Source organism: Pipra filicauda, unplaced genomic scaffold (assembly GCF_003945595.2).
Source record: "Pipra filicauda isolate LSUMZ 115617 unplaced genomic scaffold, ASM394559v2 scaffold82_size2718185_pilon, whole genome shotgun sequence".
Lineage (NCBI taxonomy): Eukaryota > Metazoa > Chordata > Aves > Passeriformes > Pipridae > Pipra > Pipra filicauda.
The window spans coordinates 700,001-965,000 of NW_024105009.1; the positions used below are offsets into that span (position 1 = coordinate 700,001).

Consider the following 265,000-nt stretch of genomic DNA (forward strand, 5'->3'; position numbering starts at 1 on the left):
AACGGTGTCAGGACTATTCCTGAGTATCTGACTCCTATATCAGCTTTATATTCAGATTTTCTTCTTACCTTTTTGCTGAAAGTACAGGATATAAAAGCAGCACTCTGTATGCTTCAGGTTAGACATTGAAATTTGGGGTCTGAAAAAAATAGGAAGAAGAAAGGCCTTTTCCACAGGAGTGTGAGTTCCACTTTCTTTGCTGAGCTTTCAGTTCTAAAGATCTGTAGGATTTTGTTAGCAGGGACAAGGGCACAAGAAGGTGGCAGAGAAGACTAAATACCCTTGGGAGTGTTCCTTAGTGAGGTGGCAAAGGCAGCAGTCAAGACCTTAGCAGGAATTATGTTGGCTCAGCATCAATACCACACATTGGCTCATTGGCAGGTGTTAATGTGCTCAGAGAGAGTCTGCTAACAGCCCATGACCTGAAGGAACTCTCTAATCAGAAGGAAGTGAAGCAAGATTGATTCAAAGTAGGACAAAATCTCTTCTATATCAGAGATCTGCAAAATCCGTGAAGCTGAGAGGCTCAGCTCCTGTTCTGCTCAGCACACCTCTGAACTGCTCCCATCCAAGGGAGCAACTACTTTGAAATATCTGAAGGTCATGTTCATGCATGTCCTTGTCAGCTCTTGTTTCTCTGCTGCACTGCCTCTTCTGGTGGGTTTTCTGTAGGAAGGGAAGCTCTAACACCAACCTGGATTAACCCGTCACTGATGAGACTCTATTGATTAGCAATATGCTCAAGCTTTACTTTACTGGATTAAACAATTACAGAGTAGCCTGGATAAAAATGCTCTCAAACGCTGGGGAAATGATGATAAATAAAGGTCAGTTGTCAACGTTGCTAGTTTGGAAAAAAAAAAGAAAAAGAAAACAATCACAAACGCACTGGGCATCAGAACCAAACAGGAAAAAGTGGGTTGCAAAAAACAGAGAACCTGACAGTTTTTCATTTTAAGAGACGCAGGTACTTTGCAACACAAACAATAATAAATATATGTAAATCCAATGGAATCGTAAATATTAAAACAGTGAAAACAACAGTTCTGGTTAGTTTACCTCACAGATAAATTCTACAACACAATAAATCTGCTAAATTCAGATATGGTAATGATGAATTAAGGAAAATTATGTAAAGGATTCAGTGTAGCAGCCTGGAATAAAAAGAATTTGAGACCTGAGATAATAAAAAACTAGCCAGATTTGATTTAACATCTCTTCAACCTTGCCAAAGATGTTGGTTACTAGACAAGGAAAATCTTGTATAATATGAACAGGATAACACTCATATTTGGATCCCTTACAAACAGCTTCAGCTGACATTTAGGCCTCAAGTAAAACAAGTCAGACAGATGTGGTTGTGACCACGGCAAGGGAATACTTAAATGTTAAATGTAGAAATGTCTCTCACTGGCAGAAGAACAAGGATGTAGAAAAATATGGTCAGGACATTAACTAATTCAACTAGAATCGCCAGTATTGTGGGGGAAAATGTATGAGCCTTTTTAAAAGAGTTTACTGCTAGGAAAGCAGGTATATTGCTCCTCTGGGTTTTCTGTAATGTGAGTGGAAGTGATTGTTACCAGGAGAATACCTTTCCTTTTGTCAGATCTTCTGATCCATACTCAGCAAAGGGCAGGAAAGGCCAGTGAAATACCTTGGTGTTACTTATCAGTGGGTTAATCCCATGTTCATTTGTGGGATGATGTGTTTTCTAGGAGGAAGTGGGCTGCCAATTTCATTAAAGGCAAGAACTAGATTTTATTATAGCAACAGAAAACTAGAAAACTCTTGAAACAATCTCTGAACTAACTCTGCATTTCAGCTGCAAGAATAAATGAAGGAAAGGATTTTTCTCCATGTGCACCTGACAACTAATGTTGCTTGATTTCTGGTGCACGGTATTTGTCATGTTTTCTTCAGGGATGTAAAAGAAATCAATCTTCTGCATGTTGCTTCCATGAGGCACACCACTGATACTAGTCTAGGCCACAGCATTTTATTTCTAACTATTTGTTTCTCGTTATTCTTCAAATAGTTTCTTAAGTTCTAAGAGAATACTTTCACCCAGAACACTGATGACATTCCATTCTTGTCACTGTTATGCTGAATTAGTAGTTTCATTCCAGTACCTCCCCATTCACTAATCTCTCAGTCCTCCAACATTCCCTTTATAAGTGTATTGCTGTTTTATCTCACTTGATGCTACACTCTCCTTAAAATATCTTTCAAGACATAGAAGGAAAACAGCCAACTATTTCTATTCTCCAGATTCTGCACAGGGGGTCTGATGAGGAAGAGAGGATGAAGTATCTGCCATGTCCTTATCTATCAAGGGAAAAAAAAAATCACACCAGAGAAGGATGCCTTTGTTTCTCGAGTTCAAAATCCTAGCAGTCTGAGCAACTCCATAAATGATGGAGAGTTTTGAGCAATTTCAGCCTTTCTTTTTCTCCTCTGTTCCCTTTTTTCCTTCCATTCCAGGGCTGGTAGCAGCCAAAACTATTGGGTGAGAGGAGTAAATGGACAGTTAGTCCCATATAGCTGCGGCCTCTTCCAGAACAGGTGGATTGGGTGCAGAACCAGAGAGGTGCTGTAGTTTCACTCACTGGTGACTCTGAGTTCTCCTGCCCTTGGCTTTAGGCAGCTCCAACGGGAGGAACATTTTCTAGCACCTGTTAAAGCTGAGTGCACCCCACCCCCAGAGCAGCCAGGCTTCTCCTGAGCACCACCAGCACCTCTCCAACGTGTCTCACAACATGTGTTCCACCTCCTGACGGCCTTACCTAAGAAGAACAAGGCAGCACGGGTAAAAAAATCCCTGCTAGAGATCAGCACTTCAAAAGTGCCTTTGCAAAAGGTGCAATGCATTGCAGGCAAAGCCCGTGAGGTGAAGGCATCTCCACTCACGTAAAAAGCCCAAAAAGCAAATCCACAGCTATAACCGATCACTGAAAGACTGCAAAGCACAATGACAATATATTTCAACATTAAATACGACTGTTACAGCATGTGTCTTTAAACAGATACCAGGGGAGCTCTTCAACAAATATAAACAAAAAAGGAAAAGACAGTTACAGTCAATGCTTATTTTTTAAAATTTTACCTAGGGGAGTTCCCACTACTCATGAGCTGAGAAAGCACAGATTTAGGAATCAAGATCTATTATTAAAATCCTTACTTCTGAAGAGGTCGTTTGTTTCTCACTTTATTCCATATGACTGTAATTGTGTACATGCAGGATGGAAAACAGGTGGGCTCTAGTATTTTTGCAGAAGGAAAATGCAATTATCGAAACTAATTCAACATACTCTTAAACCCCACTATTTTTAATTAAAAAAATTTAAGGAAAATGAATGAAAAACTTTTTGATGCCACTGTGCTATTAAAGTTGGATTTTTAATCACACCAATTATTTCTAAGAAACACATCGTTACACACATTTAATTAACTTCTACTTAACAACTTTGGGTGATTAAGTCTTAAGATATCTCACATCATACGCAGGGGGAAATGGCAGTTTGATATGTTACATAATACGACACAGACGACACAGACTGCTCGGAACTTAAGGCTTTTATAATTTTATTTTTCCCTTATTAAAAAATTCCACCGTTCGTGTCGACGTATCCTTAACAGCAGAACGAGAATCAGAGTTTCAAACCATTCACTCTTAAGTGTTCCAGTTTAAGGTGAGGCCTTGCACAACATCTAATGACACATCCTGCCTGACAGAACTTGTGTGGGATAACAGCCGCCAAGGCAGACAACTTTCCAGGTTGTCAACTTCCAGCCACAGATATTTATTGACTAATTAAATGGTCCTTTCACATTCTTGTCTAATTGAAACTTAATGTGAACTAACCACAGCACAATTACAGTGCACAATACATTCTGGATGATGCACTCATTTCCTACTCCATAAGCAAATCTAGAATTCTAAAGGTCTGAGTAACCTAATGTGCACGTGAGTTCAACTCAGACAAACTCTGTCAGAATTACAGCATTTTTGCTGTAATTTACATATTTGCATTCTCTCTGCACTCCTAAAAGCTGCTTGGGTAATGCCAAGACTTAAATTTTCTATTTTTAAAGGTAGCTCTGTAAATTCTACGAAGCCATTTATTATTACAAGCCAGATGAATTACTCTGGGAGAATACAACTTGCACCCCAAAGTAGGAAACTAGGAAAACACCTTTGCTGAAAGGATTGGACTCCATTCAAGAATGTATCATCTCAAGGATAATATAAACAGAAGAGAAGAATATTTTCACGAGTACCACACAGTTATTGAGAGCGTGATTTTGGAACCTAAACCAGTTTTAGTGAAGCAAACAGCTTGTTTATTTTATTTGCTTTTACTAGAAGATCCTGCTTCTGAAAGAATCATTCCTTCTCTGTTACAATTACATGTTCTAGCCTCAGAAACACCACGTAGTTGCCAAAAATCTGCCACTTTAAAAACAACCGCCAGGTAATATACAGAATATCAGGTTAAAAAGTTAACTGTCCAACAAATATTATCATTAGAAATCCAGCTCATCCCTCACCTTCCTGCTTTGCATTCCAGATCTGAACTTCCTTATAAACCTTGGCACAACTCTTGCTAAATAGTTGAGTCCAGGTAAGAAATGCCAACTTACTAAAATAAGTTAAGCCAGTCAGGGCACAGACGCCACTATTATGCAGTGCTTTCGTATTAGGAACTGAAAAAAGAAAGAGATGGAGCAATTTCTGGAAGAAGAACATGCTTTTTAATAGAAGTTAAACAAATTGGACATGAAAAAGGAAACATTTTGCTCTAGCTATGTCACCTGAGGGAAAATACCTTCATTTAGTATACAGGTAAAATTAGTAATCAAAGTAAACAGAACTTTTCACTTAGTATATGAATAAAATTAATAATCAAGTAAACAGAACTAATTATGTAGGACTTTTCCTCCCTCTTGGTGTAACATAAATATCTGAAGCTTTGAAAAACTGAGTAGTGAGTCATGAAGAGCCTAAAACAATCTTATCACACACACAGTGAGACATTGCTAAGTAGGGCATGCACTGCCAAATGCTGGAACTTCTAACCTGAGAAAGTTTCCACATGTTTATCTTGGGTCATCATCTTTCCTTTTTCTCCAGTGTGTTAAGGGTAGCAGAACTTACAGAGAACCCAGACAACTCCAAGTTATGCACAACACATTATGAAAGCAGCTGTTTCAAAGAACACTCAGTTATTGCTTAGCTAGATAAAAAACCTCTCCAAATAATGTACTACAGATTTCACTCCTTTAAATTTAGTTGATACTGTTATGTTGGTTAAACATCCCTTATATACAAACTGCTCTTATATACAAATCACAAGAAATGGAAGAAAAAAAGAAATGCACATTAAATATGCTGCAAGTTGTGTATTCCTATTAACTGCCAACAATTACACAGTGGTTTTCCAGTTTTGCACTAGTCTTACTTTGCATTTTCAAAGTCAGTGACTTAGTGATGGCTGCAATTTTTGCTCATTTACACTTCTACCATTTGTAGTACATATCAATCATTTAAAAAGAGGCACTGACAGTCAACAGATTTAGAAATTTTGGGCTCTTAATGAAAATGATCACTGACTTCAGAAGAAAGCCTTTGACTACAATGAAGGAGACCTACGAGATGAGAAGCTCTGCTTGCCATGTTGGGACCTCAAGGTTCACTCTGACATATCAACAGGATGTGACAGGAAAGATGAAGTCTGACAGTTCAAAGAGGACTGACTCTTTCTCCAAAAAAAAATCCACCTTCACAGAATACCTGAAAATAGAAAAATATCTGGAGATACCTAAAAAGGTAAGGAGAGGAACCTACCAAGATGAGGCAAAAAGGGAAAATAAGCACCAATCACCAAAAAAAAAAAAAAAGAGGTGAAATCAGCACCCATGGTTTTTCCCTAGCTCAGATAAACATTTTTTAAGCATTTTAAGGATATTTTAATATGACAATGACCTTTTGTTCCAAGCCTTGTCCCCTGTGCACTGGCACAGTCCCATGGGCTCTCCTTAGTTGGGCCCCACCATCAAAATGTCACCTGTATATTTCCACACTTAATGACTTGAAAAAATTGATACTGAATCATGAAAACATGGTTTTTTTGTTAAAAAGATACTTCAAGAATGTTAAGAAAGAAAAAGAACTCACAAGTTTTCCTTCCTTTGCCTCTTTCAGCCAAAAGGGACACGCTGTCTCACTTTATTGCCTAAACAAGAGGCAGTAAGACAAAAACTCTATCTACAGGGCAGAGTATCTCAGCATGAAGGCTGAATATATACTTTGGAAAATGAAACAGAAGTTCCTGGACTATCCTTCACTCTTTTTTACCCTCATCCACATTAGTATATCTTGTAAGACACAAATCTTTCAATATCTCCCTTCATGTACCTTTATTCCTGAGGTACTTCCCTCACACATATAATCAATCAGATGTTTTCCCCCTTACTTTTATCAATCTTTTTCAAATGGAAAATAAGTTAGTGGAATGAAATTAATAATTGTTTTTCATATGGTTCTTTCATGTTACATTAATTTGGGCACAAAACAGAAATGCAAACCAAACTGAATGTTTCTACATACAAATCAAGTTACTTTGAGCAGCTGATTTCTAGGCCTTTACTCACTGACATATATATATATATATCTTATATATATATTTTATTTCTTTGGATATTTCATGCTTGTTTTTCCATCTAGATTCTATCTGCTGACTTGAGGTGAGACCAGCACAAAGAACACTCTATATTTTAGGGCAATCAGATCCAGAAACAGGTTGATGACCTGAAAGGGCTTTATTAGGATGCTGAACTGACAGCTCAAGTTTTCTGGACCAACCCCCTACCAATTTTGTCCAATTTAATATTTTCTATGTGCATACATTAAAATATGGGGTTTTATAAATAAGGGAAATTCTTTACAAAGTCAAGATTTACCTCTTTTTCCAGGAAGCATCTAATCTGTATGACACCAAGTCAGCCTGTGGCCTTCAGCCTGCACATAAATTTCTGCCAAGCAATTACCTGAAAGTCACTTTAATGGTAGGATGAAGTTATTCATCTCTCATATTTAATGACAGACAAGAACAATAATGCTGGTTTATGCTCGAGGTAAGGACTTGGTTTCATTTGCTTTTTCTTCGCTTCAAGTATAACACATGAGAAAAAAAGATGGACATAATTCAAAGAACTAATAGGAAATTTGAGGAACACAGCAGAAATACCCATATGGACTATTTTCTGGCCTGTGTATAAAATCAAATAATTACTTCAGTTGCTGCATTTTGACACTACAGGTAGCAGAAAATGCTTTCTGTATAAGAAGTCAGTTTGGGATACTATTTCTCTAAGGCTATGAACATGAATGGTATTATTTAAAATTATTTTTTTGTCTGTTATGATTTAATTCTTATTAAAGAATGTTGTTTCATGTGAAGAATTTTAAGACATTTTTGAGAAGACTTAAACTAGATGAAAGCTCTGCAAGCACAACATTTTATTATTGTATATGTAGGAGTTTAATTTATGCTATGCTTTCTCTTTGTTTATAAACTGTTCCTGTAAAAAAAAATTCAAAGTATTTAAAAATACTTATAATTCTCACTACACTGAACTCTATATACAAATAAATACACCTTAAAACCCAACGTGCAGCCCTTTTGCTTAGAATTTCTTTTAGTAAATTGACATATTATAAATTGTATGTTGACAAACAAAACTGGAAGAAGCTGTTGAACCCTTGTAGAAGTGGGCAGCTCTTGGAAAAACCTCAGCAGTTGGGAGGAGAGGAGGCTACTGGTACTCCTGCCTGCAGTCTCTGCCTGCTCTGGGAACCACCTTTTGTGCAAGATGCCAAGGAAAGTGTCCTTAAGGCCAAATTCCTCCCGTGGCAGGAGGACTCACACTGAGAGACTCATATGCTTGTGGCAAGAACCTTGAGTCAGAAACCCTGAGGCCATGAATCCCAAAACAGCTTAGCAGAGGGAGGGGCAGCCCAGGAGAAAGTTCCTAACAGCAAATGGTAGGGCAGGTCTTACTTCTAAAAAACTGAATGAAAAAAATCATCGAGGTAGGATGAAACAGCTGCACTGTTGTGACTCGAAAGCTGAAGAAGAATATGTTTTCCTTCTCTGCCATTTCTTGGAGGTATAAGGACATAATCCTTAACTCTGACACAGTAGAGGTTTTGTTGTCTGTCCCTTAGATCAACTTTGTTGAATAAAGTATTCATTAAATGGTCATTAAATAACACTCCCCTTTGCAGTGTAAGCAGGTAGATACACGAGTGCTCTTGATGTGGTACCCCTGGAGGTAAAGAGCAAAGAATTCAGGTGTACCTTTGATGCAAACCAAACCCAATGTATTCATAAAGAAGGCACAGCTTCTTCTTTTTTTTTCCTCTGAAAAGCAGAATTAAAGAAGATACTGTGCCATTCTGTAATCAATTAAACAAGATTACTGAGAATCTCCTGACTTGGTCACTGACTTTTCCTCTTGGCTGGAACAATCCGGGCCAGCTGCTTTGGTTAATAATAATGGAGAAAGTGAAAACTGTAAACAAGAAGAAGAATTTGATTCCTAGGTAGCAACAGATTTTCTTTGATGCCTGTCAAATGAAAAACTCCTTATATGAAATTATGGGGCAACTATAATACTACAATGTGTATTTCTTCAGGTCCTCAGTGTTACACGATGGAAAATCAAAGGCAGAACTTCATCTGTGGCAAACAGGAATTGCTCTTCACTGACCTTCAAACTCAAGGTTACTACTGCCTGTCTGACAGCTGCCAGGTTGTTCTCCTAATACCCATTCTAAAGCTTGTTAGACCCTTAATAAATTACACATTGGTTTTTAACATGTTCAATAAACGCCTGTTCTCTGTATAGGATGGAACAAATGAACCACTAGGGATTTTTAACTTATTAGCAATAACACAGTACTTAATTGTGGAAAAAAATATTAAGAAATCATTGCCTACTTGATTTTTTTACTTCCAATTTTCTTCTTTCTCTTGAGCACATTGCCCACTTCAGTTCCAACTACTTCACAAGAAAGACTTTGTCTTAAAAGTGTTTGCTAAATGTCTCACATTTTTTAAGGAAGTAGATAAAAAACCAGCAAAAGACCTAAAACTGAATGATTTAAAGTAGCTAATATTTTTTTTTCTGAAGGTTATAAAAAGAGTATATATACATATGCACAGACACACATATATATATATGTATCTGTTTGCATTATGTGGGTGTAGCACTGCAATGGTGTGAATGCATCCAGCTAAACTTAGCTAGCTAAGCTAAGCACTAGCTAAGCTAAGCACTAGCTAAACTTTCTTCCTGGTCTCTCAGAAGAAAAAATAATTGTTCAAAAGAGGTTACTTTCAGTCTATTTTCCTAACTTTGAAATAAAATTTTTTTTTTGCCTATTAGTAATTTAGACATTATTAATAGTCTGGGGCACCCAAAAGAAGGAGCTTTTTTATGGTCCTATGAACATACGTTTTATGCCAAGAAAACTATATTTTTATACAAAATATAGCCCCATATAAAGATTACGCTGAAAATAGCCCTAAGATAGAACAAATCATAAAGAAGTTAGTGCATGTGTTAAGCCTGTAGAGACAAAGCATAAAAATAATATTCTTCTGACATTGTGAATGAATGTCACTTTCATATTTTTGTGGGAAAATTTACATGGACACTTTGAAGGCAATTTGTGTCTCATGTGTGTGGTTACCATTCTTCTTTCAGTATATTTATAGAACTTGGTGAAGATAGTTGTGGCTATTCAAATGGAATTTGTTCAAATGGCACTACCTTGGCATATTGATTTCATATTGAAAGAATGTTTCTGCTCAGTTTGAAAAAATCTGCTCCACATTTTGCTATTAGAAATATGATATTCAGATACTATGTGGCTAAATCAAAGAAGAAAAGAATTTTGAGAAATATTTCCTATAACATGGTAGTTTGGCTTTTTTGAGTAGCACTTGAACTCTCAGAACCAATCCTTGTGCTCTGTAAGCACATGGAAAGCTGCCTATGAATGCTAAGCAAAGTTGGATCACATCTGGCTATCACTGAAAACAATTGATAAGAAGGTAACTTGTTTTTCTTCAAAAATATTCATAAAGTATCAGCTGAAAGAACTGAAAATTATGCCAGCTTTGATACTTTTTGTATTATTTATCATAGTAAACGTAAAAGGTTTTGCCATTAAAACATACTAGAGATTTATATCAAGTTGATTTTATTTATGATGATAATTACAGCCTATTTCAACCAGAAGGAAGCCTTTTACAGATGACACACAGTTTTATTTCCCCTGAAAACCACAAAGTATTCTATCTAAATTACAACCACCACTGTATTTTACGACTAGCTAAATCATTAATCAAGATAAGTATGGGAAAGCCAAGGGATCTCAGTTTACTTGGTGGCTGATTGCCCAGCAACCATTCCCTGTAATTGTTTTTAGCAGCAGAGCAGTGTTCCTGGAGACCAGGGGCTCTCACAGCCCATGTCCTTTTCCTGCAGTGGTGCAGGGGAAAACTAAAGAACCCAAACAAAACACAGCCAGATTTCAGATAAGTCCCTGCTCAGCTTCATTGACTGCAGCTTCATCACAGTCACTGAGCAGTGCAAGATGAGGTCTCTTGAGAACCCAAGCCTGCTCACAAGTGGTGATCTCTGTTTTAAATATGATTTTTGGACTGAAGAAAGTAGATCTATTTCATGATCAAATGCTAAAAGTAAGTTTTAAAAAAAGTTACTACTTAATTTATTTATTAAATTATTTCATATGATGGTGGGAACCAGAAGATTAATATATATTTAAATTTAATGAAACCTTGTAATGTAGTCACAGAAACCTTCTAGACCAAGGAAATCTAACAGTTTATTCTTAACATAATTCCTGCTGTACGTAATCTACTTTTCCACTGCAAAAACTATACTTTCTGGACATTCTCTTTTTTCTACATTCACTACTTATGCCTCTGGCTCATCACAGACACCTTCCTTCAGGTAATTTATTTTCCTTATTTGGACCCTAGCCATTATCACCCTGTTCACTTTTCACATACACCTACATTGCTCCCTGATAAATCTATCCAAGGAATTATTCCAATAGAGAATGGCCCAATAACTAAGGTACTCAGCTGGGGTTTAGAAACTCCAGTGCTTTGATAGAGATCTCAAGTATGATCTCCATCAAGGCACTGGCAGAAATCCAGCCACAGAAAACCAGACTTCTGCCCAGCCTAACTCATCCTGTTTTTTGGCAAAATGGATGGCAAAGCTAAGATCATGTAGCATTTTAACTACTGGTGACATGCTTGAGTTCTGTTGCATAAAGGCTGCAGGTCTGTCTTCACTGAAGTTGCCTCCTGCAGTTCAACACACTTTTTAAACAGAAGCTGTTAGAAGCAAAGATCCCTGTCAAAGTTGGCTACAGAGAAAGGGTGGCTGAACGTTTCTGTAATGGATTCCTTTCTGTGACAAAGAAAATAGCATGCAAAAATTTACCAGGTTAAATGGAAAAGCCACTTTAACATGTTATTAACGGCGTGAAAGATCCCTGACTTGCAGGGTTAAACGAAGCTGAAGGAATTTGGTTCATGCCAGACTTGCCTTGCCTTTGTATTTTCAGTAGTCTGCCACAAGAATGGAAAGTTAGGTACAGACTCCATCAAAGATTCAACCATAATTTTAATACAGCAGTAAATAAATGATTTACTGTGAAATAAAACCCCAGGGCAAGTCCAATCCTTGGTGCATTTGATATTCCTCTATTTTCCTTTCACTAGATATGAGAGACATACTTTTGGGTACAGAGCCTGAACTGAATTTTCCAGTGTATTGAGAGCTCCAGTGACTGCAAACCAAGCAGAGATGAGGTGATGCTTCCTACCCACACCCCCAAATATATTCAGAGTTGCAAAGCCTTTATCAGAAATTAGTAGCCTGGATTTTAGCCAAAGCAGGCAAACCAGAGAGTGTTTTTGCTAGACCCAGGAGGTGCACATCCCACCCCAGAGAGCAAAAAAGGGAATAAATTAGCCACACCTCGCCAGGCCTTGGAAGAAGCAGCCAAAGTAGGGAGGTGTGTTTGTTCTCTGCCAGGTGTCTGTCTGGCTGTATTTGTATACTATGGGTCCCTAAGGCTCATCAGTCCCTAATTGACCATACCATTATAACTACCATTACAAACATAAAAATAGTATTAGGGTGAAATATTTCAGTGGAGAGATATTGCACATTGCTTCCTATAAAACTCTAGCATTGAATTATTACCTGAGAGACCAGATTCAGGACACAATATTTTTCATTTATGCTACAGTTCATTGCCCCATTGCTAAATCCATCTGCTTGTCTGTACAGACACCAGAACTCTAACAGTGGCAGTGGCAACATCTTGCCATTGACTGAAATCAGGTGACCAATTTACCACAGGGAAGAAAACGGAATGAAAAATGGAATATTGTTATTTGGCTACTTTTAGTAGTTAGGTGTCAGATTATCTGTCCTACTGTGAGACCTTTTAGATGAGACACAAGATTTAGAGTTCAGCTGTCAGAGGGTATTAGAGAGTCCATAAGAGGTCAGCTATTAACCCTGATCTAGCAAAATCCAAAAAGCACTGATAAATAATTAAATATTTGCCTAATTTAAAGATAACAGATATACTATTCAGATAAGATAATTTTCTACATTTTTCCAAAATAAACTTTTAGCTTTGAGGGCTCGGACAGCTGTCGTGTTTTCTCTCCTGAAAAAACGCTGCAATTGAATAAAACCTGTATTATCTCCTGTATAAACACAGTTGTTAGAGCTCCTTGGGATCTCTTATGCACGAAGGCAGTCCAGTCCATACATGCAGAGCAGGATGCAATGCAGCACATCTAAGATTTTAGAATGAGAACTTAAATCCCAGGTTTTGAAGGAGCAAATATCTCTGAACATCAGTGTGGGTTTACCGTAATTTTAAGTAATTCTTAAACCTGACAAAATTAACTTACTATAACTATGATTAGATTTTTCAGCCTAAAATCATCACTGGTTAGTGACTCAGCTAATGAGTGTTTTTATGATTTATTAGTTAAACGCAAAGATGATGAGTTTAAATTCTATTCCTGATTAACTATATTAGAAATGATATACATGACTTGTCATTTTTAAAATAATGGTGCCTTAAAGTTTAATTAGGGCATGCAAGCTGTTTTGAGTAACTTCAGGTGAAAGGTTCAACAGTATTATTACAAATTATAAGGAAAATACCACACAGTATTGCTATCACTAATATTACTAATATGAGATTTAGGATAAGGTGGCAGCTTAAACCAATCAAACTCAGTACAAAATGTTGCCCACAGATGAAGAATTTATCTGCCCTGATGCAGGAATTACTGTGCAAAGTACTGTGACCTGTATTACAGAAGAGGTCAGATTAAGTAACCACAATAGTCTCTGTGCACCCTAAAATCCTGTAATATTGCAGACTGAAAAGAAGTTAAATACAAAGCTCTACTTGCTTCTTTCTTCTGAGTATAAACTATATGAGTGCCATTCAACTACATAAACACATTCATTAGGTTTTCAGTAGGTCTCCTTTCTAAGGAAAGAAATTACATACTTTTGAGCTCTTGAGTGAACTACAGTGTTTTATGCCTTTAATTCAACACTCTTAGGGCTTACAGTTCATTGAAATTCAAAATCATGGGTACAAACCGTGTTGTTCACAAAGAAAATGTTGACCTTCCTATATAGCAAATGCCTTTTCGTTCCCCCTTTTTTTTTTTTTATTTTAATAAAGAAGCACTAATGAAGCTGAAGGAGGTAAAAGATTTGACCTTCCTATTAAAATAACAAATGTAATATAATTCACATATTACAGCATGTTGGCTACTGCTCATGAAATAAAATACTGCAACAGAAAGAGCATATTGTTTCTACACATCGAAAATATGCAAATTAGACAAGTATTCAATATTCACTTGAAAGCGAGAAAATGTACCAGACTACCAATGGTATTTAGGAAAGCAAACTGGTTGAACATGATTATTTGAATTTAAAAAATGGGTATGGGATTCCCCTCTCTTTGCTTCTTGCCATATATGGTATCTGTGGAATATCCACAGGGCAAATTATTCACTACCTTTTTCAAGATGAAAAGCTACTGATTGGCATCAGACATCAAGAGGGATTTTGGCATTAGAATAGATTTACACTTGATGACATGTCAAAGGCTTGAAACAAAAACTACAGAATTTACTCATGAATGCCGAAGGCAAGGCACTTATTCAATAGTAGCTCAATGCACATCTTTCCAAGGATGGCATTCAACCACACCAAGAACAAAATACAGCAAACAAAACATGGTTATACTTGGAAATGAATGTGCTTGACTAGACTGAACAAAATAACAGCCAGCATTACCTGTTGCCAGCTGTCAGTGAAGAATAAAGAACTGTAACATCCTTGTAATAAAGAGGGAAACAGAATCCAAGCTTATAATGAAAATACAGCAGTTAGTGGGATGAAGCAGGATCAGCAGCAGTATGTGTGGGCATGATAACTCCCACTCCCAGCCTACTGGCCCTTTAACTGACGGGTCCTCACTTCTCTTTTCCCACAAATACTTGAAAATAAAGAAAAATTATGTAGGAGAGTAGGCATAAGGTGTACTGCATTACAGGTGTAGGAATATATGGCATACTGCCACATTTTGCCATTTCTCCTTCAATCTCCATTGTGATTATTTAAAAAAATAATTTCATTATTTGCATTACAGTGAAGTGCTTGTAAAAATTATTACAAGTGTTGACAAGATCACAATTATTTAGGTGCAGCCAACCACTGAACATTTTTCCAGTGACTTTATTTTAGTGGAATAAAAATACATGTATCTCATTTCCGTATTGGATGTGTGGGAAAGATCATCTAAATAGGTTTGGTGTGAAGAACCTGTGGGCAATGACAAGCCTATCTACAATAGAAGTCATAAATAGAAGGAAACAAGAGAAGCACAAGGGAACAACCACTCACTCACATCACATCCATGGATACAGGTGCCTTATTTTGTACCTTTGTCCTTACAGGGATCTGCTCATGTCACACCTCACACACAAAGTTAAGAGACTGCTTTGTGCAGATATGGTATCAAAAGTCAGGAGCACAGTTTGCCTGAAGCACCTGCAAGTAAGTAAATGCAAGGAGTAACTTGCATAAAATCAGACAAGAATAAGGAAAGTTTGTATGTGGTTTTTCCTTACCACAACAGACTCAAAGCAGACGTGAACATACTACTTTTAAGAATCCTACGATTGTATTTCAACTCCACTCTGGAGATAAAGCAAATTCATTATGCATTTTGCTAATTTAAAATAATACATAAAGTATATTTTGGTCTTGATTTTGATAAGCTATATGCTTATGTTAAGAAGGACACCTACATGCTCCTAAAAGAAATAGTCAATTTTCTAATGGATTTTCAAATATATAGTTACTGTTTATTTAGAGCATCTTCACTGGCTGAATGTACTGTAAATGATGTAAAAAATCTGAATTCCACTGTTAATCAGAATCTGGCAGAATGACCTAATATTCATAGGAGATAATTATTCAACTTTTCTAATATAGATATTGAAAAATGGCATTATGAAGTAGCCATCATATTTCATTGCTTTGAAGAGTTACTGAGTACTTGTAAATACAGTCAGTTCCTTTAGATCTGTACAAATGGCAGATGAACTCCTTGAAAATTTGGTTGAATTTGTAGATGCAAATCACTTCAGGAAAACTGTTTCAAAATATCCCACCTCCTCCTCCTAGAGTGTCTTCTATAAGACAGTGAAAGAAATATTTTATCTTCAAAATATATCACACATTCCATAGTAGATGGTGATCCCAGAAGAGTCAAGAAATCAAAAAGTTGACAAAACACAGATTCATGAAGAGTGTCTGTGGCACCTGTGAAAAATATGCTGGATGAGCATTTTGGTTCCGGTGGCTTTGCCTAAGGTGTCTGCCATCACCAGCCTCAATTTTTTTTTGAGATAAAAAATAGCTTCCATGAATGGAAAAAGCTTCATTTTCAAGAACAATCCTTAACTTCAATGCTTACTGTAACAGGCATCCACAGCAAGGTAACAACTGAAATTTAATGCACGTGGGAAGGTGAGAAAATATTTAACTGACTGCTAAAAACACACCTTTTAGCACTTCTCAGATTACTGTTGCTCAGTTCCAAAAATGGCATCTCCCTTTTCCTGCCTAGTGAGATGCTCTCAGCTGGACTTCTGGACTATAATTAATGCCTTCTATATGTTAAATAAATACTAAGAACAAAGACAGCTACAGTGCAAAACATATAACAACAGCACATCACTTTAGTACTGCAATGGACAGTAAGGACAACCTCTAAATGAATGAATAAATAAATGGATCAACTTTATTGCTTTTTTCAAACTTTTTATTAAATTATCTTCAATTATTTGTAACTGAATATATGTTTTTTGGCTTAGAGCTGGGAGGATGCTGTTCCACAGTGCTGTGAGGTTGCTACGGTAGCAATTTATTATGGAACAGCAAAATTATTGCAGAACAGTAATTCAGTGTATATAGGTGGGTCATAAAAAAGAGAGTTTCACAGAGATTTTTATATTATATGGTAACATACATGCATGAATTATTCTGTCAAGTATTAAAACTTGATTATGCATATCTGCATGATCATCTCTATTTGTGTTAAGATTCACCCAGGTTCAAAACACAAAGCATTTATGGGAAAGAAATTCCAATTTTTGTTTTGAATATATAATTAATATTATCTAAGCTCCTTCAGCAGTATATATGCTTATATATATATTTATACTGTATTTCACATACATACAAAGGGGCACAACATGCTGTTGGTAATTAAGTGTCTTCCTAGTATGCACACTGACAGGGATGTAGGCACTTATTTATCTGAATTTATAACAAATAACTGTGGAAAAGGTATTTCACTAACCCCATTCTGTTTTGGCTGATCTCTGAACTGGTAAAAAAGACATTTTACTCTGCTTTTCTTCTGTGTAAGGTTACAGACAAATGGTCTTGGAGTGCTTAAATGGTGAAGCAGTAGAGAACCCCAAGAGAACAATTCAAGTAAAGCAATTAAAAAATCTCACCACTGCTGTGGAAATAAAAGACTAAAAAATTTTCTTCTAATTCCATAAACAAAAGCCAAAATGTACAGAAAATTTGTTTACATGGTATTGGGCCAGGAATGATTACTAGGACACTGGGTTGGGCTTTTGTCAAGCTTTTATTAATTTCTTGCCATACTCACAAAAGCTTTTTAAGAAAATACTGAGAAGACATGCTTATAGGAAATGCCAGTAATGCAGCAAAGAATTGAAAATAAAATAAATGTAGTCCTGTCCTATTATCTGTAATGCATCAATGGAAATGGCTAAAGTTTAATGGCCCAGATTGCTTCTAAGTCATTTTATCATACCATTATCTTATGTCAAAGACAAAAACTGTTGTGAGAGGTGTTCTGAACAAACAAAGGTTTGCCATCTAGAGAAGTAAAATGGATTTGAGTTTTTAAATACAGAACCCTGAAATTTGGTGTGAAGATGGAATATCTGTGAAATGCTTCAGGCCTCACATACTATAAGGCAGAAGTTTAAGGGAACATCAGTGTAGAAGGTCTCACCTCCTACTCATCTGAGGAGGAAGACTGGCACCCACTTCTGACAAGAAAAGTCAACTGACAACCCCACAGGATGAGGGAGACAGAAAGAGGTGAAGGAAACCACCTTTTTCACTTGGACATTGAAAATAATTGGACATTAGTTTCTCAACGTAGCCCAGATGTGGATGGCTGCAAATTACAGGTGAATGTGAATTTTAAACCAAATCATTTATGCATCTCAATCATCTTTTTCATTATTGTTAGGAATCTGCATCTGCACACCTGAATGCTAAAAACATGTACATATAAATTACTTAGAACTATGATTTTAGATCAGTCTTTAATTTCAAGTAAGTGCCACCCATAATCCTCTTGTACAAAATGAGTTATTTTGTACATACTCAAAACACTCCAACATCTAACTATTTGTACTGCTTACACTGCTCACACTGCTATCGACCTGGTGAGAAAAGCTTTTACCTTCAGGTTTTGCAGACTTTTATTACTACAACTGCATTGGTAAAGATATGGTTCCTATTAAAGTTCACAAAGTAATGCAGACGTACAGTTCTCTAACAGAGTGGTCTTCGAATCAGGCTGCACATATTTGCACATGGGTCAACATTCAGGGAGAAAACTCCCTATTTTCAAGGTCTAAAGCCTCAACTTCTTTTTTCTACAGCAATAATGCAGTCTGATGTGCACAGTCTGATTGATGGTAGTGGGGAAGTTAGTGATGGATACCCCCATTTGGTAGAAGCTGTATTACTGAAGTGGCTCCTTCTTTGAAGCCAAGAGTGAAAAATCACTAACAAAGTGAAAAACAAAGCCTCTGCCTATTTTACTGCTTTATACTGAACATCATTATATACCATTTTGAAGCCATCTCTCATCTTTTAAAAATTAATACAGCAAATGAAATTAATAGAAAGTGTTTCAATGTCACTTCTACTTTGCACACTTTTTAAAGCGTACTATAAAATATGCTGGGTCCTCGTATCCATAATTTAAGCAAGTTTATTCTAAAGAAGGCTTTCTGACGACATATTCAGAGCATAATATAAGCAAAAGCCATACCTAATGTACATATTAGGCAAAATAATGCTATGTACATCCAAAATAAGTGTCTGAACTGTTTTTACCATGACTTATTCATACACTCAGTACTGCTTTCATTTCCTCTATGAAAACATCTATTCAAAATATTTGTTTCTCGTTCCATCACCTCTCCACTGCTAAGTAAAATGAATAACACGATTATCATAAACATGCATCTAATTCATTTTGCCTTGCATAATACAGCATGTGAGAGAAAAGGTTTTCCTCTTGTGTCTGTGGAGGAAGAAAAGGTATTACTTCATAATTTTGTAATGGGAATCCTGCTCATAGTAAATCATAGTAAATGAGATTTTTGTTTAGTTTTGTGTATTTCAGATCTCTTTGGCAGGTCTAGCTCATATTGAGGGTTTAAACTTCAGTTCTTATCTATGCCTACATTTTGGCCAAAACTGGTCAGATTAATAAAAGAGACCAAAAATGTCACCGAATCCCCACACCTGACTATAATTTCCCAGTAATTATTCCCCACTCTTTCTCCACGCTGACAATGTAAGTTATACTGACAATATAAGTTATTCTCTTTTATTTAATCAGACTTCTCTCTTTTGAAGGGCAGATGTTTCCCCACTACTATGGCAGAATGTCTTTGTTTCCTCCCCAACTGTAGAGACAAATGACGGTACAATAAACTCTGGCAGTTTGCCTCGCTGTTACTTGGTGGAGACAAGTCAAACTGTTTCAGGGAGTATTTAAATATTTCAAAATTCAGAACAACCCCCTTGAAACTATCACATTATCTGCAGACAGGCTGACATTCACCCCAAAGTTCAGCTTGTGTTCTAAAAATCGACTGCAATAACACTTCTGCTCTACACAGTTCTCTTACCAATTTAAGTAGCGGCGAAATAGCACCAGGAGGCAAAACAAATCTAATTTGATTTACATACAAAATTGAAATAGCTTGCTGGACTCTTGTAGCAATGTATAGTCAGTGTTAAAACGTGAAGAAGCTGACCTTGATGTTGCTGAGTCATATAAAAGACATTTTTGCCTTTGGAACAGAGCCTTCAACATGGCTCTATGAATGCAATATACTAACATTTAATAATAATTTAAAAAAAAAAAAGACAGGATAGGAAAGAAGAGATACCTTCCCCTGGCAAGGGGACCACAGCAAACTTAGCTCCACAGCTATTGCTATGTAGCCACACTCTCCTAATGTTAGGAATAGTTAAAAATATCACACGAGGAGGAAATGTCCAAAGCAAGACAGGACAGTAACTTATGTGAATTTGCAGCAGAACTGAGAAAGATATGTCTGTGAGAGACACTACTAGAGAGTGAGAGATATGAGCCTGGTATGATTCAGAATGTAACTCACCTTCTCTGCTGACACATCCTTCTGAGGTATTCAGTGAAGACTGTAATTACAGCTGATGTTGGATTCATCAAAAGATTCAACATATCAGCACATAAAAATAGAGCCTATAGGTTAGCCACAAAAGGTAGATCAATTCTAGAACTTACTGAAGGTGAAAACTAAATTAGTTAATGGCAGGATATAAATAAGATTAGTTCCACAAACTTATTAAGCTCACACTTTAAAACAGTCTTTTTGATACAGCAAGTGGACTCTCAGGGAACAGGAAGGTCTTGGTTTCCCTTCACAAAAAAAAGAACTAACAGGGACTTGGACTGCAAAGAAAGGACTAAAGATGTGATTTACAATGTCTGTGATGAATAAGAAATTGTCAAATTGTTCAGACTGATGAATAGAATGAACTGTGAATGGGAGACAATTTTTTTTTTTTTGCTAGAGAAAAATAATATCTGAGTGAAATGCAGAATGAAGTAAAAGACAATAAAGGCCCTAAATACAAATCCAAGGAGGAAGAGATACAGGACAAATCACTGTGTTGCAAAAAAGGAAGTTTACAACCATCACCTTATTGTGTATTCTAAGCCAAAGGTATTAGGGTGGTTGGGTACAGACCAAGTGAGTAAAGAAAACCTTAACATGAAGAATTTGATTGTTTATTGGACCTAGCTTTTACTGGCAACTCCCCTCACTCAGAAACATCTTATAATAATATTAAAAAAGCAAGTGTGAAGATAATTTGCAATATCTTCTGTTTCATAGAAAAACTAGAAGATATTTTGAGGAAAGAAAGCAAGAGGGAAAATTTTTGTCAATGGCACTATTTGTTATTTCTCTAACAAAACCCCTCAAAGGCCAGAATCTGCTTAGCTTCTATAGTAATTCTATAGTAACTCATTTTGCCAATGAAAATGTTTGAGTACAGAGATTTATTTTTATTACTGTGTTATCTGCATCATGTTTCTTGGATGTTAGTCTAATTGGATGAAAAGTATCTTATTTCCTACCACTTTCAATATCTAGGACTAACTGATCAGAGTTATTTCCTCTTCACCTACTCAGAGAATTATTAACTATAATATGAAGAATGACAGAAATCCACCATCTGTTTGGAATAGTATAAATAGTAATATAGTGTCAAAAGCATCCTAGAATACATATACACACACACACACACACACACACACACACACATATATATATATAAATATAATCAGCCTAAAAACAGGGTAATTCCTTAACACTTAGCTGGTATTGATTAACCCCAACTGAAATAATTGAGTTTCTTCAGGATCATGGCATGTTCTTCCCTTTAACAAAATGCATCAGTTTTTAGTAGAAGCAGATTCTTTTAAAGGAATATAAAAACAGAAAAAAAGCTCCATAACAGTAGAGGTTCATGTTTATGACTATTTTGTTCCAAGGGAGGGACACAGTCCTCCAGAATTTGAGAGTGAGCACTCCACAGAAAATACTTTTGTATTTCACCAGTTTTCTCTTAAACAACAGAGCTCAGATTGACACTGGACAGCACACTGTTCAGCCTATTTTGATATTGCTTATAAACTACATTTTTTACTATTTCTCTTGCTGAAACTGGCAGAATCACTTACAACACCCAAAGTTATTAATCTTATACTTCAGAACACTTGCCCAGCTAATGTTATACGTAAGATATCCCAACTCTTGTGAATCATAAGAGTTCCATACATAAGACCTCATCCTACAAATAATTTAATTCAGAGTTTAGTTCCTCACAAAGCCACTTGTGTACAACCTAATCAAACCTTTACATGACTGGAACTTCCACAGGAATAATCACTTTTTCTGCTTATTTTGCAGTTCTAAGCTGTAGAAGCAGTACATTTGAACCTATAATTTGAAGTTATAATAATATTATATAGTTCCTAACTGAGTGCAAAAGACTTGGGAGACTGTATTTAACTTCCTGTTTTGATAAGACTGCTATAGGTGTATTAAAACAGGACTTACATAAGTGGATAACATATTCCTGTTCAGGAAGTCACATTTTTCTAACATATTGAACCTCTCTGTTTCTGTCAACTCCAAAAGCTCCAACATTAAAGTCTCTCTTATGACTCTCTCCTAACAAACAAGCACAGCCTTTGTGGTTGTTAATAAAGTGACACCTGCTACAACTCCAGTGTAATGCTCTTAATGAAAGATTTTATCGCTGTTCAATGAGAAATGATGCCAACACCAGTGTTAACTATTGCTGTGAGAATGTTTTCTAACTTTTTAAACTGGATTCAAATTTTGTATTTTAAGTAAAACTGTGATAGAGGTGTATCAGTTGAACTGGAATAATCATATAAACTGTTATTAACACTAACAATTGGGTCATAATTATAACTTTCTGTCATAACGAGGCATTATGAATAACATTTATACAACACATACCTATCTAATCATGATAGATCAAAAAATGTTTGCCATTCATATTAAGATTTGTGTCATTTTACTAAAATGGTGTCACTACCTATGACCAAGTATGATATGGAGAGAATCTTACTGGCATGAAATGTTCCATGAAAAATACATACTAAAAAGTAACACAGCTCATAAATGAGGAAAAGAAGAATGATTTGGAGCAGCAACAGAAAGCATGTGTTTGTAAGAAGAATGTAAACTTCTCCTACACGGGTATTTGACTAGAACCAGGCTTCCAACAAAAAATATGTCTTGTTTTCAGACAGCAAGATTCAGTATTATGGCCTGGCTCAACCAAACAACGAAATTAAACACTTTAAAATCAGCTGGTAGACACATACTGCCTTAACTCTGCAAAACAGCTTTACATGCAAAACTAATTAATGGGTCAATTCTTAAACTCTCTGTATCCTGTAATTGTCTATTTTAAAATGTCATGGAAGGCACTGTAAATTAATAACATTAAATTTAGGTTAATATACTAATATATTATAACAAGATAATTATGTCAAAGTTTATCATCAACAGTCCATAATAAAAAGTTATGCTCAAAAATAAAACTTACTATTTAAGTTTAGACTGCATAATAAAGTATTAGCAACAAAAAAATGTTAATTAATTTCTAATTCTCTATTCTTTTATTTAGATTTCATGAAGGTTGATTGGACTTGATCCATCATTTTACGGAAAATTAATTATTTCAAATACATGCACCACTTTATGCAACCTGCCTGATTTGCATTGAGGAAAATTCAGCAGAAGTAATTGAGGCACAAGCAAATACTGGCACTGACTGAACTCAATTTTCATTCCAAATTTCTGCAAAATCCCAAGACACAACAATATCAGATGCAGGGGGAAAACAAACAAAAGCAATGTGTAAAGGGAACATGAAGAGAGAATATTACAAGAATCAGAGAACAAAGGGATTGCAAAACTATTTTAGTGCCATAGATGAACAGTGAGGGCTTCATTCAGGCAAGGTGGAATAAGATATCATATGGCATCCTGACAATTGATGTCTTCATTTAAATGTAAGAATTTACATTCTAATTAGAAAGAATTTACATCTTAATCAGAGGCAGCTGTATTATCTTGTTACTGTTTTTTTCAAAGGTAATGAACTAAAGTACTGCTGTGCTTTTTCAACCAGAAACTAAATAGACAGCATACAGTGTTATTTTATAGCCTACCTGCTGTAAGTTGTTATTAATATTTTCAAAGACTAAATTCCAACAAAATCTTTTAAAATAAAAATTGTACTTGACATTGCTCGAATGATGTTATAAAGACTTGTTTAAAATATTTAACCAATACCCTTTCTAACTTATATTTTTAAGTATATGTAGTCATAAAGGTATCATTAATAAGGCACCAGTGAAGCACAAATCCATTTTAGGCTTGAACTAATACATTACAAAATTGGAAGGAAAAAAGTATTTGGAAATTTTTTTTGTTAAAGAAACAGTTCCATATATATTTCTCCATGTTGTTCACACAATGTATAAGGAAAAATCAATTAAAACATCATTTTTGTAGCTCATGTGTAAGTGCACTTTTAACTGAGGCCAAACTGAAGTGTTTTAGGTGCTTGTTCCAAAGGATGAGTCCTGCCAAGGAATACAGAGTTCCTTTTAGAGGCATTTTTAGACATATGAAATCATAGCTTACTAGTTCAGCCTAATTACATATTTTTGGGCTCTTGCACAATTTCAAGAGTTTTGATATCAATATACAATATGCAACTGCTGTTGGGAAACTTTAAGTGTACAAGAGTGCAGCAGAAAGTAAAGATATTTTTTTCTCCTATGAAGAAGTTAGACATGGCCTGAGAAGTTCCTGGTTTAGTTCCAAGCTCAGCAAAAACTAAGTCTGGAAAAAATTCTTTTCACTACTATTTTGTGTCTCCACATTTGTAAGATCTCTCTCTCTCAGCTCTATGTCTATTCAGAATGGAAATAATTTTGAGGCAAGATCATTTATCGCTACAAACTGTGCAATGTTCAATTAAATTGGATACATCCCTGAAGAGTACTGATTTAGGATGCACAGTCTTCCATCATACTGGCTCTTCCTTTGAACTCTGGAAACATTTTGTGTATTTTCATGTATCTCCTATTAATAACAAAACCCCCCCAATTTGGAATCTTTCACCAACTTAGAAAACTAGGTGGAAATTAGTGAAAAAAACCTAATTCATTTGCCTGCTCATGGGTTAATTGGCACCAACCAGAAAGACTCACATCCTGAGATGGACAAACATACTGGCAGAATGTCTGAATCCCCAATGTGCTGATGAAACACAAAGCACTCAGCTGGAGAAATGGAAAGGGCCAGTTTTCAGACAAAGATTTGCCAAGCCCATCCCTCTGTGGCAAACAACAGAACAGGTATTGCTGGGCATTCTTCTTCAGTGGAGGCAACTTCTGCTGGCCTGCACGTGACTTCTCAAACCCAGTCCCTCAGAATGTGGATGGAGAATGGAGAGCCAAAGAATGCAGAGGGTTTTTTGGTTTTTTTTTGGCTTACTGCTTCAGGCTGAATATCTGTGATGACAGACCAAATTTACGTCACATCACCACTAAGTACTCAAAAGATACGATTAAGAAAACAAGGACAGGAGAGCACAAGTTATTCATCCTCCTATACAATAAGGAACATAATAAGTACATCCCAAAGATATACTACAAAGTCTGTTTTTTTCTTGATCTTCATGGAATTGTAGAAACACTAGGGCTGGACAAGACCTCCAAAACCACTTAGTCCACCCATAAATTCAGCACTGCCGAGGCCACCACTAAACCATGTCCCTCAGTGCCACATCTACACGTGTTTTAAATACCTCCAGGAGTGGTGATTCCATCCCTTCCCAGGGAAGCCTGTTCCAATGCTTGGTAACTGTTTTGGTGAAGAATTTTTTCTTAATATCCAATCTAACTCCTCCAGTGCAACTTGAGCTGCTTCCTCTCATCCTGTCACTTGTTACTTGGGAGAAGAGACTGAGAGCCACCCTTTTACAGTCAAGAGAGGAAAAGAGGCCCCAGAAAACACTTAACTTTTGAAGACAAGGCTGAATAAAAATTTCTCACTCTTGAGAGATAAAGCAGATCAATCAGACTTTCTGACCTGACAGAATTTTCAGAAAACTACAGCTAAATGAAGCCAAAGGACTCATGCAAAATTTCTACTGGAGACCCTAATTGGTCTTTGAAGACATTTCTGATTCCTCTTTTGAACTCTTGAGAAATACAAACCACTACACGAACAACCAAAACAACCTCTTCCCCCGGTATTTTAAAATATTTTCAAGTAATATCACATAACATATTCTTAGGAATGGAAAGATATCTGACAAAATTATCAGCATTATCTTCTGGTATTAATTAGAACACCATTTTCATTTTGATAACTGCTTTACTTGCATAACTCTAATTTGTTTCCAACACCTTGTTCTAGATTAAAGGGTCATTTTTTTCCAAAAGCTATCAGTTTCCAGTAATACAATTTAGTATCACAAGCCTAATTTACTGCATTTTTTTCAATCACTTTCAAATTTTATCACCCCTTCTTACGTTCCATTTAAATCTTGAAACTATGCTAAAGTTGGTTTTACTAACACTGGACTGTAGCAATGCTTCACTGATACTGAAATCAACCCAAACATACAGCTTATTTTAATAGTTCCTTCTCTGAAATGAAAGAGAATCTGAAGGTCTTATTGAACTCACTTCTGTCACTTAACCATCTTTTAAAATTTCAGCTCCCATGTATTTTGTAATTTCATGATTCATCATTACCAGCCTTTTTTTCTTAGCAGTATTAAACCAAGAAGACTTTGCCCTGTTCCTACCTATGGTTACTGTAATAGTCATTTTTTAAAACATGGTCTTTATGTGTAAGTTAACTAATTATCTGAGCATGCAAGACAGTGCTTTAAATTAAAATATAGGTTAAAATCCAATAAAGGTAGCTAGTGAAATGCAACATCCTTCAACATTACTGTCTTACTATTGTGAGGTAACCACAAAATTAAAAATGTACTGAGTTTCACAGTATCACTGATTTTATACATTGGAAAGCATCTAAACAAACACCTTTAAGTATATTTTAATCAGTACTCTAATAGTTTTTAAAATACTTGGAAGACAGATTTACACACTGACATCTGTAAGTATCAGAACACAGATAACTGCAGAAAATGCAATGTACATTTTTTTCAAAGAGAAAGACTAAGGACTTCCACATTACAGTAAATCTATTAATATTTTAGACGTATCGCTATGCTATTAGTACACATGTAAATATAACCTGTTATTGCAGCTCTGGTTTATAAAACAATCATTTCAGACAGACATCATTTTTGTCACTATGAAGTCACATTTCAAAGGTTTCAAAGTAATATTACAGGGGTTAAAATACACCACAAAGTTCAATCTCATCATTCCATATGTTCCTTTCTGAAGTGGTATTTTAATTTCATGTTTTCTTCTTTGGAGTACATAGTATTACTATTACTCCTCCATTTTTTTTTCTATTTTAAAGTAAACACATTAAAAATGACAGTTAAAAAAATGCCTTGTAAAGTTATTAGTCAAAGTCTGAATTTTTTACTTAAGTAGTTCTGTAGATGACTAAATAGTCCATTAATCTTGAAAATAATTTTTTCTGGAGTAAGATTATAGATCTAGGCCTCAGGCTGTTATTATAAAAGCAGGACGTATGTAATGTGCAACATTTTGAACATGGGATTAAACCTGGGATTAATCTAGATTTACATTTAAATTGACTTTAACACCAGCAGGAGTTCTGTGTTAATTCTGGGTGCACAGTCAGGGGGGCAGACTGAGGCCAGCTGAGAGCAAACCACTGTGACTTCTACCTTAAGGTCAGGTTTTGCTGGGAATATCTCATTTAGTTATTGGCTCAGCTATGTATCCTGCACTCCAGCCACTCTGCTGGAGCTGGAGAGGATGGAACTACATGGGCAGCATCAGTTCCCTCAAGTTTTTAACAGAGTGGAGGTTTTCTGTGTTTCCCAGCTCTGTTGAACCAGGAGCTGAGCAAGGCACAGCCAGTGCTTTGCAGAGGAAGCGTTTCATGAAGTTTAAATTCGTGCCTGGCACAGAGCCCTGGGGGTGGCAGACAAGTCTCTGTGAGGTTAATCTTGAGAAAGGTCCAAGAGCCATTTCCACACCAGAATTTCCAGCCATAGGATTCCCTGCAATTCATGCTGAAGGAAAGATTACAGTGTGAAAACCCCTCGACGTCTCCACGTGTTGTGACTGTTTTTAATCAGAGGCATCGTGAGTAAGAGAGAGAGAGAAATCGTACCAGCAATACAGGACTGATCAGGGGGAAAAGATTTGTTGTTCAGTTAAGCAAAAAGCTCAAATGGAAAATGTTTTGCAGGGATTTTTCAGGGAGTGATTCAGAGTCCAGCCTAATGGACTCTGTTTTTTAAATTCAAATGGAGATCAATTAACTTGGCTTCACTTTGCAGCAGAGATTAGAATATATTCATACAACTTTTCAAGCATTGGTCCAAGCCAATGAATGTCTGTATTCTACAGAAACCCCAGTACAAGGAATTCAGAACATAAAGTGAAAAGTATTTATTTATATTACAGGTATCTTGGGAAAAAGGACTAGCAACATGAATCCTCCATACAGACTGGGAGAGAGATTACACAGGAGCTTTTTAGATTCACAAACACATTAGGAAGTTTACTCTCTCACCATTGAACGTACATGCCACCTACCTTAAATTATGATTAATTGATTATATATTTGTGCATTTTGGCAGTGATATAGTTTAAGAAGAGATAAGAAGTAAAAACACAGCAGTTGATGTAACAAGTTGAAAAACAGTTGAATGAAGTAGATATTAGTGAAGAAGTGGAAGGAACTGAGAGAAATGGCTTAACTATATTATTAGAGGTATTTTGTTTTACTAATTTCCATTATTAGAGGTATTTGATATTTCCACACTCTCATGCTAAGTGTATAACTACTTAATAGTTAAGATACCACTTTTTAGATTTATCCAGTGTCTCCAGCAAGTTTTCAATTTATTCCACCTGGTAAATTGTTTTTTTTTTCCTATCTCTGCTTGTTCCCATTCTGCTTACAGACTTCTAAAAAAATTGGCTTTGGTTTTGAATATATTCAAGTGTTCTTTGAGTTCATATGAATGATTAAAACTCATTTTGACACACTTTTGGTAACACTTAAATTTGCTGTAGCTATACTTTAATTTAATTCCTCTCTTCATTGTTTGTTAACACAATAAAACTGTGTTTGACAGAGAAGAATAGGATTTAATTTATATTTACTGCTGATCTCTTCCTAATAATCACACTGTTAAGGTCTCACTTGCTGTTTAATTACTTAACCTCATTTCAAAAAATGTCATGGTCCAAAGGGTGGTTTTTCTAATAAAGTGAAGTTTTTCAGTGTATCTAATATCCAGGTGGTGTCTGATATAAGTCTGTATCCAGCAGTTCAAAGTGTAAATCAAACACAATTTACTGTTCTCATAGTAGGCTAAGCATTTTTGAAAAGTGAGGCACACCAAAACGGTAAAAAGACCCCGAGTGGCCATTTAAAAATTTAAAAACAAATTTCAAAAATGCCAATTTTAAAAGCAGTCACACTTATATTCTGCTATTATGACCTGGAAAAAGAGTAGCATATTCCTTGGCTGAGCACTCATCCTATTCCCCCTTTCCTGTGAAAAGGGTAGCAAAGAGTTTGGCTATGAAACGCGGAAATATTTCTTTTCTCCACACTGAAGAGCAGTAGAATCTCTACTAAATAGCAGGAGAGTTGTGCACAGCCCAGGCTGGGGAATAAGCTATCTTAAAAAATGCACTTGGGGCAAGAAAAGGGCTGCTTCCTTCTGCACCAGGCCCTTAATTCATTTCTTTGGTTGACGCAAGCAGAATCATGATCAGCTGATTAATTCCTGCTACACCAATTAATTTAATATCTCCCAGGCTTTCTAAAGAACAATTGGCTTTGTCCTCCCTCCTCTCAGTTTAGCCTGAGGTCTGTGGGGTTTATTTTGTTCAAAATCCCACTGTGGATCTGAGCAATTGCCTGCATTATTGACAGGTTTATTTCTGCCAAGTCAAACTGAAGAGAGTTCTGGTAAAAGTCAATGTTTTCTGACTCCCTCATGGTATTAAAGACACAGAGGCAGGCTGAGAACAGGATGGCATGACAGTTTTACTCTGAGGAAGGAAAGATGTAGTTGTCTCAATATCCTGTTCAACACGGACACAGGCTGGAAGTTGCCCTCTTCTAAGGGAATTAGAAGTCTGAAGTCTTTGAACACACTGTTACCTCCATTCTTACACGTCAGAAGACTGAAGCCTGGTTTCAAACCTAAGCTGAGACCTAAGAAACATCCATCCTAACTACTATTTTGGGTTTAGTTACTTAGGAGAGCATGACAGAATATACTGGAACCAACTAAGATGCCTGTAGGAATAAAAGCTAACGCTTACTGCTTGAATTGATCCATGGACATTCTGCTTATTATGTGCAGATCAGCCACAGCTCTGAATGGTAAATATGGCACATTGAGCTGGTGTGTGACCATGCTACATCTTCCTTTCATATACCAGTACAGATATAAATGATCCTTTATTCCTACTGTTTCCTAAATTACATCCCAATGCCCAAACCCAAGCATGACGGATGCATAAGCACCACAGTATGATCAAATTCCTACAGCAGTCTGAAGAGAAGATCAAAATACAACTTATTTTCTAAAAGGTACTGATGTATTTTAAAATTTTAAAATGTTCAGGAATGTCCAGGAATTTTAAAATTTCCTGAACATTACTGACCTGTCTCATCCTTCAAAGTAAATGAACTGTTAGATTCGTTCTTGGTGCTGCGGCTGAATCAGACAAAAAAAATCTGAATCACCTCTAGGTCATGGACCCAAACTGCTCACCAAAGAGACAGCAGTGGAAGTCCATTTGGACCTGAGTCATTAAGCACATGGTGGAACACTTGCTGTACATATTCATTGTACATAAAACCTACCACAATTCATCAGATACTTTGGAGTTGGTCACGTTGTAGAGCACAGATTAAGGAAAAAGTAGAGAGCAATTAACCCATTTCAGTCCTAATGATATTAACTAGAATAACAGTTTGTACAGATTTTATTTTTTAAATTGGTTTGTATGTTCAGAATTAGGAAAGAAAATTTGATTAAAAAGTTTTGAAAAACAAACAAAACTGAAAACAAGCTTTTAAAAAATCATTACACCCCTCCATATTAAACTGCTTATTTAAGCTTTCCTCTGCCAGTTACTATTGTCAAAATATACAGCAGTAGTTAATAAGACAAGACTAGACTTAACTGTTGGCTTTCATAATAAAACATGAAGATAAAAATGAGGCTTGGTATAATTTATAAGAGAGAAAATGATGTACTAAAAGCAAGACACTAAATCAATTTTAAACACCAAACACAATTTATGTCTGACTTTAAAACTCATCCTCCAAACATTAATCTAGACAAAGGCCAGAAACTGAATGAGGCATAATTTGTGAAACTGATACCTTTCATCATAACCTTTAGCTGAAAAGGTCATTAGATATATTATATCTAAGTGAGCAGCTTATCCCTGCTTCATTACTGATAATTAAGGCAAGTAATATTTTCTTGACAGTAATGTGTCCAGTAAGAGATATCGTCTAGTTTGCATAAACCAGACATTAATTACCAGACTAGTATCAGAGATAAAAAAAATTAAGTACCTGTGTAACATAATTTCATTATTTTTTCTTCATTTCCTTAAAGAATTAGCAGGCTCAGAAACATAATGAGCATATTAAGAAATCCATTTTCAAGCATTTATTAAAATCCTTATTACACATTACACAAATATATTTTTGCACATATATAAACCAAAAATGAAGGCATCTTGAAATACCCACATAATTGAGATATTTTGTCATCCCGCTTCACACGGCAACATTCGATGGTGAAGTACAGTTATCAAATAACAGGTTCCTATTTTGGACTTCATTTCAAATGTTAAGGCTTTCATAGAAATGCAATCACAAACGAGTCCAAGACCTCTGCTCTGCAACTTCAACTCGTGTAAAGGCTGTTTCACCTTATTTGCATAAGTGGTAGTTTTGATGTTACACGGAACAGAGTGTGGATCAAGTATCCATGTGAGGATGACAACTTTGCCACTCAGATCATAATCTATTTAACCGGTCTCATTTCTCAGCAGAAATGACTTTCAATGTTTTTAAAAGCTATATTGCACAGTGTTTAACAGAAGAAAGGAGGATTAATTACCTGTAATGGTTCACTCTCCAAGGGATGTTACCTACCATACTTCACTCTATGATAACCCAGGCAAATGTTGTCTAGAGGGATTTTACCCCGCAGTCAGAAGGGGTAAATGCTGTTGTCACTCCATGCCTTGCAGAAGCCACAGAAATCATACCTTATCCTTTTTTCCCTTGAACTCCTCTTCCCATGAACATTTGCATCATGGGGGCTACAAGTAGGATTTCTCCAAAAGCATCATTAATTTAGAGGAAAGTCCAAGAGTCCCTTGTTGGACAGGAATTGGCTTCATTGTTATCACGAAGCCTGCTCCCTACCAGACAGAATGAAACTATGAGGTGGTCTCAAAAGAAGATTCCCTGGGCTTTCTAGGGAAAAAAATGGCCTTAAAGGTCAAAGTTAAGGTAGAAACAAGATGGATGGGAAGGAGAGGAGGAAGACTGTCACAGAGCCCTGTGGCAATGAAAAAAAGCTGTCCTTAAAAAGCAGGTTAAGCTGTAAGAGATTTATAGAAAGAGCCGTCTCTCTGTCTCTGCTACGTGGCATATACAAAGTATGGAAAGGATTGACACAACCCCTACACAGCTTTTGGAGAAGGCAGAGTGCATTTCTGAGTGCATTTCTGCTCCAGACACCTTGTGGATGTCTGTAGGGCATCAAATGGACACAGTCAAAAACAGTCAGAGGAGCACTTCTACTCATGTTATTTGTGCACATTATTCTGAAACGGTTAATGTATTAAGTTGACTGACAATGTGTTATCACCATAATCATTTGTCAGAAACAGACCTTAAATCCTGGAAAGTTAATTGAAAGATCTGTTTCGTGATAACCATCCAATGATAAAACAGCATGAAAGCTAAATTAAGGCAAAATGGGTGAGTACGTGGAAAAAACCAACGAAGAAATCTTTCAGCAGCAATTGACATTATTAAAATTATGATCTAGTCTGTTTTTGAAATTTGCAATATGCAAAATAACCATTTTGCATCAAACACAGAATCATTATTTGGGTTGAAGGAAACGCAGGGAAAGTGAGGGTAAGACAATGACCATGCCTGTATATGCTGCCCCCTTCACCCCTGAGGTGAGACCATCTGCAGTTGTAATGAACGGTTCTTCTTCCTCCCCAAGGACAAAGATCAACTGATAACAGTGAGCTTGTGAGATAAAGTTCTGTGAACTTGTTTGGCAGTTGTGATAGTCCGTAGAGTTGCAAGTCCATGTTGCAGCTCCACCTTTAGGTGAGACCACATGACGTTAATGGCCAAAGCACCACGAACGCAGAGAAAGCCACGAACCTCAGTCTCTGTGAGTACTAGTCAGACTCTGGTCCAGATGCTGGGTACAGGCTAATTACAAGTCCAACAGAAAGGTAACCAAAGTGATTACATTTAAGGAGGAAGTTCACCTAAACTGGAAAATATTGTCACTTCAACCCCAAATAAAGCTATTGATGCTCTCATTGAAAACTGGCTATATTCATCTGTGCAATCTTGCCAAACTTTCTTGTGACAGCAGGACCCAAAATAGCATTTTCCATGGCAGATGGCCAGAATATTTCTGCCTTTTCTTTTGGATCAACTCCTTGTCATGGCCTGGTTACCTGTAAGCTAAAACACCACAGGCAGTGGCCATCTAACAGCATGGACCAAAGCAACGCTCACACCATGACTTGCTACACCCCTCATGCCATAAAACACTTGTGCTTGACTACTTTGTACCTTTCTTTAATCCCAGAGAAACTTTGATAGTGGATCTTCTTGTTAAAATTTACCTCTAATGTTTTGGTAAAACCTCAAAGAACTCTAACATCTCACGGACTGAAAACCAAGACAAAATCCCAAATTTTAATATTCTATTTTGGCATCTCCTGTGATGGAAAACGTCCTCATTCTTTCCAGTTTCTTGGGTAAAACAAGTGACAGCAACCATTGGCACCTGGCAGACAAAACAACTGATGTTACTTTTACCCTAAGTATCCTGAATTCAGTCCTGAAGTTGTTGATTGGCCTCCAAAAGCTTTCTAAATTAGAACTATCGTTCTTTAATTTGAGAACAGAACTGCTGAGTTAGTGACATGTAAAACATTGCTCATTGGTGTCAGCATTTGTAGGATTATGGCATATGATACTGCAGATGGCTATTTATTTATAAAGAATAACACTATTTCAGTACTGAATTATTCATATGTGGTGTAATATTGACAAAAATCACTTGCGTGTATATCCTGAAACATTTGCTGTTTTCTGTGCTGTTACAAATAATGACTTCATCCATCTGGTTTTACTCTGTATTTTGGTTATAAAATGATCTGAGTAAAAACACAAATCAATCTCTTGCAGCCTGTTCATAGAATCAGTATCTTTTAATGCATAATCATATAGAAAACAATTTATTAATATCTCCTATATGCCAACAAAGGAACTTGTTCTCTTAACTGCTATTTTCCATTTTGCAATACATAAATCTTCAGAGTGAACTTTGAAAATTTGAGTTTATGGGTTCTGGCTGTAATTTGATTGTGAGATCTGTATTTTTTATTTTTTTTTTGGTACAAGAGTGAAACTGAGGCCCAAAGTAAACTGAAGTAAATAATTCCAATTATAAACAAAGCTACTTAAATATTTTCAAAAGATAGAAAACTACAAAAAAAATAGAAAGTCTAGGTTTTCTGTCCCACTGAACTGAATATACACTTGTTCATGATGTTATAACTCATTGCTCCTAAAAGTTTTGTCTTCATCTTTGTACTTTCCTTAAAGCAAGGAAATTTTTTTTTGCAGGCAATACAGTTGTATATATTAATTCTAATTTTGCTGCATATTTTCATGTAAGAGAAAAATTGAGAACAAAACCCTCATAACGACAGGTGTAGAAAAATGTAGAAAAATGGGAAGTGGGAATGAAAGATAAAGGATTTCAAAGGTGATAAGGAAAACAGTCTTGGAGGCACGTGGAGAGACTAAAGGGAAGAAGGAGAATGGAAAACCCCCCTCATAAATCCACCCATTTTCCCTTTGTAATATCACAATACATTTTACAGGTCTTTTTTTTTAGCTTTCTTAAAATGGAGCTGAGAGTGTGTTACATTTATACTCTTCTTCTTTTCCCAGAAAAGATCAGATCATGAAAACCATAATCCAAAATCTCTCCAGTAATTGCTGCTTCGGGACTTGGGCAGAGCATCCATAAACAACCACTCCTGAGAGCAGTACAGTGTGAAGCCAACTCTATATTTCTTCCAGTGTATAACTTTGTACCTCTGCCTTAGGAGGAAGCAGGCCTTACGTACATTTGAGAAATGCATTTCGGCATGAATTTCATTGTGAACACTGATTAACCTATCCTAAGGAAATTTTACCACTGTCACTGAGATAGTAATGCAAACATCAGTAATTTTCATTTAAATATCAAGTCCACCTTTTAACTGTAAATTGACTCTGGAAAAGTTCTGGATCTGGAGTGCTTAATAAGACTAATAAATTTTCTATAATGTATACAGATTGTTCATTTTTTATCCCAACAATTTGCTTAAAGTGATAATTTCATATCATTCCAGCAGACACAGTAACTTGTTATTTTTACTAATATTTTATTGTTCTTACTTTCCATCTATTTCTTTTTGATTTGGCAGTTACCATGACATGTTATTTTTCTAAGAGTGTTATTAATAGATATAATGGAATATTTTTTCAAATAAGAAATGTAATGCCAGAAACCTGGAGAACCTCAATAGATACAATGGAATATTTTTTCAAATAAGAAATGTAATGCCAGAAACCTTGAGAACCTCACTGGAGATCAAAGGTGTAAACTTATGCTGACAACTCCTCCTAATAAGTCTTTGCTTTTCACAGCTCACCTCAGAGTAAGAGGCAAAAATTACCATTTTGCGCTCAAAATGCTACCACTACATCTTCAGGTTCTCAAATCTTAATTCAGAAAGGGCAAAATTCAAATTTAATTTATTGCCCAACTGGGGAGAAAAGCTCCCAAATCCAGCCACTGCTGTCAGTCATAAAACCAAAGCCGCGCTTGCATAATTACTTCAGTGTTAATTTGACTGGAAAACAGACTGAACTATTCTGGATGACTGTACAAAGAACAAGAGATGGAATCAGATTTTGGTTTTAAAAGTATTCTAAGACAGACACATTATTTTTCTCTCTCCATTGTTCAGTCAAAACATTAGGCTTAAGATGTGTTTTTGAACGCTGGGGAACGATGCACGGGCTCCTGGAGGATGTTTGCAGTGGGTTTCTTCCAACATGAGCGTGCACTCCTTGTGTTCCACACTTTCCCCTGTGGCAGAAAGGGAGCAGTGAAGGGACCACTACAAACCAGACAGCTCTCCAGCAGTTTTAGGCCATGTACTCGAAAAACCGTGGTGTTTTTTTTTTTTTTTATTGTAGATTTTGACAAATGGAAAAATCGTGTCGGAAATTCTGACATCAAAACCTGCAATTTCATGCTTCGTGTATACAACCTCCCTTTAGATGTAAATACACGTGAAAGTAAATACCATTTACAATTTTTCCGCTTAAGTTCAGTACTGAGCATTTTCTCATGTTAATTATCTAGAGAAAAAAAATCCAGGAAAAAAATGGCACTTTATAAGTGAAGGACTTTGGACTTTACAGCCTATTTTCATAGGGTTCATTACATACTTGCAGCTTTGGCATCTACATTACCTTAATATGTATTTATTCTTCTTCTGCACATATGAAATTTTAACAAAAATTACCAATACTACATTAAAACATTGAAACAGCTAAACTTTTGCTTAATTTACAACAGTGACTGATACCAACCTGGAATACATTCTGACAAGAAGCCCATCTGATCTGTGAAACTAATTTCTTTGGTTCAGCATTCAAAAATGAATTTGTGTCAAACAAGAAAAATGAAACTATCCCTAAGTAATAGCAAATTTACTATATTCCAGCATCTTTAACAGTTTCTGAAACACTGCTCCAAAAAAAGGAAATTTTATTTTAACCACAGTAGCAAGTACAGCCTAAAGAATGCTTCAAATAAACAAAGTTTGGAGATCTGAGTTAATGAAGATGCACACAAGATGATAATGCAAGATTTTGTGAATATCATGAATATTTTCCTGTATAAATTTCTCACACAGCTTCTTTTAACTCTTCAAATTTTGCTTTTCAATACCAGGTTACAAAGTTCTAACTAACACCATTTTTACTCATGTACATATGATCAGAATCTTTTTTTAAGAAAGTTGGTAATCTTTTAATTATAGAAGAAAATTCAAGGAAGAAAAAAATCAAGACAAAATCTAACCCAAATTTCTGACACTGCTGAGATCAGTATGAAGAATCCAACTTCATACATGGATCTGCTCATGTGATGTAGCAAATTTGCTTTACTTAGAAAACTATTGAAAAAATTGGATTATTTATGTGATAACTTATTCCTGGCCTGTTCTTGGGATGGAGATTTCTGAATGGGGGAATTTCTGTTAGTTTTGCTGTTTACTTCCTAAACTGCAGACAAAAAAGCAGGGAAGGAACCAGCACAGAATTCAACGTGAGAATTTCTCGTTCACTTGATGTGCAGTTGAAAAATGGCAATTTTTATAAATGCAATCCCCAAACCCAACCAGTTTAGCATGAGGCTTAATGCCTGAATTTCTTATTTTGGGAAAATGTTTCAAAAAATACCCTTGTTTAATGCAAACCCATGGCTATTACACAAGCTTAGTCAACTATTTCTGTACAACACTCGGTAGGGCTGTGCAGTAACGCTCCTGTGGAACAGCTGCACTGACACAATGGGCTGCAGACGTTTTTACTGTCCTAATAATCCACATATTAAAGAGTCCCTAAATACTCATTGATGCGACAGACCATAACAACTCCCTTGGAGCTGTTTCAGTTTATCAGGTCAGTGATCTGCATACTGAGGATTCCCCAAGTACTCATTGACAGGTAGCATCTCATATACACTTGTACTAAAATAATAATTGCTTCAAAGGAACTGTTAAATCCCAGTTGCAAGAACAAATTAATTTAAAACCACCGAGACAAGCACTTTGTTTTTTTCTGAAGCTCTGACAAATCTAGACGAATTTACTAGACAAATCAAGACATCTGAGCAGAACAACCATTCTCAAATGTTATGGCTGTTTTGCATTGTGGTTAAAAATACCACCCACCTTGTTTTCAATGAATTATAATCACTACCTTTCTGCTAGGCAAGGGTGACCTAAAACCTGTCCCCGACACTGTTATAAGAGAATGAATTAAAAACCTGCTATAGAGTTAATAATCTTAATTGAAGCCTCAATTCATTGTTCCTTGTGTCCTCACTTTCTTTCACTGTGTGGTGTTTTCTCCTGTCCTCACCTCTTAACTACAACTCACTGAACCCCTTATTTTTCCCTTTCTCTTTCCTTCCACACCCCAACAAGTGTTCAGCCTTGTCAGCTCAGATCCCATTAATTTCTTACTCTTTTGTTACTTCTCACTACATTTATGCTCTACAGATAGGAGGAAAAACTAACAGTTTAGAAACCTTTGTACACAAAAGAACCTGTAGTGATTTACCTGTTCCCACCCACTGCATCATGCAATGACAACTGCTTCACACTCTAGACAACTTTCTGGCTTGATCTGATTTTCAGACAAAGCTGAGCATGAAGCATTCATGCAGACTACCAAAGAGAGTGAATGACTGCATGGAAACTGCCTACAGTCAAAATACAGCTCCTCTAAAGGCAGAAGGCCAGAAAAACAGGCTGAATCACAATGTTGAACTAGAACACCTCAGAGTCAATGCCCATGATGAACTTCAGCCTGATAATGCTATCTATCCTCTGCCATTTGGTACAGGCAGCTGTATATATCTATATAGCTCTATCTATCTATCTATATATATATGGAATTCTTCAGGGCTGTCTGATATTCCTGCTAACTCTGACATCATTTGTTCCACAGGGCTCTGAAATCAGACAGTTCAAGTATTATTTATAGGCCAATCAGGAAGCAAATCAACTACATTGCTTGTTTATGTCACTTGCTTTTTCTGACTCATTTATGTGAGGGCTACCAGGACACAGAGATCGAGCTGACATTGGTTGTCGTGTGTTTCTGAAAACATTCTTCATGAAAACTGTACTTCTAAATCAGATGAGGCCTCAATCAAATGTACATTAACAGTCAGGGGAGATGCAGTATTCCTGCAGAGAACTCAGCAGCTGAAAGCTGATAGTCAAACCAAGGAACCAAAAAAAGATGTGGAAGTACCAAAACCCCCAGACAGATCCACGACTTACATAATACTGGCTATGATAATGGACACAAAGAGATTTAATTGAAGAGATAACAGGATATCTCATAATAGTGTAACACTAACACTTAGACACTGCAAACTCAGACTGTGAGGGTTCATTTCTCAAAAGTTAAATAGCATCATAAAAATGAAGAAGAAAGCAATATTTTTTCCCTTAGAACACTCCTAATATGTATCCTTTCTCATGGGTCTGTATATTTTATATTTCCCTTGCAAAGATCTGAGTTGTTTCTCTGCAATCTTTATCATCTTGATAAATCCAGACATATTCTAAACATTACTGCAAAGATTATTTTTCTAGTCCAGTGATTTTGGTTAGGAACACCAATGTTGTTCTGCCCTTCCTTTATCCCATTTTTCACTGCTGAAGCAAACACAAACCACATCTCTTAGTTTTCAAGGTCCTTGCAATTTAACATCAATTTAAATATCACCTCTTAAACAGCAGCATTCTTACTCACTATCTGTGAAATCTATTTCTTGTTTTCTCTTCTTAGGTTTGGGATGTAAAACATTATTCTTGCTGCAGCCAAAGGATTAGAGATGGAGTCAGGGGGTGTGTATTGTACGTGTAGGTCTCTCCACAGTAAAATTAATTTTCCTTGCAGAGTCTCACTTGTAGTAGCAAACAGGGTCAAAAGACACAACTTGCAGAACTCTTCTCTAGATTTCTCTCCTGACACTGACTCTGTTTTCCTTCTTCTTTTCCCTTTGCAAAAGAAATGGGAGAAAATGCAAGGGTTTTCCTCTTCCTGTACGTCTCGGTTGTACAAGAAGTTTCTGATTGCTGCAGGACTTGGCAAAGATGAAGAAGGCAACCACACAGAGGAAAAAGATTGAAGGTTCTTGAGGGGCTGCTGGAGGAAGAGGTCATCGTAGGAAAATGGCATTTTACCAGAGAAGAAAGAGAAACTGGAACAGTTATACCATGAGCTTTTGTTCAGCTAAGACATGGGACCAGTGACAGGGACTGAGATCTGGGTTTTGATGACAGACTTAGGAGAACAAATGAACCTGGTTCACTCAACAAAGCAGCACATCACCCTTCCTACTGATGAGAAGGAACTTCATTGCAAGGGAAAAAGGGCTTTACTTTAACAGCGAGATCTACTCATCATCTGTGGTGTTGTACAGAGCCTGGCACGGTTGGGATACTAAAACCTAAACCTTTCAGCACGAAGGATGGAAGAAAAGGGGACAGAGATCTGGCAAACAGATGTTTTTCTTGTGATCTCCATTCAGCCAAGTGGTACACAGCCCTTATGCACTTGATGAGATATCCCAGTCCAGGTCCAGCAGCTCAGCACTTCACTGGCAGTGTCCCAGTCCAAAGGTCAACTGCTTCCCATTAAACAGAAACACACAGTACATTCCATGTGTGTGTGGCAGACACCTATCACTGTCCGTACAACAGAGCTTCACAAATGCTAATAATTGTTTTTAGAATGAAAGTATCCGAGCACATCAACTGAAGCTGGGTTTGCACACCTTGCACTTGCTGTCATCTACAAGACATTACATAAATATATCACTTTGTGTGTTTTGATAGAATGATAGAACGAAAACCCAGTCTCTTAACTGCCCCTCCACCCAACCTGAACTCTATCTTGGTGAAGGCATGGTCTTAGGATTACTTTGTCCATCCCTGCCCTATTAAATTTGAGAGCCTAAACATCAGGGAGAGCACACCTTGACTGTTTACCCTTGGGTCTAAACTCTACTGCACAGTCCAAGCTGCACCATGACAGACTGTTCCTTGCCAATCAGCCTCCTGTGTCCTGAGAAGGAGGTGTGGTAATCCAAATCAACAATTGTCATTTGCTACTACATTGGTAGAACTTCTGGAACTATGACAAGTCCAACAACAAGAGTCTTTATTCACTATAATATGAATGTATCTCTGATGACACACTAAGAAGCAAACAGAAGTAGATGTCCTGCGTATCAAAATACAGCAAACCCCCTCTTTAAAAATGAGCATATAGATGCTAGAATCATCATCCTGGATCTGAACTTGCAAATGAAGCCTAAATTCAAGGTGGATCAACTTACTTCTTTCTGTTGTGCACAGAAAAATCCTTAAGAGTAAGAATCCTTGGCTCTCAGTTGTTTCCTGACTCCCACTGACAATGGGTTTGTGTCCTCTTAAACCAGATTTATGGAACTAGGGTCCCTAAACATTACAGGACATGAGAACTGTGTAACAGCAGAATGACAAAATGAACTGAATAAGCAGTGATGACAGTGTCCATAAATCATCTCTCTTTCATAATCTGCAGCAAGATTTGATGGTATTAAGTAGACCTATCTCCAAAAAAAGTGCTAGAACAGCAGAAGACTCAAGGTGAAAAAACCAAAAATGGGAAATTGTTCATAGATTTGTGCTGAGATGAGGGAAGGCACTGTGATGAAACACCTGAATCAGTAGCCCTGTATCAATAAAAGTGCTTGGATTGATAAGTTTTTCTGTTCTTTGTGATTGAAGCCAGTCTTTAAATATTCATGAGGAACAGGTTTCAGTCCGTGCAAAAAGTTTTTTTGTGTCTTTGTCTTCGTGGGCTCTGTGAAGAAGCAAAGACATCTAAGGATAAGCCTAGAATTTTTAATGTCATGTAGAACTTTCATCAACTGTGGAGCTGAATGAAAAAATTCATCAAACAGCAGTTTTCTAACCAGCAATTGCATTTCTTTTGGCAAATCAACACTCCCAAGTCACAAGGACTCTGTGCTGCCATGGAGTTCAGGAAATAGTCAGTGGCAGTGCCCACAGCACTTGAAGCAGCTTGATTTGAAGTTCTGGTTGTCAGCTGAACTTCCATCCCAGAGGACAGAGAATCCTCCTTTGAATCTTGAGGACATAAGACTGACTATTTGGCTTTCTTTTGTTAATGGGTTCATATTCATAGCAAGCCACGAGTTTGGTCACTAATCAGGTGTAGCAGTAAAGATGTTAAGGCACTAATCCAGCTGCTGAAGGCATTCCAATATCTGGGGTCTTTGTGTGAGTCACAGAAACATCGAATGCTTTGGGTTGGAAGGGATCTTTTAAGATGACATAGTCCACTCTTCAAGAAGAGCAAGATTACTCCTATCGTGATTCTTAAAACAAACATGAGGAAGGTGGGCACATGAAGGGGAACACAGGGTGAATGGGAACATCAGCCAAAAAGCAGCGATTACAGCTCAAAGGTATAAACAGAATTATATAACAAATACACATCACAACCACTGCCCATGTGGCCTGATTTAGCACTTTATATTTAGTCACATGTACTCCATTTTTACAAAGTGTGAAACCATATAGAAAGTACATCCCAACATTAAAACTTATTGTATGAATGCTGCTAATGAAATATTTTCTAATAGCTCTCTTGATGAAGACATGAGGTCTTTAGTCAATTGAAAGTCCAAACTGACACTTTCCTAACATCTGTCATATCTCAGGAATTGCAATTATGTGTGGTTCATTAAGGGTTTTTCAAAGGATAGATAATTTGTAAAGTTTTATCAACATGACAGAGAGAATTACATACTCTTTTGTATAAAAAATACTATTTTTTGAAGTAGAATTAAAAAATCTATTCTATTTTTGGTCTCTGAAACCAATAATTTAACTTCAAGTGGATTTTAAAATCATGTTTCTGTAGTACAAAGGCAGTGTAGTGATCTCTTATTACTTCTATAATAACAAAGCTGTTACAAATCACCACACCGTGTGTAGATATGCAAAATGATGGGGAATTGAATTACAGACTTGAATTACAGACTAGGTTTGCATCAACTTTATTTGCTGTTTATGATGTTTCAACGTCTTGATGACTTCTTACCACAAGTTTCATTGCTGTCACAACTGTAGTAGTTACTTAGGATGCATGAACAGCCATAGGACCCAGCAATCCCAAATCCAACAGAGCATGATAGGAGCTGGATTATGATAAAAAAGTTTACTATTCAATCTTCCACTTTATATTTAAGTATATATAAAAAATGTTCAGGTAACATTTAATCTGAACTTGGGAAACTTTCATTTGTTCATCTTCCAAGAGACAACCTCATCCTAACTGAAAGGCATCTTGATACTTCAGAAGGCTACTAAAATAGTTATTTATTTTGTGAATTTGTTTATGCAGATAACAAGGTATCTTGATTTATTCTTTAGTAAAAAAGAATAAATCTTCATTTTAAGGCTAATTATTAAGAATTAGGAAGAGGTCAACAAAATTAGTTCCAAAAAGTGTAGCTGGTAGTTACCATGTATTTAAAACATTACTAATCTTATGTTTTTGTTGAAGTCATTAGGCACAAACCATTCTTGGGTAATTAATATGGGTGAATATGCCAGAACACAAAAACTGCATGTTATAAACCCAGCAATCTGACTTTTCAGTCACTGCCACTCAGCATCCCCAGAAAGAATCTGTCCCATACACTTCTAGATAGACAAGGAATTGTTGCATAGAAACTATCTAAGGAATTCAAACTGGAATATTACAACCAAAAAAAGGAAATCTAAGCCCTGAGAAGTCCCTAAAGGCCTCAGACCAACACAAAGGAACTGATCAAGAGAAGCAGATATATACTCATAAGTCATCATAAACAAAATAACATTTTTTAATAGACGATGATTTTAAGAACCAGCAGTTTACCAGTGTTTCAAGATTTAGATTTAAGTGTATTGTAAAAATATCCCAGACTGCTAGGCTCCTTGTTTTAAAATTATTTTTAATTCTGCACTCGCCTGTCATGTCTGATTTGTAAGTTTTTGCATAAAAATTGAGAACGTCTAAGTCACTGAAATTTATACTTCATAATTCATGCTTCGTTTTGGGAATTTACATAACTCAGCATCAAACTCCTTTCATTCAAGATTAAAGGAAAAATCTTTAACCAGCATCAATCCTTACTTTAATATGAATAGCAGGATGTGACCTTTTCATTTTTTTAAACTATTGATGAATTTGCAGACCCCACCAATTCAAATTGGAAATTCTCCCTTAATTTCTTTGGCACTGCAGTGGTAACAGGATGGAGCTCCTCTGTCACCCCTAAAACCCTTCAATATTGCTTTATAGACCACAAAACCAGTACAGGTATTTAATACATTACAGCAGAGGCCTGATAAAGATCTCATTTTTGTATAACTTATTTCTGATGTGCACAAGAACTATTATAACGAGGAATGTCATTATGGGAAGTCATAACCTAAAGCTCTGGATGTCCCACAGGAAAGAACACACAAGAAAAACTCAATTAGAATAAATAAATGAGTAAATATGGAAAGCAGGCCCTAAATTACGGGTAGGTTTAGTACACTGCTACTGCAACAAGTGAACTGAGCATGGCTGTGTGGCTGAGTTATTCTTCCCTGCCTTCAGAGCAGCTGGTTACCAAGATTAATGATTTATCTATTCAAAAGAGTCCTGATTCTTCTGGACTTGTTGGCTGGAAATGCTGCAGAAAGCATGATACCCACATTACTTACCTTCCTCCCCACAACTAAAATAGATACACGTACAACATTCAGCTGTCAAGCATTTCAGAAAGATTATTAATTCAGCTTGAACTCAAATCTGCTGAATGAAAGTGCTTTAAAAATGCATTTCAGTTTTAAGGAGAAAAGTACGGCTTGTGTCAGAAAGAAAACGAGGCTGATAGTGAGGCCTTTACGAGTGTGCCACCCAAAGTCCCCTTTTCAGCAACAAGAATGGACTGTACTTATCTGAAAGGACAATGTGACTGGGGAATTCCTCTGTTGGAATACAAAAATAACAGCGAAAACACACTGCTACACAAAACAGTGAGAAATCAAGACATATTCCAGAATGTTCAATTCTTCAATATCTGCATTGCCACAGAATCATTGAATATCTCTACCTGGAAGGGACTCATATATCCAAACAGTGTATCTTCAAATCAATGTATTGAAACTACAGCAAAAAACCAAAAAGAAATTATCTACCTAGAAATAGAACTTTATCACTCTAACTATTCAGAAACTTTGTATTTGAAAAATTAATTATGTCTGATAAAGCTAATCATACACATCACTAGTGAAAAGTAGCACTTTTCATGACATAGGCTGTTACCTAAAATATTATGGTAAAAGTGACTTCATACCAAAAGGACAACACTTAGCAAAAAAGGAAACTTTACCTAGAAAGAAAGGGTCTGTTTTGTCAGATCATATTTGTGCAGACAAGCTCTTTAAACCACTAAGTATGCACAATATGAAAAAAATTACAATTTGGAAAAAGAATTAAAAGATTTCTTAGATGACAGACGATTTTGCTTTGCCATTCTTACTTCAGTTCTGTATAACCAAAATGCTCCAAGCAGGTGTGAGCTTTGGTGACGGGCAACAGAGTAACAGGTACTTTGTCTGATGTCTGCTGGTCTGTTAAAAGCGTAATGTTCTAATGAACAGTAAGTTATGTTTTAAATGCCTCTTGGATTTTTATCTCCCACACAGCCAATACTGGATGCACTGGTTCACCTCAATGAAAGAGTTTTAACGAAACAAAGATAACAAAACGCTTCCCAAACCCACAATGCTTCCCAAAACCAAAATGCTGTGGTTAGGAGAAAGCAGCAGCCACGCATCTGCAAACGAGGAAGTCTAAGGGGAAAAAAAAAATTAAAAAAAAAAAAAAATCCCCGCCTATACATGCTTTTGCTAAAAGTCTCCTGACACAAATAAAAGGATCCTCCCCAACATATGGAGGAGCTGCTATGCCCTTCCGGGGATGGTCTGTAGCTATGTTCACCTCAGGCACGCCAAGGAGAGGTGAATTGTCAAATGTAATTTCAATCACGGGGTGGTTGTGGTTGAGGCAGATTAGTTGGACGCAATCGTGATAGATAGTTTATCCCAGCCCCAAACTGCCGCTTGGGAAATCTTGCACGCAAACGAACAGGAACTCAGTCATTATTAGTGTCAAGAAGGTACACAGAGGCGAAATTTGGTTGGCAGCCAGGCAAGATGAATCAAGGCGAAAAAGTGACCAATTGCATGTTCCAAATGGAAATTGATAGGCTGTGTTGTAGTTTGGGAAGGGTTTTTAAACACCAGGAAAAGTCATACATTATTAATTATTCAGAGATAAATATTTAAAGAGTCCTGCTCTACGGAGAAATACGATTTTTAAGTCGATGTAAATTACATGTATAGCGTCCTAATTTTAAGCTTCTTTATCCCAGAAGCTTCACTATGACAGTTCAGAGCATTTCTCATTATATAACTTTAAATACTCCCGTTCGGTAAAACCATTGCAAATTAAAAATTATCCCCCAAATAAACATTTTAAGATCAAATAAAAGATATATTAGTTTTGTTGAATTATTTGTAAGCAATGCAGCCATTGGCACCCCTTAGAGTGGAGTATAATGCTCCATATTTATCACCTTTGCCTTTTCAAAGGTACCTAAATATTTAATGAACTAAACAGTAAAATCCACCTGTGTGAGCAATCACAATCCTTGGTTCTCTAAATAAATAGCAAAAAATTGCTAAAAGAGAATGTCCTCAAGTTTCATTGCCTGAAGTGATACGCTCTGACAAATCTAACAGCTCTTTCTGTGTCATTCCTAATGCACTTGTCACTCAGTATTATCCATCCTCATTAATGACAATGGGAAAGTTTATCTTGGGAACACGTTTTAAATCATCCACTCTTTACAATAGGACCATGAAATCTCTTACAAAACATGAGGCGGGAACTACTCTGAAAACAAAACCCCTTCCTGGCAGCTTTACTCTTAATTCCTGTTCAAGGAATAATGTGTTTATCATACAACCATACGGAACAATGTATTAGATGAAACTTGAAACAAGAATGGCTGGGTTGGTTTTTCAAGATAGAAAATAATTTTACAACTTTTTTTTAATGTTGAGGACAGTAAATCTTTTAGGAACGTAATTTTGTAGGGAACCATACCATTTTTTAGGGGGAAAAAAAAAAAAGGTTATAAAACCCTCATAAAATAGTTTCAATCCTAAACACTTCATGTAAACACTGATTATTCTCTAAAAAAAAAAAAATCTCTAAGGGACTATTCCTGACTTTTTACAAAATCTGCTTTATTTATAGATGTTTTTACCAAAAGTCTAGAATGTACGTGTAACAATACTCTAGTTATGCCTGATTTTCACTAGTAAATATTCCGATTTGATTATGAGTTCTGAAAACTGATACCCCCCTGTGCCAATGCTATGCACTTGCAACAGATGGAATGCAAATATTCACTTTATTTTGGATGCTCTAATGTAAAAACTGAAGCATTCATTGCTTTTCTTTTCATCATCTCGACTGTAACACCACCACCAACCTTCCACAAAAGCAACAGGTTAACGTAACTTAACTTTCAAACACCCCTTCTCTGACTGCACCTTCAACAAATGCTGATTTTTTTGGATCAATTTGTAAAGTAACAACAAAATTTCGAGATGAAAACTGGATTAAAAAAATAATGAAGAAGAAAGAAGCTGCAAAAAACTATTCCAGATATTCCTATTTGTGTGAGCACAGACAACTACACTGAACGTGCAGGATAGTCTTGTCCTAAAGGATGCAAATTCACACCATGGTGGAGATGAACCAGAAAAGACCATGGGACACGTAGAATCTTTAGTTCAGACAAAGGAAAAAAGTGCTTCTTATGTAAGATTATAAGTAACCCACTGACAAGATCCTTTCACTGTAACCTTTCTACCTTAGAGCCTTACTCTACTAACACAGTAAAAATTCTCCTTTGTAGGTTTAGGGGCGTCTCAGTAACGAGAATCTAACTCTCAGGGCTCTTTCGAAGCCAAAATGCCCTTTTCAGATCAGCAGAAAACCAACACAGATGCACTTCCATCTCCAAACTGTGACTTTCTACACTGTAACTCTGGCCTTGAGAGTTTCTAAAGCAGCCCCTGTTTTTGTAGGACAGACAGAACAAAAAAAAGCCAGTTCTTCTTTCACTGTTTCCACAGGTTTTCAAAAACCATAACAAACCAGAAATTTTCAGACTGTTGCTGAAAACTTTAGCAGGCAGTAGTGATTTGTCTTCTTATTCTGCAAAAATTCACTTTATTAATAGAAAAATTAGAAATAATGTGGTTTTTCATTTAACTGATGAGAAATTACATACCTCGCCAGTAATTCCTTATCAAAATGTAAAGGAAACCTAAAAAGAACAAAACCTAAGCAGGACACTAATAAAATAAATATACATTAATGCCTACCTATTTAAAAGTAGCTACTTTAATGATATAAATACAACCCCCCCACACTTAATACATTTAAATATTATATTAATTTAAAAACTGCCTCTTAAACCAAATATGAATTCCATTTAATTATAAAGCTCTGCAAAGCATCAGGAATCTCCTTTTAGTTACTTACTGGAATATCTGCACACATTCAATATTTATGCTGTCTTTCTCTCTATCCATTTTTAAACAGAATTAAAGGAGTAGCTAAAACTCTGCCAATAAAATGACAGGAAGGCTATTTTTAGTCTAGATGATGTAGACCAAGCATAAACAGCCCATGGCTATGCTACTATTGAGGATCAGATCTAAATGCAAATACTAGATTTCCTTCTTATTAATTCCCATTTTTAACAGCAACAAGCATTAGAAGTTATACGCTGGTTTGTATCTCTTAGTAAACACTCATCCTAGAATGAGAACCATCTTCCCCTACATTATAGCAAGAAAAAAGCTCATGGAACTCCTGCCACACTGCTCTCTGGTAGCAAAAGGTTTTGGAAGTGCATTAGAGGCAGCAGAGGAAGCCTGTAACCTGCCCAGAATCACAAAGCTTTATACCAAAGGGTGAGAAATACTGATTAAGAAGTATATGGTGTTGCCTCAGGAGCTTTAGATTGAAGACCTAAGTGTCTTAAGAGATTACAGTGTTTATTGATTAAGCAATACATTAGTAACAAGTCAGCGAGGGGGGAGATGAAGTTGAGGGATCACACCACATAACAAAGCTCCAAAAATAAAATGCTGCTCAGTTAGTAGCATATGGCTCCTCAAGTGGCCCAGGGATGTGTTTATTCTATACAGCACATGCTGTACATTGAGCTGGGTACAAGCTGTGGCTTCATTTCCAGCAGACTTTTCTCAGTCAGCACGGACAGTGCAGCTTCACCACAGCCTGCCTGGCTCCTAGTCTCCACCTGCAAGGGAGCACGACCAATCCAGGACCAAACCTACGCCTTTTAACTAAAAATCCAAACAGAACAAGGCCTTCCTTAGACCACACAAACTTCAGGTTGCATGTAGAAGCCCTTCAAAGCAAGGAATGCCAGTAAGACTCAGCACACAAAGCAGAGCTTTTCCTCTTGTTCATCTACTTGTGTGTTGGCTCATAAATAAAAGCGACTAAGGGCGCACGTCCAAAAACTACACTGGAACAGTGTAATCCTTGACTGAGAACAGTGGAATGCAACTGCCATTGTTAAAGTTCTTCTGCCACTCACAGAGCCCAAGTGTATCTGCAAACTGCACAGTTCTTTGCTGCTCCAGCTGGAGAGTCTAGAGCCAGAGCAGACAGGGCAGGTCACCACAGCTACTCCCCAAACACGTGAAATGTTTTGCTTACAAATGCACCATTGCCCAAAGGCCCAGGAGATATTCTGGGTACATCACAGAGACTTCAGAAATCTCCTTAAAACTCAGCTACCATGGCCAAGTCCTCCACCTCTAGGCATTCCTCCACCTCACACGAAAGCTTGTCTTTTCCAGAACAAGGGAACGTACAGCTCCTTAGCAAAGATTACGAAGGATCTTAAAACTTTCAATATTAAGCAATCAGGTCACTTTAGGAATAGCAAGCACTGTTTTGGATGCAAGATAAAATGGATTTCTCCCATGCAGCAATGCTCACATCCTCCCACTTAAAAGTGATAAACTGGTTTTTATTTTTGTTTTCTACTCTGTTACTTTCAAACACGACTCAAGCAGACACACCACTCAAAGATCACTGGTTTAGTATGAGAAAAAAGGTAAATCCATTTAGCAACTGTTTTGTAAACATGAATTTTAGGAACATCAGAGTGAATTCTTCAGTAATTTTTGCTACAGCAGACTTGAAGTATGACAAAGGTAGATGAAGAGCCCACAGACTGTATTTTCATAAGCTAAAAACCACAGATTCCTCAAACCTCAAATACCTTAAATGAGACATTTAAAGTGAACTGTTTTCAGTAAGTGCTACCAGTTGTTTTCTGAAAGCCAAATAGCCTATGGTTAGTATAAGTTGGCACCCAAATTCATTTATTTATGTATTTATGGACATCAATAAAAAGCTTTATTGTACACTATACAATTATTGATTACTTTCCTCAGAAGAAAGGAATGAGGAAAGAGGGAGCTGAAGTGTTATTTGGCAATGCCATTCAAATTCAAGTTCTTATTCTGGAGGGGGTTAATATGGTACCAATGTTAAGGTGGCCAGAAATACCACTTCAACTGTAATAAATAATGTTTGTCTTCTTGGAGACAGTCTCACTTGATATTTCAAAACCTATTGGTTTTCAACATGCAATGGGAAACTTCAAAGCACATTATGCATGATACAGAATCCTTTGGAAATCATATGAAATGCAACTAAGAACAAGCAAACTAAAATAAATAAATAAATAAACCCATGCAACTAAAACAACAGTGAGAAAGATGGCATGACTCAAATCTAAGTTTACTTATGCCTTGGGCACTGTAGTCTTCAGCCTTTGCTTAGGACAAGCTACTTTTTGCATAAGTCTCTTGGCCAAGAATATAAAAATAACATGTACTCTGGAATTTAGTTACAGATAATACCTCATAATATGGCCAAAGCAAAAAGTATTTGCACAACAGTTATAGAACTTTTCTTCTTCACCTACAGTACTTTGCAGTGTATGTATATTTTTTTCTTCCTGTCTCCTTTTGGCACTTTCATTAAGTCTTCCAGAATAAAAACAATAGGACTAGTTTGCTCTTAATAAAAATAATTTAAAAAACCCAAGTTCCTGTATGTTAACAGTTGAATAAAGGGCAATATTTTTTCGTTATACAGCAAAATAAATAGATCAGAAAAATGGTATGGAGCAACTTTTGCATGGGTGAAAAATTTAAAGAAACCATAAATTTGTGGTTTTCGTACAGATTTACGTTCATCCAAAACCACTAATATTTTCAAAAGACTGCAAATGTTAGCCCTTAATCTTGACTTTGCAAAGTTACAACAAAACACTTGGAACTCGTTTGATTAAGCATGTTACTAGTCCCAGCAGACATTCGGTCTGTTTCCCTACAAAATGACATTTTAACCCTTTCCAAGTATTACATGTGGCTATCTTACACTTCCCTAGTTTAAAGAGTAGTTTGAATCACTTTCTACCCAAAGATCAATAATCAAATCCATAAAAACCAGTACTGAGAGAAGTAGATCAGATGGATGCGCATCTTCCATGAGATTTAAAGTCATCCTACTCCCATTCTTTTCATTATCAGACTGTATTCCTACTTCAGTGCATGTCAGTGAGGTTCAGGTATGACACAGACCAGTGGTGGAAAAAATGTGACTTCCTATCAGCTTTAATTTTTATTTTCCTGCAATTACAGAGACATATAAAATCAGAGACCTGTTTCACTGTGTAACAGCCTGATTGAATTTATTATTCTCTGTAAGATGAGAACATTATACAACTATGAAATATCATCTTTTTATTAAAACCTGTGATACTTTAAAGAGCATTTAATGGAGGTGGCACTCAGTTCCTGCTGAGAACTACTACAAATATGGAGCTTAAATCCTTTTGCTTCTTAAAGACTCACCATCAATATCTTTCTAACTCATGCCCACGGATCTTTGTCTAAAAAATACTGCTAATCAGAGAAAAATATAATCCTCATAGACAAAGAGTTTTTTAGTCTTTACCAACCAACATGTTTATAAAAGATGTCCGTAGTCTACCTGCCTTCTAATAGTAAGAAAGTGGGAATATGTCAACTGCTTTATTTGTCTGGCAAATACAAGATAAGTTGACCCATTTATTTACAGAGTGAACAGGCCAATCCATTTCATGCTGCAACACTGACCCTTAGCACAGATCCTGGGAATGAGCAGCCCATTACAATATGTATAAGTGACCTTTAATTGCATTAGTGACTTTGCTGCGTGTTCTTCCACTGTGACAACACAACTATGGTATAAATATTTCTGAACACCATAATTATTTGTTTAAGTAAAAATACATAACAGTTCTGTTGGCTAACAAGAAGCTGCAGATGTGCTGTATTACAAGTGCTTAGGTTTTGAAAAACCGGAGTTCTCAGATTATACTGTTAAACAATCCATAAGCCAATACTAATTACGAAATAAATTTCAGGGCAATACAAATTTTCATATGCAATCTAAAAGTTAACACTATCTTCCTGCATTTGTCTTCAGACAAATAATTAAATAATTTAATTTACATCATTCAGTATTACACAATAAGAAGGTGATATTTTCAAATTAAATTTTTCCACAACGTTCAAAAGATACAAGTGTTCTGAATTTCCATATAGTGTATAAAATTGATCACTTGATTTCAGTTCTATGTACCATTAGCATTCAGAGTGGTTTTCTTTCCAAACAGGAGCACTGCAAGTATTGTTTCACGTCAAGTTATTATAATTTAAAAATATTCTCCCAAAACTTTATCTAAATTGTACTGTCACAATTTTAAACATGTATATTTATTCAAAATTGTTTGAAAGAATGTAATACATTTTTGACAGGCAGTCTTTTACAATATTGAAATCAAATCCTTGATTTCATCAAACCCTTCATATTCTGTGCCTTATTCCTGGAAGGCTCATGCCAAAATGATTTAGTTTGATTTTCTTTAACAATGGTAGGTTGGCTTGACAGCATCTGACAAAACAATTCAGTGAAGTACACCATACCAGGTAAAGAGAACCTGAACTGGCTACTAGATGAAATAAGGCAAAATGGAGCTTGGTATTATGACAGAATTAGTTTTGCAGGAGAATATTTTTTTGCAGTATTATTAAATTTAGATTCATAAAATGCCACGGTATTATACTTCTTGTCTTTGGAGCTATGTTTAAACAAGCCAGTGGTAATGGGAAAAATGGACAGGAAAAATCAAGGCAACGGTAGTTTGACTGGCACAAATTTCAGCTGAGTTTTATGACAATGTTTTACCTGTCTCTGTTAGGAAGTTTAGTTTCACATGCAGAGTTCTCTGCATTCGAGTCCCCCAGCTCAAGGGTTTGCCAGGTGTGATGCTGTCTGCTCAAGGCAGGCTGAGGAGAAAGAGGTTTTCCATGCAAGCCCCAAAGGGTAGTTGTGTTCTCAAATGCACGGGCATGAGAGGCTCCCAAGACTTAATTACATTAGAAAATTAAAGAAATACACTCTCTGTATCGCTTCAGAAAAGCTCTCCTTTGAACCAGGAATACCTGTGAAGTTTTCATCCCTGCTCCAGGCACTGGGCAGCCAGGTAGTCACAACCCACTGGCTTGGGAAAAGAGGGTTCCATTTCGAGGTTTTAAGGCCATAACAGAGGGTCAAGTCTTGCAGTGGCACCAGTGCACAGCCTTAAAATACAGAGTTGGTTTTGTCTATGTACTAAGGTAAATAGATCAGTATTACAATATGTATCACGTAGCATATATTACCTCTAGTGTAATTTCCTTATTTTACTGATGATTGCTATGGAAGTATCACTTTACTTAAATTTCTAATACACCAGTGTTTTGCCTTTGGTCAGTTCTCAGGCTCACTGATTCTTTTTGTTAACACGTGGCCAAAAATAGTTCATTAATTCAAATGCGTTTATTTACGAAGTTGCTCAGCTTTAGAAACATCAGTGGAATATAATCAAGATTAGGGTCAGCCATTACTGAAAACTGCTTCAGATTTTTTTGGAAGAAGATAAAAGAAGTGATGCTTCTAATTCTCACAGATATAGAGGTTGGTATGGCACATACATGTGTTTTAAATATATACTGATGCCATATGCACTGGTGACAGGGTTGACTTGTTCCCCCAGAAGAAACAGCCTAAACCAGTATGTCTATACCTGTTCTGGATGTGTTTAATGAATAATTAATCACAAAATCTTTCACAGTTCTGGCAGTCAGTGACATCAGCATCTCCTGAGTCACTTAGGACCAAACCTATGTGAACACCAGGCTGAAGCACTGCAGACACTGTTCTGACTTGGTCTTACCCACCTGTTTTGGTAAATAATCTACAGCAGTGGCTAATCATACTTCCCCTTTGCAAAATAAGTTTTACCACAGTGCAGTCTGTATAAAATAAGCAGTGAAAAGAGACAGACTGAAAAAAAAAAGAAAAAAAAAAAGGTAGAAATACAGAGATTTCAGATGGAAGCTACCTAAGATGTATTTCCTGTTTTTAATTGACAAAATCACCATCTTAAGTCTTCTTTCAAATACCAATGTTGGACACATAACAGACACGAGTATCTGGAGTTGCAATTATATCTTATTTTGGAAAACCTTAATTTTCTTAACAGTCCTTTACTGCTAAAAGAAGGCAGGATATTATTTTAACACCTTTGGAGTCATATGTTTATTTTTACTTCTACATAGACCCTATTGCTGGGTTTTGTGATTATGTTTCCTTGCAAAGCCATAACCTTTTACTCTGGCAATTGCCACTGGGAAAAATGCACTGGTGGAGTGCTCCATAGCACCATATTGTATCTGCCTGGCACTGAGAAACCAGGCACTTTCCTGCCACAGCACCCCTCTAATTCTGACTTTCTTCTCCTGTTAGGAAACACCTCTCAGAAAAGAAACTCTTGAACTCATACATTAAACTGGGAACTTGGTTTTGCTGTGTGGCAAATCTTTATATCGTATATGACACTTGGTTTCAAACTGAGCTGGCTTTTAAAGATTTTTATTCTGGGTTGAAGAGATGTTATATAGCCACTACAAAGAAAATATTAGCTGGCTCTGACTTGTGCATTGATAAAAAAAAAATATATTTTCAGGACTATTTATTAGACAAACTACAATACAAAAACTTGTAGGAAAAAGCTTATTCTCTACACTATTAGCAATTCAGTGTTAATTGAAGGCTTAAAAATTAAGCAAAACTCGGGAATTAAAAAAACCCGACCTCACAAACTTTCCTCTTTGCAAGCATTTATCTGAATTTATCAGGAGATTTAACTTTAAACAGATAATTTCAGGGGTTTGTGTTGTCCAGACAACAACAAAGGGAGTTAATCAAATATGAATCTTCTCCAACTGTCTTGTCAAACCAGGTAATGATGTCCTGCCAGCCAAACTCAGAGGGAACATGTGAAACAAATACAAAAGTAAACAGGCCTTAAGCTGCCCAAGGGAAAGTCAGCAAGATGGCAATTTCAATCATTTGGAATAATACTAAAGCAGCCTTAGGCTTTTCTCAGAATGGAAACATGTCACTGTTACTGCAATATTTGAACAAATCAGACTGCAAAAGAAAGGAACACTTATGTAATCGCAGCCATGGAACAGTGCTTTACTCATGGTGAGGTGGAAAATAATTAAGGAAAATGCCCTTTTTGCCAGTAATTGCAAATGTACCTAAATAAGAAAGATAAACAATGGCTCCTTAGAAATTTGGAGGAGAGAAAACACCAAATTTAGGCACAGATTTCTTTAGTTTTGACACAGGAGGCTTCAGAACAACAAAGAGAAAGTTCTATCAGATAAAACTACGAACATAACGCTCCTACAAAATTTATCAGATGTTGATAAAAGTTACACTGAGAGCTACGAAGAAAGCAAAAAGTACTTGGAGAACAATTCTGCCAAAAAAGTTTCACTAAGACGAACGTGTTGTCATATCGTCTAACTGAGAAATCAAAAAATATTTCAAATATTTGGGGAACTTACCTAATCAGTAAACTTTCAGTATGTGTCTAGTCATGTAGCCATCTTTTAGTCAATCATCAGAAAATCAAAGGCAAATTGGCATGACTCAACCCAAACTTTAATACCGCATGATTGTGTCGTGTAAGCTTGTTTTGTGCGAGGGCTGCTGTGGTTTTAGCAGAGAGATTAACGACCGGACCTAAGCTGGCCTCCAAACCTTGCCCTGCTGATGCCTCAAGCCCTTTGAAGTCTGACCATCATACCTGGCAAAACAACAGTGGGAACTAGGCTGGTGTCAGATCTAATCAAGTTTCCTGCCTCAGCATAGCTAACTATGGGGTACACTAATTGGCCCAATTGCGGATTATACCTTTTGCTACAGATTCAAGACAATAATTTAGTCAAATGATGGTTTTTATCTCCTTCTAATTAAGATTCCAAAGTGGGAAGAAATAGGATTAGACAGGCTAACTTCAAAATTGTGTCCTTTAAAGTGGTATGCACATAAGATAGATCTCTGATAATATAGCATATAATAGTATATTGCTGGTAACTAACGTGTGAAGATTTGGGAAAGCTTGATATAGCTACTGCACCTTTCAGGATAAACACATAAGCTTTCCTGGAAAAGTTCTGCTTCACAATTTATAAATGGAAAATGAACACTCATAAATATTCACCAAAAACCCGTTTTCACCCTGAATTAAAAAAAAAAAAAAATCCCTTTAGAAAATATTTCAGTCAATCTTATTTTGAAGAAGAACATATGAGAAAAACTGAAACAGTTAAATGGTTCTGCAGACTATAAAGAGGCAGAGTCCCTCCCACAGAACTGCAATCTAATAAAATGGATTTGACATTTAAAGTTTTTCCCCTATGAGGGCCAAACTATAAAGAGTTATTTAACTGGTGAGCAATCCAGAGATGAGAAAATCCATGTCCCATGCTCTTATTTTAAACTGCAAAAAAAAAAAAAAGAATGGTCTAGTGATGAAAACCCTTTTTGAAGAAATTTTGCCATTATTCACAGGTTTTGTATTCCTAACTTTTCTTATGTAATTTGATTTTGAAGTGGCATTTCAAGTAGAGGTCAGTATTTTTACCCTAAGTTGTGTACATAACTAAGCAGAATCTTTCCAAAAACTTTAAGGTACTAAATATACATTTTCATTTCACATTTAAACTCCATACTAAAGAAGTCACAGACTTAGCTGTTGTGCTGCTTTACGTTTTTACCCCCAGAACCAAAAGTGACTGCTGATGCATCACATTCTAACTCCAGAAACACATTTTAGAAGACTGTATTCACATCCTTTCTTAATTCAGCTTTCCCTTGCTCCCATTTTCTTACTGACCTTATTGCTCTAGCCAGCCTGGCTGCAGTCTGCTTTCCCTATGTATGTATGAGGAAGAAAAACATATGTACTATAGATTAGTGAAACGTGCACAGGAAGATCACAGTAGGACAGTGATCAAACATGTTCAAAAAGGGCTAGTTTGTGTCAGTTCAGCTTACAGAAAGCATATCTCCAACAAAAGCTGAAGTTATTCAAAAGGGGCTGCAGCTGAGCAACGGAGGGAGAAATTATACAAGTGTGTCATCTACGCATGTCTGGGGCAACAGGTTGTTTCAGGAGTTCCACCACGCTCCTGTTCCCAATGCCCCATGGCTAATTCAATTCTTTTTACAGAGCTTCCTGCTAAGGGTTTGGGTTTTTTTTTCTTCCAAATTACATTACAAATTAGAATCTCGAATTCGTCCGACGGAAAAAATTGTACTCTGAGTTAGGATTCGTAGTGAGAAAAAAAACCCCAAATATCCTAATTCGTAGCTATAATAAATGAGAATTTACTACGCTGTGAAATGAGGGTGCACGCTTCTCTGCACTTCTGAAAACAGTAAGAACATTTGTATTTTAAAACCAAACACAGACTATTAAGGGTTTTGTTCCTACTGTACCGCTCAAAAGCAGCTGTTAAAAGGCTTTAATACCTCACAAAGCCTGGTTTCACTAACCACATTCTCTGGAAAGTGACAAACATTATAAAGGAATTGTCTTGGGGAAAAAAAGCCCTCCTTCATGTATTTGCCTTTAAGTGGCTTCTGAAGAGGATACCTCTAGTTGAGAAACTTCTAGCACTCATGCAGAGATGACCTGCCTGAAGAACTGGCTGCCTGATTAACTATTAACTACTCTCAATAGGATTAGATAATTAAAGACATTGATGACCATTAATTAGGAGGAGGGCACCTTAATTTGTCACTTGATAGGGCCCTTTCAATGATTTATAGGTTAGGGCTACTTGCAATTGTGAAGGGAAGGGGGCAGTGAAGAGAGAGAACCCTTAAGTTACCTTATCAAGTGGCCAGCTAAAAAGGGCAGAGGGTCAAATAAGGGCCAAAGTGGTCACTTAAGGGTGAAGTCCCAAACACCAAAGCAGTGCCAAGCCACATTGACCAGCATTTGGTGATGGAGTAAAAAATATGCTAATTTATTGGTGGCAATTCTCTCTTTTTATGGTTTCAAGCAGTTAAGACAAGTGGCCTGCTTAAGAGCTTTTCATTTGAAAAGAGATTAAACAAAATGGTTTGTCAGGGATGCTTGGCTGTTTTATGTCTTTGTTAAAAAAAAATTTGCCCAGACTGTACCAATGACTATCACATCACCCCAAAAGCCATCTTCCATCTCTAAGCATTACTGGGTTAATAAATACATCAGCTCTAATTGCTTAATAGTGCTATGTTCATTTGCTCTTTAGCAAGATTAAAATGAAATACATCTTTTGTATTACTGCCTTCTATCAGGACTGTCTGCATAAAGGTCACAGAAAAAAGTTTAAATTTAGTAGGAAATTTACTTAAGGACATTAGTGTAAATGATACTGTGTTTAAAATGACATAAAAGAGCGAAAGGTGATTTCAGTAATGCAAAGAAAATGGTTTCTGAATACTGATAAGGACACTTATCCCTCATACCACACACAATTTTAGGCAACATTATACATTAAAATCCCTCTACTGGGGTAATAACATGTAGCTACTTTCCCACCCACCAACACAAGTAAGAGCAAGTCATTAACATTTAATTAAATATGCTCCTGACATCCTTAGAAACATGTCACGCTTTGTTATTGAAGGTTGTGGCCTACTTTCTATGTACATTTTAAACCAAAATAAACTATTTATAACAGACCGATTTAGTGCAGCAAATGAGACATTTTTAATCAGAAGGCATATCACAGTATTTCATAAAACCCTTCTGAACAGCAAAACCGGAATGAAATGAATTTACAACGTCTGATGCATATTTTATGCATTTCACAAAACGAAACATAAGAGACGGGATTAGCTCCACCTTTTGGGTTCTAAATAGTGAAACAATGTTTCTCTTACCTCAATGGTGAACAGCTTCCTTTTTAATCTAAAAGCCAGGTCCTTCGTGTCTGACACATCACAGATCAAGCTATTAAGCCGAGGAATCTGATGTACATGAACCAAACCTTGTGGAAAGAAAGAGTAAAGGAGGGGGGGAAAAAAAAATAAATTAAGAAAACGCTGTCATCCAGATGCATAAATTAGAGTCTTACAGCAGAATTCTGTATATTTACACACACTCATCCTCCCCTTTTTAAGCTGGAGCTTTACCACCAGGAGCAATGAAGCAAACGGTGCGATTATACTCAAGTAATCAAGCAGAATAAGATAAACAGAAATCCTTGTGCGAGGAAAACTAATTGCACTTTGGTACAGAAGTACAGATGTAAAGAGCGATCTTAATACTTGTCAAAACTACAGCCCGTTTGTGTGTGATTTTCTCGTGTATTTACAGTAAGCAAATATGGCTATCACCTTGCACGCTGCCCACGGCACCACTGAGTGATCTTTATTTTATTAAATGCACCAGTAAGCAGCCAGCAAAACAAGGCTTATGGGTTACTGATAACCACTGAAGCTCTAATGAGAACTACTTCGTTTTTTGCCCTGGAAACGGCTGGGAAAAAAAGTTTCTGGAACCCTCCCCCCCCCCCCTCCCCGATTTAGATCACGCTTTTTAATAAATTTTAACCCCTCTGCCATCCTAGGAGAAATATGTTTTCTTCCTGCAGGAGGCTTCTCTAGCTGTTCAGATGTTTTTAACAGTACTAGGTGCACTGCAAGCTCTGCATTCTGTCAGCTGCAACTCAAGCTGATTTTTTCTGACAAGGACGCTGGATGGTTTTTGTGCAGCCTAATATAGTCTCTGAACAACCTGAGGGTGAGTTTCTACATCTGAAAAACCAGGAAAATTCTACAGGGCTTCTCAATTACTGGCCTATATTTGCTATTCATAAAGCCAGCATCTAAATTGAAATACTGAATATTTAGAAGAGGCATCTTACTTGAAAACGGCAGCTGTGGGAAAATCCCCAAACATTAAAACCCTTATTTAAAATAAATCAAATATGTTTTCAGGCATCGATTAATTTGTTTTAACCGAAGTTTCCTAAAATTGAAATAATTTAAAAAGCATAATTTTATGGGCACTAATCGCAAAAAGTCTTAATAATATTAGAAAAGCATTTTTATAATTTGAAACCTTCCATCCCTGCCTCCAGTCCAGTGATTCAGAAGAAATATTTGTTAGGCTTTTGAGTAGAAAATCTAATGATTATATATGGGAACAGCAGGTATAACACAGGGTTGCCTATATGCAGTATTGTAGAAATTTTATTTAAGGATCTTCTATATAATTATTTTGTTATTTTACTGGCTTTTCAAACATTTAAATTTCCAGGCAGCTTAATAAAATTATGAATGCAGGATTTATTAAATAATGCAATAATGTAATCAAACTTCTCCTGAGTCATGTCAAAATCTTTCATCATCTGCAGTAAATAAATCATCTTAAAACATATTCTCAAGCAAAAAGAATCCACAAAGTTAAAACCACTAGAAATACCTTTTTTTAGGCTTTCAAATTAAGATTGTGTAAGCCTCAAAAGCTATGTATATTGGCACATAATTTTTATTAAATAGTACCAAAAATGATTTAGCATACATCTTTATAGGAAAGCAGGAAATAACTGCTAAAACACACATTGTCTCAAAGGATCTCTTCAGTACTGGGAAAAGGAGTATCAAATTGACAGAATTATGCTAGCATAAACAAAGGCCATATCACGATTATACAGTTGGAAAAATAATTAGGCAAATTATTCCAGCTTTTGTTCACGGTTTCTTTTTCATTCACCTTTTTTCAGAGAATGAAATGTGCACTTATTTTCACAGCCAGAAAGATTTTTCTCTGATTTACTAATTACAGCCTGCATACACACAGTGGTGTCTCAACACCACCTTTGCTTCTTTTTCTGTATATTCTATATATTCTGCTATGGAAAACACTGCCATAACTCTCACATGTTTACAGCAGGTTTTGGATAAGCAGTTTACTTTCAGCTAAAGGTTTCCATGGAACTACAGTAGTATCACAATGATAATAGCTGTAATTTATGCACACTCTGAGCAGTGCTCTGGATTAGCTAAAACTGTTATTCACCGCTTTGGCTCTGCATAACTTCTAATAGAATCTTTTAAAATATAAACAGTTCTGCTGCAACAGCTAACAAAAATCTCTGGGAAACAGAATGCAAGATTAAACACCATTACAACATTTTGAAGATAAAGCACCTGAAAGGCTACACGGCTTTTTACCAAAAACCAGTTTCATATTTTACATGCCACACATATTAATTTCTTTAAATGCACGAGTGCTGTAACTTTATCGCTGAAAAACCAGAAGGTTATTTTTAGATATAGCTTATATAGCACACAATTTAGCAGTTTATTCGCCTTACTATAATATATGTTTTTTTTCCGTGTTCTCTGTTTAAAACTTGGCAGATCAAAAGTATTGATTTCATGACAAGTTCAGCTCGCTGGTCAGATGATTGCCAAGCCTCCTCTGCCTGTGAATTCCCCAAAGCCTGCCTGTTGAGATGTACATCTGATTGAGCCATGCCTCAGTAATACGGCTTGACAACATGCAAGGAGTTGCCATGTTTCCTTTGCAGCCTTAATGCACTTTGCTGAAAATTCTCCTAACTCCAGACTGGTTAGGCAAGGAGGAGCATTTAAGAGGTATATTCTAAAACGAAACCAAATGCTGCTTTATGGCAGATACCCAATTGGAGGGTAAGCCACTAAGTGCCCTAGAAACACCCAGGGCAGACTTTTTGCATTGCTAAAGATGGAACTTACCGTGGTAATCCTTGTACAATGGATTGGTTTCTCTCTCAGAGCCAATAAATGATTCAAGACCAACTACCATATCTGACAAGTTTGTTACACGTTCCATAATTGCTTTATTCTGTAAGACACGGAAACAAAATACGCATCCTATGTGATGAAAAAGGTAATTAATGTTCACAGAGTAAGCCTTGGTCTTCTCAATGGCAAGCTGTGGGGGAAAAATAGGTCATCAATACTTAGGAATTATGTTAGAGGGCTTTATTCCTTAAAAAAAAAAAAAGACTTGAAATTTCTGATTAAAGAAAACATGTATTTGACAAGAAGAAACCATAAAAGGGCTAACTTAGCACTACATTTGTATTTTCTTAAACCTTCATAAGAGAAGCATTTGCTCACATCAGTGATACTTAAAAAGCAATATGTTAAGCTTATTGACTCTCATTGACTTCCACTATGAGTCAGATGCCCAGTTTTTGCTTCTGTTCTGAAAACCTTGCTTTTTAATACACTTAGGCATATAATTTCTAGCATTTGGAGCATGCACAATCCACACAATTATTCATTTTGGTCATCAGTCAAACAACATGGACAACTCAAGCAATTTCTCCAGCATTTTTCTTTCTAAAAGTTCCTCTTTATCTTTACAAATCTGTCTCTTCGTGCAGCGTTACCATTTCTCAATATATTTGTGATTTGTGATGCCTTATTTCTTGTGCAACAACTTACTGTCACGTGCTTTAAATAAGCTGTTTTCTGTATAGTTTTCTTTCCTTAATTTCATACATCAGACAAAGACATTCAAAGGTCACAACAGAGATCTTCAGAGGTAAGTCAGAAAAAATGTTCTTAAATGCTCTGATGATGTCCCTATTTAATGAGAAAAGAAAGAAGAAACAAACCTATGCTAAAACCCAAAATATTTCTTAAAGATAAGAAGCAGTTATCCCAAAGCTGCCTGGACAGCTGGTATACTCTTGTTCTTGGTGGCTGGAGGTGCTATACTCATCATACCTTCAGGGGTATCAAGACCAATCACCTCAAAATACCCATTCCAAGTATGAGGAATTAGCTCTGTACCTCCAAGTCATAGTTTTGTATTTTTCTATTAATTTAAAGTATTTTGTACATTTTACAGTTCTTTTGTAAATTATACAACTGATGCTTATTCCGAAATGTCAATGTAACTACTGGTAAAATTATTTGATAGTAACAATTTATCAATTAGGAGCAGAGAGAGGGAAATATCCCCAGATATGTCAGAATAGTCTATGCATTGCACTGACATTCAGGTTTATTAAAATGGTGATCAATACACCAACTGCTTTCTGAACCCACATTTCAATACCCCTTTATCTTCCAGCCACACTAAAGCTCACAAAGCAGACGTGAAAGGTGAAAATTTCCCGCTCTCATCAAAGAATAAATTGAATTCTATTTTCTGACCACTGCGTGAAGTTGTGGCCCCGTCCTGCACAACCCAATCTGCTCAGGTTACAAGGCCCAATTCCACTGATCCCATGGCACCTTTACACCCCCTCCCTTCCCCACCTTATGGGCCAGATGGCATCAAATCCTGGGGAGGGGTCTCTTTTCAAAGCCGCTACTTGCGCACAGGCCAAAACCGTCTATCCCCGTGGAATCAGGGAACTTCCATTTTACCCACAAAGTCTGATGATGAATAACAATAAAGTAGTTTTATACTACAGAATTTCCTTTCTGAGGAATAACAGAAGTGATCTGAGGTAAAAGAACACTGCCTACACATCAATCCCTAGACTTTGTTACTATATCCGCCCCTGAAATATTAAAGCTGACTTGCAAACTGTTTCCTCTTCTTGGAAGAGAGAGACAATGTACTATATTTTAATGGAAACTTGTGGTCACATTTATTCTAAAGGGGAATCACATAAAGATGGTACAGATATAAATCTGAAGTAGTCAGTGACTTCTATAAATCCACAGACCAGAAATTACCGTATTTTGCCAGTTCTTCAGAAGGCTGCAGGATATTATTTGTATATCAAGAAAGGCAAAACTGTTAAAAAATAAATAAACACGGATGACTCCTGGAAACTAAGCTAAACTCTTCATAAAGAAAAAATGTTCCATCATTTGAAAAAAACATTTGCTGTCCATTCTTGTTTTGCTGTACATTAAAGTTTCTGCTTGCTGGTTTTGATAACAATGGGTTACGAAAACCGTGGACAGAAAGATGCTCGACCATCAGCAACGTACCCTCACCACTGATAGTCCTGCAAATCATAAGAATATCATCTTTCCTATTTGGTTTTAATTCTGGAAAGGTTAAAGTGAGGGACAGCAGTTCAATATTTGCCTGACAATACATACTTCAGTATGTTGGTTTCAGTTCTTCCTCTGAAAGGGTTTGCTTTCTTAAATTGTGCTCCCTTTGCCCATGTTGATTTTGTTTTTGTTTTTAAAGTGTGTCAAAATATTCCCCTGGCTTAATGCAGTGTATCTTGGGAAATATTTTGCACAGTGAATCGCCACACCAAAGAGACATTTGCTTATGTGGCATTGTTGCCATAGATCTGTATCTATCATGTATTTTCTAGTTTGCAGCGTTCAGCACATTAATGTCCAATCAAAGCTGACGTCAGCACACAGATAGTTGTGATGTATGGCATACTGACATAAACACACAAATCATGTTGCCCCATCTGGGCTTGAAAATTTAACAGAGCTCCAGATCTTCCTCCAGCCCCATACAAATCTACCTCCTGCTTCTGGCATAAACTTGGCAGCTCTGGAGGTGAGCCAGGACATGGTTAGGAGGGAAGCCAGGAATGGTGAGATTCAGGGAAAGAGTTTGTTGGCAGCTAGAAGAGGTATTGTTTTAAATTATACTAAAAAATGAAAAAAAAACCAAACAAACCATCCCAATCTTGGAAAGTTTTCAGTCTTGCTAGATGTACTGCAGTTTTTCTAAATTAGTTAGTTCAGCCAAAATATAATTATTCTAACAACATGGTAGCAACCCTGTTGTGCAGGCTGGGCTGGGCATCCATTCTATATCCTACTTTGTGCTACTGTTTTAGACAGACGTTTTCTTTTTAAGTGCAAACTTGCAATATTTGGGCTCAACCGAAGTCTACTTTCAAAACATGTCAAGAAAATGATATGCATATGTACATGGGAACTATACACACATTTAACCAGCTTTTGGGAAGGGCAATTATGGAAAATGATTGCTTTGTCCTACTAATTCATTTTCAGAATGTACATAGCTTTGAGTAATTATCTGTGCGTGTCTAAAAATACTTATTTACAACTAAAGCAGTTCAAAATGTCTCATCTTCTGTGTTTGAGTATAAAGCACAGTGTTCTACCACCACAAATACACGGATAGCCTGTGTGCTCAAACTTACATCCTGAAATTAATATTGTGTGTTTCTACTGGATTGAGTTCTTAATGTACCACAATTTTATCATTACTACTATTAATCAAGTCAATCTTGGTTCATCTGGATTCCGTATTAGGAAAAAAATCTGTCTTTTCTACTCTGCTCTAATTTCTAGTTCTTCTCTGATTTCCTGTCAAAATTTTTCCACCACCCAAAGATAAATCCTCTCATTCCATTTCTAAAAAAATTAAAAACCACGCAAAATTTGGGTAATAAAAAATATTTAAATTCTCAGTCCTTGCACTGCATAAGTAAAAAAAAGTCAAAGAATGGAAATTTTTCTTAGAACAGCTTCGACTTTTCTATATAGTACATTTAAACAATCTCAAAATTTAAAAGGAAAATAAGAGCCTCATGTTAAAGATCTGCAATGAGATCCAACTAGCATATACAGATACATAAATGCATATGTATTTAATACTAAATACTAAATACTAGCATATATAAATACATTAAGCTCTTGAATTACATAGGCTTTTTGCATATATTTGCATTTGTATTCTGATCAATACATTAACATAACTTTAATACTGACTGACTTACATTGAAAATAAGGTATTTTGTGACCACATCTCCTTTCAGAGACATTAGGCCTATATTTTGGTAGAGGGCTATATTTAACTGCTTCATCTTTACATTCTGCTAATACAATCCCATCACTGGTTTTATTTTAAAACATTTAATTAAGACTTAATACATTGAATCCTACGTGACTTTCATTACCTAAAGCACTACTCCCAAATGCTGTTAGTACTGGGACAAAGCCCAGTTTAAAGAGCGAGCTGCACACATTCTGTATGACAGCACAGTATTGAAAAATGAATTCAGATTCGCCCCCCAAAAGTGTATTTGGAGGCAACAATTTGTGTTGTTACCAACAGGTGAATCCAGAGATCCTGGCACTTCAGTCAAAAGCAAGTCTCAATAATAAACAGCAGGCAAGTTCCAGCAAAGTAATATGAGCCTTACGAACTTTAAGTAAATTCTGGTGTGTGAATTTTCAAGAAACGCTCAAAAATTCGTTGTATTTTCTTTTTTTGAATTCTATTTAAAACATTCTGTCACGAAGCTGAAGTAAGCTTAGTACTACAACACAGACAGCCACACTGGGCCATAATGAAACAGTGGTTGGATATTTGATAGATGAAATAATTCTTGATATTTTTTGAGAGATTATCACACAATGATAATGTGGTAATGACTTCACAACATACAAATATTTATCACTTGTCATTACTAGTTAATCTCCAAAGGATTTTACATTGAAAAGATAAATTATTAAGAAGCATGGCTTAAATATTTATCACCATTTGTTAATAATTACTGCTCAGAAAATCACAGAATTACCCACACGTTTTATTTTGGTAAAAGAAGTTGGGCATTAGGCCCTTGTACTAGTTTTATAGAAGGATACAGTTTGTGCACTTTTGGATTTTTCACAAGTCCCAAAAATAAAAGATTAATAACCGTTCTGACAAAAAGTGTTAATCAATAATTAATAAAGACTCTACACTATAAAATTCTATATATCTTCTAACTCCAAGATGACTGTTTACAGTGTTTGAACACAGCAAATCTACTAACTGAACACTGAATTTTGGCTCTAAAATGAATGTACACTCAGACCACTGGAATATAAGATGACCAATAGGACATTAACAAATTTTGGTGTGCAGAAATTTGTATCAAGAGCACAAGAAAAGTGAACACAAATGCAATGTCTTTGCTGGAAAACAGATATCCTAGAAATATAATTAAAGGATTTTCTACAAACTACAATGCCTTCAGTGATGAGAAATCTACATTTAGGGATTCTCACTAATTAGGCATTTCCTCTTACTTTTGAAGAACCTTACTGACTACAGCAGAACTTAGGTATAAGCATCCATTTGTATGGCTGAAACCACAGAAGCACTGATTTTTGGTTGACTGTATGTACACTGTGTTACATTAGCTGATTTCAAGCAATAAATAGTATCTTTGAATAATTTTATCCAAGTTACAGAAGCAAAGAAAGGAAGTGTAAGGAAGGCACGAGCAGGCAATTAGATGCAGTGTAGTTGTAAAAAAGGGAAGAGGGTAACAAAGCATCTGTTGGTCAATATGTTACACAACATATTAATTCCAGATTTTGGTTGTTCTCTTAAAGTTGCTTTTAATAATTTTTGTCCTGATAATTGTCTATGGGAACTCTGCAATGTTTTTGCATGTTATCATACAAAATATCAGATGAAGGTGGATGACACAGTATCCAATTAATCTTCATAAATTTTCAGGAAGAATAATCATCTAGGAAATAAAAACTAAATATCACACTAAAATAAAAATAAATCTTTGGATCTTCACTGAAACGGACTTGTGTGTTACTTGAGCTCTGGAAGCACCTAAGGCCAGCAAACTGTGGCATCTTACAAAATAAAAAGTATGTCTGTTTTGCCGTTGAAGGGAAGACCTAAAGGCCAACAGCAAAAGGAGAGATGACTAAATAGAGATAAATTAAGCAAGTCAGTAACAGTTGCTGCTGCACCTAAAAAAAAATGAACGAAGTCTAGCAGTTTAAATCAAACTTTCCATCTGTTGATCTCCAAATGCTTCACAAAAGACAGGCAAATGCTGCATTCCTCCCTCACAAGTCAGTAACAAGCACAAAGGTGTCCCGTGAGTTGTCCACAGCCAAAAGCCAGTCAACACTGAGCTGGGATCCCAACTCAGCCTTTCTTTGAAGCCCTGTCTACCTGCTTCTGTTTAAGGCTTGGTTTAGGAGGCCTTGGGGTATCAGGAAAATATCTGGTGGTATCATGAAGGTGACGTGGGAGTTGAAGCCCAGAAAGCTGGGTGCTGAAAATCCTGTTATTATCTGGCTGAAAGAGGTGACAGATGTACAGCGTGTTAAAGGGTGACACTTTTTGAGCTGAATCCCTGCTCAGTGCTTTTCTCTTCTCTTTCCTTAGCATTCAGTAGCAGAAAGCACAGGCTGCAGGTGATGGTTCTGGGGTGTGGGGCTCTTGCCCTGCTGCACTGAGTAAATGAAATAAATCTGACCAAGCCTTTCTTCAGTGAAGGGTGAGTGGTTGGGAAGAAATCAGTACAAGATCTGGGCTAAGATGAGCCCAGCACCTCCCCTGAACATTATCTGCTTCTTAATAATGAGACTGTCTCACTGTTATAAAAGCACATACATGAAAATCTGTACGTTACTACTTGTCTTTAAATATTACAAAAATGAACTGACCATTTGAGCAGATTTCTCTAGAAAATTAACACATCAAACATGCAATCCTACCAATGGATCATAGCATAGCATAAAATAGAGGTGCAAAAGAAGTCTGAAAGAATGAGAGCTGTATTACAAAAGAGTCATAACAAAACTGCTGAAATTATGTATCTGAGACCAACTGGTTTAACTAAAATCCCATGACTCCATTGGGAATCAGTCATTATATGAAAAAGGTTTAGGAGTTCCTTTTGTTGCCATTTTGCCTGAAAAAAAGAATGTCATTGCAGTTTGCTTTCCAATTCAGAAAGGCAAACTCTTGCTGCAACTTTAATTCTTTCAACCGTATGTTATTCTCAGGTGACCAAAAAGAACCTCCACCACTATTTCAATTATCAGTATGCAAGTACCAAAAGGAACATCTAACTGATGTTGGTAATCAGGTGGCAAGATCCTGAAATATAAAATCATTTAAGGAACTAATCCCTTATCCAGCACAAAATTATAGGCTGTCATCAGGAGCAGGCTGGCAAAGCTAGGTCCAGATGGGAAACTGGCTGGGCAATAAGAAGAGGTAGGGTGGAAATGATGGGTAGGCTGGAAACGATGGGAACCTAAGGAAAGACATGACTGCTCCCTCTGCTGGCAAGGTCCTCACCTGCTTTAATTTTTAACTAATGAGTAGGCATTTCTTTAATTATTCAGGATCCAGCCAATAAATAATGCAGAATGTTCCTTCCTCAGTCTGTTGCTGTGTGTTTGCACATTTTTGAACTTATGGTGCCCTATTTCACTAGAATAATTTGCCATAGAATTAAGGCTCAGATGGATATCTAATGGTAGTTACTGGCTTTATATTTTAATTGTTCACAAAATGAAAAGCAAGATTAAGCTATTTAACCTTCAAAACACGATATCTTACAACGTATACTCATTTCATATTTAATTTACACACTTCATAATATTATGACAAATTGCTCATCATATCTTACTATAACAAGAACCCCTTTATGCAGCAAGAAGGTACGATAAAATTAAACATTCTGCAACACAAACACACTAAATGACACGTTCTACCAAAAAAGTATCATTCTTCCATAAGTAAAATTCATGACCAGTGAATTCAGCAATAATGTTTGTATTAAAACTTAATTAAAAGATGAAGACAAGCCATTCGTTACTTGATTTGTGATATAAATTAATAGCTGCGGTAAGAACATTTAGAAAAAAAAACTGTTCCAAGATTTTGGCCTACAACCAGAAGCTCCCAGAACAGGAGGGATCAGCTTTTTTTGCCCACTGTTCTCATCTGAATCCTGGCTGAAAAGCTACTCCAGCTCCCAGCTTTCCAGAAGGCTCCATCCCAGGAATCCTCGCCTGCCATTTGGTTTGCTGATTTTAATCTCCCAGGACTTTCTTACAGTGGCTCCACTATGCTGAACTGGCACTTGCTCCTAGAAGTGAGTTATTATTAAACTTGTAGGTCAATTGTGGCACTAACAACTCTTTGGAAGCTTTCAGCCACGGTGTACAATTTGCTGGTCTAATTAAATATTAATTCTAAGTGTTACATTCTGTGGCTAAGAGCTTTTATTTTCCATCATCAGTCTGGAAGAGAAAGAGGTTACAAGGCTAATTTAATCTTTTTTTTTTTTTTTTCCCCTAGCATTAAAGCTTAACTACATAGGCACAAAAACATCATTAAAGATGCAGTATTCCTTTTTATTATAATTATATTGTAATTAATAGAGAAGTTCTAAACAAAAAGAGGTAAAATTGGATTCTGAAATTTCAGGGTTTTTAAACACCACCAGAAGTTCACATAAAAATGTTTCCAAACGCACAGTGCACAGAAACTCAACATTCAGTCCTGTGAAAATCATTTAAGATGGGAAATACATACGCAAGAATTTAAATATAAAAAAGTTTTACACAAAATTATTGTTCTTTGTTCTGAAATACAACAGATAAACCCTATATTTAAGGCTAGATTCACAGGGCTTTTTTTTTTCCCCAAGAACCTGTACTTGTACTCAAGCAAAAAAAAAAAAAAAAGTATTTCTTCAGAAAAACATTACTACCTTCCATTTTCTAAAAGAATTACTTGGCTTAAAGCAGATAACTACTTTGGCCTGTATTGTTTAAAGTCACTCTTCTAATCTTTACTTATCAGTGTCCAAATGGGCTCAATACATGAGCCTCTTCCCTTCTGCTTCCATAACAGTTGTGTCCATGTCTGGACACTGGGCATTATATTAACTACTTAGTCCAGTAGCCAAAAGATTCCATATGCTTGAACAGATGACTATCTCCATACTGTGATGGGATATTTAACTGTTTAGGTCTAATGCTGCAGTTCAAAGATTTAGTTCTAAATCTCACCTAATTTTTTTAAGAGTTTTCACGGGCGTCTGTTCAGTTTATAGACGTAAAGTGTAAAATAAAATGGCAATCTTGCCCATGCACTTCTCAAGTTTAACATATGCCTTCTGGAAAAGTGACTTTTTTATTAAAGAGAGGGTGTTGAGGAGATGGTGATAAGGATGTGTGTGTACACTGTCCTAAAAAGTAAAATTTATTAAAATGAGAAGGCTTGTTTAACGCATGAGACTTTAACATACAATGGGACTGTTCTTCATAATACAGTTAATTCAGTTAAAAGACAATAACACTTAGGTAGAAAAACATGCTTCAGATGTATATTTTATTTGTGGTTTAAGTGGGTAGTTGTTACCAAATCAGAAGTGGTAGTGGTAGTGCTAGAACACAGCCTGTTGGCAACCAAAACCTTACTTTATGAAACAACAAAATACTTCTATTTCTTCTACAATTGATTAGCAAATACTTTCAGTAATTAGAGAAATTGAAAAAAACCCCCAACTTACTGTTCCACAATTTAAATTGTGAATAATATACTTTTCTGAGCTTCCTACTCAATCATAATTTTAAAGGTGCTTTTATGACTGTCTAAAACCCGGAATATTCATATCCAAAAGCTATGTGGATAGCCCAAGAATACCTGTCATAAACTTATGGCTCTCGATATTTTGGGTACTGTTGTTAAACTGTATGTCTCATGCACACCAGAAAGCAACACGCAACATTAAAAATCATGTTAAAAAAACCCAGAAAAATATTAAGATCATTTCATTTTCATACTTTCTGTTTTGCAGAGAACTTCCAAAGGTTCCTTAATTATGATACAGAAACCACATGACATTTGATCTCAGTACAAATCTGTCTGCAGCAGCCACCTCATAGAATACGTTTGAAGGTTATTCAGCATTTTACACTAGTGAATTCACAGAAGTCAGGATTCTAAGGTAGGCAATCACTCTTAGTTCTTGTCACAGGAATCAAGATTTCAAACTGTGACAAATTCACAAGCTATAGGAGTTCACATCTTATAATCCTATATTAGCAATGGATTCTAAAGCACTCTATTGCTTGACTTTGAGTTTAGCTGCTAAATCACTCAGTGTGAACACAAAAGGCTTTGGATGTGGAAAGGTTTGTTTCCGAATTTTCCTACACTGAAACGTACAGTAACTTCTGCACTTCAGTGAATTCAGAACATCAAACCATTAATATTGTAGGAAATTAATTTTTCAACATACTGGATGAAATAATGAAAATACCTTGCTAAACAGAACTTCAGACTCTGAGGACAGGTTCTGTGGCAAGACTTATTCATACTGACTTTTCATTAGTCAATTAATTTCCCTTGGTACTTGCTGACTAATATAGTTGTTAGTCCTTACCAGTAGTACAGCTTCAAGTTCAAAATAAAGGATGGCTTTAACAAGTGCTTTCTCCCAGTGAAAATAATAATCTACTCCAAAAAAAAAAATAATTATCTAAGTGATACAAAATTGGGAAGAATGGGAATAGAATTACAAACATTATTTAGTATTTAGCAGAGGTATTCTTGGACTCACCAATGATTTCTAGTAATGAAAGAAAAAATGCATTATGAAAATATTTAAAATTATAATTTAGGGCTTTTGCAGTGACATTAAAGTCCTCTCAGTCACACAACAGCACAATAATTCTTTTTCTAAATTTAGGTATTACAATGCACGGATTATCAACACACAGAAGAGGAGTTCTCACTTGCTTTTATAATATTCCTTAAATTTGAAAATTGTAACAACAAATGAAATCCCTCTTCAATCTGCCCTCCTCGATCAATGCTAGATTTTAAAAATGGAAGTAATTTTCCCTTTTCAAATGTACCATATGATTTCACAGGCACAATGCATTTTCAAGAAGCAGTAGGAAGACTTGAAAAATAACCTTCCATCAACTATTTTAATCATACTCGTGAGTAGCTCAATATTTATTACCTGACAGACAATGTAAGATAAGAGTATGTTCAATCGGTAGAAAATATCAATCAAGTAAAACTTGTCACACAGCATCTGAATAAAATTCATAATTGGCTAAGGGGTTTTTTTTGTGTCATTTGCTTTAAACCAGAATAACGTACTCCTATTTTTGTGGTTGAGAAACTTCATGTGCTGGTTGCACTGGAAGTTTCATCAATAAAACACAAAAAATCTGCCTGCTTTAGTGGACTACGGTTTCTTTAAATTACTCTGAAAAAACTCTGCACACAAACAGATTTTTTTTTTTTTTTTTTTTTTTTGCAAATCTGTGTCTTTTACCAAAATATAGCCTTACAGAAAACTGTGAGGACATTCAGTGTCCCATCAAGCTGGATGAATGAGCACCATCTTTGGATAAATGCAATTCCAAGTTATTAAATCCAAGACAATGAATTGCTGGAATAATGAAAGAGCCACATTGGTGGATGTGTATCACAGAGGGAAAAACATCAAGAACAAAATCACTGTTTAATGTCCAGTAGTCACCAAAGAGTCAAACCAGACATTAGAATGCAGGAAAAGTAAACAAACAATAATGGCATTACTGTATTATGTTACTGAAACAAGGCAAAGTGACTGTTTAAAACCAGACTAAGGAGGCAACAAGAGAAAAATTACAAATTGGAATACAAAAAATATAAAATAGGGAGGATTATTTTAATGTGCTATCAGCCAAGAACGAAGATACAATATATGAAAAGTAAAGGCAAAATTAAATGTTCTGAAAAAAGAGAGAAACTGGGCAGATTTAATTTGTGGAGCTCCCTGCCACATTACTACATGCAAACTATTAGGAAAAATACAGAAAAGAAATCAATCTCAAACTATGTATATACATATATATATATATATTAGTAATACAGTGCATATAAAAAATGTAACTACTCTGGGTTGAAAAGACATTGTCCCTGTTGAAAATCAGTACCACCAATTGTGAGTTTTATTTCTTCTTCACTGGACTAACCAGTACTGGGGGCTGGCAGAGACAAGATGTGGTATGAGTCACTACCAAAAATCTACTTTTTCATGACAAAGCAGGTAAAAATGAAACTATTTTTCTGTACATGTCATGCAGATGAAACTTTGATTAAAAGTGATTTTGAGCTTCCATGTCCTTCACGGAAATTACACATGTGAAGAATTTACTTGTAGATCATCCAGTTAATTCAGTCAGGAGCCAAAAGTTAACATAGGAAATACAGCAACATTAGTTCAGGGAAAAATGTGGAATTTACTATATCTTCAAAAAAATTATGTGCATTTTCTCTGGCTTCAGTATACTGACTTTAAGATTCAACAGAGAAAGCATATGCTGGAACATACTCCCATCAAATTAAATACATATACAGAAAGGTACTTGGGAGAAAAAAAAAAGAAAAAAAAATCCCTCTCTCTTATTCTCTTGGAAAAGATATTTCCTTCACTTTTTTTTTTTTTTTTTTTTATCCAGTGAGAAACCTCAGCAACAGAATGGTGAGTAGCTGGGTTGTGAGAATGTGAGCAGCTGCTGTTATTATAACTAAAGGCCTGGCTCCGGCTTGAGCCTGAGAGACCACATGTTCGGCTGTCCTCTCATCTCGCCATCCTCACCAATTAACTATTAACATGGAGGGCTGGACACATGCTCTCAGGGGCTCTTTAACAGGCTTCTTGGAGAGTGGAACAACTACACAGCAGGGCTCTGGGAACTGAGTAATGTGGGGTATAAGGAACCCTCAGCAGCTTTGCTCCTCCTAATGACAGTTTTTCTCTCCGCGGTGCAGCGCTCAAAGAAGGATACACCGAGCTGCATGATTTAAAAAAAAAAAAATATTAATGCTGAGCAAAGATTCTGTAAGTAATCTTTCTTTTTTTTTTTTTTTTTTTTTTTTAAATTCAGAATATTCTAGCACTTCCTGTCAAAACGGTTTTATTAAAATCAAAAAATCAGCGATTAAAAATGCAATGTGTAATTTCACTCCTTACTCCCTGGGAATGGGTTTACATGGGATTTACAAACAAAAAACCAAAAATCAACTTCCCAGGTAACTTTGAAACAAACAAAAACCTTCACTCTTCAGTTTCTTTCTTAGAGACGCTTCTGGATTTCTCTAAAATATGAACATACCCGTTACTGAAATGATAGATAAAGAAGAGTACAATGAATGAGATGTATGTCCCAGTTATGGAGAGGCAATTCCAATGGGCAAAATCTAGGATGGTGCTTTTACATTCACAAATTCTATTCATTGCATTAAATTAAAGTGTCACTCTTTTTAAAGGCAAACTGCCATCTAATATTTAAAAATAAGGAGGTGGAGGTATGCACTGCAAGAGGAATATTCATACACTTTTCACTACAATGGTAAAACTAGAAAATACAGTTTCTTCATTTTTGAAGCAGTAAGTGCACAGGGTATCTGGATAAATAACATTTGCAGGTATTCAAACACCTTTAACAAAATCCAATACATGTGAGTCATGTACTTACCTAAGACAGGATTTAATCTGTTGATAAACTCACCTACTATGAAAACATTTTGCATAATGTGAGGTTTTATCCAGTACTTTTTTCCTATAATTAAATCAAATACCTAAAATTATAGGTTCTCTGTTCATTGTGAATAATAATTTTGCTTTTCTGAGTTACATTACCACTCGCAGAACAAAAGACTGCCTACATTTTTCCTTTTGCTAAAAAAGTTGATTTTCAGAAGATACATTTAGGTCTCCACATACTCTCAGGAAAGGTGCTACAAGCTGCTTGTTGGGAAAATTACTCTGACACCATAACTGGTTTGCTCCTGGTCCCAATACAAGGGGATATTGGAACTATAGAGTAAATCCATACCTTTCAATTCCTGACTTTAAAAACAAGATCACACATCACCATAATGAGCATGCCAGGTGAAGACAGTGGACTGAAAAGTCTTGTATTGAAACTCCAAACAGCATCCTGAAGGCACTGGAAAAGTGCCTAGAGATGTTGTAAAAAATAACTAAAAAAGGGATGACTACCACTATTTTCTTACCTTTCTACAGTTTCTGAAATTCTGATAGTTTTTCAAAAGAGGATTAAGACTCACATATGGCATAACTGTATTTAAGATTATTCTACACTTAGGTCTTTGTAGATTTTACAGTGTGGATGTCCCACAAAAGCAGAACATATAGTTATGTTTTAATTTCAACTTTGAACAGAAAGACTTCTAGAAATGTCCAAAACTGCATTTGTTGTCTTACCATAAACTTAAAAGTTATGGCTAACTGCTGTGTCAGCTATGAAATACAGCAAAAGCAGCATTCCTACCTGGATAAGGTGAGCTGGAACTGTGATGATGCAGGCTGACAAAGATTTCCTGAGGAGGCCACGGAGAACATAAAGGAATTTTGTAAGGCTATGAACATCTTCAGGAGTATCACTGCAACAAATGTCATCACCCCACAACGGGGAACCCAGACCCTGAATTCCTATCCTCAAAACATTCTTTTGTTTTTTCTATTGGAAAAGAAAAAAAAAAAAAAAGTAATTTGTTATTTTTTGACCATTAGGAGCAATACAGTTTCTAGAACGCATGTCCATAATAACTGCATAGTTTGCATAATCATAGCTTAATCTCAGTCCCTCTTACAAAAATTACAAATTGAATGGCATTTTTTTTACTGACTGGATATCCTGCTATGTCAGACAAGAAAGCACAAATGTAGGAGACAGCATGGAAATACTGAAAACTGCTAATTTGCATTTTTTTTTTTAACCGGTTAAAAGCAAGTATATTCTGACACAAAATCCAGTAACACTATGACTTTTGATATCCTTTCTCTCCTATGTCACTGCCTTAAAAAAACATGCAAAAGAGTATTTTCTCCCAGTTCTAAACTAGCCTGCTGGAAGTGCCTGAGAGGACTCCAACACAACTTTTCCCTCTATGTTCACCTTCTCGCTGCGTTACTCTCATAACCTGACTGTTCTGAGTGTTTGCTTTGGTTTCACTCATTCTGCTGCCTCCAAATGACCCAGGTCAGTGCCTCAGCTCACCATTGCACAGGCCTTTCACTGTCTTAGAAGGTAAGGACCTTCTACATGACTCCTTCCAGCTGCTGAAGGAAGCTGTTCTCACAGCTGTGCAGGAACAGAGTCCAGCAGCAGATCGTCTCTCAAGGACCACACCTTTCTGAAAGCCCTCGACCTGAGTGTTTCTGGGGCTGCTTTAGTTACCTACTGGGCACTGGAATCTAAGCTGTTGTGACATATAAAATCCTAAACAGCCCCTTGTGTTACCCACCTAAAGCCTGCTGGCTGCCCCGCAGTGCAGTGGCAGAAGAACACCCAACAGAGGCAGGGCTGTGGGATACAGCTCCTTTTCTGAAGGGACACATTAAGAAGCCAGCCAGAGTTGTAATCCATTTATGCAAAGTAAAATGTTATCTCTTGTGGTGACAAATGTCATTTCTGCTTATTTGATGTGACCTTTCCTGGTGATCTTTGAGAAGGATTTTAGGTTTATTTGCTATCGACAGCTGAGAGAGAGACAATAAGCTCCCTTGTTGAAAGACTTCCTGTACAAGGTGATCAGAGAAACATTTCTAGAGTTCAGGGTTCATAGTTAAAGGCCAGCTTTTAAAAATTATACACACACACACACACACACATAAAAATACTAGTTTTGATAAACAAAAGCTTTCTGGTAATTTTTGCTACAGAAAAGTGTTTTGATAAAGTGTAGATATTGACTCCTAGCAGCTGGAATAAACAGCAACTATCAAGCACAGAACACTGCACAGCTGCTCTGGCAATCCAGAGGAAAGGTTTTGACAAGACAAGAGGCTACTCTTCCAAACACTTCCATATCCATATTGGGTAGACAGAGCCTGAGTTGTGAGACACAGTTAATTCCACATGGCTCTGCATTTATCCCACTTATCTGTCTTACACAGTGAGCTGATCTGCCAATTCATTTAAAATCTCTGTGAAAGCAATCTGTGTTTTAACTCTGGCAGATTCTTTAGTCTGGGTCTTTGCAGGATTTTAGCCTTTAGTTTTGAAAAGTTAACTTTTTATACTACTGTGTGAAGATCGGGACAACAGCACAGGATAATGTGACACAATCTGACTTCTCTGTATAGTATTTTCTAGGCTTGGATGTTCAGAGTTTTAAAAAAGAACAGGAAAAATAGAAGTTAGTGTAATATTCTTCAATTACTTCTAATCAGAGCAGATTCAGGCAATTGTTGATGTGCATTTAAGCAATAAGACAAAATCAGGCATCTAAGAAAAATGTTTTATCCAGATACCATAGATAATGATCAGCCAGAGAGTCACAGTATTTCAAAATTTCAGAGCAAACATACATAAAACTTACAGAAACTTCTTTTATGAGAAAAACATTTTTTTCTTATGAAGAACATCCATAAGAACAACATACAAAAAGAGGAAAAAACCAGTTCTCTTACTGGATAAAGGATGACAGATGCTTGTTTCCCAACATCAAATTGTAAGAGTAGTAAAAGATAAAGCTATTCAAACACCAGAAAATATCAGATGTATTTATTTTGGCCAGTAATGGAACTTCAACCAGTATAATTCTGTCAAGCCCACAAGGCCCTGACAAACACTTTATTCCATAACTGAAATATAGGAAAAGAGTAAGTCTAATATTCTATAACAAGCCAACTGTAAAGACCAGGATAACATTTTTTTAGATATACCACTAGATCTTTTATACTTACATTAGTTTTGAAGTTCTGATTATTTTTTTAATTTTTTCATGTAATTTTTGTAACACTGATCGATTTGGCAGCAAGGATTCTGATTATGAAGAATTAAAAAAGCCCAACTCCAAACAAACAAAAAACCAATCCCCCCCAACTTTATTGCCCTGAAAGCCACCCAACTTGAACTCCAAAGTATATGAAAGAATTGCTAAGGAAATATAATTGCCTATGAAAGCTCTGTTGTCAAACATGAAAACCCCAAAATATTCTGAAACAAACAAATACTATTCTTTATAACTTAAAGTCATGATCAATTTATAAAGGATCCAAACTTAATGATCAGCAGCAAAAAGTTACTAGGAGGCTTTAGAAAGGATGTAAACCTGATGCTTGTATTTGTATTTTACAGGTCATCCAGAGTCTTTGAATTTCCAAACAGACCTTGGCAGCAGTTCCAGTCAGTGTGAACTAACAGGTCAGTGCTTTGGTCAACTTCAACCAAACTTCTCTGTATCCAAACAGGAATTATTGTCCTAAGGTCCACAAAGCCATGCAGGACAGACAAAATATATTATTAATCTATGAAGGCCAACTGCAGGTGGTTCTATAAAACTACTGTTAACTAACCATTCCAGGTCCTAGAGATGCCTGACCATTTTATCAGAGATCTACTAAACTTCTAACAGTAGTATTCACTAATTTTTCTAATTGTGTCAAACCATCTCTCAGCTGGGTTGAGTTCCATTCTCACTCTTCTTCAGACCCTTCTTCAAATAAAAGAGTAGTAAATCTAAGTACCATTGTCACACTGATGTGAAAATAGCCAAAAATATCTGAAAGTTTTATCAGTCAGGTAGAGGATTATTTGGGGGTGCAGGGGAGAAACAGGCACAGACTTTTCAAAAGCTTTAATTATTATATACAGGGAAGGACACAGGTCCAGAAGAATCCAGGCTGGTCCTTATACTACAATCTTCATATCTGTCTACTTAAAGAGTACTTCTAAAGGCTCAGGAAACAGAAGAGGGTATGAAGCAGCAGAGAGGTGAACTGCTCATAAATTTGGCAGATAAAAAGATCCAAGGTGTGTTCTGGGCCTTAACTACATTCAACCCTGGATATATTTTCAATAAGTGTATATTATACAAGGCCTCTCAATGTACAAAGTTTGAGTGTACAAAGAAAGATGATGCTTGGGGAAGGGTGGAATCTTACAAGAAGGTAATAGAAACCACTCCAGGAAATCATATGCATTACCTCCCTTGAAACAGAAAGAACTACACAAGTGCTAATGGCTTTCTAAATCAATAAAGTGGCCTGAAAAAAAGACTTTTCTAACTTTCAAAGCTTCACCTTGGAAACTTCGATCCATCATTTAGCAAACATATACTTCTAAATTCATCTCACTTAAAGTTCTGGTTCTGCTTTACTGACACTGTAAGATGTTTTGAAACAACCAACAAGCACAGAAAATAACGACCCGTGATGTTTAATTTTTTCCCCTACTTGCAAGCAAAAAACACCCAAATATTGGCTCCGAACAACCTTCATTTCCTTCTACACGAAAAGACCCCAGAATACAAAAATATAAATAAACGGGAAAAATATAAAAAACCAGGAATACAAAAAGCAAAATGAGGAACAACAGCTTAATCTCTTCAGTAGGAGGCTGTTTGCTGGCTGAAGGTTGGCAGGGTGTTGTTTCATACTCAGGGCTGCTCTTTGCAGCCAACAAGCTCTCGGGCTTCCACAGGACCTGTCACCGAGCAGGAGGAGCATCTCTGCCGTACAGGAGGATGACACACACGGCTGTTGCCATGGCTACCACAGCGAGTGGGGCCTGTCAGGGACCAATTTCCTTCTCCAGACTGGCACTGCCACCAAAGGGAAGGAAAGCTCTCCCAGAAATCTCTGCAGAGACGGAACGCCGAGCACAAATAACCTAAATTTACACACAGGCGGTCTGTGCAGGTAATGTTTTAAAACATACTGTCAGACACAAAAACATCCTTTCCAACATTATCCTCCCTGAAAAAAATGATTTCTAAGATATTAGACTGGCAATAGTACACAGTCTTGTATTGAATTCTTTCAGGCTCTCCAGAATCCATACAAATTGATTTCTACTCTAGTAACATTTCTATTGAACAACAGCAATTATCAATTAAACATCAACATATAAAAAATTATTATTTTATTTCCAACAACTCCAAAGGACTCACTGAGTATGACAAAGAATAACTTATAAGGCCCTGCTCATATTAGAAAAGGGCTTTCAGCCTATATTGTTATGCTCAAAATGTTTTTGATTACCCACAGTACGATTTATGGAGAGAACAGAGACCTTTAGAAGTCTGGTAAGTTGTTTTGATTTGTAAGTTGAAACAGTATTCTTATTTCTTTACTTGTGTTTCAGTGCTCACTACATAAAGATGCCACCATTTAATTCATTAAAAAATTAACTCCATTCCAGTTAAAACAACATTGAAAAAATCCGAAAGTTTAAGAATAAATGTTCAGCCTCAAAGGTCTTGAACACATCCTGCTAAAGCAATAGTTTGAAAAAAAAAAAATGCAGGGGAAAATGTGTTTTTCTTAATTACGTTATATTTGGCCATCCATTTATTAGCTAATTGCACAGAATATGCTTTCTTACATGGTCTGCATATCTTTAACAGGTAAAAAGTCCAAACCCACATTAAAATACGAACAACGCTATTTGTTTCGCTTGTTGACTTTAGCAATGCTTAGAAACAGTTTGTTCCTTGTTACTTTGTCCAAGACCTTCTTGTGCCACCCCTAAAAATCCACAAAACATTAGTTACAGGATGATGGAAGAGTATGAGGGTACCTGGGGATCTGAGCCATCAAACCCTCCCTGGGCAATGATCCTCTGAAGGGACTGAAGCAGTCTCACATAAGCACCATTCATATTACTGTTGGTAAGAAGAAAGAGTTTAGTTACACATTTTAATAATTCTCCTATATGTCTCTAACAGCTGTATAAAAAATAAATATAAGCAGATGCAGCTTTCAGTGCAAGTGTCTCATGGAAAAAAGTGTCAGAGAAGGAAAAAAAAAACCAAACCAAACTCCCTGAATAAAGCTGACATTATAAGCAGTCGTGATTGCTTCGTGTTAACTAGTTCAGTGCTCAGACATTCAGTGAAAGCTGAAATCTCTAGGGATTAAGATAACTTAATTATGTCAGGCTTGCTTACATCTAGAAGATTAATGATTTAATGTATCAACTTAAAGTTGAAACCATTACAGCACAGAACTAATCTTCTGTAACTGCCAAAGATCTCCCCAATTGTTTTTCCAAGTACACTCAATCAGTGCCCTGATGAAGAGTTGACTTTCTATGAGAACTTTCATACATTTTCACTGCTTTATTGGTGTGACAGCAAAATTGCGAGGTAGCATTGATTTTATGTGTTATTTAGAAAAGACAAAAGTGCAAACAAATGCAAACTGGTGGCTAAAAATGGAGTTGAGCAGACTTAAAACCAAATGAAGGCTCAGCAAACCATCTTGTCAAAGACTTAGAAGGTCCAGTTCCTGCACATCCAAACACTTCAGTTATCCATCCTGTCTGTGCTCTCCACTTTCCAGGCTAACACACACAAAGGACAGAAAGTCCTAATCTTCACTTTCAAAAAGCAAGGCAGTTGTTCACTTTTAAAAGAAACATACTGTTTTCTTAAATCTCACAGAGCACTCTGGCTTGGGGGGCTGGGGTTGATGTAGGTTCCTTACTGCAGTTGAGAGCTTAAGTCCTTCTATCTTTTCTAGCTTGGACATTTCCTTCAACTCTCACTAATTACCATCAAGGGTTGTGGATTCAAAGCTCCTTGTGTACTCCTGGGGAAATATGACAGGTTATCTGGAAAATTTTGCCTCTAAAAATATTCTCATTTGCTCTGATCTTTTGTATATCTGGTCTGATAACAGCCCAGGTTGGAAGGAACTCTGAAAGATCACAGGGTCCAAATGCTAATGACACTATTCTCGTTACTTTAATAAGAGGTAAGACTGTTATACAAATGCATTTTACTAATTAATACCTAAAGAAACCCAAATAAACTTGCTTGCATCCTTTGGCACAGGAGAGGAGACAACTTCCTGAGAAACATGTAAGAGTTGGAATGATCTGTCTTATACAAACCATTGCTTCAACTCAAAACTCTATATTTCCTTGAAGAAAACATTATCAACTCAAAACCAGCCCCTGATACATTTGAGTTATAAATATCTACAACCAAAAAAGTGATATGGTCATAATAATTTCAAGTTTTTAAATACTCAGTGTCAGAAAACATTGAGATGACCTTTCTCAGATATAATCACAAGGAAGAGTCTCCAAATTAAATTCCATTTATTTTTTCCAGATTTAGTACCCTAGAAAACTACTGGTTAAATTGATGTACCTTAATAATGTAATACCCTTCATGAAATTCAGAGCTGAAAACTAACTGGCAATACATAATCTCAACATGATATTTAATGTGTGAAGTCTGCCTTGCAATACAAAAAAAGAGCATCTCAGACAGGAAAGGTTAACTTTTGAAGTCCATTACTTTCCTAGTGTTGCAAAAGGAATGGCTATTAAATGTTATAATACCTATCCTGCCTGGCAGGTGCCAGTTTACAGAGCAAACTTTAGCCCCCGGGGTAGCCAAAATGTCTTCTCTCTCCGTGTCTTCACATTATCACAACAGGCACACACACAGTCCTTGTTTTTAAAAGTTAGTGGATAAAAAAATAAAATAACTAAAGCACTTCGCAGGATTAAAGGGTCCCCAAATTAAAACAAACAAATAAGACAGATCCTCAGTTAATCCATCAGAAAAAGATTTGCAGCAAGGAAAGAATTAAAAATGATAATGCATTGTGCATAGACCTTTAAAAAATGTAAAAACAGGTGCTTTTCTACCTCTTGCTAAAATATTAATGGTTTACTTGAATTTGAACCAAGCTATGTAAATAAGAACACGAAAAATATTGTGGAAACACTATTTTTATAAACAAGTTGCATTACCCTTCTGGCAATGCTTGTCATAATATTTAAGAAAAGAAATATCTTATTTTCTTATTTCTAGTCTTTTTTTGGCTTTGTTACTAAACACCACGTAATTCTGATAATGAGTTTAAACAATTCCTTCTTTACTCTTTTTGTTTAGCAATTTAGTAATGGATAAAGCAGGAGCTAGCAAGAAGGTATCCTGGTTACAACAAAGCCTCTGACTTCTCTGTTGATAGTTTCCAAGCAGTTAACAAAGGTTAGGTTATCAAGGATATGACAAATAGCCTTATTGTGTATAAGGAGACCCCATTAGGCAAGACAGTCCAACCTGTTTTATCTAAATTTATTGGTAAATCTAGACTCCAGATAAATTTATCCCTTTTCAAAAGCACATACATTCTTAAGGTAAAACTTAGCAGTATTACAGTTTAATTATTTTAGGTCCTTGGATTATCAAACCTTCTCTTTTGGTAATTGCAAAGGAAGAATGAGAACAGATGTAAACAGATAGAAAATAATTCTTGTCTGTGATGCACAGAATTACCAGAGGGGATATTTCTGCCTTCCTGTTAAGGACCAGCTTTAGCAATGCAACAAAAAGGACACCACGACATCCTGGCAACAGCAACCGGAAAACAGTTGCTGTCAGTCACACAACCCTGTTAGCCCGGTCCCAGCATTAACACCAGGACATAACTGCCCTTCCCCAACATAAAAAATGAGATAAGGAAGAGGAGTTTCTGCCTTCTTTTGGCACCAAACACTCAATCCCATTCACTGCTTCCTTTAGGAGAGCCGACTTGACAATCTGTTTTCAATTAATGCTTATCACGGGGAAGTGAACTTCTATCCATCTTGAGTGATTATCCAAAAGGGGACCCTGTAATCTAATTTACCCACCAGGTATCAGAACTACAGAAAGGAGAGCAAACACAGCAGTCCATCAAAAACCAGATACACACATGTGTGAAAACACAGGAAAGACAAGAAAGGTTGATCCAACTTTAAGGTGAACAAATGATGTTGATAATCTCCAAAACTGATCCTTAACTGCAAAGTAAAAGGTCAGATTTGTCTAATCACACAATCACTTTTCTTTCCAAGTCCATAAAGAAGCCAAGTGCTTGTGTGGATAGGAAGAGAGCCATATGTATAAATATACATGATTTCTCAAAAGGGCCAAGAGTTTCTGGCCCACATAAAATCTCCACATCTCTGATCCTGCAAGGGAATCACTGTAACTATCTCACAGTAGGCACTGGTTACAATTACAGAGACAGTTCACTCACTGAGGAACAGTTTAAATAAAACAGGTTTCTTAATGTGAAGCCAGAGAATTAGAAGAACGAGGATGATTTGGTACTTCTTTTTAAAAAAAGTTCTTAAATGGTTCTTATGCACAAAACTTTATCACAAAGGACCTTGCTTACTAAAAGATGCAGCATTGTTTTTCCAAGGATTGTAAAATATTTGTTCACTGTTTCTGACAGGAGAGCATAAGCTGTATAAGAAAGGCAGGTACACAGGAAGGTACATTACTTTTCTTGTATATATTCTGCTGTAACTGCATAATCTGTTATTACATCCCAGAGTAGGGAAAGGAAACGAAAGCAAAGGATTGTTCTTCTTGCTCCCCACCCCTTCCCAAAGAAAAGGAGGGTGAGGAAGGAGAAGTGTTCCAAATTTCAAGGAGGAAACATGAAACCTAAGGTCCTCCAAAGCTAGTCACCCCCTAACTCAAAAGGAAAGGCAAAAGTAAAGAAAAAAGGAACATTAATTACATACAAGAGTAGCAGGTCTCCATCAGGAAAACAGAAAAAAACCCCATCCAAATAGGGCACCTCTCAGGGAACGCCTTGCTTACATCAGTAGGTATGATAATTAATAATTAATCAAAAAGGTGCAATAAAAAGTGTACTGAGCTTCTAAAAGTTTTGTTTACAATTACTAGCCTGTCATTGCTCATGACCTTGATGTAGAATGTGTGTATTTGGTTAGGTACACTTTCCATGATGATCACCTAATACAAGGTGCCTCTTCAATGGTTGTAGTTATAGAACTATAAAATTATAGGAAAATAATTTATTTCAGCCTCAGCTTAAACCATGTTGTGCTTTACAACACTGCAAGTATTTAGAATGGAACACGCTTGCTAAACTAGTGTGGAAACATTTTGAAAAGAGGGAAAAGTTTCTCTTCTTTTTGCCAGCTAATTCCTAATTTTTTGCAACTTCTGAGACTATAAAGAGGCATCATTCCTCAACAACAATATCATTTACTTATGCAAAGCTGTATACTAGGCAAAACTGCTAGTTTGCACTTCCTCCTCAACCTCTGCGTGGGTGACAAAAGCAAAACACTCTTAGATTTTAAAAAACCCACAAGGCACCACTGCCTTGGGTCTGCAAGCCTACACAATTTAGGAGAAAATTTCATTCAGAAATGTCTTTACTGATACACATCTTGCAAAGTATACCCTTTAGAAAGTTATGAAATCTTTTGCAAACATCTCATAATATACAGCCTATTAACGTAAATTATTTCAATCCCCTTTCTTAAAAATATCTCCTTATTTTCTGAAGGATGTGTCAGCTTCCACTGTTAATAGGTTTTCTGTCAATCTTCTTTTGATAAATTGAAAGAAAATCATACTTTCAGAGATTTTTCTGAACCTCAAGTAATTTTTGTAACTTTTTCTTATCTCCTTTCAGGCTGTCTGTCCTTTTTTGAGGTACTGTCAGCCTAAGAGATTACAGAGACTTTGCAGTGCTATATATTATGTCAACAAGTCTTTTTTTCGGCTCTGCATCTAACCATAGCCTGAGAACCACATGCTTATGAAATTATCTGCTCTAAGAGGAGGCAGGCTACCCAGCCATGGCCATGCTCCCAGTTCACTGTAACACAAAATAAAAGGGTTCAAGCTCTCAGTAGGACCTTCAGGCAATCCAAGATCAGGCCTGATACAAATTGCTGATTTCTCTTGGAAGGGTTAACTGTGACTATCGTATTGCTTTCTTTGAAATCATTGTCTGGTTAATAAAAAGAACAGAAGGTTTTACTATTCCATGATATATTGAAGCTAGATTTAAAAGCCAAAAGCACTGAATTAATTTTCTAAACAGTAATGCCAGCAAAATAATATCCCTTCCCCCCTCCTCTTAATAAACTTTCTTTAATTAAATCATCCTGAGAGGATCTTGAGCTTATTTTCACTCCCTGAGAAAAAGAATGCTTCCTTCAGAATTTCGTCAGAATATTTGTTAAAAAGCCCAGTATGTTCTCCTGAGTTTCTGTAAAAGCATGAACTTTTTGACAGCAGTGAAATAACTGATAACATCAGTACTTGGTATTGGATTTAATACATCATGACTAATGTGTATTAAAGAATCATAAATATAGGGATGAAAAGGACCTCAATAGGTCTGACCTAACTTGTCCTGAGACATTTTCAGTGGTGGAGATTCTACAATACTCCCAACCCGTGTCTGCAAGGCAACTTCTTGTGTAAATCATTAGGAAAACATCTCCTTACTTCCAGCCTGTATTTCCACTGCTACAGTTCCCTGCAGCCCATGGCTGCAGAAAGCACAGTTAGACCCCCTGGATGTCAGTTTTTAAAATGCTTCAGAACTCTGCTTCCATCCCTCCAAGAACTTCCATTCTTCTTTTTAAGCTTTATTTCAGAGGCTGTAATTCTAAATAATTCTTCTTCCAACCTTGTGCACAGGGAACCCAAAACCACCACTGTTTTTGGTCAGGGAAGAGAATAAAGTTAGAAGACAAAAGAGCTACTGTAAAGAAAGAGATGTACACAACTCTTTACAGTTCCCACAGGTTTCCAAGAGTTCACTATTCCCAATGTGCTCTTTATTCCTCCCTGTCCCTTATCACGCTGCCTTCTGGTCTAAGAATGATGTTTAGAATGGTGGTTGTCTGTTACTTTGGTACCTGCCTTTACTCCCAACAATACAATTCCTTCATTTCCTTAGGAGAAGCTTCCTGAAGGAGACCCATGTTGAGGGTGCAGGGAGAGGAAAATGAGATAAAACTTTCAAAGTCCAGCTGTATTTGATCACCTTCCTCACCCCATCACTCTGTGCTTTAACCAATTTACCATGAAAATTAAATAAATCCAATCTTTCTGTTAGATGAAATCTAAAAATAAGAAGAGAATCCATATAGAAAGAATGATGAGCTTTTATCAGGCTAGCACACCAGGCCAATAACCAGCATTAAGCAAGGCTTATAAAATCAAATGCATAAAAATCCATTTTCTATACTCTACTGATGAGTTAATTTGATTTTAATGTAAAATTAACAAATACTTGACAGCCATACAGTCAGTGGAATTAAGCCCAGAGCCATGAGACATTCTAGTTTGCTAGAGAAAAGACAGAAAGGGAGTTAAATTGCTCAGTAACAATAGCAACACTTGCAACCTGTCAGATATTCTTGTGTCTCTCCTCTATTGCTCTGCTACTAAAAAAATAGTAATTATACATAATATATAAACAAAGTTTGTTCAAATATTTACTATATAAAGAATAAAATATAATTTTTCTTCCTTCTCCTAAAAGTGTGGATTTTTTTTTTTTTACAAAATCACAAGAATTTACTTTACAAAGCAGTGACACTTGACCATGTAACACAGAAACAAATTACAGAGAGACTTGGCTTTTGCTTTTCTACAGCTCCAAGAAAGCTGCTTCATACTGTGCTTCTTTCATAAGTCTGAGGTTTTATATTTGATGTATTATATATTGATATATTCAGTGCAAATCAGTCACAAGGAAGGACACCCTACTACTGCCTCCAGGAGCTGGCCATATGCACTGGGATCTATAAAAGTAGGTATTATATAAATTAAATGACTGGGTTGGACAAACAAATTGCTAGCCCATCCTTCATGTTTGACTTGAAATGTCTCCAAGAAAGGTACAATGGATGTGTGTCTGCAGGCTAATACGAGTCTTAGCTACTGTCACTCTTTCTCTTGGGCTTCCTTAATTCCTTACTGATAAACATAAACATAATGAGTTATTCATTCAGAGGAGAGTTTGAATAGGAGACGTTTTGTAAGGCACAATTAGCGACTGTAATTTTATTCACAGCAATCTGTATTTTCCTTAGGTGAAGCTGCAGGATGTAAGAAGTAAAAAAGCACACGATCAACTAATCTGATATAGCATTCTAAGCTATGTAGGTCAAGGATGGCCCGTCTCCTTAGCCCTAAAAACCACACAGATATCTGATCGCCACCTGACACGCACATCCCGGAGAGCTGCCGGGGCTCAGGGAGCACTTCTCAGACAGACAGGAATAGTTCTCCCCAGTCCCCACACTCAGCTGTCAGGAGGGCTGGACTGAACATGCAGCTGTGTCCTAGGCTGTCCTAGTAATGTCTGCCTTAATTGTCGCTGCCAACTCGCTTCCTCCCGCAGCTGAGGGGTCGGAACACGGAGCTGTCTCGGCTTCGCTGCCAGTCCTGCCGTGGAACACTGATGTGAGGCCACAGCCAGGATGCTTCTGAGCTGTGTGTGGCTGCAAAGGTTTTGCCCAGCAAAGAGTAGATGCCAAAATATCCTTTGCCACCAACAGGAAGACAAAAATCTAAGCACACGACAACTTACCATGTTTTCATTTTAGGCTGTGAAGACAGTTCTTCGTGAAGGTAAAAACTGTGCCATTTTATGGACTGAGTCAGTTCTGGAGACATTTTCTTAGAAATATCATAATAATGGCCAAACTTTGTATATGGCGTTGGGCTGGCCTGTGGAAACAATGATACTGATTACAATAACCCATTCAATTATTATCTGTCACAAGAAAATAATTAACTAGCAATACAATTGAAAGAAATCTCTGTGGTTTTTCCCATTCAGCTTAAGTAAAAGCTTCAAATAGAAAAACATTATAATATTTACTACTAAGTTTTTGTTCCCCTGTTGACATTCTGGAATGTGAATTTTTCACACAGAACTCAACCCTTACTCTTCCAAGTTGCATCACCAAAGTGCAGTCAGATACTTAAAAGAAGGTATTTTTGCACATGTTCTAGACATATGATCCAAATTTCAAAAGCCCAGACCCATGAACTGTGCAGACCATCATGTGTTCCACCTCTCTGATTTTTCAGTCTCTGGGAATAATGTGGCTCTACAGAAATATTTTCAGTTGATTTTGAGAATGTTTCCCTTTACTTGTGACCAGTAAAAAACCCAAACCATTGCATCTTCGTATATTTAATTTAAATTAAAAAATAGGAAATAGTTAAAAACTACTTTAAATTTCTCAAAATTGGAATAAATAGCAGAGGTTGAGCATTACACACAATAACCATGGTTTATCATAATGAAGATACGTTTTCCTCAGCTCTTAATTTCGGGCATATCAAACATCATAACCCCCCCCAAATTTAATATACACCTGGACAGGAATTACACATTTTAAATGTGTTGTGCTAGTAAACAGAGGAAATGAATGCATATTTTTGTTCTATATTAATGGAGATCAGCATACAACCTGAACATTATTTGAATTCCACATGTAAAGTTAAAAACCCCCTAGGTTGTTATTATATGCAACATGATATATGCAATATTCGAGTACAAGCTTACTAAAAATATATTAAACTGTTAGGATTAATTAGAATGATTTGATTTTGGGTAGATATTTTGAAATTATTTGACTAATAGATGTTAGGCCCAGATGGTTATCAGTGCATATAAATAGTAACAATAATACAGTATCTTTCCTACAAAAACAACAGAATAACCAACTAACTCAAACTTTTAATAAAATAAATAATTAGTTTTTAATTAAAAAAACCCCACAAAATTGCTTATGTATATCCAGTCATAAGAGGCAAATCAGTTTTACTAAAAAAAGACAGAAAACCACATTCTCTAAGTCAGCGTTCCAATTTATTCACTGGCACCTGATTTTTAAAGTAGGCAGTCCAATAAAACATAACATTCTATCAAAATTTAAATATTTTTCATTGTAAAATGTAACTTTATTTAAGACAAGGATTCTGAAAGCAATTTAAACAGGGGCTGTTCTTTGGCCTATAATCTATTCTTTATCCGGATTACAGATCAGAATGTTTTTACTGCAATCTCTGCCAGAGCTCATCTTTTTATTGTGTACTTCCAAGCCCCCTTAATGTTTTAGAAAGGCCTTGACTAACTGAACTTTGATCTGATGTCTTCATTGAGAAAAGCTCCAGGTTGCCCATTTCAGATGCAAATCCTTCCTGAGGCCCAATAGAGTTTAGTAAAGACAGCAAAAAAAGAAGAAACAAGAAGTTTCCAGGATCCTCTTTGAGAATCCTGAGGCACATTGGTGTCCTTAATCCACCCCGCTGCATGGATTAAGGTAGGTGATAACCTCTCTGGATTCAAAAGAATGAGCACAGCGCCTACAAACTGGGTGGAGCCTGGGATTTGGGATAATAAACCCCCACGCAATAAAAGCTCGCTCCGTGTCAGAAGCCTGTGAATAGCCCTCAATGTACGGCATTCCCAGGCTTAGCAGGGAAGCTTGCAAAAAGCCTACCTGAATCAAGTAAGCATGAATAATCTGCCTGAGCACAATGACCACGGAGAGCGCCAAGCAGAGAGACTTTCCACTCCTCTTCTCAAGTTTGAGCTGATAAATTTATTAGTGGATTGGAGGCTCGAGCCAGTTCTTTCCCGCATTCCTGGTTTGCACAAGGAGAAATGCACTAAACTGTCAGTGAGCAGAGCGTTGCTTTTATGCTACCGTCTGCTGTTAATGTTTCTAATTGCAATACTAATGTGCTAGAAATCTCAGATTTAGGATGAATCAAGGCAGAAAATTGATTTCATGCTGTGACAGTTTATATATTGCCCCAAGAACATAAGCAGTTCATTCAAAAAAAGAAAAAAAAAAGGGGAAAAGAAAAACCCACACTGTCTCACTGTCTTGCATTGCAAAACAGGCTCTCCATATACTCAAAAGTTTAAGTGAAATAACCTCTGATACAGATGTGAGTGACAAGCTGGCAAAGGCACATCAAGTATTGTACTCTGGCCTTGTACTCTGACTTATAAATCTTTTTCTGAGGCACAAGGTAGGTACAGTATGTACAGAGAATCTGTGTTAGCTATAAAGAGTATTAATATAAACACACTGCATAAGAACAAAAATGAGTTACCTAGCTAGTCCATATGGGGTCTAATAAGTGGAAAGGGAATATCTGAACTATTATTCCAAATCTGTTATTATTTAGAAACAATAACTAAATTAAGCATCAAAGATACTGCAAAGACAGCTTTTACTCTGCATTCTCACTCCATATATAGCCAGATAAGGGATGGACAAGTTTCTGCTGCCATGTTTAGAGTTCTAGCTAATAACAAAGCTATTTTCTCTCTTTCATACTTGAAACTTTTTGACAGTAGTTTTTGAAAATGCAGCAGTATATTAGTTCAATCAATTTGCAAAATACATCTGTTCCACATGGGTTTTTTCCACCAAAAGAGAATTTAAAGACTAAATCACAACCAATGTTGTTAATTAAATGATAGCATAGACTGTATTGTTGTGTGTAGCAAGGCAATACCAGATTATTCCTCAATGGAATATATTCACCAATCAAATTAATTTAGCACAGCATCAAAATTTAATGATAGCCGCATTATAAAATATTGGAAAATACTAATTTCAAACCAATTTTTCACTAATTAGAATATCCCAAGGAATTTTAGGTACACATAGTTTGACATTTAGACTTTTATTTGTATGTTTTAGTTTTTTAATGAATTTAACATACACATAAAAATATTGTATTCAGCTATTCAGAACAATCAGCATCCAATTCAAAAAGTAACAATAAAAAGGGAAACAAAAGACTGAGCATCTTATTCTATCTTGCATAATCAATTTTCAGTAATCAAGGACGTGTACATCATGTATTTTTGGGCAATCTTACATTAGTGGAAGTGCTTACTTCTGTGAAGTTAGAGAAGATGAGTGCACATCTAAGTGGATTTTTTAATATTTTTTTCCTATTTTGTTAGCACATCAGAACACTATTGGTTAACAATATGCAGTTGTTTCCATACCAGTGTATAAGGAATTCTGCTAGATTTTAAAGCAGACAAATTATTTTGGGGATGGTTCAGAGTGGCACAGTAAGCTCCACAATAATAAAATTGATGAGATTATATGATTACCCTGGAGGCTGCTGGATTTTGCATGTCACCATATATAAGTCTTTTCTGACACAACTATATAGCCATGTCTGTGCAATTTCACAGAAAACCAAACATGTCAAGCCCTGTAAGATCATTTTGTCACATTCCAATTATGTTTTTAAGAATAAGACTGAACTTACCAGGCAGGTATGACCAGACCTAAACCAGAATTTACAAATGTAGGCTATAATGTATAGACAAAACAGGGGGTTTATTCTGAATAGTAAAAAAAAAACCCTGTAATTTTGTTAAAGATTGACTGTGCCACTGGATTAAATAAGAAAGTCACCAGCCACGGGAGACTGATTATTCACAAACAGTAACAACTGTAAACTCTGCAAGACTGATCACTGGGCTTGTTTCTTATATTGTCCCTGCACAGTGATTAGTTTCCAGTGACAGTGAAGCTGATATAATCTCAAGTGCTTACTTTAGTTGTTATGCACATGGATAAGCAGGTCAACAGTTTGCTTCCACACAGTACTTTCACTACAGAGACCTAGTAAGTAGTGTTGATTAAACCTGCTTAAGTGATTTGTGCACAACTAAATTTGGGCAAACCTTGTGAGCACATTCTTCAAACTTTCATAAAAAGCTATCTCAATTTAGTAGTACTTACTAAAAAAAAAAATCCCATGGCACTTTAAGGCTTTTTATTTTAAAATTATTATTGTCCATATTAAGTTTTACAGTTCCTGCGAAGTCTCAAAATCCCTTTCTTTTTCTATTTCTAGCAATTAAAAAACTACAGTGATGTATAATAATTTACCCTCAGGAAGCAATCCTGTAACAGTGTCCATTAGCAGTTCTGTTGTCTACATTCTACTGAAAAGCACTTGCTCTTCAAATTCATTTTGAGTGCAAGAGGAAAAAAAGTAGGAAATAGTGATTACCTCCATTTTTGGTAAATTTTGGTAGCGCCAGGCTATTTTCATAGAATCCTGAAAATCCTCAGACTCAACAGCTGCTGCTTCATCTCCCAATTCCTTTCCACAGGTATCATCAAGCAAAGGGGCTGGAAGTTCCTACAGGTAGAGAGCAAAACAATGTCAGCTTTCTACAGCAGAAATGGCAGTTCAGATTTTTATCCACACCCTCCCCAGATAATACAGTTATCTTAGTATAAAGGACAGTTGTCAAATCTGTAACAAAACCTGATGAAAAACGCTGCTCTGACAGACTGGCTCCTACTAATATCGAGTGTGAAAAAACCCCACATAATTATTATCAGAAAAATGAATTATACAAGTAAAATTAAGAATGCAGAATGGAAATGCCACATTTTATACTCTACTTGATACAAACAACACAACTTGAGCAGCATCCATACTCCTTTTTTTTTCAATCTTTCTTTAAATGGTGTCCTAAACTATCCCATTTCTGTGTGTGGGTAAGTTCCCTGCATGGTGAATTTAAGCCTATTTTAAAGTAAGATCTTTGTTAACTTCTGTAAGTCTTTCAAATGTATTTAAAAGACCACAATAGCCTACAGACACCAGCTGAAAAACCACTGTAACAGGATGGTTTGATTTTTCTCCTCTGCTAACCATCAGGCATGATACCTACTAACGGTGGATTCCTCATGAACACAAACACAGGAGTAAAAGAAAGGGGAAGACATTTAGTCCTGGATTTTTTTATATGGTTCTAATGCACACTTTCTACCTTTGCTGTACTGCTGAAAAAAGTAAACAGCACTGTGTGGATACCAAGCATTCAGAATTTATGCACTAGGCTGTTACAGCTACTAGAGAAATGAAGTGCAACCAAGTTTTCTGACGCGACTTTATCACACTCATCTCTGTGAGCTGGAGGGCACAGATCTCTTTATCTGCTTAAAACACATCAAGACTTACTTGAAAACTAAGTTTTCATTAGTCAGTGACTCTTGAGAGAGAACTGAGATGTGTCTCAAGGGTTAAAAATATACAGAGCTAGCCAATATCTCTGTTACAACGTATTAGGAGTGAAGACATATAAAAACCAAATTTGAAAACTTTAAAGAAGAGTCTCAATCAAAGTACGGGTTACACATGAAACTCTGCACAGGGGCAGAGCTTATGCTGGCCATAAACATCCAAATGACACTCATGGCTTTGTGTAGGCAGAAATTATACAGCCAGACACACACAGAAAGGAGACAATGAAGGTTTAAATTAATCCATTTTGGGTTTACTGTTACACTAATTCCGCATTCAAGAATGCAGGGCAGACAACCTGTATATAGTTCTACACATCATCTTATGAACAACATGTGCTATTTGGATTCTTCAGTGTAAATTAGCATAATATTTACAATTACTTAAGAAACATGAGAACAACTGTTTCTAAGTTCAGGACAGTTAGTTCTGCCTCTTTCAGAGGCTGGTCAGCACACCCTCTGAGATAAGAGGCAATGGAAGCTATGAAAACTTTTATAGAGTTTATAACTTTGATAAAGTTGCAGAAATAGAACAACTGTACCTATATATTTCAGCAGCTAAGCAGAAGACAGAAGGCACACCTTTGAGCAAAGAATTTTATTTATTTCCTTTTTGCAAATAAACTAAAGCCTGGTATTGCCTATTCACGAGAAGGGGGAGTTATATGTTCAGATTTCTTGCAGCTTGTTTAAAAGATACACTTGTATACCATAAACTCATATTACTATGATGGTAAAAATTAAGCTTATTGGTAGGAAATCTACATGAAGATTAAAATTTTAATTTTCCAGTTTTCCTTAAATTTACAGATTTATAACAGTTGTTTCAGTTAAAAAAATAAATTAATTTTGTTAAAGTTGCATTACATCTACCCAGCAAGAAAGCAGGAAAGCTTTCAAACCAAAGACAAGGATTTCTGACAGACAGGAGAAAATGAAAACAGAACACTGTACTGAAAGGTTCTGAGAAAGTATAAATACAAATACGAGCTGACAAGCACCCCAATGCATTTCACATATATGCAGATACAAATCCTCTACATTTACTCCTAAGAGCATTATATAAAGTATTTTTATAAAAAAGAAAAAAGATGCTATTTTGAATTGTTGATTTTATAACACAGAAATCCATAATAAAGGGTAAATTAGACTTATTTTCCAATTAAGGTGTTATTTTGAAAACACATCGTGAAACTGTTGTGCAGATTTGATTTCCTAATAGACTTATCCAGAAATGTAAACTTCCCACCATAAAAAGGTCTTTCAATGAAGGGCTGCTGCTACTCGATCATCTCAAAATATCCCTCAATTTTAGCAATTAAAAAAACCAAACCCACCAACTTTCATTTAAAAAAGAGAGTTCTGTAAAGAAACAATCCCGAGGCCAAAACAACATTTCCAGATATGTCTTCCTTTCATCCACCAAGATCAACTGGCTCCCAGGCACTACGTGTAACTTTTTATAGTGGTGAGGTGTTTTTCTGACAACAAATGCCTGCCAGAGATCATAAAACCCTGCCTAAACATTTCAGACTCCCTAAGCTGGCCCCTGTTTCAGATACTACCACTGATATAACAAGTTGCAATCTCACACTGCTGTAGCATCACTGGGCAGGTATCACATCATCTGCAAAGCCAAAGTCCAGAAAATGCCATATTTTACCATTCACCTTTCCTGGAGGCAACAAGAAAAACACCACCAATATTTTCTTAAAGCTATTTAATATTTTTCTCCTCTAGAATCACTGCAAATGCTCACCATTTGTACAAGTAGCTCGTTGTTATCATATAATAATTGGTAAAGACAAATTTGAGACGGGGACATTATCTACGTAAATTTGCTAATGTACATTTTACAAATAAAATGTATTATATGCTGTAAAAGAACAGAGGTCAAGGACAATAAAGGGTGAAAGGTTCTCCAAGTAATACTGATAAAGTAGAAGCCGCTTAAATAACATGTAACACAGAAAAAAAGTTCCTGCCTCCCAGTTGAGCACAGAACAAAACTGTCTTACATGGCACTCTGTGGCAGGGAGACACCACAAATCTGAGCTGTTGACACCCAGAAACCTCAGCCCAAAACAATCAGAGGCAGACACACCATCAGTGCAACACAATTAGGCACTGTGGTGTGCCCTGACTGCTGCTAAGAACGAAGCAGATTAAGAGATCAAGGAAAAATGGTTTCACCTGAAGCTGATAAAGATTTTGGCTGCCAGAGATGAAAACCTATCAAAGTCTCCACCCAAAACAGCCTTTTTTTGCCAATGTCGTTTACTTTTAACTTCTGACATAACAAAGAATTTTAATTTTGACATAGTAAAAAACTTCTAACACTAGAGAATGACTTAAACATGGCTAAATTCACCCAAAGCAACATGAGAAAGCCGTGACTCCGTACTGTGGCAGTGAGCACGTGCTCCAGCTTAGGTCTGGTTTGTGCTCTCTTGTCCCTTCCTGCCCCACAGAAGGAACCAGGAGCACTTGAAGAACTCCCTCATACCAAGAACAATTCTTATTTCCTCAGCTGCTTTTCCAAAATGCTCTTACCTCATAACTCCCATGCTTAGCTGAAGAACATGTTTCTTAGATGCACCACGTTCTCATCCTCATTCAAGAAGCCATTTCACACAATGCACTGAGCCTTGAGGCATTTCTGGGGCCATGAGGTCTCACAGCCATGCCATTTTCTATCCCAACACACCCTGTCCTAAGCAAACATATCCTGAATCATACTCTTTTATGTGGTGGTTGTGAGCTACGTGGCCTCTTAGTAGGCTTTGTACGTAAGTAGCTGCTATCTGAAAAAGGTGGTCTGCCACTGGAGCCACCTGGTATTTAGAAAACCAATTGCCTGAGCTCAACCTGTTACCTTAACTTGGTTACATACATGCCAAGATGATGTACTTAAGCACAAATAGGAAAAAAAAAAAAATTCCAATGCTATTCAAGGTCAGAGTGTATCTGTAATTCGAACAAATTTTACATAAAGAATACTGAACAGAACTAATAAAGCTTGTTTACCTCCAGATTTGCATCCCAACATTATCACTACTCTCCCAGCTTCTGTTTACTCTTTTCCCTGCCATTTACAGTAAACTATAAGAAAGAGAGGTAGAACATGCAGGTGCAGTTGGAAGGTACCTCTGCACTGACTGGAAGCCAACATGCACATGCCTTCATTAGCTTGCCCAAAGACTAAATAAACAGGACACCCAGGTGGTCACTAATGTTGTTTTTCCTTAGGATGTACTGATTCATGTATCCCAGTATTTAACTTAAAAAAAAAAAAAACTCTTTTAAATTTCAACTAGAACTTTGCATAAGCACATCTGGAAAAGGGAGAGAGCTTAAAATTGCTTAGTAGGGCTTGGGACTGGGGAGAATTACAGACATAGGAGGTTATGTAAACCTGCTTTATGGGCAATACTGGAAATATTAAAATGATCCACACGTTTCTTTTTATCTTCATTATCCTCTTTTATTCTTCACGATAACTAGAAGTGGAACAAAAGGCTTCCCTTCTTCTGACACTGATAATTAAATGCTATTCTTTATTTCAAGGAAATGGCAGTTTCCAAACCTGACCATGCCCATACAGAACATCTAAGTGAGAAAAAGCCTCCAGTTGTCATAACATAGGTTTATTCTCGAAGATAAAGGCTGGCTGGCTGGATATATGCTTCACTCTTCAGTGTCATGAAAAGTTAATTACTGTCCAAGAACTACAGAGCATTATTCTTCAGTTTTCAGACTGTCCTTTAAACTAGAAAGAAAATTAGGAGTTAGAGAAAAGGTGAAGCAGACCAGCAGCCAAACTGGCCACAGAACACAGGCTGCTTCTGGCCCAGCCACACAAAAACTGGCCTGAAAACTGTCCAGCAGGACAGCCAGGAGAGCAGAGGGGGGCATGGGGCCTATGAGTGACAGGAAAAGGTGGCTAAGATGGGGCTTTTCCTCAAAATATCTGCATGTAGGACATTCAAGAGCAGGGCTTTAGCACAACTCCCCGTCTCCAAGTGTCATTACAAATTGAGTAACAAAGACACTAGTCTCCAGCAGTCTTATTAAATCATCACTTCTGTTGGAGAACATATAGAAAAAGCATTTAAGTCCTGCTGAAATCATCAGAATTTAAAAAAGAATTGGGGATTTAGGATTCAATAAATCTATTTTCTTAGAATCAAAATCAGAATTTCAGAAGAATATGGTATTATTAAAATATGCTACATTTACTTCCACAATTTCAGCCAGAATTTGGAAATAGAAATGTTATTTAAACACTGGTCTAAGAAAAAAGGAGAGTTGATTTATCAGCCAATAATATCTCTATTTAATCTATTTTTCTTTAAAAACATCTCAGCTCCCACATCATACAGCTTTGAAAAGCTTTGGGACTGCAAAATTTGTGGCATCGGTGTGTCAGCTTCTAAGAACTGTTACATTCTCCCAGGCTAAAAAAAGACAAATCTTTCATAAGGTATATAAAAAAACAAAGCATGAAGCAGTGCATTAGTTAAAATAAAAAACCCCAAACATACAGCATTTCTTGGGGTCAACTAAAATACAAGTCTTTGCTATGCAGCACGAACACACAAAAAGGTAGACAAGTGTTAAAGTTATTAAGGGGAGTTTGGATGGAGAGAAGAAAGCTTGTTGCTGTTTTAAAATTAAGAAAGAAAAAGTTTGGGAGAAAAAAATGGTTTCCTGAAGTGCTCACATTAAATCACAATGCAATTAAAATAATTTCGTTTCCTGCAAACCAAGCTGTGAAGGTTTTATTGCAAACATGAAATAATGTATTTCTGTACTAAACCTTTTATCTTTGCAATAAAACAGTGTACAACCTGTGTCTGCCAGCAATGCAGGTCTTCCTGGGTTTGCTGCCACATTACTTTGCCTGCCTTGTTTTGGCAGATGCACGAAGCAAAATCAGATTCTAACAGTTTGACCTCTCTCACTTCTTATGTTCTCTAGAGGATAATAAAATCCAAGATACAATCCCACAGCAGTTAATGAAGCTTAACCTCACACCCTCTTAATTACCAATGCATTACACCAACTATAGGCATCATACTCCTCTCTAAGCTATTTTACAATTCTAAAGAAGTACTACTGTGCTATTATTTGGCAACATAATCCAAGCTGTATGTGAAATCCCTCTCACATAAAATCCTTTGATCCTTACGGGTTTCAATAACTGTATAATTAATAGTACTTAAGAATTTAAAACATTATCTATTTCTGTATCAATAAGTATGTCGTTCACATGGGTTTATGCAACCATTTTGCAGTGCAGTTATTATCATGAGTGTGGTGGAAGAAATTTGAAATAATATTAAGGGGAGTACAATTCACTGTTGATCTCTAACTGCAACAACATTTAAATAGTTTCAATTCACACAAATTTAAGGCTCTTCTTCATTATGTTAATTTTTAGTATTTAAAGGACACCAGATGGTAAGTCAGGAAGGGTAAATATTTTCTTTTCAATAATGTATTATATGTGTCAGTTTAAAGGGCCCTACTCCCAAAAGGAGGGAGGATTCTATTTCTTTTTGTAAATACTTGTGGATACAAGGTCTATTGTTAAAGACCATAAATGACTGGATACAGAATTTTTCTCCTTTCAGTAGCCCTTGTACAACAATTTATTTCCATCTCCAGGTAAAGCTGTTCTATGGAAACTTTTCTTTGGCATTCAGGAAGACCAGGTGAACCCAGGAGAAACAAGAACTGTGTGAAGAGGAAAGGGAAGCAATATTCCTCTCTTTTAGGAAATCAAAAAGGTTAATTGCAAGTACTCTAAGGGGTATCTTTTTTTAACCCATGAGAATATATTCTCTACTTCACATACACAGAAGTAAACTGTACAGTCAAGCCATAAAACTCTTTGCTGTAACATCCTTGCATTATGGCTCCATTTCAAAACACCGAAACCCAGGAATGCATGAGAGATGATTAGATGATTTTTAAAAACAAAATTCATCTTTTTTCTCAATCAGTTCACGGATGCTTAAGTATGTAAAAGATAAACACATCAGCCAATAGCATAATAAAAGAAATAACATGAAGAAACTAAATAAAAATGAGTGCCCTTGTCCAAAATCCTGTAAACTCTGCTGCAGTGTATAAGGCAGTAGCCTAAACAGATTTAGTAACAGCATTATTCAATAAAACCTTCACAGTGGAGCACTGTAAGCAAGAGTTCATTAACTGAGCAAATCAGCTCTACAAAGTTGCCAACTAGATTTGTAAAATAGATGTTTGTGAACACTGGAGCCTAAACACTTAGATTTTGTGACTTTTATGATACATTTAACAGGCTAAGTAAGATGTATGCTTAAAAAACCCCATAATTTCAGAAGTAGGACGATGAAAGAAAATATCTTAATAAACAGACAAGGATTGGTAGATAGAAAACTTGAAATTTAAGCCAATTGATTTCCTCTGGTTCTAGAAAAGCTTTTTATTAGATTGGTCTGAACTTTTGACAAAGACAAAGATTTACACTTTAGAGAGTTCCCAGAGTGGGTACTGTTTTAAAGGATTTAACTCTTTTTAAACAGAAGCAATTACTTTTTTTCGAGTGTCCTCTTTCACGCTCTTACAACTTCTCTGTCAAGTTTATAACACAGTTCTTAAGGGAGAAAATTATACATTACAATATAATTAAAATATTTGCATTTTAACAAAGAACAATGTAAAACAGATATTCCACTTACCCAATGTGCAAGCAAGAAAAGTAAACAGATGAGCAAGAGCTACATAAATTAAGAAGTTAGGCTTTTCAACTCAGATAGCTGACTGGTTCAACCCCAGTCTTTGTGGTACCACAAGACTTCAGAGAGAGAGGTGTTAGAAAGTTCAGTTCTGCTCTAATTGCAATTGGATTTCTGTGTATTAAGAGATATCATTTAACAGCATGCAGCAGCTGAATCCCTGTAACAAGTTCATGTATTTTGAAAATAAAATTAGAAAAAAAGAATAGGAGTGCAGTCCTATTTGCATGTATATTTTTACCTTTCAAGTTGTTATGCTTTTAATTTATGTATCACCTAAAAACGTCAGATGACAGAAAAAATATCTCTTGCATTCATACACAGCTTCTTTCCCAATACCAGAGAGTGAAGGAGAAAAAGGAGTCAGAATAATGCTCTTTGAAAATGGAAGCTTGGACAGCCCTGGCCACCAGCCTGATCATTTCTTCCAGGTTTGCATTTTTCCTTTTGACAAAACAATGTTTTGGAATCATATCTGTGAGGGAAAAACGTAAGCAACCATTTTACACGGTTGAATGTACATTGCTGGAATAAAAAAAGTCCATGTAGACAGCTATGTTTTCTTTCCAGATGTTGTTAGCATACACAGTAACACAGCACTGAAGCTCAGCGGGGGGTTTATTGTTGTTGTTGTTTTTTTTTTTTTAAATGACCCTGGAAATAACAGGCTCTCCCTGCATTCACCTTTTCAGCAGGAAAAGAGTAAATGTGCACTTTCTGTCCTTCAGGTTTGCCCAAGTATAACCAGCTTGTTGGAGGAAGAATTTTTTGAGTCCTTTCAAATTACATACTTAAGCAAAATGCCTTTTAAAATATACTTTTAACTTTTATTGTAGAGATCTTTTCAGCTTGGTAAGAATTTTTTAAAAAAACTTGGGTTTGGAGGTTTTTTTATCTTTAATAAGCCATTACATTTCTCTAGGTGCACCAAGGGAAGCTGCCTTTTCCCTTTCACTGTGGTATCCTACAGCACTCATGTGGTTCCACCTGAGTGGTGTGACCTCAGGATGCATCCAGCAAACACAGGGAGGTTGTGCATCTGACACAGGGGCACACTGAGGGCTTTACTACTCAAGAGAATATTCTGTGTAACTCTCTAGAGAGCAAATTGCACCCTTGTTTTTAAACTTGGAAGTACAATGACACAAGACAGCAGAGGTAGGAAAAGGATTCCCACCGTAAGCAACAGGCTCACAGATGGTGTCAAAGTACATTTTTTTTCTTGAAGGATGTGCTCTTTATCCTTTCTTCTTGTAAGAGAATCTCCAAAAGGCAATCTCAGTGGAGAGCAGAAGTATCCTGCAATAAAATTCCATCTCCAAAACAAAAAAATCTATTCAAAGGCAATAATGGAATCAAGTGTTCAACTTCTTCACAGGAGATGAACAGACACGGTTCTAGAAAGGAGTTCTGGACCTCCCACTCTGCCACCTCAGGCTTCCAGGTACCAAATGGAATGGTCATTGATGTAGCATTGGCCAGGGTCCCACAGGGAAACTGTAGTGCTACAGGGGATGCTGGTTTCTGTTTCCCAGCACAAAGGAAGACCTATAAGTCTTCCTTTCAAGACAAATCATAGAATCACAGAATGGTTTGGGTTGGAAGGGACCTTAAAGACCATCTCATTCATACCCCCCGCCATGGGCAGGGACACTTTCCACTAGACCAGGTTGCTCAAAGCCCCATCCAACCTGGCCTCGAGCACTTCCAGGAATGGGGCATCCCCAAGTTCTCTGGGCAACCTGTTCCAGTGCCTCACCACTCTCACAGTGAAGAATTTATTCCTTATATCTAATTTAAACCTGTGCTCTGCCAGTTTAAAGCCACTCCCCCTTGTCCTGTCACTACATGCCCTTGTAAAAAGTCCCTCTCCAGCTCTCATGTAACCCCCTTCAGGCCCTGAAAGGCTGCTGGAAGGTCTCTTCAGAGCCTTTGGTTCTCCAGGCTGACCACAGTAGACCCAACCTGTCTCCACAGCAGAGGTGCTCCAGCCCTCTGAGCATCTTTGTGGCCTCCTCTGGATTTGATCCAGCAGGTCTGTGCCCTTTTTATGTTGGGGACCCCAGAGCTGGATGCAGTGCTCCAGGTGGGGTCTCAGCAGAGCAGAGCAGAGGGACAGAATCCCCTCCCTTGACCTGCTGCCCACGGTGCTTTGGATGCAGCCCAGGGCACGTTTGGCTTTCTGGGCTGTGAGTGCACACCGATGGCTCTTGTTGAGCTTTTGGCAACCAAAACCCCCAAGTCCTTTTCCTCAGGGCTGCTCTCAGTCTGTTCTCCACCCAGCCTCTATCTGTGCTTGGGATTGCCCCAGCCCAGGTGCAGGACCTTGCTCTTGGCCCCTTGAACTTCCTGAGGTTCCCATGAGCCCACCACCTCTCCAGCCTGCCCGTGTCCCTCTGGATGGCCTCCCTTCCCTGCAGCAAGTGACTGCACCACACAGCTTGGTGTTGTCAGCCAGCTGAGGCTGCACTCCATCCCTCTTGGCACAGCAAAAGCAACTCAACTGAGAGCAATGTTTAGTGTCAAGGTGAACTATAACTCAAATAGAACCCATTTTTTTCTCATTAAAACTTGTGAGCACCAGTTCCCCCCTCAAGCCTAAATAAAATAATTAGGAATAAAGGTAATGAAATGCTTTTATAGGCAGTTTAGGTAGTTGTAGAATTTTAATGCCAAATTTGAAGTAATTTTATTACTGAACATATTTTCCGTTTACCAGTGCAAACAATGTTTATTTTATGATCAATCACAGAAGTCACCATATAATTCCTTATGTTATATACTATAACATAAGTACTTATGCCCTTACAGTAAAAAGTTGCCTTTTTTGAAGAATATGGAATGAACAGAAATGCTCCCAAATGTTTAAAATACTTTCTAGAAACCAGCATGTATATAGTTCTGTAGGTTTTACCACAGGTGTATAATTTTTCAGCATTACATCTTAATGCCAGTTTCCTGAAGGAGCTTTGACTACAAAAGGCATGAATATGTTTTCAAAGGATGATGGATAAATTGGTGGGTGGCAATATAATATATCTTAGGCAGCTGATCAGGGCTTTTTATCCTCTGCTTGTCTTTTAGTTATACACAATTTCAAGATAATTATGGTCTATAAGAATGTCTTTTCCCCTTCCTACTACCAGCAATATTTGTCTTGGTTATAGGTTCAAGAAACTTCCAATCACATCACAAAATTGGAATAGGGCAATTATGGCATCTTGGCAGAGAACTGAACATATAAATAGACTGACCACACTATATAGACATTTAATATGGACAGTTAATGAACTGCCTTTATGTAATACACCAGCTAATTAGAATACTAGCCATGGAATTTATTGAATCCATATTTGAATTTTATAAAATAAACCCCAAGCATAATGTGTAATTCAGGTTGATATGTACAATGTCTATGTTGCCTTTCCAGTACAGAATACAGTCCAATCAGATAATGAAAATAAATTAATTACTAATCTCGTTAAATAACAATCTCATTAAATAAAATGCCACATTATTCCATGGTCAGATATGCTGTATTAAAATCCTGACTTGGTGGAGTCACCCAAATCCCAAAGAGCTCATTTTTATGACAGGAGAGGACTTCTTGAAGCACCTGAGTGAGGGTTACCTCACTGACACAATACAAATCAGAGAAATCAACTCTGCTGTGCCTTGTTAGGAAGTGCTGAATAGTCAAGAAAAGCACAGACAAGAATACTGTTGGATACACAAAAACACAAATGGAGGGAGACAACAAAACAAAACCATGTTTTCCTCGACTTTCCTGCAGCAGCATTGCCCATTCATTTATAGTCTCTTACAGTAACACCACTGTGGAGGTAAAACAGAGGAATGCAGTGTTATTGCCTAGTGTCCAACCCTGGAAATTAAGAGGGAAAATTATTCCAGATCAGACAACAGAGCTTGATAAGGCACATCAAACTAACTGACCACAAACACACTGGTACAAGAAGGAGAGGTGAGGGGAACAATGTCTGTTCATTAACTTGCAAAAGCATCAAGGAGCTAGGAAAAATATGACAGGCTGTGAACAACTGAATCAAAGGTGAATGAAAGAAGAATAAAATGCATGTTTGCTACTCTATTTTAAGAAAATTTAACACAGTGCAATAAAAATACTCATTTGAATAATTTAATTCGATAAGGAACACAACTGCAGGAATCATGTATGGTACAGCCGGGGAGTCAATGAATTGATTATTAGTTATTTAAAACCAATTATTATTAAAAAATATAGCATGTTCTTACGTAATTCATACTTAAAAATCAATTTGTAACCTATCTTTTTGGCTTCACTCTAAACCACAAGAAAAAATGATAAAAATTTCACCCCTAAAGGAACCCTCTTTACTTTCAAGACCATTAAAAAAAATAAATTAGATTTTTCACAATGCAGTCATATAATTTCATTAAGAATATACTTCTTCCTGAATACTGAACATTCAATAGGTAAGGCATAGAATTTCCCACCACTAGATAGGAAAGCAGAAAAGTAATCATTTTGTCCAGAAATAGTCTCTGAAGACACTTAAGGAAATAGCCAGACTTCACTTGATGCAGAAGTAATCAGTAAATTATATGTTACTTCTGATATTAGAAAAACGCAGCCTTAGAAAGACATAAAATATTTAATGAAATTTTGTAAGATTATCCTCACACTTCAGCATTTTTTTGCACAGTTGATCAGGCTTCTCCCCTTATATAATTTTCTTATAACAGAAACTATCAGTGTTTGATTTGGAGTCCACTGAAGTCTGAAAGGATCCTTTCTGTATGACCTGACCCAAAGCTGACCACATTCCCAAGCACAGAAAAAGAGTCAGAACGAAATGTAAGTGTAAAGGAACTTGTAAAGATTTTAAATGGTAATTTTATTCTCTATGGGAAACTACAATAAACATCTACACGAATTGTGCACTGTTTCCACCATAACATACTGGAAGCCCCTTAACTACTCTTCCTGACAGGCCAGTCAAAACTGGGAAGAGTTGGGTTGACTCAAACCATCCCACTAATCCAGTGGGTTTTATCCACAACCAAAATAAAGGACAAGCTGGCTCCAAACCTGATTTGGCCTTGGGAGGATCTTACTCCACTGTCCATAGATGGAAGCTAGGGAGCTAAATTTAATTCCCAAATCTGGCTACTGCAAATACTCCTGTACTTCCCAACACATTCTTATGAATCACCAAGATTAATTAATTCGTTACTACACAATACACACACTTTAAAACGTGCCCAAGTTCATCAAGAGATTACAGCCTTGCTTATCAAAAGCAAGGAGTCTTATTTACCTTCAAGATGTTGTCAGGGTGCTCTTTAGCAGAAGCAACGAACAGGTCATGTCCACAGACAATTCCCTCTGCCAGAAAATACTTGAACAACAAATTGGAGTAAAGGCCGTATTTATCTTCCTCTGTGAAAACAAGAATAGTTGGAATTTTTTTTTGTTGTTGTTAGATAAATCACCCACCTGTATGTTCACAACACAGTAAAAGGTCCCTTTTGCTCTGTCTCCTGCAGTGTATAATGTACAACAGAGGTAAAATAGGATTCCAAAACTTTAAACATAATGCTTATAATACTGCATTTAGAATTTTTCAAGACAGAGAAAAAGCTCTCAATCATGCATTTCATTCTAATTAGGGATGGGATACAGCAATCAGTATTATCTTCCTTACAAGGCTTCCCATAAACATCAACTAAGATTACTGAATTTTATGGGTTAATGGGATGAGGTTTATTAATTTAGCAGAATTATATTAATATTTACATTCTTAGTCCTTAAAACATTAACTTGCTTAAAACATCTATTAATTGATGCTTTTCAAAATTCAATCATATTTGGGCATGCTAAAGCTATATAGAGGTATCATTTATTACTGAGACATTCTTACATCTGCATTTCTTTCAAAGCTGTGAAAACTACAAAACCAGGCAAACCCAATGTCTGTATTGAAAAAACGGGTAATGTGCAACACTGTTTTTGAGAGCTAACCAGAGCAAAGTCAGGAACACACTCAAAAGACACATGAATTTACAGTTTAAGAAATGAGATGATACTTGTTAACAGACATTGTGGATACTGGCCTACTGACATGAAAATACAAACTCCCACTGGCTTCAGAAAGGCCAATATTTCCTTCAGCTTCTTTATTGCGAGTATCAGAAATTACCAGAATTAGAAAATCTTAATGAACTTCATACAATTAAAACTTAACTTAAAGTTAGCAGGGAAGTGAATGAGTACATAACAATGAAATCTGAACCACCTCTGATGTTCCTTAATTTTAGGAAATACCAACATTAGCAGTGCTAATGCCAGCAAAAAAAGTTCCCAACAATATAACTATGTCATTAACTGCCCCATAAAATTTTAGATCATGTTCCAATGTGTGTTGGAACAACACATTCTTGACATTTATTTAGAAAGATATCTAAAATATTTTGTTTGGGAGAAAAGTAAATGCACAATTTTACTTTTTCATCTGTTAATCTGGCTGCTGGAAGACAACAGACAGGGATGTCGAGGCAGAAAAACACAGAGAGATTTTCTTTATAGAGAACAAACAAGACTCAATCCATTCTTTGTGTGACTTGGAAACAATTTCCTCCCTACACATATGAAATAGTAAAAAACACCCAAAAAACCAGAAAACCAATAACAAAGACAGAAAATTAGAGAGTTGTCGTTCATATCTAACAAAAATATTGTAACTTCAATATGTATGAAAATACAATGTTTTGGAGCTCAAGAGTCAAAAGGGCTAAGATTAACAAGAAATTCAAACCACAAGTATTCAAAATCACTGGAAAAGAAATAGGTCTCCAAGAGACATTCCCCAACTCCCACGGGGTATCGGGTAAAACAATTTATTTCCTGCTTTTTTTATTTCACTTCTAAATTTAGTATTTGGGATACACTTAAAATTTGGACAATTTGTATCTTTAAATTTCTTTCTTCTTCATAATAATCCCTATAGTGTCAAGATGACATATTTTGTTGTATGGAAAAATATTTATCTAAGAGTTTCCCTTTCATTAAAACCAAGCAATGAACTAGGAGTGACTCCAAAGCAGAATTTCAACGTAGAGAAAAATGCTTCATAACACAACACTGAGACAGGAGATTAAATAAAACTGGATATCCAAAGAAGCCAAAGGGAATACAATAATCACAGCACTACCATTACTGGTACTTGCCATTGATATATCCAGTTTATTGTAGAGTCTTCAGGTTTTAAGAACTCAGACTGTATTAATATAAGTTATCTTTGATACTGTTAACCTGCTTAGTAGGCCTTATTAACCTTCTGTATTTGCAAAAACACACATTTTTTAAAACACAGCAGTGTAATGATATGGACAGACCTGTATCATAAAAAGGACAGTACTGACAAAAGCTCACTGGTGACAGTGCTGGGCTCCTTATTAACAGTTCAGCAGGACTGATTCCTGAAAGCATTGACAGAATTACAAGCTGCAATTTCCTTGGAAGTTTGGAGCTCTTAGTTAAATATTTGATACAGTTTACTCTCACATCCTTATAAAGCCATGACTAGTGTTACTGAAGAACTGTCTCCCTGGTAACTCAGCTCCACACACTGTGTGGTGACTGAGGAGGCAGATCCAGGTACGAGACCAGGATGGAGACAAGTCAACCCAGGGAAAACTGAAGCACTAAAGCTGCAAAAGCAAAAAGCAGAACAGACACTTTCTAAAGTTATGAAGAAGTATTACAGCCTTATTTTGTAAATACAGTCGTTGGAGCCTGCTTAGATTTTGAACTGTTTCAACAAGAGGAAAATAAAACCCATACACAGAGTCTCCCTTATAACTGGAGGCCAGGAACACCTACAGCTCCTGCCCCTCAAACATTGGCTCTCTCCAGTTATTTATGCTTTGGCTGCTTACTGCAATATCATTGGTAATATATTATCCACAGTACATTGATTTCCACGTGCTAATCTCCATCTACGAAGCTCTCAATTTAAGAACCAAGGCCCCCTAAAAATCAAAGTGACAGCATGACATCTACATTTTTTTTTTAAATTGTCTAAGCTACCTGAAAGAAGCCACCCTGTAATCACATCACTGCAGCAGATGTCAGTGGAGGGAGACTATTTTGTCAGATCTCCCTCTCTTCAAAAAAAAGAGCAAAAGGAACACTCCTCGGGCGCTCTGGGAGGATCCTCAGCTGTGACATTTAACATCATCCTTGGCAAACAAAAAATCTTGGTTTATTAATTTTTATCTGTAGGATAAAGTTCACCTTCTCCACCATTTGAGGCACAGAAAACCCGAGTTGTATTGCATGCAGACAGGACTTAACTGATATTTAATGGAATATAAGCAAATATCTAGTTTAACTGTTTTATGGTTTGTGTACATGCAGTAGCTGTATAGACAGTCTTTCTGGATCATCATTTTTGATACTAATTATTCCTTAGAAAGTAAACAACATGCTCAATTTTGTGCCAAACATAACACACAAACTCCATAAACTGGGGCATAAATGTAAGAAATCACACTGTGTGTTGATGATTATTTAACTAAACTATGAGGAAATAAATCTGTAGTAGTAAAGAAGAATTTTTACTCAAATTTTATTTGAAATGCTGAAACATAAAACAAACTGTAGAAGAAAAGCAATAAGGAACACGGATATAAACCCTTTTATTGACTTAATCAAGATGATAATTAATTTCATTGACTTATTTGTAATATAAGAGGACCAGAGATGTTCTTACACTGCCATACCCAAAATGTATTTTGCAAAACAATAAGGCTCTGTCAGTGCAGCAAATTAAAGACATTCACATTCAGGGTAAGGACACATCATTTTAGCATTAGCCTTTCCTTTGGTTTGCTTACACTGATTTTCATAACAGCAAACTTACAGTAAAAATAGGAAATTAAGTATTGGAGAGTGATCTAAATATAAACCACCTCATAGTCTGCTACAGTACTCTAAGGATTAAATGTGTCTCAGAAAGCCTTTACAAACAGTGTATCTGGAATTGTTAAAGTCAATGCATCTGTAAGAATCCCTCAGTTCTTCAATTTGTCAAATAGAGGATGGCTTTTTATTGATTCATTTCTAGGTCACTAAACTTTTGTGGTATTCAAAAGATCTAAAGTGCACCCATATGGGGCTTTTCTGATAGCATCCATTGTACCCTGGCTTCAATTGTAACATTACTATTCAAAACCACAGCAGTGCAGCTCGCTTTCTTCTTGTAAACAAACAAACAAATCATTTAGCACAGGTACCTCAGCAGCTCACTGATTATTTTCACAGAATCAGGGAAGGAAACACTTTGCTGATAATGCTTGGACTTAACTGTTCTGATAAATTTTCAACTGTTCTCTCTACTTTTCCAAAATTTCCAGAAGAACCACCTTCGTTCTGTAAGGTGTAGGAACTAACACCTGAGTTCATTCGAGTCAAACACTTGAGACCAACCTGGCCCAAATCTTTATTCTCAGCCTGCACAGCAAAGGGCTGTGCTGTCAGCAGCCTCCACTGGGAACTTCACTTCTAGCTAATAAGGCACATAAACAAATAAGACTCTTGCAGCTGCAGACCCTTTTCTGGGCTTTCTCTGATTCTTGCTGAACAAAGAGTGTTCCACAGCTAAGTAGCAGGTGAGTAACTAGTGAAGCGTAAAACTACACGAGGAAAAGAGATTATTTACCTAGAAGTTATGCATATTGTCTCCGGGACAAAAACCTCTTCTGATCCTACAGATAGGGACATAAATAAAATAGTTTATTGTGATTGTTACCCTTTGGTCTCCTTCCACAACAGCATTCTTTCATGGCTGGAACCACCAGAAAAAGCAGCATTGTCAGTATGACTGCAAAGAATTCCAACATATACCCATGTGGAATACTAAGGATAAAGACCAATTCCTATTTATGGCTCTTTTCACCACTACACTGGATACATAAGACATTCTCAACACCTTTGTGCACAGACTGTCTGCAGCTACTACTCAAAGAAACTTGTGGGTCACAAAATTAGCTGTAAAATTTCGAGGCCCTGGATTTTATCTAGGGCACAGAAGACAAAGGGCAATCAGTGAGACACTGATATCACTAAGGCACTGCAAATATATAATTTATAAAAAAATTAAGGAAAAAATGGAATTATAAAAATTGATATGTAAATACGTGATTGATATGTAAATAATAAAAACCTCTCTAGTTATAAATACCCCCTCTGCACAGAGATATCCATGTTTCAGGAGAGGGATACAGAACAAGCTCTAGAACCAGAGGAGGAACAAAAAGTCACGAACAAAATCTACCATAAGATAACAAACATTTACAGATCATATCTATAACACCTGACTTTTAAACACCAGTATAATAAACAACAGGAAGCTCTTTGAAAAAGTCCAGCAGTAATTTGTAGTATAATTGCTCAAAACGGCGGGAGCTGTAAAAAGGGAAAAGTAGGACTGCAACAATGTAATGTACAGATAACTTATTTTTTTTCCCTCTGTACAAAGTCTAGACAGGTTGCCCTAAAGCTGCCAAAAGCCTGTCATAGCCCATCAGTATCGATAATTTTTTCAGCAGATAGTTCTACAGTAGGGTCCTGTGACCTAAGGTGTGTCTTTCTGTAGCTATGAAACATCTCTCTGAACTGCTGCAGGTCATAAGATGCGATTATTTTAATAATCTGAAATTCCATTTAAAAGATACTTTTCTAATGTCCACATTTACTAAGCTGGAGGGGATATACTTTGTGTCACTTGCATTTAATTAGCACATGCCAAAACGGAGTTGTCAAACATATAAGTTACAATATTTGGCATTTGGCCATACTTCAGGAGGGCGAATTCTGGTAACTGGTATTTTGTAGAATTATATTCAGCAAATCACTGTTTTGTACCTCTCTTGAGATTATCTTTTTCAGCTTTAAAAAGAAGATAAATTCACTTATATTGACAAGTGAAGAGAGCTCTTACCAGTCAGGTTAAATTGCATGTCTAACAAAAATAATAGTAGCTAATTAAAGTAGCTGAAACTGCTTCAGGGCTTAGAATGTACAAGTATAGACCTGCTTTTAGCCAGACATCTTTAACTTTTAATAACTGACCTCAGCTACCAACAAAAACCCTCCAACTGATAATCTTTAAAACATTTAGCTGTCAGTGACCTTGTCAAAACTAGAGCATCTTAGAGGTAGGTAAGAATATGTTCTTATAGGGTACCCAGGAGAGATCTCTTGGAGAGATCTATGAGTGGGCTGTAACTCACAGCACAGAATGTGTCACATAAACAAGGCTTATGTTTAAAAACAAAGTAACATCCTTCTGGAAACTCTTCCTCAGGCTGGCAAAACAGACACAAACCAGGTTGAAGCACCTGGGAGATGGGAGGAGGGAAGGACTGTGCTTAATCAACAGCCACACAACTTGTTTTGGAAGGAGAGATTCTTCTGGAAGGCTGAAAGTGGTCTCACATTTACCTCAAACAAACTGGTTTGATGGTGTCACATCAGAATGCTTGTTACAAACCCACTAGAGCAAGATTTCTTGAAACTAAAGGACTAGTTAAAATCCTAAAAATTCTTGTTACATGAACAAAGGGCAGGAAGTTTCAAGCTCCTCTAGTAACCAGGGTCTTGTGTGAGATTACCATATGCCTCAGCTCTCTAATTCTCATGTAATTAAAGCACTGTCAAAAGAATATACTATAGAATTAAGTTCAACTGAAAATCACGGTGCTCTTTATTATGAATTGAGTTTAAAAAATTGTACACTTAGATTTCAAGCAATATTTTACAGTCTTAGCAAGTAACCTGTGCCATCACTACATCTCAGAACACAACAGTTAAAATAAATATTTTAATACCCTGAATCTACTATTATTTGGTTAAATTAACCAAGATAATGTGTCAAATAATGAAGATGAGCATTTAATTTGCAAAGGGAGCTAAGCTAAAAGTAATGCAATTTATTCTTGCCTTAGAGAATGTTGAAGGAAGGGGGAAGAATTTAACCTTTTTATAACACTTGGAGTACAACACAGAAAGATCTTCCTAGGAGGTTTATCACTGACAGCTTCAATCCTGATAATATTAAGCTTGCCTAGACTAATCTCATGACAGAATTTTTTGGTATACTGACAGGATATTCTAACAATGCAACTGTAATTCTACCTGCACCAACTTTAAAAATTAGTCTAAAAATTTTTAGACTAATGAGTCACAAATAAATATAGTTCATGCTTCTCGTATACACTTCTCGTATATAATTATATGTTTCAAAATAACATAGGTCTTATTTGGGGAAAGAAATCAGTTTTCAGATCTGAAGGAGACTTAAGTTTAATATCAGATCACAAATACACAACTGACATTAAGGATAAGTAAATTAAGACCTACCACCAGTATTGCCAGCCACGAGCTCAGAGGAGAGTCAAAAAAAAGGTTCAGGCAAAAAATCCTGCCACGTTCACACCATTTGAGTCCTGCCATCTCTTCCATCAGAACACAGAGCTCACTTCATGTGGTGCCACTGAGCTCAGCTCAAGTGGGTTCATCTGATGCCACCCAGTTTGTCTACTGGAACGGGCAGCAAGTATTGCAATGGGGAGACGAAACAAAATGAATCTAGTCTCATAATCTCTGATCTGTATGTAAAATATAACAGGATCTAACATCATTTTTTCCTTCTTCCTTTAGCACAGCAAGATTGCAGCTCTTCTCCAACTGAAAATGGCTTGAATTAGGCAATGTCAGTTATTTTTTCTGGCAGGCAACTATTCAAATTACTTAAGCTGCACAACAACATACACTCATTTATATACTTCATGTAAAAATCAACATTTTCTAAGATTCAGTGACACATCAATAACTGTCTGTAATGATGGATAAAATGCAGAAATAAAAACTACCCTTAAAATAACAACAAGCCATAGTAAGAGGCAGAGTAATCAGCTTGCTCAGTGGCAAACAGAAAATGTTTTTCAGCCTCTAGTGCGGGTTACATGAGCCCTATAAACAACAAAAGATAGCACGATGTAATTCCTATAGTGGCTAAAAGAGATTTAAAAGAGATCTTCCCCAAATCTCACTGTTTAGTTCTTCAGTGTTAAGACTAATTCAAAATATTGCAACCATTCAAAATACTTAACCAAAATTTTAGATACAAAGGCAATCTCCCAGGTGATGGTTGTCATTCCACAGCAAAACTAAACACAGATAAAATATTGGGACCACAATGTTTTCATCCCTTTCAGAAAACAAATGAAAATTACTGAGTAAATCTGTCTTAAGGCTAAAGAGCACACATACTGAAGAGCTGCTTGTCTACTGGTGCCTATCACTGGACACATGATGGTTTTGCCATTGCATAAATTCCATGCCAAGGAATTCTAAACAACATTACCAGAAATACTTCCAAGTGATCAGGAGACTAAACTTCTTGGAAGTAAAAAGCATACTCTGGAACACCGGGAAGGACACAATGGGAAAGATTTTTTGCCTTTTCCAGTGTCATTGTTGACCAGTTTTTCTGCTTCATTGAGTAACTACTCAGGCCTTCCTTTGGGCTTCTCATAACTACTGAGGTACCAAAGAAAAATCTTTATTAAACTTGATAATTTTTTGCTACTTTTTTCTTACTCTGGAGCACAGTTTTTCAGATTTTGTCCGTAAACTCCAATTTTACACTGATTCTTAACAACCTGTTAAATCCTTCACTCAGGATTTAGCCAAAATGATGCTTTACTGCACTTTCAATCTTCTGCAAGAAACGGGTCTTTTTAAGTGTAAAAACATCTTTTTTATTTTTATCTACATGACTTTACCTACAATTTCATACCTATTGGTGGCTGTCTTCCTGTCATCCACGTTTTAAACTAGAAATAATGATTAATTTTTAAGTATTTAGTGGAGGATTTGGGGAATTTAATATGTAGGCACTCAGACATTGCTTCTTGTATCTCAGATAGCTTTCCAATGGGATAGGTTTTTGTCAGTCCTATAAATAAGGAAATTGAGGTACTTTCCATCTTATTCAGTGGGAGAAAACAATCACACAACTTTTTAGTTGTGTGAACTCCAACAGTTCAGAGATATTGCAGCGACTGGAAAACTAAAAGTTAGACCTGTTGTCCCTAGGATCCTAATTTTTTGTTCCAGCAACCTGGTATGAAAAGGCAATATTAAATTTGTTACACTACTCAAGATGTGAGCTCAGATTACAGATGCAGATGTTTTCCACATAAGTACATGTATTTCTCTAATAACTCTTCTTTTTTTTTCTCCCTGTAGTATCAGTTCTTTTTGCTACAGGGCAAGTAACAAGCTTGAAGGTTTCTCATAAGAACCTCATAAGAACCATTAATCTGATAAACATTTAAAAGGAATTATTAAGGAAAGTTGGGCAATGGAGCTGCAATGGAGATGTGGGCCCACACAGCTGCAATTTGGTCTGCAAAGGGAACTCTGCTGTAACTTATTAAATCATCTCAGAGTGCCTCATCCACATCCTCACAGAAAGCCTTCCATCATCTTTCAGCTGATTCTGGCAACCAAAAGATTAAAAGATGCTGCATTAAATATCTTCCTCAGACAGCCAAACTTACAAAAAAGAACCAAAAACCCTTAGTGACCATAAACAGCCTGAATCTTACAGGAAATCAAATAGTTTAGAAATTTGAATATTTTGCTAGGAAGTCCTGGAATGTGCTGAACACCATCCCTTCAAACAGAATTCTGTGGTATTCTTTGCGTGTCCAAAATTAAGGTTTTGATTTACCTCCAGTAATTCTTGAATAATTCTTGAAACAGACAACAGTCCACTCTGAAGGCTACACAAAGTGAATGGACCTGAGAGTTACACTTTCTTAAAGTCTGACTTCAAAAAACAGTGAAAAGACAGGCTATTTAATGAATGCATTAATATATATTCTATACTAACCAATGAGAAGAAGGGTTCCAACAGCTACGCCTCCACCTGGAAACAAAACAAAATGAAGAATAAAGTAAGACTTCATTTTAATACTATGTTAGAGAACAATTAACTTTTCTTAGTTTATAAGTCAAAGAAAGGTGATAACGGGGAATTTAAAAATATAAAAGTGAACAACATTTTAATTACCTTTGCAATACTTACTACAATTCTCTATTATGAAATAATTATACATCACATGTAATTATATACTGCACATTACAATTACTTTCACAATATACTGTACTATCATCATTGTGGTAAAAAGATCCTGCAGAGCTCTGCAGAACTACGCTCAAGTACCACAGCAGTGATGTGTGGTCTGAGCCAGCAGATTTTTACTTGGATGACTCAAGTGAGTAAACATGCTACAAATTAAAGTCAGATTAATCACTATCAAGGGATATTCCTTTGTACCAAGAAGGATGGAAGCAAAGTGACACACTAAGAAGCTAGAAAATTCCCACCCAAGGCTTTGAGGCAAAATCCAGGCTCCACTGCTTTTTGTCTTGTTCCTGAAAGCAGACGTGGTGGTGAGACAGGCAGGATTTCACCCAAGGAAACCTGGACTGACAGGTCATACACATCTAACACACATCTGAAAAAACAGATGCTAGGAAAGTCTTTCATGGCATGTCTGGGACATAACAACAATCCTGCAAATTCCTTTACAAAGGCAGCGAAAGAAGAATTCATGTTTTATTTTAGGTGAAGAGTAAATTGGCTTATAATCTGAATTCCAAGAATTACAACAGTGGAATAACCTGACGTCAGACTGTTTCATTTAACAATGATATGACTGTGACAGGAAGGTTAAAAATTCCTAGAAGTGTTCAGATGGCCATATGTAACCAGCCCACTGAAGTGTTTTGCATGAAGGGAACTGCAGTATGTCAACTGCAATTAAGTACTGATTTAAAAGTTAGGAGCAAACTGAATCACATTGGCTCCAGAAGTTAATTCTGGCCTGCACAGATGCACTCTAGTGCATAGATGGACTCTAGTGAACAGGATCATTCACTCTATAAATTTATAAGAGTTCATTAAACTTCACTTAAAATTGATTCCAGTGGGAGTTGGACCACCTTCTTAATCTTTATAGCTCTGCTGGTGGGACTACAAATATCTGTAGCACTTGTAATGTTGAATTACCCCGAAGGAAGAGAAAAAGCAAAGTTCTTTCCCATAGGCTGAATAAATTGTTGCATAACATCACACCTGAATTAAAACCACAGTGGGATCACTTTGTCATCGTGCCACGATGCACCACGATTTGAGCAGCACATCGCAGTGACAGGGTTTAGTCACACACTAATTTCATCGTTGCAGATTTTTCAAGCTATGCTCCCAAGTCAAGACGTACAAATGCCTCAAATATTTACAGCTTGACATAGAAAATACGATCAAAGCAGCCATAAGTAATGTATTACCTCACGGCGATAAGGACATAAAACCCTCAGCTATAAACAGTTCACTTGTAGCCACAACAGAAGTAGTGTCTCTTCTGCTCTTAAATCGCTTGCACAAGAGAGAATTTGTTTGTCAAACACTGTGACAGTGCAGTCAAAATTCTCAGGAGGTGTATTTTCAAATCATCAATGGTACTGTTTCTTTCTACAAGCCAGAGCTGTAACATATGTGCACACACCCTGGTTGCTGAAGGCCAGCTCAGGTCAGAGGACTGGCTTTACATTATCTGGTGCAGTGAAGAGTTTGCCCAAGTGTGTTCTATTAGATGGGATGTAAAACTATTGCAGTTACAATGGTTACATATTCATATTATAATTAGTAACAATAACAGTAAATTAAGCAAAAAACAAGTGACAGGAAAAAATAGCAGGAACGCTGATGGAGTGAAAAAGGAAGAGGTAAAATCTTTGAGTTTCCCAAGAAAGCTGCTGTGAACTTGTTATTCTTCCTAATTTTGCTACTTTATTTTTTTTTTTGCCAGTATCTAAGGCAGCAGCACACATAAACAACTAAGCAAGACCTGTAACTTTCCACATTGCCACTTACAGCAAAGAGATTTAGGATCTTATGGACAGAAACACAACAAACTTTGCAAGTTGAGAAATGTCCCAATTGTTTTCGAAGCATATCCCTGATCTTTTTTTTTCAAGCAGCTTGAAACAAAACACTCCTTACAAGGCACGTGATTATTATATTATACAATAGCTGCAAATCATTACAGAGAACTGCTTTGGCACAAATCAGGCATATATGGTCTTGAAAGTAAAACCTTGGAAGTAAACTGAAAGCCTGAAAATGCAGTGCCCTAATGGTAAGATGGCATTTGAAATCCAGCACTCATCCGACACTTTTTTCCCAAAGGAAATGCATTGCTTAAGAAGAGTGACCAACAATAATGTAACAATCAGGCCTCTAGCTGTAAGGTAAAAGAAATTCCTCCTTGTATCCTCTGCCTATTCCTCTCTTCAGCAGTTCCTCATTACACCTGTGTCTGATAACACCATGCTTTCCCTTACTCACACTTACTCCTAAGCTGTATTTTCATGTCTGGCAAATAATGCTGTATCTGGGTTACAGATTCTGAACCAGGCAAACTTAAATTCAAGCCCAAAGCCAGAGATTTAGAAGACTGCCTGCAGACTGCTAAAAAATATGTCTATGAAACATAGACTAAGAGAGTTTATAGCAATTTCCACTAGAAACTTGTACTAAAAAAAAAAGGATTGTCCTCTGTCTCTGGTGACAATAAAAATTAAATATTTTGTGCAATTATTTAACTGCTAGTGAGCAAGACAAAAGAAGGAAAGTATAAGCACTCTTTAAGAAACACATAAGCAGCACATTTATGAAGCATTTCCACACACACACAAGCAGAAAGGACAGGAAGGAGACCAAGCACAACACTTCCACCAGCACAGTGGGCTCAGTCAGTTGGTCAAAGGATGTGATTATCCCCTTTACTCATTAGATCACATCTGGAATACAAGGTCCAGTATATACACAAGACACTCAGTACAAGAAAAAAGTATAAATAAGCTGAATTGAGAAGTAAAGATAAAGTACAAGAAAGAAGTAAAGATAAAGCGAAGTGAGAAGCGAAGTGAGAAGCAAAGATAAACTGAAATGAGTCCAGTGGAAGGGAACCAAGGTGGGGCAAATGACTGAAGAGAAGGGGCTGAAGGAATTGGGCTTGTTTAACCTGGAGAAGAGAGGAAGACCTGAAGGCCGTGGGATGGTAACTAAGAGAAGCTACTGAGCAGACAGCTGAGCTCTTAGCTGAGGGAGGGCAGGAAAAGTTCCCAGTGGATATAAGGAAGAAGAAAACTCCCTACAAAAAGAAGTAAGTATTGGACTGGGTTGTCCAGAGCTGCTGTGAAATCTCCGCCACTGCAGATTTTCGAGACTCAACTGGACAAAGCCCTGAGCAAATAACTTGGAATTTGGTGCTGAGCCTCCTTGAAGGTTGCAGAAGGTGAATTCTTGAGGTCCTTCCCCTGTCTCCAAAATCAGTGATTCTGTACAGATGGTCTGTCTCCAACAATGCCTAATACCTGGAACCAATGGGAACTTTTTTATAGTCACCATGTTTGGCACAAGTCTTTCCTGGCCTGCCCACTCAGCCCTCAGAAATCAGTGATTCAAGGGCTAGGAGCTTACCAAAGGTTTACATAGGAATATAGAGTTTTACAGCTTTTCAAAGATGCCAGAACCCAAAAACTATCTTAAAAGTATTTTGACAAGTTGCTATTCCTAGGGTTGAAAAACTTCCTTGATATTTAAGTATAAAAATTAGCAAGGTCAGGGAATTACTAAACATTTAAAAGACAAGGAAAACGTACTTCAGAAGGGAGCCTGGGTTCATTGAAAGTGTCCTCAGCTTCCATGACAAACCACTAACTGTGTGTCTAAGTGCCTGGAAATTTAGGAGACTGCCAGCATGGGAGCTGTCCACATCTTCTGAGCCACGCTGTGCAAAAATCCACTGTTTATAAAAGGGAACATGAAGAAGAACTGGAATTTTCAAAGCAAATCTTCTATTTATGCAATTAAAGGGTTTCACAAATTACACTCAATGAATACTGCTCTCTTAAAGGAGGAAGAGCCTTCTCCACAACGATGCTAATCCCTGATGAAAGTGCAGACATGCACAAACAAACAAATGATACACAGGCTGCAAAAAGTTCTTTACAAAATGGATACAACTTTTATACTTATCATTACTTATACAGAATATCCTCAGAAAAAGAAAAAAGCGATATATTCCTATATTCCATGTGCTCCAAGGATGAATGAACAAAGCTAAAGTACCTAAACTAGCTAAAAGTAGTTGACCTACGTTGATGTACACTAAAGATGCATTTAGTGAGCAGTTAGTAAAGGGGTCACACAGCCTTAGTGCATACAGATAAAACAGTGAAATTAATTAGTTCCCAATCCCATAGAGGTGCCAGTTCATGCCACAGATGATAACACAGCAATAGCCACAACAGATCAGTCCACGGGACCCTCCTGACACTGCGAGCAGGCAAAGGCAGAGGCACAGACAGCACAGCCTCACACCGGCGCAACCCCTCGAAACGGGGCATTTCAGTGACGCCGCTGTGACAGGAAACCCCGTCCGACACATCCCGACCAGTGCCACGCCGGAGAACCAGAACTACACCACGCGTTAATCCAGCGAACGCGGCTTTCAAACCCGAGCCCTTCGGCGCCCTTGTGTGACAGCGCCCGCGGAACGCGACAGGGACGCGGTGCCCCGGGGCTCCACAGGGCAGGGCTGCGCTCCGAGACTGCCCGGGCCGATGGCAGGGCACGGCAACCTGCTCATCCTGCCAGGGAAGCGGACCCTGCCTTGCCCCTTCCTCCTTCCCGTCGTCCTCCCCCCAGTCCCGGGAGCTGCGGGGAGGAGGGAGAAGCCTTGCGGGAGCCGCCGCGGGGTCACGGGGGGCGCAGGGCGGGCAGGGCCCGGCACGGGGCAGGGAGGGAGAGGGGCAGCGCCGGGTCCCGGTCCCGCTCCCACCAACCTAGCACACAGTCGAGGGAGGGCAGCCCGCTGGAGAGCAGCAGCTGCCCGTGTCGCAGCGCGGGCCGGGTGCCCGGCAGGGCGGCCGGGCGGGCTCCGGCCCCGGCCCGGCGCTGGAAGCTGGTGCGGCCCCGCGCCCCGCCGGCCGCCGCCATGTCGGGTGCGGGCAGCGGCAGCGGCCGGGCACGCCGGGAGGGCCCGGCCCTGCGCTCTGCGCCAATGGGAGCGCGGCTCCCGGAACGGACACCCAATGGGAGGCCGCGGTGTTGGCAGGTGGGGGGCAGGAGGGGCGGGTAAGGGCTGAGGCGCCCGGCGGCGAGCGGGGAGGTGAGAGTGGGGTCGGGGTTGTGGGAGGTTTGGGCTGCCCGGGGCTGGGGGAGCGGGAGGTTTGGGCTGCCCGGGGCTGGGGGAGCGGGAGGTTTGGGCTGCCCGGGGCTGGGGGAGCGGGAGGTTTGGGCTGCCCGGGGCTGGGGGAGCGGGAGGTTTGGGCTGCCCGGGGCTGGGGGAGCGGGAGGTTTGGGCTGCCCGGGGCTGGGGGAGCGGGAGGTTTGGGCTGCCCGGGGCTGGGACCGGCTCGGGGAGTGCGGTGCGGGTGCTGCGGAGGGCTCCTCCCTTCTCCCGGGGGTGTCCGCAGGGCTGGGAGCGCAGGGGTGTGAGGGGACGGGCTCACACCCTGTCGGCACCGGCCCCTTCGCAAAGAGCCCGGGAGGAAAAACTGCTTGTAAAACGTGTGTTTACCTTATTGCGTGTAGAGTAAAATGTGAGTATGCTCGGAGTCTCCGTCCTGTTCGTAAACAGCCGCGGACACGTAAATAAACGTGTGATTTAATACCGTGACTTGGGAGCGAGATCTCGCATCGGTGTGGTGGCCCTGCACCAAGACCCGTGGTAGAAAAAGTTAAAGGCATTAAAGTTTGTGTTTTGCTTTGTCAGTGAACGCTTTATGTTGTAGCGCTCTGAATTTAAGAGAAATCCCTGTCAGTATAAAGGATAGCCACTGTCACAAGTATTTTATATTTCTTTTTCATCTCTTGGTGATTCAGATGCGTCCCAAGCTGCTTGAAGACATTTGCACACAGCAGAATATAAAAATGAAGTTCTGGTGCTATAATTCTTTTCACCCTCACACTTTAATTTCAATGAACAGTTTTTGCTGCCATTATAAGCCACGTTTTTGAACACCTGTGGTTCTTGAAACTTTCTGTTTATATTAATAAGAAAAAAAAGAAATCCTCATGTTAAATATTAGCAGCTTGAAAGGGCTGCTAGGTGGGCGGTTGTGAACCTCAGAGTCTTTCCTTCATATCTTATTCAAATTTAGGAGCTTGAAGCTTTAGTATTATGTTTTCCTAGTGAAATGGCATTCCTTGTGCTGCTGGCCAAGCTTCTTTGCCTGTTAAGCACTGTAAGATTTCTTGCCATGAGTATCAAGAGGTTGTCTTAGCGTTTTGTCATAATGTCTGTAATAATTTATTGTTCAGTGTAAGAAGTATCTGCCCTTAGGGGAGAAAATCAAAGGGCGCGTTTGAAAACGTGGCAAGAAATAAATATACCTATTAAATTTCACTTCTGGAATATCTGACTAATGGGTTGTGGATATCTGGAATAGGAAAGCCTAGCAAAATAAAGGCCTAAAGCATAATTCACAGTTCTTTTAAAAGGGTTCAAGAATCCTTTAGTGGGATCCTGGGGTGTAAATTCTGCGTTAATTGAATGAGGAGGCTTAAATTTACAGAGAGTTCTCCACTTCTAAAACATCACAGTAACTCTTCCATTTCTTACTGTACTGTCATTCTGGAGTCCAAGTACCTAAATAATTTCAGGTGTGAGTGCTTGGAGATGTGTGTAACACTTAAAAACTGCAGTATATCTGTTGGTGGAGTTTGTTACAGAAGCTTGTAACCCCATGGGGATGTCTCTGCTAAGTCACTGCTTACCTGTCAGACAGGGAATCAAATGACTGACCACATACACTCTGTCTCAGGGATGGGTTTTTTTCCTCATTCCAAGCAGTACAATTTCCTTTTGTTACTTCAGCGACACAAAGTATTTCCTTGCTTGTTCTTGAAATAAAATACACTGCTCTAAGTTGTATTAACTTTACAGGATAGATGTAAACATACACCCAGGGCTGAGCCCTCTCTTTGGTTCTTCCATTTCTCATTGCTGCTTGGCTGACATGCAGTTTTGAAACTTTTTTTTTCCTTTTTTTTTTTTTTACCTCACTTTCCTGCAGGGCAATTAAAACTGGAGGCAAAATAATGGTCTCTTTTTTTTTTTTTTTCATTTCTCTTTCATATTGGAGCCCACATAATGAAAGTATTTTGCAAACTGGAGCTGCTTCTACCAGTTTTAGTATTTCTTGAAGAAAGTGCAGGTTTCCTGGAAATCTCAGTCATTCGGGGGCTGATGTAGTAGGTCAATGTTGCAAAAAGAGGAAGTCTCACCTCCTTTTCCTCCTCTGTTTTCACTCCAGCAAACCCTGGTGCTTGTCAGGTTGTTTCTTGAGCTGACTCAGGTCACTAATCTGACTTGGAACTGTCGATTGGCCTTCTTAGAGTTTAATTTTATGTCATCCTGCTGGGTTGATGCTTTATGGAAAAGGGCGTAGACACACAGTGGGTTTGGACCTTCCAGCTCTTGCTGACTGTGAACCTTGGAGATATTTCAGAATTTCATGTATTTTCCAACAAAGTGGTATTTTTTGTTACAAATTTTGTCACTTGACGTCCTTCTAAAATATAGAGAAACTGTCTCTTACAATGTAACTTGTAGCAGCAGAGACTGTTTCACATATTACAAAAATAATGCCTAAGTAGAAGCAGTTTTTTCAGTATCAGAGCTGAATGTTTAAAATGTGGCAGTAATTCTGTTTGTGATATTGATTTTTTCCTCTGTTTTAACATGATGGATACAGTTCAAGTCCTACTGATTTAGGAAGCAGGTGGAAATAAGCTATTTTACAAATATATATTTTTTTTAATTTTAGCAGTTTAATACAATAAAGCTTTACAACTGAATACTTGCTTATAAAAATACTGCTTACCACATCTGACTTTACCTGTATCTCATTTCAGACAAATAGAGAAGAAACTACTATTATGGAGTTAATTTAAGTATTTTTAAGTCAATGATGTTTCATTTTCAGGAATAATAATAGCTTTTTCACTCTCTCTCAATGATACTAAAAGTTTGCTTATATTCACACGTCCAGTTTCCAAAAGGTGAGTTTCCAGCCACTGCAGAAGATCCCTTTAGGATCTGCTGTCTGATAGAAAGCAAAACCACAGGACATTACTATATAAAAAAACTCCCTTATCCTGAAATGCACATTAGTGGGTAAAGAAGTCCTACTATTCCTGCCCTAGGGATGGAATGGAAATGCAGAGAAACTAAGGAACATGGAGGCTGTTTCAAATGATCAGGAAATGTCTTAGCAAGTTATTCCTCGTCAGAGAGATTTAAACATTTCAGTCTATATTGGGATGTCTTAAACTGTGGAATAATCAAATTCTCTCCCTCGCAGTTCACGTGTCGTGTACAACACCTTTATGTCAGTTTTAGCTGCAAATCCTGACTGGGCTATGAAAAAGTCAGGCTCTGTTTTCATGTTCTTGTAAACTTGCTGATCCAATTCAGCTGCTTGCCTATGCAAAACGCAGATTCTAAAATGGATTAAGAGGATTTTGGGTGAAAAAAACCAGGGAGGGAATACAATGGTAAGTGAGAGAGCAATCCAAACATTTGGGAAAAGGGTATGCTTGGAATTTGATCTGCAGGTATGTTTGACATTTCTCTTCAAAAGCTGTAGCCTGCAGAGTTGGTGAAAGCCCCCAAAACAGCAGCACTTGAAGTTGCTTTAGATATTTTTGGTTGGTAAGAGGGAACACTCCTGTCATGGCCTTGCTCTGTTCACCACGTGCAGCCCACGTGGGTTGCCCCTGGAAACTCGTGGGACCTCCAGTTATTGCCACCAGTGCTGTGTGTTTCCCAACAAGATGGGGTTATTGATGTATGTATTTTATTGTCTTTGATTTCAGAGGGATGGTTTTGCTAGATTTTAGTTGTGCCTTACAAGATTCAGTGTGTGCTCTTGTCCTTCTGTGGCAGCAAACAAAATGCTGCTGGTTTTGGAATAAATCACATCAGCCCGTTTTATTTCAAAACCTGTCTGCCTGACCAGTTCTCAGTAATATTTTTCTGGTGGGTTTGTGTATGGGATAGAGAACTAAAAAACCACATCCTGTGGCAGTTCTGATTCATAATCTTATTAGTGTTTGCTGTTACCTCGCCAAGCTGCTCCTCTCATCACTTCTGGAATGTGACGGTATTAGACTGTACTGATTAAAGTTTTATAGTCACCAAATCAGATTAGCTCTTGAGTCACCTGACTAGGCTGGGTTTGCAGTCATGTGATCCAGTGCCCTGCTGAGCTCCTGCTGGGAGCTGAAACAAGGTAGTTTGCTTTTGAGATGTTCTTAAGTATCGAACAGCATGGGGCGTGGATTATGGCTGCAAAGAAGATGGCTTCATTTTCCTGATCTTTGAACTAGCCAGAATGGGATAAGTTTGAAAGTGCAGGATCTTCAGGCCATGAGCCAACAACTGGAAAGAATGTTTAATCCTGGAAGCTCTGACACCAAAAGACCTGGTTTTTTTTTCAGTATGAAAAAGCTTAAAGACTACTTATCCAGTCAGTCTGTGGAGAAAAAAAAAAAGGATTAGTGGGAAGGTTTAAGACTTACCAGTTGTATGATATTATATAAAATGCGATTTGATTTTATTCAGAAAGCCTCTGGATGTTACCAAATGCATCCTTGTGGGTTATACTGAGCAACAGCAAAAAAAAATTTAAACCTGTGTCAAATTTAAACAGCTCCTTTACAATAGAAGTAAATTAGGAGACTTGAGTTAAAGTAGTTAGTGCTGAAGACAGTAAATCATTTAAGAAGTTATATAATGTTTCTGTAGCTTCAGATTATGAAATTGTACAGTATAATATTACTGAAACCTGCAGAACAGTAATCTTGAACATGAACTGTAAGTTTAATGTACTGTTTTATTAAGCACCATCCAGATTAGGGCTATATTTCATAGAGATTGTTTTCCTTGTGTTTATCATCCTTGGTGAGACCCACAGACATGAAAGCTCAGTTTTCCAGTGTACTGGCCAAGTATTCTGGTCATTGTGGCTTCCCTAGCTATTCCAGACAGGAATGCTAGCTTGATTATTCAGCTACTACCAGTGTAACTTCAGGTAGTGTTGGATCCTCTGACAAGCAGTTTTTCCCCTTTTCTTGCCCATCTTGGGTTTATGAGCCGCTCAGTCTTTAGTCTGATAGAGACATGCAGAGGAGCAGTGGTTGGATTGGACTGCATGATGTGTGTTAGAAAGAGCTGGATATCCCTGTGGATAGGGATGCAGTTCCTGAGCCAGGCCAGGATGATGCTAGTTCTGGCTTTCCCAAGTAGGGATATTGGCCAGTGGCTTCAAAACTGTGTACAACCCTCAGGTTTCACTGAGGACAAAATCCTGCAGGGTCATTGGAACATTCAGACCTATCCAGTGGGCTTCCCTCTGGTTCCCTGGCAGTGGGACCATCCATAGAGTGAGGGATGAACCAGGAGGTGCTGCAGTAAATAATCCTGTAGAGCTGTGGAACTCTGCCTGGTCTGAGCACAGAGACCAAAGCCTTGCTTGCCCTTCAGAAGATATGACTAGAATGGCAAACAGAGGTAGGTGAAGAAAAGGGTCATTTTTGCCTTTAAGTAGTTCAAGAATTAAAATTTAAATTTTTCAGTGGGAATTATAAAGTTGGGTAAAACACAGCAATCTAATAAAACTCACTCTAAAGCCAGATTCACTACTGGCTACTTAAGGAAACTCATATTGTTCCAAATTTGGAATAATATTGTGATGAAAAAAAGAGAAAAAAGGGAAGAAAACACTGAATATCTGGCTTTTTTTTGTAGCCGGGCTGTATTTTAGCAAACTGTCATTATTCTTTATCTCAGTGCATTCAGCTTCTTACCCCTCCTATGCTGAGCCTGCTACTCAGTAATGCATTGGCTTTAGTGTTGACTAGAGTTACCTTTTGCTAGCTCAGATATGATTAGTGCTGTGATCTTAGCTGGAAGTTTCTTTTATTGTTGAAACCTTTTTATTAGATGCGTTTCGTAAGAACAGAAGGAAAGATTTGGTTGTAGAAATGTGAATGTATCGTAAGAAGATGCTTGAGTTTCATGGCTGCTACCAATTTTTTCCCCCCAGGAAAAAAATTTTGCATTTTGTGTGAGATTACGTAGGTAAGAGGAATAAAAATAAATCAGCATTTAAAGTTTTAGAAGCTGAAACAGATTCAGAGAAGCTTAAATATCATCAGGGTCCTAAAAAATGACAATACTGTAACTGGTGACTGCAGAATAACTTACAATCCTGTGCTGTAAATGGACACACCTGAAGTTGTGGTGTCAGTGGGATTCACTGATTGTTTCAAGGTTCTGTCTTGGTTCTGTATGAAAATAGTATTTATGTGTTATTTCATTGCAGTGGGGGAATAATTCATCTGAATTTTTAGTCTTAAGGCTTATTAGAACATGTGTACGTCTTCAGTAGCCATGTTTTCATTATTTCTGTGATTCAGAGCTGTGACTGTGTCCCTAGCAAAGGAAAAAAGGTAATTGAGCTTTTTTTTTTTTTTTTACATTCCTTTTTATATTTCTGAGAAAACTGTTGCACAGTCTCAGACCCTCATCTTTTCATCTTTCTCTTTGTCAGCTGTGCTTCCATTGGTCCAAGAGGTGTGAAGTGAGTGTTTGATCTTGATGTTCTCATGCTGTTGCCAAGCCACAGTGATTTTGTAATGGAACTTCTGGCATTTCTGATGTGAAGAGTCTGAAAATCACCAACATTAAATTGTAGGAAGATCGTCAGTCTTCTCAGCATGCACAAAATATCTGTGGAAGGAGCTGTGTGACCGGTCACTGATTTTCCTTTTAGAAAAGCAGTGTATTATGGAAGGCAGGGCCAGCCAAATTCTGTGCTTTTGGAACAAACCAAGTTAGTAAATTCAGGTGAAATAACATCTGATCACTTATTAAAAACTTAAATACTTTTTAAGAAGGCAGTTCAGGGAGACACAATTTTACTGAAGTTACACAGTGATTGTTTCTGTACTGTTTTTCTGTTTTACAAGTGCTTGTGTCCTCATTTGAAATTTGAATTTGGGGTGGTTGTCTGTGGTAAAATAAGCCATAAAGGCCCTGCTTGGTCATGTGTTTGGGGTCAGTGACAGTGCAGTTTGTGGGGCTGGAGTGTGCTCAGTGCCTTGCAGGTTCTCTGCACCTCAGCATATAACTGGAGAAAGGCACCTCTACTTATTTGATTCACTGAGTAGTCAGTTCTCTCACTTATTGTTGTGTCAGCTGTATCTTTTACTTTAAACCATCCAATTAAATAATAGTTTATGCTGGCTTTCTGTTTTAGTTCACGCATTTAAAACCTGGAACTCAGATAAAAAGATAGACTCCGAATAAATTCCGTATGTTATTTATGAGTGGGGCGACACATTAGCATGGAGTTCACAATAGATCATATCGCTTTTATTCCACCTTACAAGCTTAGCAGCACAAACAGAATAATCAACATATTATTTGGCTGTCATCTGCTGAACAGAAAGCAGAGATCACAAGGAGGTTTTCCCTAGCTGCAGTGATGGCCTTTTTGTTCCAAGCCCCCATCTGGGAGGGCCATGGTGTGTTATCATATGGAACGCGGGGTTTGCTGTAATCTGCTTAGCTGCACTGCAGTTTGAATCTTTATTCCATGTTTGTGTAATTTATAATTTTAATGAGACCACGGCTCTTGTGGGCTTTGAAATATATTAAAAGCTCTTTTGTGCATATGCTTTTGTTCTTGCTTAATAGACTCAGTGTATTTAAAACTGATGAATTTTTATTCATGGATTTGGATGTCTGGGGATTAACTTAGACTGAATATCATTGCACTCATCTATTGATGTTTGGAACTTTTTTTTATACTTGTATCTTGTAAGTGGAGAAGACCCTACAGAACTTGTGTTTTAAACCAGCTCAGAAATAACTAATAAAATTTTACTAAGCAGTGAGAAAAAGTCCTGATGACAGTTTATTTTTACTGCATAAACTCACGTGAAATACAATTCTGCTCTGAAAAAAAGTGCTTGAATCCATGTACATGTGTGTATGTAGAACTTTGTAACTAAAAAGCACTCTGGGAAAGCTGTCAAAATTTTTGTAGAATAATAGTAGTGACAGGCACTTGATTTGCATTTTTCTTCTGTTCAGGTAACTTGAAAATGTAAATACTGAGCACACTTTTGTCTGACTGTGTTGCCTTTCTCCTGTTTTTTAACATGTTTATTAATGCAGAGTGTGCATAAGGTATTTCATTAGAAGGTGATGCTCATAGCTGGGAAGTATTGATGAGCATACAGAAGGATTCTTCATTACTGTTACATTTTCTGATAGTGCTAAAACTACTCTTGTTTTCTGCTTTGTATTTTTCAAATGTTTAATGGATTGCTTATAGTTTAATTATCTGTCAGGTTTGATTTACTGTTTAAGATCCCATACTGTGTGACTTCTGTGTTCATAAACCACTGTGGAGTCCTCTTCAGTGACGACATTCTGAGACCAGCACTGGGGATAAGGTTGAGACAGTTGTGTTTCTTTCTGAGCAGTCCTGCTGATGGTGTCCTGAAAGAGGCTGCTAGTTTGATGTGGAGGGGTTTTGGTTTTTTGGTTGTGGTGTTTCTGTTGGGTTTGGTGTTTTTTACCAGTGAACAATTGTCTTTGCAATGACAAAATATTTTAAGTAAGCAGCCTTTTTGCTTGTCGGTGCATAGGGGAGCTACTTACCCCTCTTTTATTCACTGTTCCAAGTAGTATTCCCAAAAATACCTTCATGTTTCTTCAAGGTGTGTCAGCACTGGAAGGACATGTGAGCCAAGGGCAACTTCAGGTTCTATAGGGCTGTAGTTTTTAAGTGCCTAATGTGAAAACTGGACTTGTAATTCCTTGTCTTATTACACTGAATGAATTTTCAAAGTCTGCATATCTGTGTCTCAAGAAAGTGAAAATACTGAAATTTCAGATGAACATGTGTGGCTCAGAACAGAGTTATTTGACCCTTGTGACATAGGCATGGGATATTTTCTCAGTTACCAGGAGGGTGACTGTGATGTCTGTCAAACCTTTGGTGTTTGTCCTAACTTTGACATCGTTGCAGCAAACTGTAAAGTGAATGTTTCAGCATCCCTGAGAGGCTCAGACCACACCTTGGCTCAGCTCTCTGGATTTGTTGTTCAGCAAAGATGGGTGTGTGGAGCTCCAGAGGAAGAGAGGAGCCCTGGAATGCATCTGGCCATTAACACAGCGTTTTGTACGGGGTTGTGGGATTGTTAGGAGTTGCTTCCCAAAGGTAAATAGAACCAGTGAGAACTACTTGAGATCTGCTTTGAAAAATTGCTCATTCTTACGTAGGCAGTGTCTAGTTATTTAACACCAGGGGATTCTGCTATGGGAATTTATATTTACAGGATTGAACTCCTTATGAGCTTGAGATCAGTAGATGGAGGAGCACTTGTTGGAGACAAACTGTCAGTGCCTAGTAGAGATAATGTGTAAAAATGATCTCTTCCAGAATATCAGCAAGCTTTTGCAGATTTGCCAGACTTAATCCAGTGTTTCTTGTAGAGTAAAGCAACAGCTGGAAATACAAAGCAAGTTCTGTCTGATCTCCAGCATGGAAAGACCTTCTGAAAATTATTCCTTCTTTTGCTTTAGATGTTTGGAATCTTCAGATTGTAATTAGAATATTGTATTTATTATGTATCTGATAAGGGAAGAATCCTGATAAACAAGATATAGACCCTTCTCTATTCTAGCACATAGAGCATTAATTTCACGCAGAAGTTTTAAAATAATAATTTAATGTAAACAACAGCTCAAACATAAATATTTGAAAGGCCTAGTCAGGGTGCAGTTTTTTCTTTGGTTTGGGTTTTTGCATTTTTTTAAAAGTGATAATCTCAGAGTAACTCGGTGGGAAAGAGATGGTGCAAGTTACGGGATTGCCTTGCGTAGAGAAAGGTGTCTGGTAAGAAGTGGGGAATGTTAGGAGGAGAGTTTGTTACCTGAGGAAAAACTGATCAACTGTCACTAAATATTCAGTGAAATTCCAGAATTGGGAAGTGTTACATAAAGCAAATGTGACTGGAAATGTTTTATGAAAGTGAAAAATCCGTTTAGTATCAAGTCCAGTAATTTGTTTAATTCCACTTCCAGTGCCTGCAACTTCAATTTTCCTGTGTTTAAAAATTTGGCACCATATGTTAAACTGCCTTACACAATGCCATTGGTTTTCTGAAAATGATAAATCTGCTCATTGATTTCCTAATTTTATTATGTACACAGTTAATTGTAATCCAAGATTACAGCAAACAAGATGGTAATTTCTGGACAACCTATGTGCATTTCCCTCGGAGTGTGTTACAGAAGCAAAGAGTACAAAGAGAATACCATTTGTGCTATCCTCACAGGAGCTGTCAATAAAAGATGTAATAGGGGATTTAGGAATCTGGAAATGGCCAACTAATTTATGTGAATCTATTTTATTTCAGCTAGAAAGCCCAAGCTCTGTTTCGTCTGCACTGCATATTGCAGAGCACAGGCTGTCTATAGAAAAGCAGGCGGCTGCATATGGATAGTCCCTTGATATCATTCACTTGCTGTGTAATCTTATTATGCAAAGTTCTAATCTTCACCTAGAATGAATGCCTCTGGGTCAGAATATAGTCATATCAGGGTTTTTGAGGTCATGTTTTGTGATCCTTAGCTTATTCTTCTAAGTAGAGCTGGGATTTAAAGAGTATTCCCCAGACACTAGCAGAGATAGACGGCAAAACCTGCTGCCTTTTTGGAAGACAAGACCAACATGAGGTCCCTGGTAGGATTAAACTTGATTTGTAGCTGTAGGATTTTTTAACAGATGTATTATTGGACAGGGAATAGGGGGCCACCAGCACAGCGAAATTGGATCACGATTGGCATTCTCAGGGAGTCCGCTGGCTGCTAAAACAGCAGCTGCATGTGGATTTGACTTCTTTCAGGTGAAGCGACTTCCAGTCATTTGGAAAGGATGGGATGAAAAGGAACCTTGGTGATAATTTTGATGTCTGCAAGATTTAGTACCAATGTAATGGGATTATCGGTAACACCTTCACTGCAGAAAAAGCCACCTGGCGCTATAACTGGCAGCGACTGAGAACTAATCCTTTCCCATCTCTTGGATGTCATTCATGAGGCTCAAAGTGATTTCTGCCCTGCTAGCTGTGATTAATTTTTATAAACAAACAAACAAAAAAATCAAATGATGAAAGCACAGGCTATGGAAGGAAAAGGGAACAGAAGATAATAGTAATTACATTTTGCATTTTATTTGCTGCGGGGGATAAACTATACTGTTCTTCCAAAATAACCAAATTGTGTCCTCTGTGATAAATATGGATGTAACCTTTTTTAATCAGTGTCTATGTTCAGCATAAAACCAATGTCTATTCCAGTATAAATTTTTCAGCTACCTGCTATACTATAGTAGGTAGTGCCTGGAAGTAATTACAGTAGGTTTTAGGCCACTAGGGCTGTGATAAGGATGTTTATCCAACTGATCCATTAAGTTTTCAAGGGGCCTGTGACTTAAATAATTTGTTTTATTGTGCTTAATGGTCTTATGCTCGATCTGGTGGAGTTGCCTGCTGATGGCACTTTGTGTTAAAACTATGATGTGGAAAAACGTTCAGCTGTTTACCTTCCTGTGATCAACAGTATGGTATTGTTTTAAAAATGTACTGATACAAAGTTTGCAGAGGAAACAATTATATTTTACTGATGCTTAAGATAATTTTTTTTTTTAAATAAACTAGTTTGTTCTGGTGGGTTTTTGTTGTTTTTTTTTTTTTTTTTTTTTTTTTTTTTTTTTTTTTTTTTTTTTTTTTTTTTTTTTTTTTTTTTTTTTTTTTTTTTGCTGGGCTTACTCTTGCTGCAACATTCACTTATTAACTTGAAGTCGTTACTTAAAACGACAGGGAAGCTTTCAGGATTGTAGTTATTCCATGGAATGATGTCTAAAGAGGAACCTTAACATTAAAAACACCCTCCCATCCTCTGAAGTTACCTTGTTAGGGTCAGACTGTGTATAATCTATGTATATATGTGCCTCAATTTGAAATTAACTTTCTTGAGTGGTAATCAAAAGCCTTGCATAAAAGCTAAGAATTTTTTCATTATTATGAAATCTGATAAGCCTGGACATTGAAAAAAAAAATCCTTTGTACCACATCTACAAACTGAGGCTGGTGAACTCCATGTCTCAGGAGCTAAGAATTTATTTTAAGAGGAATGGGAACAAAATTTGAGAGCTCTTCACTCATGTTCTATCCTTGCTGTTGGTTTTTTACCGTGACAGCTCTTGCAGTAGGCAAAGCTCACTCTGAACCCTGTGTTTCCTTGAACAGCTTATAAATCTATGGCTCCTCATGCAGAGCTGCTCAGAGACATCCCAGAGAAACACATGTGTTCAAGGTAACTATCCAGAAGTTTATGTCATCCAGAATCTAGAAGGAATCAGTCTGAAACTCATTTTTTGAGATGTGTAGCAGTTGTTTGTAGTTTCACAAGGAAAAATATTGTAGTTACAGCCTGACAGCTGTTGGCACGAGAGGTTTACATGTTCTCTGGATGAGTGGGCTCACTGCTCATTTGTCACAATTTGATCTGCACACTCTGGGCATTGTAGTGCTTGGTTTATACAATTCATCTTTACCTGTGATATCCACAGGTGCCTGAACTCTGTACTGTCTTAATAGAGGAGTATAAGGTTTCTGAGGAGCATGGAGCGAAACTACAGGATGGTTGTGCAGTATTTTTCTGTCTGAGCTGAGCAGCAGTTTCTGTCTGAACTGAGCAGCTGCCTTTCTAGCAGGTGCTGTTAAGGAGTATTGGTGATGGACTTCTCTCACAGCATAGTTGTGGTCATAAATTCACACTAGTTGTGCAACTCAAATTCATCTGCTGTCACTCAACCTTCCTTTTCTCACCTGTTTCTAGTAAGAGTTGTGCAAATAAAGCTGTGCACTTTTAAATTCCTGTCTTTAGTTAGTGAAACATCATGAAATGTAGAAGGGGATGTCTTTACTTCATTATTAAATGGAGTATATTGTACAAACACAGCATTTTTCTCTTTTGTTTTTGCTTTTTAACATACTCTATTGACTTAGCAAACTATGTTGACTCAGTAAATCAGGGAAATCTTGCAGTGGTTTTAGTTCATGGTAAGGCAATACCGAGTTTAGGGGGGCATGTTTCTTGCAGAATTTAAAACTTGCTTCAATTGCTTCAGTATATCTGTTTTCTACTTCCTTAAGATACATATATGTAACTATCCTAACAGTTTGGGGTAAGGAAACGTTTTAATTAAATTAGCATTGCAGGAATAGGATCTCCTAATCAGAGTTGAACTCGAATGTTTGGGGGAGGGAGTCAGAAGATATTTGCAGTCTAATGTGCTGCAGAACTTATGCCATGGTACCATAGCTAAGAACAAAAAGACCTAATGCCTTATTTTTATATGCAACTATTTTGGTAATGTAGTCAAAGGAAAGCTCTGCTTCACCTCCAGAGCTCCAGAACTATCAGATATCCTAACTTTTCCTGTGATAGCCTTACTTAGGCAAGCCATTCAGGACTCCCATTTTCTTATTTTGTCTAGTTCTTCAAGCCTTTTTTCATTTGATTGATTGCCAGGTTGTTTTTAAAGTTTTTGTTGACTGTTTGATTACTGCAGTTTTCTGTGAAAGTAATTTCAGTTGTTTGAATCGCTTCAGATGGTTTGGTGCTGCTTTAAGGAAAACAGCAATCTAACTTTCCCTGTCTTCACATGATTAAAACAACTCCATCAGGTGTTATTAAATAAAATAACTGCATCTGAGTGACAGTGTACTCAGCTGAATGTGACAAGCTGGTGAGAGGGGTCTGCGTGGTAAAGGAAAAACTTCACGATGGCATTTGAGTTTCAGCTGTATTCATCTCTTCAGATACACCTGATTATCTGCTAGTTTTATCACACTGGGTTTTTTTTTTAATACTTATGTTAGAGGTTTGTAAATGTCAGCTTGCTTGTTCCCAGATGAAGGACGTTCTTCTCTTCCCCTGCAGGCCGGAGCCAGCTGAACGACGGGACACTGTAGGATGCTCCGCGATGTCCTAGGGAAAACCTTCCGCTTTCTGGGCTACACTGTGCAATATGGCTGCATAGCACACTGTGCCTTTGAGTACCTTGGAGGAATTGTTGTGGTAACTTGTCGTTTTCCTGACGTTTTAAAGAAGATAAAACTGTAATATTGAAATTGTCCTGTGTGATCATGTCAGTATTTCAAATTTATCGATTTTCTTTGAAGCGTTTTCAGAGCATGATTACTAAATGCCTATTTTTGGGGGGGCAGGTCCAACCTTTATGAAAGTTATTTCTACTTTGGGCATTCATATTTTTTGATGCCTTATTGCTTGAGACACCACTGAAGGAAACAGGAAACTATCATTAAGCATTTTGCAGAGAGTACATCCTGTAAGAAAGACTGCAGTCGCCAATAGGAAATGCTCTTGTTTCCAACTCTGGCCAAATTTCTGGGTGTTTTATGCTCCTTCCCCCTCTTTTCCAGCAGATACTGCTGCTGGTCATGGGGGAGTGTGGCTGTGAGCTGCTCTTGCAGCTTCTGTGATGATTCTGTTTTACAGAGGCTGAAGAAAGGGGTAACATGGCAGAGCTTCGAGCGCTGCTCCTCGTAATTTCTTAGAGATTCAGGTGCTGAAATGAGTCCATAGCACCCAGCACAGTTCAGGACCAACCCCAAGCAAATCTGGAGCTGTAACACAGTTAGAGGTGCTCTGGAGGCTGTGCTCAGCTTTTAAATGTATCATGTTCCTTGGAGGATTTTTAGTTGTTCTCTACATTATCTTTTCTAACGTATTAGCAAATAATTGAAATATTAATGTATTTCAGATAAAAATAATTTGAAATAGTAATATTTTTTTTTTCTCATTTATTTTTAATTTTCAGTGTTCTGGACCTTCAATGGAACCAACCATTCAAAATTCTGATGTTGTGTTTTCGGAGAACCTGAGCCGCCACTTTTATTGCATCCGAAAGTACGCTCCTGGATTTTCCATCCCCTTTGCCAGAGCTTGCCAATAACCACATTCCGTCTGTCCTTTATTTTTCCTATATGTTTCTGCTTCTAAATTGTAATTTTGCCTTGTGTTTGATGGAGGGTTAAAGTTATCAGCACATACGGCCCATCAAACAACTTGTCAGAATTAATTTAGGATAAAATCTACGTCGCTTTTACAGCTTTGTCCAAAAAATGGAGAAAATCCTTTTTTCCCCCACCAAAGCGATTCTGTTGTGTGACTGTAACTTCTCCTCTAAGCCTTTTTGTCTCACTTGAAAAGCAAGCTCTAGGTATTACTGTCCTTAGGTCGTAGTCTTAAATGTTTCATAAATGATCTAAATAACACAGAGAACTGTGTAAAATTACACCCTGAGTAAAACTGAAGAAACCAAAATTGTAGACAGGAATTTTAAGCAGAAGGGAACATATTTGTGTGGATATTTTTGGTGTATACCCCCTTGATACTCTTGTACTCAGCCAAACAGTTTGTACTTAGAGTTCTTCTGTTTGTTTCTGTTTTTTCATCTCAGAGGAGATATTGTAATTGTGAAAAGCCCAAATGACCCCAAATCAAATATCTGTAAAAGAGTAATTGGCTTGGAAGGGGATAAAGTCTGCACAAGCAACCCTTCAGATTTCCTTAAGAGTCACAGCTATGTAAGTATTATCTTGCTTTGTAAATTAATGATTACTTAAGTAGGCCTGCTAGTCTGTAAAGGATTTGCAATATTTGAGTATCATCATAAATCATAAATTACGGCATTCATAAATTATTATTTCTTCTTGTATATGTACAGTAAAATGCTGTAATTTTAAACTCTGTGTATGGCAAGCTGTCTTTCTCAGTGCCTTTTGTCTCTGTAGGAAGTGTGGGCAGATAATATTTTTGCTCTGCTCTTTGCTTAGGTCTTCTTCCCTGGAAGAATGCTCTGAAATTCTCTGCATAAAGTGCAGTACAGGTGGCAGACTCCAAGGCTTGTTCTTCAGGCAAAACTGTCCATGTATTTTAAATGCTAAGAAGTGAATATTTGCCTCTGCAATAGCTTTGAGATTTTTTCAAAGTTACACTTTCGTGTATGTCTCTATATTTCAATGTAACAATATTTTAATTTTCCTGAGTATGGTTGGAAAAGCAGTAGCTTTCCTAACTTCTCCAAAAAGCCAGGTAACAAGATGAAATGAGAAGGGGAAAATAACCTTAACGCTCACTTGTCCTTCTGCAGATATACTTCACAGAAGCTTGGAAAGATCTGTGACAAAATGTTTTCAGCAACTCCTTTTTAGGCTGTCATTAGAAAAAACCTGAGGAATCATGATCACAGAAAAATGGGATCCCTTTCAAAAGGGTTTTTCTTGTCCCCAAAGCATGTTTGACCATTACCTGTTCAGCACCTTGTGGAGCCAGCAGATGTTCACAGGTGTTCTGAATCTTAAAAGAAAGATATTATGTTGCCCTTTCATCCACTTCATCCTCATGATCAGAAGGGGAGGACAGAACATCTAGTTTCTCCATAGATCAAGTTGTGTTAACTGTTTAACCAAGGAAAAAAATCTACAAAAAACCCCAAAGACACCAACCCAGCTTTCTTACCCAGCTGAAGAAACTCTCTGGCTCTGATGGAACTAGTCATTGCAGTGAAATAGGAATTTCCCAGAGCAGACCAACCTGAAATGGAAACCTGGATTCTGTGTACACTGAGAGAAGACACAAACTGAGTTTCTCTGAGCATCTTGTTCCTCACTTGTCTTAGTCTTGAAAAGGAAGTTCAGGAAAGATTGGTACTTAACAGGATGTCAGCTTTTCTGGAAACCCTGAAGTAACCAAATGAATATCCAGCAGAACAATTTCTGCCCTAGGTGCAAGATTCCTTGTCTCCAGTTTTAAGCTATAATGTAGGGAGAAGGAGTGGATGGGGAATGCAGAGTCCATTTCCTGTTTTCATCCAGGCTAATGTATGGAAATACAACAGAGCTTTTGTAATTCTTACGTCATAAATTGTATCTAGGGGGAGAAAGGATCTAAATGGAAATGCTTTCGTTGTTGCTGCATATCTGTTTTTCTCCTGTGTTTAGTGGTTGAAAAGGTAGATCTTTCCATCTGTTCAGGAGATGCTTCCTTTACAGAAGAACATATTCTCAACATAGATATCTGCACTTTATGTTCATAGCTGAGGCTGAATTATTCACTAATTGTTCTTGTTGGGGAGGGGGAAATGATACGTGTCTGTGTTTAGGCAATTACCTCATCACATTCCTTATTTTAGTGAATCACTGTGCTGTGCACTTTGAATTCAAACACAAAATTCCTCAAAGCAAATAGCAGCAGCAGATGCACAGAGAACTGGCTGTTTGTTTTGTTGATACTTGCCTGAGTTGGGTTTTTGAAAAAAAAAGATTGCCCAAACTGAGGAGAGGCCTCAGCTAGGATTCCAAATGGCCAAGAGTGCTGCCTGGGGGGTCTGTCTGCCAGGGAAAGGTACCACTGCAGGCACTCCTGAAGTGAGGAAAGCCTAGGAAGTGTTGTGAGTTTTGTTGTTCATATTTGGCTACTAACTGCTTTTTTTTCAAATGAGAAATCTCCCAAGTGGGGTGTGAATGCTGTGACTCCAAAGTGTGTAAGGTCAGAGGATTCCTTGTTTTTATTACTGTGACCTGCTCAGCTTTCCTTGACTACTTGTCTCCCGTTTTGGGGAGTGGTAGTGAATAGTTATGTCATGTTTGCAGACTTATTACAGTAAATATGAAATATCAGGTGCCAGAAATATTACCAGCTTAGGCAGCTTAAGCCTCTGCCTCATTCTGTGCTGGTGTTTGGTTAGGTTTTGGGTTTGTTGCTGCTGGTTAGGTTTTATGAGTTAGCCAGTTACTGGAGATGGCAGAATAATGGCAGTACGATGTAAATGCAGCTGAGGGTGAAATTACCTCTAAGCAGCTGCTTCTCTTGGCTCCCTGAGAGGAGAATCCTTATAGTCATGTTAGCAGCAATTGTGCTTAGTCTGTACTGACTGTCAGCATTAGTGTTGGCATGTTTTACAGATTTTTAAGTTAGGGATGTTTGTGCTTAGAAGCACTGTCATGCACGATTCTTATTCTGAAGCCTGAGAGGATGCCAAAATCAGATCTACATCCAATCCTGGTTCATTCATGGATGTACTTCTCAGCATGCCTTGTATGTGATAAAGGTAATATAGATACAAGAGCAGAGAACTGTTTACAACTTGCTCTCTGTAAAATTACACAGATGAGATACTTTTTTGCTGCAAACAACCTGTAGATTAAAGAAAAAAAAAAACCAACCTAACACAACAAACCAACCTTCCAGGCTATAATAAAAATGAAACAAACAAAAAAATCATACAAGAGTTGAATAAGTTGTTCTGAAAAGTGGTATTTCAGTTGAGTAGAAATGCAGTATAGCAGTGGCAATGATGTGAAAGTCTTTACAGTGGTAGAAAAAATACTTTTGCTGCTATATGTAACTGAAGCTGTTATTTTGTCAGAGTGCACTGAGTGTAAAGCTGTACCAAAAAGCTGTCTTGGACAGAGTTGTTGGATTACAAGATGATGGAACTAATCCCACATATAAAACTGATTGGTGTAAATTAACCATGTGCTTAAATTACAATTTAAATACATAAGAAGTGTCTTTTCTTTGGACTCTTCATGGTACATGATGCTTCATATGCTAGAGGTTGCAGTTGGGCTGTAGAATAATAATGGGGGAAATCTTTCTGTTTATGTGAAAAGTATAATGAAATTCCTTTCCTGAATAAGCTGCTATAGCATTACAAAGTTAGGAAAATGTACTTGTCCTTTTTGTTGATATCTGGTTTGAAATGTGAGCATTAGGCTGGCAGCTTTGCTGGGCTCTTTTGGTTTTTATAAACATTTATAAATAGAGGCAAGTGTATTAGCTGTAATAAACATTTAAGAATGCCTAATGTATTTTTACTGTATGAGAAGCAATGAGGTATGAACCCAAAAGTTAAAAAGGTAAACAACTCATTTTTAGGACTGTGGTATTCAGACCTAGTTTCAATGATTACAAAATATCTTCACTGATTTATTAATTTAACCATAAGAACTAAATAATAAGGACTAATAAGGAAATTAATACAGGAAACTCCTGAAATGGTCTCATAAAAAGCCCCAAAACCAACAGCTGAAAGGTTCTTTTTCATATTTAGTCTTTTATTTCCTGTATGGAGAAGTCTTAATACAGATCCAGGTTTATAATTCAGATCGAGTATCCTATTGTTATATTTGAATTTGTTTTAATGCCATTTGCTTTAGCTTTAATTTCTTTAGTGCCATATGTTCTTGTGCTGCAGCTCCTATTTACAAGCTGAAAAAGTGAGGGGGAAGCCATCAGATTAAAACAGCTTGTGTGTCATAAACCACCAATATGCTGAGCCTTTGTGTCACTTAAACAAAAGTAGTCCCTAATAATGTCACTTAATAGAGCCGGAGTCTGTAAATAAGGAACTGCCTTTTGCAAGTCCTGGTGATAAAAAGCTGCCATACAAATCCATATCTCAGCAACCCTGTGCTGGTGATCAATCACAGCTCAGCACTAATGCTGGGAGTGGGGCTGAGGGGGGGAGTGTGTTTACCTTGTGCTAAAATGAGGTTCATTGCGGAGATGGCATCCCTGCATCCTGTGTTGTGCCCAAGATAATGCATCTCCCCGTGTTTGCACATCACACAAGTGGTCTTGCAACAGCACTATTAACTCTTAAACAGTCCTTGTCACATGCAGTAAGAATATTATGTGGGTACTAAGAATAACATAGTGCAAACACCACACTATCATAATCACTGGACAGTTCTACAGGTTTGGGTACACGGTGTAAGACACTGAAAAGTGGTTTGATGTTTCAGGGCACTCAGTGCCATTGATAGTCTCTTTAAAATAGCCCGAATAGCAATTAAAAACAAACTTATCAAAACTCTAATTCTTTTTTCCTTTGTTCTAAGTATCTTAATAGTTCATTTGCACTCATGGTTTAGTACATCAATAAGGTAAGTTTTAATTGTTGCTGACCAGGAGAAAGAGTAAGAAATTTCCTTTCTCCTTCTCCTTAGTTCTAGTGTTCCAGAGGCCTGAGAGAAAGTTATGCCATAATTTTAACCAGTGGCTGTGCTAAATGTCTGGTGGGAGAGGAGAACCGATTTGCAATATTTGTTTGGTTTGCAAATCTGTTCAATGTGCAGATCACTCCATGTCCCAGTACAGAGAGTTCGTGACTCAAGCTGATCTTGAAATTTCTGAGCAGTGATTAAAGATCGAAACTCTGATTTGTCAAAACTAAGTTATTGAAGGGAAAACAAACACAAAGAATTTTATCAGCCTGCTTCCCAACATTTCCAGGATTTCTTCTGCTCAAGTGGATTGGTCTTTGCGCCTTTGCAGTTTTGGTTTTGATATTTCAAGAACATACAAGTAGCAGGACTTGACACGACAGCTCTGGTCCTGTTCAGCAGAGCTCCCCCAGGTCTCTGTGGGGTCAGGGGAGGAGGGCAGTGTCTGCACCATGGCTTGGGCACAGGGCAGCAGAGAGAGGCTCCTCAGTGAGTGAGCCCCCACTGAGGTCTCTCACATCTTCCTCCAACAGCTCTTTCTCCCCCACTGTCTGAACCGAGAGGAGGCAGCTGCACTGTCAGCTGGTCTTGAGTGCAGGCCAACTGCAGCTCTGCCACTGCCCCGCTGCTCCTGTGCAGCCAGTTCAGCCCTGAAGGAAAACCTTAGAGAAACCTCCTCTGTGATTTTGAGGGGAAAATTGTTCCAGGGTGACCAATTTCTGCATTTATAGCACTAGATGTTTTTCCTGTGTGGAAATGCGGAATACAGCTTTGTCTGTGCCGGTCAGATCAGTTTGAACCTTCAGGATTTCATGGTTCTGTTATTCCTCTGCTCAGAGCTCAGTACTCGCTTTTCAGGAGCTGCTCAGGATGATCAAACCAACGAGTCGAGCAGTGAAGCTTCTGAGCACACATTTTGGGCTGACTGTCCCAGCTGTGTAGCAGAGATTCAGGTCCCTGCTCAGGAGCTGGCAGACAGTACCTTTACGATTCCTTCCCCCTGCTCGTAGGATTTGTGAGCCATTGTTGCCTCCGGGCTGAATTGCAGATCCCTGTGTAAGGAGTGGCTTTGCCCAGGCCATGCCAGCAATGGTGGTGGGTTCTGTGTTTTTAACCAGTGACTTCCAGTTGGGGTTTGAACCCACAGGTGGTTCTTTTTGTTGTTGTTCTCAAACCTGTAGTTTTGGATGACCCTGTTAACATCATCTGGTTTCTGGAGAAGAAAAGAATCAAATCCTTCCTAATTATTGTTGTGAGAAAGGTCTGTGCAAACTGCTAAGTAATCTTTGTTGGATTTGTAATCAATATTTTCTTCCAAAATACTGATCTGCTGTAAATCTAGAAAGCTAATTAATAGTCTGGAGTGATGAATCACTGCCATGTTCTGAATTTTTTTTTAGGAGTTCCTAAATGTAGCTAGATTTGGGTTTGAAAGTTTTGACCTATGAACATGAACAAGTTAGTTTGAATTTTAACTGATAATAGTTTTAGAAAAGGAAAGATGACTAATAATTTCAATTTCGAGTTGCAGCTAGAGATTTTAAAAATCAGGTGTATAGCTTTTCAGACTGATTCAGATCTGTGTGTTTAACAGTATGATCTAGATCATATGAGAATATTTATGAAAGTAAAGTAATCAAAGCATGTGTGTTTGAATTATTATTATTTGGAAACTTTTGCAACAGGTAAAAAGTGGTACTGAGAGAAAGCAGATATTTTTCTCATTTGACTGGCATAGATATTTCTGATGTGAAAATTCTGTGGCCTTTCCTATTAAGCAGTGAGTGCAGTGATCAAACCTTTTAAGTTCCAAGTAGTTAAGCTCAGGAACAGCAGTAGTTATTTGTACATTACACAAAGTTAAGAAGGAGCAACAGTGGTTAAAAACCAACCATTCAAATAACCAGTGAATGCTTTGACAGGTTACTGTAACTGCTTCCCCAATTTTTTGTTACAGAACAACACTCAGCTGGTGTGCTTGCATGGTAGAGTAAAATGTCTTATAAATTCAAGTCTAAGTGGATATCCCTTAATTCCCTTGTAGTTTATGGGTTAGCATGGAAGGTTATGTGGTTTTAATATTGGTTAATGAGTAATTTCAAAACTGACAAGATAGACAAATCTTCATATATTTTTTTATAAATCTTCTATTAAAATAAAAAAATGACAATACAGAGAATGAATTAATAATATATTTAATCACAGCAAATTCAATTTCTATATAAAAACCCATTAGTGTTTCATTGTCATCCTAATTTCTTCTTTTTAATGTGAGTATTTAAACAAACTGGGCCAAGTACATTATGTCTTATTCATAAGCAGCTTAAACTGTCCAGTAGTAAAAGGAAAATGGTAAACTTTTTGGAAGTACCTATGAATTTAAGGTCGATTCATTCTGTTCCATCCTTTTAAGAATTATTAAATTCCAGGTATTTCAGCCTTTAAGTGATACACAGAAGATGTTGATTTAACATCTGTTTAAGTTCCAGTGTGGTCGCTACAATTTCATAGCTTTTTCAGCACAAAAAAAAAAATAAATGTAAATCAGCTTGTGCTGATTTTGAAAATATTGAGCTAATTAATGTTGTTGTGTTTTGTACAGATGGCAACCTTAATATGAACAACATTTATGATAAGCCTACAGAAACAGTGCCTAGAGCAACTGGATCATTAAAAAAAGGATTTGTTAAGCATTATTCAGTCTTGGTGCTGAATTAATAAATAAAGGATTAAGGAGTAGTTATGTGAGACTTTAAGTATAGAGCGATAAAACAAACTCCCGCATTTCTATGGTGTATATTTTATCCTAACTAGATGCAATTTACTTAAATAAGGCAATTTAATCAGTATTTAGTAAATTTGTCATTCGATATTGTAGAATCTTTCATCATATTTCACTTTAATCAAGAAAGGTAACACCTGTGGTTTATTCACAAAAGCTTCTTTTGTTCAGTGAACACCCGCAGGCCATGAAGCAATTACATTTGTTGCTTGTACCAAAGGAGGAGGCACTTAAATAGACCTTAGTAGGGATAGATGAGAACTTGCAGACTTTATTCTTTTGTCCAGCACTGAGATTAGTTCTTATCGTAGCTCAAGAAGGAAGCCTCTGAACTGAAAAGAAAAGATGGCAATGATTTAAAGTTCTTCTTAAGTTTGAAACTTTGATATTGCTGGAGGTGATGTGAATACCTGTGACCTTAGGAAAGTTCAGACTTCATCTGCTCCCAGCTGACTGTACGTGCTGATGTGCTTTGAGATTGCAAGAGATTCCTGTTTATACGTCCCCAAAAATCACAAACAAAAACTGCACCAAAACAAAAAAAACAAACCACAGAAGCCCGTCTTCCTTTAGTTGGGTTTGGGGGTATTTTTGAGGCAGATAATTTAATCTGTTAATTTTGTTTGCAGTATATTAGTTTTCTAGTATGCCAGTTCTCGTCTTTTGGGTTTGAAGACAGTGAGAGTAGTCAAAGAAAAAAGTTTGGTGTCATGTAAAGCTACCAGAAGAGTATAATTATTTGGTGATTCCCCTTCCCCATTTCATTAATATTTTATGCTTTAAGTGTGCATCAAATACCTGCCCTGTACTTCAGTCTTGCCACTTTAACTGTGCCACTGAGTAAATTCCAACAGCTCTGCAAATTTAGCCAGTTTGTCGCAGGGAAAGATATTATTTTATCTGAGGTGAAAGACATTTATTTATCTGAAGCTGCTGCTTCAAGCTCAGTTGTTCTCAGGGACAGTCTTGCTCTCCTGGTCTGTCTGCTCCTGTGCTGGAGCCTGGGAAGGGAGAAGGGGAGAGTCGTGTCTGATGGTGTCTTTTATTCCCACACGTATAAGCTGCCCCGCAGACAACCGGTTCTGCCTGAGAACTGCTGCTCCTTGGAAGTAAATCCTCGGATAATCTGCACAAAACCAGAGGCACAGGGGTTGCTCAGGCAAAGGGAGGAGTCTGCAGACAATCAGAGGTAGCTTTTTGCATGAACCTGCCCTGCTGAGGACTTGCTGGTTCTGCATGTGACCCACTGCTCTTGTGAGAATTCAGCTGTTGGGCTTGTGAGACTTTCACATCTTAGTTCTGGCCTGTGTGTGGGGGAGAGCAGAAACACTGCCCAGCCCAAGTTAATGCTTCTCCCATTTGTCACTGTGTTTTTGTATCCACAGTCCCTCTGTGTGCAGTAGTGGCAACTGTGCTTTCAGTTGTACTCCTTGGATACAAATAATTTTGTCCATGTCCTGTAGATACCAAAATGCAAGGCTGTGAATTGTCACACAAGTGGCTTTCCCTTTGCCTTGGGTTTTTGGCAGCAGCAGCCTATTGGTGTGTAATTTATATACTCTTACTAAAAATACAGGTTTTCAGCAGTTCATTTTTTTTCTTTGGTTAATGTATCTTGTTCCAGCAAGGCTTGCACAGCTTTGCAGTGTTTTAGATTGGGTCCTGATTCTGCAAAGGTTGATACTCCAACTGAACTTTATTCCATGTGAGTAATTCCACTGAGATCAGTGATACGGTGTAGAATGGCTTGGGGCATAAAACCTTAAAGGATTCTGGCTTTAGTTTTTATTTCAGAGGGGTTTAAACAACCTTTGTTTGATATTTTTTTTTTTAATTGTTATGGTTTGTCACTGGTATTTGGTTTTACATTTTCCCGTAATTCTTGTGATTTTTATTGCTTGTCTTAATTCCAGGTTGTAGTGAAGTGCCTAGATGGTGGACAGACACCACACAAAGGTATTACAGTGCACTATCTCTAGATGGATCATACATTGTGACAGTGCCCTAAATGACAAATTTGGAGGTATAGGGGCCTGTCATACCTTCCACGGAGAAAATGTTATCTTAAGTGGTGAATTTCAGGATGTAGGAAGGTACTTTACTGCAAATGTTCTACCTGGAATGCAAACTGTGAACATCTTGTGTAGACAAGTAATTATTCCTAGTGTTGGAAGTAGTGTTCTGCCATTGCTGGCAAAAGGAATTTATTGTTTTTTTCATACTTTTGGAGCATGGCAGAAAAATGGGAAGTGTTCTAGGAAGTGTTTGGATATACTTGAGTTACGAGTGAGTCTTTATTTTAGGTAATAAAAGATGAGCTTCACATTCTGCCTGTGAATTTGGGGAAGTGAGAAAGCAGAGGAACCAGTACAGCTGGGAGTGGAACAGAAGTGATGCTTTTACAGTAACATGAAATGTTAACCTTGGTTTGCCTTTTATATTTAACAAAAAACCCTCTCCCTTTCATAGTAATTCCTGCTTCTCCTGTGTGTATGTTTGCTGGGATAGTCTTTCCCAGTGCCAGTAGTTTGATGGATGGCTTGGAATTCCAGTAGAGGCTGGACCAGGAGAGTTTGCACCAGAGGGGTGAGGACACTGCTCTGTGTTGTGATATACACCTGAAAAACACACTCACGTAAGGTGTGGACACAGGGTGGGTACACTGCAAATAAGTGAAGATGAATATCCAGCTAATCTGGACATCCTAGGTAGGCTGTGTACCATGGAATTTTGGAGGAAAATGGGAGTCAGTACATTCTCAAACAGAGACCTACCAAAAATATATGTCCATGTGTGATGAGATGTATATTCCACACAGTTCCTTTGACTCTGGATAGAGTCTTTTTAAATTTTATTTATTTTGACTTGACTTCTGGTTGGGTTTTTTTGTTTGCAAATCTGCTTGGGTGGAAGGAGGGCCAAATTCATGAAGCTGAAACCAGCTGGTCTTCCCAGAGGAAGGCCTTCCATGCATGTGCCAGCAATCTGATTAGCCTACAAAATAACAAAGGTGACAGACAAGCTGAATCTGGAATTCCTGTATGGAAGGAGTGGCAGAACAAGAAGTAAAGGAGCTTGATTGAACTAGTGGATCAGTTTAAAACAAAGGAGGTGGCCTTCCTTTATACAGGACACTCTGGAAGGAGACCAGTAGGTTTCAAAAGGGTTTAGACATATTGCTGGTCTACAGCTCCACTGTAGACTCTAAAATGAGGAGGTTTGTGCCCTCTGACAGGCCTGAAGCACCTTTCCTGGCTCCCAGAGAAATACAGGGAGGAGACGGACAGGCTCACTTGTGCTTTCCATGGTCAGTAATCCCACTTTGCCACTGTCAGAGACAAACCACTGGTTCTCAATCCCTAGCTTATCCATTTGCCACGGCTCAGCAAAGGGGCTCTGGGAATAGTGTTCCATCCTTGGATCCTGGTCTGGTAACACCACGTGGGAGCATGGCTAAGCAGGAGCCTAAAAAGCTCATTAAAGACAAGGTTCCCAAGAAGTGTTCCCTGGCCAGACACCTCTGAGAACAAATCACACTCCAACTACATTGTCCTCAAATGGAGGGCCTGGGTTTTTACAACCAGACTTTACACCAAGAGTGGCATTTCATTTTGTTTAGTCTCTTATCCATGAATTCTCTTTATGTAGACTATTGTATTTATGAGTCTGTGTGGCTTAATTCCAAAACATTCATGTTTATACTGCTCAAACTCTGAGTTTCACTTGAAATAATTTGTTTATTTAGCTAGTTTCCATATTTTTTTTCTCTGAATTGTGGTATTAATAATGTTTCAAGTACATACGTGGTTTTGGAAAAATGTATGTTAATTTAAAGTCCATATTAAATATTATCTAGATTATGTTGCTTCTTTTAAATTATCAGCCTGGTTTAGAATTTTAGAAACAAAACCCAATTAGAATTATTAAGGATTTTATTTGGTAATTTATAAGAGGTTATTTGCATCTGAAATGTTTTCAAGAAAACATGACAAAATAGTGTTTTCCCTTCCAATCAGAAATTTTAGTTTAAGACTTATAGGAGCAACTTTTTCATATCTGAAAGCTTTATACTCTCATTTAGGTAACTAATACAGCTCTGTTGCTATTTCTCATTTTGTCATTGAGTCAGCCAGTGAATGCCATGAATCTATGGTATGTAATATAGTTAATGCATAATATATATGGGCAATGAAAGGTCTTTGTCATATAGTATAAGGTCACCATCATTAATTTTCAAATTATAAAAAGGGATTTGCTGTTTTGTGATCATCATTATTGCAATATAATGTGTTGTGGATTCTGCCTGCACATAGAATGAACTGTGATCTTAATTAGAACTTTGACAAGCCTACTCCGATAAAATGATGAGATTATTCGTAATTGATGTCACAATCAATTACCAGTTAGTTCATCATGAATCTACTAACAGGTCTAGCCTTGGTGCTGGCCCCAGGATGTTGATGAGTGTGTGGCTGCCCTGTTCATGCTGTTACTGCGACAGGAGGGCAGATTTTCAGTCAACATCCTAATGACCTCTTTTGAAGTCTATTAAATTAATGACCCTGTCACATTGGTCTAACCTCTTACATCTTCATTTTGGGTTTTTTGTTGCAAACCATTGGTTTTTGAGCACATGATAGAACAGATACTTTGGAGCACTCCTTCTCATCCCTCCAAATCTGGCAGTGTGTCTTACTGGATTCGCTAAAAAATCAGTTCATCACACAGTCATGAAATACAGAGCTCAGAAATCAGAAAATACGGTGGTGTAAGGCAGACTGTGCTTAATGCCATTCTGTTCTCTTTTCTTATTACATTTCAATCTTGCTTAACCACAGGTGCCTAAAGGACATGTTTGGTTAGAAGGTGATAATCTCAGGAATTCTACAGATTCCAGGTGCTACGGACCCGTTCCTTACGGACTGATAAGAGGACGCATTTGTCTTAAGGTATATATATATTTATAGTATCTAAAAATAGGTGCATTAGTACATTTTTAATGGCTGGGTGTCAGGTATTGAAAGTTGCCTCCTTAACTGCCTGGCCAAAGCAGATGTGGAGGAAAGCATGGACACACCAGCCACTTGCTGTGAAAGGATAACTCAACAACGACGGGGTTTTCTGGAGGGAGGACTTGTGAGCAGCACCCTGAGCACTCACTGCTCTGAAAGCTGAGTGAATTATTTCACAAGCAAATCCAAACCTGATAAAAACACAAACACCCTGCTGCACAGATGTACATTCCATCCTTACTTTGATTCTTGCCTCTGCAAAATGGTAGAGAAGGGCATCTCTATTTGTATTTGCATCTCACTGTTCGTGTAGCTCTCCAGTCCAAAAAACAAAAAAGGTCCTCTTTCTGGGACTTGCACACCTACTTTAGACATGTAGACTGGCCTTGCTGCTTTTTAAACTAAAAAAAGTGAAAAAGCTTTAACAGTGATGAATATTGTACTGTATAAACCACCACGGTTCCTTCTCTTGTTTTAACAATTCTGCAGTTTTATGTCACACTAAATTACTTTTTCATATTATCTGCATTATTAATTTACTCTTTTACCAAAAAGAAGAAAGTAATACAACTTCTTCTCAATGAAAAGTTTAATCTAAGAAAGAAGGGAGTATGTATTACAGACTTATGCACCTGCTTTTAGAAAGCTGGATTTAAAATTGTTCAATCAAACCAATAAAAAAGGTTTTCTCAACACATCCACAAAACCATCATTTAACACACGCACAGGGAAGATTGGATCCTTCCAATTTAACAGTCTTATGTTCTTAATTTACAGTATTTATGAACACAGTTTGGGACTTACTTAACCTAAAAAAAACCAAAACTAACCTTGCAGCTATTGACCACAATCAGTAATTGCTTAGTAAACCTCAAACATGTCCCCCTCAGCCCTGCTGCCAAGTTTTGTCTGACCTCTGTTCTTCCTGGCCAGCATTTGCTCGAGTTCTTCCCTGGTGTTTACTGAGGGCTCTCTGTCCCTTCCCTGCACTGTTTGCCTTCCTGTGTACACCAGAGGGAAAAATGCTGATTCCAAATGGGGCTATTTTTATGACCCCAGGTTTTAGCTGGGATTATTAACTGCTAAGATACAAATGCAAAAAAAAAAAAAAGCAAATATGCTGACGCTCCTCTTAATGAGAATGTGGTATTAATAATCTGACTGAAAAAAGATTTCTCCAAACTGGTGTACAGGTATAGAAAAACTGCTGTTTGCTACTGTAAGGGGACTGTTGGCAAATGCTGTATATACCAAGAACCTGTGTATGGGGACAGCCACAATTAGTCACAGTATCTCTCCACACCAGGAGATTTGTGTCCAGCTTGTACCCTGACAAGGAAGGTGTTCGAGAGACTTTACTGAAGTGACTGTCAGGACTGAACCCTAAGTAAACTCTAAAATGAGTGGAACTTACACACAGATAATGCATATTGAAGTACTGCTTTAGGACTCCAGAACATTGCCTGTTAAAAGAGATAGTCAGCAATCACTTGATACTTAATCAGAGTAATGATTTAACCAGATTTAATTGCCGTTGTTCTATGATGGTGCATAGAGTAGTTATTATTTATCTTTTCATGAGATTTAAGTATATGGTGCTTAACAAAAGCAGAAATGAGTTTATTCTTCAAGTGAGTGTTTATAGTTTGGGTTGTTTATGGTAATTCCCATCAGAGTACAGTGATCTGTGTGTTGCTATTGAACATTACAGTGAAAGGCAGCAGAATTCAGTCTGCATGGTGGGGGATGGATAATCAGGAGACCACTGGCCAAGAAACCTGTGTGTGCTTTCAGTGCAGAGTCTGGAGGTTTGGCTTCTCCTTCATGAAACACTTCTTTACTGCCTTCAGAATGGAAGCTTTTGTGGCTTTATCATGGAGTGGATTTTGGAGAAGCAGATGCCTCTCAACACTAAGTTACATTTCTAGGAACGGATGCAAACAAACCCAAGGCTAATTTGGAAGTAATTTCACGGATTTCAGCAGAAGAGAGTGAGCTTAGCCATCCCAAGTTTGTCTGGACAGCCTGTCCTTGGTAGAACACAAATGTTAATCTGTGAAGTTTAGACAGAAGATTGTCAGTCACTGTTGGTGCCCCAGATTTAACCCACAGGGAAATAATTATCTTTGCTCCTTTCCCTCCATGCCACCATGTCCAGTGCCACTCCAAGAGGCAAGTTCATTCCATAAAGGGACCACTGAAATCAAAGCAGCTGCAAATTCAGTAAAATCCCTGGGAGTCCCACTTTGACAGAGCTCGTGCTTCATCCTGTCCTAGGTAGGATATCCTGTGCATTCCCTGGATTTAGGCTCCATGTCAAAACTAGACCTGTAGTGTACCTTCAAAAGAGCTAGTTAGCCCCATTTATGCCCCGTCCATCAGATCAAATCTATCTATGTAGGCCAAACCAAAGAGGGCAAGGAGCTGCTAATTGGAATAGCCAGTCTGAATGAACAAGTCACAGTCAACTTCTGTCATAACTTTAAAGGACTTGGGAATTACGACACAGTGGCATGTCTTTGTTTCACAGAGGAAGGATTTCCATCCCATTTCCAACCATGAGTATTTTTTTCTCAAGTTCTCCCTGCAGGCAGAGTACATAAAACACCATTTTCATTTGAACTCTACCACTAAGATTACTGCGATGAGTTTGAAGCTGAATTGTCAAAGCAGCATTTAAAGCAAATTTGATTACTTACACTAAAAGAAAGTCAAGTTGCAATAGGTGTGATTTGAGTTGCCTGAAAGGAGATTTGTGCTGTAGTGAATGGCCCAACAAACTTCCTTCTCCAGGCCCTTACTCAGATCAGCTTAGATTTGTAATATGGGATATTTCTATTTCCTTTTACTTCTGTTTGCCTTCGAGGCCAAACAAAGACTTGACACCCAGCCTGCAGCCAGCACAGGCCCTCTGGACAGCCTTGGATTCCATGGCTTTGCTTCTAACCAAGATCACAAATATCCTTCTGTTGCTGGTTTGTATCTCTGTAGATTTGTGTGGACCTTAAAATAGCTCCCTGGCTGATCTGCACAGAGAGAAGGTGTTACCTCTGTGGTTTTGTGTATCAGCAGATGTTCCTCGTGCTCTTCCCTCCCTGCACGTGCCAAACCCACGGGGATTCTCTAAGGTACTTGCACAGGGGAGCTTTGAGCCTTTTGCTGATCCACAGAACTTGAGGTCCTGAGTGTGACTCACATCCTTCTGCCTTGCCCAGGGCCCAGGCCCAGTCCAGCTCAGCACAGTGCTGCAAGGGGCCTGTCAGAGGCGAGCCCAGGCAGCTTCCAGCAGTGCCCAGCCCCAGGCAGCAGGAATGATGCTGTGTCCTGCCATTCCCATCCTTAACTCTCTCTCTGCCCCCTCTGTCATGGTCTTCAGTGCTGGGGATGAATCATAGGGTTAGAAATAATTGAACCTTGGCACTGTGCTTCCTCTTTGAAAGGAGAAAATTCCTTCTTCACTCCACACAGAAAGCAGCAAAGAGTCCTTCTGTGCTGGGGCTGTTCCATTAACTCAGGCACAGAGTAGGTGGCTGTTCCTGGACAGTGACTGTGTACCTTCCTCAAGATCAAATTCTAAGGAAAAATGAGCAAGATAAACATAAGACTGACAGATGCTGTGGGAACAAGGTAGTGCATCATCCTTCTCTGTCTAGGCCCCTTCACCTTGGGCAGGGGCTGTGAAATTTTTATGGGATTAGAGCCACAGAGGGCATTCATTCTTCAGCAGCATCTTTCCCTTCTTCCTGCTGATCCCCTCGTGCCATCTTTGAAAGGGGGTGTGAAGAGACACAGGCAGTCAAGGGAGACAAAGGACAAAGTGTAAAAGAATGTCCTTGGTTTCCTATTACCTTTTTTTGCATCCAAGACCATCCTACATGTAATTAGTGAATGTCCAGAGCCAGGTACTCCTGGGAGCCCTCAGTATTATGAACAACTATATGGTTTTTTGTAGAGAAGTTGTTTTGTTGTTGGTCAGCATCATTCTCTGACACTTGTGCTTGGCCATGAGTCGTGCTCTTTGGTAAATAACTGTCCCCTTCTCAGAGGAGCCCCTCGGTCAAGAGCCCTGATGGTGGCAGGGCCTCCACCCTTTATACCTCTTTGCATGGTATAAACTTGCCTATAGATATTTTTTTCCCAATATTTGGTGTTTGCAGTTCAAAGGCTCATCTTGAAAATACAAATGTCCACCTCACAACCGGGAGGACCCTGTGCATGGTGTTCTTTTTTTTGCCCAGATGGATCAAAGAATATATACCTTGTGTTTTAAGTCATGAAGAAGTTTACAAGCTAGAAAACTTTGAATTTGAAAGATATTTTTTAGGAACATATTTATTTCCAAGGCTGAAAACAGCAACGAAATTTGTGAGGCTCTCCATAGCAAAGCGTGCCCTGTATAAATGAGTGTTGTGTCTGGCCACTCTGGAATGATTCCCTGGGAAATACAGTATTTATTACTCCCCATAAGAGAAACATACGGGTGAGGAAAGTTCTTTACTCTGTCAACCAAAGAGATGAAAAAATATGCTGTTAATGAAACACAACAATAACAAATGAAAACACTGAACTTTGGAGTTGTGATTAAAATCTCTTGTATTTTATTTTACAGCTTTGGCCTCTGAATGACTTTGGATTTCTCCGTGCAAGCCCCAACGGCCACAGATTTCTTGACGATTAAAAGATTTAAGTTACTCTTGCCGGTTTTCCTAATATTTTCTACTAAAATTGATGGAACTATTTTTGTTTAGAATAAACACAGATATTACTTGACAGAGACGTCTCTTTCTGAGATTACATCTTAACTTGAAAGTGGGAATGATACAGTGCTGTCATCACCAAAAATGACAGGCTTCTTGCTTCCTCTGGTGAGTCACAGTCAGTGCCTGGGTTTATTAGAAAGCTTTGGGTTTTTACTACAAGCCAAGGTTAGCACTGACTGTTACCAAGGGATGAAAAAGGCACAGTGTTGTCACCCAGCCAGAGCCCCACACAGACTCTGCCTACATCAGCATGCCAGGATTGGAACTGAACACCAGGGGGATTCTGGATCTGCTGGTCACTCACAGGTGTTTGTAGGGTTTTCCCTGCCCAGTGGATTGTATGTCCAGTAGGGTCAGAGCACAACTTCCTGGTTCCATTTGTTCAGATGAGGGAGAGACTCAATCCAAAGTGTGCTCTGCTCCAAGCTGACAAGGTGATGTGGATGCAGAGCCACTGGACCTGCTCCTCAGCACTGGGACAACCAGCCTGTCCCATGTGTGAGCCTCTGCCCCTCTTTCCTGGGTTCAGTCCTTGAGGGGATTTAATGAGGTTAAATATTTAGCTTATAAATAGAACATGTTCCTGTTTCCCATTCCTGCACCTTGCTCTTCATTATCTTGAAAGCATTCTCACATTTATGCCTCCTGATTGAGTTTTGTCATCTGAGCTGCCGAAAGGATTTAACCTCAGAGGAAGGGCCCAAGGGACAGCTGACAGAGGCTGAAATGGAAAGACCTACTTTGTTGTTTGCTGGAAAAGAAACACTGTTTAGATCACGAGATCCATTCCAGTGGTAAACAACTCGGTGTTCTGCTTTGGAGGTGTTTAGGAACGAGCTCTTTGGCTTCAGAAGTTAAAAACAGCCAACCTCCATGTCTGCAGGTCTGTGTCAGCAAAGGGGCACTTGACAGTTTTAAGCCTTGTTCTTGTAGTGCCCCCCTTTTCTTTAACATAGATTTCCTCAGCAGATGCTGCCACTTGTTTGTCCAGGCTTTTGAAAAGTTTGTAACAGTTAATGAGCTTCATTTAAACAATCACTGAAGGATCTCGATAACAAGTGAACATGTGTCACAACAAACCAGAGACACATCTTTGGTTTTGCTCTTGAGGACACTGTAATTCCCACCACATCGACAGGAGAGAGTGTAGAGTTGTTCATCTGCCAAAAAAGGAAACAAAAAAGCCTTTAGCGCTTGAGAAGAATCAAGAATTTATTTTGGATTTTGTTCACAAAGCTGCTCTTAGTTACAAATAACCTCCTGCTGCTGGACTGTAAATACCAGTACCTGTGCTACCATCTGTAGCTCGAAAAATTACTGTACCCTTAAAATGTTACACCAAACAACCAGGGTCAGTGCAGTCTCTTTAAAAGAACCCTCAGTGATAACAAGGTGCACATCAGAGAGACAGATATTAGAAATAAAAACTAAGGGGTGTCATACCTATGAAAGACCAAGGATGCTTCCAAAACAGATTGCTAACCCAGGGAACAACACAGAACAGAGGAAAGTAGAGCAGATTTTTCCCCTCACAGCTTAAAAGTAAAAAAAAAAAAAACAACAAAACAAACAAACAAACAAACAAACAAAAAACAAAATAAAAAAACCCAACCAACGAACCAACCAAAAAGTGAAAGACAAAAAATCAGCCCTTCATTCCAAAAGCAAGTAAATGAGAAAAGCCAGAGTAATAAAAAGGAGGGAAATAGCACGCTGTCAGATAAAAAAGAACCTGTATGGAAACACCTGCATTCTACCATCACAGAAAGAGCAAGAAGATGCACAAGGGGCTTGGGAAGAATCTAATGACTCAATTATACTACAAGGGGTGAAAAGTAGTACTGCAGGTGAGGGTGGGGGGAAGAGATGGAGCAGGGATGTAAAACAAGCGTCACAGGAAGTTAAGTTCCAGTTCAGGTCATCTCAGAGAGCAAAACAGCTTTATCTGAGGAAATCCAGAGAAAGCAGAATTTACAGTAGTGTAAGGTACAGAAAAAACAGAAAACATTTGCAGTGACAGTGAAAGGCACTGGAAGGAGAGTAAGGCACATTCATACCTTCATTCCAGGACATGTCCTCAAGGTAAACTTGTTCATGAAGTGGCCATTCTTTTGTCAGGTTATCTGCTATAAAGCAAACATGACAGTGTTCAATCCTGCCAACATACAGGTCCTTATTTCTTTCTCGTAAATTAAGAGTTTTATATACCTGAGAGTCAATCTGGTTCCTGCTAGAGAGTCACACCCAGACACAGTATGAGTTAAAAATGCAGTTTCTCTAAACTTTTAGTTTCCATGTATCTGCACAGGCTGGAAAATGTCCTCTTGTAGCCAGGAGAAGTAAATGGTGATGATATATCACTGAATTAGGACACTGAAACCAGTACTTTTGCACTTCCCAATAGTGTGAAATTAGGGGCAAACTTCTGTTGGGATGTCAATGCCCTTCAAAAGCCTGGCCTGTAACTCCAGTTCCATGAGCTGAAATGTCTCCTTACCTGCAGTTTTTACTAATTCATGGAATGGCTGAGGTCAGAAGGGACCTCTCAAGATCACCCACTAATTCATGGAATGGCTGAGGTCAGAAGGGACCTCTCAAGATCACCCACTCCAACCCTCCTGCACAGGCAGGGGCAGCTGGAACAGGTTTCCTGGGATGGACCACATCCAGTCACATTTTAAACATCTCCACAGATGGAGACCCCACAGCCTCCTTAGGCAACTCATTCTTTTCTTCAGGAAGGAGAAGCCACATAAAAACCTCCAATAAGCACCAAGTGAACGTTGTTTATGAGAACACCACTGAGATTCCTGCAAAAAGATACTCCTTACAAAAGATAAATGAAAAACACCTGTAGGGGAAGACTAGCCCAAGTGTTCTTTTCTAATAAAAGTCTCTCAGCACAGAGAGAAGGTCAGTTCTGGGCTGCACCTGTGAGATCTGCTGCCACTTGATCCCCTAGATCCTTCCAGCATTGAAATGGGAAGTGTACAATGCAACTCGCAGCATGAAATGCAAAGTGTGCAATATAAATTGGGTTTTTTTTCCATTTATCAGCACACTCATATGTCACCTACAAAGTTCACAGCAAGTTCTTTAGCTTGATAATGTGAGATCTTGTCAACAGAGTTACAAGTGAAGCCATAAAAGGTAATATTTAAAAAGTAAAAGACATAAACCCCTTACAACTTACTACACAGACCCTCCCAGCTGCTGCCTGACACCTGAAAGCTCCAGCTTGGTGCTTATCTGAGGTTTAAATGAGGTTGTTATTGAGGAGGAAGGTGTTCCCTCTCCTGGATCAGTGAGTTTTTAAGCCCATTTAATGTCATGGAGCATTCGAGAGCATCCAGGGTTTTCTATGGCTTTCTAGGAAAAGTTGGTAGTGAAAGAATTTATTCCAGAACTACTTATTGAGCACTTGCTGAAAAAGTCAGAGGCCCAGGTTATGTTATTTTAATTCCCAAGAGATTTTCCAACCTCCTCATTACATTGCAGAGGATTCTAAATGCTTCCCAGCTGCTTCTGTGTAACTTTGCTCTGGGCAGAAAGGTAGAACTAGGGGACTTTGCAGCCCCCTCCTCCAATAACAGCCCCAAAACCTGCCCATCTCCAACTTCTGTCTGATCAGGAAATGGAGCGTTTCCTTCTTCATCACCAAAACCCAACTGACTGTTCTATTTTCAACTGAGATGTACATTACATGTCCTTGAGAACGAGCCTCATCTAAATTAGTTTTGATGAAGGTGATTAAAACAAATGAGACACGTTGGAAATAATGGCAGAATTAGTACAGCCTCTTTGATTTACCTTTGCTGAACACCTGTAAGGAAAAAGTCACAGTGAAAAGAAAATTAACCCACTCAGACCCAATACTTTACTGCTGTCAAAAGAAAGGGGGAAAAGCAGGAGTGTAATGATGAAAGAAAACAGGAAGATCCAGCAGTTATGTGGAGCAACAACATTTTCCTTACACCTGATCAGAATATTAGTTAACTGCATGAGATGTTCAAAGTACAATAAAGGGTCAGATGGTCTTATCTCATGCTAAATATTTCTGGGAGTTTGCCTGGTATGAGCTACAGAACAGGAAGACTGGAATGGTGGATATCCTGAAAACACCCACAAAACCAGCCTGAGGCCTTTCCTCCACCAGGCCTTGGAAAAAGCACATTTTTCCTCCTTTTCTTTGAGGAAGAAAACAATAAAAAAGCAGAGATCAAAATGAAGTTTGCCTACCTACCTACCTACCTACCTTTGGCTAGGGTAGGAAACCTCCCAGGGTTTCCTATTTGGAATTCATGAAGGATTTCACTCAGAACAACTTTTATGGGGTTGGTGGTGGAGGTCTGGGTCATGCCTTGCTGGGAGAAAATACAGAAAGGGCAGATGGTCCCTGTGCCAGCATGAAGAGAACTGGTTGCAATGCAAATTCATGAGGACAACATACTTCAGGTAAAGTAACTTGTGAATCACAGAACCACAGAATCATTTCTGTTGGAAAAGACCTTTAGGATCATCGAGTCCAACCCTTTAAGTAATGAAGAAGGTGGCTGAGGAAAAGTTTGCTCTCTCTTCTATTCCAAACATGATACAATATGAAGCCCAGGGAACAGAAAATCAACAAAGCTTTTCTAATTCATCACTGCCATTGTAATTTTGAAAATAAAAAACCCCTAACCAACAGGCAAAATTAATCCTTCTCACAATTCCCAGCCTGAACAGAGATTGTTATTCCTCATCCGATGGTCAAGTCCTGGGGGGCATCAGGCACAGCATCTCCAGCCAGTCAAAGGGGGTGACTGTCCTGCTCTGCTCTGACCTGGGGTGGCCTCACCTGGGATCCTGTGTTTAGTTTTGGGGACCAAAACATAAGAAAGACACAGAGCTATTAGAGAGTGTCCACAGCAGGGGAACAAATACGGTGAAGAGTCTGGAGGAGATGCCATATGAGGAGTGGCTGAGGGCATTTGGTGTGTTCAGCCTGGAGGAGACTGAGGGGAGACCTCAAGGCAGTTACAACTTCCTGGTGAGGGGCAGAGCAGGGGCAGGCACTGATCTCTCCTCTGTGGTGGCCAGTGACAGGACCCAGGGGAATGGCCTGAAGTTGTGTCAGGGGAGGTTTAGGTCGGGTATTAGAAGAAGGTTCTTCCCCCAGAGGGTGGTTGGGCACTGAACAGGCTCCCCAGGGCAGTGGGCACAGCACCAAGGCTGACAGAGTTCAAGAAGTGTTTGGACAACACTCTCAGGCACAGGGTGTGACTCTTGGGGTGTCCTGTGCAGGGCCGGGAGCTGGACTCAGTGATTCTGATGGGTCCCTTCCAACTCAGCATATTCTGTGATTCTATGAAGTCTGACAATCTCACTGGTTATCTCAAAAGATGTAAATTTTCAATTAGTACTCCTGACTTGACTTCACACATAATCCAGGAGCTGCTCATGTCAGGCAGTTTTGCACACTGCATTTATTTACCCGTCTGGTTCAAGCAGGAGAAACATATTTTCCAGAGTTGGACGAAGCTAAAAAGCTAGTTCTAGTAAATACATTACTGTGGGAATGTAACCATCCTCTGCTACCACCTGTGCACTTCTAAATGAACACTCTCACAATTCCTTAGATGGAACTGGTAAGGTGATTTTATTGTAGGGTTTGCCCCGGACAGGTCGGGAGGAAGAACAGAAAAGCTTCAAAGACAAAATGGTTCCAGCCTTATATCCTTAAGACAGGGAAGGTGCTAGAACAAGGGGAGGAGTCAAGGCAGAGCATGCAAATCATGACCATATAAGGAAAAAAACATAAATATGCATAATACTGCAGCAAAATTCAACCAGTCAGAACACAAGAATCACATACACAGGGAATAAGGCATAATACGTACAAAACCATACAATGACAATAAAGCAAATACAGAATTTATGATTTTCGATCTCTCAACACATTACCCAATCTAATACACCTTAAGTAAGACAACAAAAAACCAGATGTGGCCACTTCCTGAAAAGCAGAGGCACAGCCCAGTATGAGTTTGGGGAGCTTACAAGCAGAACATCCGACCTAATGGCTCTCACGGCAACTCCTATTTCTTGTGCCCTTCCTTATTTCACCTACACCACTGTTATTACAACCACAACTCCCTCCTCAGGGGTTCTCTGAAATAAACTGGTGTCCCATTGTCCCCCCTTTGCCAGAGAGGGTTATTTGAGACTGGCACTGTCAGCACTACCGAGTTATGGGGTGACTCACAGGCGACACCAGCTCACGCCGTCCGACTCCGTGCCCAGAGCTGTACCTTCTGAAACACATCCCTGAACACACGGGGGAAAACGTGGAGTCCTGCTCATCCAGCACAACTCCTGAGAGGGACTTTAATTCCCCAGCAGCACAGCCTGCCCGGCTTTGCCATCTACTGCATTCGTCTGACAACAAGAGGTGAAAGGATTCTGCAGCTCCATTGTCTCAACTGCAGGATCTAAGAAAACACTGGCAGGCTCATCAGAGAGGTTTATGAGCCTGCAATTCAAAGAGATTAAAAGGGAAAATCTACTGAGATTCTTTCAGGCTACAGAACAACATTAAATAACTATTAGCAGCTTGGTTCAGTAAAGCTTTACTAGAGCCCTTGCTGGGTCATTCAGAAAGTGTAAAAGAGGAAAGGTATTTAAGTTTCACTTGAGGATACAATAAATATTTCTTGGGCTATTTGAGGCTGGGTTTTAGGGAAAGGGTTGCAAGCAGTAAATGGAAATTTAAGCCCTTTAACAGTTTATGGTAATAGTAAAAATAGTCATAATACTTGAAAGATTTTTCTAGCTCTTTATTCTTAGGATCTGTTTTTCAAACCAAACAAATAATTAAAGAAGTTCAAGATTTGTAGTCAGTCAAATACCATTCATGGTATTTGCTCAGCATCAAAATCACCACAAGTGCTCAAAACTTCTACGTTTTCAGAAGTCAATTTTTTCTAAAGGCTTTTCAGTTTTTTAACAATTATTTGAGTCTTTTGACTTAATTTAAAATAATTACAAATTAATTAATTTAAAATGAAAACAAAGTAATGTGTTAAGAATTTTCATAACAAAAAGATACATTTGCTATAAAAATACCAAAAAAAATATTGCTTCACTTGTAGCAGATGAGATTTAACTCCAGAGAGTTAAAAGGTTTGTACTCCAGCTGAGGGTCTACAGCTGTAAAATCCATGGCTGGAGAAGGAATATACACTTCTGTCACTTACAGAGGATAACCTAGCACACAGAAAAACCACTGGTATGGTCAGAGAAAGCTGGATTAGTGAGCAGATACTGCAAAATGAGCTATTTTAGCTTAACTATGAAATTTTTGTTGTGCCTCGCTGCCTAATGGAAAGATACAGAGGATGGAAGCAGATCCACTCTCAGGGGCAACTGGCACAAGCTGCCACACTGGCAATTCCAGTTATTCCTGCAATTCCTTATGCCTAAAAAATGACACAAGAGCAAAAGGAAAATTACACTGGAATGTTACTCACGTATGAGAACTGCATCTACCATATTTTTCTAGAAGTGCAATTTAAAAACTGAAAATCAAAAGGAGGCACGTGCAGATATGTGAAAACTCCTCCTGGTGATTCTGCCCCCCACCCTATAAACCCTTGGGGCCCACAGGAAAGATGGAGAGGGACTTTTTACGAGGCCATAGGACAAGGGGAAATGGCTTCAAACTGAGAGAGAGCAGGTTTACACGAGATATTAGGAAAAATTCTTCCCTGTGAGGGTGGGGAGGCCCTGGCACAGGTTGCTCAGAGAAGCTGTGGATGCCCCATCCCTGGAAGTGTCCAAGGCCAGGTCGGATGGGGGTCTGAGCAACCTGGGATAGTGGAAGGTGTCCCTGCACATGTATGGGGGGTTGGAACTGCATGGTCTTCGAGGTCCCTTCCAGGCCTTCTATGATTTATGGACATCTGTGTCCATCAGCATGTGAAAACATATTATCCTTCACAGAACCTCACGAGAGCCATACATGGAAAAACCCCCCAGATTCTTAAATTTTTCCACCCAAAATCATATGCAAAGCAACTGGTTTTAGTGTCAATCCCATCACTAGCTTTGAATTATTTGCTACATTAATCATCAGAAATTAATCTAAGTCACTGATTTATTGATTTAATTTTGTGACCTTTCTGTTAATCATTCAATCATTAATAATTAAAACATAAAAATCCATCATTAATAATCAAATCATAAAATTAACTTGTATTATTATCTTAAAAATGTGAGTGTCTAGATACAGTTCCTTTGTCCATAAGTCAACAAAACCCCACAAAAGTTGTGGGGCTGCTACTCAGAGGGACCTCGACAGAATACAGAAGTGGGCTGGCAGGGACATCAAATGGTTCAACCAAGATTAAGTCCTGCTTTTGGGATGGGATAACCTGCACCAGTAAAGGCTGGGAGACAGCTGGCAGGAAAGCAGTTTTCCAGACAAGGACCAGAGGGTCCTGATGGACATTCAGGCTCAACAGGAGTCAGCAGGGCACTCCTGTGGCAAAGGCCAACCCCACACGGGGCTGGCTGAGCAGGAGCAGAGCCAGCAGGTCAAGGGAAGGATTTTTTTTTTCCTCTCTACTCCACTGAAGAAATTGCATCTGAAATCCTGTGTCCAGTTTTGGTGTCCCCAGGCCAGAGCCCTGCCACATGGGAGTGAGTTCACTGGACTGCCAGCAGGGTCAGGGGCTGGGACACATCACACAAGAACACAGGCATTCATTCCCCACAGCTGCCACAGAGGAGGGTGGAGAGGAGACTTCTCAGAGGTGCACAGGGGAAGGATGAGAAGGGAAAGGCACAAGCTGCAGGAAGAGTCCTTATATCTGCCTTGATAGAAGAACATGTTTTGGCTGGTTTGGGGTTTGGTTTTCTTTGGTTGGGTTTGGTTTTTCTACTCTGAGGGTGTTCCAGCACTGGAACAGGCTGCCCAGAGCAGCTCGAGAAGCTCCATCCTTGGAGACACAAAAAACCAGGCTGGAGAAGGTCTGAGCAACTGCTCCATGGACTTGCTTTAAGTAGGAGATGGATCTAGATGACCTAGGATGGTCTCTTCCAGCCTACATGATTCTCTGATTCTGTGAGAAGTTTTTCTTCTTTCCAACTGTGTCCCAAAAGCATGAACTTTCAGGGTTCAGATGACTCCTAATATGAAACTGTAAAACAGGGTTTTTTCCACTCACTGAAAACCTTTTGGTAATGATCAATGTCAAGCTTGATTTTAACTGCATATTCATCTTTTTTAAAATGGGATACCGAACAAAGAATGGAAAAATCTGAGAAGGAAATCTGTTGACAAAAAAAAAAAAAAGTCTATTCTTAATAGGTAAATTGTTACACAGCTTTTCTTCCACCCTCCAAATTTTTCACAGGGACTGCAAGATTCCCCATTATAATTCTTATATGATAAAATAATGAATTGGAAAAGTTTTCCCACATACAAAGAAGCTGTTCTCATAAGATTTCCAGATCGGGAATGCCTGGATAAAAATTTGAGCCAAACCTCTACACAGTTTGTGGTTTGTCCCCTCCCGTTTGATACTGTGGCCTGAAGGCACAAAAAAATTAGGAGATTATTGGGAAACCTTCAGAGAAAAGCAGTATTAAGATATAAAAGCACATTCACTTGTTACTCTCAGCAATTCAAACAAAAAAATTTAAAACTATAGAGCCCCACAGAATTTCAGCCTCTTGGAACTTCTCTGGCTACTGGATTTCTGAGCCAAGTAATTAAGATTTAGTTAGTACAGCACAAGAAGGTACACACAAATAAACAAACTGTGAAGTGGGGAAAAGACTCCAGTGCAAAGAGCTTCCTGCTGATGGGCAGCCCCACACACACACTCTGGCATCCTTCAGATCCTCCTTCCTAGGCTTCCTTTGCATCTTACTAACTTGCTGTATTCTCTCTCTCATCACTATTCCCCTTAGCTGCTGTCTCCATCCCTTTGTTTCTGTGAGCTTTTATGGCAGTGTCTACAGAATTTGTCCAGAATCATGACTTCAGAAGCAGCTTGACAGGCATTCAAAGAACTAGAATTTATTTCACCATCATTCTGCTGCCAGGGAACATGCTGGAAAGAATGCAGGGACATTGCACATGTATGTTATGTGTGGCTCAGTCTGGAACACTGGGACCCTCTGGGATAAAACACATCTATCCCATTACCATCCCATTACCAAATATTGGCAAAAATAAAGGTACAATTTGTTCTCTTTATTTCTGTAAGAGACTATTAACTAAGTCTCTTATCCAGAATCTTGAGATGGTTTTCTGAAGAGCTCATCTGGATGCAAAAGAATCTCAGAAACTATTGATAATCTTCAAGTTACTCTAGAATAAGTTTTGTCAAAACTGATTTATAGCAATGTCCTTAAATTCCAAGGGAAAACAAACTAATTGATTAAAATTTTGATGTAGCTCTACTTCAGTGGATTAACCTGACCCAAGCAAAATGGAACTTCATAGTCTGGATTTAAGCTTTAGGTAAAACTCACTGGATACAGAAAAGACTCCTCACTTAATCTCTAATTTCTTTTTTCCTGTGCTTGTACAATTTGTGAAAACAGAAGACACAGCCAGCATTACAATGCTAAGAGTACAACAGCATGAGAGCACTGGGCAGGAGGAATTCCTGTTCTGGCATCAAAGAGACGAAAAATAACTGAGATGAAAAAATTATCCAAGTCTGATCTAACGCTGTTCACATAACAAATTAGCACAAGATCCAATTTTTTTTCCGTTCTTCTAAAATATTTATTCGACGACTCTGTTTTCGGCCCTGCCCCCCCTCTCTTCCCAAACCCACACGGAGCCTGAAGTGCAAGATGATTTAAGTGGAGGATTCCTGCCGTGGATACCCAGTTCTGTGTCCCTCCCTTTCTCCCGCAGCGATGCATATCTGCGGGATGACTACGGCTTTGTGTCTCCGCGGCCCGGCCCGCGCGGCGGCAGGGGAGTTAAAAAATCAGCACAAGAGAGAAAGGTCTGATGGTGTGCCAATGGACAATGGCAGAGAATTCAATAACAAGCTGCAGAGACAGTGGGCTTTTATCAGACACATTCAGAAGTGGTGGTGGCTACACGTCAATGCTGGAGCCGAGTGTGTTGCTGCCGAGTGCGACCGAGTGTTTTCCCCACAGGCAAGACACTATTATTGACTCCCCCCATTAACATGTAGGGTGGATATACATTTATTGAAGGTTCTAATGGAAGGCTGAGGGACTCCTATCCTGAGGCCAGAGCAGAAAGACAGCCTATCACTTCATGTAATGGTAGCCCATGTGTGACAGACCTGACCTACATTTCCCCCCTTTCTTTCTCACAACAGCCTGTCACTGTTTTAAGAAGCTATTTTCTGAGAGGTATAAAAAGAAATGCATGCTAGAGCTGCCTAGTTAATGTGTTATATTGGAATATTATTTATAAACCTGCTTTAAAAGGACTAGTTTAGACTACAAATGAATTATGAAAGCTACTGTAACACACACACACAACGAAAAGGAAAGTGTCCTAATGATTCAGAAGTGGTTATAAACCCACACGCAGGGAACACTTGGATTAATGCATATCTAAGACACTGCAACAAAATGGAGTACAAGACTTGAAAGTAAGAACAATTAATGAAGCTACCTTCATAAAATAAAAAGGGCTAAGGCCTGCAATCAGTATATATTTCACAATAATCCAAGCTATTAGGAATAATGCCCCCTAACGTTTTGTTGGAAGCCATTCAGTGGTTTCAGTAGCTAATGTATGTGGAGCAAAAGCTATAAATAATGGATTTCCACGTTTGAAAGTAGGACAAGAGCACTAAACAGCATTTTAAAATACCATCTACCTACCACTCCCAGACCCTGCTTATTTAAAGAGCTGCTGCCACTACAGCCCTCCTTGGCAGGAACCTACCACGCTGCTGCAGGTCATACTCTTTTTTTGTCTCTTCATTCCCTAGAATTTTCCACGCTTGGTCAACTTCCATGAACCGCTGCACGCGCTCCTCCACTTCTCCTGCCGGCACATCTGCCTCCTGCTTGTCTGGGTGATACTGCCAATCAAAAGGGAAAAGAGGGGGGGGGGGGAAAAAAGATGAAAAAGTTGAGGGGAGTGGAAGTGAGGAGGGTGGGAGAGCAGCAATCAATAACGCATTTGATATTCAGTTAGAAGGACAGAGGAAAGGAGACGGTCTGGGCCGAGGTGCCAAAGGAAGGGGGACGACGGCGCCGGGCACAAGAGGAAGCTGCCAATTTAATCAGCCCGCTGGAACGGCAGCGGAACCACCGGTGGCACCAACGTCACCACGAGCACCGACGGCATTTCCTGGATAATTTGCTGATGGAATCGTTGGTCTTACGGGCAATTTACCCACCACAAACAGAGACAGGTACCTGCAGAGGACCACGACACGGGAGCAAGAGGAGGTGCTGGAGGTGCTGGGAGCTCTTGGTACCACCACGCAGAGCTGGTTTAAACAAACCCACCAGTGTTTAGTTAAGGCTATTGCAGATAAACTGAATGCTGCATTACATGTGCCGAGCTTTTTTTGTGACTTAAATGGTAAATAAAATATACATGATCAAATATAATTTATATTACACGTAATTTCACTTTTGAAAATATGCTTCAACATCTTTAATTTCTTCCAGTTCAGCGAATCAATAGCCCTTCCAAATATTTAAAGTCACGGATCACTGGTTACAGAATTGTGTCATTTTAGTTAAGAAATGGTTATTCAAGGACATGGCTGCAAGAAATCCCGCGTTAAACAGGCAATAATAATTAAAATAGTAACACATTTTCTTTACCATTTACTCTGAGCAGAACACTCTGACTTGTGGTTCAAATGTCTACTGAAAAGGAACCCTCAAAGCTCCATCGTCCTGTAGCTTTAATTCAGTGCCAATAACCTTTTTGGATATTTTAAATTGCTCAGTCTAAGTGATGGACCAACAGGAATCAGCATTTAAAATGAGGTAGTTGCAATATAATCACGCCTATCAGCTGATAAGTGTGTTATAAACCAAGATACCCCTTATTCTGGAGCTGTAACCACCCTTTATACTGACACCAGTTGGGGCACTGAAACTTAGAACATCTGTTCTACAAGTGTTTAAGCAGATTTCTGATTAAATTAATTTCTCTGATTTAGTTTATGAATAATTTTGGAAAGGAGAGAGTACTAATATCATGTGTGCTTGATAAAATCCAAAATGTAAAAGGACCACTTCTCCTCTGTATTCGAGACTGAACCTCACACTTGCTGAAAATATGGCTGAAGTACAGTTGTGATCCACAATGGTTCATCTCTTAGGGACCCCTTTTCTATCTCCCCAACTGAAGAGTCTAAGGTTGAAACAAAACCAAAAACATTTGGTCATTGCATTTAGTCATTGTATTCTAAACAGATAACTGTCAGATGCTTGGATTGGCCACAAAGACCACACCTCCTCAGATCAGCTTCTTACAAATACATGGAAACATTACTGACCAACTGCCCACAGCAGAACTAGGAATACTGGCTTCTCTCCTGCCAAGAACGTTGAGAAAACACTCCCACAAAATTGGTCACACTTCTCCTTTGTTGTACCAAAACCTCATCTGATGGGTTTAGCTTTTAACTCCTTTCCTACAGATTTGGCAAATTTAAAATCTTTATTTTATATTAGAAAGATACAATTTCATGTAACTAGTGTCAACTACATTGTAGGGGACCTACTAATTAAAACACATTTCTATGTTTATCTGTTTGTCTCCATTTTGGTCTCCAAGCTTTCTGAACTTATTTGCTCCTTCCTCTGTTGGGTTTTTTCCTCTATTGCCATCTAATGCCTTTAGCAGACTACATCTACACTAAGAAAAATCCTCAAACCTCAGCTATTTTACGCTAACCCTCCTCTTTTTTTTTATTTTCAATCCCAGTGATCCCATTTCATCTGAATTTGTTATGTACCTGCTCTGACCAACTCTCTTTTCCTACTCTCCAGCTCACTGATCAAAAGCTTGTTTCTAGCAAAAATCCAGTCTTGGTACAACTTCCCATGCCCTTCTTTCCTCTCCAAGACAACCAGTGAGGTGTCCTCTCTGCAGCTGTTTCAGACCCTGTTCAGCCATCCCGGACACAGAGGACTGAAGTTCAGAGGGGGCACTCGAATGTCCTCCATTAACCCTTCAGGCACCAACTGGCCACGCTCTTTTTTTTGTCTCTTCCCTCTCTCTTGGTCACCACATTCTTGCTTGTGGTGCTGCTCCCTCTCCTCCCAGAGCAGCTGCCTCAGCAGAGCCAGGGGTTTGCTCTGGTGTTGAGGGAGGTGACACATGATGGACGTTCCTGGTCTCCTCCCCTTTTCCCATCCAGCCTTCTACTTCTGGGTTAATCTCAGCCGCCACCGCGCACGAGCTCCGTAATGAAAGCAGACAGGCCTGTTTTTTACTCGACCTACCTCCTTCTACTCACTCTGAACTACTGCTCATCTCCCCCTCCATGCAGCCAGTTGTAAGTTTTTACTCCAAATGTTAGAGCCCCTCCGTGTCTCCTGCGGTATCACTTCTCAAAAGCTGTGCAAATGATCTCCGTGTCACTCACACCTGAGCAACGCTCTCAGCCACGTTACTGGATGCATTTCAACCTTCCCAGCTGCATATGGGGAACAATTTTAAGCAGCAATACTTCCACAAAAATAGCTTTTGGCCGAGCACTCATCCCGAGCACCGTGTCCAAAAATAATTTTTACTAACACGTTATTATTTAACAGGACTTCATAAAAACAATAAAGCACCTTTTCCCAAGTCCAACAGAGGCAAGGGAAAAGGAAGAAGGTTGGAGATATATGCCCAAGCTATTTTTCCTTTATTATACCTGTACTAGAAGTAATTTGCTAACTGTCCTCCATTACTAAAGACTGTCTGGAATTTATATCACTTTACATCATATATCACTTCATATAATATGATGCTTTGCAGTTACTGTGAATGTTAAAAAGTAAACCAATTGATCATGGAAATGTATTAGTTCATCTGTTACCTATAAAAAATTACCTTACACACACACACACAATACCACTGCTCCCTCCTCTGATGTTTATCTTCAATGTCACATTGTCATAGTATTTCTTGAGGACTCCGGTTCTTGGTCCAAGAGTTATTCAAAACCAAATTCTTAGGGTTTTCAATTGCTTTAGCTGTTGAAATCACCAAAAAAATTTGAAAACCTCGAAGTCCAAAATTTGAAAACCTTGAAGTTCAAAGCTCAGATGAAAAACACACCTTTAAACAGTATCTGTTGGAGACTGGGTGAAATGGGAAACATTTTCCTTGGGAAACAGGAAAGCAGGCTAACACAAACTTAACCTCATGCCCTTTTTAATTACAGTATCATTATTGCAGCTTTATAAAACAACTGTATTCAACTGTCTTTATTTTTAATATCCACCAGACTGTACTTTTCAGCAGGCTGGATACAGTGAGAAACAAGGTATCACCTGGCAAACATGCTCTAAAAAACAGATACAGGTTCAGTTCAGAGTTCTACAAGTACTCGAAAATTTAGAAATTTTTTCATGGAAATTTTTTTAGGTAAATTAATTGTATTTCAATATGCTCATCTACTGCCTTTGATACCTGCTACTGAATGAAGAAAAAGCAAGTAAATGAACCTTTTCTGTCTCAGAAAAAAAGGTGTTAATGTTGTTACATTCACCAATTAAAGGTGTAGACTCTAGGAAAATTCCTTGACTTCCAAAACATCCATTTTATTTATGATATTCTTACTTGTACATTGTCCACAGTTGATTCCAAAGGTATGGGAAGATGAAGACTGGACATTGTCTTTTTGTGAAGAGAGAGAAAAATTGAGTACAAGCACAGAGAACGTCGGCCTACTGTACTATTTTGACTTTTGAAGTTATTTAGAGTAGTTGTTGATTTCTTAGATATTTTACAGATGTGGCTTAAGTACTGTGGTCACGTGGCCAGTTTAAGGAATTTTGTTTTAGGGACTGTAATTGCTTTCTTACAAAAATGTTAAAATTAGCCTTTCAGGCACAGAGCGCGTACAAGAATCTGGAACACACCACAGCACACTCAACTGCTACACTCTGCACTCCTGCCTACTTTATACTCCACGGAGTTGGGACCCTTCTGTGCTTCAGGAACTGCAAAAATCAATCCCTGGAAATTAATACCTGTAATGGTGTTACACCTCGTTCTCTGTGCTTGTACTCAATTTTTCTCTCTCTTCACAAAAAGACAATGTCCAGTCTTCATCTTCCCATACCTTTGGAATCAACTGTGGACAATGTACAAGTAAGAATATCATAAATAAAATGGATGTTTTGGAAGTCAAGGAATTTTCCTAGAGTCTACACCTTTAATTGGTGAATGTAACAACATTAACACCTTTTTTCTGAGACAGAAAAGGTTCATTTACTTGCTTTTTCTTCATTCAGTAGCAGGTATCAAAGGCAGTAGATGAGCATATTGAAATACAATTAATTTACCTAAAAAATTTTCCATGAAAAAATTTCTAAATTTTCGAGTACTTGTAGAACTCTGAACTGAACCTGTATCTGTTTTTTAGAGCATGTTTGCCAGGTGATACCTTGTTTCTCGCTGTATCCAGCCTGCTGAAAAGTACAGTCTGATGGATATTAAAAATAAAGACAGTTGAATACAGTTGTTTTATAAAGCTGCAATAATGATACTGTAATTAAAAAGGGCATGAGGTTAAGTTTGTGTTACACCTCAGTAACACATGAGTGGACCCTAAGAACTCTCCCACCACAGGATGAGAAGCTGGCTGAGCTCTGGTTGAGCAGCTCCAGCCCTGCGGTGACGCGCGAAGGGCCCCGTCCTCCCGACACTTGGGCGAGTTCCTTAACTTCGTGCCATAAATCTGCCGGGGTCGACTGATTTTAATCAAATTCAAATTAGCAAGCAGAAACCCTCCAGTTAAATCAATTTAATGTACGTTTCTTACTGGTGCTCATGAACGTATTTTCCAGAAGACATTTACGGCGCCCAGCGAGAATCAACTTAACACGGCTCGTTGGGAGGGGAGGGGAGGCACAAAGGCAGAAGGTTTACACTAAATCTGTAATCTCTTGCTAAACTGTGGAATACATGATAACCAAACCACTTAATATAACTACTTTTACTCATAACTGCTTTTCCACGTGCCAGATTGAAAGGGCTGATTATTTAGAAGAGGTTAAAAAAATTACTATCCCTTCTGGAAAAGTACGTTACCGTGGCTGTTTCGCCTTGTGTATAAAGGATACTCACTTCAAAGACCAAAGAGGCACCACATCTCTAATTCCACACATCAAATCAAGAGGTTTTGTTTTCTATGAAAACTACTACTGCTTCCAAATTTTATTTGACTTATGAAAAAGTTAAGGAATAATGCTTTCTTCTACTACTTCGTATTTCACAGACAACTGTAAAAAACTTCCTGCTGAAATTACATGGCTTTTAAGTAAACCTATTTAAAATGTAAACTTCCTTTTTTTTCTGACTGAGGAAACTGGAGATCAGCTCTACTTTTTTCCAGGAATGAACTAACAAGTACTCTCCACTTTCTACAGCTTTGTCTTTCCTACTTTCCAATATTTTTTCTTTCCTACTTTCCAATATTTTATGCAAAGCTGTCAAGTGTTTGCAGAAATCTTCAGCAGAAAATAAAAAGTAATATAAAAAGGATGAACCAGATATGGCTGCATAAAACCCTTGATCTTCTCTCCTGAGACAATTGTTTTGGAGAGGTATTTTCAGACTTCTAAAATTTTCTTTATGGACCCTTTAGATTCCGCCCCTCCACCCCCCATTATTAAGGTTCTAAAACTCAAAAGTAAAGAGAGTTACAGAACAATGAGGAAACCATCAGAGCTCAAAAATTCAAACGTTAGACTATTCTGGACTTACTATCATAAGCCATAAAGTAGCCATTAAGTAGTCACTACTACCAACAGTTACAGCAGAGTAAATTTCTAAACTATCCAATTTATTAAAGATTTTTAACTCTGAAATTATCTACAGTCTCATGGATCATCTTGCTAAACTGAACTGACAAGTCTTGAATTCCTGCTTTATTTCCAAAGGGGATGTGTGCCTATATTGGAATAAGGGATATGTTTAAAGGTGGAGATGTGCCCTATCTTCCTGAGTAAAGCAAGGATTTTACAGTAAAGTAGGATTTTACCAGATGATTACTTAGATCCATCCAAGTAGTTGTGCTTTGGAAGGAACTACATTTAATGACTAAATCTAAGCTTTAAATGAGAATAAATGACAGAATATTAACATCTCAAATTAAATTAGTATCTCAGCATCCTTCTCCCTTTCTCCATGTAAGGCATCTTGCAGTAGCTACAGTAGTTTTGTAGCTTGACAGTATTTTATGCATGTAATGCTGCTACAAGTGTGATTTCCAGCCAAGTATTAATTACCTTTTCCTTTTTTTAAATTGTAAAAGTAACTGGAAGCCACAGTTCACAACCTACACTACAACACCTCTTGGAATTTGTAAAAACACTGCAGAAATCGTAAACAGATGTGTATTTATATTAAAAGAATAAGCAGTGATGAAAGACAACCGGTGAGGGTCAGGGAAGAGAACTTCAACCCAAACTTCACTGCTTCATCTGGTGAAGGCACCATTTTTGAGGAATGAAAGAAGTGAATTAAAACTGCAAACAGAAGAGGCAAAAGTCATGAAACCAGTGTGCAAGGGGTTGGTTGGATTACCAGGGCAGAAGTGAAAGCATGGGATAGTGGGGGATAACAGCAGGACACAGCCCTGACACCCACTGCCACTGACAGCAGAGGGAGGGGAGTGACAGGGAGTGGCCATGAGAGCTGGATACTCTGCTGGTCAGAAGAGGAAAAGGATGAGGAGAGGGGAAACACTGGAAGCAGCTGGATGAAGAGAGAAACCCAAGCCATTATTTTCCAACCACATTTCCAGACTCATGGCTGGGAACCCAACAGAATGAAACTGCACAGATTAATACTAAGCACTTTTAGAAATCACATTATCTGTATTTGGAGGTTCAATCTATTTATTCTTGTAACAAAGCTCAATATTGACCAGGCAATATATTCAAATTTCAGAATCAGAACTCTCCCTCAGAGTCAACATAAGACGATTCTGTTAATAAGTCTAAATTGTTATTTAATTTATAACTCACTACGATATGAAGAAACCCTAATGCAGTCTTGGTCTGTACAAAGTTTAGCAACAAACAAGCATGTTGCACTGGGACAAAATGCACAAATCATTACTAGTATGTCCCTTGCAACATAATGAAGTGCACCCTTTTAACAAAGCAACAAGACCAAAATGCGTAAGTTAACGTGAAAACAAAAGTAGCAAAATTGGAAGCTACGTTTAAAAACATTTTTCATGCTTTATCCAACATTTACACGTTATCAACTGTAATTGTTATTATCTACAGGTTAAGCTAATGAAGGCAGGACAAAAACTGTCAAGTGTTCTCATCTGACAGAAGTATTCATAGGTCCATGCAAATCTGTCTGTACACTACAGAGCTCATCACAACACTTCACATTGTATTAAAGAGAAGTTGCAAGACAGTCAACATTAAGAAGAAAAATATTAACCAGCTATTTCCTATTTAACTTCCAATGGATTCTGAATTCTTGTTACATTTCCCTGCCTTTAAATAAAATTTAAAAAAGAAAAAAGAAATCTGAGTAAATTTAAGGCCAGGCTGTTCTGAAGAGGAAACTCCTTTTGCCCCCGCTCACAATATATGTAGTAAATACCAGTTTTTCGTGGGACTTGCCAATAAATCTCACCCCTTGACATAGTGTCTGTTCATACCCAGTTTTTGGCTGCTCTGCCACAAATGCCAACAAAGGGACCAATTAATGAAAACTTTCTTGATACATTCCCAGTGGATGAATGGCCGCCTTGCAGAAGGTACCTTGACAACATTCATCTCGCACAGGCCAAATGGTTGCTCTGTGGTAGCAATTAAGACACCACCAGCCTTGGCTAGATTCAAACCAACAACCAAATCTGTGTAGGTCGGAACAAATGCTCTCAGAAATCTGGAGAAATTAACTGCTGAACAAGGGCTGGACTGGGTCATATAATTGCATCCATTTCTCTAGTTATTTACAGACCACGAGGACACGTTTTTGTAAGAAAGCAATTGCAATCCCTAAACCAAAATTCCTTAAACTGGCCACGTGACCACGGTATTTAAGCCACATCTATAAGTATGTAAGAAATCAACAACTACTCTAAATAATTTCAAAAATCAAGATAGTACAGTAGGCTGGCATTCTCTGTGCTTGCACTCAATTTTTCTCTCTCTCCACAAAAAGACAGTGTCCAGTCCTCACCTTCCCATAACTCTGGAATCAAGTGTGGACAGTTAAACTTAGTGGGGCATTCCTCCCCTTTCTAAAATTATATACAACACTCCAAGAGCTATATAATTACACTTAAAGTTTACACTTTGGCTAATTTTACATGCATTTCACACTGAATAGTTTAGGCCACAAATCCTTACCAGCATGTAACAGCATTAACACCCATATCTGGTATTACCCACGCCAGGGATGTGTCAGCTATGTCTGAGCAATCAAGCACAACGCCTCCAAATGATCATTTATTCTGGTTATGGGCATCAAATACAGATCAGATTCCAGCCAGAGTGGCTGCTGTGCTTTAGAGCTGAACTCCTCCTTGCAGAATCCACTCTGTGATGGATTTTATACCAGAACACAGGCCAAATTAGAAATTCATTTATTAAACTGAAATTTGAATTTTTGGCTATGGAAATTTAAGAGAAGCACGTTTTGGCCACCTGTGATGAGCAAGGAAAAAGGTGACAAACATGCACTTGGCCCCCACCCTGTGGCACTCACTGAAAGGTCACAGAAAGAAGCCATTTTCCAACTTTACCAGCTGAACTCATAAAATTAGGGCAGAGTGAAAAACTACACTATTTTACCCCCCCAAAAAAAAAGGTTATTTATTCAATAAAAGTATTCTGAAACAGGAAGGGTTTATTTCAGCAAAACAAAAAAGTTTGCACTGCATGAGAAAATGAGTTAATTTTGAAAAAAATCTTTGTTTTAAACATGTAAACATTAAACTTGTATCACTGGACGAAGGGCAATTTCTGAATGAAGAGTATTAATTAATTACCAATATATTTATAAAAATTATTGGGGAAAAACCCACTAATTACCAGTGACTAAATAATTCTGGCATATTACCTTGCCAGATACAAAGTGCTTTTCAATTTGGAAAGACTTAAGTTTCAACTGAAAAACTCTTAAACACTACAGTGTAATTGAAAACCAGTGAGGGTAGAACCCTAAAACAATCTAGTGCTGCTCTTAACTCAGAATGATTTTGTTCAACATTGTATCACATGATCCATGAGGGAATCTTCCTGCCCAAGTATTTCTTACTACTCCAAAAAAAAAAAAAAAGAGAGAAAAAAATGCAGTTTTATTTAAAAAAAACCAACTATTTGTAGATCACCTCTTACATTAAAAAAAGACCTAAACAAACAAAAGGCAACCTGACTTAAGAGCAAGACTTGCACAAACAAAGGGTTGATAATTTGCTATGTGCTCCTCCTACACTGAGTATCCTCAGCTTTCCCCGAGCTGGAAAGTGAAATATCCCAGCAATGCCGACTTCCATCCCTGGCTTTTCCACAGGCCTGTTTTGCATATAAAGGTCTTGTCTAGTTGCCACCCTGAAGTGACACCACACTCTGGGCTCTGTGGCCTACATGGTCCATCAGGTACTAATTAGATGGCATGTTCTGTCAACACTTTCCTGCTCTTCTGCTATTAACTGATCATCCTGCCCAATTAATACAATGCAACACCAGTTCCGAAATCCTTGGGATCCTCTACCTGTGAGAAACAAGGATGAAGGGAAAAAACACCCTCCAAAAGGGTCACAAGGTAACTGCACTGGTCCAAGATCTGGAGTGACAATAACACCACTGTGCTGAAAGGTTAATTATGTTCCTACCAACATTCTCTTGAGCCTAAGCTTCTTTTTATCTAAAAATAAAGAGTAAACACAAGCAAAAAACTCCCACAAACCTGCTTCCTCTAACAGGCTATATTAGTTTTAGAAATGGTAACAGCTTATGGAAAAGTGAAGGCTGCAAAACTAAACTCACTTGGCCATTAACACCATATTTATCATCAGAATATCTGCAGTTAATGTTACCACTGTTAGATACTATGGACCAGAAAATAAGTCATGAATACTGTGCAGATACCACAAGCATGCTAATCCCACCTATGCATGCAAGATCCAAACAGCTGCCCTTACAGTCACAACCATAAATCAGCATTTTATAATAACCTAAAGAAACGAAATACATGTTTTCTCCATTTATGACACTGCACTAAAGACACCAGAAGATAAAACCCAAACGACAAAGCGGCCGCCAAATACAACACGCTACTGCCACCTAATGCTTAACAGGTTACAGCAAAACGTGCCATTGTTCCTCTGCACCACACCAAAACCCGAGAGACCAAAGCAAGTAAAAAAAGTTTAGTATTGTTTTTAAAAGATTTGTTTCCCGTTTGCTCCCCTACGGTCTTTCTAAACTGAGCCGCTGTGATCACATCCTTTCTCGCACACAAAGACTGTCACAGGCAAAGTGTGTGTGCAGTGGACTGAACGTGGGACTCGTATTTCATCTGCACAAGCATCAGGGATGTAACAGATGCATTCAGTGGGATAAAACAGTAAGAAGTGAGGACAGTCACTAGGTCAGGTTCCACATTCGTGGGTGTTTTTCTAAGCTCTCCCCTCTTAAGCAACCAGCACAATTCAGTATTGAAAAGCTTCACGTGACAAGTATTTGGAAAAGGAAAAAAAATAAGAAAAGAGAGGAGTGGTCTTAAGTTAAAACAGCACAAATCAAGACCTTCCTTTGAAGGTGCTCCACTGATTTTTGCAAAGCACCCTCTCCGAAATGTGAAACTTGTTCACTTCCGTGAAAAGAATTATTCCAGGTCTTAAACTGCCTTCCTAGCCCACAATCAATCTTTTCAACAGGCTCACTGAGTTGGCAGAAGTTAGCAGGGAACATGGAAGGAGCCTGCTTTTCCCACTTGCCAGGAGGAGAAACAGAAAGGGAAGAGTTCCTTGTGACATTGAATCTTTTCATATAGAGATTTAAACTTCCCCAGAGGATGTCTATCCAAAGACAGATGGACAAAAGAGCAAGGAATTTATCTTCCTGATTCATTACTTCAATCCATCTCTTCTTCCTTTTCTTTCCCCAAACACAATCAATCTTTAGGCTTCTTAAAAACGAGATCAGGTAGGGGAAGGCTGAAGTTATCTGCTTTGACACTGATTAGAGCCTCCACTGTCCATCTCCAAGATGATTCTTACTCATAGGAAATGTCCCTTATCTGAGGAAAAATATAAGACAACATTTTCATTTTCCTTCTCTCTCAGAACTTCTCCATTCTAAGATTTTTTCTGATGTTGCTCAGTGACCAACTAGCTGGTGAAAACTGTGTTCAGTCCTTTTTCCTCCTTACAATCTGCCATGATCAGAAATTCTTATGCAAGCATCAATCTGACCTTCCCACACGATATTCAACTGCTTGCGTGTTTAACACACATTATTAATCTTTTCCATAACCTTGGGGCCAGAAATAACCACTGCTATACACAACATTCAGCACAGCAGACCTACGACTTTGCTTGAGACAAATAAAACCCATTGGAACAGAAATATTTCAGATTATATTACTGCTGCTATAGCTGTTACTACAAGGAAGTATTTGCTGTGATCCAAAGTATTCACAGCAAAGCATCCTCAAGACAGCACACTGGAGGAAAAACGGATTTCTTCCCAGCATTTTAGTTATTCATTACCAATGGATAATTTTAAAAGAAAACACTCACAGAAAACCCAAATTGTTCTTTCAAAAACAGCCAGAACAAAAAAAAAAAAAGTTAGGATTAAGTGTACACAGCAATGTGCAACAGTTATACAGACCACAGAACTGGCATTCACTGACAGCTGCAGTAAAAACACAGAGAATTGGACTATCAAACCAGAGCAGCAAATTCTTGAGAATTACTGGAGTCCTCTAAAGTGCAATTAAAAAAATGCATCGATTAAATTATACTGTCATAAACTCATAAATTCGTATGTTTGGTTTATCTTTTTTTAAAAGCTATCTTGCTTAAACATTCTTTAAACTTCCTTCAGTCTGATTAAGCCAAGAATTTCACCACAACATCTTACACATTTAAATCACACAGCTTGATAATCTTAATTTCTGTCCAGGGTTTTGAGTGGTTCTAATATTCACTGGAAAATATGAAGTCTTTTGTCAGGTTGGGTGTGAATCTGGGCTGAGAGTCATCTGAAAAATCTGAAGAGAGGTCGGCTTTTCCTCCTCTGTACTTAGTGTCTGCTGCCAAAATCCCCATCTTTGGCATATTTGTTTTATATATTTACCTGCAGCAGCAGCAGGAGGGTTGCCACTGTAATTCTGGCTATATTTTTACAGAAGTAAATTCCAACTTCCATGGAAATAGTAACTTTCAACTTCCATGGAAATAACCACTTTCAAGTCGATGCTTCTTGTGAAAGTCCTGTGACTGCAGAGCAAGTCTTACTCTAAGAAGTAATTTCTAATGAAAAATACTTTATTCTCAGCAGTAAATGATTGAAGTCTAAAGATTATATCATGTATGACCAGGATCCCTTCCTAATGCAACTGCTTTTATCATGGAATTGTAGCATCATACAACTGTTTTGAGCTTATTACACACTCTTACTGGTCTTAACTACTGACAGTGGGTCTCCAAAGAAATGAACTTTAGTCCTTTCACCCCCTATTCCCCAGGTTCTGGAAAGATCCAACCCCATCAGACTGAGAGGAGTCTGATCAAACAGCAAGTCATTACCTCACATAACTTGCACATTAAATATTCACACCTTTCACCCTTTTCAAACTGAATGCTGAAATGAAATGTAAAACTTTTAGTTTCTACTGATAAAAAAGAAAATCAACTGTTGTATAAATAGAAGAAAGGAATTATTTAGCTAGAGAAGGTATGAAAATGAGGAGAAAAAAACAGAAGCTATGGTTACCAAAAAGTACATCTTTAGAAAAAGCTTCTCTTTCATTTTTATCTCTTCCATAGCTCCTTATTTTCCTATGAGGAGTCACCCAAGAGCCTCCAAAGGTACTTTAAAAAGCCCTTTTGAAGCTACAATATACAGCAGGAGAAGACAAAGCAATAGAAAAGCCATCAAAAACCAGCAAAGGAAAGAAGAAGAAAATCAAACATTTTAAAGTTTACAGGAATAGAAAGGTAAAAATAAAAATATAAAGGGAATCTTTAAAGTTCTTTTAAAATTTCTGGCTCCTGTGCTCACAATCTACACTATTAAATGTCACATTAAAGGATGTTTAGGCACTAGTCACACAATAATGCCAGATACAGGAATGGTTAGGAAACTAGTTTAGGCAAATGCTACTTGCACGTGAAAGCAGCCCTTCCAAATCCTCTGCTGTATTACAGAAAAACAAAACTAGCAAACAAACAAACAAACAAACAAAACAACACCAAAAACCAAAAAAACCTCCACAAAAATCAAACCAACCAGGGTTGCTTAAACACTGAAAAAACGGGCATGAACCTTTCCAGCTGACAGGAACAGCAGTGCACGAAGGAAAACCCCAGGATGCTGTTTGCATCCTAAATCACTTCAGCTGCAGATGACACTGTGGAAACAAGGCCCTGAAGAACAGAGGACTTCCTTAAAAAATAATATTTATTAGTGACCATAACTGTAACATTTGCATAACACTTCAAAAGTTGCAGGTAGTTTTGAGGTTTTGTTTTCTTGAAACTATTTCTTTCAGCTTTCCCCATCTCTAAGGGATTTTCTACACTATTTGAAGCCTTTTGAGATCTCAAAGTAACAGGCTGGGCCCTGACTGAATTATAACTTTTAAAACGGACATGAAAAGCTACATATTAACAGAATTTAGCACTCGGTTGAGAAAGCATTTGGGTGCAAAACCCATGAAGAAACCACCTACTTTCATGGGGCAGCTTAATTTGGTCAATAGCTTAATAAACATAGTACACTATACCCAAATAAAACCTAAGCACCACGGCCTTTTGTGCAGACAGCACTTTCCTATCTTTGGCAATGCCAAATAAACCTAAAGCAGCCTCAGAAGTTTCAACCCCTAAAATCAGAGGCCATGAAGCGTGCTGTGACTACAGCACAAACACTGCATTTCATGGATATCACACCAGTAAAAAAAACCCCACAACAATGACAAAAAAAAAAATGTCAGCATTATTTCAAAAATTCACAGCCATAGTGACAAAACAATTCCAAACATTATCTACGGAATCACATGAACTCAGAAACTAGTTTAGTTTGGATTTGCTCACAGTGATGGCTTGGATTGATCACTAGTTTGGTGTTAATTTAACTTCTAATTTGAGGTTGGACGTGGTCAGCAAATTTCCCCATTTGCAGTAAGGAAACAACTGTGCCAGAGTGTCCTCACAACTCCAAAGGGACACACTTTGCAGGTGACTCAAGAAAATCACGTGACAAAAGACTATTCTACTCACCAGAATTCATTCATTCCTGAGCTTTTGGACGTTGATATTTAATAACACTCTATCTAGGCAGTCTTAGCCTTTACAGAACTGCCCCATTTTAGAAAGGAACAATCAAGAGATGGAGATGGAAAGGTAAAGTCATAACCTAGGACAAGTCACCAACTGCAGAGGAATAATCCAAGGGTTTCATTCCTTGAGTTTCAAGAGCAACATTTACAACTCAGAGAATCCATACCAAGCCCACGCTCGGCATTGCTCTTCTGTACCAACAGGAGCCAACACTGGATTGCTCTGGCAGAAGGTAAGTAAGTACCTCTTGGAAGAGCAGCTCTTGTTCAGCCTCCCCTCCAACATCTCCTTAGTTACTATCTAATGTTATGTCAAGAAAAGAAAAATGTTCAGCTAAGATGCTGCTCAGAAAACTCGTTCTTCTGCACCTTCTTTGAACCAGGGACCCAAGCAACACAGGCTGAATTTTTTCACTACTGTTAATTTATCAGGAATAACAATAAAGGGTCAAGTTTTTGAGAATAGTCAGTCAATATCTGACTACTCACTTTTCAGCCTTAAAACACTACTTTTAATGCACTCGAAATGAAATGAGAAAGAGTTTATCCAAATGACAGTCAGACTGCAATAGAAAGGTGAACTTTCTTGCTACAATGCAAGCTACCTACAAAGTGTCCTATAAGCCAACCCACCAGGTATAAGAACTCACCTCTTCCTTAAATCAGTTCAAACAAGCTCATGTCTGCTGAGCATTTGAGCTCAATGGGACATGGGGAAGCATGAGAGGCAAGGAAAAGATGGAGGGTGGGACACTTATGTCATTCAAATTGTGATTTTCTGGCTCTAAACTGTTTAAAGATGAAGGAAAGATGGAATGTGAGAATGTGTTGCTTTAACAATTTTCTGCAATAATTATATAATATATTTCAAACATAAGGCAAAACTGCACTCAGAAAATGTATTTAAATAAAAAATTAAATACAAGTCCCCAAAACACTGAGTTTTACACGTTACTACATCACATGAAAGTATTTTTCAAACCTATTAACTGTCTCAGATTCAACACAAACATGGTCGACTTTATTTAACAGCAATAAGAGTTCTAATATAAACCCAGCTATTGCAAGATGATTGATTCTACCCTTCACTTTTATTATCCTTCAAACTCTTGTTCTGGGGTTATAGCTTCTTTAAATAACTGAGCTGGTGCTTAACATTTCTGAAGTAGGCACTTGAATATGTAGTGATTTCTGATCAGTCATATCTGATTTGAAAATATTGAACAGGCCAAGGTACTCTTGACTGTGGCTGCTCCAATGCTGGAATAATCAGAACATTTGCTTATGTGAAAGCATTATGCTGGTCTATGTTGCTTCCTTCTCTGTGCTTCAATTCATATCTTTCCTACGTGATTTTTGTTTCAAATGTCTCACTTCAGAAATGAGATAAAAAGCACACTGCCCAATATAAAAGTACTTAAATATTCCTTTAAAAGTGTGAAAGAACACTTGCATTGTTATGGCACTAAATGAGCTGGTACTTCAGGTTTTATTTTCAATCAGAATTTTAATTTTTTACTGCCTCAGGACACAGTGAGTATTTGTGAGTATTGAACACCTTTCACAAAAAGTCTACCAAAGACAGTATAGACCCTTTCTTTAATATATTGCTACAATTAATAACTTATATAACCAGTGCACAAAATGCTCAAGAGAGCCATCAGATTCCTTTGCAGAGCATAAATGACATCAAAGGCCAAGCCTGTATTAGCCAAATCTCACATTTCAACTGCCTGGTGCCCATTCTGTTATGTCTGTACCTTAAATCTACAGAGGATTCTCATTATAACAAATAAAACATGGACAATAACCCCATAGGTAAACAGATTAGGTTTAGAAATCATTTCCAAAGTAACATTACTTTCAGAAGAGGCTGAACTACCTGGATAAGTAATGCATTACTTACTTGCTGGTTTATTTTGTGATGCTATGGGTTTTCTCATATTCTATATAACAGTTAGAAATAAAACTTTCTGCTGTAGGGATATTCACATTCCATCCACTTGTTAAAGTTCACCAACCTCTTTAAAAAACCACTATACACTGCAAGGTAGTGAGGCCACTCCATACCCACAGAGCCATGGCAAACCACCACTGTGTGTGCCCCTTTTCCCACTGAGACACCTCACTGCACCCTTTTCCTCTCCACCCACACCCATCATCTCTCTTCACCTCTCCTGCAGCTCAGGGTACCTTTCTCAGCCAGCTGGTGTGTAGGATGTGCCCAGAGCCCACCTTCCAGCTGGTTGCTGACCAACCACGGCACTAATTGGTTACTCAGTGCATTCCATTTGATTAGCCAGCTGCCTAATTATGTAGATCACGGGCTCCCACTGGCCAGTTACCCAAAAAGAGCACCAAAAAGAGGCCTAAGGACCGACTGCCCCCCGCTCACAACTCCAAGGAGCTCCAGCTCAGATGTGGCAGCACCAGGCGGCCCCACAGCGTTTGGCTTTTTAGGCACCACCTGGACACACACAGCAAACCTGTGATGCTTCAGACTGAGAAAAGTTACTGCAACACCATCGTTGCCAGCCTAACTACCTGTTCTTCAGGCTTTCTACAGACTACCATGATGAACTCTTCAGGAGAACAAACAAAAACCAACCCCAAAGGCAGGTGGCTCAATGGAATGACAACCCTCGCAGCTTCGACAGCAGCAGGAACAGCAGCGTGAGCGTCACCCGGCTCATAAAGCTCTTTGAATTAGGGACTTCTGTAACACTGAGGTTGTTTTGTACTACTACACAGGCTAACAACCAACTTTTCAAGTCACAAATGGAAAATATGCCCCCTGGTTTTTTAAAGGTCATAATTATGAAATGAGATGTAAAGAACAGCTCAACAAACCCTACCCTGAGCATTAAAACAAGTCCTTTGTATTAAACATGGTGGCTTATCTTTCTCTCTGTAGCAATAAGAGTGACTTCAGTCCAGCTCCAACCAGGCTGCACTGAACTTGTTCTGCCTATACTGTCAAATTACAAATCCATTTTCTACCAGCTGGGTGAAGGTAGGGTTAGCTAAGCATGATGATCTATTAAATACCTCTAAAAAGCAAGCTGCTATTCAAACAAAAAATAAAAACCCTGCAAGGGCTATTAGAAAAGGAATACACACACTGCCTGATTGTCATTGTGAGAAGCATTTTTATGTGACTTCCAACGCAAAGCTCAAAGTGTTTTCATTTTCGAGGTTCGAATTCTCAATTTAAACTCAGCATGAAGTTCCTCAGTAGGCAGGTCCTTTCAGGAGTAATACTGAATTTCTTTTGCAACAAACTTTAAAACAACAATCCTGCAGGCAGGCTTTTAACTTCACATATGACATCCTCTGCATCTCTTGTGATTGCAGACTTTAGATGTACATAAATCTGATAAGACACAACGGATTTTTTCTCTTCAGAATGTCATATGTCTTTCCTCTAAGCATGCTCCATGGAATAATCCCTTCTTGAAGTTATTATGCTTCATTAAATTAAATTTCTATTAATATCTTCCTTTATTGTTGCTGAGAGTCATTCTCACCTATGCCTGATGCTCTGTTTTCAAATTTTCTGCACTTTCAAATAGATTAAGTGAGCACCTTAACACTTTGTATTTATATACACACACCACCCCTTCTGATAAGAGAGAGAATCTTTGTAACACTATGTGTTAAATGGCACATTTATTTCCTCACCATATTAAAAATAAGAGCTTCTTGCATAGTGCCTGCTCAAATTACATGGATTTTCTTTAAGATTAGGGCACACATTGTAACAGCAGCATATAATTTTCCTGCACAATAATTTTTTTCCAGTTGAAAGGTATCCTATAATATCAGCAGCATCAACAGGAACAGACACCTGATTTTCAACTAGACAAAGCTTATGTGTTTGGTGACTTTATTCCCACTAAAAAGCAGTTTTCAGATACAAAGCAGTCACACGAAAATTCAAAAGAAAATCTGGCAACACATTCTTTGACCATAAAGTGCTAGACCAAAAGGGGATGCAAAAATTGTGCCAATAATAAGATGGTGTAACTTTTTTCTCTCCAGCATCCTACTTTTGTTACTCTAATTTTATCCTCAACTGATTTCATACAGATTCAGAAATGGAACATAAGCACTGTATGGAACATAAGCTGTATGGATTCATTGAAAAACCAAGTATAGAGCATAAAACCTGTTTATCCATTTCAGAAATCACCTTGTTGAAACTATTGTGCATCCAGCTGTGGATAAAAGGCTGTATGTATCCCAAGTATCTCAAACACACAGACAGAGGATTAAAGGCCAAACTCCTACCACTTCAGCAAGACACAAATTCTCAAAATTTGGTGGATTCTTTTCAGAGTATGGAAACTGCAAGTCTGTGCTTCAGAAAAGCACTTCAGCATGAACTTACAACAGCCAGTGAAGGAATCTTTGCACTGAGCTATGCCAGTTCCAAAGTACTTATTTGCAATTCTTTTCCCTTTCAGAACCACTGGCTCAAGCTCTGTGCCGGAGAAGATACTGAAGTATGACCCTGCATACGCAAAAGTTGTATTTTTGTTGCATAATAAGCTATTTATAGAATTGACAGTGGCACATGCATCTTGTGCCCAGAAGCCTGTCATCTTCAGCTGCTACTCATTGTTACAATAACAAAGTATCAAGATGATCCAGAGTCATATAAGTACATAAAAATGTTTTATTTTTATGTGTGCATGCAAGTACACAAAAATGTTTTAAAACATAAGTTTAAGTTTCCTTAAGTTGCAAGGAAATTTTATAAAGATGTTTAAATACTTAGAAAGTGTGTGTGTGGGGGGGGGGAACAACAAACCTACTTTTAAGCCAAGCCTGTTTTCTGTGTCGAGTTAATACTATTCTTAAGGATAGAGCTGACAAGATGGATTTGACATTATCTATAGCACAATAATTCACTTAAATGTATGCTGTGACCTGATCAAATGAAAAAATGAAGTGCAACAAAGCAAAATATGGCAAAAAGGTAAGCAAATATATTCACTCTAGTGGGGTGTCTATGTAGAGTTTTATTCTGAGTTATTAACCTTTTTAATCATCAATTTGTTAGAATTAACAGAAACAGCTTCTGTTTTAAAAACTCATGAGTTTTAAGCTAATTTGCCCCTGTGAAGTCATTCTTACAAAGGTACAATTCAACCATTTTTAATTGCACACTACTTTGTATTATTAAGGTCAATCCTGAGATTTAACTGCAAATTTAGTTATCTTTTGGATGACATATGGCAAGATCTCCAAAGCTTTTTAGCTTTGGAAATTTACATCTGCCTGTTCATTCAAGATGCTACGTGTACATGTGTTGACAAACACAGAAAATAGCAGATGGCAAAAAGCAAATGCTCACCACGAAGCATTGGGGAGCATTTGAAAAAGGCCTGGACTCAGACATTTGCCATTTTTATTTTAACAGCAGAATTATGTTTAAAAATCAATTCCACCATCTATTCTGCTTGATGAACAGATCAGAACACCGTGATTTCAGAACTGATGTTGTATTAATTGCAACTGGTATCCACGATGCAAGTTGCCTTACAAAGTTTTGGATTTTGAGATTAGTACAGTTCTTCAGGAGATTAACTTGTGCTGCTACACATAAGCTGGAAAACTTTCTGTGCTGAACACAGAACTTGACATGAAATCTTTTAAAAGGCTGTGCTCACCTCCTGTTCCAGTCTCTACACTGGAGCTGCTGCCAGAGTCCCTAAAAACACCTGGATGCAGACCTGCCCATGCCAATGGTGGCACTGCTTGTACCACCACCATCTCCAGGGACAGCTGTAGAGAATCAAAGGAGCTCTTGGAGCTGTGAAGTTACCAAGAGCTCCAAGCACAAGTCTGGGGAGCAAGGAGTGACTTCCCCTAAACAGGACACAAAAGGTAAGACAACAGGTTCATCCAGTGCTGTACTTTTTACTAACCATGAACACTGGATGCTTAGGCAATAGCATCAGGATAAGACAAACATATAGCAACACCTCCCTTATATATCTCACCAATATCTGGAAGTCCATAGCTCATGAACCTCTGAATCAGCAAGAACATTTTTTTTGTGTTAACATGACCTGGCAAACTCTTCTTTTATCAAAGTCTCACAACTTTTTCAACCATGGACCCCCCTTGCACTCAAATCTGTGGCACAAACTTTCCCACTGTAACTAGAACACCTTTTAGGGAAGATATGTACTGTAGCCTCCAGCCACTCCTAGAGCCACTGGGGTTTTAAGGTGCATAAAAATAATGATGGTTTCATTACCACCGTGCTTTTAAAGACTTTAGAATGACTGTGCTGGATGCTGTAGTAGTAAGCAGACAATCAAGCAGATCTGTGCAGCTAAAAGAAAAAGATGAACAGAGACAGGACATATGGTAACAACAACAGACAAGCAGCAGATCTGCCTTGGGAAAACACCTACAAGTAAACATCAGTGGGGCTTTTTAGTCAGAGAGATCCACCACAGACACCACAAGTATATTCATTTTCTCTAACACTTCTCACCGACTTTTCAGATAAAGAGCACAAAACAATTAGGTTGGAAACACACAGGTGCTAAAGAAAAGCTTGTATGTTCAAAGATTATTTTCATCTTCTAAAACCACACTCAGAGATATAGATAGAGAGTTGTAAACTTTGACAATTCTCACTTCATACACTTCAAGATAATTACATGAAAGTACAGCTCTATAACACAAAGGATCGGCTTCATTTATAAAAAATTCATACAGGAAAGGGACTACGTAGTTTCAGTTCAGTAACAGCTCTGAACAATACTTTACATGTGATTTTAATTCCATTATGACATATTGATTCATAGGGAAGAAACACATTAATTCCATCACAGTATTCTGTTTAAATTAGCTCCCTGTCTGAACAGAAAAGGTATTTTACACTGTGGTCCCCCCATTGCCTTCACTAAGAACAAACAGATCATTATTCATCTTTTATTCACATTTTACCAGTAATTCAGTAGAACAAAACCACTAGGAGGTCCAAGAAAACAACTATTTCTATTAGAAAGGGAACTAAGAAGCTTGATTTCCAAACATTGATTAGTTCAATGTTTAATAGGGAGAACCAGAGGATTTACGTCCTATATCTGCACACAAACACCTTGTCAGGTGTTGAAACTTCAGACTAAGTACAGAGATCAGTTGCAGACAAAGAAATAAGTTCACAAGGAGCACTGAGAAGGAGTAGTACAGCAGGGCTGCCGAGTGAATTCAACTAAAGAATATCAAAATACGTAAAACTGCAACATACTGGTGAAAGGATCAAACTTTAAGACCTTTTTTACAGTGTTTAGAAATAAAATAATTAAAAAAACCCAAAACACAACAACATAAAAAATAAACAAAAACTTCCCCAAACCCATGAATTTCAACTCTAACAAAACTCAGTCTCATGATCACTGGCATTCCCTTTATCTCACATTAAATCCCAACTTCTTATCACATTTGTTCTGACATCTCAAACCAAGCCAGATCTGCCATGCACATGCTCTACCACCCTGCCAATCCTGACAGTCTAGCTAGCAGCTCCTAAAACAAAGTGAGTTTTTCCCATAAAAGTGAGTTCTGCTCACCTCCTTTCTTCTTCTCTACCAGGTCACCAGTTTTCAAGAAACTTAGGAGTATAGTTACCTTGGGAATTCTATTTGTCTATGAAATTCAGTTGAAAACAGTGAACAGTATCAAACAAGACACTCCATTTTGCTCAGAAACCCAGGCCAAAGAACCTTTTGAGCAAAATGCCTGAATTCAGGGAAGGGAGCAAAACAGAATAACCAAGAATCATGCAAAGTAACCTGGTAGAGCTCTGAGGTTCTTATGCATATATAGCAGGAGCTCAGAAAAAATTAAGGGAATTCACAGAACATGAAGTCTTGATCCACGACCAAGAACACGAATCCACAAAAACACACCAGAAACTTGCAAATAAAATTAATATTAACCTATTTTCCTTCTATACATTTTCTATGCCATTACTGCAGGCTATCAGGAAAAAGCTTCCTTTTGCTCTTTGTGTCTGGTCTTTATGTTGCATTCAGCCCACTGTAACAGCACAAATGACAGGAAACATCACAAGCATCAATCAGCAAATTTTGTGACTACGTGCCACAAACAATGACTTTTTTGACTTGTGTGCCTGATTATCCAGCCCCTGATAAACAAGTACTTGTCTCAGTGTACTTATGAATGCTTAGCAAAGCTGGGAGACACATCAGTGTTTTGGAATGACACCACAACCCCTCTTTGCAAAATCTACTGATAACTCATAAACTCCAGGTGTTTATTTCAACTTGAACCAGCTTCAGGGAACCAGTATTATAAACATACTCTGATCAGTGATATTGACACAAAAAAAGTAAAAACAAAACTGGCAAGTCAGTGGTTTATAAAAATCACTTACTAACAAGGCGAGTTTTTGGTACTTCCTTTTCAGCTCTGCCGGACTGTCCGATGGTTTGGCTCCCAGGATCTTGTACCAATCCTTCTGTGTCGTCCTTCCAAAGGCCATTCCCTCACTGCCTTTGAAATTGCCTTCTTAGCACTGTGCAAGAAAACCAAATAAACAGAATTACAATTTGAAACCGAAAAAGCAAAAGCAAGGACGTGTGGCAAACTGCAGGATCGTGGAACAGACTTTACCCCTCACTGACGTGGCAGGCCTTCACAAATAAAATCATTCCTCATTTCCTTACAGGTGCCCTGGATCTTATTTTGCTACTTTTTGAAATCCCAGGAACAAAGGCTTTCCTCTGGCTACCATGATTCAAGCAGTTAGACAGGAGATGCAATGAGATTTCATTACCAGGAAAGGCACTCTCCTTGTCAGTGAGCTGGAGTCAGTCTGTGCCTTAACAAGCCAAGAATTACCAAACTCCTGGAAGTTGTTAACCCATTTTATGGCCAGCATGACTGATAAAAGTTCTGAACCCTGTTCAGTTTGGTGCTTTAGGGTGAGCTTCTTTTCCCTAAGTGAGGGTATAATAACCACATCTAGTAATTGCTACACGCTAAAAAAGAAAATCTGATACAAGCAGATATCATCAACAAGTCCAAGTCAACTGGGCTCCCAGTAACATCAGTATCCTGGTATATAGTTCTCTACATGAGAACTATTGTACAAAAAAAGAGTTTAATTCACGTGGCCATTCCATTCCATGAGGTGATTCAAGTTCTGTTGTGTCTCCTGTCCAAGTTCCTCAGTATATCATGTTTCAGCAGCAATCCATTCTTCTTTAAAAATCATTTTGCATGTAAAGTGAACTGTTCTGAAGCTGCCCAGGTTATAGAAATGCCTTCTGTATAAACACTTCTTAAATTACACACTTTTGATTTTGAAATATGAATATACTGAATATTCAACATATTGAATCTACTCAGTATATTCAATATATTGCATATTCAAAATATATTCAACACATGAAATAATTAATACAAATATATGAAGTATATTCAACATGGAATAATTAATATGAATATATGAAATATATCCAATATATAAAGTGAAGCATACAAGAGTGTGACATTTTGTCACTCTGTGAATGAGGTACACGCAAGAATCTTGGTTTTCACATCATGACATTCACACTATCATCCTCTATCATCCTGCCAGGCAAGAAGACTTTAACTTTTTTACTACTAAGGTAAAAGGGAGTGTAAAAACAAGTAAACAAAACCTATCCAAAACATATAAAGTTAGCACAGGTCTCCAAGTGAAACCTAACTCGTTGAGCCATCTATCACCAAGTTAATGGCTCAGGAAGAAAAACAACAAACAGCAGAATTAAATGCCAGTAACAGCACGGCAGTGTCCGAGCTTCCAGCAGATTCCTGGGTGTAGTGGAATCACAAGCTTGTGGTAGTTGATTTATCATGAGCTCTCTGATAAGAAACACCACCGTCAGCAGGCAAGAGCTTTGTAAACAACCAGGTTTTATAATTATTTTTTTTTTAATTGCTGGAAGAAAGAAAAAGGACCTCGGGCCTCCGCAGCGGGCGGAGGGAGGCCGCCGAAGCCCGGGCCCGGCCGCGGCGCCGCGCAGCGCGCCAGGAGCAGCCGGAGCCCCCCCGGTCCCGCCGTGCCCCCTCGGAGCCCCTCCGAGCCCCCGGCCCGGCCCCACAACACGCACCTGCCCCGCACCGCCGCGCCCGCCGGCGTGCCCCGCGCACCTCGTCCGGCGGGAAACAACCCGCCCGCGGCTCGGCGGGGGAGCAGCGGCCAGGCCGCCTCGGTTGTTTCCAGCCGGACAGCGGCGGTGCCGCACCGGCAGGAAGCGCGGCCCGGGCGAGGCCGACGCGTCGCCATGGCAACCCCGCGGGGGGCGAGGCCTGCGGTCCCTCGGGAATTCGGCCCTCGGGAATTCGGCCCTCAGGGGTTTCGGCGGGACGGGACGCCGCTCTCCGCCTCGTCCCCACAGCCGCTCCCCGCGCAGGGACTCCTCCTCCTCCCGAGGCGCAACCGCCCCCTGGCCCTGCCCTCCCGCGCTCCCTGTCCCGACCCCGCGAGCAGAGTAAGACGGTGGTTTTCTTTCTAGGAAATACTTGTCCTAAAGGGGAAGGAAGAACATAATCCTCATGAAAAAAAAATATCAAGCTCGGGAAGCGGGGCTTTAATGACGTAAAGACGTTTCCTCGTTAAACAAACAAACAAAAAGTAAAAATAACGCTTAAGTTGGTGCTGTAGACTTCGGCTTTCGGAATCTCGGTCAAACCTAGTTGGTGAAATACCTAAATATTAGTCCAGACAAAATTAAATATAATGTTTTATAAAGACATATTTTATATAATATATGTTTATAGATACTTATTTATAATATATTAGAAATACTATACCTTTAGGTGTATTTAATGCAAGAGTACAAGGTACTTTTAGGTATATTTAGGACAAGAGGCAACGGGCAGAAACTGATGCCCAGGAAGTTCCACCTGGACATGAGGATGAACTTCTTTCCTGTGCAGTGACTGAGCACCGGAACAGGTTATCCAGAGAGGGTGTGGAGTCTCCCTCAGTGGAGATATTCCAGAACCATCTGGATGCGATCCTGTGCCGTGTGCTCTGGGATGACCCTGCTTGAGCAGGGAGGTTGGACCACTGGACCCACTGTGGTCCCTCCCAGCCTGATCCATTCCGTGGTACCTTTAAGTGTGTATATACATCCTTTGACAACATTTTTACATGATGTATCAGCACTAAAGCAACTTGTCATTTGTCACTCCCTTTGAACTGTTTGATTAGAGCAGCAGTCAGGCTGTACAGACACTGTCAGGGAGAACTGGGGCTGTTATTCCCAGCGTATTGTTCCCATTAACCACCGGTGCAGGAAGGGTGTGGGACAGTCAGGGCTAAATGATGAACATGAAAAATTTATTTAAGTTCTTCTTTATTTAAATTCTTCTGTAGGTGAGGTAGGGATGGAAAATATCAAACCTACATAACTACTCAAGACCTGATCATCAGTGTGAATTTTGTCTGTCCTGGTCATCAGTGTCTCTACACAACAATCAGCAGGTTGGTGTTTTGAGGTCGAATTGGTAACATGAGTTTGTCCATGTTGTCAAAAGGGAAAGACTCATCCTTCAGAACTTGTGTGAGCCCTGGGACAATCCAGCCCCCTCTGCCAACGTGGTGTCAACTTCTGCAGCACCAGTGTGAGCAATTAGATATTTCACATAAGTCACTGACTTACAGATGAGATGTATCAAGTGGGAGCTCATTTATTTAGTCCCTTTTGAATCCAAAATTTACTTCTCAGGCAAATTTCCAGCGTTTCCAAATTTACTGAGTTTCCTTCTTCTCTGGGGCTGTTGTGTGAGTAGAGACCGTTGTTGTGGAGGGGGGAAATGAAGCAGAAGTTTGTAAAAGATGCAGGGATATCTTGGAGATTGGTTATTACACCTGTGCTTTCACCACAAATGGTTAATATCCTTCTGCAGACCAGATACATTTACAATATCCGTTATTTATCCTTTATGCCAAAAATTCTTAAATGTTACACATAGAGGTTTTTTCCATTTTACCTCATTAAAGGATTGGTACCTGAAGCCAGCTCATGAAGTAGTTCATACTCAATCTCTAGAAATTTAAGAGATTGTGAGCAATTGTATCCAGTAGTATAACTGTCTGTAATTAGTTGTTGAATATAAAGTTAACAATGCATGTTAAGGATGCATTCACTATCTATGAAGTCAGTGGAACAATTTTGGAGGTGAAACACTGTTTTCTGTGTGTGCTCTGCAGTTCTGCCAAAGTAAAAGAAAATAGGCAATTTAATGTAACAGTTTGGTGTTTATGAACCACAAAATGGTTAGATTATGAAGTTAAATCACTGCAGGATTATCTGGCCTTGTCTGGTATTATAATTTTTGTGTCTTGGTTTCTAATTCTAATCTATCCAGTTTCAGAAGTCACCACGTTATGTTTGGGTTAGTCATAGCTAATCATACACTGTCTGGCTGTAATGACTTGTGTTGATCAACCTGAAGCCAATTTGGTAATCTTTCATCTCTAGAGATATAAATATTAACTCAGCTCAAGATTTATTCAAAGGAAATGGGTGTGTAGGGGAGAGAGAGCAAGGCAAGACTGACAGAACCCAAACGCTCCCCATGGCTTTTGGCAGCTCCTGGCTGGTGAGTCAGCAGGCAGTTCAAGTAGGATTTGCTGCTTCTTTCCTCTTATGAAGGCAAAAAAATAGGAGTAGTTAAGTGTGGGGAACTTCCTATGACAGTCTAGGATGTGTGGAGACACACAGGGAACTCATGGAGAAGACCTGGGATTGTTGTCCCAAAATGAGAAATAGGGCACTCATGTCTGTAAGGAATCAGGCTTCACTAGTTGCTTGATTATCTTAAATTATGTATAAGTGCTGATAATTTCACTGGAGCTGGACACCTAAACATGGTAAAAAGTTTCCTTCTCCTGTTTAATGTAAGAAAAATGTATGTTGGCAGTTTTAGACATTTTTCTGAGAATATATAACGTTTTTAGTGAATGCTTTATTTAAAACTGTCGCACAGTATTGTGCCGTGTTGTCATAGAACTGCAGGAAAAGAATTATTTAAAGGCTTAACTGGCCTACTGTGTGCTTCTATTACTACAATAAAAGATGAGTACAAATGAGAGACCAGACCAGAATTATTTTATTCTTTTAAGAAACAGCTGGAACATCCAGACTTTCTAACTATTAATGATGTTTTTAACTTCTGGAGACAACTGGTATTGTTCAAAATCTTTTTCAGAGTAGTAAACTCTTTTGATTTTTTGGTTTGTGTTGGTTTTATATTGCTATATATGGAATCATGGAAAGGTTTGGGTTGGAAGGGGACCTTAAAGACCGTCTTGTTCCAACCCCCTGCCATGGGCAGGGACGCCTTCCACTAGACCAGGTTGCTTAAAGCCTTATCCAACCTGGCCTTGAACACTTCCAGGGATGGGGCATCCACAGCTTTTCTGGGCAACCTGTTCCAGTGCCTCCCCACCCTCACAGTCAAGAATTTCTTCCCAATATCCAATCTAAACCTCTCTCAGTTTAAAGCCATTCCCCCTTGTCCTATCTCTACATGCTCTTGTAAAAAGTCCCTCTCCAGCTCTCTTGTAGTGCCTTTGGGTGCTGGAAGGCTGCTGGGAGGTCTCCTCAAAGCCTTCTCTTCTCCAGGCTGAGCAGCCCCAGCTCTCCCAGCCTGTCTCCATAGCAGAGGTGCTCCAGCCCTCTGAGCATCTTCATGGCCCTTTTCTGGACTCGCTCCATGTCCTTATTATTTTAGGGGCCTCCGAGGGTAGAGTACGTATGTGTACAAAAGAGAGATACATAGCTTATAAAAAACTCAGAAGACAAGTCTTTCTAGACTGCTTAGCATCTAGAATATTCAGAATATTTGAGACATTACAATTTTTGCAACAAATGCCTTTTTAGTGTTGGAAAGGCAGAGTTATTTCTCAGGATTCCTACCTGGACAAATATGTCCCTCTCTGGACAGCGCTTACATTTGTTAAACTTCTTAGTGCTTTTCTTGATACAAAGCACTGCACCCGAATGGGTCTGTTAGATCACTTGTTTATTTATGTAATTAATGGTTTCCTGAAAGCACAGCCTCCTCTGCTTTCTTGTTTGTCTTGTAACTGAGAAGAAATAGGATTCATGGGAATAAAGCCTGAAGAAAGCACCAGATCACCTAGTCTGAATTTTTTAGTTTATTACAGGACTGTTCCAAGTTCGGTGTGTTCTGACTGTTAATATTAAAAGATGGAAAATTCCTCTCTTGTGAGAAGGTTTCTTCAACACCTAACCATCCTAATGGGAAAATTGGTTCCTAATTCTAAGCTTGAATTTGCTTTATTTCTTCTTGCATGTTTTACCTTAAACTGTTGTGTTTTAGTATCTGATATATACTGTTGAAATAAGCCCTGAATATTGATTGGGTTTGATAGATTTAAAAGATTGAGCATGTTTAAGTCACGCACAGATGGATGTTTTATCTTAAATAATTTTTGCAATTGTTCTTCATTTTTTTCACCTTTGTAACGTGGCAGTTAATATCACCAATTAATTAATGTGGCAAGTAATAATATGTATTTCACTAGGGGGTCTCACTGATACTCCCGGTGTGCTGTTTTCATCCTGGCTGTTTAAGTCAGCACAGTGAGAACAATTTTTTCAAATGAAGTTTTCTGTCAGAACTGTGGCAGACAACTGACTCAAAAAAGTGCTAAAAGGGAAAATTCTGATTCTGTTTCTTGGGAACAATCGAGAGAAAATAATTTGTTCAACACTGGACAATGTTGAACTTCTTTTTTAATCTAGATATTAAAAATCCTTGAAAGAGTTAGGATTATTTTAAAATTAATAGTGGATTTTTTTCCTTTTTTTTTTTCTTTCTTTTTTCTTTTTTTTTAAGAGAAAGGGGTCAGAGATCTGAATGTTAAGTTCTTCCAGGATTTGTTTTAATTGGATCAGGTTTGTCAACAGTAAAAAGGAAAAGTTTTGTCTCCCAGGAGATGTGCATATGATAGACTAAATGTCATAATGATGTGAACAAATGAGATGTAACATGCACGGAAAATATATGTTTTCCATTAAATTTCCACAAAAATGATTGAAAATGTCTTGGGAACTATTTAAGCAATTTACAATATTGTTTAAAAAGGTACATCTGGGCACACTGAGTACAGTCTTTTGTCGTTCATTAGCAATGTATTTAATGAGGGTTTTTTTAAGTGATAGATAGTTAAGGTAACAGACAAGTGACAGATTGTTTGTCTTTAACGATTTCCCTATTTCAGGCCCATTACAAAGCAATTAGAAATCTGACAGCATTTTTACTCTGCATTACTGATCATCTAAAGTGATGAGAAATGAGAGGTGATGAATATTAATTGTATATTTTCATATAATTATCATAAATTATTACCTTGTCTAGTGCGCTGCAGGTGGAGTAAAATCAATGGATGAAAATTCAGTCAAATATGATAATTTGAAAGATTTCATGACTTAGTTTTTGTCTTTAAAGTGCAGTGTCAATCAGTGTAAAGCAGGCATACATTAACTGAGGGAAAGACAAAGATACTCACACCTTTCCTCTCTCTGCTGGCACTGCTCAGCATGGCATTTACTCTTGTGCCCTGTGACAAATTATTTATCTCTTTTTTTGTAGCCTGCCACGTTTACCCTGGGCTTCTATCTATTCCTCTCCAACTTTATTCCCTAAATATTTACATATGGCTTGAGCATTAAAACAGTATTAAAAGCTGTGCACTGGGCTGACCAAGTAGCAGCTATTCTCATCTCTTGTCACCCACTTGGTAAATATGCACTGTAATGTATTTCTTAATTACACTGTGCTTCTATTCTCAGGGGAGCCCAGCCTCAACCAGAAATGGGGAGTGCTCACATGACTTGTTTGTTTAAAGTATGGACCTTTATTCAAACTGCATTCTGGAGACGCAGACATCAACGATAAACAGCCACAACAAACAGTGGTTACACAACTTTTACTTGGTTCCACGCTGTAACTTCCAAGTCTTCATGACACTGTTATATCACGGGGCTTGAAAGGTCAAAGGATATCAGCAGTTCCTTTCCAGACAGGCAGAAAGATGGGAAAAAGACTGAACTGTCAAAGTAACAATGAATTTTGGTGCTCTGTTTTAGAATACAAAACTCCTATAAATTACAGCACTTAGTTTTGTAATGCATCTCCTTCATTTACAGTTAGTGGAAAAATAATAAAACCAGATTACTGATGCTCAAAATCAGGTATTTAGGAAATGTGACTAGTGCTTGTGTTTTTCCTGGGAAAACCACTTTAGTCTTTTAAGACAAAAACAAGAATGAAGTCACATTTTTCTGAGGCAGCATACTTTACCCATGAGATAATTCACTCTTTTACTGCATTTTCCTGCATATTTCTGGCTCAGAGAAGTGATTGAATTGGAGGAATCATAAAAAGAAGTTATTATGTCACTAAGCCTGCCAGAATCCATGTACTTAAATAAAAACTGCAAGTGCAAATTTATGGGTTTTTATCTTGATTTTCAGTGGTTGATTTTGCAAACTTGATAATTTAAACAAACTGCATTTGAAAAATCACATTATTACCATGATGTTTTACCTTCCAAAATTGCTGTGTTAGTAAGGAAGTGTGTGGTGTAAGGGTGTGGAGTGTTTTCTCATGGTGGCAAACCTCACAATCATCTACTGCCTTAATTTGCTTTCTTCAGTGACCACAAAACCAGGGTTAAACATGCACTTAGCCTTCTGCCTCTGATAGTGACCAGAGGTGGAATGAAAGGGTAACAAGAAAGAGCATTAGTGTAGATAAAACCTTCAGGGGTTAAATCCTCTGAAATGTATATTTTTCATATGTGTATTAAACGCTTTCCTGGGTCAACAGCACACTGTTGTTTGAAAGTAAAGGTCTCATTCATCAGTCAACTGCCATTATTGGTCACACTTTGTCAGTGTGGTATATTCTAATCCCCATTTGCATCCTAAAATGGAAAAGGTAGCATGACTAGGCTGGTACCACCAGGCCTCACGGTCATTGTAAGGCATCTTATTTAAGAGTTGGACCTTGTCTGAAGTCAAGGTCCAGTTCTGTTTGAGTTTAAATTATAGATACATAAAAGTCAGCTTATTTTTCCCCCCCAGTTGTATGCTAGTACATTCTGTAGTAACTGTTTTCAGATGTTGGAATTTCAATCCTAGTTTTGTCACGTAGGCTCAGTAGATTTAATAAGGAATTGTGTGGTGCTCTGTGAGATTGTAAGAAAGGACTGCTCTGTCATACACATTTTTCCCGATATCCTTCTGCAACTGTGGAAGGAAAGAGTGCCATTTTATGGCTTTCCTTTTTTCGTGTCTGTCACTGAACACAGAAGAGTTTTAATACCCATCCACCCTCTCAGTATTAAAATTGCAGTTGTGCCTGTCCTGCATGTGGATTTTTCAAACAAAAGGACCTCTTTTCTTCCTCTCCCTCTTGTGCATATGTTCACATTCTGCTTGGTCACATGCTGCTAACCATGTGTGTAGAGCCACATGTTATGTCATATTCTTTTTTAAAATTCCTGTAATGAAAAGACTGGATAAGACTCCTTTTGTTGCCATACCTGGATCTTTATTCTGATATACTTAAACCAGATATTCAGGGGTTTGAAAAGCCTTTTCAGAACTGGGTGTGTTTAATGTCACTTTGGTCACTTGCTACTGCAAACTGCAATATACACAAAGGCAAGGGAGCAACAACTGTGGTGTCCACAAAGCCTGAAAACATGACAGATTGACAGTATTTCACAGCTTATGTTAAAACCAGCTTCTTTAGAAAGGTAATTATAAAATGAAATATTTAGTTCTGGTATTCATTTTATTCGTTTTATTTTAATGGGCTCTTTCCAAGATAATTTTCACATGTTTGTTCAAAAAAAGTACCAGGCTAATTGGCTTTTTGCTTATTTTCTTTAGAGATACAGTTTATAATTTATCATTTGATGTACACTTTTCCATTATGTGGATTCTTTTAAAGACCAAAGTACTTTATGAGTATGGCAACATGTAGTATTTTTAGTATTACAGGGAAGAATATAGTTGCTGTTCCTCAAATGCCATTTAATTATATATTCCTATACTACATATATTTTTCAGTCTTACCTTAAGGAAAACTGTTGCCTCTTCAGTTTGAACTGAAAGGTGTAGTTTGAAGATACAGCTGTGCTGCTCTAATGACCAGTTGTCAGCGAAAGTGGCAAAATTCTTCTGCCATTCCTTCTTCACCTGCTTCAGTCGTGTGCTCTTGCTGCCCATGCATCAACACCACCCTTTGTGTGACCGCACAGTGAAACAATTCATTGAGATGAAGGAGTAAAAATCTAGTTCTGCCCCCAAAAATTATAATTTTCTGCTGATTTAAACTCCACTGAACAGATTTGTCACGTCTCGGTGTCAGCACAGAGAAGGCGGCTGGAGAACTTGTCTGGGACAAGGGGAAGAGATGGAAGAGAGGAGCAAGCCTTGCCCTTTGGTGTCACCTAGCCACTAGATTAGATATTAATTTATCATCAAATTGCATGCTGAGCTAGACTGTGTAGAATCCATAAAAGTAAACACATGCTAAACAAAGCTGTTCTGAGATAATGCATATCACCCACGTGTGTTTAAAGGTTAAGATATATAAAAGAGGGATAGTGCTCAATCATAGGAGATCAACCCAGTCAAATGGAAATAAATGTTACTGAATAAAATTTGCTTTCTTTCTGATTTTTGTAACTGGTACTGAGATTCACCTGGTTTAATATTAAAATTATATTTCAGCAGTACAGTTGGGGTTTTTTTGGCTCACAGAATTACTCTGGTCTACTTTATTACATTATTGGTACCAGTTACCTTAATGTTGATTGGGGGCTGGGGGAGGTTTTCTGTGGATGTTTCAGGCAAGTTCAGGGCCCATTGTGTTAGACTCTGTACAGAGAAATCATTAACAAAATCCTCTCAACAAAAAATCAAGTCAATCTATTTAACAAAAGATCTAAAAGAAAGAGTAATTCAAGAAATTTGGGAGGGCAATGAAGCAGCAACCTCTTTGCATCACTAGTCAAATGGATCAGTTTGTGAGACTTACAGGTTTTGTAGCTGTTTTCAATGAACACAATGTTAAAAGTTGGTCTTGCTAATCTAAATGACATGATGATGTGTCTGCATTTTGTGGACTGTGAAAATGATAATATATATATATACTTCAAATGCAAACATTCATTTAAGAAATGCACAACAGGGCTTCAGTCCTGCAAAGAAGTGTGTATACTTCTATTTGCCCTGCAGCAATGGGCACACTGACATGCTTAATATTAAACCACTGTGTGAGTATGTGCAGAAATTGGCTCTTAAACTGTAAGGCCAGCTTCAGGTTTGCTTTAGTGTTTACTGCTACTGTTAGTTTTTTACTGGTAACTGTGATTGCTAAGCTGTTATACATATCAGCCCAGAAAATCTTGTCCCTGAAAAATAGTGCAGCCGACTGTGTATGTAAATTGTGTGTTGTTTCTTTTCATTAAAAGGAAACATATTTTCAAAGATTGATCTTGGTGCAATATTAAAGCAAGCACTCAATTTAAGAGCTTACTTTGTTAGACTTTGCCAGCAGAGCTTTTGCAGTAACAGCGTGAAAGTTTCCTTTTCCCAGGTAATGGATGGCAGATCATATAAGTAAGAAAAAGATAATTTAAAGTTTTCTCAACTGTCCAGCCTGTATGAATCAATTACAGGTAAAATATTAGACTCTCTGTATGTCCAAAAGTCAGTGATCTGCCTTAGGTTTGAATTAGGTGTAAATTCTGACCTGGACTCAGATAATTTTATCTGAAGGTCCATTGCATACTTTTCTTCTCCTAAATTATAAAAAAAAAAAAGAACCCTTCCTATTAAAAGAAATAAAGAATTACAAAGCTCATGATTTCCTGGTGATGTCTATGTAGAGACAACTTCTGAAACACAGAAGTTTTTCCATTTCAATAGAGGCAGAGGAGATGGGGGCAGCAGGGAGAAAACAAGAGGTGAAAAGATGGATTTATTGAAAATCTGTATGACTTGATTTCAGGTGTTTCTGATTTGATTGTATGTACAGATAATCAGATTAATCTAAATCCACAAAGAATGTAATTTCTCTCTTTATTTATAGCCTCCAAATTTTCATTTCAGTTTCAAATCTTGCAGCTCCAGAAAAGAGAAATATGCAAAGTATAGAGAGATTCCAAATGAAACTCTGTCTGAATCCCACCATTTTCTCAAAAGCTGTAGAGAAAATAACGATAAAAGATTGGTTCCATTTTTTTAAATCACTGTTTAATCATCAGTCTTAAAAAATTAACAAATAGCCTTCGCTTTCCTTTTAGTTACAATCTTTTGTACTTCTAAACAGGAAATGGCAAACAACAGAAGTCTGATAAGTGCTTGGGAAAAATGCCATATGGCATGTGCATCATCACAAAAATACAACGAGCTCCAAACTCTGCAAATGTCTTCGTGCCACGGGGATGCACAACCTACATTAGCAAAAAAAAGTGTGAGTAAAGCCATGGCAACTTTTCACTCGTGATTTGTCAATGATGCTTCATTTGCTTCTGCGTGAGAAGTTGAAAAAATATAATTGACTAAATATTTTGTTAGCCTCAGTCTCGGAGTAAGGATGAAGAGATGTGGAGCATTTTAAATATTTTTATAGTTTCTCTGTATGATGTACTCTCAGCTTCATTCGAGCATGGGGGGATATATCTCAAAACCCTACAGGCACACTGATTTTTAACTTTGGTTCTCTATTTAAAATTTTTTAGTTCTGAAAAGTGTTTGTGAATCCTTCATTCTGGGTCCACCTGCAGCTGACTTAGTGGTCCTGGAATCTAAAATAATTTTCTTTGTCTTCTCACGTCTCTTTGTCTCTTTAGATACCAGTTCTTGCTCTTTGCTCAAACAGCAAACCGGAACAGCGAGCCGTGGTGATTTTGATTTCGGTCAGGAGAGCCGAAGATACTTTTGTAGCAGAGGAAGTATAAGAACGATTAAAAATGACGAGGTGCGGCACGGCTTTATTGAGGGGGAGCGATCCCAATGCGTCTGGAGAGCCCTCAGCAGGGCTGTGCCAGGCGGGCAGCCTTGCCATGGAGGGGCAGGAGCGGGGCTGGTGCCAGGGTCCCACCCGTGTGGTGCCAGGGTCCCCGCGGGGCGGAGGGGCACTCCTGGAGCGGAGCAGCAGGACGGGGCAGGACGGGGAGAAGGGCCGCGTGTGTGGGGCCGGGGCAGCCCCCGCGGGAAGGAGCGGCCCCGCGGGGCCGTCTGGCGGCTCCCCCCGGGCCCTGGGAAGGGGGATCCGCTCGGCTCCGCTCTGGCAGAGCTGGCCGCGAGCCCAGCAGCCAAACCCCAGCGCCAAACCCCTCCAGCCCCCGCGGATCCCAGGGTGCTGCTCCCCTTCTTCCTCCGCCGCACAGAGAGCAGATGGCAGACACCAACTTGTGCAAGTGCGAGTGACGCTTCAGTCTCAAACTTCTGTAGCTTTTATTTGGCCTTGTTACCTACCCAGCTAGTAAAACTACACTATGGTAGCTCAATTATCAATTTCTTTAGGAGCACTTGTGTATATTCCCATTTTTCGCCCCCATTTCTTTTCCATAGCGTGGCATCTTCATTCCTTGGACATAAAGTAGTTTTTGTCTGATCCGTGTCTCTGGGGTGAGACAGAAGAGATGCACTGGGTGCTGTCTAGTTTCTTGGCTAATTAAGAAGAGAGAGCAAATGCTCTCAGATTATTGCTATAACCAAAAAGAACTGATCAAACATTTTCTTGTGCATTAAGCACAACTTGCTTCCCTGAGCAGTCTGGTTTCTTTTCTTTAGTGTACTGGAGAAAAAGTTTCCGTGGCCAGAGGTCTGTGGGATGCCAAGGTTTCAGTGGGGAAGTGACAGAAAGGAGAAACAGTTTCTTTCTATTCATCAACTCAGAGATCCAGTGTAAAATTTTCATTCAAGCCTTTGGCAAAATTCCCAATAATTTCATTGGGACAAGAGTTTCACTCGCAGCCTGTACTTATTAGGTTATTACTCAGCATGTACTCATTTAGAATGGATTCTAGTTTCGTGATAGCCTGTAATTGGAAAGAGTGTTAGGAGAAAGGTAGAAGATATGTTTTGGTTTTGTTTTTGTTTTTTTAATAAAAGGAAAACAATCATCACTTTTTCTTTCATGAGCTGAGATCAATTTAGTTTACTTGGTAGGTGTGAGGTTTGCAGCATTATTTGTTGAAGAAGGTCCTTCTCAAAATGATAAAGACTGTGTGTGTAAAGCTGTCCTTTGTTGAGTGAGTTATTATGAAGGCAGCTTCCCAAACATTGAATTTGATAAACTATCAGGCTTTGGTTTTTACCTTGTAAAACATGTATACTGTGGGTTTCCTGTATAATGAAATGAAATTTAGAATTTTCACAAGTCTTATGATGATGTTAATGCAGACCTGTACCAGAAAATGTTTCAGGACCATAATATATGAAACATCCTCTGCTTACTTATCAATATAAAAATATATTAATATGGTTATCTGGGGTATACATGCATGCAGTGCAACAATAATGTAAATGCAAACAAATATGAAACTCATATGACGGCTCAAGAAAAACAACAATGCAAACAAATAATGAATAATGTAAGATTTGCTTAATCCCTCCATCGTGGTTAAGATCTGATATTGCCATTATTTTAATTTTTATTACCTTTAATAGATAAACAAAATGTCTTTGCTGTTCAGACAATGCTTTTCTTGAGAAATCCAACACAAAGTACAAGTACAGAAATAAAAATAAGGTAAACATAAGTAGGAGAATATTGAAATAAATCCCTATATCTTTGGAGCAACTACTGAAAAAAAATAAAGCAAAGAATACATGCTTGTCAAATATGCAGTACAAATAAATAATTTAGGTGCAAATGGATGACTAGAAATAACAAAGAGATGACCAAATAATGAAAGGCTAAAGGGTGGTTGTTATATCTGATGTACTTCATTGTATATTGTACGTAATTGCTATCCATAAAAAATCCCATGGCTTCAGTATAAGAAAAAGAGACAATTTGACAGGCAACACTGGCAGCAAGAGACAGCAAGTACAAATCCTTGGCAACTGTCATTATCCTGCTGTTGAATTCACATCCCAAACTGTGTGATAACTTTGACCTGTATCGCTGTTATGGAACCAATGTCTCTTACAGTAACTATATTTTTCACTTATCAGAGGAAATCATTAGCCATGTGCAGATTTATGTCTTAGAAAACTGTATGGACTATTTATTTACTTCTCCTTACTACACTGTTGTTCTCTATTTAAAGAAGAAATATGGAGATGTGCTTTAGTTACACAATAATGAGTAATTAGAAAATTGCACCAGAGCAGTAGAATGGAAATTTTGGTCTGACGTAGCTAAACAATTTCAGCATGTAGAACTAACTGAAAGTAGAAGTTCCTTTTGCAATAATTACAAAAAAGCCTCAGTGTTTCATTGCTTTTCAACAGCAGTTTCATTGCTTTTGTATGGGAAAAAAGAGTTGTTAGAGCTCTGCGGGTTTTTAGTTGTTTTCGTTTCTTTTCCTGTCTAAAGTTCTGGTTTCAAAATCTTTTCTCTCTGTATCTCTATCTGGGCATCTTTCCTTGTGCTGTAGAAATAGGATCACAACGTCTTGGTGTTAGCAGCTAGCAAGATTTTCCTTTAATATGGAGTAACATTCTTCCTGACTAGTGAATGCCATTTCAAACTGACTCTTTTATGCAGTTTCTACATATTAAAACTTTAATTTTATAGTGTTCAATCTCCAGGAGAATGGGCACTGGAGTTACATCTAAATCTGAGTTTTCTCAAACTATAAAACAGCTCAGCAGTGCAAGGGTAAGATTACTTTTGGCAATTGCACTCTTGCATCTTCTGTTTGAAACCACCTCAGTGAAGGAATTGGAGTGTGTGCACAAGTACCCTAAGGTTTACATACACTGTACACATAAATAGTTGTTATGATGGGGGAAGTTGTAAGGAAAAGCTGACCAAGGACTGGGGAACAATAATACCTGTGGTATATTCCCTGTGTAGTGTAATTTAGTGACAGCAGGTTTCGTAGGTGTATATATATTGTGGAAAATATATACATACAAAATGTGTGTTGAAAATATTTGCTACACCAGCCCTCTTACATGAGGGTTTACTTGTCCTGTAAGCAAGGTCCTTGGTAGGTAATGCCAACAGTACTGTTTTTATTCCATCAGAGTAGTTTGTGAGTGGCAAGTTACGATTTTATCTGGTAAAGAATCAAGGAATCTACAGAGTAAATAATGGCAATTAATACATTTTTATTGTATAAAGAAATTTCTTCCTGGTTTTGTGGTTATTTTCTGCTTTTGAAGTGGGTAACAAAGTGGTCTTTTAAGGAAAAGGGTATTTGCAAAAAATAATGTCCTCTCGCTGTCACTAGTCAGAATGAAAACACAGCATAGTGTGCTCAGATCTCATAATACTAAAACGAGTTTTCTTTGATTGAACTCCAATATTTAATATTCCTGAGACAGTATATTAGTTTAAGGATTTCCTAGGAAGAAATACTGCAATTCATGTGGACAAATGTTAAAGTTCCCATTTGTTCTGATATCATTTTTGTAATTTATAATGGGAATGTTCTGATACTTTGGAGTTATTTGAATATGAAAGGAGAGTGAGGGCTTGATCTCATCCAATTCCTTTCTTGCTTCATCTTGATCTTTAATACTGCTCTTGGCACAGTTACACTAGTGCTGATTTGGATCTCCCAAAGACCGGATAAAATTAGATTGCTTGATCTTCATATGGGTGAATATTCCATCCAGGCTTTTGGCCTATGGCACAAAGTAATTTTGTGCCATTAATAGTAGCCTCAAATTGAAAGTTGGAGGCTTTTGTTCTCATTATCTTTAATGTCATATGCAAATAAAACCTTTTTTTCTAGCTTATGTGGTAATTTAATGTTCATTTTGTACAAAGGAAGGCTAGCACAGACTTCATGCTAGTGCATTGTGGCATAGCTGAAATACCTGCTGTACTTCACCATAATCCTGTCCTACAGCACTTTATACATTTCCCTTCTGATCTGGGCTTGTGCAAAGATTAATTGAGATGAATTATGAAATAATGTTACAGTTTGCAGAAATAGGAATCAGTTTCATAAGGTATTTTGCAACTTTAATTAAGATATTGTAGGCTTTTCTGAGCTCTGTACAGTTAATTAGTACTAATTTAAAGTAGTTGAAAGTCCAGAGCAAAGAGATAAAATTTTAACCACATTTATCATATTTTTGTGTCAGAAACCCTTTCCCTCCCTACTCAAAAAAGCTGTTAAAATACTGGAGGGAAGCAGAGCTCTAGACAACTTCTATTTGCCCACAACACTCGCCTGCAATCAGCAATGGTATCAAGCAGGTCAAGACTTCAAGATTGTTTTACACATCAAACCAAATCAGTTCAGAGCTGTGATGGGGTATCAGATGTATAGACAGCTACAAATCAAGCAGTACAGACAATTTCTGTCTTATATCACCATCCAAGAGAAACAGAGCTGAAAGTGTTCCCACAGGTCAACTAAGGTAATCAAAGCTCTTCTCTGTTGCTTTTAATCAAGAGTGTTGCAGTTCAGTCACCTTGTAATAACCAGTCAGCTGATATTCTAAAACAGACCCTGCTAATTTTTATTAAGATTTCTTGACCTAGCAATTGCTCAGGACACATAGTTTTTAAAACCATATTGATTCCATCAAACGTTCCTGGAAGACCCAGTTACAACAATCAGGCTTCCCACTTGGTTTTACAAATTTTTAAGACTTAACAGTAGATAGGTAATATCCAACAAGTTGACCCCTCTGCAAGGAACAATGTGATTCTCCATAATTAATCCAAAATGAATTGATCCTGTCTGTCTGGAAAATCCAAGAGAGCAATTGGATTTTGCAATGTGCCATAAAGGTGATTAAGGAGAAGACTTGGTGAACAAAAGTGTACTATAACGTGTTCAGTTTAGATCTCCTCATCAAAAGCTTTTTGTTGTGTCTTCTGTTTTGGGGAAGGAAATTGTTATAAACTGAGGCAAAGCTAGATGATTAAAGTTGTCATGGTTTAGTACTCAACACTGAAGTAGCCATATTGATTTAATAGCACGACTTGCATTAAAAATACTAAAAAGAAGACAAAAAAGCTGGGATTTTTATGTGGTCATTTGGTCTTCCAAGAAATGTGGAAACTGTAAAATATGTGAGATTCACCTGGATGTCATTATGGTTTAAGTGAAGTATCAGTTCAGTGCTAATTTAAATGAATGGGAAAATTTGCAAGTTTTTTTTATGGGAGAGGAATTCACATCTCAGGCCTCAAACAAGTTTTGAGTTGTGCATGAGAACCTCTTGTTGAAGGCTGGAAGAGAGACTGTGTGCACAAATATTCTTGTCACAAATGACATTTTGTCATAAATCTGCTTTCCTCTCCTGTTTTGTTTTTCTTCTTCTTACTGTGTTATTATACAGGAGTCATTTGTGGAATGAGGATTTTAAAACAGTATTATGATGTTTTTATATTGATTATTAGTTTATTTAATTTTATTCTGGCAGCTGTATTGAATATATTTTGCTATCTGGGAAACGGAAACAATTAACAATAAGCCCCACCTCTGCAGTCACTGTACAGGCATAATTGCTGTCAATTTGATTGAAATTTTGCCTGAGAAAAGATTGTCACCAGTTCTTACTTTTTAAACTAGAAGCAATAGCCTGCATACTATACACTGAAAGCACTCTTTAATTACAAGTTTTCTCAGAATCAAAATTTTTTTCCTATATTTATTTGAGCTGATAAGTTGTGAAAAATACTTTTAAAATTAGGTGATTTATTTTCTTGTGAAGTTCTTAAGACATTTCATAAGAGGACTTTATAGCAGCTACTTTTCAGTATTTTAGAAGTTCTGAATAAACTCCACGTGGCATAGGTTAAGTCTATTTTGTTTAGAAGAGTTCAGTTTCTCTGTATTTTCTACATTTAGAACTTAGATGCTGTGAACTAAATTCTTACACTGTGGAGAATTTTAGTGACCGTGTGCTCAGATTGTTTTTTCACACAATTACAATAAAAGTTCTAAAAAAAAGTAAAAAATAATAATATTGGATTATTTCTTTAGAATCCTAAACCGAATTTTCTATTTCAACAGAACTAACTGTGCTCTCTGTTTCAAAACCCTGGCAAATCCACAGAGCATTTGAAGTATCCAAAGTTATTAAACAGCAGCCAAATGTAATCAAAGTCACAGCTCACAAAAATGGCACAAGAAAGATCTTTGCTAAAGTTTCTGAGTCCTTAATTAAGCCAAGAACCTTGAATACAAGTTTTCTTGCAAGCAGAAAGTTTCTCTGCAGCTTTTGCTTCAAACCCCAATGTAAATCCTTTTTTTCCTTTAAATCAAGCTTGCTGAAACTTTTCATCCTTTGTGCGCTATTTCTGAGATGCATGACTTGATAAAAATACTGATAAATGCTAAGTGAAAGAAGTTACAGAATAAAGCACAGTATTATTTGGCATTAAAAGGCAAGAGCACAATCCCTTTAAAGCAACATTTTTAAGGTTATGTGTTTTTCTCCTCCTATGCTTTCTAGTAACAATCTAGTAATAATTTAGTAATAAAACACAGTTAATACCATCGTTAAATTTTTTATTTCTGATTTTATTTTTTCGCCGACCGAATATCGGCCATGAAACAAATATGTCTGTAAATCAGCCTTCCTTACCTCTTGCAGTCATTTAGCTGCTGGGGGAGTGCTCTGAAAAGCTGAGCCTGAACATGGCTGCACAACGAGTGTTCTTGGCAGGCAGCACTGCAGCACGAGAGCCCAAAGACGTGCCCCACGATGCCGACGTTTAGATTGCAACCGGAGAAAACCTTCCTGTGCCCACGAGAGAAAAAAATGAGAGGTAAAAACCTAAGGAGCAAAACTCAGAAACACCCCCCCCACACACACACACAGCAAAATGGCTTAAGGGGTGCAATTAAAAATTATTTTCATCCCGTCTTTTTGCATGGTTTAACAAAACTAATGTTTACTCATTTACAGCTCAGTAAGAGGATAATGTGCTTAATGAAAGAAAAATCTACTGACAGCCACATTTATTGCCCTTCATTAGCATTGGTACTTAATTTAATATAGATCTGAATAGACATTAGGGAGCCTGCAGGAGGTTAAATGGTGAAAATGTAAAGAGATTATTGAATTTACTGTTTAGTTTCAGTGACATCAAACAGACATAATTAATTAAGCTTATTCCACTAGCAAAATAATCCAGAATGTAAGATTGGATTAATTAATGCAGTTTTTTAGGTTTTTTTGGAAAGTTTAATACAGCAATATGGAATATCTACTTTCCTATGCTTTATTAATTTTAGATATTTAGATAGATATTATCTAAATATTAATATTTTGATATTAAAATTTTTCTTCTCTCCTTCTCATTCTTTTACCAAAGTAGTAATTAATTATGTTTTAGTTTTCACCAGAGGTGAAAAACATTTCTGAATCCTCTACAATTTAGATATGAATGTAAATGTTTCTCAGGGTCATTTTAAGACCACGAAGTACCTTGTGAGATTTCTGCTGCAAATTTGTGGTAGCATTTTATAACCGTAGCTCAAGTAGGGTTCAGTATCAAGTTAAAGATACCAGTTGGGTATTTTATTAAACTATGAATTCAACCAGCACTTGTGACAAAGAACTGTTAATTGATAGAATCTTATATATTCTGAAAAGCAAAATTATTATTAAGGTAGTGTATGTGTAGGTAGGAATCTACAATTCCAGTGTACACTTCCAATGAGAAATGAAAATAAGGTCAATTTTTTAACATAACATGAAACGTCCCGATTTTTGTAATGTTATAGTGGTAGAATGTGTGATAGGTTTTTTAAAAAATGAGGGATTGCAAAGAAAACAAAAGCAAATAATTCACATAGTTTGCATATTTTGTACATATGTTGTATGTATTTTATATATCAATTACTTTGCACTTTGGGCCAATTTTTTTTCTTATGTACTTTCTTTAGAAACTAGCCTTTGGTTTTACTTTCCTACATATGTTTTAAATAGCATTTGTTGTCTTGGGAAGTATTAAGAGACATATTTTAGTGTTAAATTGTTCATTCAACGTTTCAAAGTATTCAAATGAGCTTTCACTAATTCTTTTACAGATTGCTAATACTACAAATGCATTTCAAGAAGATATCCACATTATACTCATTACTGGCTCTTTGACTGAGAAAATTACTATTATATAGCTCTCTCTATAAACACAAAAATCTAATGCTAATTAGTAGAGCCTTTATAATCTAAGTCCATTAATTAAAGGTTTGTTTACATGTTCATGGAGATATTTATAAAAGAAGCTTATATTTTAAACCTGTGCCTTACATAATCAATTTTATATACTACAAGGTGGTTTTGGTAACATAAAAATGATTCTGAGTACAATTCAGGTGATCCAGTCACTAGGATGGTTGTAATTAATGGCCTATATATTCAATAAAAGGCACAGATCACTGTGTTTATTTTTGCACAAGTGGAAGACAGAACTGCTGTTTGTGCTGAAAGAATCCTTTACACAACCCTATTATGGCAGTGTTTTATAGGAGCACTGCTATTTGTTACAAAGTCTGCACTGGTACATATATTATAGTTTCTCCATGCACATGACTTGAGTGTTGTGATAGATTTCCAAAGTCATTAAGTGAGTTTTTTTTCTCTCTCTCATTTTCCTCTTGCAAGCCAAGTTCAAAACAAAAACTTCTGTGCTTTGTCTGCATATCTTTGGCTGTGTTTCACTGTGACATGCACTGCTGTTCCTTTAGCACCAAAATGTTGGCACACATTACTGAAAATTTCACACCATCTCTTGCTGGATCAGCAAGCTTAACCTACCAAAATCTGGTGTTGTTGAATGGTTTTTGACTGATAATCAATCTTTTTGCTGCTCGACAGTTGTTGCTGGGACACAGACTAGAGCAGGTGGCAGATGTGCCTTGTCTTTTGAGAAAAGAAAGAGTAGGTGAGCTTGGGCACAGAGTAACATATTGTGTGTCCATTAAAAGGGTAAGTATAACAGCAAAAAGTCACTGCTATAAGTAGAAAAGCCACCAATACCAGAAAATAGGCCTTTTAACACCTCTGTTTGCAAGTTTAATAGGACTGGAAAATGACAGTTCCTAGCGGAGAATTCCATGTTCTCAAAAATCAGAGCGGATGTTAAAAACATTCACAAACTCTCTGTATAAGATTCCATAGTACTTTTTTTTTTTTACTTTTTCTGTTTTAATTTATACATATAATTACATTACAATGGTAATATATGTATTTTTAAAAAGCTACAATACATTGAAGAGAGGGTTTAGAGATATATGGAGATAGACAGTACCTATTTTAGAATTTCTTTCTCTAGCCCAGGAGTGGGAAGAGAGTGTGGAGTAGTATGACTTTTCAGTGTAAACATACTAATGGCTGCATTTGAGTCCTCAACATACAGATAACAAGGTCAAATGTCAGTAGCAAATCTTTTTTGAATGACAATGGAAGGTCAGTGATATGTAGTGTAAAGCCCTAACCCTGCCAATACGTACAAGTGATCCTGTGGAAATCAGACAGGCCTTTTACACGTGTAGTTAAACATAAATATTTGCAAGACCAACATCTTTGTAGAAATTCATGTTTCAAGTACTGTATAAATCACAAAGTCTGTCAGAACTGTATCATCTTGCATATAATTTTACTGCTTCAAGTGGCGTCAATGCTTGGATGAAATATAATTCCCAGTGATGTTGATGTCTTGGTTTATTGGGATTTATTCTGCTTCTTATCTTTCTGATGCCCTAAAATTTAACTTGAGCTTTTGGTTAAGTGAATAGGGATTCAAACATAAGGTGACAAATTGCATGGTCTTGGATAAACAACAATAATAAACAATTCTTATATTCTTCTAAGATAATTCAATTTTTATAATAAATACATGTGACATATCAGTTACAGGGTTCCATTCCAACAGGAATTTAGCAACCAAAACCCTGTCAAGTTTCAAGCATTTAAAACATATTTTTTGGGAGACTACTGTGGAACTAGTGTGGTGCAGAACTGCTCCAAAGAGTTTATTCTCTGTAGTGTGTTGTTCATCTGTGTAATTTGGTGATGGTCAATGGTTGTATTTAATTAATTATCCTTTGGAAATTTATAGGAGAACACATACCTCAGTGTTTGTTTGCAGACATTTATATATTTAGCAGTTACTGAATTTCAAAATAGAGTGGGTGTTCTTATTTATTTTTCTAATACCTTGTGTTTCTCCTGCCAGCTTTTATTGCACCTCCACACTTCTTTACAATTGAATTTCAGATGTCCCCAGTTTACTGCTTCAGACTTTTTTCTTCAGTACTTACCAATTTCTTAAACTGATACTAATTTATTTCTATTGAATTTCATTGCAGTGACTTTAGCAACCTTGCCTAATAAAGTAATCAATTGTCCATCACTCCTTCATAAAATAATTATGCACTTTCTCAGTCAGACTATTGTGGAAAAAATGTCTTCTTGTACACTTCGTCTGCCATTCAGTAATTTTTCAGTTTCTGTATTTGCCATTTACCTTGATCTCCCTTCAGAGTGTGACTACATTTAAAATAGGACATCTTTTCTACAAGGAGTGTCAGTGAAATGATGGATTCTTACCATTCTAACTATTGACCAATTTGGAATGGTCCAGATTTCAAGCAGCACTCTAAATAATATGTCTTTTTTTCATCAATACATAAAAATCAAAGTTGCGACATCTGATTTTTCAGAAAAAATGAATCTTCTCTGTGAACTTGAAATTAATACATTTTATTGCCAATTTTTCTGTAATTCCTGTATTATATGATGTTATTTCAGTGCATTTGTACTGGAATTCTGATCTGAAAAAAGAATATGCTATAAAAATAGTCATGAAATATGCAGAAATATGTAGCTCGTCATATATTATGAACCAATCCTTCTTGTAGGTTGAAGATCTCAAGATTGACAACAGAATGATTCAAGTTCTCTCTTGAATCATCATATGTCAAATCATAGAGGTGATTAGTTGGAAAATAGCTTGATCAGGTCCTGAAAGATAAAATAGCAAAACCATAGTCTTTCAGATGCCAGCAACACCTAGATTGCATTTTAAGTGTTTCTGACAGAAAACTGATTTTACTACTTTACTATGGAAAATTTAGATTCAAAGTGTTATTAAAGGTTCTTTTTCTGTTTTGAGTACCTTTTTGAAATCTGAAATATGCCCTTTTATGAGCTATTTTGGAACCCTCACAATACTGAAGTCTCCCTCCTGGCCACTCAGTGGCATTGAAGTCTTTAGCTTTTTTTTTGATACAGGAATCTGGTGGTAATATTAACGAATTCTACTACTTCCTTTGGCACAAGAATCAAAGGTACATAGAGTGTTCCCTCAAGAGCTTCCACAGCAGATTTGGATAAATATGGTCTCCCAGACAACATATATTGATGGCACAATAACCCATTGCCAATGTGTGTTGTCAGGCTTTAACTTTCCTGCTCATCAGCTTCACTCACCTGTTCATTAACTTGGGTGGTTTGTTAAAGAAATATGAGAAAACTTTGTGATACTTTAGTTTGACGATTTAATGGTTTGCAAAGACATTTTCCAACGTGCTGGTTTGAGCAGATGCTGGATTTCTGGGAGCAACCAGTAGGCTTTACGGAGTAAACATGACAACTTACCTAGATGCTGTAAACTGATAGCCAAAAGTTATAATATATTTATACACACAGACACACAAACGCATATATGTAAATAATGCCAAGTAAGGCAAATTGATTGGGGTAAAAAAATCACCAGAGGGAATACTTTTTCTGTAATAGCTTGGGAACTTTTTTTCCAATCAAAAAATTCAAAATTTACGTAAGCATAAGATCAATTCTACAAATGGATTTGTTTAGGTAACCAGTAAACACTCACTATAACGTGAGAAATGGCTAAACCCTTTAAATGTAGCTTCCAGTTTTTCGACTGATTGTTTGTAATGATAGCATCTACTACATTTTATATATATATATTTGCACATATATATGTGTGTAAACAAAATGCCCTAATTTTTACCCTTTTACCCTCTTGAAAAACGCTGTTTCCTATTATACTTTGGTTTTAGGCAGCAAAGTGCAAGATGATACTGTATTAGCTAGTTAGGTGTCAGTACTATGTTTTGAGGGAATGCAGACTGATGCCTTTCCAAAAACCAACTTGAATTTAAAGGGAGAGATACAACTTCCTTCACAAAATTCTGCATTAGGCTCAGGCTATAAAATGTCTGTATATTTTTCTGATATCTATATCAGTGGAAACATAATCATGATAAAGAAGTCAGCAATTCTGCACTAATAATAATAAAAAAGAGTAATTCTATTTTCTAGACTGCAAAAAATGCTTTCCAAATATGACTTAAAATTGCATTTTGAATAAAAGAACATGGAAATAATAAGCTACAGCCCAAACAATGTAAATTAAATGTTAGAAGTACGGCTCTATTTAATTAGTAGTTGAACTTGTGCTAACACCTCCCCAACGGTATCCCAGAAGACAAATCCAGGGTAAATTTTGAGACATCCTTATGTGTAAAAATGACCAGGAGTGGTAAGAAAGTTTTGTCCATACCTTTTACGTAACAACAGATAAGGATCTTGGCCTGTAGAACCTTTGTTGTAGTCCCTTTGCACTCAGCCAGAGTGTTTAAAAGACAAACACTCCAAGAAATGCAAACCATGAATATCTGCATCCCCACTAATCTGTAGATTGCAGTAAAAAGCTGTTTAAAATAATTTATGTTTACGTCTCTGACCTCTGATATAAAAAAAAAGAGCTAAACCAAAAATGTTTGTCAGCTGTGCTGAATGGGGAAACTCATCCCAATCCTGAAGAAGACAATCTTCCAACCATTCTCATTCTAGACCCAGTGGACATAAGTTCAAGAGGAAAAATGGAGAAGAATGGAGAAGATAAATACAAAGTACTGATGAGTGAGAGGCATTTTCTCTCTTCTCTCTGCCAACTGGACTAAAATGGTTTGCATTGTAAACTATCAACTGATCCATTGAATTTTGGGTTGGCAGCCAAAAAGCCAGGGAGTTTTAACGTTTCACCCAGTCTCTGTGTGTTTTCATCATTCTGCATTGTTGCTGTAGTCTCTTCAGGGCTTGTCTTATTTATTCTGTTTGGCATTGACACCTGTTTAATCCCCAAATAATTTTATGTTTACTTGAGTGTAAATAAGGGAAGGATTCACAGGAAATTGCATGGCCAAATGTTAATTGCTTCTTTTTAACTCTTCCAAAGCCAGGTTTTTTTATTTCTTCAAATAATGTTCATTGCCTCTGGACTGCTCCAATATAATCATAGGAATTTTTGCTGAGTTTTTAGTATTAATGCCCCGATTGGTGAGACATATTGGCAGTTTTAATTGCTGATAATTTACATATTTTCGATTATTTTCTGAAGTAAAATGTAACTTCCTTTTCTGAAAGGAATTCTAGCATGATTTTTGCAAAGTAAGGTTTACATTTCAGATTCCTCTCACACAAAAAATAGTAAAAACCACTGATCATTCATCGATGAACCTAAATTTTTATTTATGTTTTGTGAAAAGCCTCTAGGAGCATTTTCACAGTCTGGGGGCCTTCTTTAGTTTAAAAGGACACTAATGCCATGACCTATTTTCCTTCAGAGTTCATAGAAAAGTTCAGGGCAAGGGGATGAAATATGTTGATTGGCAGAGAAGATGGGATGTTTGTAATTTTAATCAAATTTAGTATTACCACATACCTCAAATAATATGTCAGACTAGTGTTAGTGAGTTTAAAATCTAATGACAACTGCTGTCATTATTAGTTAAATATAGCCATTGTGCCTGTGGCGATAAATGATGGCACTTCAGAACATGCAGAAGCAAAAAGCTAAAAAACTCTCAAGTATTTAAAAAAAAGGGAGTGACTGTAAACATAGTTAAACACAGGAATGTGACCTGGGCATAATATGTTTCCCAAATACAGAGGCATCTGGAGTTTGAACAGGGGACATAATTGAATGGAACATTATGTGTTGTTACTGCTAGGGTTTAAATTTTAGGAAACTTGTGCCTTTCTTCCTGTTTCATAAATATAGATCAGGGAGTTTCATATTTGTTATATTAACACTTATTTGTATTACTACATAAGATATATTTCAGATTCATGTCTCTGTTACTGTTCTGTGCCCTTTAAAACGTATCACTCAATTTTTTGGAATCTTAAAAAGTGGGAGCTGAGAAAAGTCAGTCCTGTTTTTAATAGAGGAAAATACCTTTTCCCAGACAATATGTTTTGGATTCATGAAATTATGGAGTTTCTTCATGGCATTGATTGGTATTTATTTCAAGGTGAGGAAAGAGAAAGAAGTTAATGCAAGATGTGTCTGAGTACATAGGCATAATATATACTGTACAATATCACTGTATGTGTAATACCATATGCTAGTCCCTTTCAACCTATACGTTTATTCCTTTTTATTATTTAAAGAAAGTTTCTTACAACTCTGTAAATCTTATTTAAACAATGACAGTAAAAAGGAATTGTGGATGAAAGGGATAGATGTCAGGAGACTGAGAAAACTGAATTTTGGAATAAGTTCAATGTAACATGCAAACCTGGGCTCAGACCATGAACAGTGTAGTTCTTAGATAGGGACTTAGGAGCTGTCAAATGAGGATTTTAGTGCTCTGTGAGTTTATACTGTTATTGTACAAGTGCTGTTCCTCAGTCCTAATAGTAAACTTCTGTGCCATCATATCATTAAGAACTCTTTTACTGGAGGAAGGTATTTCTTGACATAGGGATTTGAACTATAATTCTGCTGTCTTGAGCCGATGAAAGATTTACAGCTACTTTAACCAACAGTAACAGTGTTGCTGTGTGGTTTTTTGGAGGGGTTTCTTCCATTTAGGTAATATGTTCTGTTTGTCCACAGTTCTCAGTGTGATATCTGTTTGTTGAGTTAATCTCCACTGTCTGTACCAAATTATTGACTAGTGTCGTTGATCTTGTTTAAATAGTTTTAACATCTGACATATAATTTAATTTTTGAAAATTATGGTGAGTTCTGGCAAAAAAATTATGAAAAAGATGAGTATAAAAAAACCAAGGTTAAGATTTGTGAATTTGCATTATCAAGCACTTAGTGTTCACTTAGTGGTTATCAAATGAAGGTACATTATGTTTGGTAGTAGCCTGTACAACTGTCTGCTACATGGTGGCAGATTACTGAGGGTCACAGAATAATTTGCCTTGAAAAGGATGTCTGCAGTCAAATCTTCAACTTGTGTTGAAATAATGGTAGCAGGTCCTCGTAGATGATCTAAGTATTCAACCAAAGCAAGAAGAACTTATATATCAAGCAGCTTCTCTGGTTTTTTTCTCACTGTAGTTGTAAGTCAGAGGATATCCTCTCTCCCTACAGACCTTGGCAATCTTCTTCTTTTCACTGTTAATATTTGCTCTATTTCTATTACTTATTCTGGTCATAAAAAGACATTAAAATATTTTTAGCAGGGCTAGAAGTGTCCTTCCAATTTCCTATCAAATCACTGCTGTTCCTTACCCTATTTCCAAATAAGTGCTTTATTATCAGTGGCCTGCAAAGTCAGATTCCCGTGGCTGTCCTTTCTTTCTGCTCCCAAGAATTTCTTTTTATTGCTGCCCAGGCCAATAGCAACAGGAGAGAGATCTCATCCAGCCTGCAGTCTGGAGACTGTGGAAGCATTCTCCTGGGAATTAAGAAATATGGAACTAAGTCTGTCAGATTGAGAATGTTATAGAATCTGATCTCCCTCTACCCAGAAAATAAGAGCATTGGCCACTCTATAAATGAGGCTTTACCACTATTCTTCAGGTCATTTTTTGGTTTAAATGCTCATATCTGTGTTACTTTGTGTTTGTCTCTGCATTGAGTATATCTGCATTTAGTATATCTGAGTAAGGGAACTTTGCTTTGGAGATTCCTGAACCCCTAAAGACTGGTGGCTGCTCAATTTATGAGATCAGACAGGATCATGGGAGCATAAGGATGCACAGAAGTGTCGATATATAGACAATTTCAGGTGGCAGGAGTAATTTATTTTTGAATACAAGGGAAAACAAAGACCCTCAAGTTCCCGATTTTCCATCTGCGCTGCTCTGGAGTGGCAGAAGTTTATTCATTACCTTGTAGTGCTTTCCATGCACACAGCAACCTCATTGACATCTTCTTCATTCAAGGCTAGGAAGAAAAAGTCATGCTTCACATTTTAGGCCATGCAGATTCCTAGAGGGCTTATTCCTGTTGTGCTTGAAGCTTCCTTGCAGGTTTATGCTGTGGAATACAGGCAGGATTGACCTTCACTACAATTCTTCAGCCAGCCTCAAGGAGTACTGTGGATGTAACCTTAAAGGATGGGCAAAATTTTTCTTTATCACATTCTTTGGTTTAGGCAGCTGTAATCTCCCTAAATTTGCCTTTAGGCATCTACTTGCTCTTATCATTCAATGCCAAGCCATCTCTTAAGTTTCACCTTATGTCATCTTTCATTATAATCTGAATCAGCTGCCACTTCTTTTCCAAGTACTGCTCAAGAGGAAACCAAACTACACTTACTTAGTGTGGCTTACCTCAACTGAGAACATCCTTTTGCAGCTGTATGACAGACAACTTGTAATACCTGCTTATATGGGAAATAACACCATATAAATGAATATCCTACCAAACTAAATCGGTACCAAAAGGTACAGACTTAGACTAGATCTGTCAGTGCAAGTTAGAGCCCCTCCTTCCCAGGTTTACTCACCTTCTGCAACTTCTCTGAAAACACAATGTTTTCAAAAATTCCCAGATGGCAGTCAGTCCATCTTTTTACTCACTGGTGTTGTTTAGTTGAGATTTTAAGATCTGTTTTCCTGTGTTGGTAAACGTGGTTTTTAACACTTAATTAAACTGGTCTTTCCACAACCTCTTTATTACATTTTCATATGATCAGAAGGGGATTTCATGGATGAGTCACATGAGGGTGTGATTCAAGATGTGTTGCTCTTGTGAGCTCTGAGCTACGTCTGGGTGGACAGTGTGTCTTATACAGTCAATGAAATTAATCTTTTCACACAAATATGAGTAACTAATACAAAAAGTAATGTCCATAAGAAAACTGTCTTCCAAAACTGTTGTTGTTCATGAAGTAAAAAAGAACCTTTTGTCTGAATAAATGGTTGCTGTATGACCATGTCCTTGTAGAGAGGAGACTATTTCAAGCTCTTCTGTGAGATCCTGTACAATTTTTCAGGAGTCCCATTTCTAAAATGGATTTAGGAAGCCTTGCTTGCTTTCTAAATGAGTAATGAATCAATAATAAAAAACTTTTCCCAATTGTTAATAGTAAGGACTGTGAAACACATGGAATTTTTAATGCCATTTCCTGCATTTCCCATTCTAGCATTGTTACATTTACCTGTGGAAGTAACAACTAATGCTCTTTACCCATCTCTATCCTACTTGGCATTCCAGTTTTAAATGTACTACGTGGAAGGCTGTTTTGAGCCTAAGAGAATGCTCTGGCATCAGCAAAGTTATTTGATGCTGGAACCTGATCAGTGGCAATGGGAAAGGTTAGATTTTTAGCAGAAGATTTTAACAAGTTCATACCGAGTGCACAGGCCAATTGGCTTGTACAGCAACCAGACAATGACTTCCTGACAATGCAAGTGCACATTTGTGCTGTTTCAAAAGCAAAGATAAGGCAAAATTCATAAATTCTACAATGAACAGGAAGGGCTCTGGAGAAGGGAGCAGAAAAATGAAAATATGTCTGTGTTACCAAGTTGTAGAGGGCCAGAGAAACACACCTTTGAAGGAAGCAGTTGTTAGTATTAAGGAACTTCACGTCCACACTACACACATTTTAAAAGACATTACTCTGGGCAATCTCTGCTCTGTGCTTTGGACTTGTGGAAGGGCTTTAGGTACCTCTCTGGAGCACATCCCTGCATTTAGTTTCATCCAAATGATATCTGTTTGCATGCTTTGAAACTGCCCTGTGATAGAAACCAAAGTACATTAAGTGGAAACATTAGGTTCCTCACTTAAAAATTGCAGTCTGTCTTTGAACTAATGTGGATGCATCCCCGTGGAAGAAAACAAACAGCAATTTTTCAAATGTAAATCTGAAATTTGCTTACCTGTTGAGAAGTAAATTTGGTTACAAAACCTTACTGGATTATTAATTTACAAATTTACCTTCTCAGTCCTGGTAAGTTACTGTAGCTGTACTGAATTCGATAAAGTTATCTAATTTACATTCACTGAGGATCTAATCCATGGATTTGAGGATCCAGTGTGAAATTCCGTAGGTGGACAGCCACTGAAACTGGGAAACTAAACCATGGTTTAATGACAGGGTTTGGGTTTTTTTTTCAAATTGATTGCCAATATCAATGCTGATGAGAAGATTAATTTTCTTTTGTCTTAGAATTTTAAATCACTATGAAAGGCTCAGCCATTTATACTTTAGTGGATTTAGAGACATTTATTAACATAATCAACACATCCTTTATATTTTAGAATAATGTAGCCTCATGATATAAAGACTTGTGAATTGAAACCAATTTTTCAAAAGAACTGTCATGCATCTAACATAATCCAACTGCAATAATAGCAGTATGAGGCTTACATTTTCAAAATTATGTGTATAGACACATTCCATTAACATTAATGACAGTTTCAAGGCTAAGGATCAAATTTTTCCTGAGTTAATCCTCTGACTCCCACTGATTTTAGTGATCTTAGATTACTAAATAATTTTTAAAGGCCTTCAGCCCCTAAGATTTTAAATATATCCAGCTCAGACTGAATTGTTACCAGTCCAATGATTGTGTTTATTGGCACAGTTTTGATCTGTGTCTGGATAGCTGCTGATTATATTTCTGCATGCAATGAATGTGCAACAATCTCCTTTGAAGATTTAATTGTAAGTGCATTTTGTGCAGAGGCAGTACACCATTTAGAGGTCATTTTCTAGTGTCTGGGAAAAGAAGAAAGCTAACAGTTCAAATGAAATAAAAATGTCATTTATACGATGCAGTGTCAGATGTGGAACTCAAACAACGTCCAAAAGGTTCAGACTTAATTTTTCTGAAGCAGAAGAAACGAGAGGCATTTCATTTTTGTAGGTGAGAAGTGAAACGTTCCTCTCTGCTCACCGATAGAGGCATGCTAAGGTGAATTTTAATTATGACTAAATTGTGGTATTACTCTTTCATACCCTGAACATCTGTTCCCTTCAGGAACGATGATTTATGCAGGCTATCACTGCAGACAGCTTGCTACAGCTTATGTCACGGTTAGTAGGAAGCTGGTGGTACTATTTCAGAAAATACCAGCATCTAAGTGGAGGCAGGCCAGTGTGTATTTTTAAGGCAGTAGAGAGAAAGGGCAGCATGATGTGTCTGTTTTCAATTTTGAAGCCAAATATTGACTTTACTTTTTTTTCTTCTTTTTTTTTTTTTTTCTTTTTCCTTTCAGACCATCTGTCATTAATGAAGAAAGTATCTCGGCCTGGTTCTTCCTAGTGGTGGCAAGCAGAAGAAAACCAAACCTGTCGTTGTTCACTGCATGTAGAAAACTATTGAGAACAGCTCTGGCAGAATTTTAGTGTTTAAGAACTGCAAAGGACAGGTTAACTATGAGATTATTGCACCACAAAATCCAATTGAAAAGGTAACCTTTTTTTATTAGCGTGTTTGTGTGAATGCATCTCTAAAGTACCTTCATTGTTACTGCAGTTGTACTGCTTTTGTGTAATTACAGATTAAAAAAAAGCAGGCAAAGAAATCTCTGAAATGACAAAGCCTTGGAATTCAGCAAAACAGGGATTATATGTATGTTCAGGATAGATAAGGGGAATTTTACATCTTTTCTCCCTCTTTCCTGAAATCCCCCTTGCTCTTTAACCTCCTTGTCTTTGCCTAGTGGTCACCTTGCTTCTGATCATGCCTATTTCTTCCCCTACTTTTGTGTCTGCTAACTAATAGTACATGATCTGAGGATTTATTACCAAGGAAGATAATTTCTAAGATTACCTGAGGCATGAGTTACATATGTTATATATGTTTACACATATGGTCAATTCTGGTTTGGTTTGATATTATAAATATGTAGTTAAAATACTTGTCTTAAAAGAGAGAACACTGCAACCATATAACAACATATTTTAAAGTTATGCTATGTACAAGAATCTTTTTTCTTGTATAAGGCCTTTTAATACTTTCTTGGCAATTCAGTAGGATTGAGAAGAATTGATGTGCTGTCTTTGTTTTCAGGTATATCTAGAAGGGCATATGTATTTGTCCCAAACCAGTTATGACACATATGCTTTATACCACATTTCCTTTATTAGCCTGTGATATATTTGAAATAAGATTTTAAAAATAAATTTTAAATACTTTTCAAACCTGGGGTTGATGAACAACATGGAATACTTTGTCAAGATTTCCACTGAGTGTAAGGAATTTTGAATGCCTGGACTATTAGCATCCAGTCCTCTCTGAATTATGTAATCCAGGTTTAGGGATTTTTTAAGTCTGTAGGACAATATGAACATTGTAGGTCCCTTCCAACTGAACTATCCTATTCACTAGAATTTTCATCCACTAAAAATAATACCCAGGAGAACTCTATAACCACTTCTGGCACAGTTAATAAAAAGTCGTATGTCTGTCAGTTTTTTATAGGCATCATTCCATATTTTGTAATATAAAATTAATTGTATTGCTGTCAACATTGGTGCTAATATATATCAAGATATTGCTTTCAAATGTGAATAATAACACTTCAGCAGTAAATGTTCCTAGAACCTCTTGTCTAACTAGAACATTCACAATACTTCCACCATGATGAGGAAAATCAAAACACACAGATCAAACTTGTCTGTATAGAGGAGCAAAAAAGTTCAGTGATGATTTTTGACATACAATATTAATCAATCTTTGGGTTTTTTTTTCAATGAGGATATCTTGACCTAGAACATAAGTTGTTAAACTGATATCCATGATGCCTTAGAGATGTCTGGACTGCTTTGAAAGGGTGACTGGCCAGGGAGCTGCAGGAGTCCTGCAATAACAGGGCAAAAGTGCCTGGGGCCGTAGTTCTGAGCATATCTGAAGTCAGTGTGTTGCAGTGCTGTTGATAAAAGAAGCCTCCACCACTTGTGCCCTGTCGTTGTAGGACTTCTGCAGCTCCCTGGCCAGTGCAAGGGTTTTGCTCCCTCATTCAGTGAACCAAATAGAGAAGACATATGCCAAAAACAAACCAGCTAAAATCACCAAGTTAAATCACAACAAAAGGCCAACACATTTGAAAGAAATTGCAAATCGGTGTCTCAGGTATTAATGCAACAGTAAGTATAAAAAAAAATTAAAATTTTCAAATGATATTTCCTCCAGTCAAGTGATTTAAAAAGAAAACTTATTCCTTGCTTGTAAATTGCAAAGAAAGCCTAATTGCCATAAAAATTACAATACTGTATCAGGCTGAACTTTAGTAGTCCAATATCCTGTCTTTAGGCAGATGTCTAAAGAAGAGTGGAAGAATAAAGGCAACATATGATACATGTGCTGCATATGTTGATAATTTCCTAGGGTACTCCCCTCATCTGGGACAACCCCAGTTATGGTGCAGTCAAATCACCAACATATCAGAAGCAGAGCATTTTCTTTTTCCTTGAATACAAATATTATTTGTTCCTTGAATGAGACATTGTTCTTTCCCTTTGCTGTGTCATTCACTTAGTGTGATTTAAAAAAAAAACACAATTGAAATGTGGGGGGTTTCTATGTATAATAAGCAAAGTGCTCAGCAGATTGTTGCTACTGTCTGAAAAGTGTGTTCATTTCTCTGGAGTCAGTATTTCTTTTCAGACTTTTACCTATTAAAGAAAGAGTGGGCCAGCTAGGCAGAGTTATGTGGTTTCATCAAATCTGGTGGGAGCTTGGCAGGAAAGTCTGAAGCGTAGCCGAAGGATGTTTGGTTCTCTCTGTTCTGAAACCCAGACAAAAGTGACACCTGTCTCACTTCACTTGTGCTAGATGTGTATCACTGAATGAAGGAGAAAAAAGACACACTGATCAATTGCTGTCTCTGTTTCATTTCTCAAAAAAAAATGCAGATTTAGCAGACTGTACAACCTTCACAGTTTTCCTCCCATCCCCACTTAGTCACTGATAGAATAACTGCACACCTACTATACAGCAATCAACATACAGAGATGTACTGAAAATAGGATTCATAATTCATGGAAGGAAAGGATATTTTCATGCTGAAAGTGCCTGTCTTTATGCAGTTAAAACTGGCAAGAATGCTAAATATGTTTACAAAATTTGAAAGAAGACATGAAATATACGGTTATTATTTTCTTTTTTTTATACTTATTTTTATACTTATTTTGAACTAGTATGAAACACTTTTTCTGTCCCAAACCAAAGTTCAGAAAATGCCTGAAACACTGTTCTGTTTAGACCTAGTTCTCCCAAATCTACTTTTACATAGTTGTTTTCAGTTAGGCAACTGCCTAGAAAGATAAGGAACCTTTAGTTGTAAAGGATTAGAAGCTACAACTTGTGGAGGACCTTGGGGTCATTGTAAGAAATTGTGATATATTTGCATGTTTTCCCACCTTCTATTCTCTCTTGCAAGGAAAGTTAGAACTGGGTCAAAACCATGGCATTTGGGCCTAAATATGACAAATATGTAGAAAAAGTGGGAAATGGAGGGGAATATGCTGAATTTTAGCAATCTTAGGTGGTTTGCAGCACCTTCCAAAGAGTTCCATATTTGTGAGTGTTAGAACTGCATTGAAGGTACTGTAATTACAGTTAAAATTGAAAAAAAAAAAAAAGAAAAGAACCCCACAAGACTTTAATGATGGTGTATTCTCTTTGTCTTATTTTAAATTGGATCTCTCTGGACAGGCAGCACCTCTCCTAAGTTTGGTGTGCAATGTCAGTTGTGGAATGTGTGTTCTATTGAGGTAGAAGATGCATTTTCCACGTCTGAACATGTCTCATTGCAGTTGAATGTGTGGGATTTTTAAAACAGGACACATTCTTCTTAAAATTTACAAGATCTGTAAAATTTTTCTTCACACTTTGTGTTCTCTATGAGCGCCTTGAAAAAGGCAGCTTAGGATATTCCCTGACTGACCTGAAATAATAATGATGGTTGAATAATGTCATTAGTATTTTCCTCTTGCCTCTTCTTTTCAACACCTCCATGAACAATGAATTTCTCCTGGTCAAAGTATTGCCATTTCTGTCATCAAAAAAGTAACTTGTGTACTGTCTTTCTTAGACTTTCTTTCAAAGAATGACAGGTAATTTCGCCAGCATCATTTCAGTGACAGTTTCTGCTTTAATCACACAACTCCTATAGTGATGATTCACCTCTTTCATAATTTTGCATTCCCTGAAATAGTGTTGCACAATATAAAACACCTATTGTATATGTTCTCAAGTGTTATGATTTCTGTACAAGCTGGAGGGAGGTAAGCTAAATATTCAATAATCAATTCTTTTGAAGTAAGTGTAGCAAGCAAATAGTATTTAAAAAAAGTGCTATCAAGAAATACGTTTTACATTGGCTGAACTATGTGACTTTAAGTTATTCAATCTGAAAACCTGGTTCAGCATAAAATCACAGCAGTGGGAGGATTCTCTCTAAAACAATAGCTGTAATGCATGACTAGGAACGATCAGAACAATGTGGACATGGACAATAAGCATAATTTAGAATTTGATGGTGGGCACAAGAAATGGTTTGTGATATTACTTGTTGTGATGGTATGAAACAGGCCAAAACATTAATATGTTTGGGGTGTGTTATTCTAAAGTTATCTAAAGGCAAGTTTCTATCTTTGCTAGCAGAGTTAAACACTGAAGTTGAAAATAACTTTTTATTAAAAGTTATTTAGGTTTAAACATTGAAACTAATAAAAATCCATGTACTTGGATGCTAAATGGGAATCAGAAGTTAAATTTAGCAGTTGTGACATTTCTAGAGTTTAGCATATATTTTTATTCAAGGCATGCATGCTCTAGTCAAAATATACTGTTAACATAAACATGTAGTAGGGAAAATCAAGCCCCTCTCTCTCTTCAGCACCCAACGAAATTCCAGCATAGACCACACACTTTCCACTGCCAAGGAGTCTTTTGCTGGAGTCACTGAGTAAGTTCTAAGACATTGCTACATTATCTTGTTTTTCTACCATGGTCATCTATGGTCAGTGGATACACATAAAAAATTTTGCACAACATAGTTACCTTTTTGTGTGGCTAAACTAATTAGATTTTATAAGAGTTTTGTCTCACTTTGTCTATAAAGTCTTTGAAGATCTTCCTGTTACATATTTGTGCACAGCATCTGAAGTGTAGATTCATCTTTCACAAGCATCTAAATTTTTCTTTTTTATTTCATACTTTTTCCGTCGGTAAGAAACACAAAACATTTTGTTAGACCCGCAGTTGCTTTTTTTTCCCCCCTCAAAATATTTCTTGGAATATGTGATTTCTTGTGTTTCTAATGAATTTGCATGTCTAGAATGCTGTACTTGAAAATGTGTAGAGTCATTGCTGGAAATGAACTGATTAACAGCTGTTCATTCTGCATTTTATGTGGAGGATAGATTGCATTGCATTTGTTCTCTAATTGATACATGTTTTCTGTGTAGCTCTTTAGAGCATAATCATCCTATGGCTTTTTTTATTTTCTTAAGGTATTTGCTAAAGAAATAGGTTTTTATTATTTTCAGTTACACCTTTCCTTTTTTAAGTTTTTCAGATGATTGCACACTGAAGATAACTTATTTCTCCAGTGAAATACTGATACAATGTATAAGGAGAAAAAATGGGCAATAAATGGTAAGTAGCATTTGTTAGAACAGGCATTCTGTTTACTAAATTGAGGCGTTGAGGACTTTGAACTGAAAATAAAATCTGGGCTTCTTTTTTTAAATAATTTGTGTGGCTTGGTGCCCTTAAATGGAACTAAAAATGGCAAATAGTCAATAAATAAGCTCATGAATAAAGCTATTGCTTTATGTAATTCTAGCATTTTAATATTTACATAGTTTTAATCCATTTTTCAGTGGTTGACTGGCCTTTTTCTATCAGTACTGCTTTAGTATGAGAGCTTTTTCTTACAGTTTCAATGGAATACCACACACAGTTTATCTCTCCTGCCCTTGTATATGCTCTGTAAATAAGACATCATTCCAACTCTGTGTAAGAAGGCTAAGAATTAGTTCTCTGAGCTTTCCTTCAGGGATATTTTTAGAAAATAGCTATATCTTTGTACTAAAAATTTAATTAGGCATTTAAATATATATCCCTAGGACTTTTGTTTCCTTATTCCTAAATATGTCTCTTTGTTATTCAGACCAAAGATTTTTAGTACTAGATTTTAAATAAATATGTTCAAAAGCTTCAGAAATTAGAAGTGCCTGTGCCTATTAATAATCCTCCTATCATGGGAGAACTATATGTGGAAGATGTAGTGTTTGGAAACCACTAAAAGAAGTCTTAAATTCTTTAGGTTTTGCACCTCCACAAGTGTCTGTAAATTAGTCTGCTTATTTCTCTTCAAATCCTACCCACTTTCAGAGTAGCAAATCAGATTTCAGCCCAGCTAGGAGTAGAATTTTTCCAGGGTTTTTGACTCTCCTCACAAGCCAGATAGCATGCCCTGGCCATGGTTAGGAAGAGAGAAGGCTGTCTTCATTATGAACATTTTCTTGTTATTTCAAAGTTTACAGATGCTTTCAGATCATAGGTATTAAAAGAATTTATTCTTGATTATAAAAAGAAATATAGGGAATGCTCATGAAAATTGTTGTAACGAAAAGAGCACGAAAACCTCAGCTAAATGTTCTCCCACACTGTCTGAGGAGAAACTGGACTTATACCCTGTCAGTATTGCTGAAAAAGCAGCCCAGTGATATATTCAGAGCCTTCCTATGTGATGAAAATATTTCTCTCTTCAGTGGCATTTTCAATTTATGGTGCAAATGATATCAATGGCACTTGGATAACAAGAGATGGATTAAGCCAAATTTTCTTTAATCACAGCCTATGTAACCACACCTGCAGCATTTGTTTATAAGCAAAGGTTACTACTGAAGGACTTTCTTCAAAACCAGTTTTTAAATATAACTCAGTCACGATGGGACCCTGAACCTTCATTGTGAAATCCTGTTCTGCAACAAAAGTATCTTTGATGCCAATTACATGACCTGTCTGAGAATCAACCCAGATATTTCTTTTCTGCACCTCATCCTAATGTTTTGGTTCAGATTCAGCCTAACATTTCTATCCTCAGGTGTGAAATATAGTGAGCAACAGCTTTTTTGACAGATCCAAGGCAAGTTAACTGGCATTGATCCCACAGCTAGAGAAGTGTTTTTATTCTTAGCATCAGAATTCTGAATGCAGAAGCTCATCTCTGTGGAGTGTTTATCATTACTTTTCCCACAGAGGTATAAAAATTTGCTCTATGCCTACTATCAGGTACTTTGTGCTCCATATTAGCTTTTATCATTTTATATCTCTACTGCTTAGTCTTAAGGGAGTATATTCATTGGTTTGTCAGACCTGTAAAAGTTGGCATCAGCAGATGCAGCTAATTATTTCATCTATTCAAACCAATGTATAGTGTACCCAATATAATATGGTATATGGAATGTGGTATAATATAACACAATATGATATAATGTAATATCAACTGTATATTATAATATACAGAATAGTATCATTATTATAGTAAATTTCTACTGGTAAGTTGTATGTATTATTATATATATACCATATATAATAATAGAAAGATTATACATTTTACATAAAATTTGTTACTTAAATAAAACTAAGTGCTCCACCTGTGGTTCCACTCACCTGTGTGATATTCTCCACTGGAAAGCACAATGGAATCTGTTGAATTTCTTTGACATACAGAGTGTACATACCTTATTCTGATTAGTGTAGAAGGCATGGTATGAACAGGGAAAATAACAAAGATGTTTGAATTGATCTGGCAAATGTGTACCTGCTGACACCACGGGTTATAACCAGCAGAGCACTAAAGCAGCATTAAGTTTGATTATAATGCATCTTTTCTTGACTCAGTAAATTAGAATACAAAAAAATGACAAGAGATCAAGCCTCTCTGGCAGTATGTGTATCTGGTTGAATGGAGAACACCATCTCTGGTTTTTCATAATTTTTTTAAAAATAATATCTGGAGCTGTTTGTTTTAAAATCTGAATATATCCCTTCATGTGTAGGGGTTTTTTTAACTTTACTTTATTAGGAGTTAATATTTTGCCTGAATGAAATTCATATACAGGAGGTCATAGTTATGAGGATTAACTCATTTTCTCCGGGACCTTTCTCTACCTTCTACTTAAGTTATATGCATATTGAATTAGGCAGTATGTCTTCATGCTTCTTTAAGTCTTAAAGAACTTTTGCACATTAGAAGAACTGCTGGAGGAAGAAAGCATAAACAGGCAGACAGGAATCCCAGAAAGTTCAGCAAAGGGAAATGTGAAATCCTGCAGCTGGAGAGCTGTGATCCAGTCCACAAGTACAAGTGTGGGGGAGTAAAGAACATCGATTCTCATTTTCCCCAGTAGTATTCAATGAATGGATAAGAAGCAGTGGACAAAAATTGAAGTGTGCACAATTCCACTTCAGCATAAGACAAAGAAGTGGTCAAGAACTGAACAGTCTGCCCAGAGATGTTACAAAGTCTCATGCTCAGACACTGAGAATAGCACTGGAGAAAACCCTGACCAACGTGCTCTCGCTTGGCCCTTCTGTGAGCAGGGATATGGACTAGACAAAGTCCAGAGGTCCCTTCCAACCTCAGCCATCCTGTGTCCTGTGAACTCCCCAGTGGATTGCAGTAATGCATCACAATGAACTGCTGTCAAGAATTCTAAGCATGTTGTGGCTGAAAAAGTCTTCTTGGCCTTTCGTTGTCTGGCTGCTGCAATTGCATCTGTACAGATTTCTGTAACTGCTTGGGCACTGAATGTTTTGAAAATAGAGATGAGCACCTACAAGTTAGTCAGAATTTAAAAAAGGAATACTCAGGGAAATCATTGGTTTTTGTAAAAGACTTCTGTAGACTTGATAAACATCTTCCAAATGGTGGCACAGCTCCTTGCATAAGTATGGGAAAGCTTCCCAACTACAGTTATGAGCCAACAAAGTCACCATGAGTCAAAATAGTTAAAACTTAGCCTGATTTAATACTTAAATAAAGGTTTCCCTAGTGCTAGCATAAAGATAGAAGGAGAAAAGAGGGAAAAAGATGGGGACTTTTAAAAATGAGTTTTGAAAAAGGCAACTGCTTCATTCATAATTGCTTCCTCTGCTTCTCCAGTGTGGCATGGAGTGAAGCCTCCCCAAAACTCTTAATGACAGAACTTGTGCATGGACTTGATTGCTGCAGGCTTGTGTTACGTTTACATTCATCAGGATAAGTATTGACCAAAGAAGAGAGATTTAAAATCTAGTCTGGCACAGCTTGGATGAAATGGAATTAAGCTGCTGTACCTGTTTTAATATGGTTGTAATAATCACAAACATACACAGAGGTATACACCCAGTACACTCCTTTCCACTTCTCTTTCGTTTAATTCCCTTTCATTTCATTCTTTACTCCTAAATGAGGAGCAAAAGTAGTCACTTATTACTCTGTATTTCTCTTTTGGTCTTAAATTTATCCAGATTTTAGTTTTGTCTCTGAACTTCAGCACAGGAGCAGGTGGAAAACCTGGTTGTGAGTCTCACGTGACCGGAGTCGTTCATTCATTCCAAGCTGAACATTCACTTGCAGTGAAATCACTCCTATAGATTGTTTTAAAACAGGGAAACAAGTTGGTGTGTTTTATTCTGAGTTGATGGTTTGTACCTAGAGGAGCTGAGGTGGCACAGGAAGTCCAGGGAGGGTTCTGTTGCACAGACAGAACAGTGTGAGCACCCCAGCCAGTTTGATGCTGACACACATTACCTTTCTTGTTCTGTGGAGATGCTGTGTGTGATTCCTCTCCTGCAGGCCATCACAAGTTGTCACTTCTGGTTGCTGTTGGCTTGTATTTGCTGTTGTCCCACACACTGCTGCTTGCAAAGTCACAAGCTGTGCTGTAATGTCTGGAAATATGTGTCATTCCTGCGCATGAATGGATTGAGGAGTAGAACTAAGGCTATTGTAACTCTTTCTTTCTGCCTGGAAAAACAATTTTCTGCAAAATATGAAATAATTCTGCATTGTGAGTAAAACTTTACTGAGCTTTTTATAGCCTGAGTCATGCAAACGACTTAATATTTAGGTAGTATTGTTAATTAGCAGGAGGACAGTCACTTCAGTCCAAGGCTATTTTAACTTTTACATAGCAAGATGCTTAAATCTATTAATTTTCTATGCTGACCTGTTATAAGCTATTCTAGTTAAAAAAAAAAAAAAAAAAAAAGATGTGCAGGGTGGTAGAAGTGAAGAAAGAGGCATAAAGTGTATTGGAAAACTACCAAATGTCCCCTGCAAATGGACCCTATTCAGAATCAGTAAGCGTATGATGAGTGAAGTGGTTTTGAATATCGCCTTTAGATTCCATGCTGTTACAAGGCCAGCCCCGAACATGGCAACTCTTATTTCCACACACAGTACCTCTTCACTCTCAATTTAACCCAAAAATCTGATGAACCCATTACTCCATACTTGATTTCATGGAACAAGGAGTAGATATAGTTACAAATGATCAATCACAAGCCGTGAACCAAAGCAGCAAGGCATTAACAATTCACACCATTTCGGTCCACTTGCTCAAGCAGAAGATGTGCCAGCATATTTAATGCACAGCTACTTCGTGCAGTTCAGGAAAAGACATGACTCATGCTCATTTTAGGAACTGAGGACACTTCATAGGTTTTCATGCCTACCAACCACCGAGGGGTTAGAGTTTGCACTTCTAAACAATTAACATAACCAGGTGTCCAGTAAAGGTCAGGGAGACGGACGGGATTTTAAATCAACTTTTGCTCAGGTTGAAAATCAATGGAAGGAGGACCCGGGAAATGGTTCCCACAATAAAGCCAAGTTGTGTTGTACGACTTTGTAGTGTACAATCAACATCTTGTTCAGCAGTATTGTAACACTGCAGACCCCACAGGCATGTGCCGTCAATTCAATGGGATCAGTGGAAAAGCGAAGCAGCTGTGAAAGATTGCTTTAAGTACAGCAATCGTGTACTTGTCATTCTGTTCAATGGTGGAAAAATCCAAATTCGGATAGGCATCACTATTTAAGAAAATGACTGCTAAAGCATCTCTCATAAGTACCTTGGGGACAATACGATTTGACATATAGCATGTAAACAAAAGTACACAGCAGCTGTTAGATTAGTTTTTGTTGGAGTAAAACCACACTGGTGTAATTTCAACAACACAGGAAAATGCATGTTCTCCATCATTTTGTTTTCCTGTATAAACCACAATTTTGGGTAGTACATGCCAGTTGCCCTGGACAAAGAGCTGCATCATGTTTGCTTAAAATAAGAAACACTGCACACTAACACAGTTTCATCTGTTATATATATATATACAGAGTACAGGGCATATTGAAAGTACCTTCAGGAAAAGCCTTGTCCCCAGGAAGTATAAAAAGAATTTCTAGTATTTTGGTCATATTGAGAGATTCTGTTTTTCCGATTCTGGAAAAACTGTTGATGGTTTATTTCCTGTTTTTCTGATACTGTTACTTGTTTTTTTAAAAAGGATGCTTTTACTGCTTGCTGGCTTATTTGCTAAGAGAAATGGATGTGGAAAAGAGCTCAGCATAATACTAATGTCTGTGCTCCGATAATGTCATGAGTTCAAGTAAGAAGAAAGTTAACAAACTGAATTTTGGGCTATTTGTTTTTATTTTTTTGCAGTCCACTTGTGATGATTGCAAATTGCCAGAGGGTGATTTTCCCATTCCTTTACAAATGTTCTGCTTACTTTTTGTGGATACCCTACTGGGCTTTGGATTTCATGCTTTCTGTCACTCCATTTGGTCAACATTGCACTCATAATTTTTAGCAAGTTTAAAGACAAGACAATGTAAAAAAAAAAGTTTTTTCTTTCCTGTTTGCCACTGTGGCATCATGTCATTATCCCCATCATTTTAAAGTCTCTGGGTTTTGTTTTGGGGAAAATTTCTCGTCTCTGTTCTTCAGAGGAGTGTAAAATTACACTGTAAACCAATTATTTTCTTCAAGGAAATTCGATGTTTGTCATGTGATATGAAGCTAAAAAAATCAATAAGGGGGAGAATAAAAACAGTAAAGGTGTATTTGTACTGTTCAGCTTAGCTGAGGAGCAAAGATCCTTGGGTCCTCTCCTTTTATCCATGGCTGACTCTCTAGCAGCTAAGACTGCTGCGAAGGAAAAAATGACTCAATTGAAAAAGTGCAGTTTGGTTCTAATGCATTATTTATAATTCTGCATAGACATTATAAGGAAAAGGAATTTTGTCTGTAATTTAAAATTTTTTTCCAAAACTTCAGACTCTCTTTGCTCTCTGACCATCTGAAAGACCGACATCACGGGGACTTGCTCCTAAACCTCACGAGTCAGCTCATGCACTTTCTTTCCAAGGGTTGGCTTTTGCCTTCTCTTGCTGTGGTCAACACACTGTTACTGTCTTCATGGTCCTGCCTCCTAGCTCAGTGTGTGTAATGTTTGACCAGCTGGAATGGTGGATGGACTATGCAACACTTCCCAAGAGACTTGCAAACCTTCAGGAAATTTTGCCTATAGGTTCTTCCCGCCTTGCTTTGTAGACTGTGCTTTGTATAAAGTATCAAAGCACTCTAGTGGAGTTGGGAGCTGTACTGTGGAGTAATTACTGATACTCTTAGTTTTCAGAAAGATATTAATTCAGACCAACACCTTCTTTGCTTTAGGTAAGTCACCAAAATGTATGGAAGTCTGGAAGGAGGTACCTGTTCATTGGAAATCAGTCTTGCATCAGTTCCAAATGAGAACAGCAAAAACATTATTAAATAATTTTGAGCAACTGTGTATTTTTTATCTAGAGCTCTAAAAGTATCTTCTGGAATCACCAAACAGTATAAAGTTATGGAATATTTCAGTAAGATACACTCTTCTGAAGTTACTGCCTTAGTGATCTACCTTTATTCCTTTACCTTTCTAGGGGCACGTGTTTTTGTACTTCAGTGAACACTTAATAATTTAATACCATCGATATCTGGAATTTTAAAAAGGAGGTCAAAAGAATAGGGGGAAAAAACAGAAAGAATACAAGCTCTTTGAGACTGTAAAACTGGAAACATTAAGGCTGAGTGTGGAATGAAGCAAATACCGTTATGGATAAAATCAGCTGATGTTTATGGAAATTACTATTGTTTATAGAAAATTATGTGCTGATGCTCAGTGTTGCTGAGTAATTTGGGTGTTAGGTGTGTCTGAAAGAGGTGACACTTTTTTAACCTCCAAGCTACCCCAGCAGGTCTTGGAAATATCCCTCTCTGGTCCTGAAGGTCATTACCTTCAGAGAAAGTGGATTAGCATGGCTGCATTGTACTAATCTTAAAATTATTTGTGGTAAAATACTTAATAGTATTATATTTAGTGTTCAAATGTAACATTCAATTCTGGTATACACACATTTTCTCACAGCTATGTTCAGTCTACTTACATAGTCAAAAAAGTACCACTACTTTCATTTATCTTCATTTCTGTAATCATTTTCCTATGGTAACTAAGTTAAAAAGCACTGAGTAAAAGCCATATTCAGTTAGGGTATTTGTAAAACTTCACTGAGATCAGATTTTCATCCTTTTATTTTGTTTGAACTAAGTATGACTATAACCACTGCTCATCACATAACGTGAAACAGATTTCATTCTCGTGCTGCTGACAAGTATATTCACTCCTACCAGTGCTCCTGATCAGGCCTTGTTCATTATCTTCTTAATTTTATCTCTGAATTCCGTGGTAAGGAGTAAGTACATTATTAGAATAATCTGGAAAGGTATTAATTCATTAACCATCATCTTGAAATAATTTTTCCTCATGTTAGTTGCATGGCCATGTCCTGAGAAATCAAATTTTAAAAGCAAATATTTAATGGTCTATAGTAGGGATTGTGGTTTAGAGTGTTTGCTTTGATGACATATTTTGAAAAAGTGTTGCTGTATTGCTTTTCAGGGTAATCATTAGTGTAGGTTAATATACATATTAACCTTGTTCAGTAGATCCTCATCAGTCTTAGTTTGTGAAGTCTGGTCTCTTTTTAGATAAAAGAGAAGTAAGCATTCTATACGGAAGCTCCCAGGAGTGTTTATGTGAGAATACATAAAGTTACTGACTAGGTGATAAAGTTCTATCTTGAATTTGTGGAAGTCAGAAGACTTGAATTTTAGCATGATTTAAAAAAAAACTAATGTCTTTCACAAAAATAAACACAGTTTCAGTTAACCATGTGCTTAAATCATTCAAAAAATGCAGTGACTTTAGCAAAGTACAGTCTGTTGTATGATTACCTATTTCTTTATCCTTGAAGGTGAATTTAACTATATGATATGCTCCTTCTTGATCTGTCCAAAAGCCTCTGATTATTAATGAACTTGCATATGAAAGTTTCTTAACTAAGGTCTCAGTTCAGACTCTGTTCTCACAGCTGAGTGAACAGCTATTGAGGCTAAATATTTGCCAAAACCAAATGGAACGTGTGTCTCCTATTCTAACAAAAATGCCTAAAGTGTAATCCCCATTCCTCTGTTTTCTCCGACAAAACCTATGGTTCTGTGTTAGTATTTATGTAGCTAGGAAATGCACCATTTATACCTATATAGCTAATATGAATCTTTATGACTATAGCCTTGCCTTGCCTTCTCTTCCCTCAGGCAAAAGCCTGAAATGCTGCTTATTGTTATTTTATTTTGTTGTATCAGAAAGGCCCACATGTGCTACACAAAAATATCTGCAAAGCACATGCACCTTAGTAATGCCTGAAGCCAAAATAATCATCCCTTATTTATCTCACATATTGACATTAGGACCCTTTGAGAGAATGCTTTCAACCTTTACAGTGATTCGAAATCTAAAAGCAGCAAGAAAAAGATCTTGTTGAGAGCACTGCCACGAATCAATTTTATATATCTTTTCATTTGACCTTTCCTCATTATTAAACAGCTACACTGAGCACTTTTATTCGCTGTAAGTCGTTTTTAAGGTAGTGGCAATGAGAAGGTTATAATAAAACAGCTTATGAGGGTGTTGATTCTATTTTATGAATGTTACCATTTTATAATATTGTAGGTGTATGTCAGCTCCTCAACAGGAAACTGTGTACAGAAACACCACGGATCTTGCAATTTTATGAGGACAATGCAAGTAGGTTTCAGCAAGGTTGGTTCCAACTCATCTGTGATAAATGAGAAGATAAGGCAATCAGTGCACACCATGACACTCCGTGCAGCTAGTTAGGCTCACTTCAGAACTATTCAGGTGTGCTCACCGAGCTTAGGAGTCTTTCCTGAGGGGTGTCTCAATATAAATACGTCCTTCATGGTGGCCACTAGAAATGCAGGAGTTGCTTTTCCAAGACTTAACCCGGGTCAGATATAAATAATAGATATTAAGAATTAGTTCTGATGCTGAGGCTACGTTAGAGGCTCTGTGTTTCAGTTGGGTCAAAACAATGCATTTGCTTTTGGGGTTGTTTTTTTTTCTTTTTCTTTTTTTTTTTTTTTATTTTTCCCCTTTTTCTTCTTTTCTTTGCCTAGCTCCTCTGCTTGACAGATGCCTGCAAAATTTCATCACACCTTTGCGAGGACCTCTTTGGGTCTTTAAGAGAGAAGGTTTCAGCCTCTCAGGAGCAAAGATTTCTATCCAAGGAGTTCTATTGGCCCTGCACCAACGATTAAAGTCTGCAAACTGTTGCAAACAGGTGAGTTGTCCCACTCTTTGAAAGTCTGCTTTTCTGTTTTAGTTTTCTAATGTACTAATTGTATAAAGCCAAGGATTGGCACTGTGTCATAAAGAAGTGTGACATATATTGCAGGAGCTGCAGTGCCTGTTAGGAAAATGAAACGCTTCTCCTATAATTGCAAAGCCAACAATAAAGCAGTTAATTGTGTCTCTCTTTTGGAGTGGGATGTCATGTGCCTCATCTTTTCTTGCTGCATACTGTGCCTAGCTGTGATGTTCCTTGTGTGGATATTCTCTAAAGCAATCATTTTTCATTGCTTCTTCTGCTCATGCAATTTTTAATGGTCTCATAGATCTTTCCATGAAACTAATTTAAATAATTATTTAGTTGAAACATACTTTAAATAAATAAGTAAACACTTCTAAGTATAGCTGGTGTTGCACTATGAAAAATTAAATAAACGTATCATGGTTTAAAACATCAATATTTTAATTGTGCCATCAAGCAAATATACCAGACACACATTTTAATTCGAAAAAATAGTGAAAAACAGATACTGAATATACTGTTTAAAAGTTTAGGACCAACAAGATGATATTTTTTATTAATCAAATGTTTTGTTTTAGGAAATATAAGTAAGAAAACATCGATTTTCCTCAGCATAGTAACAGAAGTTCACTTATATGTGTAAGGACATACATATTTTTGATAATTAGATGAGTACTTCATAAGAATAGGAGGTTTTGGAGGAAAAGTATCATACAGAAATTAAGCAGCCAGCCGGGAACCTCGGATTTCAAAGTGCTGTCGGGGCCCAGAGCTCAGAATGACTGCAGGAGAGATCTGAGCTCGCAGGCTGTGCAGGAAGGGGGAGGAGAGGAGCAGGCGAAGTGTCAGTCACACTGTTTATACAGCACCTCCTGCTGTCAGGTCCATACAGAGAAATGAGAATTGACTTTGGGGACACTGTTCCTGTCTAGAGCTAAAGAGTGGTCAGCGAGGAGAAATCCAACAGGAACAAAAACAAAACCGTGAAAGACAAACAAGCAGAAAAGGAAAAAGAAAAGCTTGTTTCAGACCGTTTCTGAGGCAGTGGAGTGATATATTAAAAAGTCAGAAATATCTTTACACTTTATGTTGATGATTCTACACTTTTAAGATAACACTGCCTGTCACAAAAGCCATGGAACTGAAATCTATTTTAAAATATAATATTTACTCTTAAATAAACACAAATATATATATATATAATGCATACAAGTACTTAGCAAGTACAATGGCAATTAATTAGTAGAACAAAACAGACAGTGCAGTTTCTAAATAGAAATTCACATGGAAGTCGTTTATTGACTACTTTTTGCTCTTTTCTGTGAAAAACATATAAAGACATTTCAGTAAATTAGCTCATGTTAGTCATTCCTTTGCTGCTTATCCATCAGGGTTCAGCTGGAAATTGTAAATGACAAGAAATACTTAACAATTTCAGTGGATTTGAAATTTCTTCTGAAGACAAATGATTCTTTACAATTAAAGCCTTGCATTTAGGCATATGATCATATAACCCCATTGGCCATTTGTAATTTTTAAGAGTCCAGATTACAAGGATAAATGTCAGTACAGCTCTGACAGTTAACTGTCTACAAAAAACTTATGATTAAAATAATTTAATAAACAATTAATAATAATAAACTGGATTAACAAACTGGGTTAAGTGCCGAAATGGAAATTTTACAGCGCAAGAATGTTAAATGTTTTGTGCAGTTAGTGTGCCAAAAGCTTGTGTTATTTGGAGTTATATTACTCCAAAGATAAGATGAAACATGTAATTTGGTGTAAAGTGTCTCTCTGTTAATTTTTCCAACCATTTTCTAACTGAAGTTATATGAGTACTGAACATAAATGAAGTAATTGTAGTAACTGCAGGTTATTATATGCTGTAGGTATAACAATTCTTACCACGATCTTACCCTTTTTTTTTCTGAATAACTGAAACAAGTTTATTTTGTAAAGAGCACACTGTGATACAATACAGATACAAAATTAGAAGGCATGTTAATTAACAAACCATTCAATGAAAATACTCTCACTTTGTCCTGTGGTGCTGAGGCCTGACAGGGCAATGCTGTGATGATTGTACAGTATTCACAGCAATATAAACTCTAGCCACTACTTGACAATATTAAATATATTTTCTTGATTTCTATTTATCTCTGTGCTATTTTGACATTTGAATTACTTGTGCTTACCTTATCTTTTCACGTAGATAAAAAAGGAATGGAAGTAAAAAGAAAGAAAAAGGAACATTCTTTGATTCAGTATTACTCTGCTAAGAGACTTTAGTCTGTCCATTGAAGTCAAATAGCACATACAACTAATAATATGCTAATATACATACTTCTATAATAGTATGCTGATACACATACTTCTGTTAAATCCATCTGGACTTCTGTTTAAAATGCCTGTGTTGAATTAAAACAACACACAGTTTCTGGTCCACACAGTGCACGGTGTCATCTTTATAATCACTCTGTTGCTTCTTGCCCCAGAGGAGTGAGGAGTTACTGTCTCTTTGCTGTGGTGTTTGTAGCCTTTTAAAGAGGACACTCAGTATCCCTTAAATAGTATTCCTTGAGTTTAACACAGGTGAAGGAAAACAGGTAAAACTGAATGAGTACTTGAGCTTTGGGAGCTGGTTTTACTTTTACTTTAAATAAACGAGAAAGTAGGGAAATATATACATATAACCACTATACTACAAAAACCTTCTATCATTTCCCTTTAAATGCTTTCTAATTGCAATTGCATATGTGCATAATGATCTATAAGCTTCCCTAAAATCTTGACAAAGTTTATATTGGCATTTTAATACCATTAAATTCTGGGACTGTAAAATGCAGTTTTCTAACAAAAAACAACAAACAAACAAACAAACAAACATAAAAGAAAGTAAAATTTAAACAACAGTTCTGATAGAATTATTCTACTATTAATATTTCAGTTGTCAGCCTTTTACCAGAATTTTAAACATTCTGTGTAGGTGTCTGTTGGAATTTCTGGTATCCTCAAACCTCTTTGGAGGTTAAAATCAGTTAATTTTGTATATAATGTACATGGTTGGGTGAATGCACGTAAGATATTTTTTTATCTTTTCTGTCGAGCCCCCACAGTTTCTATTAAAAATGCTTTTAGGTAAAAAAAAGCGTCGTCAACATGCAAGTGCTTTGAAGTGAGCTGTGCCATGTAACAATAGGAACAGCACTATATCTGATAGCATGGGATATAGTTCACACTTTGGGAGAGGGGGGATGTCCACCTCATTAGCATTCTTCATCTGTAGTGGTGCTGTTGGTGGGGGTGTTGGGGTAGGAATGCCATTGTGCTGGGTTCCAGTGTTTGGGGACAAACACTGCTGTGGAGGGAACGTGTGAAAAGGCCATAGTACTGACAGTGAATGAGGAAGGCTGTGCTTTCTGTGTGCTTCAAGCAGGGAAGCTGTCATTCACAGGCCTAGCACAGCTAAACACAGGCCAAAAGAGAAGACTCAAATACTTTTTAAAATGATATTAATGATTTTTAAACATTTTCTTCCTTTAGAGTTAACGCTTTGTTCGAGCTGTTGGTCTGTCCTTTACTAAATGATATAAAACGTTACGTGGACAGGTAAACAGAAGAATATCTCATTGCCACAGTGAAGATTTATTATGGAAAATGTATGTGTATGAGTATTTGAGAGTCACAAATTTCTTTCAGCATATTTGAATGTTTTTGAGCACATGTTACTCTCAAGGGTCTAAGAAACAGAGCTGGTCCAGGGGTTTTATTCTATGTGCTTTTATTTTTACTGGAAGTGTGTTATGTGTGGGGATGAGGAGACTGAGCCAGGATGAGAAGTGACAGGAAATTGTGCTGAATGTTCATTAGTTTGATCTAACAGAACTTACAGTAACAGTAATTAATCATTTGAACCACAGCAAATTACATTACATTAATGTAATGGAGCTAGTATGCAAAATACCCACAAGAAAACAAAAGAGAATAAAATTATTGACTGATCCTGCTACTCGCCATTTTGGCTATGGAAACACAAGCTTAAATGTATTATTTCAAAACTGTATATCAACAGTTTTTCTGTTGTTATTCTAAGCTATATCCACAAACAACATAGTTCATAGTTCTCATTTTTCTATGCAGATCCATAAAAATGTTACTGACTTTTAAACAATTGAAACACTGCCAATACCAGAACAAAGGAAAAAGAAAGTCTATATTTCTTCTATTTTCTTGTGTTGTTCTCTTGAAATTGCTGACTCAAGTACTGGAGGCTGCATACCTCTGTGATACACAAACAAATGCTTTTCTCCATAACTTTTCTTCTTTTTTTACTTTATAAGAAACATATCTATCATTGCTATTCAATTGTTTTTCACAGATTACAGTAGTCGCATTGTTCAGTAAGAGCTTTAATGACTCATTTGGGTTTTTTGCCCCCCTACAAATAAAATGTAAACTAGCTTTTAGGAATAATCATTTTGCAGGTGCTTTACCTGGCAGAAACTAATAAAATGATACACTTCTACAAAGTATTTTTAAGTCAGTATGTTTTTCCTATAATTTTTATATCCATCCTTGTTCATAGAGTTGTCAGAAATTTATACCAAAGGACACTTACCCTGTTTATAGTGCTGTTTTTAGAAAATTAGATTATGTTGTGATAAACTCAGCATAATAATTATTAGATATTATTGGAAGAAAATGAGAACTTCACCAAAATGCTTAACTCGATTTCCAGTTTAATCCAGTCTTGTATTTGTGTTTTTATGGGTTTTCAAAGTGTATTCTTAAAATAACTTGAGTATCACAGCCTCTGTCCAGTAACAACCCCCCCTTTTTTTAGACTTAAATTATTTTTTCCTCTTCCTTGCAGCTTCTGCTTTTCTAATTTTATATGACATTGACTCACACCATTGAAGAGGTGTTAAGTATCTTTATTTCCTTCTTTATAGGTCACAGAAAAATAGATTTTTTTTGTCTGTCTGACCTGTGTAGAGACCACTCAAGAAATAATCCCATGTTAAAGTGAACTTTGTGTAGAGCAAGATTCGAGATGAAAACTGTACTATTTCAGCCCAGCTTCTTATTAAAATAATATAAAAATAGTGCTTTGGTAATTTTGAAATTGAAATAGAAAACTGCCCTCTTGATAGTTCAGCTAAGTGACTCTTAGAATGTTGTATTGTTTATAGATTTGAGTGAGGCTTGATTTTTTTCCCACAGCAGAGCTGCATTCTAGTTACCAGAAATATTTTAAGAACCTTAAACTTGTGTCTTTTTCTAAGTGTCATGCCTTGAGCAGGCCTAACATCAGTTAAATGAAGTGAAAATTGCATTCTTGTCTTGATAGAGATGAAAATGGATTTCTGGTCATGAAATAGATGTAGTTGTCACTTTTTTAAAAAGGTGTCAGCAGTTTGCTTCAGCAAGTAAGGTGCCAATTCAGTATGACAGTAAACTTGTGATCTGAGCAATCAATAAAATGCTTCAATAACTTCTGCTTCATTACACTTATAATAAGAGGCTATAGATCTGTGGCACATAAAACGTTGATAAAGAGGATATGTAGGGACTCAGTGTGACATTTTGTTTTAGTAATACAGTTAGTGCAATGTTGCCATCTAGAGTTTGTGCATAGGTAATTATCCCGAAAGCAAAAGCTCCGGCGAAAAAATAAACACTGCTTTTTCCAAGCCCCGTTTATTTCCATCACTTAGTGGCACCTATGTCTGTCTATCTGGAAGAGTTCATTTGCCTTGGCACAAAATTGTTTAGGTCAGGAAAAGGAAGACAATTTGTAGCTATTTTTATGCTTTTTCATTTGGTGACGTGTAAGGATAAGATCTCCTCCCCCCCGCCCCAACCCAACATTTAAATGCATCTAAAAACCAATTATCATCTAAATAGATTTAGTTGTTACCAGCTACTAACAAAAATCATAACGTTGCAGTGATTTGACACCTGTAAGGGGGAGAACGGAAGCTTTGTAGTCACAGGGAGTTAATGTTGGGATGTTTCACATTCTGACCAAGTGTTCTTTCAGTTGATTTATGTATTATGAGACCATAAATGGCTCCTGCTGATTTTTCATAAACATACATTGCAGGGGAATTGTCTCTGAGCTATTTATCTTGTAAGAAAATTATTTTGATATGTTAAATAGGTTTTTTTTTCCTCCTTTTAATATGGACGGTGCCTGATTGATAGAACATATAGAGAGTTTCCGCCATATGCCATATTGCATTTCTAATAAATAAAACTTAATTTAGATCCAGACAGACTTTTACTTCCCAGGGAAATTATTGGAAATACTAAATTCTTCTGAAGTGTATTTTTAAAAGATATAGAACCAACTGTTCTGTCTAGTGAGCACGAAGGATGGGCTTATCGAGTTCAGCAATCTAGCACTGTTTTATTTTGTTGAAAAGAAGTGGTTGAGATTATTGAAGACTGGGTAATTAAAAACTAGTTGCACAGATATAGCATGTTTGTTACAAGAATGACTGATTAAATCTTTTCCTTTTTATAAGCAGCAAGAATAACACTGCTTCTGGTTTTCCTTCTACTTTGGTATGTAACTTATAAACAATTTGCCTTTCAAGTATCAGAGCCTTATTGTTAATAGGGTGGCTACTCATGTTTCATGTTTCTGATGAGGTGATCTGGTAACACTGTCCTGTACTTTATCCTCTTAATTTAATTGTTAATTTTGTCTGCACTGATAATACATAGATGAGAGTAAATGGTGGAAATGTGTCTGAAGTTGTGGCAAGGAGTTAAATGACTACTTTAAAAATGTAATTTCTGGATTGTTTTTCACCATGAACTTGCATTATCTTTTCTCTCTCCCTGTTTGAACATGAATGTTTGCTGGAGACATATGGTTTATGCTAAAAAATTATATATTAGTCAAAAGACCACAGATGGAGGATGATATTCTTTTGCAAATTAGAAATTAAGCGACCATTTGGGACTAATGAAGTTTTAATTATAGCAGGGTCCAACATCTTTGCCCAGTGCATTTGCCACTCATTTTTGATTAAGCCTCACCGGCCACAAACCAGTTCACCTTTTGAAGATGTGATGTGCTGAGGTGCCTCCTGCATAATTAGGTGAATCCAAACAGGATATGGATTCTTTGGTGAGGACAGGGAGGGAGAAGGAAAAGAAATTTGTTACTTTCCTTTTTATTATCAACCTTGTCATTGGATTACCAGAAAATGCCTGTGCAAGAGACGTGTCTCTGCACTGAACTATGAATTTGATTTTTTTTTAGCATTTAAAGTTCATGGACTCGAAAGTCTTAAGACTTAGTTAAGACTCCCTTTGTTTGACTTTGATGGCATGTAAAATAATTTTGTTCATCTGGGTCCAGGTTCTAAGGATGTGTCAGACAGATGATAATGTTCCTGTATTTTATCTGTCTTTATGCACACTGAGATTATTTCAGGTAATCTCAGACTATCTGTCTTTCCTTGGGGATTGTGCGAGGTCAAATTGCATCACATGTGCCATGGACCCAAAGTGAATAAATGTTCCCTCAACCAGATCAGTTGACAAAGGGGGGGTTGTTAAACAGAGTAAATTGAATGTGTGCCTGAGTCTGGGGGCACCGAGAGATTCTTCTAGTATAACTAGGCTTATAGTAAATTTGTAAGTTTTCAATTTTGTTCTAGATTTCTGACTTAAGAAATACGAAGTATATCTGTTAATCAGGAGACAGAGGTCTTCAGTTATATTGTTCATAAATAATCTGTAAACCCATGTATTATTACACAGATAGGATTGAATCCAGCTTAGTTCCTGATGTATCCTCTTAGAGTTATGTAGGAAAAAAGTTAAATGTGGACTATCTGCCCATGTGAAGATGGGACTACACTTGCAGTAGTGTCCTGTCTGTTACCTACATGCAGCACTGCCTTTTTTCCTTGTGAGTTAAATGAAATGCTGCACGATTGTTAGGTTTACTTGTTGAGTTAGATCTTCCACTAAGCTTATTAGAAGTTGCTAAACTAAAAAACAAAAGCTCAGTTTAGAACTTCCTGAACATACTGAAAATAAATCATTGCATTTTGCAACTTTGAGAGTAATTACAGAATTCTATTGCTAAAGTCAGTGGAAGTAGATTTGACAGATTTTTCTCTAAATTACTCAACCACCTACAGGTATTATTGCCGAGATTCTTTTGAAATGAGAATAAATTTTATGGAGTTACAACAGCAGAGTGAAAGGGTAGGTTTGATAGATTCCCTGAACTGTTTCAACACCCACAGGTATTATTTGTAAGAAAACAATCATGCAGAGCCTTCAGCTGGTTAGAGAGGGCACAGCATTCCATCTTCACCTGACATCCTATCTGTTCTCTCAACATCCTGTGCCCCCTGCCTGCCACCCACTCCTCCCAAAACAATGCTCACCAAGAGAGTTTTGTGTGAAAGGACAAGAATATGAATGTTTTTTAAAGGAATCTGAACAGTATAGAAAACACATTGTTTGTGGGGGACGAAAAGGATTGAGATGGGAGAAGAAAAACTGTCTTAAGGATTGATTAGTATTCTTCACATTCTTTCCTAATTAATCAATGTTATTCTTTAATTGTTAGAACCTCTCAAAAGCAATTATTTACTGGCTTGAAAGCTGAATGTAAGAAAAAATACTCAAAAAGATGAAATTGAAGGTTTTATTTGCTTTATTTCTCTCTTTTTAGTTTGGCTTGCTTCAGACTTGCAAAGACTGGTTTGTTTCTTCGATTATTCTAAATAACTAAGCCCTGAAATATTCAGTGCGGGTTCTTCACATTTCATAAACTTTACCTAAATGGGTTTAACATGAAGACCTTAAGTCTGTAAAGATCAAACATTGTGATGTTGAGCATTTCTCAAAGATGCTGGTTTCGTGTTATGGTTTTATTTCAATACACTTTAAAAAAAAAAAATTATTCCTATATTGCCTAAAAGATCCAAAAAGACTGGGCCTGTTTATAGTGCATGCTCTAGATTTATTATATATCACACAAATATAGTTTCCTGTACCTTATAGTGTAATTTTATGAAAATTTAGAAGACTACTATTATATAATTTAAAATTTGACCATTTTTTCCAAAGAGCTTTTAAACATGTTTACATTCTTTTTCTGTTTTAATAATCTGCTGTGTTTATTGTTTTGAATCTTGATTACTTAAATTCAATATTAAAACACAAATATTTCCGTTTAAAAATAAAACTAATTCGGTTTTATTTTGAATATATCAGGGATGAAAATCAAAAGTGTCTTCTCAATTTGTGGTCACTTGCAGTTTCCAAGGACATTAAAATAAATTAGTGCTAAACTTATTCTCTAGAAAATGACACTAAATCCTAAATCTTTGTCTTTGTCTTGCTGAATAATTCTTTTCATAACCCTTACACTAGGAAATAGAGAAATCACCTTACTTAACTTAGTACAACTGAAAACAGTGAAGTGCTGAACTGCCAAACTGTGCTGACTGAGCCAAGGCTTTTCTTAAGAGCATCCAGAACATGGGAGATTTCTGTTGTGCCAGCTCAGAGAGCTGCAGCCCTGTTGTGCTCAGGTCTGATTTATAAGCTGCAATCTTTTGCCCAGAACTAGTGATAAACATCAGTATCCCATCCCCATTTGGGTCTGGGCACCAACCTGTGTTTCTTTTTCAGCTTGATCTTCTCTGCAGATTCTCTTCTGCACAGGCGCAGACACGCTGACCTCTTAGAAGTTCAGAATTCCTTTCTATCTCAGTGGCTCGAGAATTTCATTATCTGAATGGCATCTGATGGATCTTCACTCCTCTATTTTTGTCATATGTTCTTCTTTCAGCAGTCAAAACGGGAATGCTACCTTCTTGGACTTGTGAAGAGCTCTCCCAGTTTGGACAGCAGGCAGACAACTGTGTGATACGAGATGTGCTGCAGCCTGTGCCATGAGCTGAAGTGACTGTTCACTGTTCTTGTGAATCTTTTTCTACCATTGTAGCAAAGAAACCGGTTGCCAGTATTCCTCACTGTGATTTTTTTCCCTGAGCCATCTCAGCTGCTTCATCCAGCTAAGTCATCTGGGTTCCATGCTCTCTGTCAAGTTGTCAGGCTCTAGTGTCTTCTATACAAAAAATTATTTCACGTAATTTATAGGTGAGTGGGATGCTTTCCGAATTTATAACCTCGGATCTTAAAGGCAGCAGTTATTCAAAGTAAAGGTACCATTCCTTTGAGCAAACTAGCAGAATGTGTGGGCATTATATATCTAATTCTGTAAATTAACTGCAACCCTGAGTTGGCCTCTCAGTCAAAGTTGCAAACTGTTCACTGGTTCAGAGACAAATTTAAGTCTTAGCACAAATGTGATCTTCAAAGCACTTCAGGAGAATGGTTGAACTTCAGCTTGCTTTGCCCATTTGGAGAGACCCCAATGTTTACCTCTTGCTAGAGCAGGATGGTTGACTGTGTACCAGTTCTCTCTCATGACAAGGGGACATCTCCCCACAATCATTTTTGGCAGTGTCCTGGTGTTGCCTGCCAGGAGGAAAGGGGAATTTTATCAGTTACCAGGATTCTGGCAGTTCTTGTTTGTGCAGGTAGCCCAAAATGCAGGTGTATTTCAAGAAATGATTTAGTTGTATTAAGATAAGAAGTATATTCATTCTACACTGCTTCCCAGACTGGGCTGTAAGCAATAGTTTAACAAGCACATCTATGTCCCAGAATGTAAGTACCTCCATATTTTTGCATTAAAGCTTACTTACAGTCCATGATCACTACTAATCTTGACATCTTTGAAAATGTAGAAGGAAGAAATGGTATGTGAAGAAGGAAAAAATGGTCCTCAGTTAGGAAAAAAAAAGTATTTCATGAGCTGCTCTCCAAATCTTTAATGACATACAGAGGGAAAAATATTCTCAAAGACCTTGATATAACCATTAACTCTTTAAAAGGTACAGAATGTGGTCTAATGACTAGTTTCTGCAGAAAGAGACAATTATCTCACAGAAGTCTTAAAGAATTTGGATAATTCACAACAGACAGAGTAAAGCCTGCAGTAACATGGTTTTGCCCTGCCAAGGCTGAAAGTAGAACAGACTTTTCTGGAAACAAGTTTTGTATAGACAACCAGGTGTCTGTTGAATGCTTTGTGGTTAATCACATATCTCCCCAAATCCAGAAAATTCACTTCCAAAACCTGTAAACAAGGGAACAGGTCACCAGGTCACAGTATTGACAGTAGCTGAGATAATTGACAAATTTTTTTTTTGATAATTGAGAAATATATCTTTAGACTTCCAAATAACTGCCAGGAAATAAAATTTGAGATAGCTGTTATCTGCCAGCAGTCCTTATTAAAATCCAGATTGAATTAAGGCTTTAAAAAACTAGAACAACCAGGAGCCATACGGCATTTATACTTATGAGAACAAATTCCATCTAAAAAAATAAATGTGGAAAGGCTTGAAAGAGTCTGATAATATGGTCAAGCTTTCATGTATAGATCCTTCAAAAGCTCAGAATAAAATTATACTTACTTGTTCTTCACTCCTTATTTCTTGATTCCTTGTCAACTTTGTCAAAACTCTGTTTTCTCCTGAGTTTGCTCACAAAAATTCTCTCTTTATTTTTGGAAATAGTTTTGTTTTACTTTGTGGCACATTTGTATTTAATTTGACTTGCAAATATGGAGGTGTTATACATATGGTACTCCAGTTATAATAGAGGGAATGATAGTATTCTGTTTTGCTGAAATTCCAGCTGGTAGAAAATTAAGTGTGCAAGCAGTCATGCTCAGCAGAAGAGTGTAAAACTGAGAGGTGTGTCTTGTAGCTGCTTATTTAGAGGTCAGAGTTTTTTTCACTGATTCCTTCAGCATTAATGATGGTAGTTAGAAATATATGTTCTCCTATATTTTGTCCTGGTTTTGGCATTGAGATGGAAGACCTAAACAGTTTTTCTTCTTCATAAGGTGCTGATTTGTCTATAAACAGGCAGTTCTTTAGCACTGTTTGAAGCCCTGATTGCTGACTCCAACCGTGATGTTCCACCACAAAGGGCAAGGGAGATTTTCAAGCCTAATGCTCTGGTTAGGAAAATGCCATTTAAAAAAGTTTCCAGCTCCTTTTTCTTAGGTGACTCTTAGGCTGTCATGTGATCCAGGCCTTTATCAAGTGTTGTGCTGCTTGGTTCCCACCAGTGCCTTGGGCAGGCTGGCTCTCCTGGGTTGTAGTCAGCACTTCAACCAGGTGAAGGGCTCGGACAATATGCAGGAATTGGAAATGTTCGGTGAAGAAGGTCTGTAAAAACTCTGTGCTGAAATTTTAACTCTTTCAGATTGGCTAGACCACTTGCCTAACCTTTATTACCATATTTAGTATCATATATTCTCTCCCCTCCCCCTCTTTCTCTGTGTTTTCTTTAAATGAAGACCACATCTTTCTTATGTCATGTAAACGAAAATGCAGTTTTGAAGATAACTGCAAATGTCACTGAACAATGGACGTTACATGAAGGAAAACAACCTGATGTCAGGAAATATAACAATCAAGGGACTGTTTTCCAATGGCAATAGCAGTTACATTATTTCTAAATTATATAAGTTTTTTATATGTAGGGAACTTGACATCTTTTAAGTAAAGGTGTAAATAAAGATGATTCCAGCCACAATTTACTATTGAAAAACATATTCACTACTTACATAAAACATAGATTTTTTAGGAAAGAATTACTTCTGTTGATCTTGCAGAGATGTATTATTGCTATGCTTAGTTTGTAAAATACTTGCAGTATTCTTCTAAGGGAAGAAATTTGCTTAAAAGCTCCTTTTCACATACAACTTTAATAACTCAAACTCACATTTGGTTTACCCTTATTGTAATATGCTTGAATTTTACAATGTATATTTTCTACCTGGTTAAGGTTACACGTAGCTCTTTCTCAGAAAACTTTCGGGGCTGCACACTTTTTATCAGTATTGTTTAATTTATCCTTACATGAAAAATCCCACTACACATAACGAAAATAAATGCGAATATTGGGCTTCTGTTCAGCCCGGTCTTATGGCTCCTCTCTGAATGCCAGTCACAGGATGCAGATATTCCTGCAATTTTACATATTTTTCCAGGGCTGGCATCTGGCTGCTCTGTAGATTCCTGAGGCAGTTCTGTTAGCACTGTTGAGATGCCTCCAGGTCTACCATGTGACGGAGTTGCAGATGGAGCACTTGCGCAATGCACTTTCCTTTTTTCCTGGTTTAATCATACCAGGGAGTCTGTCGTGTTTCTTTGTGACACAGAGTCTTTGTACATGCTAAAAAAAGGCTATTTCACCCTTTTAAAAATTAATAAGCCTTCAATTTTTAGAGAAAATTTGGAGAAAATCTGCTATTACAGTGAGCCTTTCCAAACTCCTACATCTCTAAGTTGTTTAATTTGATGCCGTATATAGAAATTTGTTTTGAATGCTTGTTTATCAAAATTCATTCCCTATGTTTAAATACCAGCTGAGAAAAAATCAGTGGGGAATTTAAGACAATTACTGAGCAGATACCTGATTAGGGATGCCTCTATTCATTGGTGTTAAAGAGCTGAAAAAAAATTATGCATGATAAATAACATAATTTCTGAAGTAAAAAAAATATCTAGTGCTGCTTCTGTACAAATGTCTCAAATATTTATGGTATAAAAAGGAATTGTTTCAGATTGTTCAAATGTTGGTATTTATAATTACTGTAATGTGAAATAATGTAAACGCATGTTGCATGTAGCATGTACTGAAATCTGGGAAATTTGGACTGAAGTGTGGCTTATTCTTAACTTTGGACTGTAGAAGGCCACTTACTAATTAAAAGCAGTAAAATATTCTGGCTTTATTCTTAGAAAAACCATTACAGAATAGATTTTTTATTTCTAGAAAGGTGCATGTGTAGCTAATCCTTTAATAAAATGGCAAACTTTTCCCGAGCATCTGCTCATTGCATTTTATCATACTATTTAGGAACTATTCTTTGTCTTCATAGCAGTCTTAATTTAATATTTGCATAAAAGTCTTCAGATCATTTCATTATTTTGTTTAATAGTGTTCTCCTCTTAAGATTACAGCCTTTTCCATTAAATTGCAAATTATGCAAACAAAGTACGCCCACTTAAGTTTGGCAATTTTTCATTGCCAAATGACTATTGTTTCACTGTTCATTTGTTCAAAGGATTACTTTTTAAATTAGTGAACTAAAATGAAAAAGTGCATGTTTCTGTTCTCTTGTTTGTAACCCATAATTTTCCTAAGGCCAATTTAAGGTATATTGTCTTTTAGAATGACATTAAATTAGACCTCAGTCATCTGCTTCCTGTCACTTTCTATTATTTTGTACTTGTTCATCAATCCTTGGGGGAAATCAAAGCCTGTGTGGCTCCCATTTGAATCTGCATAATTCTCAGTGATGGCTGGGTCAGGAGGTGCCTCCCCATGATATTTAAATTTCTACCATAACTGGAGTCATTAACCCTTCAATGACATGGTCATTCTAATAATCTTGTTAGCAATCTTGTGTTATTCATTAGAATAAAGTACCTTCAATCTTAAATTCAATTCTAAATTATAATATTTTGATATTAATAAGAATGTCAATGGAGTTTTATAATACTCATATTTTTTTATTCATGTATATATCTATTATTAAATCCATTCTAGCTACATCCAACAGCAATCTTTATAAGGATCTTTTAGCCTTTTTCTTCTGTTCCTAAAATGATTTAAATGTATTAATTTGGTTTCTTAATATGCAGGCTATTTTGCTCCTAGAAGTTAAATTCTGGTTGTGCTTAAGTGCTACTTGTAAAACTCAGATTAACCAAGGGTAGCTCTGGGAGGCCAAGGGCTGGCGACACTGCAGCTCATTGTCACAACAGCACCACCAGAATGATGTAAAGGTGTAAAGGAATCAAATACCTTTATAGGTGAGGAGATAGGCAGAATTTTTCCAGTTATTTTACTGGAAACATCTGATAAGAAGAGACACTGAAAGGTGGAAGTGCTCTGTTGTTCAGGAACATGGCATGGTAACAGCTGATCCTTCGACTGAACCATCACTGTCCTGTTTCTTGTCCTGGCTTAAGTTTACAATCCTTATCTTGGCTTCCACTCTGAATGCCTGGGAAAAGGCACTTAGTAGCTTCTGCAAGTGTTCAGATCTATCACATGTGTCGGTTTTATAAGATGCTGTGGGAAGTTAAAATCCTCATCTTGTTAATTCAAGACAAAGTAGTATTAATTTTAAAGCACTGTGCATTTGCACTCTCTGTGAATGCAACAAATGCAGCACAAACGGTGGTGAAGTTTGAAAAGCTCTACTCCCTTCTGTCTGCAGGCAAATTAAGTCACTAATGTGTGCCTGGTTAGGAATCCCTCAATCCACTGGATCCTCTGAATCATACGAATCTGCTGAGAGACAAGCAGGTTTTTTCCAGCCATCAGATCATCTGAGAGATCCCGGTCAAATACAGTACTTAAATACTGGACCCCTTTCACTTTATGGTATGGCTTTTACCTTATTCAATGTATTGACAGATAAAATCTTTCATGAAATGGTATAAACACTGATCTTCTCCCTCATGCACACAAAGACCTGGATTCTTCCGTGTACCCAGTTTCCACCGTGGGGCTGTCAGGGAGATGGTTCCAGCTCTTTGATTTTCCACGTAGCCCCAGGCCCCTGCGTTGCTGTAGCCTCTGCCAGCTGGCAGTGGTTCCCTAGGGACCATTGCAACATGGGCTTTAGAACTCCCTGCACTTTGTCCTTCCCCAGTTACAGCACACAAGGCTGCACACACGGTGGGCAGAAAACAACCCACTGACAGCGCCTCTCAGCAGGGAGCCACAGTAAGACCCTGCTTCTTTGGGGGGGGGGGGTGGATATAATGGTGGAGATACCAGGCCAGAAAGAAGAAATATTTGAAAAAGTTTGTATTTTTGGTCATGCCAAGCTGAGTGTACAACTCAAAAACTAGCAGTGATCACAGTCTCTCATTTCTGGAGCATATCCTCCACGTGCTTCTTGGGTTGTTGCTCCACTTTACAGTGTTGTCTCAGTTTTCTTGGCAGCTGGTACAGTGCTGTGTTTTGAATTTCCCCAGAATAACATTGATAACACACTGATGTTTTCATTGTTGCTGAGTATCCAGGCACACTCCAGCCTCTTACAGAGAAGGTAAAGGAAACAGTTGCTTCATCAGATGATTTCACCAAAGGGACTTGGTCGAGATGTGGCCCATCCCAGCCATTTATGCAGTAGGTCTGACTTTTTCTTTCGAAAGGATCCCGTGTAATGGCTCCAGATAATACCCCAAAATCTCAAGGCGTTGTAGAGCTGGACTTGAAACAAAAAATATTATTTTGATGGCTCTGATTAGAGAGGATTCTTCCATTATTTTAATATCTGACCCAGCTGCAAGAATTCCCCAGCTTTCAGTTGATGAGAAGCTCATGGACTCTGTCAGCAGAGTTTGGCTCTTACAGCTACAGCTTCTCAGCTGAGAGTCCCACAGTATTGTTGCTATGGCATTTCTTGATGTTTCAGATATACTTTATGGTGTCAACTATCTCTGTTTTTTAAATAGACTTGTTTTGTAGATGTGTTGAAAGTCTTCAAAGTCCATTGCTTTTTATGTATATTCAGCAGTTCTAAGGTCCTGTTCTCCAGATCTACCTCCATTCTGGTTTTGGTTGTGTTTTTTTTGATTAATTTTTGTTTTCAGATTTTTTTTGTGTGTATGTAGATCTTTACTTGGATTTTTTTGTGGTGTTTTGTTTGTTTTTAGTTCAAAAATACCAGAGAATTTCAATTAGTGCACCACTTAGAAAAAAACTAGTCAAGAATACCTGAATAAATTTCAAAGCCAAAGTATCTCACGGTGGAATATTCTGTGATGTGGCAGGCAAAGGCATAAAAATGCATTGTGAAGCGAGAAAAAGTCAAATAGAACATAAGAACTCTTTTTTAATCACCAGATCATTAACTTTTGAAAAAACTTATTGCCAGATGTGCTTCATTTATCAGTCAAAAAATTGCATTTAGTTTTGATATCTTTCTAAAACATCTATATATGACTTCTTTTACCTAAAGAAATTCCCTGGTGGTTTTGTTATCTGGCATCTTAAGAGAGGCTATATAACACCTTTTACCTTGTCATTTTGTGGACTAAAACATAGCTGGTCAGTAAATTGCACCTGTAAAATCATCTGTAAAACCTGTGCATCAATCAGCCAGAACACAACAGATCCTCCAACCCTCCTCAGGCCAGGACCTGCTGGATGGAGAACTAAACCCTGCAGCAAACAGCACTTTGGCCATTCCTTTTCTGTGGACAGGGAGAAAAGAGTTTCAGGAGAGGAAGAGTAGCGGACAGAGCACAGAAATTCCTGCATTTCTGGTCGTGACAGTTCTTGAAGGCTTTTTGTTGGCAGCTGGGGCAGCTGTTGAGCTGTGAAAGTATCCTTGATGCAAGGCAAGGGGAGGAAGGTACAGGGAAGAAAGAAGGGGATGATTGTAGCAAAGATTATAATTAAGACATCATTGAGACAACAGTGAACAGTGTTTGAAAGATTTTAAGTGAAGGAGGCCCAGAATATGTTTATGTTAAGGCCTTCAGCACATGATTTGGGAAAACTGAGTGGGATTTGTTGGTTTCTTGTGACACAAGCTGCCTTTTTGACCTTGGGCAAGCCACTCTTCCTCTCAAATGAGAATAACAGCACATGCCTACATTTTGTAATCTGAAGAGAGGTAAATAAAAATGGAAACACGTTGGGATAGAATAGAGTGTTTAATATTCTAAGAATATGAAATCTAGTTTTATACAGTGGCTATTTTAATTAGTTTTCAGAGAAAAGCAAGATGAAATAGTACATGTGTATCTATAGAAATTACACAGAAGTGTAGTATTACACAGGGCTTGGTGTTTTCTTTCTTTAATTCTACTGACTTTTCTTGATGTAATGTGACAGTAAAAAGTATACAGATTCATAATCTCTATACAGAGTAGATTTGCTTATTTATGTTACTTTTTCTGTGAATACAAACTATTAGCCCAATGTGCTTCCAAGATAAGTTTAATAACAGAACTCCCTGGCAGTGTTTAAAACCTTTCAAGACAAGCACACCTGGCAAGATTTGCAGAACGATGGCATCAGTTCTTTTATGGAAGTAGGTAGAAGTTTGGTAAAGCTTGACCAATTTTTATTTGCTACATTTTTCTCTAAAATGTGGAAATGGCCTGAAGTAAAGGCCTGTGACTGACAAGACATTTATTTAAACTAAAGCAGAGGAGATTAGGAATTAGAAATCTTCATGGTGGGTGGGTCAGGTCTACTGATGGCTTTTAAACTTGATGGTCTGAATTTAATCCCTGCATTTGGAAATCTCTGTCTGTCAGAGAGTGGATGGCACCACTCTGTACCTGAACTCTTTGGTTTGGGGTTTTTTTTCTGAACATCCATTCACTGCTGGAAATAAGTGTGGGTGTACTGTTAGTTTGACATGTTGTGTCTGTTCTAAATCCCTTATCTGATCCTTCCCTGCCTTGCTCTTCTGTCATCATTTACCTCCTACACGTAATATCCAGAATCTCTACTTCCACATTCCTTCTATCTGGTTTTCACTAAAAGCATATAAAGATGATAATGAGAAATATAAATTGTAAGAAAATGAACGTATTTTCCAGCTGAATGTTTTGCTATATTTTCTAAATATACTATACCTTGTTGTGTATTTGTTAATTTATGGATTAACTTGATGGAAGAGTTTAGACAATAGGATGCCTCATGTAGACTATACAGATCTAAACTGTACAGGAGGTGGGATCCATTCCCTCAGTGTGGAGATACTTTGTTTTCATATAAACTCTGAAATAAACTTTTTAAACCCTAAAGTTCGAGGGATTATTTCAGTTATAAATAAAGCTGTTCTAAAGATACTGAATTAATAAGAATTGCAGTTACTATATGCACTTTCCTGCCTGGCAGTATTCCACTTCATTTGAATTTAACCTTGAGATTATGTTGCAGTGCACAAGGATTATTTTTTTTTAATGAATTGACACAAGAACCACAGACTAATTAAATGTTCATATTTACAGGGGGTTGGTAACATATTCTATACAGTGCTATTATTTTCAGGTCCCAAATATCCTTTCTAGAAATTTGATAAAACCTATTTTAAAAAAGCTGCGTCCCTTTCCATTAACTGGAAAACGAACTTAAATGCTTGTTTTTGACATAATTATTTTGGTCATGCATTTTGGAAAGGATATCTCCATGCCTTCAAAAATTCTGAACTTTAGAATGAGGGTTTTTTTGTATTTGTGAAATAGCCCTTACTACATGTCATCCTATACAACACTCATCTCCTCCAGAAATCCACCTGTAGTGTTACAAGTGCAAAGTTTAGTTATTCTAAAGAATTCAACTCCTATTCAGGTATTAAATAAAATAACTCAAAATATAATGGGAGCATTAAACCTTATAATTACTGTAGTTTCCAATATAATAGAACTGAAGTTGGTTAAAGATTGAGTAGGAGACAAAATGGGAACAAATTGAGAGGTGTTTTTCTTTAAAGCAAATAGACTTTTTATGTATTGTAAGACACAGACTTTTTTTAAAAAAACAACTAAAAAGCATAAAAAACCCAAATGTGCCAGCTCTGACATTTCCTGTCTGATGACAACGATGAGATCCAGCCTGTTAGGGCTTAAAATGAATGTCTTGTCTAATTTGTGCTCTTCAAATTTATTTCTTTCCTCCCAACTGTCTCATTTTACCCCACCTGTCACACATCACGCTTTCACACCCCTACCTTACTTTTACAAGCTTTGCCTTTTGTTTTTCCTCATCTTAAATGTGATCCAGCCTTTTCTCTTTAACTATTCACTCGAGGTTTTTGCTTCTTTGTTGTTTATTGTCCTTATTTGTGTGCTGTTTACTCTTTTATTTGTTAAATACATTCTAGAACTCTTAATGAAAAATACAACAGTAAATTTAAATGGCATTGAACGTAAATAATAAAAATATTAGTGCTTAAAAGCATGGATATTTCCCTTAAAACCAAACAGTAATCACATGATGTCTTTAATCATATAGTTCAAACAAAACATTAATGGATTCTCTAGATGTACTATTAATGTTATAAATGTTTAGGATGTTTATTTGGATCTTACTAGAGAGCTGGTATTCTTAGAGGTTTGGAAATTCTATGCAGCTGAACAACAGCAGAGTTGGAATAAGCACTGGTAAAGGGTGTGCAACGTGCAAGTCACCAACCTTTTTCACATATTGAGATTATATTATTATATTATTTCACATATCTGAGATATAAATTGGCTTCTTATAAATTGACTCTGTTTATATGTTACTTATTTTGAATGATTTTATGTTCCCTAAACCAAGTACTTGCAATGTTTGTATATTGGGCATGGGTGGCTAACTAACTATAGGTAGTCTGTACTGTTAATTTCATTAATTAAATTTTTTTATTAGTAGCATTTGGGTCTGGACTTGAGTCAAAATATGCCATAGGGTGTCAAGAAGTTTTGTTAGAGCCTCTAAACCACTGGAATACAGATGCAAATGCCAGAAATTTAACTTAGCAATGATGTCAGTGTGTGATTTGAAATTCGGTTGACTTGCTTAAGCAGGTAGTTAAACCATATATTTTTAATTTTTAGTTATAATTGACAATAAATGACAAGTGAATTTAGTTTCTTTTTAACCTGTTGAATTCTTACTTTCATAGTTCTTTTCATTTCTTTTTATTTCACGCTGAGAAACATTTTTGGCTTTACTTTAAAGAGGGCGCTTCTTCTTTCCTGTCATGATAATCCTGAATTTTATTTTTGTTTTGTTTTTGTTTGTTTTTTTTTACAAATATCATTCAACTTTTTCATTTAAGATTCCTAAATACATTCTTTAATGCTGCCTGTCACACATTAATGTCAGTGACTCTAATCTATGTTTAAGTTATCCACTGGCATCTAGTAATTATCCAGAACCATGAAGTACAAGGCAATATTCCCTGATGTGTAAAATTTCAATTCTGTATGTCATGCTTCAGTCTTAAACACATCTAGATCAAAAAGTCTCAGTTAACTTTTGATATTAAATGTTTTATAGTTTTTGTTGGTTTTTTTTTCCTCATGGATCCTTTAAACCTGAAATTATTGTAGCACAAACCAGTTTAAATACATGTCCAAACTGAAATGGTGTCAAGGTGATCACACAACATATGTCACAAACCTCTTTCATAATTTATATTGATTTCCTTGATTCTGTTCTCTGAAAAGCTTCTTATGAAAGGTTTAAATTAAATCAGAATGAATCATAATATGTTTTGCTGGTAGGGATTTAAACAATGGAGTCTCCTTTACACAGAATTGGTCTAAGCCATTGATAATTTTCATCCTGTAACATGCTGAAGGTGTACAATAGCAATTCTGTAAATGGGCATAACAGGGAGCTCTTGCATCCTCCTAAATCTTGTGTTTTGCCCTTTATTTTGAGATATCACTTCACACAAACTGCTTGCATATAGACACAGTGCATTGGTATCAGACACAAAGTATGTGGATTCTGATACCTTTTCATCAGTTGTACACCAAGAATTCTATTTTTTAAATGATATCCTGCCAGCTTTTTCACAATCCATTAATTCCTGGATCAACATCAGAAGGAATGTCAGAGCCGAGTGAAATTCTTGTAAGACACAGATGTCAGGATCAAAAGTCAGAGACATTCTCAGCACAGCAGGGAAGGTTGCTTGTTAGACCTTAATCGTAACAATTAGTATCTGCCATGTGACATTCTCTATACCCTGCCTATATTTCTGTGAAGTTCCAGGCATGCTGAAAAGAGAAAGTATTTACAGAAGTTGGGTAGAAAAGTACGTGGGCTGTTAAGTCTCCTTGTTTCCCTTTTTTGACACGATTTGCAAACTTTTCTGTGGTGTCTTACCCTAAATGGTACATTAAAAATAGATTGCATCAGCCTGATTTTAGATTGAAATAATTTGACATTAAAAACATGTCATTCTTTTCTGGCTCTATTATGTGAAGGTATTCCTTTAATGTACATGGTTAATGATTAACTAATCTTCAAGGGAAAAGGCTGCTGGTAACTAGATTTATCTGCCCTGATATTGTAGTTTGCCTGGTAGAAAAAAACTTGTATTCTTAAGAGTTAATGGTTAGAATTGTTCATGATTAATAAGTTTGTTGTTGTTTTTAACCATCTGAGCTCTAAGTAGTTTGTTTTCAGAATAATAACCTCAGAATTAAAAAAAAAAAAAAGGAATCTCAATGGATTAGAGAATACAGGAAGCTGAAATGCTCACCCTCCTTTCTCTCACTGTGTTGCATTATGGTATTGGCATTCTAAATTTAAGCAAAGCTTTCAGGAACAGACAGGCTTACAGGCCTGTATTTGTCATTCCTCAGTGTGCTATGCTATAGGCACATCAAAGGTTATTTTTATCACAATTCTTTATCCTCTTAACCTTCCTTTAATTATTGCACTGATACAGCAAAGGCTGTCAGGCACGAGAACTAAACTTTTCATTTTGGTGTAGTGGAGAAGAGCAGGAAAGAAAAGGGGGAAGAAAAGTGTCCCTGAAGTGAGGAAACAGGATCTTTGGAGCATTGAGAGTGTTAATTAATAGTAATTTTAATAACTTATAGCACTTTATATAATATATACAACATTACACATAGATATCATATACATGAATAATACTAAATATAGCAAGTTGGTCTTGTTAGAGGTGGGTAAGTTAAGTAAGCTACCCCAAAACCCCTCATATTTTCCTCTGCATTAAAGATAGAGAGAAATGCAATGTGAGGAAACAATGACAGAGTGGCTTAAAGAGCCTCACATTTGATCTAGAGGTGTAAGAATAGGTTTCCCCCTCCAGACAGTCTGAAAGGAGTTGGTCAGTTTGGCTGGAGAATCCAAAATGTCCGAATATGAGATTTTGAAGAATTGAATGACTACAATCAAGCAGCAGATGGAGGAGGATGAATGTTGAACAGTAAAATTGATAATTAGTCAAGAAAAGGTGATTGTAGGCCTGGGCAACATTTTCCAGTGCCCTCTATCTCATGAAAGGAGAGGGTCTAAAATGGAAAGAAATAGGCATTTCAGATAATGAATTTAAGGAGTATGAATGTGATGAGTACTAAGAGAGAATGGGTTAGGTTCTTTATAATAGGAGAATTAAAATATTGTTAGGAAAAAAGGCCAAGTATAATTAGAAAAAGTTATAACTTAAGTTTGGGAAGATTAGGTCAAAAACTGGTCAGAAATTTCAGCCTCAGAAATGCAGGAGGTATGATAGGTTACAGAAGACCAAAATAATGGGAGAAGAATATATCCTTTTGATTTTTCAGTTAAAAAAATCAGATCTGGAAAAAAAAAAGGAGGGGATAGAGAGTGCACATTGGGAGATAAATGTGAGGAAGGATTTGAGAAGGAATTGTAGGTGGAAGAGAAGCAGTGAGACTGGTGTCCTCTAGAGTGGAAAACAGCATCTTTGAACTGAGAATACGGCCAAGATATGAAAAAAAAAGAGCAAATGTCTAGTGGGAATGATTTATATATTATCAGTATAGATACAAGAATTATATTTTGTACCAATTTTATCCAAACTGCAATGGGAACATCTGTGTTTGGATGTCTCCAAGCATGGAGGCTCCACAGCCTCCCTGAGCAGCCTGTGCCAGCGCTCAATCCCCCTCACAAGGAAAAAGTGCTTTGTGATGTTCAGATGGCACCTCCTGCCTTTCATTTTGTCCCTGAGTATCCCTGAAAAGAGCCTGACTGTGTCATCTTTGCAGCCCTTCAGCTATTTATATACATTAAATGTGCTTTTTAATGTATATAAAGCCTCCTCTTCCCTGGGCAAAGCAGTCCCAGCTTTCTCAGCCTTTCCTCATGGGAGCTGCTCCAGTCCCTTAATCAGGTTTGTGGCCCCTTGTTGAACTCTCCAGAGTATCCAGGTGTCTCCCATACTGAGGAGCCCAGAACAGAGCACAGTTCACCTCCCTCCTGCTCTAAACTTCTGGGATATTTGACAGGTTTCCCCAGCACACCACAGGCTGTAGGAGAACTTGCCACCTGTGGAATACACACAGGTGATAGGAAACAAGACATATTTTTGTTCTTAAATTTAAACTTTAGAGATGCAAGTGTGCTGAGGAGCTGTCCTTTTTCCTAAGAAATATATTGCAAAAAAATTAACTGCTTTATTTGTCTGCATTTTGGCTGAACCCCTGATATCTTGGGGATTTCGGACACACATAAATAGCAATAACACTTTATTCTTGTGTGCCACATGTTTTGCATGTTAATATCTGAGAGGAAAATAGCAGCCTACGGGAAAGCCATTAATCAGAAGCACTAAATGCCAAAGGTAAAAATTAATTAATGCACTAATAGCTTTTTCTTCTTTCCCTGCTGCTGTCATTTGGCTGCTTTCACTTATCTGCAGTTTCCTCACTTTCCAGGAGTATTTACACAAACATGCCCACTTTCAGCGTTGTGAGAGTGTTTAATACTGAAACAGAAGAGGGAAACAAGTAATGCTCTTGTGTGATTTGACTAGAAACATAAAATTACTGCCTTAGAGAGACAACAAAGTCTGTGAGAAGCTGGAAATGAGTCTCACAACTAACCAAGCAGACCAGGTCTTCAAAAGCTGTGAGCATTACACTGAGATTGGTGTCTTGAGGAAGAGGGTTTGATTGTGTTTGCCAGGTAAGAGAAGTTCTACAGCAACTCCTAAAAATGATTTCTATTTACTTCGTTTTTTTTATTTGAGAGAGGAATTGTCTTCAAACTGTGCATGTGTGTGTATTTTTACAATGTTGAAGAATAATGTTAATTCCTCTTTTACATAAGCGTGGACTCAATGATCCCCATGGGTCCTTCCAACTAGAGATACTCCATGAATAAATAAGAGTAAATGAATAAGAAAGTAAAACTATGTTTTGAAAAGGCTTAATTAGCTCACCTTTGATTGTCATCTCACCTGAAATAGTAGCAGAACAACAATTAGTTGTTGTCCATGTGTTTCATTTTCTTACCTCTTGGTTTTTTGGTTGTTTGGCTTGTAGTCAGAGGTTTGTTTTCATTTTATTTCATTCCAGTTTTACATTGTTCAAATATTTAAAACCCAAGAAGTGATAAACCCCAAGATTTGTTTTGTTTTGTTTTCATTTTAACACATAAAATAAATATCTTCTGGAAATAACTTTAAAATCTCCAATCTAATTAACTTAATTGTAGTTGGTTCTGTAGTATCTACAAACTGAATGTGGACAAGGAGGAATGCCTTTAATTTAATGATGAGGAAACACCAAAGAGCTTCCAATGCAATAGAGAATAGCTATTTGGAGGCCAATTTTGTAGGTAAGTCAGGTCCAGTGTGTTCTTCATTCCTTGACTGACTGTTAAAAATTTGAAGAGGTTCATCCATGCCTCTTTAAAGAGCTTTAAAGAGGTTTATGCCTCTTTAGAGATGCTCCATATTGCAGCTTTTCTGATGCTCTTACATGAGCAATTTTGTATTTATGTATTTGTACTTATGTATGTGCATATGTACCTATCTGCTAACGAAAGTCTATCCTCAGAGTAATTTACCATATATATGTTAACCATCCAGGACCAAATTATGCTTTTTCACTCTGAGAATGTCTTTTTTCCCCTCTATGGGCTGTATAAAGTCAAGAGGCACTAAAAGTAATTAAGTCTCAAAAGAGCCTGAATAAACTAAAGCAACTTGTGGATTTAAGGTTAATATTCAAGGTGGTTCTTATGTAAATTCTTCTGTGCTGAGGAAAGCCAAGGCATAGAAACCTGTTTGATTTTTCCTTTTTGAGAAGCATCCTGTTTAAAATAGAACTGGACAAAGAATGAATTATGGCACTAAGAACAGCTTTTGATATATTTGATAAGACATTGATTTCTAATATTTGTCTAGTCATCAAGTGCTTTGACTCCTGAGACTACCATGAAGTTCAGAAGTGTTCAGACACAATGCATGAGAAAACAGCTGGGTTATACTTTTATGAGCTCTAAGAGCATGCAGCATTTCACATTCTTAAGAACATTCTATATTCATTTACTTTTAGCCAAAAGTCAGTGCTAAAACCTCTCTTTGTAGTAAAGCTGTAGAGGTGTCCAAATCTAAAGAAATTAATGACATATTCAACAGCTAGGATAAGAAAGAGATGATCCTTGGGAGCCTTACTTAATAATAAGTCTTTCAAAGTAATGAAATATATATTGTTAAATGCTAGCAAACTCATGAGGATCCAATTAGATATTCCAGGGTGGTGTTGGCTCGTGGGTTGCACTCGATGATCTCAGAGGTCTTTTCCAACCTGATTGATTCTGTGATTCTGTGATTCTTCAGGTACTGAATGTACTGTCATTGACCTCTGACAAATATTTATTCCAGCCCTACTCTTTAATTCCCATCCACCCACAATTCTTCAGTTTCCCTACTTTACAAGGAAACTATGTTTTTTGTCAAGAATGACATGACATTAATTAGCTTCTATCTAATTGAAGAGTGTCTGGATTTTCTGAGATGGCTGTGACTTAACTGGCTTCTTCCAACTCAGTGTTTGATTAAGTGTCCAACCACTGGCCTCTTTGAGACTATTAAATGTTTTTTTTTTCTTGCATTGTTAACATCTGAGCCTTATTTTTCTTTCTTTCTTTTTCTTTTCTTTCTTTTCTTTTCTTTTCTTTTCTTTTCTTTTCTTTTCTTTTCTTTTCTTTTCTTTTCTTTTCTTTTCTTTTCTTTTCTTTTCTTTTCTTTTCTTTTCATCTTTCTTATCTTTCCTATCTTTCTTTCTTTCTTTCCTATCTTTCCTATCTTTCTTTCTTTCTTTCCTATCTTTCTTTCTTTCTTTCCTATCTTTCTTTCTTTCCTATCTTTCTTTCCTATCTTTCTTTCTTTCCTATCTTTTTTCTACTTCCCCTATTTCTTAAACGTTTAGTGCCACTCAGTTTCTACTCTTCTTTCTTTGGTTCTTATCTATTCCAATTTTGTCTCTAATAGTTTCTGTCATTGCTTTCTTTGCTTATTCTAGATTCC

General features: G+C 37.5%; 4 protein-coding genes across 10 annotated transcripts; 2 read left to right on the top strand and 2 right to left on the bottom strand.

Annotated features, from left to right (window-relative positions):
• Nucleotides 1–35,495: 35,495 nt before the first annotated feature.
• Nucleotides 35,496–122,169, bottom strand: ELP4 (elongator acetyltransferase complex subunit 4). The gene is made up of 11 exons (XM_039390505.1): nt 122,016–122,169; nt 116,992–117,027; nt 107,344–107,465; nt 94,213–94,344; nt 89,729–89,868; nt 81,921–82,005; nt 76,665–76,853; nt 62,358–62,466; nt 59,514–59,620; nt 57,475–57,512; nt 35,496–36,225 (listed from the first exon to the last, which is right to left on the bottom strand). Exons 1-11 carry the CDS (start codon nt 122,167–122,169, stop codon nt 36,054–36,056), a joined length of 1,284 nt encoding a protein of 427 aa, XP_039246439.1. The 3' UTR covers nt 35,496–36,053.
• A 137-nt stretch (nt 122,170–122,306) lies between these two features.
• IMMP1L (inner mitochondrial membrane peptidase subunit 1) lies at nt 122,307–154,928 on the top strand. 4 transcript variants are annotated; one of them, XR_005566921.1, is made up of 7 exons: nt 134,569–134,635; nt 136,268–136,405; nt 137,169–137,257; nt 137,811–137,937; nt 149,983–150,093; nt 152,315–152,433; nt 154,766–154,830. XR_005566921.1 is itself a non-coding variant. In XM_027735710.2 (6 exons), exons 2-6 carry the CDS (start codon nt 136,301–136,303, stop codon nt 154,832–154,834), a joined length of 501 nt encoding a protein of 166 aa, XP_027591511.1. In that variant the 5' UTR covers nt 122,307–122,341; nt 136,268–136,300; the 3' UTR covers nt 154,835–154,928. The 4 variants fall into 4 exon arrangements, 3 of the variants coding, with proteins under 3 accessions (XP_027591511.1, XP_039246411.1, XP_039246410.1); XM_027735710.2 differs by lacking the exons at nt 134,569–134,635; nt 152,315–152,433 and adding an exon at nt 122,307–122,341 and having other exon boundaries at nt 154,766–154,928; XM_039390477.1 differs by lacking the exons at nt 134,569–134,635; nt 152,315–152,433 and adding an exon at nt 122,652–122,774 and having other exon boundaries at nt 154,766–154,928.
• DNAJC24 (DnaJ heat shock protein family (Hsp40) member C24) lies at nt 154,732–191,850 on the bottom strand. Of its 3 annotated transcripts, none has more exons than XM_027735713.2 (5): nt 191,790–191,850; nt 190,064–190,204; nt 166,849–166,987; nt 156,974–157,039; nt 154,732–156,076 (listed from the first exon to the last, which is right to left on the bottom strand). In XM_027735713.2, the coding sequence occupies exons 2-5, from the start codon at nt 190,169–190,171 to the stop codon at nt 155,952–155,954; spliced, it is 438 nt and encodes a 145-aa protein (XP_027591514.1). In that variant the 5' UTR covers nt 190,172–190,204; nt 191,790–191,850; the 3' UTR covers nt 154,732–155,951. The 3 variants fall into 3 exon arrangements, with proteins under 3 accessions (XP_027591514.1, XP_027591512.1, XP_027591513.1); XM_027735711.2 differs by having other exon boundaries at nt 156,974–157,042; XM_027735712.2 differs by lacking the exon at nt 191,790–191,850 and adding an exon at nt 191,638–191,687 and having other exon boundaries at nt 156,974–157,042.
• Nucleotides 191,851–209,505: 17,655 nt separating this feature from the next.
• Nucleotides 209,506–252,472, top strand: DCDC1 (doublecortin domain containing 1). 2 transcript variants are annotated; one of them, XR_005566940.1, is made up of 5 exons: nt 209,506–209,658; nt 222,346–222,540; nt 227,648–227,735; nt 237,665–237,828; nt 247,694–252,472. XR_005566940.1 is itself a non-coding variant. In XM_039390508.1 (5 exons), exons 2-5 carry the CDS (start codon nt 227,705–227,707, stop codon nt 247,769–247,771), a joined length of 363 nt encoding a protein of 120 aa, XP_039246442.1. In that variant the 5' UTR covers nt 226,885–227,043; nt 227,648–227,704; the 3' UTR covers nt 247,772–252,472. The 2 variants fall into 2 exon arrangements, 1 of the variants encoding a protein (XP_039246442.1); XM_039390508.1 differs by lacking the exons at nt 209,506–209,658; nt 222,346–222,540 and adding exons at nt 226,885–227,043; nt 237,198–237,287.
• The last annotated feature ends 12,528 nt before the right edge of the window (nt 252,473–265,000 follow it).

Bases quoted from the DNA above. Each gene is read 5' to 3' on its own strand.
- ELP4 (XM_039390505.1), bottom strand. From the start codon at position 122,169: ATGGCGGCGGCCGGCGGGGCGCGGGGCCGCACCAGCTTCCAGCGCCGG. The intron at 62,467-76,664 runs GTAGGAATGCTG...CGTGTCTTACAG, and splicing joins TTCCAGCTCACCTTATCCAG to AATAAAGCAATTATGGAACG. The intron at 59,621-62,357 runs GTAAGTTCCATC...TCTTTCCACAAG, and splicing joins ATTGTACAAGGATTACCACG to GTTTGGTTCATGTACATCAG.
- IMMP1L (XM_027735710.2), top strand. From the start codon at position 136,301: ATGCTCCGCGATGTCCTAGGGAAAACCTTCCGCTTTCTGGGCTACACT. The intron at 137,938-149,982 runs GTAAGTATTATC...GCTTAACCACAG, and splicing joins TCCTTAAGAGTCACAGCTAT to GTGCCTAAAGGACATGTTTG. The intron at 150,094-154,765 runs GTATATATATAT...TTTATTTTACAG, and splicing joins GAGGACGCATTTGTCTTAAG to CTTTGGCCTCTGAATGACTT.
- DNAJC24 (XM_027735711.2), bottom strand. From the start codon at position 190,171: ATGGCCTTTGGAAGGACGACACAGAAGGATTGGTACAAGATCCTGGGA. The intron at 166,988-190,063 runs GTAAGTGATTTT...TTTGATTGGCAG, and splicing joins ACCAAAAACTCGCCTTGTTA to TATCACCCAGACAAGCAGGA. The intron at 157,043-166,848 runs GTAGGTTCCTGC...TTTGCTTTATAG, and splicing joins GTATGACCTGCAGCAGCGTG to CAGATAACCTGACAAAAGAA.
- DCDC1 (XM_039390508.1), top strand. From the start codon at position 227,705: ATGTATAAGGAGAAAAAATGGGCAATAAATG. The intron at 227,736-237,197 runs GTAAGTAGCATT...ATAATATTGTAG, and splicing joins GAAAAAATGGGCAATAAATG to GTGTATGTCAGCTCCTCAAC. The intron at 237,288-237,664 runs GTTGGTTCCAAC...TTCTTTGCCTAG, and splicing joins TGCAAGTAGGTTTCAGCAAG to CTCCTCTGCTTGACAGATGC.